Source organism: Eretmochelys imbricata, chromosome 2, assembly GCF_965152235.1.
Source record: "Eretmochelys imbricata isolate rEreImb1 chromosome 2, rEreImb1.hap1, whole genome shotgun sequence".
NCBI lineage: Eukaryota > Metazoa > Chordata > Testudines > Cheloniidae > Eretmochelys > Eretmochelys imbricata.
Window position 1 is genome coordinate 250,105,132 of NC_135573.1, and position 288,358 is coordinate 250,393,489.

General features: G+C 42.4%; 2 protein-coding genes across 5 annotated transcripts; one reads left to right on the forward strand and one right to left on the reverse strand.

Annotated features, from left to right (window-relative positions):
- Positions 1-38,361: 38,361 nt before the first annotated feature.
- Positions 38,362-193,028, forward strand: LMBR1 (limb development membrane protein 1). 4 transcript variants are annotated; one of them, XM_077808371.1, is made up of 17 exons: positions 38,362-38,728; positions 72,249-72,321; positions 76,555-76,594; positions 85,459-85,598; positions 102,853-102,956; positions 152,109-152,235; positions 152,774-152,842; positions 154,512-154,576; positions 156,225-156,297; positions 168,233-168,313; positions 170,095-170,171; positions 170,406-170,483; positions 171,471-171,544; positions 171,780-171,870; positions 173,622-173,688; positions 179,486-179,647; positions 184,546-193,028. In XM_077808371.1, the coding sequence occupies exons 1-17, from the start codon at positions 38,666-38,668 to the stop codon at positions 184,629-184,631; spliced, it is 1,470 nt and encodes a 489-aa protein (XP_077664497.1). In that variant the 5' UTR covers positions 38,362-38,665; the 3' UTR covers positions 184,632-193,028. The 4 variants fall into 4 exon arrangements, with proteins under 4 accessions (XP_077664497.1, XP_077664501.1, XP_077664498.1 ...); XM_077808375.1 differs by lacking the exons at positions 38,362-38,728; positions 72,249-72,321; positions 85,459-85,598 and having other exon boundaries at positions 76,565-76,594; XM_077808372.1 differs by lacking the exons at positions 38,362-38,728; positions 72,249-72,321; positions 76,555-76,594; positions 85,459-85,598; positions 102,853-102,956 and adding an exon at positions 104,188-104,294.
- A 2,096-nt stretch (positions 193,029-195,124) lies between these two features.
- Positions 195,125-239,094, reverse strand: RNF32 (ring finger protein 32). Its single transcript, XM_077809488.1, has 8 exons — positions 239,080-239,094; positions 237,507-237,777; positions 220,626-220,768; positions 216,818-216,850; positions 216,204-216,328; positions 215,883-215,991; positions 195,830-195,997; positions 195,125-195,367 (listed from the first exon to the last, which is right to left on the reverse strand). The coding sequence occupies exons 1-8, from the start codon at positions 239,092-239,094 to the stop codon at positions 195,125-195,127; spliced, it is 1,107 nt and encodes a 368-aa protein (XP_077665614.1).
- Positions 239,095-288,358: the final 49,264 nt, after the last annotated feature.

Genomic DNA, 288,358 nt, shown 5'->3' on the forward strand with positions numbered 1-288,358 from the left:
TCTGCTGATTGATTCAGCAACAGCATGATGAAGCAATTCCCATAGACTGGCATAGGAAGAAATTCCTATAAAAATGGACTCTAGAAACTGAGAACTTTGGGGTCTGATTCTGAAAACCAACTTCCAGGAGTGTCAGATGAGCATCTGACAAGGCCCTGCTCCCTCCTTATGTCCAGGACACCTGGCCAGTGGCTTGGCATGAGCAACTCTAAGGCTGGTAACTATGATAACAACCTTGCAGAACCTGTGTGTGTGTGTGTATATGAATGTGTGAATAAATATGAGATTGAATGGAATGTTATAGCTATAACTAACTGCTTACTATGATTCTTTCTGTATTCACAATAAATGTGGTATTTTGCCTTTTCCCCCTTAATAAGATCCTGCTGGTTTTTATTTTATTGGTATAACAGTTTTATTAGGACATGTAGCCCACAGATCAAGATCCTGACAAGAATCTGCATATTCGCACAGGAGTGAGTAGAGTGATGGTCTTCAGGAATGTGTTGTATGACAGCAGTGAGAGATTCTCATGGGTTTTCCTATAGTACAATATGCATGCAGTCACTGACTTGTTTTTCGAAAAAAGTGTTGGCCTTGAGCCCCATGGTTAAGCCATCTTGTAAAAACACTAGCATGTCCTTTGCTTCAGCTGACTTTGCCCTGATATGTGTCCCTTGTAACATCAACGTAGACATAATTTGAGAATTTCCTCTGAGATGTTGGAAAGTGTTTATCACCTTCTTAGAATGAGAGACTGTAGTTCCTTTTTCTGAGCTTGCCACTTGATGGATTAGGCAGGACTGGATATTGGTTCAGGATAAATTCATATTGCACTATAGTGTGTGTGTGTGTGTGCTGGGAGTTTCAGAGGAGGTCCAAGTAACATCTAAGTCAAGTCTAAGATGCAAGACCTGAGGCTTAATAAGAAGGTGATTATAATCATTGTGGCCTATTCCTTCACAATCTTCTTTGCCATCTTTACTCTCAGTGGCTGAGGAAGAGAAGGCCTCTTTTATGGCCCCTTCTGAGAGAAGGGAACCACAGCCTCTAATTTTGAGAGTGTCTTTCTCATAGTACCACTTTTTTGATTCTTCAGTGGGACTTGGATACAAACAGATTCTTCAACAGGCTTCCACCCTGACTTGTGATGCACTGAAAGACTAATTGATAAAGACTGCATTCCCTTGGTTCTAACTGTGTCTTCTGATGCTTTGAAGGGTCTTCTTGACAGTATTGGTTTATTTTAATTTACTTTGGGAGAAAGGATAAAGTTGTCCCAGGAACAATGAGTGAATTTTATTTAACAACCTTCTCTGATTATCTCAAACACTTATTTTCTGAAGTGGTTCACTCTCAGATGAGGGCCCACTTTGAAGCACCCCTTGCAAGGCTGGGGTGGGGATTTGCCCAGACTTGAGGAAACTCAAAATACAAGAGAAGTTTTTTGACTCTCAGGAAACACAGCAGTGGCCTTCTCCTAATATGTAATCTGTGTGCTGGAACCCAGGGGAGCATCATCCACAAAGGGAACACCTGCTGAGATAAGGTAGTTGGAAGATTCCTTTCACTGGAAGGAGGGAGGGTCTTATTCTTTTGACTAAAGTCTCAGTGACTGCTTTGTCTCTATACTCCCCAAATTGCTTACCAACAAAATACTTGGAAGGATACCGTGTTAGCCTGCAATTCCAGGTTCTTCAAGTGGATTCACAGTTGCCCCTGGGACATATACTTGGAGGCTTAAAATATACAGCAGATTAGTCAAATGAAGCACTAGTTCTGAAAAAAAGAACTGCTAGGGAAATTCCATTTAAAGTAGACTTTTTTTTGTATTTTTTTGGTATGTTTTTGAAAACCTGCTCACAATGGCCACCCAACTGAGCACAGACCTCCACAACAGGAGACTGCAGACAATATTCTCCAGACTAGCTGATTTTCTAGTCATAGGTCCGGCACTTAAGGTCCTCCAGCTGAATGTTGAAGGGTTGTCTGTCACCAAGTGGGAACTTATTGGTGTTCTGGCAAAGGAAGTTCTAACTGATGTTATTTGTCATCAAGAAACTCACATCACACTGAGTGAAGCACATCAGTTTAAGATAATTGGTTTTGATCTGTTAAGTCACAATCTTCATGCAAAACATGACCGAGCCACATACAACTATAAAGATATAACGGATGCTATCCATGTTGAATCTTCACCCTGTTGCCACACGATTGAAGTTGGTGGATTTCAAATTGCAAATATATATAAGCCACCGGGTGAAACATGGGGTCCACAAGTTCTCCCAAGACTTAAGTAGCTGGCAGTATATGTTGGTGACTTTAATAGTCATCATAGCGAGTAGGATTATGCAACTGCAGACCTAAACAGTGAACAACTGTTGGAGTGGGCAACAAATAATCATCTCGCACTGGCAAATGATGTGACCTAGTAGTCCCTATTTCAACATGCTGAATGGAAGGTACTACGCTGTTTAGGGTCATGGACCAAACATACACAGCCAGTGGTGTGTACTGTAATCAATGATTTTCCACATAGCCAACATTGTCCTTGGTTTTGATGGGACTGCCAATTATAAGAAGTGTACCAAAGCCTAGATGGAACTTCTGGAAGGCAAATTGGGGCTCCCCTTACAGAGTACTTAGAATGGAGCATTGAAACCACCCCATCATCTTTGTGGAAGATGCAAACTGTTTCTGTTGTGCCATTATTAAAGCTGCAAGTGCAACAATTCCACACGGCTTCTGACCAGCATGCATTCCATGTTTGAATGAGGATTGTGCAGACTTGCTGAGGCAGTATGAGCAATCAAGTGATCCAGAGATTGTGGACCATCTTATAGATTCATTGGATGCCACCGGGCTAGATGGGAGGAAGCGATAGTGAGGCGTGACTTTATGTGGTTAAGCTGGAAGAGCTGGAGCTTAGTTCATCGACTAGGTATGGCTCAACAACCATGTGCACAAAGCAGGCTGGCAGTTACTCCAAATCAGATTGCCAGTCATCTGTTGAAGGTTGCCAAAGCTCCTGTTGACAGAGTTGTCAAAAAACAGGTACATGATGAATGGCGGAGTTTCCTAAACAGTAAACCAGCCGATAGTAAAGATGGAGCTATTCACTAGTGTGGAGTTGGATAAAGTGCTGAATGATTTAAAAATGTGTACAGCTCCTGGATATGATAGAATTGCACCTGAATTTATTAAACATCTGGGCCTGCCTGCTCAGGAATGGCTTGTTCAGTTTTTCAAGAGTTCTGCTGGAATCCAAACTGCCTAGAATCTGGCATCAAGCAAAGGTCATTACCTTGCTGAAACCTGAGAAATATCCACATTTTCCTTTGGGCTACAGGCCAATTTCACTTCTAAGTGTCTTCTTAAGGTGTTTGAGAATCTGATTTTGCAAAGAATTTCACCATCTGTGGAAGACATGCTGGCATCAGAGCAAGTTGGTTTTTGTCATCGTTGTAGTACATGTGATCAAGTACAGGCACTTACAACTTTCTTCGAAAATGGATTCCAACATAAGCTGAAGACTGGTTCAGTTTTTCTTGACCTGACCGTGGTATACGATATGGTTTGGGACATGGACGTTTTGGTGAAATTGTCTAGAACTGTGCCAGGTTGGTTTGTTTGTTTGCAATGGCTCTGTTCTTGAGAAATCGCCATTTCCATGTGCAAATTGGTGATAGAACAAGTGCTTGGAGGCACCAGAAGAAAGTACTGATCCTGCAGGAGGCCAATCTCCAATGTTATTCAACTTATATTCGAATGACCTACCATATACCAGGTCTCGGAAATTTGTTTATGCAGATGGCATATGCCTCGGCACTCAGTCACACTCCTTTGACGTACTTGAGAGTGTTTTGAATGCAGATATGGCTGCTGTGGCCAATTATTGTCATCTGTGGTGCCTGATACCAAGTGGCAATAAGACTGTGAGTGTCTTCTACTTACATCATACACAAGCGGACAGAGAGCTAAATATAGTTCTCAATGGTCAGTGAATAAAGTATGGTTCATACCCTGTCTACCTATGCGTCACGTTGGATAGAATGCTCACATATCATGACCATCTTACAAAGACCGCGACTAAGGTCAAAACACGCAAAAGCCTGTTCGGAAAACTGGATGAAACAACAAGGGTGCCAATGCCCAAACATTACGCACTTCAGCCTTGGCACTCTGTTATTCAGCAGCGGAGTACTGCGCTTCAGTATGGGCTCACTCATGTCAGAGAAGGATGATTGACATACAACTTAATTCCAGCAAGCATATTATTTCAGCACACTTTAAATCTACTCCTCTACCATGGTTACTGGTTCTCTGCAATATTGCTCCACCCAGTGTTCGCAGAGAGGAAAGCGTAGCAAAGCTCATGACGAAACTGCGTGATATGCCACATCTACCATTAATTAGAGGCTTGTTTAACCCACCACATGGTCATCTGCCTTCACGACACCCATTGTGGATACATTTTCCTGGTGAGGGATTTACACTAGAGGACACATGGCGAGCTTCATGGTCTGCAGAGAAAGTAACAAATAATTATCTTGTCTCAGACCCCACTCAGCATCAACCCAGGTTTGATTTACTGTTAAGGCAATGGAGACTTCTCAACTGGTTTTGTACCAGACATGGAATTTGTGCCGCAGCAGAATTTCAGTGGCATTTTGGAGAGGTCCACTATGTCAATGTGGGCAGCCACAATCCATGACTCACATTGTTGAGGATGGCAAAATAACTCAACTTCTTGGAGGCCTTTGTGCCTTGAACATCATTGATAAGAACCCTGTGGCTTGGCTTGACCAGATTGCATATGCCAAATAAATAAATACTCTCAGGACCGAGGCTGCTGTGTCCAAGTGTAGTCTGAGTGATGATCTTATTCTCCTGTCTATGGGTCTGAAAGGAATTACTCCCTCAGCTGGTATGACTATGCCCTTTACTGAGAAAGTTGCAGCAGGCTCAGCCTTAGCCAGAATAATGAAGACCTTTTTAGTTCTTAAGTACAAGTAGGTCTCGATGGGAAATTCCCACTCCACCTTAATCACATTGTCAAAACAGGTGAAGAAGAATCACAGAGCACTTCTACTTTGCAAGGTTTCTTGGTGTATTTCATTTTCTAAAAACACAAGCACCTATTAATTTAGGATCCCTCTACCACATATTCATGCTTAATTCTGGGAAGCTTAATTGAAAGTCTGTGGTATCTTGGTCAAAGCTCCAGCTTTAAAGATTTATCCTTCTCTTTAGAGGACTTAGAGAGGAGATTCTCATAAGAGGTTTTAAGACTTTGTACTGCCCCTTTTAGAATTGATTTCTGAGCAAGATTCTTCACCAGACCCTGGGCCAAATCCCTGAGAGAAAGGGGAAAGGGCTCTGGGGGAGGGGAGAGGGAGGAAGGCGGAGATTGAAAAGACAGTTTACATGTCTCCCTAAGGAAAAGAGTGATCTCTTGTGGGACCCCTGGAGGCAGGAAGAGGAGAGGAGGTAGGCCCAATTCCCAGGGAAGGGGATATCAATCACTTCACAGCAAGCTCCCTTCTGCTGTGTTCAGACTGATTTCTGGTGCAGCATGAGCCAGAGCCACTGGAGACACCAATGAGTCGTCTATCAGAAAGGTCACATGAGCTGGCACTTTTCATTGGCAGCTGAGGTTTTCCAGGTAAAACAGTTTGTGAGAAGTGGGGATGCTTTGTGGCCTTCTTGCCTACAGGCTGTCTAGGAGCAAGATAGTCTTCCTCTTGGTTTCTCTGAGGGGACTTTGCCTGTGGGAGAGGCAGGGGGCCTTTAAAAATGTATCCATGGTTACATATGACTCATTCTGGCCTGGTCTCAGTGAGGGAACTTCGATGCAGCCTGTTCAACTGTCTCAGCACGTATACTGCTTACACACCAGCAGGAGCCAGGTTTTGATGCAGCCTGCTCAACTGTCTCGGCATAGCCCTTGCCCATGTGCTGGTTGTGGCCAGTTGTCTGTGTCTGCCATGTCTAAGGGAGGGAGAAGAAAGGAGAGGTGTTGTCCTCCAAATCTGCCTCAGAAAGCCAACAGATTTTTTTTAATAGTTTCAATCTGAGGAGAAAAACCTCTAAGCCAGTGAAGAGACTGAGAGACATTTCTTAAAAATCTTTTAAAATACTGTGAAAGTTCTGCTCCAAAGGGAGATTTGGAGTTTACCGTGTGTGCTGCTTGGAGGCAGAGAATTCTGGAGAGGTCTTCTAGAGGGCTGATCCTAAACCCAGGCTCACATGGAAAATTTCATCTGCCTCTAGTTGTCATGGAGACAAGAAATGCCCCACAGTGAATCATAGAATAAGACTGACATGGAGGGGACTGAGAACTTAAACTTATTTCTATTTGCATGTAAACAAAAGTTAAAGAAAATTTAGAGACAGGTTAAAGAACGGGACTGATGAAACTTGGAATAAAGCCTGTATGCAGATTAAATCTTCCATGAATACCAAACTGCTATAATTAGCATATTTGACATTAAAGAAATTAGAGTAATACAAAATGAAGACTTCCCACAACTAACTCTGTAATATTCATACTACCCCACTCAAACCATATCTAGAAATGTTCTAAACTTGTAAATTATTGGACACATGTTTTTAAACATATCTCCAGTATAATTCACATTAACATCACTTCCTAAAACCACTCTCTAAGGCAAATTAGAGAGGATGTCATATTTAATTTATATAAAAATAGATTTCTGCAGATAGCATTATTGATGGTAAAGAGAAGAATCATAGTATGCACTGGATCTGAGGAACATTCCTGAAAAACATTACACTGTTTCAAAAAGCATGCTATAAATTTCAACGTCTTCAGATTAAATCATTTTATACAATATATTCAGTGATGGCAAATAGAAAGGAGACATCTTAACCTCCTGGAAGAGGAGATGGGGATTGAGATTCTGTTACATCTAAATTACATTTCATTTTCACAACAGATATAATGGCATTCATACTGCTTCTTTTTCTTTTGTCTTCTCAGCTTTTTTTAAAAAGTTGTTCAGTGAGTCTAAGGATTACGTTTGAAGTTTTAGAATCCTTTACAGCTTCAAATTCATATTTTAGGTAGGTCAACTCAGACCTTCCCTGTTTCAAGGTAGATTAAACTGAGTTCCATGCAGTTTATTGCATTTTGAATAAGGTCCTGAAAGTTGAGATTCTATCTGTTTTCTAAGAACAGGGTCTTTGCCCTCAAGATCGTGGATATAATTTCCACTGCCAGTTCTTTTGTGCAGTATGCTGGCTACTGCAATACACACTAGATGGGAGTACATTCAGGCTGAGGCTGACCTTCAGGGCTCTAAGGAAATCTCCTAGGATGCCTCACGACTCAGGGGCCTTCCAAGACCCACCCAAACAGCATCAGACTGAGCACAGATCACATTGATCTGCTCCTGGCTGGCAGGTGATCCAGAGCCCAAGAAAATTATCTGAAATGGTTCCTTAAGATATCAGACCTTTCTGTGCCTCCTGCTGGAGGGATCAGTGACCTGACACACCCCTTCTCAGGTCAAGCTACCAAAGAGACTTAGTCCTCCACAGCCTAAAAGGGCCAGGAGGAGAAGCTGACCAATCAGGAGCCAGCAGGTCAGTTAAGAAGGCTTGCCTGCTCCTCACTGCCACAGAGCTGGTGAGACTGGGTTAGAGGAGGAGCAGCCTTTCAGGGCTAGTTTAGAACCCCAGTGACTTGCTTTCAAGTGGTGTAGCTAAGTGCTTGCCTTTGAGGTTTTGTTCATTTCCTGGAACAGGTTCTGAGTTCTTTATTTAACTGTTTAGAGACTGACAGGAAGCACATGTTCACTCAACACACAGTCAACCTGTGAAACTTGTTGTCATGGGATGTTGTGAAGGTCAAAGTATAACTGGGTTAAAAAAAGAATTAGATAAATTCATGGAGGATAGGTCCACCAATGGCTATTAGCGAAGATGCTCTAGGTCTCTGAACTTCTGACTGCTAGAAGATTAGGGGATGGATCACTTGATAGATTGCCCTGTTCTGTTCACTCCCTCTGAAACATCTGGCATTGGCCACTGTTGGAAGACAGGATACTGGGCTAGATGGACCATTGGTCTGACCCAGTATAGCCATTCTTATGTACACTAAGAGACCTCACAAAAGCCACTGCACCCAGAGCAATCCATTGGACAACTGAATGTAACAAGGCCTTTACCAAGATAAAAACCTTCTATGGCAACAACCTGTACTGCAGTATCCAGGCTTCTTACTCCCTTTCTGAGTGCAAACTGATGCTTCCACAGTTGGTTTGGAAGCAGTCTTCTCAGAATTTTCAGGGAATGGAATAGCCTATAGTACACATAAGCCAGAAGCTGCAGCCATGAGATACTAGTTACTCTGCCATCGAAAAAGAATGTCTGGCCATCAAATGGGCTGTAGCGGCATCACCTTATTATCTTTTAGTGGCTTCTTTCAACCTAATAGTGGGACCGTGCACCCTTTAAATGGTTGCAGGCAAGGATACTAATCTTTGCATTACTCAGTTGTAATTGGCACTGTAACCATGTGCCTTTTGTGCGTGACACTGACCAGGTTTGCAGCACCAGAATGCAGACTTCTTTTCCAGTGGGTTATTGCAGAAGTGGGAGATCAGGCTCTCAGGCCCATTCTAGGGGAGGAAATATGTGATTGGGGGGGTCTATTAAGCATTCTCTGCCCTCTGCTAGAGGTATTGGTGCTGTGGCATGCCCCTCCTCCAGCTGGACTACCCACAATATTTAGTCCTCCAGAGACCTAAAAGGACCAAGAGGAGACACTGAACAACTGAGATCAGCAGGCCGGGTATGACCGAATATACCCCTGTATCCACACCATACATACTACAGTAATAACCTTTGTAGAAGGTATTCCTTGTGAGGTATCATTTGAAAACTCATAATTTGCTGGTCAGTATTGCCCTGATAAAAGATGTATAGCAACAATGTATGTGAAGTTATAATATTCCCCTGCATTATATTATTAACTAGGGCTATAAATTAATCACAGTTAATTCACGTGATTAACTAACAAAAATTTAATCGTGATTAATCTCAGTTTGCACTGTTAAACAATAGAATACCAATTGAAATTTATTAAATATTTTTGGATGTTTTTCTACATTTTCAAATATATTGATTTCAATTATAACACAGAATACAAAGTGTACACTGCTCACTTTATATTATTTTTATTACAAATATTTCACTGTAAAAATGCTAAACAGAAGAAACAGTATTTTTCACTTCACCTCATACAAGTACTGTAATGCAATCTCTTTATTGTGAAAGTGCAATTTACAAATGTAGATTTTTTTTGTTACATAATTGCACTCAAAAACAAAACAATGGAAAACTTCAGAGCTTACAAGTCCACTCAATCCTACTTCTCATTCAGCCATTCGTTAAAACAAACAAGTTTGTTTACATTTATGGGAAATAATGCTGCCCACTTCTTATTTACAGTGTCACCAGGAAGTGAGAACAGGCGTTCGCATGGGAATTTTGTAGCCGGCATTGCAAGGTATTTATCTGCCAGATATGCTAAACATTCGTATGCCCCTTTATACCCACCATTCCAGAGGACATGCTTCCATGCTGATGATGCTTGTTAAAAAATAGTGCATTAATTAAATTTGTGACTGAACTCCTTGGGGGAGAATTGTATTTCTCCGGCTCTATTTTACCCGCATTCTGCCATATATTTCATGTTATAATAGTCTCGGATGATGACTAATCCCATGTTCATTTTAAGAACACTTTTGCTGTGGATTTGACAAAATGCAAAGAAGGTACAAATGTGAGATTTCTAAAGATAGCTACAGCGCTCGACCCAAGGTTTAAGAATCTGAAGTGCCTTCCAAAATCTGAGAGGGATAAGTTGTGGAGCATGCTTTCAGAAGTCTTAAAAGAGAAACACTCCAATGCGGAAACCGAACGACCAAAAAAGAAAATCAACCTTCTACTGGTGGCATTTGACTCAGATGATGAAAATGAACATGCATCGGTCTGCACTGCTTTGAATTGTTATAGAGCAGAACCCATCATCAGCATGGACGCATATCCTCTGTAGTGGTGGTTGAAACATCAAGAGACATATGAATCTTTAGTGCATCCGGCATTTAAATATCTTGCGACACTGGCTACAACAGTGCCATGAGAACATCTCTCCTCACTGTGATACAGCATGGCCAAAGTGGAGAGTGGTTTGTGGGTTTTTTGTTTTTTTTTTTAAGCAAAAAAGAATTTTATTTGTGTAACACTTACAAGGAATAACCAAAAAGGATAAAGCAAAACTACGCAACAAAACAAAAGCAAACACAAGGTATAACACAGCAGCCTTCAGGAGGGAGAAGTGTTCAGGCTAGCCTGGGCCCAGAGCGGGGGGGGGGGGGCTTCCTCGACACTCATGGTCTTCCACCCCCTCGAGTTACCGAGGGCCACGCCCAGTGTCACCGATTATTCCTCTCCTGAGAGTGCCCGACAAGATGGGCATGGCTGCGGGGTGGGCGGTTTGGGGGTGGGCGGGACATACACCATGTGTGATAGGACCCCTCCTAGGTGACAGTGATGATGGTATCCACAGTGGCAAAGGCTGGGGGTGGGGTCTCTCGCTCCTGTCCTCAATCAAAGGGTCAGACGGAGGGAACCGGACGGGGTCACCGAGCAGAGGACCTCGGACAGTGCCCACCGCTCCTCGAAGGTATCAAGGGAGTCGGTGGACGCCGCCCAGAGGAACTCCACTCGGATACGTGAATGTACTGAGGATCGGAAAATGGCCCTACAATCGTAGGACGCTTCATTAGCCAACCTCCCCTCTCTGGTTTTATAAATGGCTGTTTTAGCTAGGGCTAGGAGGAGGTTAACCAGGAGATCTCGCGATTTTGTGGGGCCACGGATGGGGAGTGTGTAGATAAAAAGGTGAGGGGAAAAGTGTAGTCAAAAGCATAATAAAATATTCGTGAGGAGCCAGAAAAGGGGCTGCAGCCTGGCACACTCTAAATATACGTGCGCCAGGGTTTCCCTCACATTGCAAAAAGGGCAAGTATCCGGGATGGGGGTGAACTGTGTCAAAAACACGCCCGTGCTCACAGCTCCGTGAAGGAGCCGCCAACTAACGTTCCCAATGGGCCTCGGGACCAAGGTGGAATATAGGCTGGCCCACCGGGGTTGCTCACCCTCCAAAGGTGGCAGGAGGTCCTGCCACTTTGTATCGGGGCGGGACACCAGGGTGTGGGCGTGAAGGGTGTGAAGCATGAGTGTGTATAGATATTTCCGTGGCGCAATTTGAAAGCTGACCGGCTGCAGTTCATGCAGCCAGCTCGCAGTGAAAGGGTGACTGGTTTGTTGGGATCTACGGGGTAGGGGCCCAATTGAAAGGTCCAGCAGGCCTGGGGTAGAGGGTGGGCGGGGTGCGCCCCCGCGCAGAGCTCAGTTGAGATAAGCCCGAGCAGCGGGCGTCAAGGCGGCCTTCACCTCCTGAAGTATGCACTGGGGGATATGAGGTCTGGAGAGCCCCATGCGCCGAGTGAGTGTCAGGGGATCCAGCCAGTCTCCCTGGTTGTAGTCCAGGAGGTCTCCGACTCTCGTGACTTCCGCCAGGACCAAACTCTGGCGCACCGAGCGGGACTCCGCCGCCTGCACACAGAGCTGGGGATTGTGCAGCAGGGACTCCGCGAGGAGATCTGCTCCCACGGTGGCAGCCACGGACCTGGTCATTGAAAACAGTTTGCAGGTCCGGAGGAGGTCCTGGTAGAAGACCGGCAGCCCGGAGAGGTCTCGCGGAAAACCTCATGGACAAATATAAAAGAGCTGCCGGTCGTATCGGAGCCCTTGGAAGCGGCGCAGGAAGGCGTGCGCCAATATGCTCCACGTCGAACTACCTGCACTATAAAGGAGCCTCTGCAGGGCCTGGAGGCGGAAGACACGGACCTGAATGTGCAGACACTTCAGGCCCTGCCCTCCTTCCTTCAGGGGTAGATGAAGAACCCCAACAGGGGCCCAGTGCATTCCTGACCAAAAGAACTCTAGAATCGATGTCCGGGACCAGTGTGTTAAGCCAGTACCAGAGCGTGGACAGGACTAGTTGGTTAAGCACCAGTGCTCTCCCTCGGAGGGAGAGACATCGGAGTAGCCTCGTCCATTTTCAGAGCCGCTCTATCACCCCGCCTTCTAAATTTTCCAGTTCTCCAGCGGAGAAGGGTGCGTGGCAGAAAGGTAAACGCCGAAGTAGAGCAGTGGGCCCGCGCTCCACCGGATGATCTGAAGCGCGGATGGGAGGGAGCTCACCTGCCGCCAGTCCCGCACCACCAAGCCAGAGCTCTTGACCCAGTTGACTCGGGTGGAGGAGGCTGCCGAATAGATGGCCTGCAAGCCTCCACCCGCGCCAAGTCCCCCGGGTCCTGGACCACAAGGAGCATGTCATCGGCATACGCCGACAGGACCAGCCGCAGCTCCGGCTCCCGCAGCACCAACCCCGTCAACCTCCTGCGGAGGAGAAAGAGGAAGGGCTCGATCGCCAGAGCGTACAGCTGGCCCGAGAGGGGGCACCCCTGCTGTACTCTTCGCCCGAAGCTGACCGGTTCGGTCAGGGTCCAGTTGAGCCTAACCAGACACTCCGCGGAAGCGTACAGCACCTGGAGGAAACTCACAAACTGAGGTCCGAATTCAAATGCCTGCAGAGTGCCCGGGAGGTACCCATGGTCCACTCTATCGAACGCCTTCTCTTGATCAAGAGACAGGAGGGCGAACGACAGACCGTCTCTATGCCCGAGTTCCAAAAGATCTCGGACTAGAAATAGGTTGTCAAAAATGCTGTGACCCGGGACAGTATAGGTCTGGTCTGAGTGGATCACGTCCGCCGTCATGGACCCTAGCTGTAGCGAGATTGCTTTCACTACGATTTTGTAGTCCGTGCTAAGGAGTGAGACGGGACGCCAGTTTCGTAAATTGCGGAGGTCCCCCTTCTTCGGCAACAAGGCGAGCACTGCTCACCTGCACGAAAGGGGGAGGACCCTGCCCTGCAAAGACTCAGCCCAGACAGTGGCTAGGTCTAGGCCAAGGATGTCCCAGAAACGCGCGGTAGAACTCCACGGTCAGCCCGTCCATGCCTGGAGATTTATTGGTGGGCATGTGACGGAGGGCTTCTGAGAACTCAGCCTGGGTGAGAGGCAGCTCTAGTCGGTCTTGGTCGCTCACGCTGACCGTGGGAAATTCCTCCCAGAGCACCCTGCAAGCTCCAGGATCGGTTGGCTCTGGGGAGAAAAGGCTTGTGTAGAAGTCACGGGCCCTCCCACACATCTCCACCGGATCCGTGGGGGGGGGGGGGGCCCGTCTTCTGCTAGAAGGCAGGTGACGTGTTTCTTGGCCCCCCTCGTTTTCTCCAGGGCGTAGAAGAAACAGGAGCCGTGATCCATCTCCCGAAGGAGGCAGATGCGGGATCGAACAAAGGCACCTCAGGCCCGATGGTCCTCGAGGGCCCGGAGCTCCTCCCGCTTCTCCCGGCACGCTCTGCAGAGGAACGGGTCCTCGGGTCTGGCAGCCAGACCCCTCTCCATCTGTAAGACCTCCTGTTCCAACTGCTCTATCGCTGCATTTCTCCGTCGGCTGGTGCCCTGGGTATAGTCACGGCAGAAGTGCTTGGCGCGCACCTTCCCTAGATCCCACCATCGCCGCACCAAGGGAAAGGCACGCCGCTGCTCTCGCCAGGCCAGTCAAAACTCCTGGAAGGATGTCACGAAGCTCTCATCCTCCAACAGTCTGTTGTTAAAGTGCCAATAGGCCAGCCCCGGCCTCTCTGCACGGAGGGAGGCTGTTATGGTGGCTAGATGATGGTCGGAGAATGGGGCCGGCCGAATGTTGGAGGAGTGGGCCTGTGAAAGATGGAAATGGGATAAAAAAATACGGTCCAAACGAGAGTGGTATGACTGATGGGCCTCCACCCAGACAAAGGTGAATGCGGAAGTGTCATCTGGGTGGCGGTTACGCCAGACATCTACTAGGGAGTGACATTTGACTATTTCTCGGAGAATGTTCACAGCAGCCGGGCTCAGCAGAGGCGAGGCTTTGGGCTTCGGGAGGCAAGCAGCTAAGAGGTGGTGCCTCCCGAACAGATTCGAGGGTTAAGGGGGTGGGGAGGGGGCTCCCAGTGATGCTAGGCGCAGGCTCTGTGGTGGATTTGGCAGCCATGGCTTCAGGTGGTGGACCACCTTCTGCAGGGTGCTCGCCCGGGAAGGCGGTTAGGGGAAGGGAGCATGGGGAAAGGGGGACTGGGGTAAGGTTGCCCAGATCGAGGCCAGCCGGCAGTAGGTCATTCTCTCCCTGGGTGACCGGGGTCAAACCTGGGGCCTCGATCTCCTCATACATGGAGGAAAGGTCGTCTTCTGCCACCCCGGGGGACTCCCCTCTGGCGCCCGCTACGACGGTCGCTTCGGGGTTCGCGGGGGGTTCGGGTGATATTCGGGCAGAAGGGGCTTCCTCAGGGGTCTCGGAGGGGAGGGTCTCCCATGGTCTTCCAGTGCTATTTTGTCTTCCCCTCCTGACCCTGGCGGATGGATCTCACTTGTGGGCATAGCAGAAGGCTCAGTGTCAGTGCCTCCCTTCCTGGTCTTCCGGGGGGCCTCCGCATCGGATGGGTGCAGCGGAGCTCAAGCCTTCCGCTTGCCTCGCTTTCCCTGGACTAGGGTCCAGCCCTCTATAGCATCGTCTGGGGGCTGGTTAGCAGGGGTCGTGGCGGGGGGCAGAGGCGATGGTTCACGGGCTTTGGGGGGGTAACGGTGAGGCAACATGGGGGGACAGTTCTCCTTGGGGCAGGCCCTCTCCTATGCCCGGTAATATCTTTGCTGCACCCTCCTCCATAGACTCTGCTGGATTGTTAACAGCAAGGGCGGGGCTCCCTCGCTTGTCTGGGCGTTGTAGGGGAGGTGTCTCTTGGGTCCGGGCAGGAGCAGCGGTGGATCGAGCAGGAGGAGAGGTGGTTTCAGATCTCGGGTGGCCAGGGGCGTCGGCAACGACGGAGCCGATGTCCTGCCGGGTCTCGGGGGTCTCGGGTGCCCCTCCCCGCCGGGCCAAGGGGCAGTCTCTTCGGACATGCCCCGCTGATCGGCAGAGGTAGCACGGGGCCTCTCCTGTGGAATAGTAGACCTGATAGCGGGCTCTCTGGTAGGGGATTAGGAAGGACCCCTTGAGCGCCTCTCCATCACGCGCCGCCGGCAGAACGAAAGGTGCACTTGCCGGCAGAATGAAAGGACGTGACAGAGGGCGGGGTCCTTGCAGCCCAACAGGAGAGGGCTGATGACGGAAACGGGTTTCTCCAGGGTGAAGAGAGCGGGTAACAGGGCGGAATTGGGTAGAAAAGGAGGGACGGAGGTCAGGACTAGGCAGACGCCCAGGTCTTCTAGTGGCTCCAGGGGGACAAATACCCACCCCCCCCCCCACCGCCAGGCCCTTCTCCACCACCTCCTGGGCGGCAGCCTCCGATGCTAAGAAAAAGACGACCTTCCCGTACATTTTGGAGGCCGCCACAATGGCCGTGGGTCCTACCACCCTCACCAACGCCTGCACGTATGTCTCCACGTGGGGCAAGGCAGGCACCAGGAGGTAACGGACGCCATGCTTCCTGGTCATGGTGGGAAAGGGGCCTCGGCCGCTATTCATGGTAGCGGAGGTGGTGGGTGGGCGAGATGACGAGGCGGCAGGCGGGGGGGGGCTGCCACCGCCTGGGCATACGCCCTGGGGGTCGGGGGAGGGACGCTCGCAGAGCTGGTGGAGGGAACAGCAGGGAGGGACGCCATGGTCGATGATGAGGCCACAGTGGTGGGGGCAGCCTCTGCCATGGAGGGCTTGGTGGTTGTGGCGGGGCCCTTCCCCTTCTTTGCACCCTGGCCTTTCCGGCTAACTGGGGGGGGGCTTTCCTAGAATCTGGGGTGGTGGTGGGCATAGCAGCAGTAATAGTCGCCCCGTAATAGGTAATAGCGGTGGCAGGTGTTTTGGCAGCAGTGGTGGGGAGGGGGACTTGGGGGTTGGGCAGGGGGGTAGGTGGGGGAGGGGCAACTGAGGTTGTTAGAGGGGCCTCACCCCTCTCATTCCCCGCCATCGTGAGCAGGGAGAGACGGGGAGACACCAGAAGGAGGAGGGGGGAGGAGGAAGCAGAATAACCACTTCTCCCTGTTGGGCTGCAGGCGGGGGGGGGGGGGCAAATGGGTCGGACTGGACAGGGGAAGGAAACAGGAGTTGGGGTCAGGTAGTAGGGGCAAACTGTGGGGTGGGCAGTCCGGGGGGGGGGAACGCGGACCCACACGCGTTTATCCAAAGAGTCTCGTTTGGTCAGCTGTTGTGTCTGGTCCGGATGATGGAATTCAAAGCAAGCAGTTGAGGCTAGAGGCAGACGGCAGGTTGCCAGCAGGGACGGACGGCGGGGGGCCCGTGACGGCTGTAGTAGTGTTGGGGGGGGCACTGATGGATCGGGGGGCAGCTCTGTGCCACACCCCCTGTGCCCCTACAAACGCAATTAAGACACAGTCAAACTCCCCCTACACGAGAGTACAGTTCAAAAGTTACTCAGTCTTATGGCCCCCTCCACAATGATTTGTAGTTTCCCTGGGTGATGTCTCTGTCAGCTGTCTTCTCTCCCGGTCTTTGTGGAGCATTCCAAAAATGCCAAGCAAAGATAAGAAGACGATTAATTGCGGGTCCACAAACAAACAGCAAAATGGTTGGGTCTGGAGGCATCCACTCCCCTCCTCCGGGGAGCGGGTCGGCTGTCCTCCCCCCTCCTCCGGGGGTTGCAGCTGAAGCAATAGCAGCGTTCGAGGGCAGGCGTGGTGGGGCTGGCAGGCAACCTGGCAGCCAACCAGCACTTGAACGGCAGCAAAAAAAAACAGCAAAAAAACCCCAACAAAACGAAGAAAAAGCGTCTGGCCCAGTCGGGGGGTGGGGGAACTGAAGCAGGGGCAAAAAGCAAGGAAAGCCCAGGCCAGAGGGCAGCAGGAGAGTGTAAGAAGGGAGCCTTCTTCCCTGGAGAGGGAAGAAAGTTTGCTATAAATTAATTAAAACACCTAAAGCCAATTAAAGCACCTGAAGCCAGTCACATGATAAAACCCTCCTGCTTCAATCAGACAAGAGGAGGAGGAGTTGAAGCAGAGTGGATTGGTGTTGGAGCAGAGAGAAGTTTAGAGGAAAGCAGAGGAGAGTTTGGAGAAGTGCTGCGGTGGGCTAAGAAGACCAAGACCCTAGGTAAAGGGACACCTGGTTTGTGCAGAGGGAGGGCAGGAAGCCCCACAAGTTGAAGGGCAGGAGAGGGAAGTAGCCCAGGGGAAGGAACCGCTAGTTCTAGTGGTTTATCGCTATCCCTAGGGCCCCTGGGCTGGGACCCGGAGTAGAGGGTGGGCCCAGGTCCCTCCCTCTCCACTCCCCTCTCCTAGGACACTAGTGGGGCAGTTAATACCCCAGTTCAGGGGCAAGAAATGGTGCCTTGAACCCTCCCCCCCCCAAGAAGAGAAAGCGCGAGACCCATCATAGTAGTGCTGGCAATTTGCCACATGTGGTTTTAGAATTGGGATCTATGTGCTGGGGACTTAAACCAGGATTAGCCAAAACCCTCCCATCCCTAAGATGGACGACGTGGTCAAGGCCCTAATACAAGCCACCACAGCCCAGCAGGAGGCTACCCGAGTCCAATCAACCGCTCAACAGGAGGCGACTCGGATACAGCAGGAGACTAATCGTCTATTTATAAGTCAGGCTGCCGCAAGAGCTGGTGAACCAGATGAAGGCCCTTAAGAGCTGAACCACAACTGCGATGGGACCTGGACCATACGGGCCAGCCACTGCCTACAGAAAATGACACGGGAGGATGATGTGGAGGCATACCTCCTGGCTTTTGAAAGAGCAATGACCTCACATGGGTATACAAGATCAATAAAAATGAATGGTATTGAGACCATAGCATTAATAGATTCCAGGAGTGCTGTCACTCTGGTCTCGGGGAAGTTGGTGGGGCAAGACCAACTAACCCAGGCCAAAACCACAGGGGTAACGTGAGTTCATGGCACAGTAAATTTCTACCCCACAATCCCCGTACGGATTGAGATCCAGGGGAATACTACGAGGGTGACTGCAGGGGTGGTTCCCAGGCTCCCCTACCATGTCTTAATTGGTAGAGACTTCCCCGGGTTTGAGAGCTTACTCCCCCCAGTAGAGCCAGGGGAGGGTAGCAACCCCCAGGTTGAGACGGAGGCATCTACAGATAGCCTCACCCCAATGTTGGCTGAATTTGCCCTAGAGTTATTCTCATCCCCCAGAAAACCATGAACATCTAGGTGGGAAAGGAGGGCGGATAAAAGATTGGGGACCAGGATTCTAGCAGAGAACCAGAAAACCTCCCTTGTTGGTAGGTGAACCCATTCAGGAGGCCAGGAAATAATTCAGGCCAGTTTGGACTCTGAGGCGGTTCCTAGCCCAAGTAGGGGCAACCCAGGGGGCGGAGTAGGAATTAGGTCAGATTGGTACCGCATGTGAGAATTTCGGGCAGGACCAAATCAATGACCCACTATATGCAAATGTAAGGGAGGAGGTAGTGGAAGTAAATGGCGTACCCATGCAAGGAAAGACCAAAGGCTCAAGGCCATATTATGTGTTCAAACATGATCTGTTGTACAGGATAGTGCAAATACGAGGGGAAGAAGTAGAGCAACTCTTAGTCCCACAGAAACACACAAGGGCAGTACTAGAGTTAGCTCACAGTCATCTATTTGGGGGACATCTAGGAGTAGACAAGATACTGGATAGAGTCCTAAGAAGGTTTTATTGGCCAGGAGTACGTGCAGAGGTCCAGCGCTATTGTGCCTCCTGTCCTGAATGCCAGTTGCATAGCCCCCGACCTCACTTGCGGGCCCCATTAGTACCTTTGCCTATTATTGAAGTCCCTTTCGAGAGGATAGCCATGGACATAGTGGGCCCACTGCAAAGATCGGCATGGGGCCACCGAAACGTACTAGTCATCCTTGACTACGCCACGCGGTATCCAGAAGCCATTCCTTTAAGAAACCCCATGTCCAAGGCAATAACAAAAAAACTACTCCAGGTTTTTGCCAGAGTGGGCATCCCTAAGGAGATCTTGACAGACCAAGGAACCGCTTTCATGTCAAAATTAATAAAAGACTTAAGTACCCTACTCCGCATCCAGGCCATATGGACCTCAGTCTACCATCCACAAACAGATGGACTGGTTGAGCGGTTTAACCATAGCCTTAAAAGTATGATCCAGAAGGTGGTAGCTCAGGACGGAAAAAACTGGGATACCCTTCTACCGTATCTCATGTTTGCTATATGGGAAGTCCCCCAGGCGTCCACTGGTTTCTCTCCCTTTGAACTACTATATGGATGCCACCCACGTGGAATATTAGATATTGCCAAGGAAGATTGGAAAGAACAACCCAACCCAGGAAAGAATGTAATTGAGCACGTGACACAGATGAGAGAGCGAATAACTCGAGTAACGCTTATAGTACAAGAACATTTGGAAAAAGCACAAGAGGCCCAGCGGACATATTACAACCGTCAGGCGAAAGTACAGAGATTTCAGCCAAGGGAACGGGTGATGGAGCTAGTGCCGACAGCAGAAAGCAAACTCCTAGCCAGGTGGCATGGACCATATGAGATAGTGGAAGCCATTGTGGAGGTGGACTATAAGGTCAGACAACCAGACCGCTGAAGGCCAGACTAAATCTACAACATCAACTTACTGAAGCCCTGGCATGACCGAGAGACGTGCCTGGTCATTTGGGGAGCTCCACCCCAGACAGACGACCCACAGGGGCAGATGAAGATATCTCCTGAGTTAACTCCAGAACAACGAACAGAGGTCATTGATATGATCCAACGGAGCCAGGACGTGTTCTGTACACAGCCGGGCCGTACAACACTGGTCCAACATCATATTGTCTCCAGGCCTGGAGTAAGGGTGACGATAAGACCATACCGGATACTGGAAGCTAAAAGGGAAGAAATTAGGACAGAAGTGAAGAAGATGCTGGAACTCGGGGTTATTGAAGAATCCCACAGCCAGTGGTCCAGCCCTATTGTCCTAGTCCCCAAGCCTGATGGCACCCTGAGGTTTTGCAACGACTTCCAGAAGTTGAATGAAGTATCTCAATTCGATGCCTATCCAATACCATGCATTTATGAGCTACTTGATCAGTTAGGCAAGGCCAGATACCTAAGCACCCTAGACCTGACCAAAGGATATTGGCAAATTCCCCTGGCTGAGAATGCCAAGGAAGAGACTGCCTTCTCTACACCCGATGGCCTGTTCCAATACATTGGCCTCCCTTTCGGACTCCATGGGGCCCCTGCAACATTCCAATGACTTATGGACAAATTGCTGCGACCCCATGCCAAGTATGCCGCTGCCTATCTAGACGACATAGTCATCCATAGCCCCGACTGGGAAATGCACCTAGAAAAAGTAGAAGCGGTGCTAGATGCCCTGCAGAAGGCCAGCCTCACTGCCAACCCTCTCAAGCGCATGATAGGGCTAGCTGAGGCCAGAGACCTCGGGTATGTAGTAGGGAGAGGTTAGGCGAAACCCCAATGGAATAAAGTGGAGGCAATACAAGGTTGGCCTTGACCAGTCCACAAAAAGCAGGTCAGAGAATTTCTAGGGATAGTAGGATACTATCGGCGATTCAGCCCTCATTTCGCCACAAGAGCAGGGCCATTGACGGATTTGATAAAGGCTCGGGGCCCCGAGATAGTAAAGTTGACTAATGCGGCAGAAGGAGCATTTGCAGATTTAAGGACAGCCCTTTGCTGCCATCCAGTACTCATATCCCCAGACTTCGAGAAGGAATTCATCTTACAAACAGATGCCTCGGAGGTAGGGCTAGGAGCCGTCCTTTCACAGATGGTAGGGGAAGAGGAACACCCGATCTTGTACCTCAGCCGGAAACTCCTCCCCAGGGAACAAAAGTATGCCGTCGTTGAAAAGGAATGTCTGGCAGTAAAATGGGCTATGGAGACTCTCTGCTACTACCTACTGGGGCGGCGGTTTACCCTTGTAACAGACCATGCCCCACTCCAGTGGATGCACAGAAACAAGGAGAAGTACGCAAGGGTGATTAGGTGGTTCCTATCCCTGCAGCCCTTCCATTTCCAGATACAGCATAGGGCCGGAAGCCAACACAGCAACGCTGATGGCCTATCACGACAGCACTGCCTCTCATCCCAAGTAGCCCAACCTCATGGTGTTGAGCAAGGGGGTGGGTGATACAGTATGGCCAGAGGGCAGCAGAAGAGTGTTAGAAGGGAGCCTTATTCCCTGTAGAGGGAAGAAAGTTTGCTATAAATTAATTAAAGCACCTGAAGCCAATTAAAGCACCTGAAGCCAGTTACATGATAAAAACACCCTGCTTCAATCAGACAAGAGGAGTAGTTGAAGCAGAGTGGATTAGTGTTGGAGCAGAGAGAAGTTTGGAGGAGCTGAAGCAGAGTTGGTGTTGGAGCAGAGATTGGTGTTGGAGCTGAGAGCAGTTTGGAGGGAAGCAGAAGAGGGTTTGGGAATTGCTGCTGTGGGCTAAGAAGACCAAGACCCTAGGTAAAGGGACACCTGGTTTGTGCAGAGGGAGGGCAGGAAGCCCCACAAGTTGAAGGGCAGGAGAGGGAAGTAGCCCAGGGGAAGGAACCACTAGTTCTAGTGGTCTACCCCTATCCCTAGGGCCCCTGGGCTGGGACCCGGAGTGGAGGGAGGGCCCAGGTCCCTCCCTCTCCACTTCCCTCTCCTAGGACACTAGTGGGGCAGTTAATACCCGAGTTCAGGGGAAGAAACGGTGCCCTGAACCCCCCCCCAGAAGAAAAAGCGTGAGACCCATCATAGTAGTGCCAGCAATTTGCCACATCACTTTCAGGTGACATTGTGAACAAGAAGCGGGCAGCATTATCTCCTACAAATGTAAACACACTTGATTGGCTGAGTGAGAAATAGGTCTGAATGGACTTGTAGGCTCTAAAGTTTTACATTGTTTTATTTTTGAATGCAGTTATTTTTGTACATAATGCTACATTTGTAAGTTCGACTTTCATGATAAAGAGATTGCACTATGGTACTTCTATTAGGTGAATTGAAAAATACTATTTTTTTGGGGTTATTTACAGTGCAAATACTTGTAATAAAAATAAATATAAAGTGAGCACTGTACACTTTGTATTCTGTGTTATAATTGAAATCAATATATTTGAAAATGTAGAAAACATCAAAAATATTTAAATAAATGGTATTCTATTATTGTTTAACAACATGATTAATCGTGATTAATTTTTTTAATCGCTTTACAGCCCTATTATTAACACATGTTCCAATCCCCACAGCCCTGCCCAGGCTGAACTCAGCAAACAGCTCTATCCTAAACAAAGAAATGTGTGTTTGCCTTAATTTCCATTTAAACGGTCATCAAGCAAGAAGGGGAAAAAAAAGGAAGATCAAACAGGTGAAAAAACCCAGTAGGGAACATCCTTCCATATAGACTCTTTGTCTCTGGTTCTCTGCTGGAAATGTTTTTCAAGAGGAGGACTGAAACTATAAAAAAGGAGGGGCAAAAACCCAAGGCACCCCTCTCTCTCCCTTGTTGACCATCACATTCTCTGCACCTGTCGAGACAAAGGAAACAGCTGTTGGACTCTGGGGGAAAGGTCCAGACCTGAAGAGTTTGGTGAGTAATCTTGCTGGAAGCATGTAGTGAGAAACTTTGTTTGAATCCAATATAGTTTGTTAAGTTAGGCATTAGAATGCACATATCTTTATTTTTCTTGTAACCATTTCCGATTTTTATGCCTCATTACTTGCACTCACTTAAAATCTATCTCTTTGTAATTAATAAACTTATTTTATTATTTTATCTAATCCAGTGTGTTTAAGTGTCTGGGTAACTGCATTTAAGGTAATAAGCTAGATATTATTCCCTTAGAGGAGTAGTGGACTTAATATATTTGGACTGTCCAGGAGAAGGCTGGGTAGTACAAGACATACATTTCTGACCGAAAGTCCAGGACTGGGGGTGTGTTGGGGTCACCCGGCAGCATAACCAAGGCTGGTGAGAGCCAGAATGTGAGTCCGGCTACAGTTACACAACCATATGTGGAAGTGACCTGCATGCTGGTGACTATTTGTGAGCAGTCCAGGTTGGAGGCTACAACAGCAAAGCATTGCAAGACACCCCAGATCACAGGACAGGGGCAACACTACCCTAACACTGGTCTGGACTGTACCCCAGGTATGTCACACTGGTTAAGAAGGATTGTCTGCTTCTTTTCAGGGGCACAGCTGAGTGAGACTGGAACAAGAGGAGCAACTCCTCAGGGCTAGCCTAGAATCCCAGGGCCTTGCTTTCAAGTGCTGCAACTATGCACCTGCCTTTGAGGTTTTGTTTCATTAAGGGTACAGCCGGACAAATTCTGAGTTTGTTATTTTTATTTAACTGTTTAGAGACTGACACCAATTTATACACTATGGCAGGGAGCACCTGAAGTACCACACTTGGCCCCAGGGGGGCATTAGGGGCACTGTGAAAGTGGGACAGAACCACTAGAGAACACTGCAGGAAGAAGATTCAGAAGATTCAGATGCAGATGGGGGTCTGGTCATGGTTATTATTATTTGTAGTAAATATTTATATGTTAATGCTCAAAGGTGCCATTTGGGATTGACACCCCAGTTGTTGGATGCTATACAAATGTTGAAAAGAGATAATCCCTATCTTGAAGTGCCTTACAATGTATAATCCTCTCTTGTTTTTGATTGGATTGAGTGTGCTATGTTGTTATGCTATAAGAGGCATGATGTTAGACAGCCATAATCCATACTAATCGTGCTAAATCCAAATGCAAGAGGCTGCAAATGTCAGAAGAGCAGTGCATGTAGCAAGCCTAGCACTGAGGCAACTGGGTCCACAGCAGCACTTCTAACCCCTTGTCCAAAGGGAAAAAAGATCATCCTCATCCCTTGGCCTCTAGAGATGGCACATATGACACAAGCCAACACTTTTCAGAATACTCTTGGAGGCCCTCTTCTGATGTTTTTCTGAAGTTCTTTATCTCTCCAATCTGAACTTGTCTAGATTTCATCAGCATGCACTACGTAGAAGATGCAAACCACCAAGTGTTCTCAGATGCCACTCTGATACAAGAGCTGCTCTGTACTGTGTAAGAAAATCAACAGCACCAAGAACAGCACCCAGCCAGGCAAACTGAAAGTGTGCAAAGAGGGGCAGAAAATATCATAAAAATCACCTCTCCCAAGTAACATAACAAAAGTGGTGACAGTGTCATAATGCTTAAACATGCATCAAAAATAGCTAGTTAGAGATTTAAGGCCTTTGATAAGTAATAAATAGTAATAATTTAAATTTTTCTAATATAAAATTTTTGCGACCGCCATTTTGGAAAATCTGCTCTAAACTAAGAACTTGGGCTGAATTGACCAATAGCAGATAGGTAACTGGGGTAAAATACATTTCAGCAGGGTGAGGCTGAGTTCATTCCAAAATACCTAAAGCAAGGGGTCAGTTAGGTGAGGAGGAGGCTCTCAACTAGGTCCAGCTCAAATGACAGGTGAAGCTGATTGGCTGAGCAGGTATTGCCCCATTGGGGAGGATCTATGCTAATAGCTGGAATTAAGAAAGCAGCCAATCAGAGAAGGCCAAAAAGCATACATAAGGCAGAGAGCTGACAAGCTTTGGTGTGGGCGTGTGAGTGGAAAAGAAGGAGTGAGAGAAGAAGGAGCAGAACATCAGAACAGACACTGGACAGAGCAGCAGACAGAGAACAGACAACAGCAGTGGAGAGCAGAGGGCATGTGGAGAAAGAGCAGAAGCAGGGCCGTCCCTACCCATATGCAAAGTACGCAGCTGTGTAGGGCACCAGGAAATTTGTGGTACCACATTTCCTGGTGCCTTGCGCAACTGCGTGCTGCTCCAGCCCCTGCTTCGCCTCTTCCCCATTGCCCACGCCCCTTCTCCAACCCAGCCCCGCCTCTTCCCACCCCTGCTCCACCTCTGCCCTGCCCCGCTCCAGCCCCACCCTTACTCCCCTGAGGACTGCAGCAGGAGGTGTGCCTTGCACTCACGGGGCAGTGGTAAGTGGAGTGATCTGGCTCCAGCCCACTCCACTCCCCTGGCTCCCAGCTGTGCGACAGGTGAGTCCTGGGGGGTGGTTTCCCCACTGCCTCCCCAAGCCTGGGAGCCAGGGGAGCAGAGAAGAGAGGAGCGGGCTGTGGCCAGGTCACTCCACTTCCTGCCGCCCGGTGAATGCAGTTTTTTTTTTTTTGTTTTGTTTTTAGAAGCATGGGGGAATCTTTCTCTCTTGAGGGATCTAAGGCTTTAGAGGGTGGAAGTGGAATAAAAATATAAGAAACCATGTGGGAATGGGTGGGAGTGGAAATGGAAGTGGATATTGCGGGGCTGGATGGGAGAAGGATTAAAAAAAGTAGTCCAGCACAGGGCTCTAATTAGAAGTCATCTCCCCAACACATCACTGGTAACTCTCTGAAATCAAGCCTGCGCATGTGTTCCGTCCTTTGGCAGCTGCAGATGCTCTCACTACCCTACATTCCCTAGAAGGAAGAGGAGAGGAGGGGAACTAGTGAGAGCAGGTACCACTGTTAAGGAAGGAGTGGCTGGGAGGGCAAAATTTCAAAGAGCAATAAACACTGGAGTGAGGATGCAGCTTCTGAAAGTGAGGCAAGAGACGCTTTAGGAGAAAGTAATAGGCCCACCCCCCCGGACAACTCTTTAGAAGCAGCCACTCAGGAGCCTGTAGCTCCAATGGGGTCCTTCAGCTCTACCTCATTTTCTGGTCCCTCCCCACCTTCCTCAGCAATCAGACTTCAGGAAGAAGAGAGGGTAGGACTACTTCTGGCCCAATAATCAAAGTGCCGAGCTTGCAGTTCTACCTGTCAGTTCCTAGATTTGTTTTGATGACTCTTGATAGACACCGTATGAAATCAGTGAGAGTTTTGCATTAACTTCAGGGGGCCAGGATTCCACTGCAGAATACTGGAAATGCATTAGATGATCTAATAGATCTTTTGCACCTCTCACTCTCTATGAACAATCTAGCACTGGCCTCTAACGAGCAAATGCTATCGGGGCTGGGACATGAATATATCTAAATTATTTATTCAAAAACAGTTTTTTAAAAAAACCTTCCATGGATATAAATGTCTAATCTATCAATATCTACAAGAGTTGATGGGGTGTAAAATGATACCAACATTTTTAAAGTCTCTTAAAAGTAATGATGTTACAAATCTGGCTGTGAATCAGTGTTGCTGGGTGAAATGATCAGAGAGCAATTTTGTCATCTATAATTTATAATGCCTTTTGGATTAATACTTTGTCTTGTAAATTGTAGATCTATGTTACTATCTTCTAAATGGAGAAACACAGAAAACTGAATTCATTAGGTTACATGGATGTTTGTGAGACTCTGATTATTGTATGGGGAATACAAAACTATGCAGGAAACAACTGGAAAGGATGATGCATAATCCCTCTTTGCCTAGGTAAAAAATAGATAGTGCAAGTGTGATGGGTTGGATCACATAAACCTCCTTGGGGCTGCCAACTGATGTGCCAAGACTACTTCTGCCCCTGCTTTCCCTGCCCACTTGGGACTCCAGAACCCTGCCTGGATGTGCCAGACACACTTGCCGGCCACAAACACAGACCCAGGTCTGAACCACGTCCCCTAACAGCTGTAGGCTTAATTGAAAGCATCTTAAGAAGTGTTCCTGTTTTTAACACTCAGATGCCCAACTCCCAATGGGGTCCAAACCACAAATAAATCCATTTTACCCTGTATAAAGCTTATACAGGGTAAATTCATTAATTGTTCGCCCTCTATAACACTGATAGAGAGATATGCATAGCTGTTTGCCCCCCACCCCGAGGTATTAATACATACTCTGGGTTAATTAATACGTAAAATGTGATTTTATTAAATGCAGAAAGTAGGATTTAAGTGGTTCCAAATAATAGCAGACCGAACAAAGTGACAGGTTTCAGAGTAGCAGCCATGTTAGTCTGTATCCGCAAAAAGAAAAGGAGTACTTGTGGCACCTTAGAGACTAACAAATTTATTTGAGCATAAGCTTTTGTGAGCTATAGCTCACTGCATCCAAACAAAACAAAACAAAACATGCAAGTCTATGCCTAATACAGTAAGAAAACTGAATACAGATAAAATCTCACCCTCAGAGGTGTTCCAGTAAGTTTCCTTTTACAGACTAGTCTCCTTCTAGTCTGGGTCCAGCAATCACTCACACCCCCTGTAGTTACTGCCCTTTGTTCCAGTTTCTTTCAGGTATCCTTTGGGGTGGAAAGGCTATCTCTTGAGCCAGCTGAAGACAAAATGGAGGGGTCTCCCACAGGCTTAAATAGACTTTCCATTGTGGGTGGAGACCCCCTCCTCTCTTCTATGCAAAGTCCAGCTCCAAGATGAAGTTTTGGAGTCACCTGGGCAAGTCACATGCCCATGCATGACTCAGTTTTTACAGGCAGCAGCCATTGCCCACATGCTATCTTGAATGTCTCCAGGAAAACTTCTTATGTGGATTGGAGCCTTCAAGATCCATTGTTCGTTAAGTGTTTCTTGATTGAGCACTTAATTTGCACATTCCTTTCTCAAGAAGCTGACCAAATGCTTTACTAAGGCTACTTAAAAACCAAGCAAGTACACAGCCAATATTCATAACTTCAAATACAAAAATGACACATGCATACAAATAGGATGAATAGATTCAGTAGATCGTAACCTTTACAGAGATATGTTACATGGCATATGTAGCATAAAACATATTCCAGTTATGTCATATATACATTCATAAGCATATTTCCATAAAGCCTTAGGGGGTGCACCATCACAGCAAGGTCTGAATTTTAAGATGAAAACAACACTCTGCTTTGTGCACAGTCCTATTTCCAGGGTTAAAATTAAAATGAGAAAAGCTTTCAAAGAGAAAATTGTCACATTATTAGACTATATCTTAATGATGGGGGAAATAACGTGCATGTGGTCAGCATGGTCATTACAAGGTAAGAATCTGATCCTGCATCCTAATTTATGCTTGAATACAAAAGGAGTGCAAGCATAAGCAAAATATATTTTTTTCAATTATAGCAAATATTTGTAGAAATTTGTGATACCTGCCCGGGTTTAGTTAAAATTCATTAATTTTATTAAGTTTTCTTATACTCACTGATGATACTGCTGCCCTTTTACGTGCCTGAACTGTTATCCTATGCATCATGACTGATTGATATTAGTCTCTCTGGTACGTACACATTTTTGTATGTGTTGTGTAATGTGCCATGGACCATTACAATGCTATGTAATTTCCCCAAACAAAAACTTCCTAAATTTAGATTTAAGGTTACTCAAGTGCAAATCTACCAACACAATAATTAAAAACTGAGACAAATTACTAGTTAAAACAACCTTCATTCACTTTCCTTAACACCTCAACATCATTCTACCCAAATGAACTCTCAGTCTCCTCATGTCCACAAGAAAGTCCTTGCCTGACATATACCCAATGCACTCACCCAGGTACTCAAAATTCTGTTCAAACACAGAATGTTAACTCTGACCACAGCAAAGTTTAAGGTATTTTTCTGAATAGTTAGTGCAAAACTAAATTTAAAAAAGAGGCGAGAGTTAGTGGTGCAGATTCACTGGACTGGCAAGTCTGTGTTTGGCACAAACCCAAGATGGTAGGGACAAAGGACCCATCTTTGTGGCCCCCAAAATCTGGGGCTTGGGGGAACCAGTGTGGTCCCTGCTACAAGACAGAACAGCTCGAAGGTTCCTCTAACTTTCACCAGCTATCCATATCCTCAAGAGGCCCTAGAGATGCCCCTTTTTCACTAGCTACATCCCCTTGTGCCAGAGGGTGGTTTGGTGGAGTATGAGCTGCTACCATGGTCCTGAACTACATGAGGATTCTCCTAGGGAGATGGGAATCTTCCAGGGGTCATTTAAGCAGGCGTTATGGCTGCTTTGCAGCACTGGAGTAGTGCAAAGCAGCCAGAGGGCACTGGAAGATTGAGCCCAAGGTGTGGCATTTGTGTGTAATTTAGAGGGCAAACGCTCAGCTCCTGCTCACTATTAGTACTGGACAGTGATACGTGTATATATTTTTCTTGCAGCAGCAACATTGCCAAGGACACATTAGAAGTTGTGTAGGCCTGCAGTTTGTCCACTCGCCTGTGACAGACTTTGGGTGACAGAAAATCTTTTGAGTAGCAAATCTCATTTCAGAATGAATCAATTTATTAAACACCATTTCCTCAACACGTCTGTGAATTTGTGAGAGTTACCAATTGTCAAAGAGCAGTCAAGAGAAAATGGGGACCTTGTAATGCTGTGGTACAGGGCTCAGCCCAATGTGGGGGAGAGACGTTAAATAGACATAGTAAAGTTACTGTGAGAAACACTTGGGATCAAACTAGTATGCCACTATTAGTTCACTCTCCCTTTACTTTTTCCTTCTTGATTTTTATTTGTTACAGACTGATCACTATTCTCCCTTAGCACCCTTCCCTTATCACTAAGCTTTAATGCTACCTACTGTCTCCTAAGCATCATATCTGGAAACTCTCACTTGTTTGGAAGGAGAATCTCAGGCTTCATCTTACATGGGATACCCTAAAAAAAAACTGAAAAAGGAGCCCTTGCTTGTTCCACTGAGGCACTCTTGTTAACAGGAGGGGCAGTTGCAAGGAATTGCAAGTGCCCCCCATTTCCACTGATGGGCCCCATAGATCATGGCTTCTCCCTTGGAACCACATCATTTTATAAATAAAATCCTTTAGACAGGCAAATCTAGATGACCAAAATCCTGGTCTGGACAAGAAAAATTTAGTTTCTTTCTCCCTGCTGGGCATGCTGCCAGCATGTACAGAAAAATCCTGGGTGTATTTGTAACTAGGAACTGCTGATTTGGAGTTCCCTACTCTGTTGTATCTGTAACTCCAAGTTTCCCTACCACATTACATAAGTTTCGTGATGGTCTTTAGTAAAACAGAGATACAAAATGTGCTCACAACAACCTACTCCATTAATCAGGCAGAAGCAGCATTTGCAGCAACTGAAGCTTCTGAGTTGTCTTCCAGGGTAGGCCCAAATAGAATGTGTTGCATTATCAAACCTGGTTGGGACAAAGATGTAATGGAATGTTAAACTATGTTATACTGTTCAGCCAGAGGTGGCACTGTTTGTAAAATACCTTATTTAAGCTAACCTGAGCCATACCTGGCAGAGCATTAAAGGATCTTATGATAAACTGATGTGGTGTGTATAAACCTGCATTGTAGCCAGTCCATATCTGGTAAAGAAGTATATAACATGATGTCAGAAGTAAACTAATAACAGAAACAGCAGGAAAACAGCAATAAAGAGTGCAAACAGAAGGAAAACAGCAACAGCTGTTTCAGGATCTCAACATGCCACTCTTCAACCTCCCAGAGAACTTCAGCTTTGACTTACTTTCACAATGCACAGACTAGAAACAGTATTTTGCAAGATTTTGAATTGCAAACAAACTCCATAAAGAAATGGTGATATACAGGTATCTTCTTTAATTTATGCCATAGGAAAGCAAACCGAGCATATATTTAAATACTTTGATTTTACTGAAGAGAATCACAAAGATGACTATGAAAGGGTTCTGGCTATGTCTGATACATATTTTATATCTCAGGCCTGGATTACACTATGAGTTTGTGTCAGATTTAGCAGTGTTAAATCGAATTAACCCTGCACCCGTCCACACAACGAAGCCATTTTTTTCGACATAAAGGGCTCTTAAAACCAATTTCTGTACTCCTCCCCCACGAGGGGATTAGCGCTGAAATCAACATCGCCGTTTTGAATTAGGGTTAGTGTGGACACAATTCGAAGGTATTGGCCTCTGGGAGCTATCCCACAGTGCACCATTGTGACCGCTCTGGACAGCACTCTGAACTCAGATGCACTGTCCAGGTGTACAGGAAAAGCCCCAGGAACTTTTGAATCTCATTTCCTGCTTGGCCAGGCGAGCTCATCAGCACAGGTGACCATGTAGTCCCAGAATCGTAAAAGAGCTCCAGCATGGACCGAATGGGAGGTCCTGGATCTGATCGCTGTGTGGGGAGAGGAATCCATGCTATCAGAACTCTGTTCCAAAAGACGAAATGCCAAAACAGTTCAAAAAATCTCTGAGGCCATGAGGGACAGAGGCTACAACAGGGACGCAACACAGTGCCGCGTGAAACTTAAGGAGCTCAGATAAGCGTACCAGAGAACTAAAGAATCAAACGAATGCTCCGGGACAGGGCCCCAGACATGCTGCTTCTATGCTGAGCTGCATGCAATTCTAGGGGGAGCTGCCATCACTACCCCACCCCTGTCCGTGGACTCCGATGATGGGGTACTCTCTGCCATGCCTGAGGATTTTGGGGAAGGGGAAGATGAGGAGGAGGAGGACAAGTTTGAGGAAAGCACACAGGACACCATTCTCCCCGACAGCCAGGATCTTTTTATCACCGACTGAAATACCCTCCCAACCCAACCAAGTCGGAGAAGGGACCTCTGGTGAGTATACCTTTTAAAATATAATACATGTTATAAAAGCAAGCGTTTTTTAATGATTAAGTAGCCCTGAGGACTTGGGATGCATTTGTGGCCAGTACAGCTACTGGAAAAGTCTGTTAACGTGTCTGGAGATGGAGCGGAAATCCTCCAGGAACATCTCCATGAAGCTCTCCTGGAGGTACTCTAAAAGCCTTTGCAGAAGGTTTCTGGGGAGAGCAGCTTTATTCCGTCCTCTATGGTAGGACACTTTACACCATACTAGTAGCAAGTAATCTGGTATCACTGCACGACAAAGCCTGGTAGCGTATGGTCCCAGTGTTTGCTGGCATTCAAGCAACATCTGTTCTTTATCTCTCTGTGTTATCCTCAGGAGAGTGATATCGTTCATGGTAACCTGGTTGAAATAGGGGAATTTAATTAAGGGGACATTCAGAGGTGGCTGTTCCTACTGGGCTGTTTGCCTGTGGCTGAAAAGAAATCCTCCCTGCAGTTAGCCACGCAGTGGGGGTGTGTGTGGCCACTGGCACTGAGCTGTTTGCGTTTGGCTAGCAGGGATCTTCCCTGATACCAGCCACGCGGTGGGCTGAGGGGTAAAGCAATCATCCCAGAGAATTGGACGGGGGAGGGGGGGCTAGTTTGGTTTCTGCTGCTGCACGTTAATAGGAAAACTGCAGCACTAAATGGCCAACTCAAAGTGCTTTGCTTGGTATGGGAGAGGAGGGTGCTGCTGTTATGAAGGTTGCAGAAGCCGAAAGACTATGGCTTTCCATGGCTGCCTGCAAGCCGAATTCTGTTGCCCAGCACTGCGTGTGTCATCTGTAACATCAAAGCTGCCAGCACTCAATATAAGATGCAAAATGCAACCTCGTACCAAAACCACATGTGCTATGTAATGTGAATAGTGTTGTTCACCTAGAAAGAGTACAGCCATTGTTCTATAAAATGTATCTTTTTAAATACTTAACTCCCTTTTTTTTCCTCCAGCAGCTGCAAATGTTTCAAGCCTCCCTCCTCCATCCCAAAGGCTATCTCAGGTAAGGCAGCGAAAAAAACGCACGCGCAATGAAATGTTCTCTGAGCTCATGCAGTCATCTGGCACTGACAGAGCTCAGCAGAATGTGTGGAGGAACACAATAGCAGAGTACAGGAAAGTGGCCAATGAACGTAAGGAGAGGTGGCGGCAGGAAGATCAGAGGAGGCATGATGCAACGCTGGGGCTACTGCGGGATCAAACGGACGTGCTCCGGCATCTGGTGGAGGTTCATGAACGACAGCAGGATCACAGACTGCCGCTGCAGCCCCTGTTTAACCGCCCTCCCTCCTCCCCAAGTTCCATAGCCTCCTTACCCAGATGCCCAAGAACGCCAGGGGCGGGGGAGGCTCTGGGCACCCAACCACTCCACCCCCGTGGACAGCCCAAGCAGCAGAAGGCTGTCATTCAACAAGTTTTGAAGTGACCCTTTCCTCCCCTCCTCCCACACCCCACCCAGACTACCTTGTGAGTTATCTCCCTATTTTTATAACCAATTAATAAAGAATACATGTTTTTTAAACGTTAGTGATTTTATTTCCTTTGCAAGGAAGCTGTGATCAAAGGGGGGAGGGCGGGTGGCTTACAGGAAATTTAGAGGCAACCAAGGGGGTGGGTTTTCATCAAGGAGAAACAAACAGAAGTGTCACACAGTATCCTGGCCAGTCATGAAAATCGTTTTCAAAGCTTCTCTGATGCGCAGCTCTTCCTGCTGTGCTCCTCTAACTGCCCTGGTGTCTGGATGCGCGTATTCAGTGGCCATGTGATTTGTCTCAACCTCCCACCCTGCCATAAACATCTCCCACTTATTCTCACAGAGATTGTGAAGCACACAGCAAGCAGCAATAACAATGGGAATATTGGTTTTGCTGAGGTCTGAGCGAGTCAGTAAACTGCGCCAGCGACCCTTTAAACATCCAAAAGCACACTCTACCACCATTCTGCACTTGCTCAGCCTATAGTTGAACAGCTCCTTACTACTGTACAGGGTGCCTGTGTACAGCTTCATGAGTCAGGGCATTAAGGGGTAGGCTGGGTCCCCAAGGATAAGTCTAGGTATTTCAACATCCCTAACAGTTATTTTCTGGTCTGGGAAGTAAATCCCTTCCTGCAGGCATTTAAACAGACCAGAGTTCCTGAAGATGTGAGTGTCATGAACCTTTCCTGGCCACCCCACGTTGATGTTGGTGAAACTTCCTTTGTGATCCACCAGTGCTTGCGGCACCACTGAAAAGTACCCCTTGAGGTTTAAGTACTGGCTGCCCTGGTGGTTCGGTCCCAAGATAGGGATATGTGTTCTGTCTATAGCCCTACCACAATTAGGAAATCCCATTGTAGCAAAGCCATCTAGTATGACCTGCACGTTTCCCAGAGTCACTACCTTTGATAGCAGCAGCTCAATGATTGCGTTGGCTACTTGTATCACAGCAACCCCCACAGTAGATTTGCCCACTCCAAATTGATTACCGACTGACCGGTAGCTGTCTGGCATTGCAAACTTCCACAGGGCTCTTGCCACTCACTTCTCAACTGTGAGGGCTGCTCTCATCTTGGTATTCTTGCGCTTCAGGGCAGGGGAAAGCAAGTCACAAAGTTCCATGAAAGCGCCCTTATGCATGCGAAAGTTTTGGAGCCACTGGGAATCATCCCAAACCTGCAACACTGTGTGGTCCCACCATTCTGTGCTTGTTTCCCGGGCCCAGAATCGGTGTTCCACGGCATGAGCCTTCCCCAGTAACACCATGATCTCCAAATTGCCAGGGACCGCGGTTTTAGAGAAATCTGTGTTCATGTCCTCATCACTGTGCTGCCGTTGCTTCCTCGCCTGGTTTTTCAGGTGCTGGTTCTGCATAAACTGCATGATAATGCGCGAGGTGTTTACAATGGTCATAACTGCTGCGATGAGCTGAACAGGCTCCATGCTTGCAGTGCTATGGCATCTGCGTGGGCAATCCAGGGAAAAGGGCGCGAAATGATTTTCTGCTGTTGCTTTCCCAGAGGGAGGGAAGGTTGACTGATGACATTTACCCATAACCACCCGTGACAAATTTTTGGCCCCATCAGGCATTGGGAGCTCAGCCCAGAATTCCAATGGGCAGCAGGGACTGCGGGAACTGTGGGATAGCTACCCACAGTGCACTGCTCAGAATGTCTACGCTTGCCACGGTACTGTGGATGCACACTGCCGAATTAATGTGCTTAGTGCGGACGCATGCACTTGACTTTATACAGTCTGTTCCCAAAAATCGACTTCTGTAAAATCGGAGTACTTTCGTAGTGTAGACATGGCCTCAGAGAAATGTGGTTTATGAAAGAGCATGTTTTTACCAGAGAATTCAAGAAACTGGGGAAAATGTTGAATGTTTTATAAAAGCTCTGAATACATTGGCTGAAAACTGATTTGGGGAATGCAGATATCAGAGACAGGCTGTTTATTGGGTTAACAGGTAAAAACAGCAGCTTCAATTAAAAAGAGATTTAACCCTAGCCACAGCTATTGAAATAGCAAAGTAGTCTGAGCTGGTGAAACTGCAAAATGAAGACCAACTTGCCAAACCTGATAAACAAGACACTAGCTTAAAAGCTGTTAACAGATGAAGCATGAGTACTAAAAGTCATCATACAAGAGTTCCTGAGGCAAGTCCATGCATGGCAAGTCACCTGACGCAGCTCTGACTAATTTTGGGGGTAATCTGAACAGCATGGGCCAGTTCACCACAGAAACAATTTAGAAAGACAAAAGCTATGTATGTGCATGTGATCAAAGATCAACAACCTTCTCAGGTGCAGTGTGGCAGCCATGATGGTCCTAGTGAGGAAGGTGAAAGAACCGACCATACCAAGTGGCTGCAACTAATAGACAGCTGGATGACCAAGTTGTTATGCATTTGGATTGTGTAATTAGAACGTCTGCATGATTCAGAAACACTTTACAGACTAGTACATTCTGAACTGCAAAGACAGTGTGATAGTGTAAATCAGTGGCTCTCAGCCTTTCCAGACTACTGTACCCATTTCAGGAGTTTGATTTGTCTTGCATACTCCCCAGTTTCATTTCATTTAAAAACTACTTGCTTACAAAATCAGACATAAAAATACAAAAGTGTCACAGCACACTATTACTGAAATATTGCTTACTTTCTCATTTTTACCATATAATTATAAAATAAATCAACTGGAATGTAAATGACAGGTTTCAGAGTAGCAGCCGTGTAAGACTGTATCTGCAAAAAGAAAAGGAGTACTTGTGGCACCTTAGAGACTAACCAATTTATTTGAGCATAAGCTTTTGTGAGCGACAGCTCACTTCATCGGATGCATCCAATGAGGTGAGCTATCACGCACGAAAGCTTATGCTCAAATAAATTGGTTAGTCTCTAAGGTGCCACAAGTACTCCTTTTCTTTTTGTGGAATGTAAGTATTTCGCTTACATTTCACTCTATAGTATATAGAGCAGTATAAACAAGTCATTGTATGAAATTTTAGTTTGTACTGATTTCGCTAGTGATTTTTATGTAGTCTGTTGTAAAACTAGGCAATTATTTAGAAGAGCTGATGTACCCCCTGGAAGACCTCTTCATACCCCCAGGGGTATGGGTACCCCTCGTCGAGAACCACTAGTGCAAATATTGTAAATGGTAGGAACATAGAACAACTGGGGAGATGTAATAGAAAGTTAAACTGTATTATACGGTTCAGCCACTAGGTGGCACTGTGTGTAAAATACTTTAAGCTAACCTGAGCCATATCTGGCAGAGCATTAAAGGATCTTAGGAGGAACACATGTAGTGTGTACATGCAAGCTCTGTAACTAGCTCATATCTGGTACTGAAGTACATGAAGAAATGGATGGCTGTGGCAAGGATTAAATGATTAATAGACCCAAGAGCTCTGATGACTTTCATCATCTGTGGAGCCATCCTGCAGGCTATAGCCTGCTGCATACTCAGGTCCTCAGTATACAGAATGAGGTGAAACTCCAACCAGTGAAGAATATATTTTCCAGTACTACTCTCCTGAAAGCAACTGGATCTGTAGGGATCTGGCAGTGAGTTTTTATTATAACATTTGCACCAGTGAACAGTAGTTAGGGATGAATCTTTACATGTAAATAGCAGTGAGGGAATAGCTCAGGGCTCACCTATCTTTCACAGCCTCCTCTTTTTAACACAAACAACAAGAAGTCCTTGTGGTACCTTAGAGACTAACATATGTATTTGGGCATAAGCTTTCATGGGCTAAAACCCACTTCATCAGATGCATGGAGTAGAATATACAGGAGGAGGTATAAATTCATAAAAAGATGGGAGTTGCCTTACCAACTGTGAGGTCAGCCAAACAAACAATTCAATTAACAGCAGGATTGTAGCAGTAATGAGAGTGGCCCATTTCAAATAGTTGATAAGAAGGTGTGAGTAACACTAGGGGGAAATTAGGTTTACATTTTGTATTGACCCAACCACTCCCAGTCTTTATTGAGGCCTAATGTGATGGTGTCCAGTTTGCAAATTAATTCCAGTTCTGCAGTTTCACGTTGGAGTCTGTTTTTGACTTTTTTTGTTGAAGAATTGCCACTTTTAGGTCTGTTATTGAGTGACCAGGGAGACTGAAGTGTTCTCCTACTGGTTTTTGAATGTTATAATGCCTACAACTATTACTCACACCTTCTTGTCAAGTGTTTGAAATGGGCCAATCTCATTACCACTACAAAAGTTATTTTTCGTCCCTTGGTATCCTGCTGTTAATTGAATTGTTTCATTAAACTGACCTCACGTTTGGTAAGGCAACTCCCATCTTTTCATGTATTTATACCTGCTCCTGTATTTTCCACTCCATGCATTTGATGAAGTGGGTTTTAGCCCATGAAAGCTTATGCCCAAATAAATGTATTAGTCTCTAAGGGGCCACAAGGACTCCTCCTTGTTTTTGCTGATACAGACTAACACGACTGCCACTCTAAAACCTGTCTTTTTAATATGTTTGCTGTTCTCACCTCATCTTTCAGCTCTTTTCCTTTGAATTTGCTGCCAATCCATGAAAGGGGGCTAGGCAAGTGTATTTGCTTTTTGGCAAACAGAAAGCTGGCAACCCTACATGCGAAGGGGCCACGTGGCCAGCATCGCATCCAACTGCTTTTGGCTGCCCTAACCTGATGGAGCAGACACCTTTCCGCAGCAGGGTAAATTGGAGGTGGCATATCAGTGAGACTCAGAGTCACAACCTTCAGGACTGCAATCAAGCGTCGTAACCACTGAGCCACGGCCTTAACAACCAGAGACCATAGGCCCCGCCCCGCCCCGCCCCGCCCCGGTTTCGCCTACCCTTCCTCCCCCTAGAACTGTCGCCGCTCGCGCCTGCGCCTCGCTTTCATAGTTTAGCTCCGCCCCTCCCCTCCCTTCCTTTCCGAATTGGCGCAGCCTACTCACCTAGCCCCGCCTCCCGAGGGCCGTTTTGGCCCCGCCCCATCTTTTGACCGCTCCACTTCTGGGTCAGTGCTGACCGCGCCCGCTGTCCTGCCCCTCATCTCAGGGTAGTGCTAGCTACGCCTTCCTTTGAGCCCCGCCCCCTGGGCCCGCACTACCTCCGCCTTCCTCCTTGGCATCGGCGCTTGGGGACCCATTCAGGTCCCGCCTCCCGTTGTCTCGCGCCCTCGGGGCTGTGCTGACCACGCCCCCTGGCCCCCGGCTGGCCCCGCCCTTCTCCCTCCCCGATCGGGGGCTGGGCTAGTGGTGGCGCAGCGGTCGCTGCTGCCGCGCCGTGACGCAGCCAGAGAGGCTGGGCCTTCCCCTCCGCCGCCGCTGGGCGCTGACAGACCCGGGGAGATAGCGAGCGCCGCTGGGGTTGTCGGTGGCTCCTGTCGCCTCGCTCGCCGCCAGGGACCCGGGGAACAGTTGGCGCTGCTGCCGGCCATGGTTCCCCGCCCGCCGCAGGAGGGGCAGGGGCAGAGGCAGAAGCGGCAGCCGCAGCCGCCATTGCGAGCCGGGGCTGCGGGAGTATGAAGGATGGAAGCGGACGAGGTGACAATTCGTGAGCAGAACTTCCACAGCCAAGTGCGGGAGTACACGGTGCGTACGGGGGCGGCCCGCCCCGGAATACCCCCCTCCTGCGGCCCGCCCTGTAACCCCCCTTCATCCCGCCCCTCATGCCGCCCGCCCTGTAACATCCCCCCCCCCCTCCGGCTCTGGAAACGCTCCTCGTTCCGACCCCCATCCTGCCCCCCGGAATTCCACCTCATCCTGCCCCCCCATGCCCTTCATGCCTCCTGCCCCGAACCCCTCCCATCCCACCTGCCCTGGAACCCCCTTATAGTGCCTCCTGCCCCCCCATCTTGTCCTTGCTGGAACCCTCATTCACACCACTCCCTCATCCTACCCCCGGAATCCCTCTTCCTACCACCCCCACATCCTCTCCCCAACCTCATCCTCCCTATCCTGGAACCCTCCCCCGATCTTGCTTTCAAACCTCCTGCCTGCCCTGGAATCACCCCCATATCTACCCCTATCCCATCCCAAAACCTCCCTCTCATACTGACTCCCCATCCTGCCCACTTCAAAACCCCCTTTTATATTGCTCCTTTGCATCTCACCCCTACCCCATGGCCACAGTGGAAAACCCCTGTGCTCCCCTTCCTGTCTGCCCTGGAGCACCCCTCATACTGTTCCTTTCCATCCTGCCTACTCTGGAATACCTGTCCCTATCTTGCCCATTCAGCCCACTCTGTGACTCTTCCTCAACCTCCCGCCCCATCCTACCAGCATGTGAGCCTCTTAACACCACCCCAGACCATTCTGCCTGCCTTGTATCTATCACCATTCTACCTCCCCTGTAATCTCCTCATAGTGCCCCTCACTGTTCCACTCTATAACCCCCTCATAGTGCCCTTACTATCCTATATATCCCATCTTCACACTGCTGTCTCTGTATCCTCCCATCTTACCACACTACATCTTCTCATACTATTCTTCCCTCCCCTCATACTGCCCCATATCACACTCTGCCACCTCATACTGCTCTCCATTTCTAATACTACCTACTTATTTACCCATAGTGCTAATCCAACTTACTCTATGCACCACCCCATATTTCCTGTGATATTGCTTCATGACTCTTATCCATTATAGCCAGGTGCGGGAGTACATGGTGTGCGTGGGGAGGCTTACCTGTGCCCCCATAACACCCTCTCTGCTTTACAACTCTTAACCTTCCACAGATAAGTGATAGTGTACAGAGGACACATTGCGTCCCTATGCTTCTGTACTCCACCCGCCCATAGTTCCTTCATGCTGCTGCATTATGCCTCCTACCAGTCAACTATAGGAGTATAGAGTATGCACATGTGTCCTGCCACCCCTCTACCATGCTGACCTACAACTGTCCTCATTTCTCTCCTCAGCCAAGTGTAGGAGTACACAGTGTGTACAGAGGGCATACATTCCTTTCATACCTCCCTAAACTCCCCCTTCATACCATCCCCAGTACTGTCCGATTCTCCTCTCTCTCGCCCATAGTCAAACACAGAAATACACTTAGCATATGGGTAGTATCTACCACCCATACTGCCCCAAGCACCTCTGCGAAACAACCAAATGCCACAGTACACACAGATAGAGGGATCTGACAGGGATCTCACCCTGTACTGTCTCATTCTCCCCCAGCCATGTGTGGGAGTATATGATGCATACATAGGTGCTGTGGAATGGGGGCTGACTATTACAGTCAAAGGTACATGCTATGTACAGGGAACATACCATTTCATACTGACTCACACCACCCTTATAAAGTTTGCAAAAATATATGCAAAGGTATACATTACTAGATTATATTTGAAAATTGATCCCTTAAATAAGAATATGATTTCATAATCTAGTAACTTGTGGTGACATATTTTTAAATTTTATTAGACAGCAATATTAAATTTGGGTGGGCTATGTAAATCAGGTGGCATGATGGTGAATGGATTATTTGGCAGTGGGGACCTAACTGGATCCCTTAAGTACTCATTTTCATAGTTTCTAAAAAGGTGTAGAATTTTTTGTTAAAGTGTAGTATGTTGTGGGTGGTGTTTGGACTCTACTGAAGCTGGTTCAAGTTACACATTTCCCCCAGTTTTTCTTAAGTGAGCACCAAAAGTTTAACCAAGTTTGGTGCATAAGGTCTTTTGGAGGGGGTCCCTACTGCAACAGATCCTGACGCCCACCAAACATGACTCATCTATTCGACATATTAACGAATCTGTAGGAGATGTGTGTGATAAGGAGACTTCCATCAATGTGGGTATAGCAAATAGTGGCAGGGAGATGGTACAGGGGAGGAGGATTTTTTTCAGTATAGAGAAAGGCTTGAAGTTTCCTGGACACCCACCTTCCTCGCCCTCTCCCCCTTGCTCCATTCATGACCCCTCTATATTTCCTTTAATCTGCACTCCTAGGTATGTCTACACTTGCCTTCTTCTTTTGGCGGCATATAGTGTACCTCTACCCATGTAGCCCCCCAGCATGGGTATAAATAGCAGCGTAGACAAGGAGGCATGACTTAGGCCAGTAAAGACATGCTCGAAGAGTGTGGGTGAGTATGTGAGTACATATCCTGTGGCAACTCTGCTTGTCCAAACTGTGCTGCCAGTTACACTGTTATTTTTAGCACTGTACTATCCTGCTGCCAGTGCCTTTTCCCCACTAGAGGGAAAGACTCCAGAAGTGGGGAAAGGCTCTGTTTGGGGGAAGCAGCGGGGAAAAAGCTTGGGGAACTCTCTGCTGCTGGAGCCTTTCCCTGCCACAGGGGGGGAGGTTTCCCAGCTTCTTCTCCCCTGCCAGAGCCTTTCCTCCTCTCAGGGAAAGGCTCTGTAAGCAAAAGCCTTTCCCGTTGCCTCCCTGCTGCAGGAGTCTTTCGTTGACATGTGTCACCACACGCTGCACTGTGGAAGCAGCTTGCTTTTCACTGCAGCATATAGCTACCTGTACACTACATGCCGCTGACACTGGTGTGTAGTGTAGACGTAGTCCTCGGGTCTCCTGTGTACCTTCTTATCCATCAGTGCCCTGCCTGTGTTTTGCTCCCACATGTGATGCTTCCTCTTGTGCCTCGTGAAGGTGCCCACATTCTGAGACTGGAAGCATGGCTCCATGTCACCTGTCCCTGTACAGCCAAGTATGACAGTACACAATGCCTGTAGATGCCCAAAACCTGCCAAAAGCTAAGCAAAGATTAACTCACCTATACGTGTAAATGTCCCTGAGGCAGTAGCTTAGATCTTGTACTAGGACCTACTTTGGTGTAATTTCTGTCTCTCAGGGGCAGGGGCGCACGGAAATAAAAATCTGGCTGCTTTTGGAAGGGCACTTCCTGTGCCCCCCCACGGCCTGAGGAGCTTGCTCTCCCTGGGTGGCTGGAGGAGCTCTCTCTCTCCCCGCTGCGGCCCTGGGACTGGAGAAGCTGGCTCTCTTCCTGTCCCCCTGCGTCCTGGTGGAGCTCGCTTTCCTGCTGGCCCGGCGGAGCTGGATCTCCTGTCTTGGCCTGGCGCGGGCCTCACTCTCCCCGCCCTGGAGGTGTTCTGTGCCCCGCTGACTGGGGGGCCCAATACCCTGCTTGTCCCCCCTTACGCACATCCCTGCTTAGGGGTGTGGCTTATTTGTCCCCCTGAGTGATATAAATTTTGCTGACAGAAGCCATAGTGTAGACATAGCCTAAGATTACTTGATGATCTTGCTAGCAGTGCCTATATTTAGATAACTGAGGCAAAGTATTCTCAGTGAAGGACTTTCTATTCTTGAGCCATTCTTGTGGTTAATTGCCCGCTTCATTTTATGTGGTTCCTTGCAGTGTTTAACCCCATATGCTTAACAATCTGTCCCACCTTGTATTTAGCCAGTTACCTTTTCCATACCTCAAGAAGAGCTGTGTAAAGCTCAGAAGCTTTTCTCTTCCACCAACTGAAGTCGGTCAAATAAAAAAGTATTACCTCATCCACCTTGTCTTTCATATTCTTGAGCCAGTTTATTGACCTTTAGTATTGTGCAAGACCGTCTGTTTTCTCTGGGTTTTGCTAGAAGGGATAATGTTGAGGTAGTTCCATGTGTATTTTGTTAGATTCCATGTACAGTGTGACCAGAGAGTTTCATGAATGCATTTTAGACGTGTAGAAGTAGTCCCTATCTATAGCTAACTGAGAGTGTATCCTTCCCTGCAGCCTCCTATACCTCTTAACAATTACAAAGTTTATGGTGAGTATAATTTTAGCACAATTTTTGTATCTCCTTAAAGCTTGCTGAAGCAAAATGGAGTACACAGTAATGCTCTTGTGCACTCTCCTGTTACCCTGAGTCTTGTCGCCTGCTAATCAAGATAATACACACAACATCCACATCAGGAACTGTACTGTAACCTAAATGCCACCACTTCACAGTATTTTAACTATGCACAAGACTCACTGTTATCTCCACAACTGAGATAATATGCTCCAGCCTCTGATGTGTACATATAACATCAATTTAAACCAGGGTAGGAGACAGTGATATAACTAAGGACAGGTCTTCATTACCCGCCGGATCAGCAGGTAGTGATCGATCTCTGAACACGCTCCCCATCGACTCTGGAACTCCAGCTCGCGAGATGTGGAAGCGGAGTTGACAGGGGAGCGACAGCAGTCGACTCGCCGCCGTCCTCATGGCCCGGGAAGTCGACCTAAGATATGCTGACTTCAGCTATGCTATTTGCATATCTTAGGTCGACCCCCCCCCCCCCCCCCCAGTGTAGACCAGGGCTAAGGGAAGAGTTTGACCTTAGTTCCGTAGTGTTATAATAGAGTGAATTTCTGATGGATTACGTGACAGTATACAAGTGAGTGAACTTTACCAAATCTACTAATATTTTAGCAGTTTTAAAGATTGTGTGATACTATTTTTATTTGTCTGTGTTTTGTGTTAAGAAAGCGTAGTTCTTGTTTCTCCCAATAGCATACCTTAGGAAGGGAAACAACAACATTCCTGTAGATGAAAGAAAAGAAATAATTTCTGACGCTCTTTTTTTAAAAACAGCTGTATGAAATTCCTAGATTACAGCTCTGTGGTTTGATAAAATTCCTAAATAAATCCTTAATCTAATCATTTCTGTGTTATAATTGGCCTATTCTAAATGTTTCATTTTTGAAAACAGGTAAAATAAAACTGACATAATCAATTTTTTCTTTAGTAAAGGAGTTCTCTCTTCCCCTGGATTGGTGTACTCACTGCATGGAAGAAGGCAAGGACATGTGGTATGGGCTTTAACCATGCCACAAATTTATTAGTCAAATTACATCCAAGGTACCCCTCTGGGGACAGTCCACTGCAGTCAACTTGCATCCCATTGATCATTTGCCAAATCTTGTGGGCTCCCACCGTCGGGGGAGCCAGTCATCACACTACGAGAGTCTAAGGGCACTTCCATTTGTCTGCTAGCATCCCTCCTCCTTCCAGGGCTTGAGGCGACAGCAGACTTCGACCCCCAGAGAGCACTGCCATCAAGCACATTGGTGGGGCAGTCCCCCTAGGGTAGTGCCCATGCCCCAGTTTGTTTGCTACGGGGCTTAGATATAATACTCCCATCTCATAAGGAGATGCCACTATGTTACTGTACTTTTTTGGATCTGAAGCCTAAATCAGCGAGCACTGGGCGACCTGCCATGAGGGGGCACCAGCATCAGTTGGGCTGCTTCCATCCCATTCTGTACAAACTACCTAGAAGTTTGGCCAATGCAATACCAAGATCATCCAGGAACATATTGGCACTTATATCAGAGAGATGCACTCCTTCCTCTAGATAAAGCTTGGCCATACTCCGAGCTGTGTGACCATGTCTGATAATGAACCACTTCAGGACTCCAGCCATGTTTCTACTTTCTGTGGTCCTTCCTCTGGGCCATATCCACCTTTTTGTGGGTGTACTGCAGTCCGCCAAACCTTGCGGGCCAACATCTCCAACAGTACTCTTCCCACACTGGAAAATGCGTTCACCATCAGTCCAATATCCTGCTTAGCCTTCAAAATCAGTGTGAGGTTGGAGCATGTTCCCAGGTTGTTCTTCCCTAGGTGGATAATGACGATGTCAGGCGTGTCCTCCCAGGGTGCCAGTCAATGCAAGAAGGGCATGAGCTGGTCCCAGGATATGCCCTGTCTGCTGTGCCAATACAGAATCGCATCCCTTCCAGTGTCCACCTGTGAGCCTCTTGCCAAATTACATTTTCTCTTGTAAGCCTAGTGCACAATGCTGTGCTCTCAAATCCACATCCTCAACTGTGTGTGTGCTGCAATACATTCTTTGATTGACATGAGGGAGGAAGCAGACACGGTTAAAACCTGTGGTGCTTATAGCCCACCCCCTGCATTACCTTCGACTCGGGCAGCTGCCGTAGGACTGACAGATGCTGGATTGCCAGTGTCCTATAGCCTGAACCTCTGACTCACCTGTGCACAACTGGGTAGTCACTGTTGAAGTCTCTGTTCAGAAAGAGTTGGGAGGCATGCTCTCCTGGTGGCAAGAATAAGAGCTGTTTCTGAAAGACTCCCACAAACTGGAATTCGGTTAGGAAGGAATGGTCACTGTGTAGAAACAGGGGACCCCCCTCGCTGTGTTGGCATTGAGCCACATATGTGTGCAGCGCCTGTACAGGATGCAGGTTCATCTCACCAGAACGGTGCAGAAAAACAGCCTCCGTGAATCCCGTTTGATCTGTTTTTGACCTGTGGACCTTGAGCTGTAGAGAGTCACCTTCCCACTGCATGTCATGTAGTTTGCGAACCTGCCCTGAAGAGTCTCCTTTGGCTGAAGGCACCAGCTCACTGACCTGAAAGGGCTCAAAGAAAGCCAACAGAAAGGCTTCCTTGAAGAGTACAGCTTCACACCTGCCTACCCAAGAATGGCAGATGTGAGGAAGAACCTCAACTAATTGTTTTAGTACCTGCAAGGTCACTGTTTTCCTGACATTGCTCTCTGTCCTAGCCCAATCTTCCAGGATCCTATGGGCCATGAATCCCCTACAGGGGTCCAGATGACCTACAGACCTGCAGTCAAAGGACACAGCTAACTGGTTAGCTATTGTCAGTGGTGCCAGCCCTTGCCTATGTAGTGAGATCATGAACTGCCAGGTTTTGGGGATCTGGGCCCTGGGGAGACTCTCAGGCCGCGAATGCCAGGAATGCCTCAAAGGCCGCCATGTAGGCCAAAGAGTTGCATGGTGCAATGATCCCTTGGCTGTGGATACTGTCTTTAGCAACCAAGATTCCATAGGGCTGCCCGCATCTGGTCTGGCACCTCTGTGACCTCTGGTGCTAGTGCTCTGAATCTGTCAACTGGCCATTGAGAGAGAGAGTATAAGTTATGCCTTTGTTAAGCCCAGGTACGTGCTTGTCAGTGAAATGAATGTTGCATTGGAGAAAATGGAGAACGAACCTCATTATCCTTACAAACCTCATTATCCTGGCAGATTTAGCGGCCTGAAAGTTCACCAAGTGAATAATTGCTTGATTATTGCACCAAAACCTGATCCTCTTGTCCTTGAACTCCCCATCCTGAATAGTGACCAGAATGGGGAAGAAATCCAGGAAGGTGATGTCCTTCAAAATGCCAGACTCCCTTCATTTCTGGGGCCACTCCTGGGTACAACCGTGCTCCCTAAAATGCAAGCCAAAATCTATCCTGCTTGCTGCGTCTGAGTGGACTTGCAGGTCAGCCTTGATCAAGTAAACATCCCTCCATACAGACATCCCATTGTAGTGAGTGAGGAATCAGTGTCAGGTTGCCAGGTCTTCCTTCATCTCTGTAGTGACGTTCATAAAGTGGTTTGGCCCCATATCTCAATGGTAGCAGTAGCAAACTGCTCACAAAAGGCATGCTTGGAGGCTATGACTTTCCATATAATGTTCAAGTTGTCCAACAGGGATTGGAGATCCCCTAGACAAATGTTTTGGTCCTGCTGACTCTAACAACAATATGTCTTTTTAGCACCACAAACTTGTCCCAAATTAGGTGGGACTGCCGCTGGACTGTGTTGTGCTCAATGCCTAGGTACATCAGTGTGTTCTCAGGTCCCTCAGTTTTTTCATCAGCTCTGGGAATACCCAATTTGCCCATCAGGTCCTGAAAAACCCGAAGGAGCCCCTTACACTCATTCTGCCTGAAAACAGAAAATTGTCCTGGTAGTGTGTCACCTGTTGGCATCCTGCATGCCTCCTGACTGCTCAGTCCAGCCTTGTGCTGAATTTTTTCAAAGGTTGCCCATGAAATAGCACAGCCCATGGACATTGCACTGTCCACATAAAACTGATCATGGAAGAGGTCACAAGTCAGCTGCGTGGCTTGGGAAAAGGAAGAAGGCTGACTTAATGTCATTCTTTGTAAACTAGGCAAAAGGGCAGTATGAGGGTACCATGTGCCTAGTGTCGAATGATGTGTAGCACATCGTGCACAGCCTGGGGTTGATTGCATTGTTCACCGATTTCTCCCTTTTGGGTACAAGAGATGGTGAATGAGGTGATACTCACCAGGAACTTTTAGGGACAAGGCCCACAGGGGAGATATGGAGATCAGGCAACAGCATTTGCTGGACAGGACCTGTAACCCTGTCAAAAAAAACCTACTTTTGAATCTTGGCCCTGGACATGCCCTTTAACAGATGTGAGGTTATTTGCCATTTTGTGCACCCTCTCCCCTTTTGTGGGATCATGAACAAAACCCTCCCACAAATGTATGGAATCCTCTTTCTTGGAATAATCCCTTAAAAGGTGTCTAAACCACCCAAGTTAATTGGAGATATCGCCTTTTTCAGCCATTCTGGTTCTGCCCCTGCTCTGTGCTGTGTTGCATTGCTCCCCCCATCCTCTGGGAAAGGTTTCAGAGTAGCAGCCATGTTAGTCTGTAACCGCAAAAAGAAAAGGAGTACTTGTGGCACCTTAGAGCCTAGCAAATTTATTTATTGGGTGAAGTGAGCTGTAGCTCATGAGAGCTTATGCTCAAATAAATTGGTTAGTCTCTAAGGTGTGCTTCTTTTCTTTTTCATCTGGGGAAGATGTGCTTTAAACATGGGCAGCCTGAATATTCGTGCCCGCCTCCATAATGCCTGCATTTATGCCTAAACCTACAGGATGCATGAAAACACTTCCCTGTCTCAGTGTAAGCCCAGCATGAAAGCCTTGGCTGGCCAGGTGTTAGTGCCTCAAGCCTCACCCTGTCTCCTCCCTCCCCCCCCCTTCACACCCTGACTTTATCAGTGTATGGCCACTGTTGATGTAAGGGCCTGTAACAGGCACCCCCAAGCCAGGCACTACAACCATAGTTCCTGATCGGTTTCATTCCAGCACAAGACGGGGTTCAGGGTTCCCTCATTCTAAATTGCTTATCCTACCAGAGCCCTGAGGTGCCTCAAAAAGTATTATACAGCCTACATAAAATATCTAGATACCTACATGGGCCCATGCTGAAGTGATGTAGGCTATAAGCTTGTCCCAGTTCATCTTTATCTTGGGGGATCTTATACTGTCTTTTTCTCTCTTCTTCACTTTATCCCTCTCTTCCAATATAGGCTCTCCCTGAACTGCAGGGAAAATATGTCCATGTAATGGGCTCACCATATCTTCTCATGTGTTGACTGAAAGATGGGCCCCCAATTGATCAGAAGCAGCTGCATACAAGACCGCATTCAAACCCACATTAGTAGACCTCCTGGGGTGCTGCATTAAAGGCTATGGGCCAGCAGCTGTGATGCTGGAATCTCTAAGGCTACCATGTGAGGAACCGGTGGCTGGAGGGTTGTCTTCTGGGGGCTCTGGGCATTGTGGTCCTCCTGTACCTGCAGTCATGGGGCATGTTTTGTGAACTCCTCTCTGTTCATGTCCCACTTGTGTGCCCCTGCAGGCCTGACTCTGAAGCCACCCGGTGCCCACCCTGTTGCTCCCACCAGAACTGCGTGTCTGAGACAGCAGGAGTCGTGAGGTGTGCTGAACCCCAAACACATGCATTGCGGAGGGAGGGACCCTGAACACCGAGGGCTGCTGCCTGCTCTCCCAGGTGGTCTTGCCTGTTTGTGAACTCACTCAACTGCTGTCCCTGACTGTTGTTTTCCTGAGCTTCAATCTGATTCAATATGGACTGCATCACCTCCATGAATTGCCCTATTCCTGGATGATTAGTATGTGGTTCCCTTTCTGACATCATGCTTTTTTCTTTCTCCTTCCTGAGTTTTCTGTTTATCTCCTGTTCCAGGATAGGCAACACACGTCTTCCTGCATCTGGCGGCTGCAGTGGGTCTGTTCTGCCATCGTGCAGCCCTACTGTGTCTTGGTCCCAGCTCTGCAGCTGGCCAACCATGTACCCTTCACAGTCAACCAGGGTTTGATCGTTGCCAGACTGCTGCCTATGATCCATGTGTGCTGCATGCTCCTGTTTGGCTGCTGGAAACCAGCAAACGGGAAGTGGCCCTGTGCCCAGCGCTCTTATAATGGCTCCAAATCTTGAGCCAAATCCCACAAGATCTCAAGTCTACCCTGGAATTCCTGTGGGGGCTGGAAATCTCATGGGATCTGGCCTAGCCTGTCTTTTTGACCTCTCCCTCATGGAACTACCAAACCACAACCCTTGCTAGGCTTGTGGCCCTCAAATCACTTCAAATGCCAGATCAAAGGCTCTCAACCTTTTGTAATTAAGGGTGTGCATCCCCCCCACCCCCCGGTGAGTCCCAGACATATGTCATGCCAGCTCCTGGTCATCTCGTGTTTGTGAAAGTTGTTGAATTGACCACATGGCGATAATAAAAAAAAAAATATTATTTAGTGAATAGGGAATAATAACACAAGCCTTTCTGTGCTATTAACATACTATTCTGTCTTAAAGGGATCTCTTCTTTGGGATTGAGTAGTTAAGTCTACCCCCATTCCATTTCTTGATCGATCTCTCTCTCTCTGGCTGTCATCAAGGATGCCAGCTGTTGTGTGGCACTTGTTTAGTATACAGTAGTTTCAACCAGTTTGACTCGTATTGAAGTTAGGCTTACTGGCCTATAATTGCCAGGGTTGCCTCTGGAGCTCTGCAAGCTCTGTTACTTTTGCCTGCTGGAAACCAGTAAACAGGAAGTGGCTTTCTGTACAAAGCTGACTTGTTTCACCATGACTCTTCCATGACTGTAATACAGATTAATTTGCTGTTCTGGCATGGTGACCTGTTGTCCAAAAAAGCTGTTGGAGCAGTCTAAACTATTCCCTAGCTCAGCGTTCCTCAAATGCAGTCACCAGGGGCTTTTCATGCAGCCACGACAGCCTCCAGGCAGTGATGGGGGTAGTGGGGGAGATGACAAAGTATCCGCCCTTCCCCCTCCCTCCCTGTTGCTCCTGGATGTGCTGCCCTGCATCACCTCTGGAGATAGGTGGGGCACAACGCTGCAGGAGCAAGGTAAGTTCTTGACCCCCTTTGAGGGAGGGGGTACTCCAGTCTTCAGCCTTAGGGTAGTTGGGCTTCAGGATCCCGGACTCATGGCCCTTGGCTCCGGCTGTGGGGCAGCAGGTGCTGATCCCCGGTTCCAGCCAGTGGCCTCCAGCTGCGGGCCTTTGGGCTCTGGTCCCAGGCTCCGCCTGTGGCGGCGGGTGCTGAGCCCCTGTTCTGATTGCGCAGCAGCAGGTGCTGGCTCCAGAGGCCGACCCCCAGCCCTGGCTATGCTGCAGTGGGCTCCAGCCACAGGGCTTTGGGTACTGAGCGCTGGCTCTGGCTGTGTGGCGGTGGGTGCTGAGCCCCGGCTCTGGCCCTGCTGCTCCAGTCATGGGGTTTGGGACTCTGACCTGTTGCTTTGGCCACACAGCCCTGGCCCCTGACGCTAATCCCTGGCCCCTGGCGCTGATCCCCAGCTGCACGGCAGCTGGCGCCGACCCCTAGCTCTGGTCCCAGGCTCCAGCCGTGTGGTGGTGGGAGCCAACCCTGGATGCCGACGTCCGGCCCTGACCATGTAGCAGTGAGTGCCAGGCGCTGGCTCCGGCCACGTGGCTCCGGCCACGTGGCTCCAGCCACATGGCCCTTGGCCATGTGGTACTGGGCACTGGCCCCAGGCACTGACCCACAGCTCTGGCCATGCAGCAGCAAGCTCCGATCCCCAGCTCTGGCCATGTGGCTCCAGCCGCTAGCTCTGGCTGCTTAGCTCCTGCTCTGGGCTCTGGCCGCAGACGCTGACCCCTAGTGCTGACTTCTAGCTCTGGCCACGCTGCGGCAGGGCTTGTCAGCCCGGCTCTTGCTGCCTTCCTGGCCCCACATTCATCCCCAACATCAATCCAGGCCCCCCACTGCCTCCCCTGGCCCCATATCCATCTCACCATTGCCCCTGGCGTCTGCTGCCTCCCCCTCCAACCTCCCCCTCCGGGGCTTAATTTGTCCCAAGGCTTGCTGAGAAAAGTGATATTGACAAACATGCAAGTATCACTTTTTCACAGAAGACTCACTAGCTAGTTGGGAGACTGTGAAAAGTGATATGTGTATATTTAATATCACTTACCACTTTTCACAGCCTCCCATGTAACTACTAAGTGTACTGTGAAAAGTGATATTAACAAGTAAACAAATACCACTTTTCAAAGCATTAATTTTATTAGTGTGTGCAAAAAAAAATCCAGAAAACCCCCTACATAAATTACAATTTGGATGACGTGCATATTTATTTGTTTTTCCTAAAGTTAATTATGTATTTTAGGAAAAAGTCTCAGTGCGGACACTAGCAAGAGTTGGTGGCCGCATTTTGAGGCCACCAGAAATTTTGTTGTGAGAACCCCTGCCCTAGCTAATGTGGTCGTACAACACAGGTACAGCACTTAAGGGAAATGCTGGGACATGCCCAACCTGATTCTGTAGACGGAAGGTTTAGAAGCCAAGAGTGAAATCTGTTAAAGTCAATATGTATTTTGTTGACTTCAATGGGGCCTGAATTTTACCCTTTAAATAAAGATTGGATGTCTTTCTGAAAAATATGCTCTAACTCATCTGCGAGATATGGGTGGGTATGTAGTTTCTTCTTCACGTAGCTGTTGTTTGAAGTATTGTAGTGGATTGTGCAGGTTAGGTAGTGCTCTACTCTAGTTTGATCCTAATGGTTAGTTTAGTATGCTTGTTGCTGAAGTCTGTGCTATTTCCTGTCCTTACTTAAGGGAATAGTACATGGTGTGATTATACACAGCTTAGTAAAATTTGATCAAGTTCCTGCTGAGTTTCTGGCTTGTCTGAACATTTACGGTTTTTTCGCCCATCCTAGTAAATTTGTTTATACAACAAAATGTATTGTTCCAGTTTCCTCTGGTGCTGTTTGCTCACTGTTCATTCTAAGTCAAAACTGTTAGCTTGGTGCTGTGAGCTATTCTAGCCTGTTTGACTTCCTTAGCATTTACTTTCTAAACAAATACTCTTTGATCCCCAAGGTTTTTTTGTAAGAGTTCTTTTTTTCTGTGATGCTTGGACATAATGGTTGGCTCCCTGAGTGTTGTGGTTAGAATTGTGACACAGTATTCCAAGGACATGCAAGGTGACATTCCTGATTAGCTATGAAGTTCCATTTCTATACAGTGTTTATTTTAATCAGAAGTCCTTTGTAATTCCATGTGGAATTCTTCAATTTAGAAAAGCAAAATAGATTTTGAATTTTGAATAGCTTAAACTCATTCTTGTACCTGAAGTTTTCTTGGCAACATAAAAGCAATGGTTCGTGTGTATTTTGCAGGGAAAAGCCTGTGGAGGAAGATGATTTTGTAACCATAGAAGTAATGGTCAGAAACTGAATAGCAACACTACTGCTAATTTAACATTTTGTGGAAACTAGTAAGTTCCATAAAATGTGTTGTTTGTGAATAATCAGTTGTCAGAGTAAGTTTAACAAAAGCTATAATTCTTATAGCTTTATGCAAGTTGAGGCAAACGTTGAAACAGTATTGGGATATAGTTTGGTATTTAGTGTTCTTATGAAAGACAAGGGGTCTTTGGAGAGAGGCACTTGAAGCACTTGAAAAAGTTAGTTCAAAAGTGCCTCATGGCAATGACTATACAGCAGGGACTAGATAATTGGCATGAAGAACATTCATTTTGCTCCTTTTTGCCTCCCTCTGTCTTAATGGAATATTTTTTTGTTAAAGATGGTAGAAAGAGACTGAAAGAAAACCCCTCTCCAAACGTAGGGATTCCCAGCAATATGCAGCATTTATTTTTGGTTACAACAGAAGTATGGTTAAATTTTGATAACAAGTGCCATTATGGTCAGAAAATTCAGTATTTCTACTCTTCCTGACTCTCTTCGGCATCTCCTTTTTTTCCTCCTCACTAGATTACTGTGTTTCAGGATGGTCAGATGCTCGGGATACTTCTGCTGAATGAATTGTGCTGTGCGATGTCTTCTCCTGGCATTGGCACTCTACGGGCAGCAGAAGTTGGTGGTTGTAGAGTGAGAGATTGCATTGAAGCACCATAGGCCTGCTGATAGGGCACTGCTGTTCCTACCTACTCCAGCTCTTCAAAGATCAGGCCCAGGACAACTGTTCCACTTCTCTCGCTGGTGGTATTCTTGTTTAAAACCATAACGGAATTTTTATGGTAGGCAGAGAAGAAAGGAAGCAAGATGGTAATCAGAATAACTTTTTCAAATATGGTCATCACAAAACTTTTTACAAAGTACTTCAGTGTGTGTTTGTTACTGAACATTAAAATTTCTAAAAACTCTTGAATTCCATTAAACTTAACTACCTCAGTTGTTGTCCCCCTCTCTGCAGATCTGAAGGGGTGTCTGAGTCCTATGTTGCTTTTGACAACATAAGCCATTCTTGTTTCCACATTCATGAGGAGCTGATACCTGGGAGGGGGTTGGGGGACACGTGGCTCTGCGCGCTGCTCCTGCCTGCAAGCACCGCCCTCGCAGTTCCTATTGGCTGCAGCTCCCCACTCCGGGCCAATGGGAGCTGTGGGGGCGGAGCTTGCAGGCAGGAGCAGCGCGTGGAGACCGCTGTCCTGCCGCGGGGGCATATTGTCTGCTTCCAGGAGCGGAGGTGGGACCGTGGCAGGCAGGGAACCTTCCTTAGTGGCAGCCCCATTACACCACCGGAGATTGCAATCGACTGGGAGAGTCCCCAGGATCAACCAGTCGATCACGATCAATGGGTTGGTGACCGCTGGTCTAGGTTATGACAAGATGCAACAATTAGATGAAACAATGGAAGGAGGTATCAGTAACAATCAAACTATCCTATGAAAACATAGTTTTTACTTTTTTTTCCTCATGGAGTCAGTGTGACTTTGCCTCTCTGAGGGTTGTGAACTCATTGCAGTGTGATTTGCTAACTGCAACTTGTGGGATTATTCGTGGCTATCTGAGGCTATGCTATCATTGAAATAAGATCTTATGAAGGAACTAGGAAAGTATGTTGGACACAGAGCCAGGGAAGCTATTCACAGGCATGTCTGGATGCTTGCCAAAATGAGCAGGGTTAAGTGAGATGATTTAAGTGGGAGGTACAAATGTTAGGGTGTGATTGAATATGCAGATCTGCCACTATCTGAGGAGGAAGGTCTGAGGGTAATTGGGTGGTGATTATGGGGCAAATTAGACTACAAGGCTGGAGAAGAGATGTTTGCTGATGTATCACAAAAGAAAGTTGTAGTAGGAGAGCTAAATGGAGCACAGAGAGAAGGTGAAGATGTGGCAACAGATTGCAGATGAGGGGCTAAGAAAATGAGATCAGGCAAGGAGGACAAACAACCGACCCCCGATGACTTAAAATTTGATTTTTTTATTTAAATACAGACTTTACAATACTATTTGAACTTATATTTGAAATGGATAATCTATGTTAAGGCCTTAATTTATAATAGTTATTTAAAATAACAAAATACAAAAAAAAGTAAGCAGTATGTGTTATGCTGCAAAATTTTAAAGAAAGTCAAGCTACCAGTGATTGGTGGAAGTCACTGTTTAAGTGCTTGGACCTAGAGTGTGTTGAAGTGCTTTTGGTGGCAGTAGTATTTCTGCACCTGCAGAAGAGCCTATCTTCTTCTTTTCAGTTTATTTGATTCGTTCAGCTCAATAATTAGGTCATTCCAAGTTAAGAAACCAACTGGGAGATGATAAAAGAGCAACACTTGTTTTCCTTCCTCCAATCTATGAATAAAGCTAGGTGTGAAAGGATGAGATCTACTGTTCTAAGATTTTTGAAGGATATAGTGACCAGAAACAATCAGTTCAATTCACTGTTAGAGATACTTTCTTTGGTTAATAAATTATTTAGTTTTAAATACATAACATGTTTGGCTAAGAAAAAGTTCATCAGAATGTTTTATTTAATCCATAAAAACATTTTAAAAATGCTAGTTTTGTGCATTTTAAGGAAATTAACTTATGGTTTGAAATGCTGTCAAATAGGCATGTGGTTTTAGAATGTACTAATATTTTGTACAGAATATATCAGCAGCTTGGGAGAGCTATGTACAAAGGGAATGGACTGGTAAGTGGGGTACTACCATGCTCATAAAAAGGGTTTTTGGGAAAAGAGTATCAATTTTTAAAGAATGAAGGAGAAATACAGGGTTGGGGAGAGAATGGATAAATTGAGGGAAGAAATGAAACAAAAATGGGGTTTTTATATTAACTTATTTACGTTTTGTATGACTACTAAATAACTTATTTTTGAAAATGAGATGCCTCAGATTCAGGTGGTCTTGAGCTCTGTCCATAGATTGAAGTAAGGCACTGCTACAAGCAAGATTAAATCTTAAGCAGTTGTCTAGCTTTGCAGTGGATGACTCCTGAAACCCGTCTTCTGACGGGTTCTTGAGGCCAGGTAGGAACTGTCAAGGGCACTAGTCCAGGGATTGAGCAGTGTTTCCAGCAGCTGGGAGGTAGAGCAAGTATGGACTTCTGCCTGGAATCCTGGCTTTCCCTATGTCTCTGGTGCTGGAAACCTTTCCTGGTGAACAATTCTATGCATCTAGCTTCTCAAGTACCTGTTCAGAACCTAGGAACTGACAAGAGAAAATGGGTCAGTCCAATGTATGTCCTCAGGAACCAAAGAGGGAACCTGAAGGGAGACTGATGGAACAGGTGGAGGTGTTTTCTTGCGGTTACAGGAAGGTCATGGAGCTGGGAGAAATAGGAATCAGCCACTTAGAGAGGGTTGGTCAGCTGTTGGGGTGGATGTGGTATGATGAAAAGCTGCATTAATAATCCTCAGTAATCTAAGGATACTGTGATGGGACCACTGACCTCTTATGAACACGGCTTGTCAGTTGGGTGCAAACCTGCACATGCTCTCTCTACTCCCCTTGTTGGCTGTTAACCTTGTCACGTCAGTCTTCAGTGGCCCAGCCCTCTGGCCAAGTCACACATAGTCAATATGCGCAAACAAACTTCTTCCGGGGTAAAAAGTCCAAAAGAGCCTTGTTAATGTCTTTAGTCCTGTCTCTGAGCTGGGTTCTTAGACCCTTCTGGGCTAGCTTTAAGTCCAAGCCTGCTCTGGTATAGAGCAGTGTCTCCAGGGCTTTCTCCCTGGAGACTCTTTGCCTTATTGGTTCTAATTGCTCCAGCTCTCCAGCTAGATCACTCCTTCAAGTCCAGTTCCCTTGTCAGGGTAACGAAGTCCCCCAAATGGTGGGCACTCTGCAGGATCTTCAACTCCGTCCCTGAGCCCTTTACATTCCAGCCCAAAACTTGTCCCTTTTTCTGGGCTTTGGGCACTCTGCCATTGCAGGGCACTCTGCCATTGCAGGGCACTCTGGTCTGCCCACTACTCTGGGTCCCAACCCAGGGATCCTACAAACAGCAGCCACACGTTGGTCCGTTTAATAGTTGCTGCTGCTAACCCTGGTCTGTTTCTCATGTAGCCCCTTCCACTTCAGCCTAACCTCAGGACTGAAGTTCTCAATTCCTCTTCTTCCTCATCGAATGCCAGTGCCACCAGAACCCATCTTCTGGTTCTCTCTTGAGTTCCAGCAAGGAACACCCTTACTCCTGTGGTTCAAGCTCGGAACTGATCTGCTCGCCCCTGTAGCTACTTTTAACTGAGCCTGCTGTGCTCTGATTGGCTGCTTCCCTGCAGCCTTTCTGTGCAGACCTGGAGGACTGATATTCACGTCTCCTTCTCTGGAGCAGGATGCGGTAGGACCTGTACTATCGATGCTAACCTCTTTTGTATGCAATACATTCAGAGAGTATCACTAACGCTCTGACACATTATACACGACACAGTGCTGTCATATAGACTAACTTTTGCCATCACTTTTCTCATTGCTGTTTTTCTTACTTAAAGGAAAAGAAGCTTTTGTCTTCTATATAATAGCTGCAATTTTCTATTCCAAATGGCTAAAGTAGACGTGTTCTTCAGTCTGTGTGTGCAGTCTTTCCTTTTCTTACTGTCCCGCTAACAGGAATTCTTGTAGTAACATCTGGATATAAGAGTATATGTGTAAACCACTAAAAGGAAACTTGTATGCTAGGAAGATTATTAAGAAGTCAGTATTTTTGGAAAAGTGTTTCCTTACTTTTTAGTTCTTCAGGCTCTTCTTGAGCTTTAATTTCCTGCATTGCAGTGTAACATGCTGCTGCTTTCTTTGGGGGAGAGTATGGCTTTGTTCTAGGCTGCTTTACTCATCCGCGTTTGCCCTCTATTCTAATCTCTCCCTTGTTACCTGGTGTTTCTTGACATCCATTTACCTTCATGATCTGTGTAGTTTGACAGTGTTCAGTGTTCAACTGAGCAGTTGTAGTGATGTCAGTGACTTCCCTTGGCAAATTATTTAAAATGACCTCACTGTTTGAAAACTCTAGTCATTTTGCTTAGCACAGCAATTTAAATATTCAAAATGTAAATAGCATATCTATAGGAATAAACTATGGGGAGAGGGAATACAGTACTTCTAATCTATATTGCATCTTTCATTTGAAGATTGCTGTTTTACACACATGATTAAGCCCTATAATATATATTTGAAAATAAAGGTTTTATAACTAGACCAGTCAGTTTTGAGTTTCCAGTTAGTGGTGGTCATCTTGCAGACAAGTGATATTTATTTGATACTGGCCATTAATATTCTCCATCTTTTTCCTACTTTTAGCTATGGGTTAGGGTGTGTGTGGCAGGGGTGGGGAGGGAAGGGAAGGGACACTTGCTTATAGGAGTAGGAAAAGTCTACAGTAAAGAAACCTTGTGAGCATGTTGTGCCCTGCCCTGGCTCCTGAAAGTCTTGGCATGGCACATGGGGAGTGAAGAGGTATGTTGATAACTAAAGCCCTGATCCTGCAAAGAACTCCTTGCAGTGGACCCTTATGTTCATGTTGAGTCATACTTATTCCCATGGGACTCTGCCTGGGTATAAGGGTCTGCCTGTACAAATCTGTGCAACTTTGAGGCCCATCTGTTGATACCTTATTGTTTTAAGAGACTGAAGTGTCCTCCTTCCTCTTTTTATACCAGTTTTAACATTCCATATACCTTAATTATATAGAAATCAAATATTTTAATTTAAAAATATTCTAATTGTTGAATTACTATTTGAGTAATTTTTTATTTTGTTAGTTATATTGGGCTTTTATGAATACTGTCATAATACAAGGGCAGTATTACTTTTTTTGGTTTCTATGGGAGCCTTGTTTAAATTTTTCTTGAGGGTGAAAATTGTTTTTATTTTAAATCTTCAAACTTTTGAACTGAGTGAAGTGGAATTTTTTTTTTTTTTTTTTGGTAACTGTAAATTATGGCAGATAAAGGACTAGGGAAAACATTGAGAGAAACAACCTGGGTGAAGTAATACCTTTTATTGGACCAAATTCTGTTGATGAAAAAGACAAGCTTTTGAGCTCCACAGAGCTCTTCTTCAGGTCTTCAGCACAAAAGCTTTCCATTTTCTGGGAAAAGGTAGGGCAAATGGGAGCCCAGACTCTCACTTTCCCACAACTGACCTTCTCATGGTAATTACATTTGCAGACCCCCTTCATTAGAGGACTGTTCAAGAAGGTGCTACATATGTAACTCCACTGAACACCTGATGGACAATTGCCCTAAGCAAAGGGAAAGTAAGCCTACGCCCTGTGCAATCCAGGTTAACGTGGCTGTCATAACCACAGAACTCCCCCCCTCATCCTCTCCTGAGATGTCTGGAGAGATCCTGATGAATTTTGATCCATTGAAGGTTGATACGGAATTTATTAAAAACTGCCAAGGTGAATGACAAGGAATGCTAAGGTTGGAGAGATGCTGTAGTATTTCTCTGGTATGAGAAGGCATGGTAAGGAAATCTGACATGCTCGCTAGGGAAAATGTTAAACTACTGGCACTTGGAGTATTTAAAATAAAGTTCCCTTGTAGTCAGAAGATCTAAAAGGCATCTTAAAAGTTGGTGTGTTGGATTTCATTCCAGCAGGACTGCTTGTGCGTAATGATATATTGACTATGTCCAAAGCAGTTAATATATTAACTTGCAGCAAAAAGGACTATTACTTTGTGGTCCCAGAAGGGAATTGTGAAGAAAGGGGAACAGCTGAAAGGGGAAGGGTCACGCCCAGCCTGGTTTAGTGGAGGAAGGTAGTGGGCCTCCAGGAATTAAGAAGGGAGGAGCCAATCCCAGTAGTTGGAGCAGCCATCAGAGCTAGCAGCAGGCAAGCATTTGCAATGGAATAAAGAGCAGACACAACCCTAGAAAGCATAAGGGGATGGATGCATTCTCAGGGAAATCCTGGTTAGGGGAAATATGGAAAATTTTGGGTGGTTTTTTTATTTGTTTTTTTGTTTTCTTTTTAGGAGGAAAGATTGTACAGGGAAGTTCCTATATGAGAAAAATACAAGTTCTGGGAAACCTTACAAGCAGTTGATTGTGCCTGCTAAATACTGTGGGGAGTTAATACTTTTAGCCCATGACTGTCCTTGTGATGGTCGCTTGGGGTCACAGAGGACATACAAGCAATTAAAAAGGAATTTTTATTGACCAAATATACAGAATGAGGTGAAGGAGTAGTGCAGATCTTGTGACTTATGCCAGAAGAAGAAAAAGCCTGTAGGACCGTGAAAAGCTCCTCTGTATCCCTGCCTGTAATAAAAGACATTTTTTAGCGTAGCAGTGGACAGTCTTGGCCCAATGCCCTGTTCTACCCAAAGGGGGAAGAAATATGTTTTGGTGATAGTGGACTATGCCACTAGATACTCAGAGGTCGTGGCTCTATCTAATATAGCGGCTGACACAGGGACCAAAGCTCTCTTCACTATTTTCTGCCAAATGGGTTTTCCTAAGGAGATTTTAATCAGATCATGGATCACATTTTATGTCCCAGCTGTCCAGTAATTATGGAGGATGTATGGTGTGAAACCTCTGAGGGCTACTCCCTATCAGCCATAGGAAAATGCTTTGGTGGAAAGGTTCAATGAGACACTAAAATCTATGCTCACAATGTATGCAAACAGAGCAAACGACTAGGGTGAAATGTCACCCTATCTGTTTCCTTATGGGGAGGTTCCCCAAGAATTCACAGGATTTTCCCCATTTAATATATATAGGAGAAAGGTGAGGAAATCCCTAGATCTCATCAGGGACTTCTGGGAGGGGAGTAATGAACCGGAAGGGAAACCGTGATTGAATATGTAAAAAAGTTCAGAAAAGAGTTAAGGGACATGATGGAAGTGGTTCAAACGAACTTCACTAATAGCCAGCCCACACAGAAGACATGGTATGATCAAAGTGATTGTAAATGCTCCTTTGAGGTGGGGGAGTTGGTGCTGGTACCGCTCCCTGTAGAAAGGTATAAAATGCAAAAATCATGAGAGTAACTTTGAGGTTGTGGAAGGAGAATATGAGGTTACATACCAGCAAGATTGCCCCACAGGGTGGTTTTGATTTAAGTCAAATTGATTTAAATCACTAGTCAGGAAGACTCGATTTAATCATGGGTTTCTACATAAAAGTGCATTCTTGTTGGTTGTTATAACCTTAATACATATTCTTCACAACTCAGAGATAGATGTAGGTTTCATTTTTAGAAGGTACACACTATACATTTTTAAAGCAATTTATTTTCAAAACTTTTCAGATTAGTTTTATAGCTATATCAGAAAATGAATGATTGTTTGGTTATTTCATTTACCAAAGGTAATTGAAGCAGATAGTTCACTTCCCAATGACTTCATAAATATCTCTAATTCAAGAGGTTAATCATTAATATTTGGAGGATTTTCTTGCCATGCTGTATTAGGAGGAGAACAGCAGACAGACACTTAAATTGTTTTATTTAACTAAAACAACAAGGTTATGTATTCTGGATATTTTTCTTCAACAGCAAACATAATATTTTAACAAAACAAGTATATGAATTTTTGAATTTAGTTACATGTTCAAATTTTTTAAAATCAGGTTTGTTTTTGTTAAAATTGTTTTTAACTAAAATAGTTAAATGAAATATTAAAAAAAAAACGCACCTAAAATTAAATTGACTGTGTCAGCCAGGTCAACATGAGAAACTTAAAATATTGACTTCTGCAGCTAACTCAGTTGTCTTCACCTTCATTTTCCTGTTTGTTCATAATCTGGAAAAGAAAAACAAGCTTTCCTGCTTTCTTACAGAAATATAGACTATGCTGTATATGGGGATAAATAAAGTCTGAGAGTTCCTGGGCTTCACCTATTGTATTGTACCTTTAAAAAAAAAAAAAAAAAAAAAGACTGAGGCCTTGTCTACACTACCGGGGTAAGTCGACCTAAGTCACGCAATTCCAGCTACATGTTTACACCGCGCTGCGTCGGCTAGAGACGCTCTCCTGTCGACTTATCTTACTCTTGTTCCGGTGGAGTGCTGGAGTCAATGGGAGAGCGATCTGCTGTCAATTTAGTGGGTCTTCAGTAGACCTGCTAAATTGACCCCTTGTGCATCGATTGCTGCATTATCAATCCCCAGTAAGTGTAGACATGCCCTGAGATTTTATGTTGACTATAGAAAATTTAATGCTGACACAGTTCCTGATGCCTATCCTATGCCCAGAATCAATGATATGTTAGATACTTCTGGCAAAAGAAAATATCTAAGTGATTGACTTAGTTAAAAGTTTTCAGAGTAACAGCCGTGTTAGTCTGTATTCGCAAAAAGAAAAGGAGTACTTGTGGCACCTTAGAGACTAACCAGTTTATTTGAGCATAAGCTTTCGTGAGCTACAGCTCACTTCATTGGATGCATACTGTGGAAAGTATAGAAGATCTTTTTATATACACAAAGCATGAAAAAATGGGTGTTTACCACTACAAAAGGTGCACGGGCTGAAATTGTGGAAAAGCAGCATCACTTGTCGCACAACCTCAGCCGTGCAGAACACAATGCCATCCACAGCCTCAGAAACAACTCTGACATCATAATCAAAAAAGCTGACAAAGGAGGTGCTGTTGTCATCATGAATAGGTCGGAATATGAACAAGAGGCTGCTCGGCAGCTCTCCCAAACCACTTTCTACAAGCCATTACCCTCTGATCCCACTGAGAGTTACCAAAAGAAACTACAGCATTTGCTCAAGAAACTCCCTGAAAAAGCACAAGATCAAATCCGCACAGACACACCGCTGGAACCCCGACCTGGGATATTCTGTCTACTACCCAAGATCCATAAACCTGGAAATCCTGGGCGCTCCATCGTCTCAAGCATTGGCACCCTGACAGCAGGATTGTCTGGCTATGTAGACTCCCTCCTCAGGCCCTATGCTACCAGCACTCCCAGCTACCTTCGAGACACCACTGACTTCCTGAGGAAACTACAATCCATCGGTGATCTTCCTGATAACGCCGTCCTGGCCACTATGGATGTAGAAGCCCTCTACACCAACATTCCACACAAAGATGGACTACAAGCCGTCAAGAACACTATCCCTGATAATGTCACGGCTAACCTGATGGCTGAACTTTGTGACTTTGTCCTTACCCATAACTATTTTACATTTGGGGCAATGTATACCTTCAGATCAGCGGCACTGCTGTGGGTACCCGCATGGCCCCACAGTATGCCAACATTTTTATGGCTGACTTAGAACAACGCTTCCTCAGCTCTTGTCCCCTAACGCCCTAATCTACTTGCGCTATATTGATGACATCTTCATCATCTGGACCCATGGAAAAGAAGCCCTTGAGGAATTCCACCATGATTTCAACAATTTCCATCCCACCATCAACCTCAGCCTGGTCCAGTCCACACAAGAGATCCACTTCCTGGATGCTACAGTGCTAATAAATGATGGTCACATAAACACCACCCTATACTGGAAACCTACTGACCGCTATTCCTACCTACATGCCTCCAGCTTTCACCCTGACCACACCACACAATCCATTGTCTACAGCCAAGCTCTGCGATACAACCGCATTTGCTCCAACCCCTCAGACAGAGACAAACACCTACAAGATCTCTATCAAGCATTCTTACAACTACAGTACCCACCTGCGGAAGTGAAGAAACAGATTGATAGAGCCAGAAGAGTTCCCAGAAGTCACCTACTACAGGACAGGCCTAACAAAGAAAATAACAGAACGCCACTAGCCGTCACCTTCAGCCCCCAACTAAAACCCCTCCAACACATTATTCAGGATCTACAACCTATCCTGAAGGATGACCCAACACTCTCACAAATCTTGGGAGACAGGTCAGTCCTTGCCTACAGACGGCCCCCCAACCTGAAGCAAATACTCACCAGCAACCACATACCACGCAACAGAACCACTAACCCAGGAACTTATCCTTGCAACAAAGCCCGTTGCCAACTGTGCCCACATATCTATTCAGGGGACACCATCACAGGGCCTAATAACATCAGCCACACTATCAGAGGCTCGTTCACCTGCACATCCACCAATGTGATGTATGCAATCGTGTGCCAGCAGTGCCCCTCTGCCATGTACATTGGCCAAACTGGACAGTCTCTACATAAAAGAATAAATGGACACAAATCAGATGTCAAGAACTATAACATTCATAAACCAGTCGGAGAACACTTCAATCTCTCTGGTCACGCGATTACAGACATGAAAGTTGCGATATTACAACAGAAAAACTTCAAAACCAGACTTCAGTGAGAGACTGTTGAATTGGAATTCATTTGCAAATTGGATACAATTAAGTTAGGCTTGAATAGAGACTGGGAGTGGCTAAGTCATTATGCAAGGTAACTTATTTCCTCTTGTTTCCCCCCCAAGACGTCCTTGTTAAACCCTGGATTTGTGCTGGAAATCGCCCAACTTGATTATCATACACAGTGTAAGGAGAGTGATCACTTTAGATAAGCTGTTACCAGCAGGAGAGTGAGGTGGGGGGGAGAGAAAACCTTTTGTAGTGGTAAACACCCATTTTTTCATGCTTTGTGTATATAATAAGATCTTCTATACTTTCCACAGTATGCATCCGATGAAGTGAGCTGTAGCTCATGAAAGCTTATGCTCAAATAAATTGGTTAGTCTCTAAGGTGCCAAGTACTCCTTTTCTTTTGACTTAGTTAAAAGTTATTGGCAGATGCCTTTAAACAGTGATGCACAGAATAAATCCACTTTTAGTACTGATCTGAGCCTTTGAGTTTAAAATGTTACATTTTGGATTAATTGATGGAGAAGTCACTTTTCAGAGGCTTGTCAACCACGTGTTAAGTAGATTACAAGGCTTTACATGAGTTTATATTGATATAGCAGTATTTAGTGACTCTTGGTCAGATTACAAGGAACACTTGGTTATTTATATTATCAAAACTCAAAGATGCAGGTCTTACTGTAAAGGCATCTGAACATAAAATAGGAGCAGCCAAAGTTCCTTATTTGGGACATTTAGTAGGGAGAGAGCATATCTTGCCCAATTCTGTAAAAGTAGAAGTTATTATTAATTGGGCCACACCCCAGATGTAGAAGCAGGTGCAGTCTTTCATAGGTGGGGGTTAACTGTTACTGCCAATTTGTGCATGGGTTTAGGGACACTGTGTCTGCTGTCACAAATGTGTTCATAAAGAAACAGCCAAACAGAGTTGTGTGGAGAAAGGCTTGTCAAGAGGGTTTTGGTAAGGTAAAGAAAATCTTTTCAGAAAAGCCTGTTCTTGCCAGTCTAGATTTTGACAAAATGTTTGCACTATTTACTGATGCTTTAGACATTGATTTAAGTGTGGTTTTAATGCAGTCATGGGAAAATAACAAAAAGCATCTCACTGCTTTCTTAAGTAAAAAACTTGACACCCACCAAACAGAATTACTGTGTCACAGAAAATGTGTGTTATGCCATTGTATGGGCAATCAACCAGTTAAGACCCTGTCCCTTTACCAGAAAAAATCAGGGTTCTAATTGACCAGTCTCTATTAGTTTGATTACACAGAATCAGAGGCTCCACTTCCAAACTGCTGTGATGGAGCATGATGGTCCAAGACTATGACATGGAAATTGTGCATGTTGAGGGGAAGGAAAATATAGTAGCAGATGACCTGTGCAGAAAAGAGGGTTCTGATTCAGTGCCTATGGATCAGTCAGTACCTGACCCTACTGCGTCATTGTAAGAGGTGAAGTATGACCCTAAGAGCCCCTCAGTGCCAGCTGGAATTGAGGGACTCTTAGGGTCACAAAATCAGTTTTTATGGATCAGTGTTCTAACAGACAAATAACAAGATAGGGGTATTAGTTGGTGTCTGGTACAGACCATCAAATCACACGAGAACAGTATGACTGACTCCTTAAGAACCTGTCTGTAGTGTGTGTGTGTGTGCTCGCGTGCATATGTGCCTATAAGCTGCACAGAACTAAAAATTATTGGTTGTATAGGTGCTAGTGATCATGACTTGATTATTTTGTTTGCACATAATGTCCAACCCACATGTAAAGTCCAAATCAAATCTGATGCTTTAAAATGGCCAAATTTCATAAAGAAGAAAACAAATGATACAAATTAGCTTAGAGAGAACTTAAATAGAGAATGAGAATATAGTTGGGAACTGTTTAAGAACATTTTATGAGATTCTTGAAAAGCCACAATTGAGAGAGAATACTACATTGATTAAAAAACAGGCCTATTTTAGAGGGCAAATGAAATCTGCCATTTAAAAAAAAGGAAAAGGGGAAATAAATAGCAATGAATATAAATCAGGGCTAGGAATTGTAGAAAATTGATAATGGAAGCAAAAGGAAACACAAGAAATCTATGGTCAGCAGAGTTAAGGACAATGAGGAGGAGTTTTTAAGTGTACTAGAACCAAAAGAAATCCAAACATCTGCTATTGGTCCATTACTAGATGGAAATGGTAGAACTATTAATAATAAGAAAAGGCAGAAGGGTTTAAATATTTGTTTTATATTTGTGAAAACACCATATGTATCCATATCATATGATGATGACATAGTTTTATTCCAACAGTATCTGAGGAGGATGTTAAGCAGCATCTGCTAAAGTTAGACATTTTAATATCAGGAGGTCTGGATAACTTGCCTCCAAGAGTTTTAAAATCACTGGCCAAGGAGCTGTCTGGACTGTTAATGTTGATTTTTTTTTTATAAGTCTTTGGAGCACTGGGGAAGTTCCAGAGGACTGGAAGAAAGCTAATGTTGTACCTGTAGTCAAAAAGGGATAATTGGGTAATGACATACACAACATTGTTCCAGGGCAAAATCTTCCCTTGGGGCCCCCTGTGGGAATAAAACAATTTAGACCCTTTTTGCAGGGCCTGATTCTCATGGTCACAGTTTCATGTCAGTTCTTGGATTGGGTATAAGTGACACTTCTCCCAGATTGGGGCTGTCTCTTTATACAGTTGGCAGTTGTTTGTTTGCCAGGCCTCTTGAATGAGGTCAGACCAGTATATGCTGTTTCCCTCAGGAGGTGAAACTTCCTCAAACTTGATACCTGCATTAGGGATTTGCATTAACTAGTCCCCTGTCTAGCAGACAGAGGTATAACAAGGTCCAGTGGCTGGAAGTTGAAGCTAGACAGATTCAGACTAGAAATAAGAAGTATATTAACAGTGAGGGTTAACCTTTTGAACAGCCTTCCAACGTTTGTAGTGGATTCTCTGTTTCTGGCAATATTGAAATCAAGATTGGATGATTTTTCCCTAAAGAAGAAGGCCTAATTGAAATAGGAATTAATTCAGGGAAGTCGTATGGCCTGTGTTGGGCAGTAGGTCAGACTAGATGATCAGTGGTCCCTTCTGGCCTTAAAATCTATGAGTACATCCGAGGATCCTATTAGTCCCCTTTGTTACAGCATTGTACTGGGAGTATATGTTCAGTTGTTCGTCCACTATAACCCCTAAATTCATTTCATAGTCACTGCTTTCCAGAAAAATGCAACTTTAATGCTCTTTTAACATAGTTTTTTGGATGTAATAGAGATCTAAAATATCTTTTAAACTTGAGATAAAACAACTTGTGTAATGCATATAAATATATGAAAGTGGTGAACTTCAAATTTTAACTGAAATTCACATCCTGGACCAAAGTGTTTCTGATATTTAAAAAGTTAAGGTCTTAAGAGTTAGCAATAGCTATTGTACATGTGGAATAAAGTTCAGGTACTTACATCTGTGGACAGGGGTTAGGGGGCCGAGGCTGGGACTGCAGCTGGGGGTGGGTCTGGGGCCAGGAGTGGGGCTGTGGGCGGGGCAGAACCACAGCTGGGCCTGTGGACGGGTGCGGCTCCGCTTCCAGCCCCGTCCCTGAGGTTGGGGATGGGGCTGGGGTCATAGCGGAGCTGAGGGTAGTGGGGGCTGGAAGGCATTCCCTTTCTGCCCCTCCATGTGGGCTGACCCAGGCTTGTTATCCTTCCCCCCCGCCCCCCAGCATTCCTCCAGTTTGGGAACTTCTGATCTAGGCAAGTTCATTGTTGCTCTTTCTTGTTTTCTATCTGAAGTACGCAAAACAACATATGTGGACTAGCCTAAAGCAAGTCAGGGAAATATCATTAAAAAAAACTGTTCTCCAGAGTTATTAATATTAAGTTGGTTTACTTGATGCACTGTCATTAATTGCACAGTGCAAAATATTTCCAGTTATTGAACATGGAAAGATCACTGTTGAGGCTGACCCTAACGGGATAATTCTGAAAGTTATGATGAAATGCCCATCGTTCAGCGGGCCACTGAGAGAAGGGTTCTGAGCCATAGTCACTTATCTGTATGTTGCTTCTGATATCAGAACTGCAGCTGCTAGCCTTTGGATGCACAAAAAATTCTCTTGGAAATTGGTTGCAGGATGTCAGCTGCCCACAACCACATCCTTACAGGAAGGCCCACAGCTGTCTGGTATAGCTCCAAAGGTGGGATGCCTGGCTCTGGAGGAAAGTTGGGGACAGGACATCTAGGAAATGTGCTAATTTAGTGTATCTCCAAATAGCCTAGGCAGGAGCATAAAAACACTTCCTGTTCCAGTCTCTAACTAGAAGCCTAGGGGAGGATGAGTGGGATCTCTGCCTGCCCTCCCTTTGTTGGTGAGTTTCCTCCACAGCTGCACCTGTGGGCGAATTGCCTGAAGGAGCAAGTCAAGTCCTCAGTCTCCATAGTATGCCACTTCTGTCAGGAAGTAGCCTCAAGAGCTTGCACAAAATTCAGCAGTCTGGCTTGCAGAAGTTCATGCAAACATTTTTCTTTGGTCTGTCTGTGAGTTTGTATCATTGCCTCCAAGTTTTTATTTGCATTTTTGCATTCAGAATTCCAACTGAAGCTTAGTTGTAATCTCTTTCACCTGATTTTGTGGTATAGCTGTGCAAAACCATGCACTCATTTCATAGCTTCAATCCCACATTTAATTTTGAGTTTTCAGTTCTCTGGCCAAATGTAGTCTTAGTTTCACATCACTAGGCTTGGAAGGATTAGATTTTTCTTGGTAAATGTCAGTAAAAGTCAGTTTCACCACACATACACAAACCAATAATAAAATATTTCCATTGATGATGATTGAGATTTACAAATAGGCAAATATTAAGAGAAATGCTGCTTGAGAAGTTTAGTTTCATTTAGTGATTTTTTTTCTTTGTATATCTTGATATGAATTGGTGTTGACAATTTGTATTTTAAAGGTTATAAAGCTTTACATTTTTGAATCTCAACATTTGCTGTAATTAAATAATTGTCTGACACCCCATAATTTCCTGCAACTAAAAATTGAAAAAAAGCTAAAAAAATCATTATTATCCATAGAAATTATAAAAACTCCAAATTTTGCTAAGCCTACGCATAACAAATCCCAGAACAGTTCTATTAGTTAGAAACACTTTGCACAGGATAAGAGGAGCTAAACCACTTGCAGTATGCCGAAAATCCAGTTTGCAGGGTGCTGATTTGGTCATTGATCTGACTGGTCATCAGAGTTCAGACATAGTCAGAATAATCCACCAGGTGACAGCATAGCTAACTGGAACCAATCTTAAAGCAGAAGTCATAACTTAACCTTTTTATTAACCAGATAAACTACACTTCAGTTGCCAGTAGCCCTGAACAATCACAATTTAGTGTTTTGCTTATGGAGAGAGGGAAAAGACCAAAAGAGCTGAATCTGCACCGCATAAAGTACCTGCTGTTGTATCTTCGAGAGAGAACTCAGGTGTATCAGAAGTGTAACATGAATGAGATTTACTTCTGTTGCTGTGTTCTTGCTGCACCACTTTTCAAACATGTCAACTTTTTATTTTGGAAACTAGTGAAGTTATGAACTTCTGGCTTTTTGGTCAGAAATGTGACTTAAGGCAAGCATTATGAATTGTTTTGTTAACTGATGCAGATTGATTAATGGTTAACTGGTGAATATAGGATAGTTCCTGGAGCAAGAGATGGATCACAAAGGGGTATTATCAAACAATTACAATCCATACTCAATGGGGACCCAATCCGGAAAGAAATCTTTCCAGAACCTCCTCTCCTGACCTTGAAACAATCCCCCAACCTCGCCAAATTTATCAGAAGCAAGCTTCCCACAGATTAGGACACACCAACTCAAAGCAGCACTAAACCCTGCAAGAACAACAGGTGCAAAACCTGAAGACATATGTCTACTACCACAACGAGCAACACCCTCCACAATACACCTTTCAAGATCCGTGGGTCCTACACGTGCCTATCACCACATGTGTACCTAATCCAGTGCACTAAATGTTTAAATAGCAACTATGTGGGTGAAGCCAGACAATCAATATGCTCTCAAATGAACTCACAGAAAAATGATAAACAACAAAACCACCACATCACCATGGTGAACACTTTTCACAAAGTGATTGCCGTATATCAGTCCTCATCCTTAAAGGAAACCTGCTCAACACTTTCAAAAGATGAGTCTGGGAATTTAAATTCATAACTTGGCTAGACCCTAAAAATAATGGACTGAATAGTCTCACAGGATTTATGACTTATTACAACAATCTATAACTCATTAATAATGCCCTCGCAGTTGCTTCCTCCCCTCTCCTTCCTTTTCTCCAGGTGACTGGAGGAGTGTTAATGGGCCACTTCACCTTGAATGGTCCCTTGAAATATATGGCAGCTACTTATGCTAAACAATCTGTTCCACCTTGTATTCAGCTGTGACACTCCTGGTACATCTATACTTCAATTAGACATCTGCAACTGGCCCATGCCAGCTGACTTGGGCTCACTGGGCTCTGGCTAAGGAGCTGTTTAATTGTGGTGTAGACACTTGAGCTGGAATGTGAGCTATAAGACCTCCTACTTTTCAGGGTCCTAGAGCCTGGGCTCCAGCCCAAGCCAGAATGTCTACATGGCAGTTAAACACCCCCTTAGCCCAAGCACCAAGAGCCAAAGTCAGCTGGCATGTGTTAGCTGTAGGTTTTTATTTGCAGTGGAGACATACCGTACACTCTGAGTAAATTTCCCATACCTGAGAAGAGCTCTGTGTAAGCTTGAAAGTTTCTCTCTCATTCTCTCTCTGACAGAAGTTGGGCCAATAAAAGATATTACCTCACCCACCTTATCTCTTGAATATCCTAGGACCGACACAGCTGCTACATCACTGAATACAATGAGAGGTCTACAGTTACAGGCACCTAGATCCCACAGTGGTGAACCTGGTATAAATTCCTAGTAACCCATTTCTCCTATGAAGGGTCTGTAACTACTCATAGGATGAGTTTCTCTGTCTGTTACGTTTTTATTAATATTTCCTGTCATGATTTTACTATTTCTTTGTGCATCCTTTCTGATAAAGCAGTATCCACCTTTCCCTTCTGAACTGGATTAGGTCAGATATTTTAAATTTCATCCCAACATGATTTCTGTGCCCTTTTTTTGTTCTCCCATCTCTAATAGCTTTTTTCATTCTAGATTTAAGCTGATAGTCAGTTTAACACTTGCTGCCTTTAAAAGTACTATCTGGAGAAGCAGTTTAGCATTTGTCTGTCTTTGTAGGACAGACTTGTTTCACAAACCTCAGTTGGTGACTAATGCAGGTTAAAGCTCAGCTCTAAGCAAGACAGATTTCTTGTGCTAATATTACATTTCATAGACACAAGTAGATCAATTTCAAAAACTATTTTATGGGTTAAGGAGCAAAGTGGGCTTCATATGAGTCAATTTACACTTAATAGCATATTTCTTTCAATATTCATTTGGATAACTGTACTGTGTCTGCTATGATTTAGCTAGGTGTTTGTTTAATACATATTCACAAAAATAAATAGTAATAACCCCGGAATGTCTGAAGGGATAGTGTGCCTTGAAGTTTATGGATCTTCAAACTCACTTTCATGTTTTTAATACACATTGCCAGTTGATTTAAGGGGCTATTATAATATGTAGGTACATACGAAGAACAGTATTGCACTAACTGACAAAGTACATTAATCAGTTAAGTTTAAATATCACTTTACATTTTTATTTTCACAGGCAAACAGATACAAAACACAATAAGTAACATTTATAGAATGTTGGAGTAATACATTTTATAAGCAAAAGTGTTTTTTAACATTTATGCTCTACAAATAATGCTTAACTTTCAAAATTGACTTCCATTTTTGGAAGAGCAGCAGGAACTCAGATTTTGTTTCTCCAATTCTGGGTTAATTTGGTTGCTCATGAAGATGATGAGGATAACCAACGAGCAGGATCAAGCTTTGTGTGCAGAGATCTCATATAAGCTCTGCCAGTGAAATTTAATCCGGATTTACAGCATTCTGCTAAATTGATCATGGGCCTTTCTGGTGCATGGGACCAGTGATCCTGATCAACTTTTTCAAATTCGCTGGAGGCTTTATGATGCTGACTGGTACCTGCTGAGGAGTAGAAAGACATCAGACTTCTTCACCCGCAACAGTTTCATGCGTTAAAGTTGGATTTTTGGAAATGAGTTGATGCACTAACCCTTTAAACATTTGGCCCTAGCATTTGAATTTATTTGGAGTTTAATCGTCATTTATTGAAAAATGTAGCAAATTGATATAGTCGACAAAGTAAACTGAGTTACATTTATTAATTGAGCTCTAAAGCACATCTAGAAATCTCAAGAGTAAAACACAATTTTAAGTATAGCACTTATTTGCTGTTTGATCAGAATTTAGTTTCAGTTTTGGGTAGCTGATAAATGCACAATATAATCCAGACTTTTCATTAACCTAATTAAATGAAACTTCTTTTTTTCAGATTTGTTTTCTCCTATTTGCTGTTCTCTATATAGTTTCCTATTTCGTAATCACAAGATACAAAAGGAAAGCAGGTAAGTAGTTTTTAAATTTTGATTTTGATTTAAAAAATGAGTAGGGTATAACTTTTTTCTCCAAAGAGAATTGCTGTAGAATAGTGGTGCCCGTTCTTGTCACCTCACTGACTAACTATATTATTTTTAAATGTCACTTGACCAAATTTGGGAGGGGAGAGAAGGGACATTTCAAAGCTGCCACCTACTCCCTTCTCCTCCTGCCTTCAGCTCCCTTATTCTTTCTTCTCACCTGAGTTCTTATGATTCTGAATTGGAAACCTATAGGCAGCCTCCAGCTTGGGTCCCTAATACCAAACTTTGAACTTTAAGATGCTTAGATTGATCTACAGATTATGAATAAAAATCCCCAGTTATCACTTTAAGGCTAGATAGGTTCTTTTCCCAAGATCAGGCCCCATATTATTACAATTATTATATAGTTGGGAACCCTGATATGCACAGGTGCAACAGCCAAACTATAGGAACTCTTCTATATTTGCAAATAAAAAATGTATTAATACATTTAGCAAAGTCACACACATTCTAACTCCGTAAAGTAGATAGAGATAATACAAAAGTACATCTGAACATCCATACTCACACCATCCCTTGCAGAACAATCTGAAATGTTAGCCATTATCTTCCTCAGCACTGTCACCTTCCTCATCTTCACCAGTTGCCATCGTTCTGGCCCCTTCCAGGGCTACATCTCTCCCTCTCCTACGCTCACGTTACCATGTCTAATGCATATTCAGTAGGGCTTTCTCCCCTCTTCGTTGTTTGTATTTCCTCCCCTTACCAATGTTAAGGTGTCCTCCTTCTATAGATTAGTATATTTATGATTTCACCCCATTATCATATACGTCAGTTCATTGCCATGGCACTCTTGCGGTCAGATGTTCTGTCCAAAACCTTCCAGAAGCTGGTGTTAGTTCATGTTTCTATGGTTGGCTGATGTCATTATGGACAGAATTCCCCCTTACATTCTACTTCCAGTTCCCCAAAACTTGTGGCTTACCTAAGTTTATGTATGCCAAAGTTTGTAGGCCTCAAGCCTCATGCTAACTGCTGAGGCCAGTGTCTTACAGGATACAAGTCTGTAGGTTCCGTGCATTACTGCTAAATATAATAAAGCAGAATTTAATGCAAAGCAGTGAATATAATAGAAGTAAGCTGGCCCACTGGGCTACACACCTTACCTGCTGGGTTTGTAGAGGGAAGTAGTGGCTTTCTTTTAAAAGAAGTCTTGATTTTAGTGGCCCCAGTGCTCAGAAGCAGATCTATTTCAGCATTCTTCCTAAACCTGTTTCCTACAAAACCACCCTCCTTGTCCCCAGTCCTTGAAGGAAATAATAGATCATAGATTCTAAGGTGAAAAGGGACCTTTGTGATCATCTAGTCTAATGTCCTGTATAGCACAGGCATAGAACTTTCTCAAATTAATTTCTAGAGCAGTGGTTCTCAACCTTTACAGACTACTGTACCCCTTTCAGAAGTCTGATTCATCTTGCATACCCCCAAGTTTCACCTCACTTAAAAACTACTTCCTTACAAAATCACACCTAAAACTACAAATGTGTCACAGCACACTATTACTGAAAAATTGCTTACTTTCTCATTTTGTCTGTATGAAATTATTGTTTGTACTGATTTTGTTAGTGCTTTTTATGTAGACTGTTGTAATACTAGACAAAGATCTGGAGAAGTTGATTTACCCCCGGAAGATCTCTGCTTACCGACAGGGGTTATGTTTATCCCTGGTTGAGAACCACTGTCCTAGAGCATATCTTTTAGAAAAACATCCAATCTTGATTGAAAAATCATCGGTGAGAAAACTGTATTCCTCAGGATGATGCCAGCTACATGCACGCTTCTCTTAACAGTTCAGGTAGCCAGTGCGAAAGGGCAAACATGGCCAATTGCTTAACGCTGCTCCGCAGCCCTGAATTTTCTTGTTAGGTTTCATTCAGAAGAAGGGTTTACTAGTCTGTGACTGCAACACTTTGAATCATGGATACTAAGCCTAGCCAAAGGGCAGCTTGAGTATTGGAAGACGGCTTCCACTCTGGCTGAATGTCTTCACTAGGATTCCTGTAGATCTTTCATTTTCAAGTCTTTCCAGTGTAGTAATTTCTTTCCTTTACTGTTTTTACAAGCTACTGTATATCTCTCAAAATGGGTGTTGTGAAAGCACAAAAAGGCTTACAGATGGGCTTGCCCTCCTTTTCTGCCTAATTTAATCAGCCAGAGACCACTATCTAGTGCTCCTCTGAGTTGATTGTGTTTGCGTACTTCTTATACCAGCTTTAAGGACAGTAACAACATACTGACTGGATGACTATTCCATGTGCTGCAAAAACATAAAATAGATCCCTACAACTTCCAGCAAATTTTTCTTTCCTGTGCCCTTTACAAAAATCCTTTCATTTAAGAGATGCCCCATAGGAAACAGTTTGCAGACAGTTGTTTTATGTCAGAGTTTTGGTTGAAATTGAAGAATATGCTATGTAGTTCTAAATACGTAATTGTTAATTTACATGCAGGTAGAAGTCAACTTTAGCATCTTTGTCATTACACAAAGGACTCTTTAACTCAAAACACTTTCCTGCAACAATCAAAAGAACCTACCAAATGTCCACAAGCTGAATTATTTTTATATTAATTCCATAGGAAGATATACATTTATAGAAAATTAAAGTTGCCTGGATAAGCAATCAAAATTGGAAACTCCAAAGTCATGATTGTACAGTTGTACCAATGAGCAGTTTGATAGTTGTAATAGTTTCATCTCAGACAAAAGAACTCAAATTTTTTCCCTTTATTAACTTGCTTGCCACTTCTACCACAAGCTGTTGAGGATTGGGCCATGGCTTTCTTTTAAGCGTAAATAACTGTCTGTATTTAATTTTGGGAGACAAGGTCCTAATGTAATGATTGCCCTGTCAAGAGCACAGAGGCTATACGCGCTACTTGCATGGAATTCTTTTGTCGGAGTGTGAAGCAAGCCTGTTACTGGACACATCCAAATTTGGAAATGTATTCAGGTCTGCTGTGGACAGGTTTTGTGCATTCTTTTGCCTGGAAAATAATTCACAATGCAGGATGGGCAACATGGAAAACTTGAAGGGGATAGAAAAAAAAACTGACTTGAAAGTGGAATTTCATTTCTGGAGGCCACATCATAAAAAGGGGGCTGTGGCTGTCCATAAGGTTATGAAGGAGAACAAGAAAGAAGTAAAGATTCCAAGCTGAGTGGTAGCCCATCATAAATAGGAGGAATACCTAAGGGATAAGAGAAGGAAAATTCTCTAAAATGCCAGAAGAGAAACCCAGAGGCTCATGGAGGAATTAAGACTAGGAGAGAGGTGCTGGTATCACTTCTGGTAGTCAAAGACAGGTTATTACTATTGTTCTGATGTATTTTTCTTTGTTGTACATGTGTGTGCTGTTTTTCACTGCATATAAAATTCACAACTGTTTTTCCAAGACTAGGTGTTTCTTGTGTATTTTTAGCCTGTATTCTTACGATGTATTCAAACCCATTTTCCCCTCAACTTGTTTGAAAGCTGTTTGTAATTTTAAGGAAGAGTAGTGATGTAGAAAGGAATTTCCTGTCATGACTATCCTCCAAACACACTAATTTAATCTTACAAGCCATCAAAGAGGTAACCCTTAGGTCTTGTCTACACCATGCAACTTTTAGCGACAAGTCAGCATGTGTAAACCCTATTTGTCGGTACTTTGTTGGCACTTTTGCTGACAAAATACTTCCAGACATGCGAGCGGCGTTGGCTTTGTCAGCAGGAGAGTGCTCCTGCCGACAAAGCCGCGTTGACACTGCCACTTGCATCGGCAAAACTTTTATCTTTCGTGGGGGGGCTTTACGTACCTATGAAAGACAAAAGTTTTGTCGACAACTTCGCAGTGTAGACATACCTTTAGTCCTGAGCAATGCTCTTTAATTGTCTTGATTGAAGAGATTAAGAAACCAGTGAAGGGAGTGTAAAGGTGGAGGGAAAGCAGCACTAATTTTTATTAAGAAAAATATTCTTTCAGGAAAACTAATGGAAATGGGTAACATTAATTTACAAAATGTATGTCTACTACAGAATACAAAAATAATGGATTTGGATTTAGTAATGCAAAATTTTTGATCTGACCTATAGTTTTTCTGTTTTAGTAACTTATTTTCATCTTTCTTTTAGTTTCTACAGCTACCTATATATAAATCTGCTATAAATTATTTTTCAGATGAGCAGGAGGATGAAGATGCCATTGTCAACAGAATTTCGTATGTACATTTCTTAGTTCCTTGATATAATTAAATTTGCAATAATGTAAAATGTAAACAGGCAAAATTGTCTGCATAGTGTTTACTGCACATGGGCAGAAAAACATTACAGCTTTTCTTTAAGCAGTTATTTTAGAGCATTGCCTTATGGGTGGGGGGAACCCTGCTTCTGGGAGCACCCATTTAGTAATTCACCTGTAGTTTAGAACATAGGTTGTAATGGATGCATGCAGAATGGCAGACTGAGGCAGGTTATGAACACAACTTTTTTATTCCCCATTCGCATAAACTCTTTATTCACTTTCCTTATTAGTTTTAGGTCATGTCTACACTACAGAGTTAAGTCAACGTAAGTTATGTTGACTTTCATAAGTCACTAATAAGATTGGTTGCGCACGTCCACACAATGCTCCTTGTGTTGGCTGAGCACATCCACAGTCATTGCTCTTGCATTGACAGAGAGAGCGTTGCATTGTGGGTAGCTATCCCACTGTGCAACTCGCCAACCTCTGTACCCTTCTGCTGCTGGGAGTTCTGGAAACAGGTTGCAGTGCATCATTGGGACATGATGTAGTTCTTTCCATCCCATCATTCCATGGGCTTATTACTTCCTACTTTCAACAGCCCTTGTAAACTCTGCACCCGCCATCTCTGCCGGACAGCATGGATCCTGAGCTGCTGACCATTCTGGTGATGAGCATTATGAACACTGCATGGCTGGACCTGCAGTATTTCATGAGCTGTGAAACAGAATGAATCGGGACATGCCTGCCTTGCTTTCTGCCAGGGAACAATAATTGAAGATTGCTGCTGGCATTCACTGAACAGCTTGCCACGGTGGTACTGGGCTTGGGAAACAAGCACTGTGTGCTGGGATTGCATAGTGATGTACGTATGGGATGATGAGCAGTGGCTGCAGAACTTTTGGATGTGCAGAGTCACCTTTCTGGAACAATATGCAGAGCTTGCTCCAGCTCTCCGGCACAAGAACACCAAAATGAAAGCTGCCCCCATCATGGAAAAGTGAGTGGCAATCACTATGTGGAAGCTGGCAACTCCAGACTGCTATTGGTCAGTCATGAATCAGTTTGGAGTTCGAAAGTCCACCGTGGGGGTGTGTGGTGATGCAAGTGTGCAGGGCCAATAATCACCTCCTGCTACAAAGGACTGTGACTCTTGATAATGTACAGGAAATAACTGATGGCTTTGAGACAATGGGATTCCCTAACTGAGGTAAGGTGATAAATGGAACACATCTCAATTTTGGTCCCCGACCATCTTGTGACGGTGTACATCAACCGAAAGGGCTACTTCTCCATGGTCTTACATGCGCTGGTGGAGCACTGGAGATGTTTCACTGACATAAATGTGGGGTGGGTTGGGGAAGGTGCAAGATCTTTTGGAACACTGGACTATATAGAAAGCTGAATGCTGGGACTTTCTTTCCAGAACAGAAGATTCCAATGGGGGAAGTGAAAATATGCCCATAGTGATCCTGGGAGATCCCGCCAATCCCTTGCTCCCATGACTCATGGAGGCTTACACCAGGAAGCTAGACAGCAGCAAGGAGAGCTTCAACAACAGGCTCAGCAGGTGCCAAATGACCTTTGAATGTGCCTGTGGCTGATTAAATGGTCGCTAGAGATGTCTTTTTGGCTGGATAGACCTCAATGAGGAAAATATTCTGATGGTCATTGCAGTCTGCTGTACGCTACCTAATAGTTGCGAATCAAAGGGGGATAAGTTTCCCCAGGGGTAGACTGCTAAGGCTGATGTATCTGGTTGCTCAAAATCAGCAGCCAGCCTAAGGGCAATTAGAGGGGCACAGCAGAAGGCTGTTTGAATTAAGGAGGCTTTGAAGGCGCATTTTGATGATGATTCCCAGTAATGTGTCTTTGTGTGTTGCATTTGGCCAGGCAATGCTTACTTGCCACCTGGAATTACTCCTGCAGTGTTTTGCTTCCTGAGCGTTAATTGCAAGGAGCAAATATTCCTACCTATAGCCATTGTGTTTGATGGTTAGCACTGAGTGATGTCTGTATGCATGTCACAAATAAAGACTCATTTTATTTCAAAGACTCAAGTTTAATAACAGGATAAACTACAAACTTTTGGTCAAACAGGGGACATGCAAAGAGGAACAGTTTCATGGTGAGGGCCCGTGCAGCTGGATGTAAGTACAGCTTTTGTTGGAAAAGCAGTCCCTAGGCGTGGAGTGCATGTGGTACTGTGAGGGACCAGGAACATGCAAGGAATGTGGTGGGAGAGTTTGGGGAGGGCATGGACTGGAGTTCTGTAGTGGCTGGAGTGGGAGTTGGGCATGGATGTGCTCAGATTGCAGGCTAATGAGGACCTTCAACATTTCTGTCTGGCCCTCCAGGAGCTTTATCATCCGCTCCTGCCCCTGTGTCCTCTCCTGGCTATCCAGCCTGAGTCTTTCGTTGATTGTCTCCCTCCATGCTCTTGTTTCGTTATATGCTGCAGCTGTTGACTGCAGCACTTCACAAAACATATCCTCCTTACTCCACCTGGATCGGCGCCTTACCTGACAGAGGTTCTCCACCGGTATAGAGGAGTGGTTCCTGAAGGGCACATCTGCAGAAGCCAAAGAAACAATGAACAGAGACAGTATTGTGAGTGCGCTCACAGCCGTGAATCACAAAAGTTACACACACCTCTTTCTCACTATCCTTTGTCTAGCACACAGGCCAGCACAAGTCCCAAATACGATGAGTTTAGGGGGAGAGTTGGGTGGGCAAGGGAAATGGGCAAGAAGGGACAAAGGGTGGTTTGCAAAGGGGGTTACTGTAAGTGGCTAGGGAGCCTATTCTGAATATTGGTACCCTTTTCCACAGGCTAGGCTATTGAACCAGATATCTCACCCCTAAGGGTAACCCAAGATGCAGGGGTGTATCTCCTGCATGTGTGTGGCTTCAGTCTGGCTCGGTATGCTGCTTGCCTGTGTGCTGCTCTGGTTCCTGCAGAAATAATTGCCAGGTGGCTCAGAAAAGTTTCCTACAGCTGGGGAGAAACAAGGCAGTTCTCCCAAGGAACTTTAGGCAGAGGATTGCAGAATACCTAACAGAAAAGTTTCGTAGAGATCACTGTGGAGGATTCCAGGTACTTCTCTGTGTACGTTAATAAACTTTTCCGCCGTGGCCCCACTGTGTAGATAGACAGGCTCTGTTGCTAATTTCAGGCCCTTATCCCTCCTGTACCATATAACAAAATACATCAGAGCTCAATCTCTCACTGTGCAGTATCAAAGCAAAATGAGCACTTACCAGAGCTCCCCTCTCCTGCATCCTGCGCACCAGAGTTGGAGTGCTAGGACTGGCCAGACTCCTTCGGAGTGGAAAAGAGGTCCTGATTTGCCGCACCCCTGGATGACTCTGCCACGTGCTCCACATCATCCTCCAGCTTCACTTTCTCTTCCACTACTTCCTTGTCTGGGTTGAGTCCACTAGATGCTGCCATCAGTCCCCCGAACTATCCATGGGGCTCTTGGTGGTGGAGGTGGGGTTGTCACCGAGTTTGGCGTGCAGCTGCTTCTAGAAGCAGCGTGTCTTTGGTGCCGCACCTGAATGACGGTTGGCCTCCCTTGCCTTCTGGTACACCTGCCTCAGTTTCTTGATTTTAGCACAACCGTTCTGCGTGTCCCTCTCTTGCCCCTTTTCATGCATGCTTCTAGCAATCAGCCTGTAGTTATTGAAATTCTTATAGCTGGTGCAAAGCTGCAACTGCACAGTCTCCTCTCTGCATATACTCAGCAGATCCAACAGCTCTGGTGTGCTCCACAGGGGAGAGTGTCTGCTGCAGAAAGCCGGCATCATCAGCTAGGAAGATGCTGTGTAAACTGTGCACGCCAAGCAAACAGGAAGAGGAATTTCAAAACTTCCCAGGCCTTTGAACGGGGGAGGAGTGCCGACCTGTAAACCTTCTGGGCAACAGAGTTCAAACTGCGGTTGTGATGGGCATTATGGGACACCTGAAGGCAATTTAGGGTGATGTAATCAAGTGAGGTGTCTACACTGACACTATGTTGCTCTAACTACGTTGCAAAAAGCTCTCTGCCACTCGACGAGGTGATTTTATTATGTCAGCATAGCTGGGGAGTTACATCGGCAGGAGGAGCATTTCAATGTGTACACCTCCACTGTCTTGTCAACGAAAGCTGGCTTTTGTCTACAAAACTGAGTAGTTTAGACAAGGCCTTAGTTAACTCTGACTCTCACCTAACTGAAGTCCAACTGTCCTCATTATTTTCCCTCTCTTTATTCACTATTCCCCTGCTGATTTATTCGTTTTCTTTCTTCCTCTGTCCAGATCCCTCTCTCCCCTCTTATTTACTTTATCCCTTCCTTCCCATTCTTAATATTTTCAACACCACTCATTCAAAAATCATGTGATTAGCTTAGATACCATGAGATTTTTAAAAAATAGCTAATTGAGGATTCTCTTTGTTTGCCTTCTGGTGTTTAAGTCTTTTAGCATTTCATGTTTTCATGCGCTTCTCTACAGCGGTGAGGGCTATAAACTATGTATAAATGAAAGCTGAGATTCCCACATAACAAGACTCCAAGAGCTGCAGCTTTAGGAAAAAACATCTACTACTGTGGTACTTGCAGTAAAATCACAAGAGTTAGCAGCGCTCCATTCTCTCTTGCCCTCTCCTATGCTCATTCACACACTGTTTCCCTCCCACTTACATATGAATACCACAAGGACTGGCCCCACTAAAAATGCATCGCTAGGCATGCCACTAAATGACCATGCCTTTGCAATTTAAAAGCGTAACTTTACTGTATTCTCTTGTTACACCTTCTTTCCCATTTCTGGCTCTACTCCACTTTCCTTCTTTCATTGTTTTGAGTGTGGTGTTTCTTCTTTTTCTTGTCTTGCCACCCTCCTCCTTTCATAGATTTCCCCCCCCATATTGTCTCCTGTTCTGTCTTCTTTCTCTCCCCATTTCTTCCTAAAGACTACTTTACCTCCTTTTCTTGTACTTCTCTTTAGTTTCTTGTCTTATTCTCTTCTTCAGGGCCACTGCATGCCCACTTTCACACACACCTTCAAGCATATGTATTGATCCACTCCCAGGCAGTGTGGAAGTAACGGGCTCCATGAAGACATAAGGGTGGTCAGTTGGGTAGAGCTCCTTGCATTACTGGGGCCTGAGTTGTAGTTATTTTGTTGTGGACAATGCAGAGGATTAACTTTTTAGAATGTTCTAAATAAGCTGTCTAAATAACTGAAACAAGAGACCACATTTGTCATAGCACAGTAATTTAAACTTTAGATGTAGACAGGTTATTCCCACCTTCAGTTTTTGATATTAAATGGATGCTCAAGTGTGTGTGTAGATATAACATTTGACTCGTAGTTTCACTTTCTGATCTGACAAGTATTATGGGAGTTTTTTTTGACAACTAATCATTGTTAGGCTTTAATGGTATTCTATAGTGTGATTTTTTTTTTTTTTTTTAACCTGCTTGGGTACCAGAAGGGATTTTGCTCAGGCCAAGACCAGGGCTCTCTGCTGTAAGGACAAAAACATCTGACGAAGTTACTCCTCCTGCCTGGCTTGATGCCAGGTATCAAAGATTTTTTTCAAATACTTCTAGTCTTTCCTCGGTAGGTGTTACAGGAAAGATCACCCTTAATATCTTAGCACATAGTTTTACCTTAAACACTTACCTAATATATAAATAAATGTGTAAATGACCCAAGACTGAGGACGAGAAGGCTTTATACATTTAATTTCAGCATAACATTATTTATGCATTTATCCTATTTTCATGTAACTCTTATTTTTATTCTTTTTTCAGGCAAAATCTTCTCTGTTCCTGCCAGAAATATATATAATGAATATATAATTGTAAAAATTACCCAAATTATTCCATTCCAAATACGTTTTAACCATTGCTTCCACTTAAGGACAACTAAATGTGGCTCTTTCAGTTGTTTGTCCTGGTGTTTGGAGAAATCCCACGAGGCCTCTGTTGCAAGTCAAATCAGTACAGTAATCATCCCAAACTTCAACTAAAAATAAATTAATTTTACTGTCCATTTAAACTTTCATATGATCTGCTTTATAGTTAAACATTTCACTGAATAATTAGCATTAAAGTGATTGTCTTGTTCAATATTTTAAAAACATAATATGTAATACTTGTGACTGTTACATTAAGCACGCAAATGCACTCACAAAAACACACCTAATTAATCACTGTGGGTTTTGATAATATTGAAGAACTTAAATGTTCATCTCCTTAAAAGAAGTACTTTTCAAAAAAGATCTTAAATAGCAGGTCTTGTTCACAAAGTCCCTTGACTTTGCACTGTACCCTTTTCTGATTTATTGGCTTATTATAATCAATTTCTTCAGTTATCTCTGAAGATTGCCACTGTATGGAGTCATATGCCTTAGCTTCCCAATTCTATGCTCTCTTTGCCACTGGACTTTTTTTTCCCCTCTTCCTCTCCTTACCCAAAATAAACACCAAATCATGTTTGGGAGAGCTTCTTGAGCTGTGACTTTGCTTTATTTCCATTGTTAGGCTTCTGGAGCTAAGTTCTTAGCTGAATTCAGGATGTATTCGTGCAATTTAGCATTTCTTGCTATTGAATTTTTCTTTAAATTGATTAACAGATGTCAGTGTCACTTTAGTTCCCTTCCTCTTAGATGGAAAACATTTTGAAAAGATACAATCTTTTGTTGCTGATGGTCTATTTTTGAGCAACCAACAATTTTTTACTTCCACCCTGTTCCTTTACAAATGTGAAATAGCTTTTTTTTGCTATTTGTTGTGGGCTTGAAGATATTATGAAACAGTTTTCAAATTGCTCAGCACTCTCCCTTATGCTTGTGGTAGGGTGCTATATGCCATGCAGTGGTACTTCTCCAGCAGTACGGGCATGCTGCGGGAGAGGGACATGTTGCTTATTTCACAGTGAAAGTGTGAAGGTACTGCTGCATTTTTTAGAAACCACACTTCCCCTACCAGTAGTGAATGACACCCGCTTTGAATCCAAAAAATCACTTAAGTGTTATTGAAAAACATATCTGAGAAACAATGTGAAATACAAAATAAGTATAACTAAGAATTTCAGACTTTGCTTTCTAGTTTTGAGAGATTGTGGGTAATTAGTGAAAGGGCTTTCTTGTAGAGAAAAGATTAATTGCAGACTTTAGGCTTAGGCTATTTTATTTTGCCTTGCTGACTAGTTTATTCCAGCCTCCTTACTTGCTTTTCAGGCGGTTACACTCTGCGTTTATGAGGAACTTCTTCGGTAAATTACAGATTAACTAGATAGACAAGGTGGGTGAAGTGTATATATCTCACCAACCAAAATTGGCCTTTTAAAATATAATACCTCACCCACCTTGTCTCTGTAATATCCTGGGACCAACTCTGCTACAACTCTGCATGCAGCATAGATTAACTAGCTTGCATCTGTGAGAAAATGTACGTATTCTAGCCAGACTGTCTGTTTTGTACCTGTGGTACCTCAGTTTTGGATTTGGAATCTTCAAGTGATATTTGTTTTTTGTAAAATTATAAGGTAAGGTAAGTAATTGAGTACAAGACAATATTTTTTTATGCTAGCTAAATTTTAATGTTAACTTCTTTCATTAAATTTGAAGCCATAAGAATTGCTCATTGTATGTATACATGTAATATAAGCTGCCTTCTGTTCTAATGATCTTAAACTCTCTTGTTCATTAGCTTTGAATGCTTGTTATCTTTAATTAAACTTTAACTTCACAAACACACAGGTTGATACTGCGTCACATATAGTAATCATCAGAATTTTGGTTAAAGAAAACTAACACTGTACGATTCTGGATGGCTATACCTCCATTTAAGACCACTTCGTAGTACAACAAATTGACTGTAGTGGAAATACTTGTAAACAATGACTGTGGGAACGAGTAAGAGTTTGTAGAAATGGACCCTCTCTTTGTGAGAGGGTGGGGGAGGGAGAAAATAATTCTACAGTCAAACAATATAATTATTGACACTTTCCCTGTAAGTGTCTTAGTCCAATATATATCTTAATTTTCAGTTATGCCGTTCAGAAAATTGTTATAGAGTTCCATTTTAGTGTCAAACTTACACTTGAATAAAATTTTTGGTTGGCGTTGTGTTCTTGAAAAGGGTATAATTCTGTTAAAAGCGAAAAAATGGCACTTACTGTAAATTGTTTTTGGAGTATTTCAGATCAGCATACTTTTCCCTTCAAAATTTTAAATGTTTATTTTATTTTTAGTTGAGATTTCCCTTCATTCTATTATCTAGCCAACAAAATAATCTTTAGCCCATCAAATGATGATGGGTCCATGCTTTGTATGGAAAGAAACACAGTAAATCTACAATTGCATGGTTAAATAGTCATGTTCAGTTGTGATCCTGTTGACATTTTTAGTGATTAATAGTTGCATTAATTCACTTTGAACCAGTGAGTGGTATCTTTCAATCGCTCCTTCTGTTAATCTCACCACTTTCCTTAGTAGTCTTAAGGAAAGGTATATTGTCCCAAGGTATTATATGTTGAAATACTTAATTGAGCTTGGATCATGAATGTATTCCAACCCTAGAGAAGAAAAGTCCTAATATTTTTTTTCAAGAATGAATTATTTTCATTTATATAATTTTGATAATTCTGTAAACCACCTCATATCTGAAAAATAAAGATGTAGCGATGTACTTTTGTAAATATGACCTTTCAAAATATGTGCATTTTTGTAGTGTAAATTGATACATTTTTGTGATGAGCCCCATGAATTAGGTTAACTACTTTGTTGTTTGAAACATGTTGTTTTATGGGCAGTAACAATGATACATTTGTTTGACTTCCAGGCTGTTTTTGAGTACCTTCACTCTTGCAGTTTCAGCTGGTGCCGTCCTGCTTCTACCTTTTTCAATAATCAGCAATGAGATCCTGCTTTCTTTTCCACAAAACTACTATATTCAGTGGTTAAATGGCTCTCTAATTCATGGTTAGTACTTGCATAATGTAATTAAAAGCACATTTTAACAGTTAACACCACTTCCAGTGCATATTCTGGTTTTGAGTGATCCTTTTGTTTTTAATATACTTACTGGCATAATGGCTCAAAATTGTAAATGTTCTTGGTTTATATGCCATTGATAAATTAGGCATTTGTAATCTAATGCACAGCAGCAAATTTACAAGTCATCACCATTCTGGCTTTTTGAGGGTTGTGTTGACTAAGGGAAGGCAACACAAAAGCTACTGTTCTTACATACAGAAACATGTATAGCATAAGAACTGCTTTTACAGGAAGCTAAGTAACTTGGAAATGTGAAAGAAAAGTCTTATGACATCTGTAGGTATAATGTTCAGTGAGCTAAAGAGGGATATGGAGGAAAAAAATAGTTTATTTATTCAATTGCGACTAGCGGTTCATACAAGAAACTTGTCATCTACAATGGATGGATTGAGAAGCAGTTACTTTTAGCTGCTCTTATTTTTAAAAGTAAATCATGTATATAAAATTATATATTTTGATCTTGCCACATTTATTATGGTATTTTGTTAAAGTGAAATTGTTCAATGCAGAGTCTTGTCTCCCTGTGTGTTGACAGTGTCTAGCACTTTGGGCGCTGCCAGAATTCAAATAACGGTAAGCGTGCTTAGTGCTCTACAGATATATAGTTGCTGTAGTTCCGAGCAGCTAACATACTGCAATGAGAAGATGCATCTTGGTGAGGAATTGGTGATTGTCATTGGATTTAGATGTATTAATTGAGGAAAAAACATACCTTGTGATGTCAGGGGGCAACTTGCTAATAGAAAAGGTAGCTATTTGCTGAGTTATCAAAAAGCAGAGGTACCTAGTTCTTCTTTAGACAGTGTGATGGATAATGATGAGGCTTAAAATTGATACGTGGTTCTGAAGTCCCAATATTTTAAAAGGTAAACTTTCTAGTTGGTTAAGCTTAGAGTGTAGTATCTCTTAAGTGAATTTGAGACAAGCTGTTGCTTCCTGGTATTGAGAATTTCCGTGTTTCACTAACCTGAGTCAATTATGCCCCTTTATTTCTGCTCCATGCTGAAAGCCATTGTCTCTGAACATGTAACTCCAAGCTCTGCATCTAACTAGGGCAGTTTCATTTTCCATGCAGTATCCCTATCCTTTGCATGTGACAGGCAGTGATGCAGTATGGTCAGGTAATGGGGCCTGATTAGGCTTGGAATTTAGAAATCCCAGAACCAAACCCCATGCATCCGGTACAGAGCAGTTCTTGCTTCGTGCTCCTTTCAGCTGCACCAAACCACCCAATCAGAGGCAATACATCTGGCTCACTGATATGATGCTTTTGGTTGCCAGGCATTGTGTAGGCTCTGTGACCTCCTCCAATGAGACTTGTTGTAGAAGATTAGATATGCTGGCCTGAAGTTTTACTTGCCTGTGTTTGCCTACATGTTGGTTCCATTTCCTCCTTATCATCATCTTGTGCCTTGCTTTTAACCCCCTTCTTAATTCTTGAGTCCTTCACCCACTTATTACTGTGTCTTTTCACCTCTACATCAGGAATGGTTTTCCTCTTTATCTGTGACAAGCATCCCACCCTTTCCTTCTTCAAATCCCTCCTCTAAACTCTGTACTCTGACTTAGACTTTGTTCACCTATCTCTCTGGCACCATCTAACCTTGCTTTTGTATGTTAATTGTAAGTTAACTTTAAAAAACAACCCCTCCCCTCAAAAAAAAACAAACCAACAACAAAAAACACACAAAAACAGAACCTCTAAGATATTTGCAGCAAACTAAATATTCTGGCTCTTGGAACATATTAAGGCAGCATTCCCTTTCTCTTTGTTTCCTTCATTTCTTCTCCCACTTTTCCAAAATTAGTTGACATTCTTCTTATGTTACCTAGCTTTGGTTAATTTTATGTCTCTACTGACATGCAATACTTTACAGATGTAAGACCATCATTCCTTGTCACCCTATTCTTAAAATAAAAGAATTGGATTTTAATTCCCAAGGGAAGCAGGAATATACCATGTAGAGCAACTCTTTCGTTGTCAGCCACATAGATTTTTAACCTTTTACTAAATACTAAATGAGAACAATAATCCTGTCAGAGAGCAAATACTCCCTCCCCTGGCTGAAGGGGAAATGTGAAAAATTTGAGCAAAAATCATTCTGCTGCTTTTGTGTAGGAGAACAGGGGAAAAATATTTCCTATATAATTTAAAATTATAATTTAAAAATTCTTTTAGAAGAGCTGTAGCACCAAAATGGCTGAGGTTGAAAAATTGAAATTTGGCAAGAAATAGCTCTCCTTTAGGAGAAGTGCCTTTGAATTTTCCAGTAAATATTTTGTTTTGATTTGACTAAGGCCATGTCTACACTACCAGCTAAATCGGCACTGCTGCACTCAATGCAGTGGTGTCGATCTAGTGGGTCTGGTGAAGACACGTTAAATTGGTGGAAGAGTGCTCTCCCATCTATTTGTGTACTCCACCTCCCCGAGAAGCGTAAGGGACGTTGGCTGGAGAGTGTCTCCCATCAACATAGCACAGTGTAGACACCGCAGTAAGTGGATCTAGCTCCGTGTACTTCAGTTATGCTATTCATGTAATTGAAGTAGAATCATAGACTTTAAGGTCAGAAGGGACCATTATGATTATCTAGTCTGACCTTCTGCACAATGCAGGTCATGGAATCTCACCCACCAACTCCTGTAACAAACCCCTAACTTATGTCTGAGCTACTGAAGTCCTCAAATCATGGTTTAAAGACTTCAAGGTGCAGAGAATCCTCCAGCAAGTGACCCGTGCCCCATGCTTCAGAGGAAGGCAAAAAACCCTCTGCCAGTCTGCCCTGGGGGAAAATTCCTTCCCGACCCCAAATATGGTGATCAGCTAAACCCTGAGCATGTGAGCAAGACTCACCAGCCAGACACCGAGGAAAGAATTCTCTGTAGTAACTCAGATCCCACCCCATCTAACTTTGGGCATATCTACTGCTAGTAGTCAAAGATCAATTAATTGCCAAAATTAGACTATCCCATCATATCATCTCCTCCATAAACTTACCAAACTTACTCTTGAAGCCAGATATGTCGTTTGCCCCCACTGCTTCCCTTGGAAGGCTGTTCCAGAACTTCACTCCTCTGATGGTTAGAAACCTTCGTCTAATTTCAAGTCTAAACTTCCTGATGGCCAGTTTATATCCATTTGTTCTTGTGTCCACATTGGTACTGAGCTTAAATAATTCTTCTCCCTACATGGTATTTATCCCTCTGATATATTTATAGAGAGCAATCATATCTTCTCTCACCTTCTTTTAGTTAGGTTAAACAAGCCAAGCTCATTGAGTCTCCTTTCATACGACAGGTTTTTCATTCCTTGGATCATCCAAGTAGCCCTTCTCTGTACCTGTTCCAGGTTGAATTCATCCTTCTTAAACATGGGAGACCAGAACTGCACACAATATTCCAGATGAGGTCTCACCAGTGCCTTGTATAACGGTACTAATACCTCCTTATCTCTACTGGAAATACCTCGCCTGATGCATCCCAAGACCGAATTAGCTTAACTTAGATGGATTAACTGCAGTAGTGTAGACCAACCCTAAGCAATGAGTTTTGAAAATCTCACTTTTTGATTAAAATATACTAAATGGACTGTGTGTGTGTGTGTGTGTGTGTAGCAGGGATAGGCAACCTTTCGCATGCGGCCCGTCAGGGAAATCTGCTGGTGGGCCGGAACGGTTTGTCTACCTGCAGCGTCCGCAGGTTTGGCCAGTCGCAGCTCCCACTGGCCCACGCTGCTTCTCGCAGCCCCCGTTGGCCTGGAACGGTGAACTGCATCCAGTGGGAGCTGCGATTGGCCAAACCTGCAGATGCTGCAGGTAAACAAACGGTCCAGCCTGCCAGTGGATTTCCCTGATGGTCCGCATGCCAAAGGTTGCTGATCCCTGGTGTATAGTTTAACAATGGTTGATGTGAAAGTAGTAAATGCACTCGTGTAGAACCTAAGTTAGCTGTATATTGCAAAATTTAGTGAAAGTACCTAGTGAGAGCCTGCTCCAAACACCTCTGGAGTCCATGGAAAAATTTAGTGTATTTCAGTGTATCTTATTTATTACACAGCTGGCAAAGTAAATGCTTCACAGTTTGTAATGCTTGCTGGAGATGGGCTCCCTCTTGCGGACTTTATTAGGTGTATGAGATGTGGTGTTCCTATGGTGTCTAGTCACATTATGACATTTCTTTTCTGTTTTCTTTCAAAAGTAATTAGGAAGTGTTGTTTAAAAAAATAACTAAGAAAACATTAAGATTGCACTCTAAAGTGTGAAGTCAGGAAAGGATTGCCTGAACATCCATAATTCTGTCCCCTTGTGTATGCAATGTAAGAATCTTTAGATAAAGGACCACTCGCTATTTCTCAAATACAGTATAATGTATCATTTTCCTGCAACCTGTCATACAATTTTTTTATATATTTTAAGTATTTTAATGAAACAAAGATATAGTTGACTAACTAGTTGAAATACATGTTTAACAGCTAAGTACTGTTCAGTTTTTGAAACAACAGCACTGAGTTCTTCAGGTGTTATATAGTGGATGAGGCAGTCAACTACAAAACAAATTGAGCTGCAGACTATACTTCCAGTAATTTTTCCACTATTACTCTTCTAATTGTTCTGTAGTATGTTATGTTGTTTGATTTATTATCCACTTCATACAAAAGTCTCTAGTGGACTTCAGCTGGTGCACACAATTAATATACAGTACTACAAGTTGCTACTGTGCATTTGATAAATAGTATTTTGTCTTATAATTGAAGACTTCATTGTAATCTGTTCACACAGGAACAGAGTTAAGGCTGCATTTTTAAACTTTTGCCTGTAAAAATCAGAATCTTAATGTTGTCATTGATGCACTGTAGTTTCTTGTATTGAATTGATATGTTAAGTATCCACTTCTGTGATTTTTATTAACAGTGGGTAAAATTTTTTAACCTGTTATGAGCACCTTCCTGTTTTGTTGGGTTCTTGCCTTGGTATATGATTGTAACTATTTAATATTAGTGGTGACTTTTAAAAAGTCTCCTCTTACTATATATGTAACTAGGCAGAGAGTGCATAATATTCAAGATGAGTAATTTTGTGTAATGAAAGTTTAACTGTCAACAGTTCCTGAAAATGTACTTAAAAATGGTAACATTTTCATTTCTGCTATTTTAAATGTGTCCAGCAGATGGAGGTAAAACTTAATGAAACTTGCACATAAACAGGAAGTAAAGTGCTGGGATATCTAAGCTGTTTGCCAAATGTGCAAGATTGAGTTGTTTGTTTCAGAATTGTTAAAACTTGTTTTATTGCAAGTTTCCTCTTAAATCAATACAAACAAATACAAAAAAGCATCCTAGTGGGCTGATTAGGAAAGCCTTGTACTTTGAGATTTCATTGAGACTGTACAATATTCATCTAAAGTTAACTCTGCCAATAGATGAAGGCCTGCAAAGTATCTTTTATACAACTTTAGCACCCAGTCAGTACAAGGGGAGCATAAATATTTACTTTTCAGTTTATATTGTACTGCTGTATTCTCAAGGTAGTCCAACTGATTGGGAGGTGGGGTGGGAAAACAAAACTGAAGTGATAATGAAAAGAAAGGGGGAGAGGAGAACTTGTTGATGGCCACTTGCGTATACCAATGTAATGTTACTTTCTTCAGGTTTTTTCCCCCCAATAAATGTTATAATATATTTACTGAATGGGGGGAGATGTATGTGTATAAATATTAATATAGTAATATCCCAGAAGGAAGGATGTAGTTCCCATCAACCCTGTTAGTATACATATATTTGAATCACAGCTTCTTAAAAATCATAATCTTGCTTAACCTCAAGTAACCATTCTATAATCCACTTAAACAAAATGACACAAAAGAACATGCTTCTGAAATTTACCTGCTGTTCAGTGTATGTTTTTATGTTGCAAATGCTTGTTCTGTAAGTCAGTTGTTTACTTTTCTTGTGCATAGTAAGTATACATCTATCATAACTCTTGAAACTTTGACAGCTGACTAACAAAACCAGTCAAATTCAACCTTTCCATCTGATTTCTAGGTACCTAAATTAAGGCCACGTAAAGTGCACAAAGTGAAAGGAAATGAAATAAAAATAACCTCACAAACTGGCATAGTACTTCCCCTTTTGTATAAATATGGGAAACAGGAGAAATAATATTTCATGCTCATTGGTTTACTTACAGGGAAAGGGACTATACATACCTGCTTCCTCTCACCCAGTACTTGCAGTTAAGAGTGGCTGAGAGGCTCTTGCTGCAGTTTCCCAAGGGTGGCACGACTAGTGGCAGGATTTTCTCAGTTGAAGGGCCCTTTCCTTTGGAATTTGCTTTTCTTCATTCCTTGAGTCTAACAGCATTTGGGAATGTGGCACACACACACATTCTTTAGCATTTGACTGGCTGCCTCCGTTATGTTGTTTCATGTGTGTTTGGGGTTTTGTGTAATTTTGTTTTCTGTAGCTGCAAGTTAGGGCTAAATTTAATTTTTTGTGCAAGTCCATTGACTTTACCAGCAATCAACTTGTACAATAGGATTTAAATCAGTCCATTCTAGCCAAAGGAAGGGAGAAAGTGGTGTGTGTGTTTGGGGGAGGGGAGGTGCGGGCATGGAGAGAGAGGGAAGTGGTTTGAAAATTACTGAAAAAAAATTGCAGGGGGAAAAAGATAATCCCTTACCTTAATCAGAACTAAATGCAAATCTCACCTCTTTCATAGATTAATAGATTCTAAGGCCTGAAGGGACCACTGTGATCATGTAGTCTGATCTCCTATATAACACAGGCCATAGAACTTCTGCTCTAGAAACTATTTTGAAGATCTTTTAGAAAAACATCTAATCTTGATTTAAAAATTGTCAGCAATGGAAAATCCACCACAAGCTTTGGTAAATTGTTCCAATTGTTAATTATCCTCACCGTCAAACATTTACACCTTGTTTCCAGTCTGAATTTGTCTAGCTTCAATTTCCAGCCTTTGGATCATGTTACACCTTTCTAATAGACTGAAAAGCCTATTAAATATTTATTCCCCATGTAGATACTTTCAGACTGTAATCCAGTCACCCCTTAACAATCTGTTTGTTCAGATAAATCAATTGAGCACTTTGAGTTTATCACTATAAGGCTTGTTTTCTAATCCTTTAATCATTCTCGTGGTTCTTCTCTGAACCATTTTCAATTTATCAGAGTCCTTCTTGAATTGTTGGCACCAGAACTGGACACAGTATTCCAGCAGCGGTCACACCAGTTCCAGATACAGCAGTAAAATAACCTCTCTACTCCTATTTGAGATTCCCCTTTTCATGCATCCCAGGATCTCATTAGCTCTATGGCCACAAGCCAGGAACTGGTCTGATGGCTTTCAGGCAGATATATAAGCTTCAATGGAGGAACAGCAGCTCTCTGCTTAATGTCACTCCAGGGCTTCGAATTCTCTCCTGCCTGGTAGTGACAACAGACTCCCTATGCCTTAGCCTGCTCCAGCCCTGCTTCTAGTCCTGTTCTTAGTACTGCCCTAGTTTTGTTCTCACTCCGGCCTTGCTCCAAGGCCGCTCTAGACTCCTGATTCTGGCTCTGACCCCCTGGCTCCAACCACTAGGCCTAACTGCCATGGCTCCCACCACCAGGACCGACCATCCCCATCACGGTTTGACACGTATTAAAATGCATATTTTTGGTGCCCAGTTTACCCTGCAGTACAGATCATTCTGAATCTTTGACCTGTCCTCTTCATTATTTACCATTCCCCGTTTTTTTTTTTTGGTCTTTTGCAAACTTTATCAGTGTTGTTTTTTGTCTTCTTCCAGGTCATTGATAACATTTTTTAAAAATAACAGGGTCAAGAACCAATCTCTGTAGGACCTCACTGGAAACAGAACTACTAGATTACGTTTCCCTATGTACAGTTACATTTTGAGACCTATCAGTTAGCCAGTTTTTAATCCATTTAATGTATGCTACTTTAATTTTATATCGTTCTAATTTTTTAATCAAAATGTTGTGTGGTATTAAGTCAAATGCCTTACAGATGACTATTATGTCAGCACTGTTACCTTTATCAACCAAACTTGTAATCGCATAAAAAAAAATCAGGTTAATTTGACAGGATCTATTTTCCATAAACCCAAGTTGATTTGCATTAATTACATTACTGTCCTTTAATTCTTCATTAATTGAGTCCCATGTCAGCCGCTCCATTATCTTGCCTGAGATCGATGTCAGGCTGACAGATCTGTAATTCCCTGGGTCATCCCATTTACCCTTTTGAAAAACTGGCACAACACTAGCTTTCTTCCAGTCTTCTGGAACTTCTAAAATGTTAACAGTCCATCAAGCTCCAGAGCTAGCTCTTTTTTAAAACTTGTGGTTGCAAGTTATCTGTACCTACTGATGTAAAAATGTCTAACTTTAGTAGGTGCAGTTTAACATCCTCCATCGATACTAGTGGACTGAAAAGCATATCATCATACGCTAAGACTAATATCTGTCTTCCCCGCCCAAACACAGAATGGAAACATTTATTGAACACTTCTGCCTTCTCTGCACTATTATTATTAATTCTACCACTTCCCTCTAGAATTCAGGATTCTTTTTTGTTCCTAATATATTTAAAAAAACTCCTCCTTATTGTCCTTAACTCTGCTGGCTATGGATATCTCCTTGTGTCCCTTTGCTTCCCTTATCAGTGTTTCACAATTCCTAACTTCTGATTTATATTCATTACTATCAACTTACTTTCTTCCATTTGTTATATATGATAATTTACCCCCCCCCCTTTTTTTTTTACAGCTGCCTTCACTTCGCCTCTAAACCACTTTTTTTTTAAATCATCACAGCCTTCTTTCATAGAAGATTAGGGTTGGAAGAGACCTCAGGAGGTCATCTAGTCCAACTCTCTGCTCAAAGCAGGATCAACCCAAACTAAATTATCCCACCCAGGCCTTAGTCAAGCCAGGCCTTAAAAACCTCTAAAGATGGAGATTCCACCACCTCTCTAGGTAACCCATTCCAGTGCTTCACCACCCTCCTAATGAAATAGTTTTTCCTAATATCCAACCTAAACCTCCCACACTGCGACTTGAGACCATTGCTCCTTGTTCTGTCATCTGCCACCACTGAGAACAGCCTAGGTCCATCCTCTTTGGAACCCCCATTCAGGTAGTTGAAGGCTATCAAATCCCTCCTCACTCTTTTCTTTTGCAGATTTTCCCAGTTGTGGGATTGACTTTGATGTAGGGCTGGTTTACACCTAGGTTGGCTTCACTATATTGCTCAGAGTTGTGAAAAATTTCACACTCTGGGATGTAATTAAGTTGACCTAAGTCCTGGTGTAGATGTCACAGGGTCAATGGAAGACTTCTTCTGTTGATGTAGCTTCCGCCCTTAGGGAGGTGAATTTACTACAAAAGAAGAAGAACCTCTTCTGTCTCTGTAGTGTCTATGCTGCAGATGCATTGTTGCAGGTAGCTGTGCTGCTATAGCATTTCTAGTGCAGCCATATCATTATTGTTCCCTCAGTAGGTTCTAAAAGGACTACTTATCCTCTGTGTTGGAAAGGAAGAAATACAAATTACTAGAATTTCTGTTTTAAATACTTGGCACCAATCACATCATCTGAGCACCTCCTAAATGACTATATTCTTCTTCGAGGAGTGTCCCTATGGGTGCTGCGCTGTAGATGTCCTTGTGTTCCTACTCTGCTGATCAGAGAACTTCGGTAACAGTATCCATTAGGTCTGCAGATGCGCTGTCTCTCGGGAGGCTAGCCCGCATGTGTGGGCTAAAACCCCTCAGTTCTATCTCAACCACCCCTGTTCATTAGTAGTCTAAGGTTATCTTTTTATTTTCCATACCTGTAGTTAGGGCTGGTCTCCCTGAGGAGATTGATGCTACTGCAATTGATTCAGCAGCGATCGATTTAGCAGGTCTGGTGAAGACCCACTAAATCGATGGCAGAGTGCTTGCTGGTCGACCCCAGTACTCCAGCTCTCTGAGAAGAGTAAGGGAAGTTGACCGGAGAGCGTCTGTCAACTCAGCACCGTGAAGACACTGGGATAAGTTGACCTAAGCTATGTCTACTCTAGCTACGTGAATAACATAGTTGGACTTACCCTGTAGTGAAGACAAGCCCTTAGTCTCCTAGTTACTGTTCTAGTTGTAATCTTCTTTTCCTTTCTTATTTTATCTTTGAAAATAATAAAAAAAAGACTTCAATTTCTTTCCTGCTTTTTCTCCCCCCGCCAGGGACCCTTTTCCCCTAGTGAGATATGCCCAGTTTGCTGGGCTTAAAAAAGTGCTTCACTTGTAAAGAGGCAATCCCGGGGGCGGACAAGCACTCTCAGTGCATTTGCTGCCTTGGGGAAGGCCATGTATGACAGAAGTGTGGTCTTTGGCAATAACTCTGGCCTAAGATCCCACAAAGACAGAGTGCTCCACCAGAAGGTCATCTTCAATGAGGCAATTCTGTGACCCCAGTCGCCTGGTAGACATAAGTTTTCCCCACGGCGTTCTACATCTAAGGGCTGTGGGTCAAGGAAACAGGCTGCAGACCCCTCTCATAAATCATCTGAGAAGAGACAGAGAAGTCCCCATAGTGAGCCCTGAAATAGCTGTAAGCGATCACCATCTCAGTATCGTCTGCACCGAGACCATCTCAGTCCAGCACCCATGGCTCACGGAAACCAACAGCGAACAGCACCACTCGCAGGCCCACGGACCCGATGGGTATGGGCATGGGCATTGACTCATCGACACTGAAGGACAGGAGTAAGCACTCCTCTAAAAAGATGCTCCCGGTGCACAAGTCCACATCACCACTGCCAGCGATGGCTTGCCCATTACAGGAACGACCGGTGCAGGTGAAATGCCAGAAGCTATTGTGACAAATTTAAGGCCATTATTCAGGAGGGCCAATTAGTGGAAAGACATCGCTGCAATCTGCCACTGATGCAGCCAACAGGGTGGCTAGGTGAATCGTCATGGTTGTGGTGATGCGATGAGCATCATGGCTCCATTTGTCAGGCTTCCTGAAAGAGGTACAGTCCACTGTTGAGGATGTTCCTTTTGAGGGCACAGAGTTCTTTGCCAGCAAGACTGATGCCTCCCTTCACACCCTTAAGGACTCCAGTACTAGCCTCCGGTCACTGGGCATCTATACCTGGACAAAAGGGACGATTTAATCCTCAATCCCAGTATAGACTACATGGGTCTCAGTACCAACGTCAACACTACTACAAGCCACAAAGAAAGAAAGGGAACTTTCCTAAACACAAATCACCTGGTCCACGATCTTTGTCCCAGCCCTCTACATTTAAGCATAATTTTTGACAGGCAGGTTGAGGTGCCGTTAGACCACTCCCATTGACCAACACAGCCAACCATCGGTCCACACCCATTTTGCCATGATTGGTAGAACTCCTCAGTGCCTGGGAATGCATAATATTGGACCAATGAGGCCTCAAGATCGTTCAAACTGGGTACTCCATCCATTTTACTTCCCTACCCACTCTACAACACCCTTCCCTGTTCCTCTTCAGGACCCTTTGTCACGTGATTTTACTATGACAGGATGTAGAGCAAAACCTACAGTTAGGAGCCATAGAACCAGTACCTCAGCATCTACGAGGTAAGGGGTTCTACTCTCGTTATTTTCTCTTATCCTAAAAGAAGGGAGGTTGGAGACCCATATTTGACCTCTGAGCTCTCAACAAGTTTGTCAAGGCTCAAAAATTCAAGATGGTCACTTTATCAATGATCATTCCAACTTTGGAACAGGGAGACTTGCTTTTGGCCCTTGACCTTTAGGACGCCTGTTTTCGTATCTCAGTCCTCCTGACTCACAGATGATTTGTCAGATTCACTGTGGGACATGACCACTACCAATACAGAGTGCTCCCCTTTGGCTATCATCAGCTCTGAGAGTAGTTTCCAAGGTTCTTTCAGTAGTGGCTGCTCCTTTACCTTTCCAAGGGATAATGGTCTACCCCTACCTGGATGATTATCTCCTCAGAGCCTGATCTCTCAGAAAGGCTCACCAAGTCATCAAAGCGACGGTGAACTTGTTTACAGAACTGGGTCTACAGATCAACATCCGGAAGTCAACCTTCACTCCAGTGTAACCTGGAATTCATAGGGGTCGACCGTGACTCGTTACAGGCCAAAATCCTCTTGCTTCTACACAGGTTCCTATCTTTAATCACGCTCATAGACACCTTTCAGAGTAGCCTTTAGATACCAGCCGGGCTTTGCCCCCAACTCTTGGGGCATATGGCAGTGGGCCCGGCGGTGATACTGCGTGCCAGGCTTCACATGCAATACCTCCAAATTTGGTTCAGCTTGGTTTACTGACCAAACAAGGACAGACTAGACAAATCTCTATCACCACCCACCAGAATCAAAAACTCCTTAGACTGGTGGAAGGACCCATTCAGCATTTGTAAGGGGATCCCCTTCTTGCAGGCATCACTGTCGTTGCTCCTCACCACTAACGCATCACTCATAGAGTTAGTCGCGCATCTAAATGGCCTCAGAACACAAAGCAAATGGTCGCCCATGGAGATAGCCCTTCATATCAATCTCCTTGAGCTAAGAGTGATCAGGAGCGCCTGCACCCATTTCCTCCTGCTGATCATGCACAAAGATCCTAACAGACAACTTATTCTGCATGTACTACATCAGTTGACAAGGGGGAGCCAGGTCACCCTCTCTATGTGCAGAAGTGATAAGGCTATGGAATTGGTGCATCTCCCACAATGTTACACTGTCTGTGGCTTACCTCCCAGGTGCACAAAACTCAATAGCGGGCAATCTCAGTCACAAATTCCCACAAGATGATGAGTGGGAGATACACCTGACAGTACTTCACAACCTATTCAGACAATGGGGGACACAGTCCACAGACCTGTTTGCCACTCACCTGAACCAGAAATGTCCACGCTACTGCTCCAGAGCGGGGATAGGGTAATGCTCCTTGGGTGATGCTCTCCTCTTCCCTGGGACAGGGACCTTCTCTGTGTCTTTTCCCCATTTACCCTACTGTTGAAGGTCCTGCTGAAAGTAAACAAGGATGGAGATCGTGTCATTCTGATTGCTCCTGCTTTTCCAAGACAGACCTGCTACTGTCACAGCTTGTGATGTGCCCGCCAGTCCGTTTCCCGGCCATTCCACACCTCTCGCAGAACAGAAGATGTACCCTACATCCCAACTTGGGGATTCTCCACCTGAGGGCATGGCTTCTGTTTGGTTCCAACACCTAAAAGACTCCTGTTCAAGAGTGGTACAAGCGGTTCTATTACACAGTAGAAAGTCCTCAACACAATGTACTTACCTGCAGAAGTGCTTCAGGTTTCAGATTTGATGAACATCCCAACAAATCTCCCCAACTTCTGCGTCTCTTCCACAGATCCTAGATTATGCTTTGACCCTAAAAAGGTCGGGTCTATCTCTAAGCTCTCTTATGGTTCACCTGGCAGCTATAACAGCTTTCCACCAACCTGTAGAGGGGTTCTAAGTGCTGTCACGCCCAACCACTTAAGAATTTCCTCGAGGATGTAGTAAACCTCTTCCCTCAGCTTCGACTCCCTACCCCCACATGGGAATTAAGGACTGAGTAGGCCCCCCCTTTGAACCCACGGCCACCTGTTCACTGCCGTGCCGATCAATGAAAACTGCCTTCTTCATAGCAATTACCTCTACCAGGAAAATAGGAGAGATTGTGGCTCTGATGGTACATTCCCCTTACTTGGTATTTTTTTGGACAGGTTTATGCTCCGACCCCATCCAAAATTCATCCCTAAGGTAACCTCCCCATTTCACATGAATCAATTGATTCACCTTCCAATCTTCTATGCCAAGCCACACCAAGATGACAGGGAAGCTATATTATATACACTAGATGTCAGGAGAACCCTGGTCTTCTACTTGGATAGGACAAAGGCCTTCAGGAAGTCCCTTAGGCTTTTCCTCTTCATTGAGGAAAGATCCAAGGGCTCAGCAATATCAGCCCAAAGGCTCTCCAAGAGGTCTCGAATTGCATCAGACTGTGTTATCAAGTTTGCAACTTGACCCCTGCAGACTCTGACCTTGTGGAGTGTGCATGAACAATCTCATCCGTCACCACCTTCAAGAATGTCCCTATCTCAGAGATTTGTAGAGTGGCGACATGGGTGTCAGTCCACACTTTTGCAGAACACTATATGATCACTGGGGACTCTGCCTCTGATGCCATCTTCGCCTCGATAGGTCCGTTACCGATGACAGCATTGACTTCGAAGTCCCGGCCCTCCAGAAGGGGAACTGCTCGGGAGGCACCTACAGTGGAGCACCCATAGGAATGCTACTTGAAGAAGTTACTCACCTTGTGCAGTAACAATGGTTCTTCAAGATGTATGTATCTACGGATGCTCCACAACCTGCCTTCCTCCCCTCTACTTTAGAGTTCTTGTCTATGACTCTGCAGTAGGGAAGAAACTGAGGGGCATTAGCCCACACATGCTGGCTAGCCTCGTGGCACAGCACAAGGAGAGAGAGAATGCATGTGCGGGCCTTACAGACACTCCTACCAGAGTTCTCTGATCAGCAGCGCAGGGACGCAAGCACACCTACAGTGGAGCACCCGTACGGGGACAAATCTTGAGGAACCATCATTACTGCGCAAAGTGAGTAACTTCTTATGGTAGGAAAATATATTGTTTCTCCTTATATAATGAGGTGTCAGACTGAAAATGCTACAGAGAGCAAGCCACTGTTGGTTAGAAGGGCTCAGTCAATGTCTTATCTGTTTTGTTACACCACTAGCTTAGTTGCATGTTAAAATATAAGCCAGTGGTTCTCAGCCTGTTTACCATTGTGGGCTGCATATAGCGCTCTCTCTGTTATGTGGGCTGCATCCACATAATATATATACTACCTGAATGGCCCTGAGGATTTCACATGGGCCACAGCTGTGTGCTGATCGGGTTTCAAGCAGTCTGCAGACCGCAGGTTGAGAACCAGAGATATAAAATGTTTCCACATAACATTTATTTGAAATGTATGGAAAAATCATTTCTGCTTTGTACAATGACACTTATGGGATCACAAAAATCATTGTAAAATAAGTTTCCCTTTTACAGTAACTGATGTGGGAATTAAATTCAATATGACTGTTCAGTAAAAACTTTTCTGTTTCATTGCAAATAAAACAGTAACCGTATAACAACGTTGTTTAGTAAATATAAGTAAATATATTGAAAATACCTTACAGAAAACTTCTGGTAATAATTATAATGTTGAAACATGTCATCTAAAAGATGTTAATTTTTCATTTTTGAATTTACTACTATAAGAATAGGTATGTTTCTATCATACAGTTCATATTTGAAGTGTGTATATTTAGTGTACCCATTGCTGTGGTGTGTTGGCACTAGTAAAATTGAGAACAAAATCTAAAGACCCATTTCAAAAGACTGAGCTTTTTTTCCACAGCTCCCCATTTTAAATATCACTATGATGTGTATGCTATCACTCTTCTTTTGTTGTAGGAAGGCTTAATTCTATGTTCAGCACATGGGTATGCACTAGATGACCTCTTGAGGTCCTTTCCAGCCCTACATTTCTATATCACTTTAAAGGTGGTAAGATCTGAGCTCAAACTGTTACTTAAGGAATGGAGTTTCAAATATGACTGTGCCATAAAGATTCTTGTCCCTGGAAACCTCACACTCTGGGAACACACTGTTTGATCATTGCTCTCATACTGGGTTGTGGAACGATATAGTCCATTCCTGAGAGTTGGTTCCCCAGCCCGTTTAGGACTTGGGAGATCTAGAGTAGGATTTTGAAGTGCATGCTGTATTGGAGGAGGTTGGAGAGCATGCAAAGCCCTGGAGTAATATTTTCCTCTCAGCCTGTGTTTCTTAAATGAGACCCAATTGCAGCTGCCTTATGGCTTCAGTTTTCATTCCCAAGTGCAATGTGTGTGGCAGTAGTCAAGTTTATTGGTGACTGTAGTATGGGTAGACTGTAGGTAAGTCAGAAACTGATAAGGAGGAACACAGTGTCCTGCCCAGCTGGAGATGAGAATAGTGGAAAAATGTGTGTAACCACCAGTGACTTTGTCAAGAAGATCTCAAACTTTGCAAAATCTTGATTATTGCACAGATGCCCAAGGTGGAGGTCTAGAGTAATCCTTTCATACCTTCTAACCATCACCTCCTCTGTCTTGCCTTTTTTCTGTTTTAGCCAGCAGCTTATTTCAGATAGACACGGGTAAAATGGAAATATCTGCATTTGATGTAGAGATGGTGTTATCTGTGTATTGCTGGCATTAAAGTCCATGTTGTGCCTTGATCCCCTCTAAAGGGAAGAATAGGAGGGGGAATAGAACTGAGCCGTGCAAGAATCAGTGCTGAGATGAGACATTGTACTGGAAATTATTATTCTGTATAGACAGCTTAAAAATTATCTGTAGCATGAAGTGGTACCATCTTGAGGTATAATCCCTTCAGGTTTCACAAACTAAGCAATTCAGGGTTGCTATTTGATGTCGAATGAAACGCTTCACAGAAAAGCCCAGTGTTCTGCAGGAAATGGGGTTAGTCATTAGGCAGGTGACACTTTAAGAGGAATCAGTATTGTGCTGGTGCTCAGGAATCTGCGTGAGCACTAGGCTTAGGTTGAGATTTACAAAGGTATTTAGGCATGTAAAGATGCAGGTAAGTACCTAGTGAGTTTTATAAAAGTGCCTGAATTAAGTGTCTAACTCCCATTGCTTAGGACCCAAAAACCTTTGTAAATATGGCTCTTGGAAACGTGTTAATAAATTGTGAATATCTTTATAGCTTAAAAATCCCTGGTCAATCTTCACAAGAAAGGATACTGTAGAAAAATGCAGTTTTAGTTATTGCAGCCGGTCTTCAAAACTTCCCAACAGTTTCAATTAGGTAAGGCAGTATTCACTTTTGGCTTAAAATTTCAGGGCATTGAGGTTGCTGCCTTTCAGTGATGGATTATATGAATCTTATGTATATTTAAGATGTTCATTTATATTTATATATAAATTATTATACATGCTCTGTGTTTATCTAAAAAGCCTACCTAGTTGAAAGACAGTATAGTGATGTCAGGAATTTTAATAAGTTTTATTTTAAGATTCTTCAGTTTTGAAAAGTAATGTAAACATTTTCTTCTCATTTATTTCAGGTTTGTGGAATCTTGCTTCCCTTTTTTCCAATCTTTGTTTGTTTGTGTTGATGCCCTTTGCCTTCTTCTTTCTGGAATCAGAAGGATTTGCTGGCTTAAAAAAGGTAGGTAAATATATTATTTGTAGACTTATTAATGTATAAATACCAAGTCCCAAAGCTGTAATTACAATAGTATTAGGCTATTTCGTTTAGAGTGTGGCTGCAAAGGATAGTGCATACAAACTATTGATTTTACTGCAATTACATACAAATAACTGGTACAGTAGCAAAAAAATTAATTGGCTTCTGTACAGTTTGGACCACTGTTATGAACTGGTTTCCATGAACTTGTTTTATTGTAGTAAGCTAATTACATACTTTATTGAATTTTTTAGGCCTTGTCTGCACTAAACAGTTAGATCAAGCCAGCTACGTTGTTCAGGAATGTGAAAAATCCACACCCTTGAGTGACGTAGTTAAGCTGGCCTAACCCCCGGTGTAGACAGATTAGGTTGATGGATTCTTCTCAGGAAGGTGGATTACCTGTGCCATTGGGAGAACCCCTCCCTTCGGCATAGATAGTGTCTACACTGAAGCGCCACAGCGACGCAGCTGTAGTGTTTCAAGTGTAGAGAAGCCCTTATAACTTTGGTTGCACATCTGTATATACCCCTTATTTGCTGTTTGATGTAATTATTTATTAAATAATTTAAAATGTGCTCAGTGTTGTACAAAACATAGTATACAGACAGGGACTGCCCTGGGGAAATTAAGATATAAGCAATGTAAATTGAAGTGGTGAAGGCTTCCAGGATTCTTGATGTTACAATGCAATGGCACCTGAACCATAGTTAAGCTAGTGTTAGAGTTGGGTTTTAGCAGGAGCTTTAAATCTTTGTTGTACAAATCTCATTGAAATGGGAAAAGACTATACATAAAATACAAACTTTGAGCTCTTTGAATTTTCGTAGTCAATTGGCAAAAAATGAATCCATACAGAGAATAAGTCTAAAAATTGCTCCTTTTTGTAGCTTCACTGTCTTTTTTTGTACCCCTTTTGAAAGAAATCTAAATCACTCCAGGACCTGTCCCATGTTTATATTGTTGCTCCTCGTGCTGATTCCTAGAATATCAGTTATACATATATAGTGTTTGCCTATAGAGTATTTTATAACTCTTTAGCCATAATGGAAAACATATGTGCGAAGGTGAACCTGCTCAATTTTAATTGATGCCAAATCTGCTGTAGCACAAACACCATAACTCACATCCAGCAAGGGTGATGGGGAGAAAGGCAGACTTTTTCCTTCGCTTCTCCTAAATGTTGTTTAAATTCTCATTCAGTTTAGTAAGGCCACGAACCCCAGCTTTGAAGACAGCTATGAAAGAGCTTCTGAACTCTCCCTTCACACTGTCTTTTTATAAATAAGCTAGCAGGAAGCTTATGCAAGGTCACTGCAGGTACGGATCCCGAGTATCCACTATACTATACTGCTATTCAGAGTGACTAAACTACTTTGCATTATTCCATCTCTCACCACTATAAATCACATTCCTCATCCAGAGCCAGAAATAGAATCCACGATTGGTGATCATCAGTATTCTGTTTTAACTAGTGAATAGCAGTGTGTTGTGTTTCCCTCGGTGCCTATCCATAAAATAATGGTTCTCAGCCTTTCCAGACTACTGTACCTCTTTCAGGAGTCTGATCTGTCTTGCATAGCACAAGTTTCACCTCACTTAAAAACTATTTGCTTACAAAATCAGACATAAAAATACAAAAGTGTCACAGCACACTTACTGAAAAATAGCTTACTTTCTCAATTTTACCATATAATTATAAAATAAATAGATTGGAATATAAATATTGTGCTTACATTTCAGTGTGATACTTGAGCCTGTTCTTCATTTGTGAGCCTTGTCTGAAGTCCAAGTCCTGCTGCCCGGGGCTGAAGCATATAGCTTAGCTTTACAGGGCTCCTTGTGTGATGGGGCCCTGGGCAGTTGCCCTGCTTGCCAGCCCCAATGCCGGCCCTGCACTTGAAAAATCCCCCACAAACCCATCCCGTGTTGCCCCCCGGGGGTCACAACCCCAGGTTGAGAAACACCGTTCTAGATGAGTTGAAAACCTCCTGGAAGATCTGCATACCCCCAGGGATACATGTACCTTGGTTGAGAATCACTGCCATGGAGGATGCAGGTCTGTGGCAGCTCTCATCTTGAGAGCTTGTCTCTTTATCACCAGCTGTAAAGGCATTCATTCCTTTAGTTCTGGAAATCATCAGTTCAATACTCTGTTAGCCAAGATGGCAGCAGTCACATTTACAGGTGTCCCACATTGGCATGTTTGTGGGATGAGAAGTATGCCTCATACTGATGATGATGGAGGGCCCAGAGGAACTGGGAGCACTATAGGAAGCCTGTTCTCCAGGCCACAGCCATTTTCCAGTAGTCTGTGAGAGGCTACAGAGTGTTTCAGGCAGTAATGGATACAGTCTATTGCAAAGAGATTCCCTCCAACTGACAGGTTATGTCATATCCTCCATCTAAGCATGGAGGAGTGTTCCGTATGTATACCTTCAGTAACTTTTAAACAAGAATAAAATGTTATAAAGAATTTACTTGCTCATCACAACTACACACACTTTTCAGGAATGTTGAGGTAGTCAGGAGCAGGACCATCAGCTCAGTTTCTCCCTCTGATTCCAAGGTAGGTGCAGCTCTTAATCTGGGGAAGTGTCCACTGAGGTACACCGATGCTGTATAGAAAGCCCAAGAAACTGGCAAACAAAAACTGTTTAGTAGCAGTTAAAGTTGTGGCAGTTCATCCCCCCTCCCCCAACCTTAAAAGAATGGAAGCCATTCAGAATGGAAGCATTCCTTTCCACCTTAATATTGTCTACAGTACTATTGATAATGTACTCCCTCACTCCATAACGTTTCACTTCCATCTTCAGCTGATACCAAAAGCAATATGCACCCTAGCTACATCAAACTTGTACTCTAACTCAAAACCTTAATAATCTTAGGTGTCTTAAGACAGAGTAACTGCCTAAATGCATAGAATATGTGACAATCAAATATGCTGGTCTGTTGATATAAAAGCAAGTGAGATCACTGTTTGTTTTGCATTAGAATGCAACAACTGTGGCTTCTTTGCATCACTCAGGTGGTATAAAGGGATCTGGCTGCAAATTCCACTGATGTAGGAGGGGAACTTCTTGCGGCACATATGTACCAGATCTGGAGCTTACACCTGCCAGCCCTCTTTCTTGCTGGGAGTGAGGCAGAGTAGAATTTTGCTATGCCAGTCCTCTGCTTGCATAGGGTTCATTTAGGACCCTATACTAGTGGCACAAATAGAGGATCCTGGCAACTGCTCTAAATTGGATCAGGGTCACAGATGAACTTCTTAAATGGGGAATCTCACCTGGTTCCCTGATACCCTATCCATCCTTCTGTGCTGAGCAGAGCTCTGCTGCAGGAGATAATGCAGCCCAAAATACCTAATTGTTTAATAACACCGTATTTGGTATTATAACATTGTTTTTTGAATAATTTATATAGCCATCCCAAGTAAAAATAAATACCAAAACTTGTATAGAAAGGAAGTATCTACAATAATATAATAAAGATGGTACAATTTAAACTGCTCAGAGCAACAAAAGATTCTTTTTCGGGTGATTGTGGACACAGATTTCACTCTTGGTGAGCATGTGTTCAAGATTGGATTCCTTTTGCATAGCAGCATCCATGGGTACTCTTGTGCTCCCTATAGTCATGAAGAGTATAGTGGATTCAACTACCATTCAGTTCCTGCTTACCAACCATGGCTGCAAGATGGAGCTGTGTGCAGTGACCCTGGCCCTTGCTGGGTGAGATTTAACTTTAGATTTAGTCATAGTTAGTTAGTTGAATTAGGTTTCCTTTACCAATTGACTTAAAACAAAAACAATATCCAACTTCATAGTTAGTTGTTTTTTTTTTTTTTCCCCTCACAGTCTTTTCTTCCCTGGTACAGGGTTTAAGAACTGCCCCTCTTGTGACTTGGTTATGTCTGTTAGTGATGGGTACTCCTGATGTCTTATTTGCCTTGAGGAGGGACACGTACTGAAGCATTATTCTATATGCCATTCCTCCTTGAAGTGCATCTAGAAGTCAAGGGAAGCAAGACTCAAGTTCTTGCTCCTTGAGAAGTCCATGCAAGCTGCCTCTGACCTTGAGAGACCAGAGAAGCCTCACCAGATAGATCAGTTGCTTACTCCTACTGCCTCTGTATGCTGTGACTTGTTTCTGGGCTCCTGGGCCACTTGTACTTATAGATCCCTTCATCAGCTGCATTTGTAAAGGGCAAGAAGGAGCTAGACATAGGTCACCTTCCCAAACTCCCAAGTAAGAATCACTAAAGCCATAACTCTCTCCAGGCATCTATCAAGTGCCATAAATTGGAGACCTGCTCTGGCACCACTGTGAGCAAGACGGCCTAGATCAGGGGCAGGCAAACTTTTTGGCCTGAGGGCTGCATCAGGTTTCAGAAATTGTATGGAGGGCCAGTTAGGGGAGGCTGTGCCTCCCCAAACTGCCAGGCTCCTGCCCTGTATCCAAGCCTCCCTGCTTCTTGCCCCCTGATGGCCCCCTGGAACCTCTGCCCCATCTACCCCCTCTGCTCTGTCCCCTGAGTGCCCCCGGCTCCCGTGCCTCTAACTGCCTCCGCCGCCCCCATCCACCCCCCCCCCGACTGCTCCCCCGGGACCCCTGCCCCATCCAACCACTTCTTCTCCCTGACTGCCCCCCGCTGCTCCATCCAACCCCTCCTGTCATTCCTGACTGGCCTCTCCCCTCCTGTCCCCCCCCCCGGGATCCTTGCCCCATCCAACCACCCTTTCTCCCTGACCGCCCCCGGAACTCCTGCCCCCCATTCAGCCCCCCGTTCCCTGTCCTCTGACTGCCCCAACCCCTATCCACACCCCCGGTCCCTGACCACACCCTGAACTCCCTTGCCCTCTATTTAACCCCCCTCCCCCACTCCCTGCCCCCTTACCGCGCTGCTGGAGCACTGGTGGCTGGCGATGCGGCTGCACCAGGACAGGCGGCTGCACCAGAACAGGCAGCTGCGCCGCCTGACTGGAGCCAGCCATACACCGTGCAGCACAGAGTACCGGCTCAGGCTGGGCTCTGCAGCTGCGCTGCCCAGAGCATTGCGCCTGCGACGCAGTGAGCTGAGGTTGCGGGGGAGGGAGGACAGTGGGGGAGGGGCCGGGGGCTAGCCTCTCGGGCCAGGAGTGCAGGGGCTGGGCAGAACGGTCCCGTGGGCCATAGTTTGCCCACCTCTGGCCTAGATGTTTCCTCTTACCCCAAGACTGCACTGCCCTTGGTACCAAATCATTGGCACAACCTGGCATCCAGAGCCTTGGCACTGAGCACTTCCCTTTTCGTACTGACATCAGTTACTTCCCTTGGTACCTGCTGATGCCAAGAAGCTTCAGTGCTCACCATCTCTGCCTTAAAACAGTTTGCAGCACCGAGTGACCTTTCAGTGGGCCTGGTACCAGGTCGCCTCTGCTGGAGTGCTTAGTTTATCATGAAATCTGCAGTGCCTCAGTCACCACATCTCCAGTTGTGTCTTATTAGTGCTGACATCCCCATGCTTTAAACAAGACATGCCTGACAGGACTGCTCCTCCCTTAGAGGATGTTTATTTTTTCTCTTCCTCAGCAGAATGTAGTGGAGACTTTTCCTTTGCTCATGCCCCATCTCCCACAGGAGAGGCATAGTGGGAGTCTAGACATGAATTGGTCGGGGTGCTAAGAAGAGTTCAGGATAACATAGGGAACGCTTACAAATGCAGAATTATGTACACAGAAACCTGCATTCAAAAATAAAACAGTGTAAAACTTTAGAACCTGCAGGTCCAGTCAGTCCTATATCTTGTTCAGCCAATCGCTAAAACAGACAAGTTTGTTTACATTTGCAGGAGATAATGCTGCCTGCTTCTTGTTTACAATGTTACCTGAAAGTGAGAACAGGTGTTCGCATGGCATTGTTGTAGCCAGCGTTGCAAGATATTTACATGCCAGATGCGCAAAAGATGTATATGTCCCTTCATGCTTCAACCACCATTCCAGAGGACATGCATCTGTGCTGATGACGGGTTCTGCTCGATAACCATCCAAAACAGTGCAGACTGACGCATGTTCATTTTCATCATGGAGTTGGATGCCACCAGCAGAAGGTTGATTTTCTTTTTTGGTGGTTTGCGTTCTGTAGTTTCAGCGTCTGAGTGTTGCTCTTTTAAGTCTTCTGAAAGCATGCTTCACACCTCATCCCTCTCAGATTTTGGAAGGCACTTCAGATTCTTAAATCTTGGGTGTAGTGCTGTAGCTATCTTTGGAAATTTCAGATTGGTATCTTCTTTGCATTTTGTCAGATTTGCAGTGAAAGTGTTCTTAAAATGAACAACATGTGCTGAGTCATCATCCGAGACTGCTATAACATGAAATATATGGCAGAATGCGGGTAAAACAGAGCAGGAGACATACAATTCTCCCCAAGGAGTTCAGTCACAAATGTAATTAACACATTTTTTTTAGCAAGCGTCATCAGCATGGAAGCATGTCCTCTGGAATGATGGCCGAAGCATGAAGCGGCATAGGAGTCTTTAGGTGAATCCAAAAATATTTATTAAATTTCAATTGGTATTCTATTGTTTAACAGTGCGATTAATTGTGATTAATTTTTTGAGTTAATTTCGTGAGTTAACTGCGATTAATCGGCAGTCCCTAGTATTTTGGTTTTTTTCATAAAGCTATACTTCATTTGGTCATTGAAGGAATTGCTCACCTTTTTTTGGATACAGCTCTGCAGCAGCAGATTTTCTTCAGAGTTCATGGGACATTTTAGTGAAGGAGTAAAAGAGATAAGCAAATGGCTACCTTTGTACTTGTTTCTAGTTTAGCAATCTGTGTTTGTACCATTCATATAGTGGAATTCATCATCATTCCAATACAAAATTTCTGTGCAGGTGCATAAATTGATCTTAAATACAATAAACCCAGTAAATCTTTTTTTCCCCACAGTATGTAAAAGATTAAACAATAGATTAAATGGAATCTTGAAATTTTACTTTTAAAAATAAATCTATGCTTTACTACTTTCAAGAATATATTTAAGCTTTACCCTTATTCTGTGCTCCCTATTTTAAATTACTCTCCATCTTTTGATTCTTCCTCCAGTTTTTGCCTCATTGATTATGAATGCTCATGTACTGTCTTAGGCCAGGTCTACACTGCAGAGTTAGGTTGACACAAGACAGCTTTCGTCAACCTAACTATGGAAGTTTCTAAGTTTAAATTTTGCTCCCGCTCACTTAACTGCCCAGCTACACCAGCTTAATAACTCCACCTCCACAAACGGTATAGAGTCAAGGTTGATGTAGTTCAGTTGACACAGTGTTAGTGTAGACACTGCGTTGCTTACGTCGACTGTTACTGAGGGCATGTTATACACTACAAAATTAAGTCGACCCAATTTACATTGGTGTACAGCTCCCACAGTAATTATATTGCTTGTGTGTGTCTGCACTTCGCTTCTTGTGTTGGCAGCGTGCATCCTCACCAGGAGCGCTTACACGGATGGAAGTGTCGGTGTGGGGCATTGTGGGATGGCTTCTTAAAGCCAGTAACAGTCAATGTAAATAATGCAGTGTCTACACTGATACTGCGTCAACCTAACTATGTCAACCTAAACTCTATGCCTCTTGTGGAGGTGGAGTTAAGTCAGTGTAGTGGGCAAGTGATGTCGGTGGGAGTGAAATTTTAGTGTAGACCCTTACAGAGTTAGGTTGAGATAAACTGCCTTGTGTTGACCTAGCTGTAGTATAGACCATGGCTGACTTTCAGGAGCCTTCCCACAATGCCCCACATTGACAGTACAGTCAATATAAGTGCTCCTGGTGAGGACACGCAGTTCCAACACAGGGTGCAAAGCATAGACACTCACAAGTGATGTAATTACTGTGGCAGCTGTATGCCAACATAAGTTATGTTGACTTAATTTGGTAGAGTAGACTTGGCTTTATTCTTCAGAGAGACAAGGTGCAGGGCCAATCAGAGGGGGGACCAGGAGGGCCATTTGGTCTGGGCCTCAAGCTCAAAGGGGGCCTCAAATTTAGACACTTCCTAATTTTTTGGCATTTGATAAGTTTCACAACTTGTTTTTATGCGCATCCCTATCGGACCAAAACGTGGCACACTCCCTCAGCTTAGAGCTGCAAATTTAAGCAAATAAGAGATGTGAAAAGCATTTGTTAAATAAAAAAATATTCAAATTATGTCTCACTCTTTTTTTGGTGCCTTATTTTGTTTTTATGTGTCATCATTTTTCATTTTTTATTATGGCTGGGGCCTCAAAAGCTGGAAATGGCCCAGGCCTCTCTGGAGTTCAGAGAGGGCCTGGGTGAGTGAGATAATATATTTCATTGGACCAACTTCTGTTGGTGAAAGAGACAAGCTTTTGAGCTACCCAGTGTGCTTCCTCAGATCTCAGTGTCGCAGCTAAATACAAGATAAAACATAGTTTAGCGTAAGTAGTTAGTGTATATTTTAAGGGACCATTCAAGGTGAAGTGGCCCTTTAATATTCCTGTAGTCATAGGGCAAAAGGGGGGTTAGTGGGTTACAGATTGTTGCAATAAGCCATGAATCCAGTGTCCTTTATTAAGACCATGATTTTTAGTGTCTAGCAAAGTTATGAATTTAAGCTCCCAGACTTGTCTTTTTGAAAGTGCAGCTTTTCTTTAATGATGAGGACTGATAGGTCAGATATAGAGTGATCGCTTCGTTAAAAGTGTACACCCACAGGTGATGGGATGTTTTTGTCTTTTATCATTTTCCTGTGTGAGTTCCTTTGAGAGCGTAATGATTGTCTCGTTTACCCCCGTAGTTTTTATTGGGGCATTTAATGCACTGGATGAGGTATACAACATGTTGTGATAGACATGTGTAGGACCCATGGATTTTGAACGCTGTATTGTGGGGGATGTTGAGCATTGTAGCAATGGAGATATGTCTTCAGGTTTAGCATCTGTTTTTCTGGTGCTGCTTTGAGTTGGTGTGTTCTGGTCTGAGGGGAGCTTGCTTCTGATGATGAGCTTGCCGAGGGTGAGGGGTTGTCCAAAGGCCAGAAGAGGGGGTTCAGGAAAGATTTCTTTTGGGATTCTTCAGAGTATGGCAACTGATAGAGGGTATTTTAGAATGATAGTGACTACTGTGTAGGATTTTAGAAGTACAAAAACTGCAAAAGTATTCCTAGTTTTTGAATAGACTTGTGGCAGAAGTTGAAAAATCTGAATTTTATATAGGGTGGTTTTTTTTTTTTTTTGAGGAGGGCGAAGGCTGATTACTTTGACTTATGGCTTCATAGCCTTCAGGACTCGAGTCACTCTCAAGTCCCTGGGTCTTCATACTTTGTCCCTACAGCAGAGACATTTTAAGCCCCAGCCCCTGCCTCGATTCTACCAACCGCAGAACAGACAAGACTATTCTAGGAGGTGTAATAGCAGCAACAGGAGGAGGCCTCCTCCTTCATCTGCTCAGTGCTCTGGGCAGGCGAAACAGTCCTCTGGTCAAAAACAAGCCTTTTCGAAAGTGTGCCCAAGTGCGACGCACCAGTTCAAACACTGGATCCAACTACCTCACCTTTTTGGTGTCGACTGTCCCACTTCTTCTACCATGCATGGTCCCGGATCATGTCAGATCACTGGGTGCTCTGCACTGTAGAACTGGGATATTCTCTCCATTTCAGCGCCCGCCCGCCCGCCCTCCCAGGCCCCTTCCACGTCAGTCTTCAGGAACCCCTTTCACGAGTATCGTCTAATGCAAGAGGTGCAGCTTCTACCAAGAGCAGGAGCAATGGAGGAAGTTCCTCAGGAGCTAAGGGGCAGGGATTTTTACTCCCATTATTTCCTAATCCCGAAAGCCAAAGATGGTCTCAGACCTATCCTGGACCTGCGAAACCTCAACAAGTTCGTGAGGAAGCTGAAGTTGCGCATGGTCTCCTTGGCTTCCATTATCCCTTCCCCGGATCCGGGAGATTGGTGTGCTGCCCTCAACTTGAAGGATGCATATTTTCATATATCTATAACCCTGTCTCACAGAAGGTTCCTCAGGTTTGTGGTAAATCACAATCATCAGTTCATGGTCCTCTCCTTCAGCCTGTCAGCGGCACCTCAGTGTTCACGAAGTGCATGGCATTCGTGGCTGCTTTCTTGTGGAAGCGCCCGGTGCAGGTGTTTCCGTACCTTGATGACTGGCTGATCAAGGGCTGCTCCAAAAACACAAGTGGAGGTGCGTAAGCCTGTTAAGAGCAACATTCAACGCCCTTGACCTTCTACTGAATGTGCAGAAGTCAACCCTGTGCCCCGTTCAGAATTGATAGGGGCAGTGTTGGAGTCAAGACAGGCGGGAGCATTTCTACCAGAGTCATGATTTCAGACCCTTTGCAACATCATACAAGATATCAGACGATTCCCTACCACAGCAAGGAATTGCTTGAAGCTCCTCAGCCACATGGCTGCCTGTCTTTACGTAGTGCAGCATGCCAGACTGAGGCTCCGACCCTTTCAGGAGTGGCTAGCCTTGGTGTATCAACCAAACCGGGACAGTCTAGACAAGATAGTCACTTTTTCCCTGTCGGTTCTCCAATTTCTCCTATGGTGGCTCAACCCTGTGTGTGCAGGAATTCCCATCTCTAGACCTCAACCATCTCTTTCCCTGGTCACAGATGCATCAGTGGTGGGGTGGGGAGTGCATGTTGGGGAGTTCAGGACTCAAGGCCTCTGGTCCCAAGCAGAACTCTCACTTTGCATCAACGTCAGGGAGCTGAGGGCAATCTCTCGCATGCCAATCTCTCTTCCAACCTCACTTGGAGGAGAGATAGGTATCGGTCATGACAGACAATACAACAGCGATGTTTTATATAAACAGACTGGGGAGCACGCTCCTCTCCCCTGTGCCAGGAAGCCCTCAAACTGCATAGCCCACTCAATACACTTGGAGGCATCTTCGCTTCCCAGAGTTCAAAGCGAGTTGGCAGACCATCTCAGCAGGTCCTTTCACAACCATGAGTGGTCCATCCGCCTGAATGCCGAGAACACGATATTCCAACAGTGGGGAATTCCCCAGATAGTCCTGTTCACGACAAGACACAACAGGAATTGTACGCAATTCTTCTCCTTCCTGAATCACAGCCTGGGCACAATTGCAGATGTGTTCCTTCTTCCCTGGAAAGACCACTCCTTTACTCATTTCCGCCCATTCCACTCATCCACAAGATGCTACTCAAAATTTGGAGGGATGAAGTTTCGGTAATTATTGATAACTCTGGCCTGGCTCTGTCAGCACTGGTACATGTCTCTTCTGGAGCTGTCAGTGGAAACTCCAAACACTCTACCACTGCTTCTGGACCTGATAACTCAGGACAATGGCCATCTTCAGCACCCCAACCTCGAATCTCTCCACCTCACAGCTTGGAAGCTCCATGGCTAAACCCAGTGGAGCTTGCTTGCTCTGATCCAGTTAGGGAAGTCCTTCTTGGCAGTAGGAAAATGTCTGCTAGGACTGCCTACCTAGCCAAATGGAAGAGATTCACAATTTGGTCATTGCAGAAACATACATCTCCTACGCACTCGATAATACCTTTTATCTTGAACTACTTTCTGCACCTGAAGCAGCAAGGGCCTTCTATGTTATCAATAAAAGTCCACTTGGCAGCCATTTCTGCCTTTCACCGAGTCATGCCAGGCCAGTTGGTCTTCACCAGTCTAGTAGTTGGACACTTTCTTAAAGGACTTGACAGGCTATACCCTCAAGTATAACAATTGGTCCCGGCCTGGGACCTGAAACTGGTTCTTTCCAGACTAATGGGGGCTCCCTTTTGAACCACTCGCGACATTCTCTTTGCTCTCTCGCTCATGGAAAGTAGCATTTCTGGTGGCAATAACATCTGCCAGGAGGGTATCCGAGCTTAAGGCCCTAACATCTGAGCCTCCTTACACAGTCTTCTATAAAGACAAGATTCAGCTCTGGCTGCACCCAGCCTTCCTCCCAATGGTTGTTTCCCAGTGTCATGTTAATCAGGACATTTTTTCTTCCAATCTTTTATCCTAAGCCACACGCAAACAAAAACTTCACTCTTTGGATGTTCACCAGGTGTTAGCCTTCTATATCGAACCGATGAAGCCGTTTCGGAAATCTACCCAATTATTTGGCACAATAGCAGACAGAATGAAGGGGCTCTCCCAGTCTCTTCTCAGAGAATTTCATCATGGATTATATCGTGTCCAGACATGATACGATCTGGCAAAAATACCTGCCCCCGTGCTGACAGCAAACTCCATGAGGGCGCAGGCAGCATCAGCGGCATTTCTGGCTCACGTTCCAACCTAGGAAATTTGCAGGGCTGTGACATGGTCCTCAATCCACATTTTTACCTTGCACTATATCATAACCCAGCAGGCTAAAGATAATGTAGCCTTCGGCAGAGTGGTGCTCCAATTAACAAACCCATGAGCTCTGACCCTGCCTCCGAGTTCCTGCTTGGAAGTCACCTAATTGGAATCAACGTGAGCAAGCATTTGAAGAAGAAAAAAGAGTCACCTACTTTTCGTAACTACTGTTGTTTTGAGACGTGTTGCTCATGTCCATTCCACGACTCACCTACCTACCCCTCTGTCAGAGCAGTGCTGGCAAGAAGGAACTGAAGTGGCGGTGGGTCGGCAGGGCCCTATATACGGCATCATGGAGGTGCGACTCCAGGGGGCACCTGAGTCGACCTGATAGGTACTGCTAGCGGAAAAACCTGGCTACTGTGCATGCAACGTGCGCACACACCTAATTGGAATCAACATGAGCAACACATCTCGAAGAACAACAGTTGCGAAAGCTAGGTAACCGTTTTTTATTAGCCCAGCTGTAGAGTAGTACAGTACTAAATTTATTTTGTCCCCATTTAGTTAACTTTGAACTGTTTGCTTTGTTGGGCTCAGTTCTCTGATTTTGTACAGGTATGTTAACCTTTAACACGTGTCTATAAAAGCCCACTTGTCTATATACATGCTTTTGTGCTGAAATTGGATATTTGTGTGTGTTTTAACACTGAGGGTTTTCCCGTGGCTGAAGTTACGTTGGAAGTTGTGGCATAGCACATAGCTAGCGAGTTTGTTGTCACTATTTGTATCCTGCATAATTTTCCTATTTAAATAATTTTGATACAGAAATATTACAACCTTTTTTCAGTTTAAATCAGATTAATCCAGTTTGGTGTATTTTTTTTAAACCACCCCCTAATTTACTGTGGCTTTTTTCCCCTTAGTTGCTAATATACCTTCTAAATGGCACATGGCCCCTCTTATAGACTCCTATTGATTCCCCGGGCAACAGTTTAAAAATACCAAAACAAAACAGCCATTTGCGTATTGCGCAGAGATGGAGATACGGAAATTAACTACTCACCATGGACGGATGCAGTGCATGTACTCAGAATCAAACTAAACATGATTCTCTGCCTAGTTTTTAATTAAACCACTATGTTAATTCAAACAGGACATTTTAGGCCTAAGGGGGTTGACTATGTCCTCCTTTTTTAAAAGTCTTAAATGGCCTTTTTTCTCTTCCTTACTACAGTGTGGTTCCATTTTATTGCAGCTGTAGCCTTCTCTATGTTCTTCTTTATTTTACTGTAGCTTTAGACAGTAGGAAAATAATGGTAAAAAGCCAGCAATACTAGAATGTATATTGGTTTTCAATAAATAAAGAACTTACACCATTTGTCAGCCTACTTTGAGGTATGTCACATGATGACCAATGCTACTACCAGAATGTTATACTATTCAGCTACATAAATTGCATGAATTTGACAGTGTTTATAATATTTGAGCAGATGACTAAAATAACAGTCTTTCTTATATTTGTTTAAATTCTCTCCCTTTCGTCTGAAGAAGTTGCCTAGTCTAATGGAAGACTGTGCTTTATAGATATCTTTTGTTGAGACACTCCTCACTCTGTTGTTTATCGCTGTTTATCCATCACACTAGAACACTTGTGTAAGGTAGAGTAGTTGCTGTCAGTCATGTCTCCTCATATCCAAAATAACACCTTCCTTCATCTGCTTCCCCAAAAGAGACATGAGATATCTGAATCTGTCTTAGAAGTAGTAAAGCTTTCAGGTGTGCCAGTAGACTATGAATTGAGTGTATGTACATACTGATGTTTGAAGTGGGAGTGCATTTTGAGGAGTAGGTAGCCGCTCTAACTTGACCTTTATACTATGGCTTATTTTGATGTCACTTCAACTTATTTGAGTTTCATTTTTGAAATTAAAGACACAGATGTTTAGGAGTAATTTACTTGTAAGAAATTCTAAATGGTGTACTTTTGTTTGTTACAGTGACAAACTGATATTTAGGTATTGCAGAATCATAATTGTAGACTTTTTAAAGTCTTTATGGTATACTTTACCTTAATACCAATCTTTGTATTTGAAGTCATGGCATAAAGTTTAACATGAGCGACAGCAACATCCTGACCAATTATCCAAATTATCCAGACATCCCAAAATGTTCATAACACAGCACACAGAGTCTGTGGATTAAGAGGTTAACTCCTAGAACATCAAAAGAAGTGCCTGATAATAAAAGAAAATAGTACAAAAATTTGAGGTAACTTCCTTGCTTAATTAATTAGGTAGACCAGGTGGAAGCGAAGAGGCCAGTGCTGGTGCTCGGAATGTCTATAAAGCTGAGCAACATGACAGCACAATAGAGGAGGAACAAAGATTTTTTTAATATACTTCTATCCTGTGTCACAGTTTGAAATTGTCCTGGTTTATGTCCCTTTTGGCAAACTTACATAAAAGTGACCCTGTACTGTATTTTATGACCAGATGACTTTTTTCCCCCAGTGGCTAATTTGTATCAGGCCCCCATCTTAAAGAGACAGAGAAATGAGTAGGAAGTCCAAGCCAGTTTGTCTCAGTGAGCTTTCATTGCATTCTTTCATTATTTTTGCTCGTTTTTGCCACTGATCATCCATAAATTGTTGGAAATGAGTGATTAAGGAAGTGCTGCTTAGTGTTAGTGGCACATACACATTCTTGCTATGGCTTTTTTTTTTTTGTGGGTGAGAGGAAATCGTGTACTGCACAAACAAAAAGGAAAACTCCTGCTGGGAACCTTTCAAGGAAATTTAACTTGCATAATGTTTTGATCTTGGTGTTTATTACAGAAAATAGAGTAATATTTCACCAGCTATTGTTATGTGTCAGCTAGTGTCCCATCCCCTCTCTCAATATTCCCCCTCCCAAAGCATCAGTGAGGCTTATTTTAATAAGAATATATCTAAAAAATGCAGCAGTTTATTCTTGCACTGAAGATAGGTGAGACAGACCATTGTCCAAAACATTTTGCTACAACAGCAGCACTTTATGTAAGTGCCTGCTAGAATTTTTGTAGTACTGTAAAGCCCATTTGTGTTAGCTATGTAATTTGGTCCTTTTTGAATCATTAACAAAAATTTGGTATATAGATTTCAGTCCAGATGTGAATTTTAAAAGGAACATAGTCCTCTTGTCATTACTGTTAATGGGAGGGAAGAGTTATTTTTAAGAGCACAAATTTTAAAATGCCTGAAACACAAAGCCAAAAATAGGGACCTATATTTTGCATTTTAGGTATTTTAAAATTAAGCTCAAAAAATCAAATGTAGCTTAATAAATCTAATTTTAATCACTTTTTTAAATTTCCCCCTCCTCCTGAAAAGCAGTCCACTGTAATTTCTTCAGTAGGTGTAATCTGCAACTAACATGTTTTTTCTATTACTCATTAACATTTAATAGTACTAATTTATCAATAGCAAGGACCCTTTTCTAAGTTATGTTAATTTGTGTACTACATTAAATTCGTGTAGCATCAAAAGAAGGTGATTTTTGAGTTTGAGGCTATTAATCTCTGGTGCTTACATTTTGCAGTCCATAGGTTGCTTTATTGGAGATCGCAACCAAACCACAAAATAACTTTGGAGAAGAGTGTCAGCCTTACCTTTCAACTTTATTATCTTTTTTTTTTATGGGAGAGGGTATGGGAATCTGTTTTAGTCACACTCTTAGTTATTTTTAAAACAGACGAATGCTCCAAGTTTTTGCTTTATGTACCAGTAGGATTCACTGGATTAATTATGTAGAGTGTAGGAGTACTGTAAAGCTATTTGTTCTTTTGCACTTTTCTTGAGGCTTCCATAATTGCAGTTGATGGCTTTCCTTTGAAGTATTTAGTCACCTTTAAAATCAGTTACATTTTCACAGTTAAAATATTACCACAGGTCAGATAGCAAAAAATATTGTAGCAAAAATGGTCACTTCTACTATAATTTTGCTACAGCTAAAAATAGAAACAATAACACTGAAAATAAGTTTAACTCTCTAATATGAGAACACCCTTGAGTAAAATCTGTTTGATATTCATTTACTAGACTTTTGTACTCTATTTTCCAGAAAAATTATTTGAAATTGGAAGAAGGGTCTTGAACTTTATTTGGAAGCAGCATTTTGCTTCACATTTTATGTCTGCTTTAACCTCTGACTGCGGTACCCACAGGCCCCTATGAGTAATGGCTCACCAAATAGCTGTGAGGTGCACTGTTAGGAGTGTGTGTTTATTTGGCATTTAAGCTCATATTTATTTGGCTATAAAATCATTCAGCATGAACTAAATCTTTAGTACTCTGATCTCAGTGAAATGTTTACTGGTATGTAACTGAATTATTTTACATTATATTACAACCCATTTACTCATTCCATTAGTAGTACCAGAGACAAAAGTTGTTTAATCAGTCACATCAAAGGCAGCTGTTTGTTTTTTTTAGGGGGGTATTTTTGACATTAGCTAACATCTTAAGTTCAGAAATAAGGTCAATTTTAAAAAAAACCTCTAAGTCATTAAAAATTACACTGCTTAAAATTTTTTATTGGTCTTTGGTTAGGAAGGGGATCCTGATTATTCTGGGGTTCTGATTTGGTAAGTAGATTCTAGTAGCTCAGTCAGTTTTTTTTCTATTAAAATAAGAGCATACTTAAAACTAACAGTTGTTAGACAAACACGTAACCAGTACATTTGAAGAAAACACAATGTGGATAGGTAAGGGCTGTGTTTAAGTATAGATCTTGCAGTAAGCATGGTGCCATGTTTTGGCTTTGCATACACACATTGCTTCCATTGAAGTCACTGATAATAGTGCGTACATATCTGAAACCAGAATGTGGCTTACAATTCATAGCATTGAGCTAATTTGACCCCCTCCACTATTTAAGCATAACAGGAGTCTATGAGGTGGGAGGAAGGGGAAGATGAGAAGTTTTAACATACATTAATACCTGTAGGGATATTTAATTTATAGTTATATTTAAACTTCTGAGTCACATAAATCTTAATTTCTAGAATATTTTGTGGAACTATTAATAAATTATCTTCAGTATGTCTTTTAAATGTAATACATTTCTTCTCTTTGCTGCCCTCCTTGCAAGCTTTAAATTTTTCCTCATTTATCTCAGAGGGAGCATGGAAAGGCAAGCCCTTTTTCTTCTGGTGTTTAAAATAAACAAAAAATCAAGAAACATATAACTGGATAATGTAGTAGTACTGGAGATATTTTCTTATTTAGTAACAAACTATTGGTAACCATTATGTATATAAATAGTAGAGGGTGTTGTCTACCCTGTTGTCCTGCCTGTTTTGAATGGTTCCAGCTGGCACGCTCTGCCGTCTGTCTGTCTTAGTAGCTAACTGAACCTGAGATGGTTAGATAGAGCTCAAAGATGGATGTGATCATGAATGCTGAAGGGTAAATATTTTATATTACGGTATCTGGACTCTTACTTGAGACCTCCCAATACATATAAATTACATGAGGTCCTTGTCTAGAAGAGTCTAACATTTAGAATCCTGATCCTGCAGGTCTTACACATGTGAGTAACATGCCTAAGTTTCTGCAGGTTCAAGGCCTAATTTCATGTGTGTCTCAAAAGGATAAAATAAGCATGAATTAGAGGTGGGGTGATAGAGTCAGAAATGAAATTATGAGGTTACTGAGCAAAATCATGTATTTAGCATGGTTGAACATTTTCTTTTGTAGTTATAAATAAATGTTTGTCCTATGAAATGTAGTGGTTGACTCACATGTGGGCATCATGGGAGACGTGTGTCATCGGGACAGGTTTGAACATAAGGTGACTGATAGTTTGATGAACCTGTGTTGAAATTTTTTGTGCAGAGATGGTTGGGGAAAATGAACAAATGGTTATAGCGGTTGACATTGCTTGTGGTTCAGCGTGTGATGTGATGTGATAAGACTAATTGTTGCCTGTTTGCTTTCATGAATAAAGAATGACTTCCTTAATTGAGACCTAGATAAGAAAGCAGAGTAATAGACTATAGATTTAAGACCCCTGTCCTGAAAGTTACTCTGCATGGATGTACCAGTGTGGAACTCCACTTCAGTTGGGTTCCTTGGGGAAACAAAAATTCTCCCCAAGCAGAGTAACTTGCAGAATCAGGTCTATAGGTCGCATGAGCAGGTAAAAATTGTTTTCTTTGTTTGTTTGTTTCTGGGAAGAAGTGGCAAACTTGTATTGCATAGTTAGAAAACCAAGATATGACAGACTGGTCTTATGTTCCATAAAACTAACTTTCATTAGAGAAAGAGGATGGGAGATACAATGACTAATTGAAGGAAATATTTATAAAAAAAACTATCTAAATGTCCTCATGCTTTTTACTTAAAAATATACAAAAAATTATTATATAGTTGGACATCTTTTAACCTTCTACCAGTGTCCCTGCTGGGAGCTTCTGTTTGATTTGCTCTTGCACATAAGTAGATGGGAACCATCTATAAAGCTAGAGTGTTTGGAGATCTGTTTCTACATCTTTAACTATTTTCTAGTGCAGCATGCCAGGAACGGTAATCTCTGAGCTTTCACGCTCCTCACCAGCTATATCTTTTACAACCTGAAAACCTGAAATTCTACAAACTTCTGCTACATACAATGTGCTCATATGTAATGTTCTGAAAAACTTTAACTTGCTTTTCAGGTTTTGGTGAATTTCAAAATGTTAACGTTCTCAGTGGTCTCACAAACCTAGCCTATTTATGAATCCGTTTTTTTTTCTTTCGTACCTCCAATGTTGATTTCCAGCATAGACTTAATGTCACCTTTATATTTATTGGGGTTTTTTTTATTTGAATGCTTCTGTAAGTTAGAGTCTAATACTAAGAATAAATTAACTATAAACATTAAAATGACAGATGTATGGTTCAACATTGCTAGTGGACTTTATACTTAGTTTTCTTCTGTGGCTTGTGCAGTAAAGCAATTGGTCTTAGCAGGAACAGAATCTCATCAAACTTGTGTTCTGCTCTTCTTGACTGTGCCCTCATGGCTTTTTTTTTTTTTTTTTAAAATGTAGCACAGTTTTTCTGATGGACTATGGCACCTTTTAAGATTAACAATAAAAGTGACTTGTTTCTGAGCAGCAATAATCTAATTGTATATATTGTTGGTCTGAGGCAGACATTCTGAATGTCATCTACATTCTCCTGTGTTTTTTGCTAACGAAAGCCACGTTCCTTAAAGTCTCAGGAGTAGTATTTGCTACGTGTTCCACACATTACACTGTCAGAATCAACATTAATTCATATAGGGTTAGTTTAAACTGAGTATCTTGCTTCACTTGGTATCTAACTTGCTTTTTATATAAAATACCAAATATTGCTAAGTAATCTAAACAATGCCTTATTAAGTTTATAATAAAGTAACTTGCTTTTAAAACAGTTTATTTAAAAAAGGAATGTTATGTTTAGCCCACAAGCCTATGTGAAAGTATTTAAATGGAAATCTGGGTTTACAGCGGTCTCCTTTGGCATAGCATGTTGTTTGTTACTGTTCCTCAATGTTGAGGAGGGGAAGAATACAGAAACATTCCTATTTTGTGGTTTTCTACAGGCTTTCTAATAATTTTATTTTAAAGAAACTCAACCCAAAATGTTAAATTTGCATGTCATCTTTTTTGTAAGCGGAAGTTGCCATTTACCTCAAATGAATGTGATTGTACTGCTTTTCATCCAAGTATCTCTCAAATTGCTTTTGTGGAGACATGTAAAAGGAATTTTTTAATTGTGTGAACATGATTTCATAATAAAAGGACATAACTAAGAGAAAAATATAAAATATCAGATTCCAACTCTGAAAATTTCAGGATGTCTTTCACTTAGATCCATAGTCCTCAAAATTTTGTATTTGGGTTTTCCCCCTAACAGTTGCCTTATCTGTATCTACCTGGTTATAACAAAACTTCCCTGTTTGGGATTTACGGTTTCACGCTATACACATTATATGGAAAGGCAACCAGCTGCAATAATAAGGTGGTTATGTTGCATCTGACTGTTGTAGGCCGTAACGTCCTACATTTGGTTCTTTTATATTTTCTGTTAGCTTCCTGTCAGTCTCTTAAGAAGGTGGCATATCCTTATAGTTTTATAAGTATTAAACAAGTTGACACTCATTTCCTTCTGAAATACATATTCATATTTTAAAGATGTGGAAACTGACACAAAGATTAAGGCTATGGCTACACAAGAGCGCTTGCACTGATGCAGCTGTTCTGCTGTAAGTTCTCTAATGTAGCCACTCTAAGCTGATGGGATAGAGCTCTCTCATTGACTGACTTAATCCACCTCCAACGAGTGGCGGCAGCTGTATCAGCAGGAGAAGCTCTCCCACCGACATAGCACTGTCCACACCGGCGCTTAGTCAGTGTAACTATGTCGCTCAGGGGGGTGGCTTATTCACACCCCTTTGCGACATAAGTCATACCAACATAAGTGGTAGTGTAGACTTATCCTAAGTATATCCAGTGTCATTGTAGCCCTATTGGTCAGGGTATATTAGAGAGACAAGGTGGGTGAGGTAATATCCTCTATTGGACCAACTTTTGTTGGTGAAATAGACAAGGTTTTTAGCTACACAGAGCTCTTCTTCATTCTCTGTGTAGCTCAAAATAGAAGCTGGTCCAATAAAAGACATAACATCACCCACCTTGTCTCATAAAGATTAAGCTACGTTTCCCAAGGTCACACAGCAGTTCAATGGTAGAGAAGAATCAGGTTCCGAGACTCAGTACTGTGTGCTAATAGCTAGATAACACTTCTGACTCAGCAATGATAAAACATTATACCAGTTTTTTATTTTTTAATTAGACTGTGGTAAATATGCAATGTGCTTTCAAAATGCAGAGGCAGACAGTCCTTGCACTGTTTCAATCAAAACAGTTTTAATCAAAAGACAAAGGGAGTGGGAAAGAGATGTGATCAGATTAGTGAGGGCGGTGATTGGCATGTCGTGGGTTCCATGTTTTTATTTTTTTGAATCATTTATTGCCTGTCTGCCTGCTTTCATGATTATTTGTATTTCCCTACTGTCTATGAGCCCTAGTCATAGACCAGGACCCCACAGAACAAAAAGACAGTTCCTACCTGAAACACCTTACAATCTAGGTGTAAGACAAGTGACAACAGATGGCTACAGACAGACGGGAATACAAGGAAACAATTAGACAATATTAGTCAGCATGATTGGAAGCAGCATCAGTGTTAATATATGTCACATGGACCATAGATAAGGCTACGATTTAGTCACAGAAGTCATGGCAGTCATGGATTCCATGACTTTACTGGACCTCCGTGACTTGTACGGCTTCAGGAGGTGGCGGTAGGACTGTGCTCCCCTGCGCTGCAACTGGGGCTGGAACCAGGAGGACCCTGCAGCCACTGCCCAGTAGCTTCTGCCGGGGCCATGTGCCCAGCCACGCGGTGTCCTGGCTTGGGGGGTGCAAGGCTGCAGCAGGAGCTGTGCACCCCAGTCCCACAGTCCTGGTCTTGGCGGGGGCTGCAGCTGGGGCTACCTTCCTCCAGGGGCTGCAGCCAGGGCCATGCAACTCAGCCCTGCAGCATACCAGGCTTGGGGGAGTGGGAGATGCAGCTGGGGCCATGCGACCCAGCCCTGCGGTGACAAGGGCTTGGCGAGCTTTGCAGCCGGGGCCGTCTTCGGGCAGGAGCTGTAGCCAGGCCATGCGACTGAGCCCCGCGGTGCAGCTGCCACCCCCTGCCACAGCAGGAAGCAGCAGAAGTCTGGCTGGATGATCACTGGGACTTTACCCGCTCTTACTTTGTTAGGAAAGCTACATGGTAGGAGCAGCGGGGGCAAGGTGAGGCGGTAGAGCCACTTTCCCCGCATAAAATCCTTTGGATTGCCCCTGTGCTGTCTTTACAAGCACTTTCCCCTCTACCGCTCCCCTCCCAACAGTTGTCAAAACATCCCTGCAGCTTCCTGGGCTTGGAGCGGGGGCTGCAGCCCTGTGGCTTTCGCCAGGGACTACAGCTGGGGCCGGGTGCCCCAAACCCACTGTCTCGGGCTTGGCAGGGTCTGCAGCGGAGCTGCATACCCCTGTCCCGCAGCTGCAGACAGATCCGGAGCGGGGCTGTGCACCCTGGGGAGGCCTGCTGCCGCTGGAGCCAGGGCTGTGCCCCCCCGCCATGCCAGGGGTCTTAGGCAGCCTGTCCGTCCCTCCCCATGGGACTCCATTCCTCACCCTTACCTAGCCCTGTCCTCTGGTTATTTTTAGTAAAGTCACGGACTGGTCAGGGGCTCCGTGAATTTTCATTTATTGCCCATGACTTGTCTGTGACAAAATCTTAGTCTTAATCATAGTGTCCTGCTGGCTATTTGTCGCTATTACCTAGAGCTTTTATTATCTTAGCCTAGTAAGAGTTTCTTTAATTGTGGGTTTGCTTTGTTCCCTTGGATACTCAGATTTGCTGTCCATACCTGATGTCCACAAATTTCCAAGAGAACATACCTGGGGATTTAAGTTGCTCCTTCCTGCTGGAGACTGATACTGGATGCCTGTTCCAATTTGATGCGTAGGATGTCAGCCATGCTATAAAGTATGGAATAGTCTTGGAAAACACAAAAAAATGCACTATAAATCATAATCCATGCCTTGTGCACAACATGTAACTGATTTTCTTAGAATTCAAGTGTGCTTCCATTAAATTACACCATCATGATATTGTCTGATCCCAAAATGAATATAAGAGTTCAGATTTAACTTTGCTTAATCCTGTATGTCTGATTACCTGCAGCTGTCATCTGACTAGGCACCAACATAACCACCTGATCCCAAAGGTTTGCAACTGCAAATTTTAGGAAATGGTAATCTTCTTGGTGAGAATCAAGCCGTGTTTTGTACCAGAGATCCCTTGACAAATGAAGACTTGAAAGCATAACTCAACATTCCAGGCTATGAACAAGTGTTTTCTTGTTGTCATTACTTGAGTCTACAGTAACTATATTTATTGAATAATTTGCTGGTAGTGAAATTATTCTGTAAATATGAAATTTAGGGTTGGTATTGTGGTGTAAAATGTGCGTAAACTACAAAATATTGAATTTGCTAAACAGGATAATCAGTTTTGAATCAAGCTTTCCGGTGTACAGAGTGTGACCGGTGGTGCCTGGGATAGCCCTCACTGGAAATGCCAACGTCAGGGCAGGCTGCAAAAGGGAGAGCAGATACCCACCAGCCTTGGGAGTAACACTGAAGTTAAACTCCCCAACCAGTCACAAACTGTGCTTCTGATCCCCCCCCCCCCCAACTGGTTGTCAAGAAGCAAAAAAGAAATCACACAGCCCGCTTTATTGCATTCCAGTTCTCTGGCTCCCAGTCAGCACCTAGATCCAGTAAAGTGAGAAGTTATTTAAAAAACTCTGCTCACATATACAAAATGTTCCTCTGACCCCAAAGGGATCTTACCCAAAATACCACGCTGCCAGCCAATCCATTAGCGTCTAAAACTAAAGTTTTATTATAAAGAAAAAAGAACAAGAATAGAGATGTTAAATGGTAAAGCAGTCACATACACACAAAAAGACTCCAAAGTCCATATATCAGGTTCCTAGCAGTATTGGTGAGTTCGCTGGCTTAAAAGTCCCTCTGAAATACATCCACAGCTTGGATGGGTCATTCGGTCCTTTGTTCAGCACTTCAGTTCGTAGCAAAGTTCTTCCAGAGGTAAGAAGCAGGATTGAAGACAAAATGAAGATGCAGCTGCCTTTTATCGTCTTTTGCCATGCGACCTGAGCTTCCTTTGTTTCCAACACAAGCTGCCCAGCACATGGCTTGGAAGCCTTTTCTGTCCATAGTCATCTCCATGCATGCCTTGCTGAGTCATAAGGTGTATCCGCTGCCTTCTCTCAATTGGTCAGTTGTATAGCTGATGGCCCTTAATGGGCCGTCAAGCAGGCTAGGCAGAGCTGATGCCCAAACTGCCTGGGGTGTGACATCTAGAAGCATAGCCCAGGTTTTGAAATACAGACATACATACATATCGATAACTCATAATACAAAAGTGATACAAACATATAAATGAGATTTTCATATTTGGCAAATCATAACTTTTTTGCAGATATCTTACATGGCATATCTGGCACAACTCATTGCAATTTTACAATATTGGTATTCATAATATCCTAAAGTGTCCCACAGATTCCATACAGCATCACACAGAGATTTAAAATGTTTCTGGGGTAGGAAAAAAGACACTTTGGGTAGAGACTACCACTAAATGATTAAATGTCTCTGAAATTAAACTACTCTTTCATCTTCTGTCTGGATCCTGCACTGGTAATGCATCTTGGCTCTAATCCCCTCAATGTCTGACTAACTTCTGAAGACTATATAAGATTGTGGTGAAGCAAAGTGTAGAATTTTAAGAAACATTGACTTTTTCATATTTTTGAAACAAATTGAAAGGGTGTTACCCCAAAGCTAAAACCACTGAATTTTTTTTTTTTTGGCTCAGCTACTCCAAGTAGTTAAGAGTTTCCTCTTGTAAGGTAATGACCCCATAAGTAATATATCAGTATGCTAAATTTAATGTTTCCTTGCTACCTGGTGGTGAGTAGTATTTCTCCTTTGCTATTAAAGGAAAACACTCCTGCACTATATCTACATGCAGGCCAGAACAAAGATTCTTCAAAGTGCTTCTCCTGACCTGGTCATAAAATGTTTAAGTTGTTTCTTTCTGTACACTTTAATGAACCAAGCACAAGACATGTGACAGGTGCGAAAAATGCAAGTTGGAGTTAGTTCATGCCTTAAAATAACTAATACCTGCTTGTATTTTAGTCATCTTTTTAGTGCCTCTATCTATCTTCTCCAGTTGTCGGCATGTATATTTGTTGCAGTCTAAATGTCTTGCTGAACAAACCTTATCTTAACATTCTAAGAGACCCTTTCTGTTAAATGAAAACAATGGGCTTGGATATTTATTTTAAAAGTTCCATGAATGTAGAAATGTTTCCCAGGCTTTCCTGATGGGTCAGGGCATAGTATATAAAGTAATGTTTACCTACCTTGCAAAAGGTCAAGACTTCGAAGCAGAATCGTGTTTAAATATTCAGCACCATAGAAACATATTGGCTTATTGTTAGGACTTTGTGTGCAGTACGTTGTAATTTTTACTTCATTGATACTTAGCATTTTTTTGTACTACCATTGACCAGGTTAAAAAATTCAAGTTAATAGAAGCTGCATAATGGGATATTTTGGGACTTGAATTTTGTCTAGGACATAGACCGTTTAAATCCTATAATCTAATAACTGTTTAGTTGTCTATCTGAAGGTACTTAACTCCCATCACACAGTAATTTTCAGAAATAAATTATTTAGTAATCCAGCCAGTATAATCACTATGGAATGACGCCCATATTAGTGTTTCAGCAAAGAAATAAAATGCCTTCCCCGTGCCTTCAGTAATGTAGGAATATTTTTTGATCGTGCAAAAAATCCCTCTGAATCTATGCTTTTTAATTTTTCTCCCTTGTGCCTCTCTCTTTCTCTTCAACGTTTCTTCAAGCAAAACTGTTTATAGGGAGGAGTTGAACCATGAAACGTTTTTTTCTGCTTTATTTTTGGGAGGTTGGGGACAGAATATATTTTATCTGAGTTAAAACTTGCAAAACTCCTGGAATAATATTTTCCTTATATTTATACACATTTTGTCCTTTGAAATCCTTTTGTGTATAAACTAATTCTTCAGTTGTTTTTAGTTTAGAATTTGAATCAACAGTAGTATAACAGGGCTCCTTCTCTAAATGATTGAATGGAAGTGACCTTCTATCTACCATACATACTGATCTTTTTTTTCTGAATGGTTTAGACCTCTACAGTCACTGGCTCAGTGTTGTACTATTGTTTGAAGGTTACATCAGTATGTTATCCTGACATCTGGTACATCTTTTTCTTCAGTGCATGTAAGAGTGGTGTTGATCAGACGCTTCCCCGTTGGGGCCTTCCAGCTACTGCTTCTGACTCTTAATGGAAGATGAGCAGTCAGCAGGTTTCTTGTCTATATGCTGTCCTGGTGCTGATTAATGGTGGAGATAAAAGCTCCTTCTATGCTTTTCACTAGTTTACAGACAGTATCCACTCCAAATGTGTGTATATCTTAGGCAGCCCCACCCTCCAAGCATGACTGACTATGCACTAAACTCACTAACTTAATGATAATGAGCGTGTGCAGTGTCATGTATTTTTACACTTGTATGATCCATGGTAGAATTATACTTTGAATCATAGAAACTATGTGCTTTGTATTCTTGCTTTCTTTCCTAGAAGATATCAAAAGGCCAAAACATTTCTAACGTATTTCAAGTAAATAATCAGTTATTAAAATGGTCTGTCACTTTCCATGTCCAGTAACCTGAAAAAAGTGCTTTGCCCCTGTTCACTTTTGACTTTTTTCCAGAAGTATTAAATCTGCATTTTAAAAAATATATTTTTGACTGAGAGAAATCAATAAGAGCTTTCCATATAAAAACATACACTCCCCATACTGAGAGAGAAAAGCTAGCCTCTAGGTATTAACTGTAAATACACTTAATATTAGACATGACTTAATGTGTTTCAAGGCATAATAGCAATCCTATTTAGCACAAATTTATTGGGGGAGGAGAGATGGTTTCCTTGTTACTAATTATACTTTATGCCTTTCTTGTCTGTAATGTCCATCATTCGTACAGGATTGTAAAATTGGCTGCCAGTTATGCTTCAGCAGGATTTTCACCTGAAAAATTACTTTTTAGGCACGTTTGTTTCCTGCCTTTTTTCAAATTGTGGATATCTGGGTATTTTGTCATGACAGATTGTTCAGATCCTTTTTGGCTAGTATTAACAAATGGGTTCAGGAAATAGGAATACAGAGAATGCAGTTGGATTTGAAAATGCTGTCCATAATCCAAACTAAAATTTTTGTAAAAATGCTGCTATGTTTGTTTAAACTTCTGTTGCTGAAATTGGCATTTGTGGAAAAATGAAACCGTGAAAACATAAGCCCAATGCTGCAGTGGTAAGGAAGGACAGGGATTAAAATCTCGTACATGTTTTTGAAATTTGTAAATTTATTATTTTTAAAATGGTCAGAGTTTGTGTTAAATTTACGTGGGGCTGTACAAAGAATAAGGTCCCTTGCTCTAAGAATACAATCTAAAGTTCTCATTTATAATCATACCTTGGAATCTTGAAATATTCTTTGTTTCTAGAATTTTTTTCTTCAGTGTACACAGAGTACTAGAATTAATACTGGGCGGTTGGTGAGTGCCAGGCTGCTGGTATTCACATCTTCTGAATTTTTTTAAAAAGCATTGAAGCATTAATTATGGCCTAAAGCACAGAGATAATTTGGAAACCGATATGCTGTGTGTGTGTTTGGGGTGGGGGGAGAGGGAGGAGGGAAATGTAGGTCAGATATTGAGGCTACAGCCTGAATCTTTTTGAAGTAAACATAACAGTAAAATAGGGAAAAAAGTGAGTACACATGTCAATTTAATTTTTTCCAGTGTCCCTGGTAAGGAGTTTATTTTCCTTCTCAGTGCATATGATTTGTAATTCTGTGAGTTCCATTGGCTGTGTGGTGTTCCCTATCCTCAATTACACCCTGTCTCCATAAAATATGCTCTTACGCATGTTTCAGACTGACTCATCTGATTCATTAAGCATCCCCCTTTTTCTACAAAGTTTAGATTACCTTTTAAAAAAACCCAAAACTTCTACCTCTCATGGCTGTAAAGAGAACCATTTGGAAATTCAGTTCTAGATATTTGTCTGTCTAACTCTATAGACGGCCTGAAACCTAACTTCTGAAAGTTGTGAATTGCCTGGGATGTTAATTCTGAAGCCTAATTACAAGTTAAAATCACCATTAATTTTTTCACTATTTACTGTGCTAGCAGAAATCCTTTGTTAACATGCTTAACTGTTTTTGTTGTTGGAAGAAAGGCCGTAAAAGGTAATGGACGAGTTGTTTGTGCCCCTCACTTTAAAAAAACCAAAACAAAACTGTTAAGTAGTGAAGCTTGCAGGGGGAATCTTGTCTTTCCCCAGATTAACATCTAGGACCATTCTTTGAGACCTGAAGGAGAGAGCAAATTTAGCTGCTGCTCGGTCTTTCGTACCTTGCTATACTGGAAGTGGAACAAGCCATTGGTAGGCTTCATTGTTCCTGCTTGGGGCCACATTCTATACTTTCTTCTGTGCAGAGCTCCCACTGACAACATACGAAGCTCTGCTGTGGAAAGAAGATAGTTTATAATCTCTGTTTTCTCTCTTCTGTTGCTGCCACCACCATTCAGTAAACTCTGGCTTTGTTTTATTGTCTCCTTAAATAGCACTGAAGTTGCTTCCTTACAGCCATTGTTGCTTATTTTGTTTTGCTGAAAAACTTTTTTTTTTTTTTAATATTCTGATAGGTGTTTTCAGGGGGTTTGTTTTGGGGGGGGGGGTGGAGAGTGTTAGGAAAGCAAAGCAGCAATACTTGTCTTCCTTCAGGTGGAGGATGGAATACTTCTGCTACTGAGTGACAACTATTTTTATAGGCTTTAAAGGGGACATCTCAAATTTGTTCCTGAGTCACTGAAGAAAAAATGAGTGAGTTATGTATTGAATTCACTTCAACAAAGTAAAAAAATATAGATGTAATGAGACAACAAATAGTAGTGTTATCACACAGCAACTTCTTATTCTGAAGGATGAAATCAGATTGGGTGAGTGTAAGTCTGCCTTTCATTCATCACCCAGATGTTCAACACAAGCCCCTTTAGGAATGTTTGATCTCTGAGAAACTCACTGTAATTATAATTACCATATATGAATCCTGAAGGTAATATACTTAGTCTGTAAATTCAACATAAGTTCAGGGATAAGCATTAAAAAAACAAAACCCCAACCAACCAGCCCTAGTTTTTGTGCTAGCTACATAAGCCTTTTACGTTCTCTTTGGAGAGCGATCTAGTTAGGAAGTGGAGACATGACTGTAGTATACTCTATATTATAGTATGGTTCAGAGATCAAAACTTGACCTGCTATCTTAAGAACATGAAACCTGCCACCCAAAGGTAAAAAATCCATGGCCTCTTTCAAGCCTGCTGCATAGGATGGCCTGACCCTGACTCATTAACTGGCTGATGATTATGTCCAGGAACATTGTATGGCAAAATGCTCCCTCCTGTATGTGTGTTACTGTGTGTGTGAGAGAGAGAGAGAACTGCCAAAGCTAAAATTTTAAATCCGGACAGCACAGTTTCTCTCCTTCCTCTTCCTCCTTATTCGTGCTTCTGATCTACAGTAGAACCTCAGAGTTATGAACATCTCAGGAATGGAAGTTATTCGTAACTCTGAACAAAACGTTATGGTTGTTGTTTCAAAAGTTTACAAATGAACATTGACTTAATACAGCTTGAAACTTTGTTATGCAGAAGAAAAATGTTGTTTTCCCTTTTTTTAGTAGTAGTAGTTTATATTTAACACAGTACTGTACTGTATTTGGCTTTTTTCTTTTTTTCTTTTTTTGGTCCCTGCTGCTGCCTGATTGTGTACTTCTGGTTCCAAATGAGGTGTGTGGTTGACTGGTCAGTTCGTAAACTCTGGTGTTCCTGACTGTGTTATCCCATGTTATCTACTTCCCCATTACTTTCACTGTTTCCTTTTCACTTAGTCAAATTCCAGATCTTCTTCTGCAACACTCCAGCATAGTGGAGTTATCTTTCTCCCCCATCTTCCCAGCCAATAGGATCAGAACCAACAATCGTGGAGAGGGAGACCTGCAGACTCATTTCCTCACAGCAGGAGCCTTTTCTTTATATGTGGTGCATTCCATTAAGCCATTCAGAATTTCCTCTTTCCTGACTGAGCTGGCAAATGGTGGTTTCAAGCTATGATATCGTTATATATGTTATACAGTTGATTTTTAAAAAAAGGAAGTATGTAATTTTCTCAATACATAAATGAGAGCAAAAATTCAAAGCAAGACTTCACCCAAAAATCCTGGCATCAAAGTTAGAAAGTACGGAAATGCCCTGCTCATAAAGCTTGCATACATATAAAATTGGTTATCTGACTTCCTTTTGTCACCTTTCCACAAACCCTTTTATTTTTGGCCACCATCCCTGCACCTAAACGTAGGGTACAGCCACTTAAGGGCTTTGCTGCTAGAAGTACTGCGGAGTGATGTAGCCAGTCTTTACTAAACTCAACTAAATACATTTCCTTCCACATTTGCTCTTCTTTGAATTTAATTAATTAATTAAATACGGTGAAATGTGGTTTATCCAGTGCTTAATTTGTAACAAGGCAAGCAATTAGGTGTTGGTGCTCAAAACAATTTTTTTACATTGATAACTGAAGCAGCAAGCCCAGAGGTGCTGGGGCTCAGCCCTGCAAAACCTGTCACAAATTAAGGACTAGGTTCATCCATCCTTAATGTGTTCTATATATCTTAATAACCAAATGAATATGATCTACATTTCTGATCCTCCTGATTTATAACATTAAGGAAGTAGTGGTCATGGCTGTTCAGTTAAGGTTGAGTTGAATTTTGCACTGCACATATATATATGTGTGTGTATGAAGAGAGGTAAGTTCTGTATGCCATTTTGATATATAAATTGCTTAAATGCATAATGTTATGTTTACTTGGCTCAGTGCACATTTTACTTTGGATTTCATGTTTCTTTTAATCTATTACAGGTCACAAAATAAATGCAAAAGTGAATCCTTATTCACATCTGTGTAAATATCCTGGGACTATCTTTTTATAAACATTGATTTTTTGGTAGTATCTCAGTTCAGCACTCTGAGCCAGGTTTGATTTGGGCATAACTACCTCATCCATATTCAGAAATGGGTTATTGTAGCAACAAGTGACGTTGAATGCTGTCAACTAATTGTAAAACAGTAAGTCAGTTGTGGTGTACTTTAGTCCATTCTTAGGCTATCTTAAAAATGAATGAGAGTTTGTATCCTGTAAAATATGTTCCCAAATTGTGATTCATGAACCACTTTCTGGGGATCTGTGGAGAGCAGACTAGTTATGTGATACTGGATCTCCTTGTTTCCATGTGAGAGAAGTTTAACAGTTGGGATGGGAAGATTAAATGAAGAGAAAAATTAGAACAGCCTGATTAACTTTTCAGAAGGACAAAGCACTTAAAGCAATGACAGCTTAGAAGACATCAGTATTTTCCTAACATTACTTTTCATATAAGCAGCTAGTGTAGTTTCTACAGAGGTGTTAAGCAATGATGAATAAGAGGGGAAATAGTACTTGAGATGGTCTATATATAAATTATTAAATTTGAGAGCTATGCATGTGGGAAAATTATTCCAATCTTGAGTGTTCTGATCTTTTATGTCAGTCATCTAGAGTATCAAAATATATGAATAAAGCTGATGGAAAACAAAACACATCCCTAAAACTAACAAGTGTCAGTTAATATGCACAGCTGTCTATTTGCTGTGTCATCTGAAGCATTTGATGCAGTGTTCTGGGCAGGTTATTCCATTGACTGAGTTATTGATGAATGTTGTTTTTTGCAATTGCTCCCTACCACAGGAGCTGGCTTCCAATTTTTCCCCAGCGATGCTCAACCCCAGGCCCTACCTGCACTCCGCCTTTTCCCCAAGCCCCTGCCCCCTCCCTGCCTCTTCCTGCCCCCTCCCCCAAGTGCACTCTGTCCCCGCTCCTCCCCTCCAGCGCCTCCCATGCACTGCAGAACAGATGATCTGTGGTGGGCGGGAGGCACTAGGAGGGAGAGGGAGGAGTTGATCAGTGGGGCCACCAGCAGGAGGGAGGTGGTGGGGGATGGAAGCTTGGCTTTCGGTGGGTGCTAAGTACCTGCTAATTTTTTTTTCGTGGGTGCTCCAGGGCTCCCTACTAATTACAAATTGAAGGAACCTCACTAGATTTGTAGGTCAGAATTTTGACAGTGACTTGCACAATACACTTACGCTGCATCTGGCTACTCAGTGCAAATATACCTATATTTTTACATTAATTTCATGCAAGAAATCATTCAGATCCACTCCTATGTCAGTATCTTTTCTGCTGTCCTGTCACTGTAATCTGGAGGAAGTCCTCTTTGACATTTTGGAAGTAAAGTGGTTTCAGAGGGGTAGCCGTGTTAGTCTGAATCAGCAAAAACAACGAGGAGTCCTTGTGGCACATTTGTTAGTCTCTAAGGTGCCACAAGGACTCCTTGGTTTTTTTTAAGGCTTTCCTTTAGTCACTGTTCCTTTTTCCATTGTTTCACATGCAGTCTTTAACTTTTAAATTGGTGCACTTCGTCAAATTATTGTCTTTTCTTACAAAAGTACTCAGTGAGCTATTTTTGAATAGTTTTGCTTGTGTTCTGTGCATTTTTGGACCAAATTTGAGTATTAACCTATTCATGAGTCATATGTGATAGTGTAGAATTAACGTTTAGAGTAAACGGGAACTTGTAAACCCTGTATCTTTAAAAGCTGGTTTTAGGTTGAAATCTCCATCCAAGACAATTGATATGTAAATCATGGTAATTAAAGTTAGCAAAAATGGCAGCTGTTATTGCAGTGCCAGATAAAATGTGAAGGTGGATGAGATGAACTACTATGGTCTGAATTTACTTTCAAAGGAACTGTTTTAAGTAGTTTAAAAAGGAACAGGAAAAACAGGAACACCAAACCTGTTTACCCAAAGGCATTGCTTATAATAGTGAATGACTTTAAAAATGTACAATGGATATAGTGTGAGAAGACAGATGGTTATATCCTTTTCTGCAGATATAGCACTTCTGGGGTAATGTCAGTTATGATTAGTCAGGCACATCAAAGAAACCTGGAAAAGTATAAAAGGGCTATGGGAGAGATAAAAGGGGAAGGGAAAGCACGAGATACCTGAAACCAGAAACTGTGACTGAGATGCTACCTGGCTGAGAGAGTTGGTGAAGAGAAAGGAGTCACCACTAGAAATGTAAAATCTTTTACTTTGTTTCAGTGAAACACAAGGAATGCCTGCCTGGTTTAGTTGTTCTTCAAGTGATTGCACATGTCCAGTCCACTCCTGGTGCCAGTTCACCCAACACATGGCCATCAGAAATTTTTTCCCTCAGCAGTGCTAGTTGGGTGGCTCGAGCTTCCCCTGTGGCTGTGCATTACTGCATGCAGGTATTAAGGACAGAGCCCCCCCACCTCCCCAGCCCTCCTCGTTTCCTTCTTACCACCCGTGATGGTCGTTGAAACTCTGTTCTATACCAGAATAGTTTTTTCTCTCAGCCTTTGTGAACATTTTGTGTGTGTGTGTGTGTGTGTGTGTGTGTGTGTGTGTGTATAGTTAGTCTAGTCTTTGGTGTTGTTATGGTAGTAAATAAGTTTTAGCTGTTATATTTTTTAAAAAGTTTTTCAGTCTTGTTTTATTTTCCCATTTGCGGTTTTTTAATTCATGGTACTGAGGTACGCCCTGGTGACTGGGATTCAGGCTGTGTGCTTCTGGCTCTAAATCTGTGCCAGTGAGTGATGCGCACAATAGCTGCCTGAGGTGGACTGGTGTCAGATTTGTAGGGAGTTCAAATCTAGGACAAAAAAAGGCTCCAGCTCCAGAAGGGGCACTGTTGAGCCTTGTGTCAGAAGTCACAGTCAGTTTCTTTGGCACTGCAACAAGAGACCATCTTGATGCCAACTACCCCTGGAGGCATTCTCCAGTGATATGTCCTTAAGGTTGTTGAAGGTCCTAGTTGAATTATACCTTCAACTGCAGGACCCCATTCCCCCCGGGATCTAAACTTAGTATTGTCAAGACTTACAGGACCCCCATTTGAACCATTGGCTACCTGTGTGGTGCTGCATCTATCATTGTAGGTGACATTTTTGGAGATTGTTACCTCGGCCAGAAGAGTAGGAGAGCTGGGGCATTCATATATGATCTTTTTTTAAGGATAAGGTTTACCTGCATCCTCATCCGAAGTTTGTTCCAAAGGTGGTTTTCTTTCTCCACATCAACCAACCAATTTATGTGACTGTATTCTACCCAAAATCACATGTGACCAGGGAGGAAGAGCGTTTGCACGCCTTGGACATCAGAAGAACCTTGACATTTTACCGGGACAGAAACAGACGATTTTGTAAATCCTCCCAGCTGTTTGTAGCAGTGGTAACACAGACGATCAGTCTCCACCCATAGAATTTGTTCCTGGATCACATCTTGCATATGCACGTGATGCACGTGTTACGATTTGGCTACTGTTGCTCCACCAGCAGAGTCACAGCTCTTTCAACAAGGTCACAGTGGCCTCGGCAGCCTTTTTGTCGCACGTTCCAATTGCAGACCTTTGTGGAGCGGTAACCTGGGTTCACATGTTTGTCTTCCTCTATGCTGTGGCTCAAGATTCCAGCGACTGTGCTAGAGTGGGATGAGTTGACAGCTTGTGAGTCACCAAGAATGGAATGCACATGTGCAATCACTTGAAGAGAAAATGATTACTAACCTGTTCTGTAATTCAAGATGTGTTCCATGTGCCCATTCCGTGACCCGCCCTCCTACCTTTTTTCGTTGGAGTTACAGCAAGAAGGAACTGAATGGGGAGCTGGGCAGCTCTGCCCTTTATACCTGTATACAGTGGCATGTGGCAACAAGGGGAGCTTGACCTGCTCAACAGGTGTCACTGAGGGGAAAAAAATTTTGATGGCCATGGGCTGGGTGCACCAACAGGAAGACTGGAATGGACATGTGAATGCATCTTGAAGTGTAAAATTGGATATTATGCAGAACAATTGTTTTGTGTTAATCTACTTTTTCGTCTATTTCAAAGTCCAGAATATTACTTTTATCTCAGTTTTTAATGCCTTGTTGTTAATTATATTTCTTGAATTTTAAGCTGATTAGAAATTGCCTGCAAGCCACCCTGGAAGGTAAAACAACCTTCAGTTGATAAAAGTAGGAAGGGTGTCTGAAGCCTACCCTACTTGAAATTTTCAATTAAAAGGGCACAGAATAGGGAGTTTCTCCCATAAGGTGTATTTGCAGGGTTATGGTTTGATAGATGCATAAAAATGCTTAATAAACTCTGTTCTTGTCCATGTTTAAGGAGCAGAGGTAACGACAATAAAATAATGCTCTGCACCATCCAGTAGCAAGTATTGCCTCTGATCTTGCACTTGGTTTCTCACAATCTCTCAATGGCTCAACTGATTGCAAATATTTGATCTTCCACTAGTTCCTACCAAGAAATTTATTGACAGCGGTGTTTTGTTATTTTTCATGCCATCATATGAGTGTCTGTTAGCTCTTTATTAAAGCTCGTCAAGGGACTTTTGATTAACATCTTCAACTTTTGTGAGCTACAGCCGCCACCTTATTGACCAAAAAACTTGTAGTATATTCAGTAATTACCTTCTGCCTACTGAAGTAAACTATTTAAAAGTGGCCATGACAAATGTATCACTTCTTTGTAGCCTAACATTTTCGGTGGCATAAATTAGAGCATAGGTGTGATCTAAGAGTGCAACAAAATAGTCTGGCATTCTTGGACACTCATTTTGATATACATGAACGGTCCAATATACCTGGAAAAGTGTTGAGGAATTGCTGGGGAAGGCTCATCAGGCAGATAGACTGCTGAATCTGAGCAAGTGTCAATAGGATGTGAGAAGCAGAGAGTTCAATTCTTGACGATGGAGAAAACATTGAAGTGGGATCCGGATGAAAAGAATGCAACCTCCTGATCAGATGCAGATTGAAGAAGTGTCTTGGCACTATTGCTGTTCATCTATAGCAGCTGGGAATTCTGATCCAGTCCCCACGTTTCAGACTTTCATCACAAGTGAAGGATGAACATTTTTTAATTGAGGGTCAATATAATCTTGGCCAAATCCTGTAGCTGCTTTCCACAACTGACCGTAATCACTTCAGTTTCAGCTAGGTTGAGTCTCATCTGCTTTGCTCTAATTCATACCCTAATCTCACCCAGACTTTGGGAAAGTCACTCAACTGAACACTTCAACTAGAATTAAGAAATTCTCTCTTAAAAGGAAAAAGATTGACTGCAAGTGCACCACTTAGTTATGCTCTACAGACCTCTATTGTAGTATAATTCTTGTTTTGCCAGTCTTTTGAGCATCCTCCTGCATCTCAGAGGGAAGGGGAGGTTTCTGTTAACGTTTTAAGGTCCACCAGAGCAACCTCCTCTCAACTCTGAAGAGTAGACCTTTTCCACAAGTCCAGAAAGAATAAATTCCCATGAAATTTGGAGGTTGAGGAAACTTGAGCCTGTTTCTTCATAGAGCATTAGTAATAGGGAGATGTTTCAGCTAGAGTTGACTTAGGGTATGTCTACACCTCGGAATTAAGTTGAATTTATAGAAGTCGGTTTTGTAGAAAGCGTTTTTATACAGTCGATTGTGTGTGTCCCCACACAAATGCTCTAAGTGCATGTAATTGGCGGAGTGTGTCCACAGTACCGAGGCAACCGTCGACTTCCGGAGCATTGCATTGTGGGTAGCTATCCCACAGTTCCTGCAGTCTCTGCCGCCCATTTGAGTTCTGGGTACATTTGAATCCCAGTGCCTGATGGGGCTAAAACATTGTCGCGGGTGGTTCTGGGTACATATAGTCAGGCCCCCCTTCCCTCCCTCCCTCCATGAAAGCAAGGGCAGACAATCGTTTTGCCCCTTTTTTCTTGAGTTACCTGTGCAGACGCCATACCACGGCAATCATGGAGCCCGCTCAGCTAACTGTCACCGTATGTCTCCTGGGTGCTGGCAGACGCAGTACTGCATTGCTATGCAGCAACAGTTTATTGCCTTTTGGCAGCAGACAGTGCAGTATGACTGGTAGCCATCGTCGACGTAGTCCAGGGTGCTCTTTTAACCGACCTTGATGAGGTCAGGGGCGCCTGGGCAAATATGGGAGTGACTCAGCCAAGTCATTTCCCTTTTAAGTTTCGTTTCATGGCGATTCAGCCCTACCGGCAGTGCACTGTCTTTTAATCTGCAGCCAGCAGAAGACAATGGCCAGCAGTCATACTGCACCGTTTTCTGCCGAGCATTCAGGAGATGATGATGGCTAGCGGTCGTACTGCATAGTCTGCTGCCAGCAAGAAGTATAAAGATAGATGAAGTGGATCAAAACGAGAAATAGACCAGATTTGTTTTGTATTCATTTTCTCCTCCATCCCTCCATGAAATCAACGGCCTGCTAAACCCAGTTTTGAGTTCTGTCCTTGAGGGGGCCATTCTGTTTCTCGCAAAGCCACCCCCTTTGTTGATTTTAATTCCCTGTAAGCCAACCCTGTAAGCCATGTCATCAGTCGCCCCTCCCTCCATCAGAGCAACGGTAGACAATCGTTCCGTGCCTTTTTTCTGTGCAGACGCCATACCACGGCAAGCATGGAGCCTGCTCAGATCACTTTGGCAATTAGGAGCACATTAAACACCACACGCATTATCCAGCAGTATATGCCGCACCAGAACCTGGCAAAGCGAAACCCGGCGAGTAGGTGACATCAGCGCGGTGACGTGAGTGATGAGGGCATGGACACAGACTTCTCTCAAAGCACAGGCCCTGGCAATGCAGGCATCATGGTGCTAATGGGGCAGGTTCATGCTGTGGAACGCCGATTCTGGGCCCGGGGAACAAGCACAGACTGGTTGGACCGCATAGTGTTGCAGGTCTGGGACAATTCCCTGTGGCTGTGAAACTTTTGCATGCGTAAGGGCACTTTCATGGAACTTTGTGACTTGCTTTCCCCTGCCATGAAGCACATGAATACCAGGATGAGAGCAGTCCTCACATTTGAGAAGCGAGTGGCAATAGCCCTGTGGAAGCTTGCAACGCCAGACAGCTACCGGTCAGTCGGGAATCAGTTTGGAGTGTGGGGGCTGCTGTGATGCAAGTAGCCAACGCAATCAAATATCTGCTGATACCAAGGATAGCGACCCTGGGAAATGTGCAGGTCATAGTGGATGGTTTTGCTGCAATGGGATTCCCTAACTGTGGTGGGGCCATAGACGGAACCCATATCCCTATCTTGGCACCGGAGCACCAAGCCAGCGAGTACATAAACCGCAAGGGGTACTTTTCAATAGTGCTGCAAGCACTGGTGGATCACAAGGGACATTTCACCAACATCAACGTGGAATGGCCGGGAAAGGTACATGACGCTCGTATCTTCAGGAACTCTGGTCTGTTTCAAAAGCTGCAGGAAGGGACTTTATTCCCAGACCAGAAAATAACTGTTGGGGATGTTGAAATGCCTATAGTTATCCTTGGGGACCCAGCCTACCCATTAATGCCATGGCTCATGAAGCCATACACAGTCAGCCTGGACAGTAGTCAGGAGCTGTTCAACTACAGGCTGAGCAAGTGCAGAATGGTGGTAGAATGTGCATTTGGAGGTTTAAAAGCGTGCTGGCGCAGTTTACTGACTCGGTTAGACCTCCGCGAAACCAATATTCCCACTGTTATTATTGCTTGCTGTGCGCTCCACAATATCTGTGAGAGTAAGGGGGAGACGTTTGTGGTGGGGTGGGAGGTTGAGGCAAATCGCCTGGCCACTGGTTACATGCAGCCAGACACCAGGGCAGTTAGAAGAGCACAGGAGAGTGCGGTGCACATCAGAAAAGCTTTGAAAACCAGTTTCATGACTGGCCAGGCTACAGTGTAAAAGTTCTCTTTGTTTCTCCTTGATGAAACCCCCCGCCCCTTGGTTCACTCTACTTCCCTGTAAGCTAACCACCCTCACCTCCTCCCTTTGATCACTGCTTGCAGAGGCAATAAAGTCATTGTTGCTTCACATTCATGTATTCTTTATTAATTCATCACACAAATAGGGGGATAACTACCAAGGTAGCCCAGGAGGCGTGGTGGAGGAGGGAAGGACAAGGCCACACAGCACTTTAAAAGTTTAAAACTTATTGAATGCCAGCCTTCTGTTGCTTGTGCAGTCCTCTGTGGTGGAGTGGCTGGGTGGCCGGAGGCCCCCCCACCACGTTCTTGGGCATCTGGGTGAGGAGGCTATGGAACTTGGGGAGGAGGGCGGTTGGTTACACAGTGGCTGTAGCGGCGGTCTGTGCTCCAGCTGCCTTTTCTGGAGCTCAACCATATGCTGGAGCATATTAGTTTGATCCTCCAGCAGCCTCAGCATTGAATCCTGCTTCCTCTCATCACACTGCCACCACCTTTCAGCTTCAGTCCTCTCTTCAGCCCGCCACTTACTCTCTTCAGCCCGCCATCTCTGCTCCTGGTCATTTTGTGCTTTCCTTCACTCTGACATTGTCTGCCTCCCCGCATTTGTCTGTGCTCTATCAGTGTGGGAGGACAGCATGAGCTCAGAGAACATTTCATCACAAGTGCGTTTTTTTCGCCTGCTGATCTTCACTAGCCTCTGGGAAGGAGAAGATCCTGTGATCCTTGCAACACATGCAGCTGGTGGAGGAAAAAAAAAGGGACAGTGATATTTAAAGACATTTTATAGAACAATGGGTACCCTCTTTCACGGTAAACCTTGCTGTTAACATTACATACATAGTACATGTGCTTTCGTTCCTCAGTCACATTTTGCCTCCCCACACCGCGTGGCTATTCCCTCATCCCTCCCCCCTCCCCGTGGCTAACAGCGGCGAACGTTTCTGTTTAGCTATAGGCAAACAGCCCAGCAGGAATAGGCACCTCTGAATGTCCCCTTAAAAAAGCACCCTGTTTCAACCAGGTGACCATGAATGATATCCCTCTCCTGAGGATAACATAGAGAGATAAAGAACGGATGTTGTTTGAACGCCAGCAAACATACACTACAATGCTTTGTTCTACAATGATTCCCGAGTACGTGTTACTGGCCTGGAGTGGTAAAGTGTCCTACCATGGTGGACGGAATAAGGCTGCCCTCCCCAGAAACCTTTTGCAAAGGCTTTGGGAGTACATCAAGGAGAGCCACGAATGCCAGGGCAAATTAATCATTAAACATACTTGCGTTTAAACCATTTATAGTATTTTAAAAGGTACACTCACCAGAAGTCCCTTCTCCGCCTGGCGGGTCCGGGAGGCAGGCTTGGGTGGGTTCGGGGGGTACTGGCTCAAGGTCCAGGGTGAGAAACAGTTCCTGGCTGTCGGGAAAACCGGTTTCTCCACTTGCTTGCTGTGAGCTATCTACAACCTCATCATCATCATCTTCCTCGTCCCCAAAACCTGCTTTCGTGTTGCCTCCATCTCCACTGAAGGAGTCAAACAACACGGCTGGGGTAGTGGTGGCTGAACCCCCTAAAATGGCATGCAGCTCATCATAGAAGTGGCATGTTTGGGGCTTTGACCCGGAGTGGCCGTTTGCCTCTCTGGTTTTCTGATAGGCTTGCCTCAGCTCCTGTCTCACGTGGCACTGCTTCGGGTCCCTGTTATGGCCTCTGTCCTTCATGCCCTGGGAGATTTTGATATATGTTTTGGCATTTTGAAAACTGGAACGGAGTTGTGATAGCATGGACTCCTCTCCCCATACAGCGATCAGATCCCGTACCTCCTGTTTGGTACGCTGGAGCTCTATTGCGATTTTGGGACTCCATCATGGTCACCGCTGCTGATGAGCTCTGCACTAACCTGCAGCTTGCCACTCTGACCAAACAGGAAATTGAAATTCAAAAGTTCGCGGGCCTTTTCCTGTCTACTTGGCCAGTGCATCTGAGTTGAGAATGTTGTCCAGAGCAGTTGTCCGGATAGCTCCCGGAGGCCAATAGCGTCTGATTACGTCCACAGTACCCCAAATTTGACCCGGCAAGGCCGATTTCTGCTCTAATTCCCTTGTTGGGGGTGGAGTAAGGAAATCTATTTTAAGAGCCTTTCAAGTCGAAAAAAGGGCTTCGTTGTGTGGACAGGTGCAGGGTTAAATCAATTTAACGCTGTTCAACTCCTCAACTCCTAGTGTAGACTAAGGCTTACTGGCTAAGTCTCTCTGAAGTAAAAAAAAGTCTTAGACCATTTTTCTCCCTGAATCCAGGGGTTTAGAAGAGGAGTCTAGAATGCCCTCTCAATGTCTAAAAACCAGATTATCTTGAATGCCTCCTTCAAGGGCTCTGTGCTTCCCTCTAATCTCATAAATTTTTTTTCTCATGACCAAATGGAGCTTCATAGTATTGCACATGCTTTACCTCTAATACTTCTCTGAAGAGAACAAATGGAGATTCATAATTTTACCAAAACTACTCCCTTCCAACTGTGACTCTTTTGGGCCAAATCTTATGCTGGTTAAACTGGTATAACTTGTTTGAAACGAATGGAACTATGCCAGTTTACGTCAACTGAGGATCAAGTCCTGCATATTTACTGTAGTCAGAGTTAAAAGGTAAATACTGTGCATGGAAATTTTGTTTGAATTTTGAACGTTTTTGCTCTCCAGTAACTGAACGCTGAAGTTTCCAATTTCATACTTAACATAGACTATTCCTGGGTTTAAAAAAAGTCTTAGCTAGATTTAGCACAGTCAAAATTAGTTATGGGAGATTGAAAACCAGCTACTGTTCACGTTCAGAAGGAAATCTTCAGATTTTAAAAAACTTCAAACCCAATTGCTGTTTACTAAAGACCATTTGTGGTCTGTTGGTACCAGTCGGGGAAGTCTGCTTTCTTGGCAGTCTGCTTCCATGAGGACGCAAAGATGTCAATCTCGATGCTGGAGACATCCCCCAAGGCATTCAATACAGCCAGTGAAGAGGCTGATACAGAAGGCCAGTTGAATCTAGATCAGGCTTCCCAATCCCTGGATCTGCTCTTGACAGAAAGTCTTCTGTGAGAGTAGGAACAGTTTCTGGAGGAGGCCCTGGACTCTCTGAAGTGGGAGACCCAGGAACCCACTTTGGACTCTGACAAGGAGTAAGGTTACTCCAAAAGCCATGGTAGTGAGGTACCGAGAGAAGTCCTTGGAGGCCAGGACCTAGATCTATGTCAAGACTGTGGTACTAATAGCAGCATTGAAAGTTTCCTGGTTATATCAGTGCCATGTGATGAGGTTAAGCTGGTATTGGGGTCCCAGACATCCTCGTTAAAGAGGCCAGTAAGGGCAGTACCAGACCTGAGACTGCTGGGGTCACCAGAGACCACGGAACATGCAACGGTGCTGGTGGAGGATCTTTGTCCAAAATCAGCAGTGATGGTGGTACCAAAGGCACAATAGATCTCTCACAGCCACGTAGGCCTCTAGTGGTGTTGGCACCAAAATGGATAGTTGCTCTTCCATAAGCAGTGATAAAATGGATCGACTGATGTCACCAAGGAAGTAGCTGCCCTCGATAGAGTCAACTGCTCAGCTCTTTGAGAGCCACTGTGAGCTGGTTCTGGGGAGCAGCAAGCCAAACAGTGCACTCTACCATCAGTGCCAAAATGGCCTTCTGCTGCAGAGAAGTTCCATTTTGAGGGCTTCAGAGAAGTTGATGCAGTCTTCTTATGCTTCAGAGGACAGGAGTGGTCAGAGCTATTATGCCTTGAAGAGGATGGCCCTGATGAAGAAAATCTCCTATGGTCTCTGTCTGCTGGCAAGACTGGGAGAGCACTCCTAGAAGGAGTGGTCAGTGATCTCCCTTTTACCATTCAAAGGGATTCTGATGCTGGGAGAAGCCTCCAGGAAAATTATATCCAAAGTATTCTTCTCTCTGCTTCTTCATTCTAGATTTGAAGCCCCAGCAGATCGGATACCTATCTCTAATATGAATCTAACCCAAAACTTCAAGCAGTGAGAGTGTAGGCCACTAACAGACATTGGTTTATGACAGTCAGAGCAGGGCTTAAAGCCAGGGGACTTTGGCATAGGTTCTACACGATAGGTGTGGACCAGAGGCCTCCGGAGCCTAATAAAAGAAAAGGGAAAAAAAATCAAATAAACAAGGATGTTCAAAGGGCAGAACAAGCACCATCAGTTTAAAAAGGCTAACTGTAAGCGACTTTGTCCACAGAGGACAAAGCTGTAAAGTACAGATATGCTCCGACTGGACCACAGACAGTAAGAAGGAACTGAAGGAGGGGGTGGGAAAGCTCCTCTTATTATAGCCTCAGGTGGGAGCATGAAGAAACCAGGGCACAAATGGGGCTGCTCCTGTGGGTACCACCAGGGAAAAGTATTCAGTATCAGTGCATAAAATGAGCACACACCTTCAGAATAATGGACAAAGGCAAGCACTCAAAGAAGAACTTACCCCTTCACGCTTCCTTCTGTCCTTATCACCTTCACCCACCTCTAATTACCTTCTATCCCTGTTTTTGTCTTAAGCAACTTTTAAGAACATAAGAATGGCCATACTGGGTCAGGCCAATGGTCCATCTAACCCAGTATCATGTCTTCCAAAAGTGGCTGGTGCCAGATGCTTCAGAGGGAGTGAACAGAACAGGGCACTTTATCGAGTGATCCACTCAGTCATCCAGTCCTAGCTTCTAGCAGTCAGAAGTTTAGGGACACCCAAAGCAAGGGGTTGCATCGCTGACCATCTTGGCTAATAGCCATTGATAGAAAAGTTCACGGAGAATAGGTCTAATTCTTTTTTTAACCCTATTATAAGTTTGGCCTTCACAACAAGTTCCACAGGTTCACTGTGTACTGTATGAAGAAGTACTTCCTTATGTTTGTTTTAAACCTGCTGCCTATTAATTTCATCAGGTGACCTCTGGTTCTTTTATTACGTGAAGGGGTAAATAACATTTTCTTATTCACTTTCTCCACACCATTTGTGATTCTTATATCCTGTCTCCCCTCAGCAGTCTTTGTCCAAGATGAACAGTCCATCTTCTTAATCTCACTTCATGAAAACTGTTCCATGCCCCTAATCATTTTTGTTGCCCTTCTCTGTACTTTCCCCAATTCTAATATATCTTTTTTGAGATGGGGTGACCCGAACAGCATTCAGTATTCAAGCTCTGGGCATACGATGGATTTCTATAGTGGCACTGTGGTATTTTCTATCTCTATGTCCCTTTGCTAATGGTTCCTAACATTCTGTCAGGGTTTTTTTGCTTTGTTTTGTTTTTTTTTAAACTGCACATTGAGCAGATGGGTTTTAGAGGACTATCCACAATGACTCCAAGATCTTTTTGGAGTGGTAACAGCTAATTTAGACCCCATCATTTTTTATGTACAGTGAGTATTTCTTTTTTCCAGTGTGCATTACTTTGCACTTAGCAACATTGAATTTCATCTGCCATTTTGTTGCCCCCTCCCCCAGTTTGTCAGATCCCTTTGTAACTTTGCAGTCAGCTTTGGACTTCACTATCTTGAGTAATTTTGTGTCATCTGCAGATTTTGGCACCTCACTGTGTACACCCTTTTCCAGATCATTTATGAATATTCTGATGTTCCATGTGGTTTTCCTTGCTTCTTTTCTATCCCTCTCTAGATTCAGGAGATTGGTATGCTTCCCTAAATTTATAGGATGCCTACTTCCATGTGGCAATTTGCCTTGGCCAAAGGCAGTTCCTAAGGCTTGTGATAGGTGGAAAAACTGTACCAGTTAACCATTCCATCCTTTGGACTGTCATCATATTTCACCAAATATGACTGTGGTGGCAGCCTGTCTCCACTGGGGGCATCCCTACCTGGACAGCTGGTTGGTATGGGATCACTCCTGTGATCAGGTAGGGACCAGTATCCATCCAATTCTCCATTTATTCAGCAGCTTGTGCCTGAAAACAGACAGAGAAAATCCAATTAGATGATGAGTTCATTGGGGTGGTCCTGGATTCGACCTCAGCCAGGGCTTACCTGCCTCTTCCCAGGTTCCTGTCTATTAGCAGCCCTCTGTGTGTCATTCAGAGAACACCCATGAATCACAGTGAGGAATTGCCTCAGGCACGTAGGTCACATGGCTGCTTGTATATGTGACCCCTCACGCTAGGCTGCACTTCTGGGGAATGCAGACATGGCTCAAGTCAATCTACCACGCTTATGTTCACAAACTGGACAAGTTAGTATTCATCCCAGACAGGGTGTTACTGTCTCTGAATTGTTGGATGAGTCAGGACAATATGTGAGGGGAAAAATTATTCTCTCCATTTCTCCCTCCTATGACTTTGATGACAGATGCTTCAGCCATGGGGTTGGAGAGCTCATTTGGGTGATTTCAAGCTCAGGCCTTGTGGGGCACCCATGAGGCAAGGTTATATATAAACATTCTCGAATTTTATGCAATATTCCAAGCATGGCAACAGTTCCTGCCACACATTCAGGGCCATCAAGACATCTCACCTGCTGGGAGTTCAGAATAGCTTGGTAGACCACATGAGCAGGTCCTTCAGTCTGGATCGTGAATAGTTTCTCAATATAGCTGTTACAGGATTAATGTTTTGGTTAAGATAATTTTTGACAGTGGATCACAGCTCAACAAAACAGAAAATGTCCCCAGTTCTGTCCAAGAGTAGGTCACAGGCTGCTTTCCTGTATGCTTTGCTGTTCCTGTGAGACATAGGCTTGCTGTATGTGTGACACACTTTCCCCATGTTATTTTCAAGCTGAAGCAAGAAAGAGGCAGAACAATCCTCATGGCTCCAGCCTGGACAGGGCAGCCTTGTGCTTGGACCTGCAGAGGCTATCCACCCAAGAACCCTTGCGTCTGCCATGAAGAAAAGACTAGATATCCCAGAATCTCGGGCAAGTGTTGCATCTCAGGTGCTACACCTCACAATGTGGTTCATCCATGGTTAAACGTAGAGGAGGGGCACTGGTCAGTGTCAGTCCAGACTCTCTTGCTTGATAGCTGGAAGCCTTCTACAAGAGTTACTTACCTTCTTAAATTGAAGCATTTCTCCATCTGGGCAGCTAGCCACAGTGACTTTCCTACACAGCCCAAAGTCTAGAATTCTTTGAATCATTTTTTACATCTCAAAGAGTCAGGTCTGGTAGTTAGTTCTATTAAGGCACACCTGGCAGCAGTTTCAGCTTTTCACCCATGTATTTATGGTAATAGTGTTCTCTCCAATCCTATGACAATCAGATTCCTAAATTAGGCTGTTTCACCTGTCAGGGGTCCAGCTCCACCTTTGGATTTAAATATAGTCCTGTCTGCCATTATGTGGGTCGTCCATTTGAGCCCTTAGGTTCCTGCTTTTTGTTATACCTCTTAGCAAAAGTGGCCATCTCAGTGGGCATCAGTTCTGCTAGAAGAGTGGGAGAACTTTTGCATGACTGGTAACAGATTCCCCATATATTATATTCTACACGGACAAGGTGCAGCCTAGGCTGCAACGTAAGGATTCCCCACCCCCCCCACCCCCCGATGGTATCTGATTTCCACCTGAATCAGTCTATATACTTGTAGGTCTTTTTTCAAAAGCCACATGCTCACAGGGATGAATAAAAGCTGTATACTTTAGATGTGCGCTGAGCCTTAGCATTTTACCTAGACAGAGCAAAGTCCTTTGGAATGTCTTCCCAGTTCTTCATATCCTATGCAGGTTGAATGAAAGGTCATCCTATTACAGCTGAATGACACTCTAAATCAGAGGTGGGCAAACTACGGCCCACGGGCCACATGTGGCCCATGGGACCATCCTGCCCAGCTCCTGAGCTCCCGGCCGGAGAGGCTAGCCCCCGGCCCCTCCCCGGTTGTCTCCCTCCGGGCAGCACTCTGGGCGGCGGGGCTGCGAGCTCCTGCGGGGCAGCACGGTGGTGTGGCTGGCTCTGGCCAGGTGGTGGGGCTGCCAGACATGCTGCTCTGAGCGGCATGGTAAGGGGGCTGGGGCGTTGGATAAGGGGCAGGGGGTCAGTTGGATGGGGTAGAGGTTCTGGGGTGGAGGCGGTCGGGGAACGGGGGGGAGGTTGGGTAGGCATGGGAGTCCTGGGGGGCCTGTCGGGGGCGGAGTGTGGATAGGGGTTGGGGCGGTCAGGGAGCAGGGGGGGATGGATAGGGAGTGGGGTCCTGGAGGGGCGGTTAGGGTCGGGGGGTCTTGGGAGGAGGCATTCAGGGGACAAGGAGCAGGGGGGTGGTTGGAGGTTCTGAGGGGGGCAGTCAGGGGACGGGAAGTGGGAGGGGTCAGATAGGGGGCGGGGGCCAGGCTGTTTGGGGAGGCACAGCCTTCCCTACCCGGCCCTCCATACAGTTTTGCAACCCCGATGTGGCTCTCGGGCCAAAAAGTTTGCCTGCCCCTGCTCTAAATGGATACCAGCTACATTGTTATGTGCTATGCTGCCAAAGATAGCTCGTCATCTGTGAAGTTATTAGTATGCAGTGTTGTTGTAGCCACGTTTGTCCCAGAATATTAGAGAGACAAGATGGGTGAGGTAAAATCTTTTACTGGACCTGGTCAGAGCACTCCTGCTTTCATGGCATTTGTGGGCAATGTCCCTACTGTAGATGTGTGCAGAGCAGCAATGTGGTTCTTAAGTGTTCCTACAAAAACTCTTGTGATGAGACTCCTAGCCGCAACTCCATTAATAGTGGCTTGGGAATCACCTATGGCGTAATGGACATATACAAATACTCGAAGAAGTGATTCCTCACTTTCTTGTAACTGTTTTCTTCGAGATATGTTGCACATGTCTATTATATGACCCACCCTCCTTCCCCAACTCATTGTAGTCTATCATTAGGATCCCTGCACGAAGGAACTGAAGGAGTGGTGGGATGGATCCAGCTTTTATACTCTCAGTTGGAAGCACAAAGCAATTGGGATGTGTGTGGGGCTGCCACTACGGGTACTGCTTGGGAAATCTTTGGCATGGGCGCAAGACGCATGCACACTTATGGTGTAATGGATATATATATGCAACACATCTCAAACAATGGTTACAGAAGGCGAGTAGCTGTTTCTTTTTCACTGGTAACTAGAGTTCTTAGAGTAGATTTTTCAGTACAGGTTCACACACTTGGGGTGCACATGTGCACACAACAGAAGGCAGAATCCTCAGACAGGCCCTGACCACAGGGTAGTCTGGGGGACCTGTATTGAAAATCCTCAAAGGAGAAGGTTTCTTCAGGAAACCCAAGAAAATTAAATATAAAAGCTGTTAATGTAATCGCAGGGCTACTTACATTATGTTAGGGATGTGTGAAGAAAAATTTTAGGTTCTCACAGTAATACTAACGTTTATTATTGAGTAGACTGCTCATTGTATTCTCTTGTATATTTTGTTTAAATTTGCGAACTTAACAATGCATTAATACAGCCTTTTACACTTTGTGCGTGTATGTATCATAGAAATCTTTTTATATGCTTGTGTGGTGCATGTTTATTCAAGATGAAGTGTGTTCCACCCAATGTTGGGCACATTAGAAGTCTGATGTAACTGCAGCAACGATATGTGGCTAGATAGAGAGTGAGTAGTACTCTAACTGTACACTTGAGGGCTCTGTAGACTGTGAGGAATGATGCAGAAGCAATTACAGTTGAAGACTATTTTAGGTAGATTGGTGCATTGTACCTGTGCAGGGTTTAATGTTGGCTGGGCTATTTGGCTATTTGCCATAATTGGCTTTCCATTCCTTTGATTGGAATCATAGATAAAAATTTGCCAATCCACTTTGTTGGCTGAAAGTATTAGAAAAGTAATCCATCTTTTAAAACTGTCCTAGCAAAATCATAAGGTATAAAAAATTCTTTCTAGGATGGGATTAATGAGAACTGTAAAGCTTAAATAATTTTAAACAATTTTCTAAGGGAAAAAAGCTAGTCTAGGCAGTATGAAGGCATAAGCACTTATATGCTTTTTCCATTGTGTGTAAAAATATCTTGCATGTGCTCTTACAATGTATATGTATGTATGTGTGTGAAATTATATAATAATTCTTATTTAATTTGCCTTATGTTCAGAATATTTAAATATATTGAAAATGTTTTATTTTTCCTAGGGGATCAGAGCACGTATTTTGGAAACACTTGTTATGCTTATTCTTCTTGGGCTGCTTATCTTTGGAATAGTGTGGGTGGCGTCAGCTCTCATTGACAATGATGCTACCAGTATGGAGTCTTTGTACGGTATGGAATATTTTTAAAAATAAGTTTAGCTGTGTACAGCATAGAAGTTGATGTTTTCAATTAAAATTCATTTATAGTAAATCCCCATACTGCATTAATTTTTTTTACTTTGAACAAATGTAACCCATTCCCAATCAGTACTTGATTTTTGCATTCAGCTAGTGTTTTTACATGATTCTTATGGCAAACTGAGGAAATTCAGCTTTCTTGTTCAGAGTGTCTACATACCTAATGTTAGAAGTAGGTTCTTCAAGTAGCTTTTAAGATACTTGGCTTTTCTTCCTAAAGTGTCAAGGAGATTGTTGTCCACAATTTTATAAACTGCTTAATTCTTGATTTACTTTTTAAAATCGTATTGTGCAATCCTGAAAAAGTCATTTCCTTAAATTGTTCTAACTTAAGGAAAGATCTAAGTTTAAGCCAGTCAGACTCAAAAGTAAATTTTCTTAGTGTTTGCTAACTACTAGTAAATAGATTCAAATAGAACATAAACAGCATATATTTAATAGGCTGTCACTCTTGAAAATTTCCTTTACAGATCTTTGGGAATTCTACCTCCCTTATTTATATTCCTGTATATCGCTGATGGGATGTTTATTACTTCTCTGTAAGTATTTTTCGGACTATTGTAGAAGAAAAGTAATATTTTTAGGTCATAGGAGGTTCAGGATTACTTTACTGCATATAACTTGAGGATGAAAAAAGAGTGAATTAGAGGTATTATGACACTTTCCCATGTGCTTTTTTCACTTAGATTTTTTCTCAATTTGTGTTCCCATGCAGGTTTTTCTCTTTAAAACTTATACCTCAAACTTTTGGTTCTTGAAATATGTAAACAAATAGAATTAACATCTTTCATCTTAGGACCTCAGAACCTCAAAGCAATTTGCAAATGAAATGAACTAATCCTCATGCTGCTTACAAGGTATCCACATTTGTACAAAGTGTGCGGGAAAAAACCAGCATTGCACAACAAGTCAGGGACAGGAATTGATCCAGAACTCAATCTCATGTAATAGTCATTAGGCAGTTCTCCCTCCTTTGTGCCTGAAATGTCTCCTTATGTACCCAGAAAGGAAAATCCCTGACCCACTGGCCATGGTGACCTGGGTTCTGGCCAGTCTTACTGGTGGATCATTTGACTATTGTACATCCAGTCACTACCTCTGATCGGCCAGGGCCACTTAGAGTTTGACTCTCTCCCCCTTTGGGGAGGAATGGTGATGTAAAGCTACAGATCCCAGTGAGAGCCCACAGTTACCTTATAATTTGAACCATGTTTCTCTGCAGTTACTAAGAAAGGGAGAGTGGCCTTCTCCTTTTGACTGTCATGAGTTTTGTCTGAATTCTAGATAAAAAGTGTACAGCCATTGTGGGAATTCTGTAATTGGCTCACTACAAAGGACAGGGCCAGCAATTGTCACTTTATCAGACCTGAAGAACTTTGGATTTAGCTGTCTGATTTTAGGCACCAAGTCTGAAATTTTTTACATAACTCTTAAGGTTTGTACTGAAATACTGTTTAATAAAAATAGAGTGTAAAAGGAAAGGAACAACCCATTTCATTCTTCTGATACTCCTTGTTAAACAAGAATGCCTTTTCTAATAATGAACGTCATTTAGGTCTTCGCCTCTCCCACTTTCCAAATCATCACCTCCACCATCTCCCACATACATACACTGTTTGAAGGCAAAGGTGTTCTTCATGACCTTTCAGTACTGGAGATTTGTTACAACTGGCAGCAAATGGAGATACCTACCAAAATGTGTGAAAACGCCATTCTTGAGAACCACCTAACTTGTTGTTTTAAAATGCTTTTTGGTGGTAATGTCTTCATTAGTAGTGTATTAAATGAGAGGTGGTTTTAAAAATTTGTAAGAAATTTACTGAAGCTGTTATCAGCTTAATAAGATAGGAAGCAAAACTACATTTATGTATTTGTGTAAAGCCGCAGTTAACCATTTATTCAAAGTATATGGCAGCAGATATGTAAAGAGTAGCCAGCTTAAACAAATGAAGGGATCTTTGATTACATTCTACTCCATGCTGGTAAAAAGTTTTGGATCACCAGTTTATAATCTCAGAACCAGGCCCAGGGGATTGTTCAATATTCCGTGAAACCTGATATTTCTAGTGTGATGGTGGAGTACAGAGGTCTAACCAAAATGTAGCTGAAAAAGAAGAATATTCAGTTATAAGTAAGAATATGTTCATAATGTAGATATAATTGCTGTGCATTTTCTAATCAAGGTTATTTATATCTTTTCCTCCACAGTATGCACGCCAGTGGGGCTTTCACGAATGTTTACAGTGATGGGTCAGTTGCTGGTGAAGCCAACAGTAAGTACAATGTATTTCTACACTTTTGACAATATTTTAAAATAGAAGGTACAGTACCATAGCCATATTCAGACAAATTTCTTTTTGCAAAATACATTGCTTTCACATATTAAACAATGATAATTGATTGTGCTACTGGATTGCAAAACTTTCTGGTATCTGCACTTTAAAACCAATGCCCTATGTTTTACACAATGTGGCCCCAGTCTAGCAAAGATTTATACATGTGCTTAACTTTAGTAATCAAGTGACTACTAATATGCTTAAAATTAAGCATTTACATAAGTCTTTGTAGAATCAGGGCCTGAGTTGCTCCTATTGGGATTGATTGTAGAATATTTTTCATGTTTTTGTTTTTAAATGTCTATTTTAATTTATAATGCCCAATTCTGTAAATCATATGTAATTACTTATTCTAGAATCACTGAATTTATGCAGTCATATATACGTGGATAGTAACTTTGCTGTCTAATTCCACTAAGTTTTCATAATTTAGTATAGAAATATTGAATAGGTAAGAAATAGAACATCTTGGTTTCATAGCATCATATCTGTGCTCTTCATAAAAATTTTCTCTGGTGGTATTTGTTTTTTCCAACTTAACTGACTAGCTTAATATATTGTATACAATATGGTTGAATTAAACACTACATTATTGATATTTTTTATTTGCGGTAATGCCAACTGTGTGTTAGATACTTTCCAAACACTTAAAAAGGCTGGTCCCTGGTTTGAGGTGCTCATAGTCGAAGATCAAATGAGAGAGGTTTGGGAGGGGAAAAACAACAGAGAACTTATGTACTAGGGAACTTGGTTCACTGTAGGCAGTATGGCAGAAATGAATTTGTAAGAGGGACTTATATGTGGATGTGGTAGTGGCCTTATGTGTGAATTCAGGGAAGCTTATTCTATACATGAGTTCCGCATGAAAGAAGGCATGGAGATGACTGTGTGAGAGCATTAATTTTTTTCCATTTCATTGCCCAGTATTTTTGGGAATAAAATGACTGGTAAAACCCTACTTGTGACATTGGAGAGCATAAAGCATTTCCACACCTATTAAGTTTTTTAAGCTCAAGTGCTCTGTAGATACACAAAACCTAACAACGTCACTAAAATTACATGCTTTTTCACAACTTCACTGGCAATTTTGCCATTTGAAATGTCGGACTCTGTGAAAACTGTTTTGTCATGTAAACTTTACAGTAATTGTTTTTACAAACTCTGCAATTCTTCCTTTTTGTAGTCTAGTCAAATGTGAAGTTTGATAAGTTGTCAGCCATTTTTGATTTTTTTGTGCACAAAATGATTAAAAAAATATTTTTGGTGTAACTTAAATGACTGAATTTAGCTTAAACTCCTCTTAACCCCCCTTCCCCCTCCCTATTCCTTTGGACTGAGACTAATCAAGGTTTTAGACCAAAAGGAAAGTTATGGGAAAGTTAACCATGTGATTATAATTAGAGTTCTGAGTATCTTTAATCATAGACAATGTGATAATATTTTATGCAGCCTTCTTGTACCAGTAATGTTTATATTTTCTTCAAAAGTAGCTTTAATCCAAAAAGTAGACTCATAAATTCTGGCAAGCAAGATATCCATTTAAATGAATGTGTTTATCAATTAGCATTTGCATTTCTAATTTCAGATCCTTGAAGACCTGGATGAACAGATATACATCATCACCTTAGAGGAAGAAGCAATCCAGAGGAGACTAAACGGTACATGTGTTGTGTAATATAATATTTAAACCAAAGAAAAACAGCACTTCCTGGTCTTGAGCATTCATTTCACCATAAAATAAGTAGGATCTCTTACCTTGTCCTTGGAAGCTGTAGGCTTTCACTCATCTAAACTATTCCATGCCCCTACTTGCACAGAACCATGAGGATCCTCCCTGTTTTATTTTATAATATCTGTTATTGGTGGTTTTCTGATCATGTTCAGGAAGTCTGTCTGTGATGTGAAGGCTCAGACTAATTGGCAACAAGTCAATTGTTTTGCCACTACAATCAAACATATTTCTAAAACGCTATAAGTAAATCCTTAGTCTAATTTGGAGAGGAATCCAGTTACTAATAAGATACTGGGTACTGTAAAGAGGAAGGATTTCTGCATTTTGTCAGTTTAGGAGATGAGTGCTCACTTGGTGATCCTTAATTTATTTTTTAATGAATTATTAGCTTAAATTTTACATACCAGAGCAGCTTTCCACAATCCAGAGTCTCCCAACAGAGAATTTTAAAGTAATCCATTACAGTAGGTTCAGAAAGTTTTAAGTAGTTCATGCTTTTTAGTGTAACTTTGCTCCTCGGCTGTGTCTTTCATGTGATCTCAAAGCTCTTCATAAACAGTTATTGGTGAAGTGCATCTGTATAATGTTGCAAACACTAAGATTTCAAAAAAAGTTGAGTCTATTAAAAAGCATGATTTTTTAAAATTTTTTGAAGGTTTACCTTTTTAATTGATCTGTTTTTAACCCTGTGATACATCCCCAACTTGTGTGACCATTTTCAGAGTGGAAAAAAGCCCTTATACGTAGGTTCTGCACCCAGCCTGCTGGTGTCTCACTCTAATCACTCATGGGAGGCTTTATTATCTTCCTCTCCTGCCAACTTCCTGTCAACGCCTTCCCGCAAACTCTGCTCTACTGGAGTTTTCCTCCATTTCCCTTCAGTCTTCTGCCCTCACTGACATTTCTCTTGCCCTATTTCCCTGCATTCTTACCTTCAGTCTTCACTCTACATTCCCTTGTCCCCTTGTTGTTTTCTGTTTGGGACATGCAGTGCTACCGTCTTCTCCAAGGTGTTGATAAATTGTATAATGAATTGGTTGACCACACTTCGGTTCGTTATACAGTATGCTCGAGACCAAATAATCAGTTTCTGTCTGGTTTATTAGTATGGTACAAGAAAAGGTTCTATAGGATACCAGTTTCTAAAGAGCAGTCCTGTGTAGCGATATTGCATTCACCTTACGCAGAAGATGTGCTCCCCAAAGTTATGTTCTTAGTCCTCTTTTTATACCTTACTCGTGCAACCCTTCTGCCAGTTGTAGTCGGCAGCAACAAGGGCTGGGTTCAGTATCTAGGGGTTCCTTTTCAATGGTACAACACAAAACCGGCTCGATCCCCCACTCATTAACCTGGGAGAATTACACACCACCCTTTGGGTGTCTCCGAGGCAACACTTCCCCTTTTTCAAGCACAGAGTCCGAGTGTAAAATAGGAATTTCTAATAAAAGGAGGGAAGTAACCTGGCATTAATTTGGGAAAACGCCACAAGCAGGATTCATAAACATAAAGCCATAAACAAAAGACCCACCCGAGAGTAGGTTGGGCAATGTCCCTTTGACTCAGGTTATTAAGTCCAGCAACTAAAAAATGCCCTTTTCTCCCTCCACCACACTGCACTCCCAGTTGTTGTCCTTGGTCCGGGACGACCCAGAGTTCAGAGGTGCATCTGTGTGAGCTCATCTCCCACTCTCTGCTGTTCTGGAACGTCTTGACACTTAACACAGCTCTCAGTGATGTCAACTTTGTGATTTCAGCTGTTAATGGGAAAACCTCATTGCTAGTGCAGACTGGGCAGTTTCTTGCATCAGAGACACTGTCCCAAAGCAGATCTAATGCTTAGGCAGCTTATCCATGATTTCAGTTCTATTGGTGTGCAACAAGACTCTCAGTTGAGTCTTAATCCTCTCTGTTGTTACACAGTGGAGAGAGAAATGATCAAATGGTGTCTAGGACCTTTAGGTGGGGCCCACACCATCAGGTACAAGTACCTGTCCGCACCCTCTGTCAACTCCATTGGGCTTTGGCACCCATATCCTCTGCCTACCACGTGCAATTTAGTTGAGGGTTAGTCCCACAATCAGGGTATGCTAAGCATAGTTCAGCTTCCCTTGATTCACACAACAAGAATAACAACACTTTAGTACCTTTGCCCCAACAGCAAAGTGACTTTTGATCCAACACCAGCCAAAAGTGATCATTTGGGAAAACAGCTCCATCATGCTGAGCCCCTCAGCATGGTGGGTGTGCCCATGCAAACAAGGTTGGCTCCTGAAGTCCCCTTCCTCAGTTCATCACTAGATGTCGGGGAGAGCTCATTTGGACTCTGCTTACACATGTTTACCAGTAAAAGGTACTATATACCTCACCTGAAACTGGATTCAATTAATCAACTTTTTACCTTGTTTGTTTCTGGTACCAAGGTGTACCCTTTATCTTTTGTTCGAAAACTCATACATTCCACATACTAAGAGGCATGAAGATACCTTCTAGGCCTGTGCCAGGATGGATAGATTTGTGAGGGTAACACCTTTTCTCTTGCTATGAGGAAACAATTGTATATCATTATGTTGACAGTTTTCCTATCTACTTAAACCAAAGTTTACTTCAGCTAATGCAAGGTGATACGGAATACTTAGCATAAGTGAACAGGACTATAATAAAGGTACAAGCCAATTTGGACTAGATAACTGCTATTTTAATGTTTAATAATATGCATATTTAAATGCTTGGAATAAAAGTATTGTGGGTAGTATTGTGAGTACAACCTGGCTCCCATCGATGTAAACGCCCTACTACACCGACATAATAACTCTACCTCCATGACAGGCATAGGGCTTATGTTGGTGTAGTTAGGGTGATGTAGTGTCCATGTAGACACTGCGGGTTTCTTGTATTGGCTGTTGGCTGCCATTTTCGTCAAGTGAAATTGACAAGAAAGCCCGGCGCCAGCTCCCAGCCAGGTTGCTGCCCAGGCTCCATGCTCTGAGTCAGGCTACTCAGGCCGGCTGGGCTCCCTGCTCCCCAGGGGGAGTCGTGCTGCCCCTCGGGGTCCTGGCTTCCTGCTTCCTGCAGGGAGCCTGGGTGCTGTCCAGACTATGGGCTCCCTGTCCCTCACTGGGAGCCTGGTTGTACTGAGACTCCCAACTACCCACGCCCCGGAGGATCTCCCCGCCAGGGGCAGGACTCCCTTCCTCCCCTCCTCACCTCTCCCTGGGCTTTCGGCTCTCCGCTCCCCACTGGGAACCTGGAAGCCACCCAGTTTCTGGGCATGGAGTTCACTGCTGGGTGCAGCTGGGCTCCCAGTGGGGAGCCAACAGCCTGGGAGGCTGCCCATCCAGCTGGGCTTCCTGAGTGGGGACCCGAGGGCTGGGGGGCAGCTGCTGGGCTCCGAGCAGGGAGCAGGAGCCGAAAGCCTGGGGACAGCCAGGCTCCCAGCAGGGAGCTGAGAGTCCAATCTCTTTCCCCCCGCCCCCACTGCCCCTCTTAAGTCATCGGAAGCACAGCTGATGAGGAAGCACACCACCGACAGAAGGAGGGTAGTGTGGACATGCCGTCAGTTCCAAAGGGCAATTCATAGATTGAATTATGGGGATACTCTGTTTCTGAACTCTTTTCCTTTTATGGAATTTAGGAATTCACTCCCCATCCTGGTCCAAAATAGCTGAGATTACTGGCCTTCTGATCACATTGCAGTACCCATATGTCTGCATAGGCATTTCAGGCAGGTTTAGAGTATACTGCTGTACTATAGTGTTTACAGCAGCTGCTGCATAGATGAGCTTTTTAGACCCATAACACACAAAGGTGTGTTCAGTGAATCTCTTTGAAGCTATGATGGGGTAATTATAATTGTTCTTGGTGTTTGATGTTCGCTAGTAACTGTAAAATGTTTGTTGCTGAATATTTCATGTTGTCATGAAAATGTTTATGGTATGTACAGAAACTTTATGGAGAAATGGCCTTTTAGTTGTTCAAGTATTCATTACAGTTTGCTTAGAATAACATCAACTATTCACCAAGAGAATATAATAGGAAGGCTAAAAATGATATTTTGGATGTTGGTTTTCTCCTGCTCACAAGGCTGTGCAACTATATTATAAATGATTATTTGTTCGTATTATCTGTTCCCAGCAGTGTCCAATACATGGTAGATGTTATACAGGTACAGAAGCAGGTCTAGTCCCTGTTTGTAGTTGCTTACTCTCCAAGTATAATCTAAATATTATAGAAACATTCACAGCATATAATAAAAAGTAAGGGAAAATTAATACAACTTAATTCAGGTGCCGATTAGAGGTTATTTGTGAGGCCCAGAAGAAGTTTATAATTTAAAAACAAACCACTCCTAAATCATTTCCATCATTGTGTGCTTTGGACTGTAAGCTTTTTAGAATAGGTACTGTCTTTATTTTTGCATAGTGTCCAGTGCCAAGCATATTTTTGGTGCCAATCAGATAACACCTACACAGTCTTCAAAAAAGACAGCTCAGTGATGTAATAAAAAGTCACAGTAAAAACTGCATTATAACTGATAAGGGTTGTAAGGAAAATTATATTTATAGGAGCTTGTATTGATATTTTGGGGAAAAGTCAAGAAGTAGTAATGTCCTTTCAGTAGAGATAAGAAAAACCACCTTATAGCCACAAGTAAAGTGATCAGTGAGCAAAAACTTCATTAATTGAATGGAATGAGGATTTCCCACCACTGTACAAGTGGTAATATTATAATCCAGTAACACTGAGTTTTTACTGTGTATAAGTAGGATCAAAAGTGACATATTGTACACCAATTATCTTTCAGATTGTGGGGAAATTAATTGCACTAAATATACTTACGAAATATTAAATTAATGTAGTAGAAAGAATACGATGATGGAAGTACCAGTGAAAATGGATGAATTTCGCTGAGCCAGTAGCTCAAGTGTGAGCACGGAAATAGGGTTTGGGTGGAGAGATTTTTATATAAAGCAAGCAATTTTTCATTCTTAATTTTTTTGCCATACTTCATTTAAAGTACAATTTAGATAGAAACCTCATTTGTGTGGCAAGTGCTAGAGATTGTGGAAGCTTTGTTTTTGCCTTACAAAGGTATCTTAATACTTACAAATAGAAGAAAAGAAACTCTCTATTTTTAAAAGTTTTTTTTACAAGGTTTTTAGTGTTGGGGAATTGGATCTTAAAATCACAGCAATGAATTTAAACAAAATATTCTTAGTTTTTGAACAAAAAGAATTATTTTCATTTTAAACAACTTCAGTTATACTAATTATAATTCCTTAAAGCATGTGCACTTTTGGTTCCAAGACAAGATTGCAGGGAAATTCTTCTAGGTCTGTTTCAAAAAATGTGTTTTGTTTAGTAACTCACCTTTACCACATGATTTTTTCTTTTATAAAAGTGGTGTATATGGTAAGCTGCTATGCTGATTGTAGCATTGTAAAATTTGACTCTTGGACACTGGAGATCAAAATTTGTGATTTTCAGATATACCACTGAGACTGCCTAAGTGAATTTGCTTTTGTTGCAGTAACAAATACCTGAGATAATGCATTATAATGTAGACTTGCAGTAACTATGACACAGCAGCTCTTCAGCAGCCTTACTAGTGGTAATATTAAGCGTACTTTCCCAATTAATGGATTTAATCTAAGTAAGCATCCTAGTTAGTTAATCAGTGAAGCAATAAAAAGTGTTCTGAAAAATATACTCCATAAGTGTTACAAATTGAAGTGTTTGCGACTAAGTTGCAGTAGACTAAATTTTCCATAAATCCTTCCATATTTTTAAAATATCTAATTGTAGTATTACACAATTTTAATTATGAATTATGAATATTAATTCCTTTATACCTTCTTACAAGTAAACTTATATGTCTCATTAATGAACAGCCAGAAGTCATAGGGAAAAAAAAGTTTGACAATTCTGATATCTACCCTAACATTTTTAGTTGTTGAAGAGATACTGGGAAAGTGTTTCTGTTTCCAGCATATAATGTTTCAATACCCACATCACTTGTACAGAAAAAGAATAAAGCTGGGACTTTTTTTTTTATATTAAGAGGAAAAAAAAAGTTGCCTTTAGCTGTTAGTTTTCCTGAATCCAAAGAGACGGGTGGAGCAGGATCAAAAATACTTACGTGATCAAAGTTATTGGCTCTGAAGGATCCTTACCTATGTAAGAAAGATGAAAGGTGGTGTTTTTATTCCACGCTAGTAACAGTGTAATTTTGAACTAATTGGTGTTGAACTGCCAATCACCTAGGGGGAATGCAAATAGATACTCTTACAGTTTCCTTTGAGGTACTGAAATCTTACGTTGGGGCTGGAAGAAAAACAGAATAATACTGTTAAATTGACCTTAAATGAGCTGCTTTGTGGTTTTCTTGGAGAATCCCTTCTAATTTTTCATAACTAGTCCAAACAAGTTTTGTCTACAAATTTGATTTATTGGCTAGACAATGCTGACATTGAACTTTGTGCATGTTTGAAATAAATTAATATGTTGTAGAGCTTTAAGTATTTAGCTGCATCCTCATCAAATGGTATTTTGACTGATCTAAAACTTTGCCTTACTGTCTCCTTTGTAAAATATGATTCTTCTGTAGAATAACCAGTTACTTGCCATCACTTTTAAGGAAAAATTACAAGAGCTGTGTCACATGAATGACTCCTATTTTCTATCAGGGTAAATATTAAGGGTGTAATGCAGCTACCATGGACGTTGGAAAGACTCCCTTTGATGTCACTGGAAGTTGTGTTTGAGCCTTAAAATTCTGTATTAAAAAAATAAAAATACATAGCTTTTGAATAGAGGTTGTTCCCAATGATCTCCAAGTACATTGCAATGAAAGAAAAGTATCAAGTGGTAATTTTAACTTTTGTACAAAAAATTAATGGGGCCTGAATTTCAGCCTTAAAGTCAGAATTTTGCTGTTGACTTCATTGGAGCCAGGATTTCACACTAAAAGTACTTGTTAACTGAATAGAAGTTATTCTGTAAGTCTGGTACCTTACAAGAGAATCAGACAATGTTTTAGACCTCTCAAACTAACACTTAGAATCCTAGAATATCAGGGTTGGAAGGGACCTCAGGAGGTCATCTAGTCCAATCCCCTGCTCAAAGCAGGACCAATCCCCAATTTTTGCCCCAGATCCCTAAATAGCTCCCTCAAGGATTGAACTCACAACCCTGGGTTTAGCAGGCCAATGCTCAAACCACTGAGCTATCTCTCCCCCTGCTATCTCTCCACTTCAAGAGCATACAGCAAAATAAAACCTTACGAAACTAAAGGCCATTATAAATTTAAAAACTTAGATTTATTTTTAGAAAGTGGATTGGAAACATGAGAAATTAGATTCTTATGATCCACATAATTCAGGAAATCTAGAATAAAGAGAAGACAGATTTGTACTAAATACCTTTTACAGGTCTTATTTATTGTTCAGCCCCTATCACTAGGCTTTTTATGGGTTCAGTGTGACTTCCAGATACACTCGTGTAACTCTCAGTCATGTCAGTGGGAGTTTATGCATATGCAAGGATAGAATTGGGCTTCTTGCTAAGGAAGAAAAGGTTTTTAAATTTGTATCTAGCAGTAGATACAAAACTTAAGCATGTTAATTTAAAACAGAAGATAAACTTGTTCCAGCAGAAAATTACTGGTTGAAACACATATTTGGATAAATGTTTAACCATATTGAAATTAAGCCATATCAATATTCTGTAATAAAAAAGGTCAGTGTGTTTTGAGATTGTGTCCTCACAAGACATGAGATACCACAGTGCTCATGGTATAAGAACCTGAATAGTATGTATAAAACTAGTGAGGTTGCATTTGGAATGTTTCAGAGCAGCAGCCGTGTTAGTCTGTATTCGCAAAAAGAAAAGGAGTACTTGTGGCACCTTAGAGACTAACAAATTTATTTGAGCATAGGCTTTCGTGAGCTACAGCTCACTTCATCGGATGCATTCAGTGGAAAATACAGTGGGGAGATGTTTATACATAGAGAACATGAAACAATGGGTGTTACCATACACACTGTAACCAGAGTGATCACTTAAGATGAGCTATTACCAGCAGGAGAGCGGGGTGCGGCAGGGGGGAAACCTTTTGTAGTGATAATCAAGGTGAGCCATTTCCAGCAGTTGACAAGAAAGTCTGAGGAACAGTGGAGAGGGGGAAATAAACATGGGGAAATAGTTTTACTTTGTGTAATGACCCATCCACTCCCAGTCTCTATTCAAGCCTAAGTTAATTGTATCCAGTTTGCAAATTAATTCCAATTCAGCAGTCTCTCGTTGGAGTCTGTTTTTGAAGTTTTTTTGTTGAAGTATTGCCACTTTTAGGTCTGTAATCGAGTGACCAGAGAGATTGAAGTGTTCTCCAACTGGTTTTTGAATGTTATAATTCTTGACGTCTGATTTGTGTCCATTTAGTCTTTTACTAGAGACTGTTCAGTTTGACCAATGTACATGGCAGAGGGGCATTGCTGGCACATGATGGCATATATCACATTGGTAGATGTGCAGGTGAACGAGCCTCTGATATTGTGGCTGATGTGATTAGGCCCTATGATGGTGTCCCCTAAATAGATATGTGGGCACAGTTGGCAACAGGCTTTGTTGCAAGGATAGGTTCCTGGGTTAGTGGTTCTGTTGTGCGGGGTATAGTTGCTTGTAGGTATTTGCTTTAGGTTGGGGGCTGTCTGTAAGCAAGGACTGGCCTGTCTCCCAAGATCTGTGAGAGTGATGGGTCATCCTTCAGGATAGGTTGTAGATCCTTGAAGATGTGTTGGAGAGGTTTTAGTTGGGGGCTGAAGGTGACGGCTAGTGGCGTTCTGTTATTTTCTTTGTTGGGCCTGTCCTGTAGTAGGTGACTTCTGGGAATTCTTCTGGCTCTGTCAATCTGTTTCTTCATTTCCGCAGGTGGGTATTGTAGTTGTAAGAATGCTTGATAGAGATCTTGTAGGTGTTTGTCTCTGTCTGAGGGGTTGGAGCAAATGCGGTTGTATTGTGGAGCTTGGCTGTAGACAATGGATCGTGTGGTGTGGTCAGGGTGAAAGCTGGAGGCATGTAGGTAGGAATAGCGGTCAGTAGGTTTCCGGTATAGGGTGGTGTTTATGTGACCATCGCTTATTAGCACTGTCGTGTCCAGGAAGTGGATCTCTTGTGTGGACTGGTCCAGGCTGAGGTTGATGGTGGGATGGAAATTGTTGAAATCATGGTGGAATTCCTCAAGGGCTTCTTTTCCATGGGTCCAGATGATGAAGATGTCATCAGTGTAGCGCAAGTAGAGTAGGGGCATTAGAGGACGAGAGCTGAGGAAGCGTTGTTCTAAGTCAGCCATAAAAATGTTGCCACACTGTGGGGCCATGCGGGTACCCATAGCTACAGGACAGGCCCAACAAAGAAAATAACAGAACGCCATTAGCCATCACTAGTTCATCATCTGGATCCATGGAGAAGACCTAAAAGTGGCAATACTTCAACAAAAAAACTTCAAAAACAGACTCCAACGAGAGACTGCTGAATTGGAATTAATTTGCAAACTGGATACAATTAACTTAAGCTTGAACAGAGACTGGAAGTGGATGGGTCATTACACAAAGTAAAACTATTTCCCCATGTTTATCCCCTTCCCTCCCCTCCCACTCCCCACTGTTCCTCAGACGTTCTTGTCAACTGCTGGAAATGGCCCACCTTGATTATCACTACAAAAGGTTTCCCCCCCGCCACCCCCCCGCTCTCCTGCTGGTAATAGCTCACCTTTAGTGATCACTCTGGTTACAGTGTGTATGGTAACACCCATTGTTTCATGTTCTCTATGTATATAAATCTCTCCTCTGTATTTTCCACTGAATGCATCCGAAGAAATGAGCTGTAGCTCACGAAAGCTTATGCTCAAATAAATTTGTTCGTCTCTCAGGTGCCACAAGTCCTCCTTTTCTGTTTGGAAAGTTGTGTATAGTTCTGATTGCCGTTAAGGGTGCTTCAGCAAAGTACTCAATGCAGACCACCTGTGCCACCACAACTTCAGTCCAGTGTCACTTTAAGCAGCTTGAGTCACGCCTTTGTTTCTGTAGGATACCACACAGAGAATCATGATTTCTATTGGGACTCTTTAATAGTGTTAGATAGGAAACATTCTCCTTTTGAAAAGGAATGAGGAGTGACTCATAAAGACATACCAAATTCTGGATGGAGTAGACAAGATACTTACTATAGCAAAAGCCATATATATGGTGTGTCATGTGTAACCAGGTTTTTGTGCATAGAGGTCTTTGGGAGTATAATGGTCTGCTTCCTACTCCACCTTCCAGAAGGGACAGTATCATGGGATGAGCCACATAGTGGATGGGGGGAATGAGTCTAGTGGTAGCTTACTCCCCGCCCGCTCTCCACCAGCCCTTAGACACACAAGGAACCGTATCTCCTGATTTCTCCAGACTGTCCTTGTTTCAGTTCGTCATCAAGGATAGAATGATTTCAGTGTGTTTTTGACTTACGGGAATTGAAATATCCAAACTTTTGCTCTAATTGCTAATTTAATGTTCAAGGTATAAAGGTTGAAATACCGTGGTGACAAGTACAGTATTAAAACAGAGAGAGATGAATGACAGAACTACCACTTTTTTTTTTTTTTGGAAGGGCTACTTTTCATAAAAAGAAAAGGAGTACTTGTGGCACCGTAGAGACTAACCAATTTATTTGAGCTTATGCTCAAATAAATTGGTTAGTCTCTAAGGTGCCACAAGTACTCCTTTTCTTTTTGCGAATACAGACTAACATGGCTGTTACTCTGAAACTTTTCATAAAAAGCGATCAAGGAACACAAATACAAGAAACAATCCATAGACATAGACAAGTCATGATATCCTGCATAAATAGCTCTAACATAAGGCCCCAGTTGTGCTGTCAAACACACAGAGCCAACAAGTGGGCATGAACTTGAGCAAAGGAAGGCAGATGGCTAAAATTATATAAACTATTTCTTTTTGTACAGAATATTTTAGAAGGGAATCAACTATAAATGGTCACAACAGGACTTGTTAGTACCTTCTTGTTGTTTTTTTAACTTTTAACACATTTGGTTAAATATTGAGGATAAAAAGGCATTGCAAAGAAAAGACTAGCATGATACTTAATGTCTTCCTTATGCAAATATAAGGAACTCCACTGAAGGCACAGTTCAGTTTTGTAAGAGGCTGTATGTGAAGCTGCTGTTTGCTGACGGTTCATAAAATCATTATTGTTGTTCTCTGTTGCCCATGTTCCTTGAACACAAAGACAAGGAGATCGTTCTCTCCTTTTGAAATGGTTACTCTTTAAAATAACTATGGTCAGTCTTACAGGCAGAGATCCATTTAATCTTCAAACGTAGTTGTAGAGAGTCACTGAATATATTGAAGGGACACCAGAGATTGTATTGCAGTGTTTGAATAATGGTATGTCACACCGTATTGAGACAACAGCACGATGTAGTCTTGCCATCCATCAGGCCAGTGTACCATAATTTTTGGCTTTCTGCAACACATTAAACACCATCTACTTTTCTCTCTCATTCCCTCTATGGCTGCTTAGGGATATAGGAAGGGTTCCCAGCAGATTGCTCTGTGGTGCCTCTGGTGTGGAAGACACCTCTTGCTCAACAAAACAAGAGGACTTCCAATCAAACCTATGTTTTATGGAAACTATTTTCAATCTCCCAAAGAGCCACTTGCAATTCTAGAACCAAAGGATGAGTATTGCTATTGTAAGATGACTGCTTATAAATGAAATATAAACAATGTTTTAATAGTTTCTCTTGTGGGAATATTAGTAGTCTGAAAAAATAAAATTCTCATGTCTTTGCCTTTGAACAGGTGTGTCTTCTACTATGGAGTACAATACAGTGGAGCTGAGACAGGAACTTGAAAATATGAAGAGCATGAAAACAAAATTAGGTAATATAGAGTTTATTTTGTATAGCTTCCTGTAGTTGGCAGTTTAATAAGAAGCCTTCTTTAGGGTATTAGATTAAATTTGTTCATGTGTGCACACCAAAATTATTTGCAGTTGACTGAAATCAGTTGTGATCCTAAGCCTCTGTTTGTAAGTATACTCCTTTGAGTTTCTACAGATAGAAAAGACAGCACATCATCATGGCACTTCATTAGCAAAGATGTTTAACAAAATAAATTGGAAAATGGACAATGGGAATTTTTGGTTTTGCTTTTTATATTTCTGTAGAAAGATATATTAAAATATCACTCCTAAAACAGAGACGCAGCTCAAACACCATAGCATCTAATATATCATTTGCATGCTTTTGATCATTTGGGACAAGTGAGACACGACTTTCCCCTCGATTTTTTAAAAACGAGTGATTTAACTGAGACTTTTTACAAAAATAATAAAACTCTTCATTTTTAAAACATACTGCTGCTGTTTCATTTCTTTACTTGTCAGGGGTGTCACCCTTTCATATGCAATGTTTGCTTCTTAAAATTGACATTTTCCAATTTACCGTATAGCATCCAAGAATGCAGTTATTACTATTTTAAGTGTAGGGAAATACTGCAGTATCCTAGATACCTGAGTGGTAAGTAAATGTTAATTTTTAGACTAAATGGTCATGTCCCGTATCTAATTTTTAAATTAATCATAGGTCTATATGCTGACTAACCTAAAACGGCAAGAGTAGGAGGACCATTCAGTATAAATGACTGTAATATGAGGCCCTACTTCATTCGCTATACTGTGGAAATAGCTGAGCCCGCAATATTAGGTTTCCACTGCAGCTTTGATTTTAATTAGCTGATTTGCACAGTCCACAATTTTGCATACATTTTGAATATGTGATTAGTGCTGCACTAACATTCAATCCCTGTAAAACGTAAAAGGCTAGGTGACTGGACTCGATTTCCACAGCAGTTTAAGACTTTAAATCTTCTGAATTTTATATTGTACCGGCCACTTTTTTTTTTCTAAATGAATGTAATATTGTTACAGCAAAATGTCTGGTTATCAAATAAATTAGCAGGCATAACATAATATTGGAGTGTTTAAGAAAAATTTGCTGGAACGGTATAAACAAGTAGGTCTACTCTGGCTTTTCCAAAATACCGCTGTTAATAAAGGTCCATTATTACTTTTCTGCGATTTTCCATGTTTTGTCAGCTGCAATTATTTGAAGATCATCCCGCGATTCAAGTAGGGCCTTACTGTAATACCTTTTTCTTTTTGGGTCCTATGAAGATCTACATACACAGCTTATGCTCCTTGTAATATCCTGGCATTTACTGTAACACTACCCTTACAGAACCGTGCTGGAGCATAGACCTATCCAAAAGGGCGTGAGGGAATAATGTAAGTTTCAAGTATGTGACGAGGTGTGCAGTACAAAATAAAAATTTGCAAACCATACTAGAGAAACACCAGTACAATTTGACAGCTTACGTTGATGTGTAACTGTAAGCATTAGACATAGATCAAAATAAAACGTGACCTACAGGAGCTCCATTGGCTTCCTTTAATGGGGCTTCTTGATGGTTTTGACATCCTGGTTTTGTACTGCTCTGTGTTATGCTCTGATGTAAATATTCTATCAACTGATTGGTACCTACCCCTTTTGGCTACAGTTGCTTTAGAAGGTTACCTACAATTAGAACATGAATCTATAAAAATGACAATTTTAAGACTACTCAGATTATGGTACTAAGTTTCCTTTTTCCCCTATGAAAAGAGCGGCGGAAAAAAGCTTCTGCGTGGGAGAGGAATTTAGTGTATCCAGCTGTTATGATACTGCTGCTCATTGAGACAGTAAGAATTTCACTATCTTTTTCCAGTATGTAGAGGCTTCTCAGTTACCTGGGGGCTAATTTTAATAATTTTTAGTAATGTATATGTTAAACCATATGAAATCTGTTTGTTTCCCTCCTCAAATTTTCTTCACAAATATATCCATGTTTTATCTTCACCAGATTACATAACCTTAAACATTGTTTAAATGTGAACCTTCAGAATTGACAGAATGTCTCTACTTCTTCTTTATAGTCCATCTCAGTCCTCTTAGTTGCCTGCAACATTCTTTGCCTGTTGATTGATGAGACTGCAATGCCAAAGGGATCAGGGGTAAAGTAAACTTCCTTTCCTTTATTATTTTGAAAACTTCAGGGATATGTTCAGAAGACTTTCTTCTAAAAATTCTAGTGAGAGACTGCATGTTGATGGCTTTAATAACTCTGTATTTCACACGTGAGATGAATACTCTGGGTTCAGTCCTCCAAACACTTAAACACATGTATAACCTTATTAAAATGAGTAATCTCATTGACCTCTCAGCAGAATCAAGCCCACTAATAGGGAAGAAAAACACGGGTAAATGGAGTGTCATCAGAAACCTGAGGCTCGTATCTTTTTTTTTGGTGTTTTGTATTTTTAAATGGTACAATAGTAATAGATTTTAATAGGAAAATAATTTATTAAAAACCTGTACAACAACCCTGCCCATTTTCCTTCTGTTTTCATATCTTTTTTGCACATGAAACACACATTTTACTCTTTTAAAAATACTTTTATCTCAAGAAAATAACGGAGAGCTCATTGTTAGCATTAATTGTGACTTTTTTTTGTTTTTGTTTTTTTGCTGGTGGTTAATGCTTTTTTTTTCCTGTATGCATACAGTCAGGTCTTGTAGTTGCGCAGCTATATAAAGTCATTTAGTAGAAGCTGATGTTCTGTTGTTAACATTACATACAGTAAAAAGAGCCTGGCTTTAGGGAGTGGGGATATCCATAAAATATAATATGGGGTATAGATGTGTTACATATGTAAATCATAATGCTGGAAATCTAATTGTTTTCCCATCTTATTAAAACGGTGTACTTAAATTTGAATTCTAGCTAATGTAATCCCAAAGCATATGAGCCTAAATAAATTGAGATGACCCTGAATTTAGAGTTGTACCAGTAAAATATTTTATTTTACAGTGATACTTTTCATCTATAATAGCACCTTTCATCTAAGGAGTTTATAGTTTTGGTACGGACAAAAGTTAACTTTTTGAACACTTAATACTTGTATCTCATTAAAATATGCAAAGTATTTTTCTCCTTGTAGGAGCCTGGAATAGGAAATGCCTCCCTATCCACTTTTGGTTTTGTGGGAGCAGCACTTGAAATCATTTTGATTTTGTATCCTTTCTTTAAGTAAGAATTCTGTCTGTTAACAAGTATTCTGTCTAGTTTTCTGGGACATTGGTAATTTACTAAGACATTTGCCTAGAAAGAAGAAAGGGACAGGTCAGTCCTTCTCAAGCACTCGAAGTGTTTTTGTTTTTTCTTTGGTTCTTAAGACTTTTAGGAGACTGCTGAGAACTTGAGTGAAATTTGCATTCCTTGGAGGTTCTTTTTTCCTTGATTCTCACAGCTATCTTATGGTATCCTCTGTCGTCGGCTTCTATAGCCTTCGCTTTTTTGGAAATTTCACTCCCAGGAAGGATGACACAACTATGACAAAGGTAAGGTAAAGTCTGAGGTAGTGATGTCCCCTAACCCCCTTTTTCTTTCTTACTTTTTTTTTTTTTTTCCACCCAAGACAAACTGGCTCTTTTCGTTAGTAATTGCCCTGAATGGCTCATTTGCAGTGATCAGTATTTGTTTGTAAGCTGCGTAAACACAAACTGGAAGATTTTCAAAATGCTGAATGAGTGGGAAAAAGGATGTGCTCTGTTTAGTTTGGATGGCATCCATTCATTTGTAAAAAGCCTGGAATAGCAGAGCTTGTTAACTAGCTATAGAAAAGCTAGTGAAAGGACTCTTCCCCCCCCAAAAGGAAACGTATTGCTAATGAGTAACTTTGATTGTGCTAACTGTACTTCAGGGAGCTTGTTTGAAATCTGAAGAACTTGGTTGCTACAAGTAATACAAAGTAATTCAAATTTGAGTAATTAAAGTAAGACTGAGGAGTTCTATTCAGCAACATTTTGCAGTCTGAGTCTAGTTTGACTTTCCACAGTTTGGCATTGGTTTCAGAATAACAAATGCGGTTACCTAATGCAGAGACACATGCATAGGTTTCTGACAAAATATTCCCACAAGCTGACAAGGGAAAGGGGATCAATAAGCAGGAGGCAGGGTTTGGATTTAATTAAATATTCAGTGTATAAGAAATTTCTTCTCAAATATAGCGTATTGCTTTAATCTTGCCAAGAATTCTTGGAAGTGGGAAAATATGTGAAGGCATAAGAACATCTCTAATAAATAAGTGTGTGTGTTGAAATGTTCATAATGTCTGCTCAGTTTTCATTTATAGTATATTAAGAATAGTTTAGATAAAAAACAAAAATATAAGTAAATAGCAAGGTAGGAACTTTTGTATCTTTAACAGATATTTTATTTACTTGTTAATTGTTATAGAACCAGAGCTGAACAAACTGTTTTCAGGAAACAGAAGCATAAGTTCAGTTTCAGTAAAACTGCACACAAATCTAATATTGCTGTGCTGTTAGATTGTTTCTTTGTACTGTTTGTTTCAATTTACCAACAAAACTCAGCGGAAAGGAAACATTTTGTCTTCTAAAAAAGAAAAGGAGTACTTGTGGCACCTTAGAGACTAACCAGTTTATTTGGTATGCATCCGATGAAGTGAGCTGTAGCTCACGAAAGCTTATGCTCAGATAAATTGGTTAGTCTCTAAGGTGTCACAAGTACTCCTTTTCTTTTTGCGAATACAGACTAACACGGCTGTTACTCTGAATTTTGTTTTCTATCCTTTTTATAATTAGGCTCTAATCCTGCAAGCAGTTAAAACATGCTTAACTTTAGACACAAGTCATCACAAAGTCAATGGAATGATTCATGTGCATAACAGTAAGCACATAAAGTATTTGCAGGATTGGGGCCTAAATTTTTACATGAATAATAGTTGCTTTAAATGATGCAGTCACCATTTTTGATGAAAGCCTTTGGTGAGCATGTTTAAAGATTAAAATGTAGCATTACATGTTTGCTTATTTGCTTCTCTGCTGGTTTTAATAAATATCTGACCTTGTCTATTGTCGTTGGAAGTAAAAATTTTGTGAATGACACTTACTGGAGATGTCTAGCAGAAGCAAGAACAAATTAACTTTACATAATCTAAAATAAAATTATATTTTCAAGTCTAATTCACAGGATGTAGCTTTTAGAAACTGTTTTTTGTCAGAGCTCAGCTGCCCTATTTCTTTCAGCAAAAAACCTATTTTGATGGGGGTGTTCTTGTTCAAAACAGATAATTGGAAACTGTGTGTCAATCTTAGTGCTCAGCTCTGCTTTGCCAGTGATGTCAAGAACACTGGGTAAGTTTAATACAAATATTTCAGTATCATAACAGCAAAGTATTTTTACTATGTTGTATGTTTTCATAATGTTTTGATGCAGGCATTTAAATGAAATGACCCAGGAAAAGTCACACTTTGGATATATATTAAAATAATTTCCATGGTGTTTCTCAGGAGCTAAATTACTTCATAGTTTTACTTTGACAGTCTTTGCTGAAATCAAATGTATACACATTTTTTTTTCAATTTTTATTTATTTTAAATTTTCACAGTTGCAAGAGATTGAAGGGAGTCAGACAACAAGTATTTAATGATAATAGATGTTAAGATTCAAAAAGTTAAAGTTTTATAACAGTTAAAATTGTCCACATTACATCAAAATATACAAAATAAATATTCTTAAATCAAACCCTAATAAATCTGTGTACATTTCTGTTATTATTTATAGAAATGTTTTTTCTTTGTATTTGTAGTGTGTATGGTGAAATTTATGTTTACCAATGTTTACCAGTAAAAATGTAATCCTCCCAAGCCTACATATAAATAGCAGGATCACACATTTTGTTAAAAGAGGCGAAGTATTTTCTAGAAAATACACTACTTTTTCAGATGTTAATCAGAAGATCATGGTTTCATTTAAAATTTGGATTTAAGGAATATCTTTTTAAAGGGCTTTAGTCCTCTTAGACTATTTTTTCTTGCTTTACTTGTATTAATACCATAGATGGCTTAGTTTTTCATAGAAACTAAAGAATACTATTGTTCTTGAAGGTAAACTTGCAGACAATAAAAAGAAAATAGATTTGAAAACTTTTGAAAGGCATGCACAGTTATATCATGTCTATCTTAAAATTGGTTTTTGTCTTCTGTAAAAGTTTGAATTTCATCTGAGTTCATATAGATGTCGTAAGTAGATGGCACAGCAAGCTATCTATGGATGAAGCAGCAAGTTAACGCCTTGAGCATAAAGGTTTATGAAGTGTTAAACACACTTCATGTATTTAGCTTTCTTTTATAGTAATAGAAAACCAGTCTATTGTTTTTGTTAAAATAATTCTGCATATCGTCCTTGCCCCTCTAGGTTCATATGTTAAAAGCTAAACTTTGGAATATTGGTGGGGGGAAGACACTTTTATTTCTGTTTAAAATTGTCATCTATACCTGTCCTGGAAAACTGGTGCAACAGATTAAAGAGAGAGCCCCCTTGTATTTGAAATGCTTTTAAATGTTCAACCTTTCAGACTCAGGCCTAAGTGCCTAAATATAGGCTTGTAAAGTCGTATGGCAGCGTTTAAATAAGTCATCTGATTTTCGGTGATGCAGAGCACTTGCACCTTCTGTGAACTTCACTGAGATTTGTAAGTGTTGGCTGCTTCCAAAAATCAGGCCACTTACACTTTTGGTGTTTAAATATGAGTATAGGAGTTTAACTTCAGACAGTCAGATTTGAAAACATCTAACTTCTGTTCCATTTAGACTCCATCTCCATGGCCCCACAGTTCAGACTATGGGGTGTGAAGGGTGGCACATGCTAGTGGGCTGTGCTGTAACTCCCCTTTAGGACTCGGTCAATGTGAATGAGGTACCTTTTAGTTTGTGCCCACAGCGTCCACATGGGGGAGGTATAGTGCAGCATGCTAGTGTGCGCTGCAGTTCCCATCACTGTAGTCCGAACTGCAGGGCAGTGTACGCAAGCTTTTAGTTGCAAAAACAAACAACTACTACTTAACTAAAGTGCCATTACATTAAAAACAATTGAGATTTCCCAATAAACTAATCTAATAACTACATGGCATATTGTATACAGTCTTCTTATGAAGAATCCCATTTTAAAGGGTCCAAACAGGTACTCACAAGTCTGTTTCTGCACTGGGTCCCATTAATATTCAGTGACATTCCAGGACTCTGTGTGTGAAACAATAAATTGTTTGAAGGATGGTATTTTAACCCAAAGCTCTCACCTTTCAAAATAAAATAAAATAAAAAAATCCATGTTTAATATCACAAAAGTGTACATTTATATATTGACATTCTAAATTTCACAAAAAATCAAAATAATAAATCTAATAATTAAAGATTTCGAATCTTAAAATCAAGAGCAAATATGATAATGATCTGAGAAATGAAACCACTTTTTAACATCTAGACCAACACACAGTGTTCAAATAGCAATGTTTAAAAATAGAATTATGGCATTTGTATTGTGCTACTAATTTTTATGGCATTTACCATTTTTGTTTGTCAAAATCATTGGTTATGCACTGTAATTAAGATTAACAGTTGGTATTAATACAAGATAATTGTATTGAGGAAAGTGTACATGCAGGGTGCAACTGTTACATAGAAAACAAATTAATGGCAAAACTCACTTAAAAAAAAAAACAACTTAACAAATGAAATTCCTGGATAGTTTGCCATAGAGATAAATAAGAAAATGGAACAATTAAAACACAGCTAACAAATGCACAAACACAGCTGTCCAAACAGGATTAATAGAGTGTGTTAGAGTACAGTGAGTCATGTGGTGCTTTGCAAAATATCAACATGCATTGCATTACATGTTACGCCTAGTGGCACTGAATAGATGAAAAGAAATAAATATGTTAAACAGATTCATGGTCTTTTCACAGTATTAAAAAAGCAAGTTTCTAGACTATAAAGAAAAAGTAGGATTTCAGCATTATGGGAAAGGCAAACTGGGGAAAGTTATCAAGTATTTCACGTTTTAACTTTTTTTAATCCAGTCTTTGAATTTAAGATGAAGTATAGAGAATTGTTACATGTATTTTAGCATTCTAACTAACATTGTCAACTCTTTACTGCCATATTCAAGGATTTGGGGGGATTTTTAACAACAAAAAGTAAAAATGAAAAACCTAGTTTTTCAGGCCTTTTCAGCCTTTCTTTTACTGCTCCTGATTGGCAAGTGCTTGATTGTCCTCACCATATCATTTACCATTGTGAAATGAACTAGGGAGCAGAGTAGTTAAGATAGGAATTTAGAGCTACAAACAAAATTGAGTTTTATGTCATAAAATTACTGTTTTCCAGCATTCTTTTTCTCTAGGATTTTATCATAAGTATTGATTTGAAATTAAAACTGAAGTTGTGTGTTTACTTAATGCTGTATTTTTAGAATTCTTAAGTTTTAAACATACATTCTGAATTTTAAAATGTCCACAGAATATTTTGTTACTAATACTTTTTATGTTTATACTTATGGTACTACAATAGACTCTTATAGTGTAGTCTCATTGGATGTTTTTCCCCCTGAAAGGGCTGTATACATGCTTTTTTAAATAGATAAGGCAATAAAAAAAATCAACTTGCATAAAGGCTGATTTTCCAGATAAGCATATTAAAATATATATGTATTGAAGATTGTCAAGAAATATAGGTTATAATCACTTTTATGCACCTGCTGTCATTGAGACATGGCACTCTGTCCCTCTGATTTGTCTTCCAGTGATGCCTTTTCTTTTGAAGACCAACTGTCCTCGCAATCCCTTCCTCTTCAAGAGTCACTCTTGTATTTTGCAAAAAAACCCTGCTTTGACCCCACTTAAATATCCAGCTAATGCACCATTTCCTTTTCCCACCTCTTACTTCAGGTTTCTGGAGTGAGCCTTGTTTCCTGCCTTGAGTTTCTCTTTCAAACCCTCTTGTATGCCCTGCAGTCTGACTTCCACCCTCTCCATTCCATTGAAACTGCGTTTAAGGTCAATCTCAACTTCATGGTCAAGTCTAAAAGCATCTTCTCTGTATTTATCTTTCTTGATCTGCTTGCTGATTTTGACTGTCAGTCAATTCCTTCTCCTTGTGTGCTTATGAATCTGTATTCTTTGTTCACCTATCTCTTTGCCCTTTCCTTTTCATTGTCCTGGGCAACTTCAATCCTTTCTCCATTATCCCTTAGGGCTCTTTCCTTAGTCCCCACCTTTTTGCTCTATAATCTTTCTTTCTTGTGATCTTGTACCCTTTGTGTTCTCCTTAAATACTCAAGCTGATCCCAGTCGTTAGCTGCTCCTTTTCTGGCTAGATAAGATGGCTGATGCAGAGGTTTCAAGTGGTGCATGTTTTTTAATGCCATGATGTGTCATGGACCATCCTAGAGTCTCTGGGCCAGGGTCACTGTACAATGAGGCACATGGTTTGTGCAGCTCTGGGCCAGGATCTCTGTACAATGAGATGCATGGCTTGTGCAGCTCTTTCCCCTTGACCTTAGAAAGAGATGGAGTTGAAGTGTCATCACTTATCACTGGACAAAGCACTGCAGGTTAGTATACCCAAGCCTGAACAGCACAGTCTTTCCAAGTCTGTAACCTTTTTGGAATTGAGGAGTTGTTCAAAACCTGTTCCCAAGAATCTCAGATCTGAGGGTTGGTTGAGTTTTCAAGGGAAGCTTGGTGTCTGGAGGTTGTGTTTTCCACATTTTGATGTTGAGGCCAGTGAATACTCTTTCCCTTCACCTTATTCAGAGGTAAGACTGAGTTCTGAGAATAAATCACCACAGGAGGACTCCTTGGAGTGAGTCCAAGGGGGAGATTGTTTTGGGCATTGCCTCAACACCCTACACCTTTGCAGTCTGTCTTGATGTGGTCTTCTTTGGCACAGACTGCCTTCTTGGAACTGACTTGTGTTAGACCTGACACAACATGGATTTGGAAAGCTTCCTGTTTCCTTTTCTGCTTCTTCAGTATGCACTCGGAGCTTGGTAACCCCTAGAGTTTGCTATCCTGGCATGTGAGTTGGAGCCTGAGGTCTACCTGGGAGCTGTCAGGATTGTGAGCTTCACTCATTTCCTCCTCCTGTGTGACTCCTATCTGAATGCAGCACTGGCACTAGGAGAGGAATTGTACTAGGAGAGGAAGTCTTAATACTTGATTCCAAAACAGTGGATCTGCAAAGCATGTATGCAGCCCTAATGTTTACTGTACCATGTGGTTTTGTGCCTCTCTTGACAGGGCACTTACTGCTGCAAACAGATATCTGAAAAAAGCAGTGTAATAAAAAATCAGTATACAGAAAAATAATGTAATTTACTGTTAATGCAGACAAAACTGTGCTTTTCTAGTGATGTGCTATTCTGCTGTTTCTTACATTGCATATACTTTTTTGAATAAGTAATGCTAAACATTCTCATGTCATGGAAAAAGCAGCGAGTTTCAGAACTAAACGAGGCGTGTGTGTAAAGCAGCTAAATCTTAATTAGTGTTGTCTTTTGTGAAAGGCACACAATTCTTTCCGTCATTTTTTGATATAAGTAAGAATTTTATGGAAGCCTGACGCCAGGCTTCCATAAAACAAAATGGCTTTTATGATGATTGATTTAAGATAGTTAATTTTCAAAATTATATTTATTGAAATTGGGGAAGGACTTCTTCATCTTGAATTTATAACATTGTTATTTCAAGACACACGTTTTATCCAAGTCACCTAAGGTATTTTGTTATAGTTATATAGTTATAGTATGGCTAGCAACTCTATGGTAGTAAAAGGAGACCACATGACCTTCAAAAATGGTTGGTTTTGCATCTTTGACTGTACATCCATTTATCAATCATAGGGATTTTTAGTGTATTTTTCTTTAATACAGCACCAAGTACTAGAGTTAGATATGTCAATCTCCTATATTTTCATAAAAATAAAAGGAGTACTTGTGGCACCTTAGAGACTAACAAATTTAAGGTGCCACAATTACTCCTTTTCTTTTTGCGAATACAGACTAACACGGCTGCTACTCTGAAACCTATATTTTCAAGAATATTTTTAAATCATATCTCTTTTTAAATGTTCAAAAATGTAACTTTAACAGGAATTACCAGATTTGATCTGCTTGGAGACTTTGGAAGGTTTAACTGGCTGGGAAATTTCTACATTGTGTTATCGTACAATTTGCTCTTTGCTATCGTGACAACTCTATGTCTGGTCAGAAAGTTCACCTCTGCTGTGCGGGAAGAGCTCTTCAAAGCATTAGGTAATATGGTAAAGGCATTTGCCCTTTATTTTAACATCTACATCTTTTTTTTGTTGCCCCTTTTCATCATAAAGTTTCCCAAGTCCCTACAAACGTATTTCAGCTAATTCTTGCTCGTAAGCTAACCAAATGGATGTGCATGTAGACAGTCTGAGTTGTAATAGAACCTATTTGCCATTGCAAAAGAGTTGTTTTTCTCACATAAACATTTCTCCCCTATCCCTGCACCACACTATACCTTCTGGCTAACGTTTGAATTATCTTCATTACTGCTGTACCTTCAGGGTGTTTGTGAATGCATGTATTTTAGAGCAAGTGCTCAGTCACACCCAGTATAGTTACGGCTGCAGAAAAGTTTGTTGTAATATCTTTCTTCATTCACTCATAACTTATTAAAAAAAATCACGTTTTAGGCTGAAATGTTCCAGGCTTGGTCTCTCCCAGAAGGGAATTGAATTCTGTATCAGTAATATTTTCATCTTTTATTTATAATTTCAGAAAAGTAATCCTAACATTAACAAAGAAAAAGAAAAATCATAAGTTATTTATCAATGACTTTAGCAGTACCTTTTGTTTGTTTAAACAGTTTATCATAAAGATAAAAAGGTCTGAATCCTAGGAATCAGTCATTAACATAAAGAAATAAAACAATTGGAAATTCTACAAGTTAACAGAGTTAAGTTTACAGAGTTAACTAATCTTCTGAGGAAATGTGCAAGCTAAGATTGAGCACACAATTCTTAATTCTGCATTCCTGTATATTATGATATCTTTAGTTTTCAGAGTATTGCCAGGATGGAACCAGTCTGTGGAGTTCCTGGTGTGCACAATCCCAAGTCAGATCCATCTCAAAAGTAGTTGGGTGGTATTCACATGCTGCCTCACAGAAAGGAACATTCAGCCCTATGGTCATAAAAGATGCAGTTGTATTGACCCCATACTCTATCCCTTTGTACGCTGGCTGATGGAGGGCTATGAATCCTAGGCTCTTCCCAGAAGAATATGATAGTGCTGTGCCGACAACCTGCATTCCTAACTAAAGTTGACTTCTGACTTTTACCTAAAACAGTTTTTTAACTTCCCAGTAATGTTCTTTCCTAAGCTTTGCTTACTATCAAGAAATGTTAGACTGCATAGCTTAGTAGTTTTTAGCTACTATATACAGAGAATTAAACCTTTACATAAATCTATTGAAGACAAGCCTAATGGGGATACAATTTCTACTCAGCTGGTCTAAATGGATCAAATTGTGTATGCGTGCTTGCTAAGAATTTGCAAGTATCTAAAAGTCTTAAAACACATTCTACAGATCCAAGACCATTTCTGCAGTATGTTTTTTCAAATGTTTCTCTCATTGCGATATGTAGGACAACTGCCCAGAATTCAGATTACAGTATGTTAATTCTCTTGACTTGGTTTCCATGACTTGTGATCAGTTCAGAAGAACAGTTCTGCTATCTTTATTTAACTAGCTCTCATGAGAGCCACCTCCTTTAACGGATTTTGCTGCTACTTAACCTCACAAGTGTGGGGCTTTGTGCTGTAAATATTCAAGGGAGAGAGCTTGCGTTATGTAGGTTGACTGCCTAGATACGGTGAATGGCTCGCCAACTACAAAAGCAGTTTCTCCTCCCTTGGTGTTCACACCTCAACTGCTAGAAGAGGGCCTCATCCTCCCTGATTGAACTAACTCGTTATCCCTAGCCTGATTCTTGCTTGCATATTTATACCTGCCTCTGGAAATTTCCACTACATTCATCCGACAAAGTGGGTATTCACCCACGAAAGCTCATGCTCCAATATGTCTGTTAGTCTATAAGGTGCCACCGGTCTCTTTGCCGCTTTTGTCTAGGTACACACTCCTCACCAACTGTACCAACTTCTTCAGGCTCTTGAATGGAATTTGATTAAGTTGAAAGATCCAGTAGTGAGATTTAGACTGCTGTTTCTTATAATCTTGGGTCTGAACACTCAGTGCTGTGAAGGTGAGTGCCTGAGACTCCAGTGGTCACTTCTTCCCAGAGAGTTGTGACTATAGCAAGAAAATATAAGTGCTCCTTAGAGTGTGGATCTATCCTGTCAATGTGTTCGAAGAACCATGGATTCTTAGTCAGTAATCTTCCTTTGTGCTCATATTTTTTCGTGTTGTAATCTAGAAAGAATCTGTGAACACATTGCCGGTATTGTTATGTGTATGCATTACAAAGGATGGAAAGAAGTTTTTTTTTGGTTCAGTCTTACCTGTCACATTTTATGATTGTGTAATTGCTTAAATATAAAATCTTAACACTTCACTAGTTGGTTTGTACATGTTTTTTGTTTGTGTGCACACACATGTAGGTAATCTGTGACAATCTGATGTATTACACAGACTTCCATTAGTATGAATTGCGGACGAGCACCCGCTAATTTTTCTCCAGCCCCTGAGTACCCATAGAGTCGGCGCCTATGTGTTTAGCCTTGAGAAAAGATGACTTGAGGGGGGAATTTGATAAGTCTTCAAATATGTTAAGGGCTGTTATCAGGACAATGGTGCGCAATTGTTCTCCATGTCTGCTGAAAGCAGGACAAAAAGTAATGGTCTTAATCTGCAGCAAGGGCAATATAGGTTACATATTAGGAAAACTTTGTAACTATAGAGGTAGTTAAGCTCTGCGATAGGCTTTCAAGGAAGATTGTGGAATCCCCATCATTAGAGGTTTTTAAAAACAGGTTGGACAAACGCCTGTCTGGGATGGTCTAGGCTTACTTGGTCCTGCCACAGCAACGGGGACTGGAATTGATGACTTCTCAAGATCCTTTCAGTGCTATCTTTCTATGATTCATCAGTAGATCTTGTGCTAGGAATATGTATTCAAGAAAGCTTCGTCTTAGTTGTTCTTGATAGACGTGATACACTGCTGTTAATTTCTTGTTTATCTGTTTGGTTTGATCTCCCTATTCATTAGATAGGGACTTGTCATGAAAAGAGGATCTTTGAGTTCACCTTGTTCAGTGCCTTGAGTATCCTATTTTATATGTCATTGCTTTTGATTGCTAGGGGAATAGTTGTGACTTTGGGTAGGGAATGAGGATCCAAGAGTGGGGAAGTTCTAAGATGGGATATTCATTTTGTGCCCTTAGAATTCAATTTTTAAAAAAAGACCTGAACTTTAGGTTCCAAAGTCCATATTTAGACCACTAAGGGTAGTATTTTTAAAAGTACCCATGGAACTTGTGCACTGAAATACTTTTGAAAACCCATCCTTAATTGTTTAAAGTGCAGATTTAAGAGCTTAATTGTAGGCTCCTGTTTTTGAAAATGTTCATAGATTATAAAACCAGAAGGTTGTGATCATATAGTCTGACTTGCTGTGTGACACAGGCCTGAGGACTTCCCTGAAGTAATTCCTGTTTGAACTAGAGCAATGGTTCTCAACCGGGGGTCGGCAAGCCCTTTCAAGGGGGCCCCGTGGCTGAAACCCAGATCCCTATTCTCGGCGGCCCCCGCAGAACTCAAGCTGGGAGGCACAGGGCTGAAGCCCCAATCCCCAGCACCCCTGCAGTGCTGAAGCCAGGACTCCTAGGAGGAACAGGGCTGAAGCCACGATCCCTTGCACACCCCGCGGGGCTGAAACGGGGAGCCCTGGTGCTCCCTGTGAGGCAGAAGTCCTAAGCCCAAGTGCAGAGTTGTGGACATGGAGGGCATTGCCACCCGTCCCCCCCCTCAACTGCAGCGCAAGAGCCCGGGGGGCAAATCTATACCACCTCTCCCCCTCCTGTCCCTGCCCCCTGGCCAGGTCGGAGGCAGGAAGCCAGAGCCGATGTAGTGGCAAACAGCTCCCTGGCAGAATTTCCTATCTAGGTTGTACTGAGCCTGCTCACCCGAACTGAGCAGGCTCAGTAGGTGTTGGTGCCGGCTGCTGTTTTTGCCATTACACCGGGCAGTGCGGGGCAGCTGCTGCTCTGGCTGGTGCCATGGAGCAGGCAGCCACAGAGTTCTCTCCTCTCCTGCTGGTACCCCCAAAATTAAAGCTGCTTCTTAGCTCCCGAGTCCCAGCACCCTTTGCTCTTGCAGAGACATCCGGTAAGAGCCACCTTGGTGGGGAGACCTGGCTCGGTGGCTGGCAGACGCCTCCGGGAACAGGAACTGCAGGGGAGCCCTCTGAGCACACAGGCCCAGCTACCCCCCTGCCGGCACCCTGAGCTACCCCCTGCCGGCGTACAGCCCCTAGCTGCCCCCCTCCCTGCATCCTGAGCTATGTCCTGCCTGCGCCCTGAGCTACCCCCTGCCTGCATACAGCCCCAGCTACCCCCTCCCTGCACCCACAGCCATGCCCCGCCAACACACAGCCTCTAGCTACCACCTCCCTGCACTCTGAACTACGCCCTGCCAACACACAGTCCCTAGCTACTGAGCTGCTCCTTCCTGCCCACAGCTGATAACTGCCTCCTCCCTGCATCCTGAGCTACCCCCTTCCTGCGCCCTAAGATGTTTTCAAACTTTTTGAGCTAAGCCCCCCACCTTTGAGTTATAATTTTTGGTTGCATCGGCCCCCTCCCCCAACCCAGACAGGCGAGTAGCCTGCTGAGTTGAGTCAGGGGCTGGAGATGGCACTCCCTCCCTGGATTGCTGGCCCCTGTCCCCCCCGAAATAGAAGTCACACTACGCCTATGTGCAAGGCCCCTGCCCCGGCCTGCCCTCCTCCTTCCCAATAGGCCCTGGAGTTTTTAGAGCATGTCGAGAGGGGCCTCAGAGAAAAAGGTTGATTTTGGCCTTAAGCAAATATGGAAAATAAATCCAAACACAATTTGGTTTGAATACAATGTGCTTTTAGCAGTTTTCCATTGTAAATATCTATATATGTGAAAAGCAGAAAATTGCATTTTACCTTATGTGTAATACCTTACCTATGCAGGTTTAGATAAACTTCATCTGTCGAACAATGCAAGAGACTCTGAGACAACAAAGCCTTCTGCAAATGGGCATCAGAAAACACTGTGAGAAGCAATCATCTTCAATCAATAGAGCTGAAAACTTCAACCTCATGACATTCCTGTCATCTTCATCAAAATATCTTTGTATTAATTTCACTTGTTAATTTTGGGTCCAATCTTCTCTCATGTTTCACACTGTGTATTTCTGAGAAACCAAGCTACTTCAGATTCTACATTTCTGATTTGATTTTGTATACTCCCCATCAGTTTATGCAGGAGGTGCCCTGAAGACTGGAAGCCGAGAAAAATAACTAATTCCTCTTTGGACAGAGCCTCATGTTTCTAGATATGATGCCCTACTACCATGTTAACTGTACAATACCTCCTCTGTGATATAAATATAATGCTGGTGAACAACTCTGAGACTTGGAAATAAAGGGTACATTTGAAGCCCAATATAACTCTAATTAGGAATGTTTAGGTGTCTTTAACAGCAAGGCACACTTCTTTTCTACTAAGAATTCATTAAAAAATTGAAGTAATTCGGAGAGATCACTGTTACTTTCATACAGGATTCACTAGGCTGTATGTAATGTTTGGCATCATGAAGCACTCTTACAGACTCAGCATTGTAGGCTTTTTATTCTTAGTTTTAAATGACAGAAGGTAATTTTCTTCAGTGGTAATCGTAAGGTGTCTTATCAAGTCTAATGAACACAAGATAAATTCTAACATACTTTGCTGTTAAATCTGAGCCCAGTATGCTTTGTAGAAAGCTCTGCTGGCCTCTTATTGTTATAATTCTTACAGTACTATAACTTACAGTAAGTGTTATGCCATAGAGGTCAGTCGCCCTTCAAAATATACGCACATAAACTTCTGTGAACTCTGTGTGTGCACACACGTATCAACACAAGTAGCATAGACTTTGTCTAGTTATCTGCAGTTGCACACAGTTTCCTTAAGGGTTTTCTGAGTTAAGTCCTGGTCATAATAGTGCAGTATATTGTAGCTCAGTGGTGCAAGCCACTCTCTTTCACTAATCTCTGTTTTTCACTAACCTCTTCAGTCTTTAGTTTCTCTCGTATATGTACACACACACAGAGGAATGTTTATAGCTCAGTGCAAGCCATTATTTTTTACTAATCTCTTTAAGTCTTTAGTTTCTCTTATATACTATATAGGACTATATCTGCATATATAGTACTATATAGCATGTGTAGTATACAATATATGTTGAATACTAAGCTTACAGAAATGATGCAGTCAGTTGTCAGCAAAACCTACAGTTCAATCTTTCTTGTGAGTATGAAGCTTTCTGCAATGTAACATGATTTAGCTGCTCTGAGCCCTTAGACCCAGAATGGCACTGATGAGGAGAAATTCGGTATTTTCTTTAGCATTGCTATAGAATCAGAAGTCCTACAAGTAGTATGTGACAATCACAGGTCAATATTAAAATATTTATACTTTTGCCTGTTGTCCAGCACTGCTGCACTAACACTTGACTTGAAAAGAGGAAGTATAAAGACTCTAAGGAGGACCATTGCATGTATATGTGTGTTCTGTAGACAGATCAGGCAAGGTTACTAAAACATTTTTTGGTAAGTTTAATGTTTCTTCTTTCATATTTATGTAAAACTGAAATATGTCCACTTGAGGTCTGAGCCCTTCCACTCAATCAAACCATGATAATGGGCTTATATCCAGTAAGATTCTGAAACAAGTTAGTCTCTTCTGATGTCAAGTATCTCTTATCTGTTCTCTTCCTGAGTAATGTATGAGTTCTGGACCTACACTTAATGAAATATGAGTGAGATGGGAGCTTAGTGGAGTGCTTCACAAGCAACCCCAAGCAACAGCCACAAAAATAATGGTTTCCTGAAGTGGCCTTTTCTGAATGGAAATTGGGCATAATATGAATACTGTTGCAATAATTTCTGAGGTATATCTACTGCTTATTAGGTTTGGGTATGTTGTACCATTTTTGAGAGAGTAAAATTGCTAGTTTTCATTGAGACTTACAAGCATCTTTTTCGGTTGCTTACATTTATTGTTGAGTTTTTGGACAGCAGAAATTATTTTTCTCTCCATTGAGGCAAAGTTCCAACCAAGAACAGATAACTACACCTAAATTACTTTAAAAAAAATGAATTCACGTTATAAACATTACAAGATTTATTAGTAAAAGCATTGACTCCTTGTATCCGTTGAGAGTGTATGGGTTTATGCATTAGAAGTGTAAAGAATGATAATATAAATTATCAACTTTTTATCTTTGGAAATGATAATATGACTATAATTGTACCATATCCCCACTGGGAGTGTGGTAAATTGTGACATATGATAGGGTTAGTTAATTTTATAAAACATATTCCAGCTTTCTGTAACACTGACTTTAAGGTAGTTGCCTCAGTAAGAATTTTTTGATCAGATCCCCAGATGAAATTGTCTGCATAAAGATCAAAAAGCAAAAATTTCTGCTCAAGCTCTGGATGCTTTCTGCCTTAATTTTGATCTTCATCCTTCTCTCAGTATTGAGTCCACAGCAGAAACGGACTGTTTTTTTTTTTTTTTTTGAGGGCATATGTGTTCTGTCAATAATCCAAGGAAATTAAGAAAAAGTCAAATAATTCACCATGCTTATATATGATTCCCCAAAATGGATTGTGTTTGGCTAGTGAGTTGTGTGGAGGCAAGCTCCGGTAGATAGGTTCACAAATAGTAAGAATACAAGTTATAGTATGTAGGCAGAAAAAGAAGAAAGACTTGGAGTGTTTTTCCCCTTGTCTTAGTATTTCTTTTTCTTCCAAAACAAACACTGCAGCATACTGATTGCACTCCGTCTAGTGGGTTGTACTTTGAATCTTAGAGTCACAGATATATATTGGTTAAAAAGTGTACTTAAATAAAGACACTATATTCTGGAAGAAAGGCAAAAGTTTAGGTTCAGTGTGGTTCTTATAGTGGATTAATCTTCAGAGAAAGTCCAACCTTTCTGTAGCTGCTGACAGTGGTTTAATATCTACTTTTTGTATTGTGACACTGTCTACATTAGAAGTCCTGAAACTGACATTCTATATGCAAAACTTTTTACAGATACAGTGCTACTTTCAAACGTAAATATAACACATTGGTCGTATAGTCACAGAAGGGTAAATTCATTTACACAGAAGCAATGGAGAAGTCATTAATGGATATTGACAGTGCACTTCCAATTTTTTGTCTCATGTAGTCAGGTGGTCTGTACCTCCTTCAGGTGTATACAGCAGATCTTGGTGACATCAACATCTGCCTCATTTTTTATGAGGCTAAAGCACAGAGATGCTCCTGTCTGATAAACAAGATACATTTTTGGTCTGATTTGTGTATGTGAATTAAGTGTCTTAAGTTAGCCACCTCTTGGCTTTCTCCTGTGTTGGTAGCACAATATTCAATGCATAGTGGCAGAATTGTTGTAATATGGTGGGATTTTTAAGTGTAAGCACATCTTCCGTATTTACCTTTTTAAGGTGAAAATTAAATTGGTATGATGTTACTTTAGAAGTAACAATTTTTGGATTCATAGGAAACTTTGTTTACAGATTGTAATGGTGTTTATTGTTGGCCCTGTTTCTCCAATATCTTTTACACAGTTGACTGTTCTAGTGTCATAGAAATTAAAGAATTTAACAAGAAATTATTTTGTGTTTTGGTTCAGAAGTACCATATTAAAGCTTCAACAGTATCACCAACCACTGGAGCTGTGGGAGTATTAATCCTCCATGCTCCCGAAGCCTCTTGTAATCCGATACAGTATAGAGCGCCTCCTGTGTGCGCAGTGCTGTGCAAACCAGGGAGGAGGTGGCCCCTGCCCTGAAGAATCTGCTGTCTAAATTAGACACGGGTAAGGCAGTCCTTATTTACTGACTCTACATCACGGTACACATGAGAAATGGATAGAAGGTAAAGTTTTCAAGATGAATTTTTATATCAAATATGTGATTGTCTGGATGAGTCTCTGCCAGCGTTCACATATGTTAGGTTGATGTCTTTGCGACGGTATTCTGGGGGACCTAGAATAAACCATTTAGTCATAAAATATAACCCTAGCCCTTCCTGTTCCCAAAGAAACATAAGGATTTAAGGTCACTTGCTCTCAATCTGTACTATTTTTCCTTGAATTTCATAAGTATAACATGATACCCTTTAGCCCAAATTGTCAAGAGTTTTGCAGAAAGCAATGCATGTATCTGTTCTAGGCAATTCAGTCTTGCTTCTATTGTGTTCTAAATAGCCCATCTTATTGCAAAGTATTAAGCCCAAAGAGTATCACTGAATCTTCTCTTGTATCTTACACATGCTCAGATGAAACTAGAGCATGCTGTTTTTAAAACATACAGTAGTATAATTCACATCAAGTGATTTTACATGCATAATTAGGACAATACAGTTAATTAAAAAAAAAGAAATATACTTCATCTTGTTCAGAAAAACAAATTAGATACTTTTAACACTGTGATCCCTGGCATTTTCAAATGTCAAAATAAGGTCTTAGAGTCATTGATAATGTTCTGAGGGATATTCTTGTCCAAAAAGCCAGCATTTACAGATACTAAAATAAATGTGGCATTAGCCTTAGAGTATCATATAAATCAGACTACCTCTCGTATCAAATAAGTACTGATTAAATGTGCCACTGGCAGAAAAGTGCTTTTTTAAAAGAGTTGATGTTCTCTTGTAGATGAATATTAACTGAGTTATTTCAAGCTTTGCTTTGAGTGCATCACAGTCAGCAAGGATGCACAGAGGAAAGAGCTGACATCCACGGTGTTCTGATGCTGGCTCCATAGCCCTGAAATACATTGGCTTGCAGCAAATTGAGAAACCCTCACCACATCCGGCCCCCCCGCCTCTTCCCCACATTTTTTGTTTTTAAACAAATCTCCAACTCCAGCATATAGGAAGTTGTGGAACTCCCTTTTGGTCATAGTCTTTGGTTTGTCCTTCTCCCCTGCCACACAACTCCTGACTTTGACTTTGGCTTGACTGAGGCTGAGGACCCTGCAGTTACTAAAGGATATCAAGAGGTTTTGAACTGTGCGCTATGTGGAGCTGGTTTGTCCTATGGTGCTCGCTAGTCAGTATTTTCCTCCGGGATGTCATATGATTATGAATGGGAGGGATGTGGTCTGTGTAGTAGTAAACAAGAGGGCACGTTGTCCATGAGACAAACTCTTACGTGTTCCACATTAGGATTAAAATGTTGAGGACCCTGGTATACTTGGAGGAAGGAGGTGGGGAGGTGGACTGGTATTGAGCCTGACCTTCAGGACACCAAATTACAAAATAGTTGTAAACACTTTTACAGGGTTTTGGTACCTTCTGCATTACCAGTGATGACAATGTGAATGGTTTTTTTCCTCTAACTGGTTGACCTCTAAAAACGGAGTTTTCATGAAACAGAAGCCCACGTTTCCATTAGGTACATGGAACTTATGAATCAGATGATGCTTTCTTCTGGATTGGGCCCTGCATTCTTAAAACTTAACATTTTGACTCCCTTTTCCTTTTCATGTACTTCAGTAGGTACTATCATTCAGTGGCTTCAAACTGTCATCAATATGTACTTCAAACATAAGATTTTCACCTTTGCCTGGATAGACAAGATGGGAAATAAGAGAACGAGTTAATCTAAATAGAACTCGGATGTATGATGTATAATGGTACTAATTAGCCCCCCAAACTGCAAGTCCCGGGCACATGCAGAATTTGACTGGAGCTGCTTCTCCAAATATAGAGTCATACTACACCTATGCTAATTAGCAGGAAGTCTAAACGTGAAATCCATTGTTTTCTAAAATACTTTCCTATCCCACTAACTTAAGACTCTCTTACCGTACTTTCTTCCACAGATAAGTTTTCAGCTTTATTTTTGATTAAATAGTATGTGTCAACAAGTTGCCCTTAAGTTTATAATGTACAGATGTTTCAGTTAAATAGAATTGCAGACAATGTTATAAAATAACCATCTACTTATGGTTGCAAGGCATTTTACAGGAGAACAGTAGCTTTGGTTTCAATTACAAGTAAACTATGAAGTGTAAGGATAGCTGCAAGTTTTAGTAGCAGAGTTGTTTTTTAATTAAAAATAGGAAAGGTGAAATAGGATCTTAAATTCTGTACAACCATTGCTTGCCTAATTCATTGTTCATTCATGGACTTTTCCTAATAGCCACTTTATTAGCCACTTTTATTAATAATTCAGATTTATATTTGTTAGCTTTAAATTTGAAACCAAAAATATCTTTGATTGTTTCAACTACACTACAGGTTGATTCCAGTTGGGCAAAATGGCTGAAGAGTAATAAAAGAGAAATCCTTTAACAAATGTAATAGAAGTAAATGCTGATGATCTCAGCCCAACATACTTGGATGAGAGCTATCTAAAAGTTGTATCTGATCAAAATTAAAACTTTGTTATGAAACCCCAATTTCTGAAAACTGTTCAGATGTCTACAGAGAAGTTTGTAAAATCTGGGGGTATCTATATCAAACGTTTTTAAATAATACATAATTATGCTGTCTTTCTAGATATTTGTACCAGTCATTTCAACATGCTGCTCTTCTATTTATTCCATTAAATGTAATTTGTACACAAAGTAACTTTTTAAAGGTCATTATAAGGTTTCCTTCATGATCAGGACTTTAGCCTGCCTACCCCATTCACTCATCACTTCCATTTGCTTCAAGGAATGAAAGCTCAGGACATCAGCTTTGATTTTATTTAATGCCTGTCTGCTCCCCCAGTAGTCCCATATAAGGTTTCTTAGTACAAGTATTGATACTCTGGAAATACCAGTACTGTCTGGTCATTCAGTTGTCACCTCAGAATTCCATTAAAATAAAGACTGGGCACTTAATATGCCCCCTTTTTTATGAATATGCCTCACCTCACTGGAGATAAAAAATGAATCTGTTGGTACATCAATATATAGCAGCTCTTTACAGTTGTGATTACCAAGCCAAACATACTATGGCACCAAGAAATGAAGGGTTTTATTCTGTACTTTTGTGTTGTGTTTCCTTAATTGCTCATTAGGAGCCAAAAAGCAAGTGATGCTGCGTGTGTGTAGTTTGGCCTTCGTCCATATTGGAGAAAATTTAGAAAACATACAAACTAACACATTTCAGACAGCATGATGCTAAAGATGATGACCTTGCTTTTAGTGTGGATAAGATGGTCATGCTAAAAAGCTTATGGGCAAAATTCTGTTTAACATCCTGCTAACTGAAACATGTTTTCTAACACTAATGCCTTTTCCCAGTTCAGAAAAGTTACACAAAATCTTCTGGTTTCAAGTACAATGAAAAAGTTGTGAACAAAAAATTCAACCATTGCCCAGTTTTTAAAGGTAACCTTAAAATATTTTGTCTTATCTGGTTTCAATTGGTATAGAAATTTAGAAAATGAAGATATGTTAGGATTGTGGATTTAAAATTGTAGCCTGTGACCAATACAGCAATACACATACACAAACTAAAAATACAGAGTATTCAGATTCTTCTATCTATATGTAAGAATGATTCCCCGACTCAGGCAAAACACCCATTGAACTCAGTGGGCTTGTCTATGCTAAGCTTTTTTAAAAAAGCAAAATCCCAGGGGTTGCACTGCCGTGAGTGGGAGTACACCCAAGGCTCAGACTGCCACCAGCGTTCTTATAACTTTATTGTCTAGGCATGCGTTGAGGAGGGTTAGATGACATCATAAAAATACCACCTTTTCTGCATTAGACCGTACCTATGCACTAATGGTAGTGCAATGGCAGATCAAAAAAAGTCTAATACAGGTTCAGCTAATTAGTGGGCATTTTTCCTCATGCAGGTTCAGGCTCTTTCATTCCAATATTAACAGTGTAGGTCTGTCTTTGTAGAAATTTATGCATTCATAACTTTTAAGCATATGTGCAGTCCTGTTGAGTTCAGTGGAACTACTCACATGCTGAAGTTAGGCAAGTGCTTAATTCTTTGCAGTATCAAGGCCTTAGTTAACTAAAAACTTTTGTATGTGGGCATTCTCATATCTTGGAAGCAAAATATGTCTGAAAAATGTTTTTAGCACTAAAGTATCTGTTACCAATCTGTAGCAGATGCATCTTCCCCACCAAATCCTTGAGGTTAATTTAATTTAGGTCATCAGAAAATGTGTACTTCATAAAATTTTCAGTTGTGGTTACCTTGCAGTGTTACAAAACTATATGAAAACAACTGCCTTTTTAGATGGTTTGAATGTCACAGTGCAATAGTGAAAAGGAGTAGATTTAGTATCTTTTCCCTTTATTTGAAATGTCACAATTTGTGTGTTTTTAGTAATATTTTTGTTACACTCTGTTTTCAATGAAGTCAAACTGTGATTTACAATGTGCTTTTTTTGGTCAACATTTGTATTAAAAATAAACAATGGACTTTTGAGTCTTTGTAAGATGTTTCTCCATTGTCTGTGCATGCCTTACAATTTACTCCTCTGTAACATATTGTGACAGACCCAGACCAGTGGGGTACAGGAGTTTGGTAGAAGGTAAATATACTGGCCACTGGATGAACAGTTTTCTATTCCCTGAGTGACCAGAGCAGGGGCTGCACTAGAGCAATCAGGAACCTGCTAGAACCAATTAAGACAGGCAAGCTAATTAAGACACCCAGAGCCAATTAAGAACATACTAGAATCAGTTATGGCAGGCAGACTAATCAGGACACCTGGTTTTAAAAGGACCTCCCATCTGTTAGCGGGGCGGGCATGCAAGGAGCAGGGGGTGAGAAGGCGTGCTGCTGGAGAACTGAGGAGTACAAGCGTGATCAGGCTTCAGGAGGAAGATCCTGTGGTGAGGATAAAGAAGGTGTTGGGAGGAGGCCCTGGGGAAGTAGCTCAGGGAGTTGTAGCTGTCACACAGCTGATACAGAAGACATAGACAGCTGCTATCCACAGGGCCCTGGGCTGGAACCTGGAGTAGAGGGCGGGCCCGGGTTAACCCCCATTCCCCCAATTCCTGATTGGACACAGGAGGAGTTGACCTGGTCTGTGACAACACCAGAAGGGAAGGTCGAAATTGGAAAAGGATATGGCCTGTCCCTGACACACTAGGTGGGACAGCAGAGACTGTGGAGATTGTTCTCCATTTCCTCCATGCTGGCCAGCGATGAGGTTAGCTGAGTGAACGGCAGATTTGAGCCTCTAGCAGAAACGGCCAAAATGAGGGCTGCCGTGAACCTCTGAGGTGAGCAAATCTGCCACAAAGTGCAGGACCCACCAAAGCTGAGGAGGAACTTTGTCACAATATGCATTCCACCTCACTGTGGAGGGTGGCTTAATGTGTGTAAAAAGCTTGAGAGCCTCTAACACAAGCCATTTGTTCAAGTTCGGAGTATCATGGGGGGTAGCAGAGATCCCGATAGGTTCTGTAGGCGTTACACCCTTTGGACCAAAACATGGAGCAGAAATAAAGCAAAAGACAAACGTAGCAAAACCATCAAAAAGCAAACCCGCACCTTTTACATGCCTGTATCCTAATTTTAGTTTTTAGTTAATGGAAAAATACACAGGCTATCAATAGTACTTTTCGGTAATCTTTGACACAAAACCATTCTAATTTAAATATGGGCAGTCCGCAAGCATTTTCAGCATTGTGAGTCATATAGTTTCCTAAAGCATCTGAAACATTTTAACAAAAGTTTAGCTTTCAGGCTCTCCTGGGTGCATGACATTGATCAAGGGATTTTAGGCCTTAACTCAAAGTTCAAGGGTAACAAGTCCACAACTGAAAGGTTTTAAATGCATTTTGGTCTCTTCTAACCTGGACGATATTACTTGGTCCCACTGTCATGACAAGTTCCTGAACCAATTTGTTCCTTTATGGGGACCACTCAGCCACATTTGCAGTAGGGCTATTTTGCAGTACTTCCCATTTGCCTATAGTTGACCTTGTAACGTGGTTTCCAGCCATTAAAGGAGAGGAGCCAGCCCAGCTGCATTCAGCTACTAAAAGGAGCTGAAGAAGTAATGCATCTCCTTCCACACTCATCGGTGGTATTTCCAACTGCCTGGGCACTGCTATCAGGGGAATCTGTCTTTTCTTTTTGTTCAACATGAGTAACTCCTGTGGGGAGTATGTAGATGGAATCCACTGAATGAAGAAAGGAGTCAAAGGGAAGAGTTCTCAAGGAAAGGGAAAAGAAAAAGGGATCCTGGGATGTGCAGGAGATGGAGAGGGTAGTGTGCCTCGGAGAGGGAGGAGGTTAAAGAAAGGAGAAGACCAGGAAGGGAAAACAGAACATAAGGGAAACCAAAGGGAGTAGAAGACAGGTAAGACTGTGGAGAGCAAGGAAAAGCAACAAGTCAGAGAAATGATAGCACAATGCCCATTTAACTTTTATTTCTATTAGTGAGCATCAGCATCCATAGAGAAGTGTTTTTTCTCACACTGGATCTGACAAGGGTCTAATCTCCTGTGAGGCTATCTATCATTAAACCGATTAAAAATTCTATTATGTAGCTCATTCTGGACTGTTTACATGTTTATATCAACATTCAAGAATTTTCTTTTGATAACAAGAGCGACATAAGGGACAAACAAGTTTTTCTCCCAAGGAAAACTCTTCAAATGCTTGAAGACAAGTCTGATGAAACATATGTGAACAAGAGAGCAGAACAGTCTGGCGCGAATACCGATTATTGCTGTTCTCAGAGAAGACACTTGGAGGATGAGTGATATGACACAGTGGCATAATGCAAATAGGGCAGTCAAATATCTCTTGCCGAAATGCCTGAGGGGAAAATAAGAAAATATATTAGTTATTGTAGACTGATAACTAAACATTGGAAGGCATGCATAGCAGCAATACCCTATACAACAAGAAGGTTCAAAGTGCATTTTGTAACAATTGGTGGTATGTTCTTCAATATTTAATCTATTGAAACCTGTTCTGTATCTCTTCACATCAGGATAATTCTGAAATATCTTTAATATTACTTTCCTTCTTATCGAACACAGGAGGAATTATTTGTAATCATAAACCAAACAATAGTTATTGTAGCAAAATGTTTAACTTCAAGGTACTGTACTGTTTAAAAAAAAGTTTGCAGATATTGTTTTAGCATGTGGATTGACAAATGATACCAGGGAATTTTTTGGATGGAGGATATGCTGGAAAAAACTTTCCTGCTTTGACACTGACTATAGTTGCAAAATGAATTGAGATCATCATCCAATTGGCTCCAAAACCAACCTGCATCTGTATTTTCTCCCATTCAGTTGCGCTTATTAACGGAGCAAATTTTTCCTCCAACTGTTGAAGCACATTTCGACTTGCAGCTATAGAAGAATCAATTTCAGAAAAAAACTCATCTATGTTTGTGTCATAAGAACTCAATAACCGATTGCTGATCTCCTGAAACTAAAGAACAAGAGGAAAAAATAGCCTCCAGTTAGAATATTAACAACTACCAGCACAGATTTTCAAAATTATTATCGTAAATTGCTAAAAAATCAAGGAAACACATTCTTGAGAACTTTTAAAATGAACTTTATTTATCAAAATAATACTTTATCCTTGGCCAAACAGTGCATGCTACTACTCTGTCCAAATATCATGCACTGTTACTTAATATGTACAAAGTACAAATATCTGCCTTTTTTGTATTAACTGTCCAAAGGTCTCTGCTTTATACTCTTAAAGGCTTTAACTCATACATGAAGACAAGGTTAGTTTGAAAGTACAGATCTTAGCCAGCAAGAACACATTTCATTTTTCTTCATTTTAAAAGATGACCATCTTTTTAAAAAAGTGCATGTACTATGTTTTGTTAACACTATTAAAGGCATCTAACCAAAGTATGCACATCAAACAGTAGTGCTAAATTATTTTTAGTGCATAATGCTACCCCCAACAGAAGAAGTAATGAACTGAAGTATAACCAGCTCTCATTCCATCTTAACCCAGCAGACTCTGGCCTCCGCCTCAAATAAAATCCCAGATAGTCTATATTTCCTCTCATCTACTATAATCCACATGGTACCTGAAAGCTCAGTACAGAACAACACTCATCTTAAAGTACCACATGGCCTGTGTCCTTCGAGATTCTTATTTCTATAGTGATTCTTGAGGATTTGAGAAACATTCCATGGACAGGGATGGGTTGTGGGCCAATGCCCCTGGACTCTGTTTCTCTCTCAGGAGAAGAAAATGGGGATTATTCAGTGCATGTGTTCTTTTGTTTGAAGTCCACAATCACAGGAGTCAGTTTACTTACAGAGTGACTCAAGATCACCAGCATGGAAGTTTTTCCATGTCAAAAGGGCTTGCATATGAAGTTTTCTGCATCTGTGTTTGACAGTGAAAATACTGTCAACATGTTTGTTTTTTCTTTTCTCCTCAGCCAGATTCCGTGCCAGACCCCCATGCATGCAGGAAACTTTTTTTCTTCTTTTGTCTCATTGCTTGGGTACCCTATGCCTGGGGAACAGGTACTTCCCTGCAAATACTGACTTGAAACTGGATCGCATTCGTAAGATAAGATGTAAGTATTAGATCTTCAATGTCAGATTTTGAAAGGGGTTTAAGGGAGTTAGGCACCCAGCTCCCACTGAATGACTTGTTATAAAATCCCAATTTTAGCCAACATTTCAAGACATGATCTTTAAACTTTGACTGTCATTGGTGTACTTCAGAATTAGTGGCAGACATAGCCTCCATGTCAATTAAATTTCCAAAATTAGTTACCCAGGTGTGTAGATGTTAAAGTCAGCTTTATAATGAAACTCTTAACTATGATCTCTCCATAATCTATTCTTTCTAGCTAAAGTGAATGCTTTGAAACAAAGAAAAACTTTAGAGCCATCCAGAAAAGGAAAATGATGGGATGCTTTATAAGAGCGGGGACAGGTAAATTTCTGTCTTGTGCAGAAGTCTGATTTGATTATATTTTTTAGTTTGTTTGTCCTTTTAAGCAAGAAAAGTGGAAACCTGTTAATTCACACTGACTGGGAGACCCACTATGGTCGACTGCATTTTGCACTACAGCAAAAAACAAGGGTGATACAACCATTAAATGTGTTTCTGTCCATTTAATTTGTCAATTGCAGTTTAGGTTTAATGATATGAGAACACGAGTATATGAAAGAATGCATAAATTTTTAAATTGTACTATGAGGCCCCTTTAAAGCATCTCCTTGTAAAACTTTCTGAGAGGTGGGCGGGGGTGTTAAGAGAGAGTGTGTGTGTGTGTGTGTGAGAGAGAGTGAGTGTCTAGCACAGTGCATATTAGTGAAGCTATTCCTGTACTTCCATGGTGTCCTTTCATTAAGAAAAGATCTTCCAAATTCCATCACATGCAAATATGTGCATTGACCTTAAACATATATTTTTTTTAAATCCAAACCCTTCTCCCCTTCAGTATTTGCATTTTACATGATTTCTGTATATTTCTAAATGACAAAATTGAGACTCTTTTAGATGAGATGCACAATATGTATTGGACTAATGAGATTTTATTTTAATCTGGTTATTAGTCATATACTGCCCTGAGTGTTTTAGTGAGCTAAGTCTCTGAAATTACATGTATTGTAAAAAGTTATTGGAGTCTTAATTTGCTTTATCTGAATTACTGTCAAAGACTAAGTTTTAGAATTTAATTAACTTGTTCCATATTTGATATAAAGCCTACTTCTGCTCCAAGTGAAGTCAATGTTAAAGCTCACTGACTTCAGTGGCAGCAGGAGTAGGCCCTTACCCAGCATGATTCATTGGTCTCTGTTCAGAAAGAAATCAAGCCAGGATTGATTCTTTGGGAAAATTTTTCTACAGTACACTGGCAGAACTATGCTGTACAGCTTGCATTATGCCTGGCTATACCCTGGCTTTCAATGAATATCAAACTGGCACATACCTTAGAAAATTATTTCCATGAGAAACCTATAGTGGCCATCAGAAATGAGCATAAATTAGAGCAGCCATGAGGCTGCTTCAGCTTTTGCTGGTGGTCAGGCAGGGCCCAGAATACCAGAATATGGTGAGTACATAAAGAGTTTAAAGAAGTGAGACCCCATAGGTGGCCTGTGCGCCAAATGTGGCCCACCAAGGCTTCCTGTGTGTCCCGCCAGCTCACCTTAAAAAATGTTTATAATTAAGTTCACAAACAGTGATGCACTACCTATCATTTGCCTATGATTTAGTAAATAACTTACTGGCAGTGCTTAATTTGTAATGAAAGAGGTGTGGGGGCAACCCCGGCACAAATTAAGCATTGACAGGGAGGCTGGAGAGCGGTGGCTGCTGGCCAGGCGCCCAGCCCTGAAGGCAGTGCTGTCAGCAGCAGCAGGGCAGAAGTAAGGGTGACGTGGTATGGTACTGCCACCTTTACTTCTATGCTGCTGCTGCTGGCAGCGGCACTGTCTTCAGAGCTGGGTGGCTGGACAACAGCAGCTGCAGGCCAGGAGCGCAGAGAAGCCGGGGATATGAATTTCTGAGGCTAAAGGTGCTGGGGTTAAGCCCCAGCACAAATTAAGCACTGCTTACTGGATCTGAAGTTCTTGCAATCGCATCGGCTGCAGCTGAGCTTGGACGGTGCCCATTTTTTCATTAGTGATGGAAATGGAGCCAAAAATGCATTCAAATGGGAGTAAATGTCACCAAGTCAACAGCGAGAGCCGAGCTTTTAACCCATCCTGGACAGCGGATTTTCTTTTTATTATGCCACCTCATTTAAACACAAACCTTTTGTGTTTACTGTGCCACACTACTGTATCCCTCTGTAAGGCCGTCAACATAAAGCACCACTTTGAATCAAGGCACAGTGTCAAGGTTCCTTCCCCACTCTGAACTCTGGAGTACAGATGTGGGGACCTGCATGAAAACCCCCCTAAGCTTATTTTTACCAGCTTAGGTTAAAACTTCCCCAAGCTACAAACTATTTTACCTTTTGTCCCTGGACTTTATTGCTGCCATCACCAAGCATCTAACAAAATATAACCGGGAAAGAGCCCACTTGGAAACGTCTTTCCACCAAAATCCCCCCAAGCCCTACACCCCCTTTCCTGGGGAAGGCTTGATAAAAATCCTCATCAATTTGCATAGGTGAACACAAACCAAAACCCTTGGATCTTAAGAACAAGGAAAAAGCAATCAGGTTCTTAAAAGAAGAATTTGAATTAAAGAAAAAGTAAAAGAATCACCTCTGTAAAATCAGGATGGTAAATACCTTACAGGGTAATCAGATTCAAAACATAGAGAATCCCTCTAAGCAAAACCTTAAGTTACAAAAAGACACAAAAACAGGAATATACATTCCATTCAGCACAACTTACTTTATCAGCCATTTAAACAAAACAGAATCTAACGCATATCTAACTAGATTGCTTATTAACCCTTTAAAGGAGTTCTGACCTGCATTCCTGCTCTGGTCCCGGCAAAAGACAACACAGCCAGAGAGAACCCTTTGTTTCCCCCCACTCCAGCTTTGAAAGTATCTTGTCTCCTCACTGGGCATTTTGGTCAGGTGCCAGTGAGGTTGTCTTAGCTTCTTAACCCTTTACAGGTGAAAGGGTTTTTCCTCTGGCCAGGAGGGATTTAAAAGTGTTTACCCTTCCCTTTATATTTATGGCACACAGTAAATTTAATTCAGCCTATCTTCCTGGCAGTGTTGCAAGATGTGACAGAATTGAAAATCTGAAGTCTTTGTATCACACTTCAAACGTCATTCTCACAACATCAGCGACTGTACAGGAAAAAGAAACAGCTACTTCTCTTTGGATAATGTTGGTACTAACTAAAAAGAAAAAGCCTTCCCTGCATGCTGAACTTGTGAAGGAGTGCACGATGGAAATGCTGGAGGAGCTTTTTGCTGGAGATAAAAATAAAGATGACATTTTGAACTGTGTGAAGCAAGTTCCACTGTCTGATTCCACGGCAGTGGGAAGATTGGAGGTAAATTTATGAGGACTGTTTGTTACCACTGCTTTCCAATTTAAAAAACACCAAATACATCTCTCTTGCAGTGGACAAATCAAGCAATTTAAGTGACACTGCCCAGTTATCACTGTTTGTTAGATTTTATGAAAGTGAAATTTTCAAGGAAGAATTTTTGTGCTTAATACCATTGGAAACCTACACCACAGGAGAGATCATTTTTGAAAAGAGAACCATTTTTTGAAAAAAAAATGGTTTAAATCTGTAGAAAGTAAACTCGCTTGTTACACGCAGAGATCCCTCCATGACAGGGAAAGAGAAGGGCTTTGTTTCACATTTGGCAGTGATACACTTCACTGCATCATTCACTAGATTGTCCTGTGTGTAAGTTGTCTGGGGACTTGAAAAAAAAAATGGGTACTGTGATGAGATTAGTGAACTACACATGCTCAACTTCTAGTTTGAAACATCGTCTTTTTAAAGCTCTTTTACAAGACATTTCAGCCGAACACAGTGACCAGCTGCAGCACGATGACATTCGCTGGTTAAGTCGGGAGCACGTGTTAGAGAAGTTTTGTGCGCTTCAAAAAGAAATAAGACATTCTTTCAAACTACAAGACCAACAAGGCTTGCGAGTTCCTGTAATTTATGAATAATGTCCCCTGTTTGTCAGAGGTAGCTTTTCTGTGCAATATTACTAGTCACTTGAATTTCCTCAACTTGCAGCTCCAGGGTCATGCAAGCAGCGTTAGGAATCTGTTTGAAAAAGTGTGTCCCTTTCAGAGGAATTTTTAAATCTTTGAGACAGACTTAACAGGAAAGATGTTGCATTGACTCACATTGCATGTTGTTGCTATAGCTGAAACTTCACTGAATGCGATTCAATAATTTCTAAAAAATCTGATCCAAAATTTTAAAATGCAATTTGAGAATTTTAAAATTCCAAAGGATTTGCTTTTACTTGTTCCATTTGTTGCCTCTGCCAATGGATCTTGCCCTTCTGAAGCAAAGAATATTCTTGATTCAATTGATGAAGGTGCCTTTCAATTAGAAATTGTAAGGCTCTAAAGCCCAGACGTCTTGAAGGCAAAATTCAGAGAAGTGGAACTTCGTGATTTTTGGACTAAATATGCTGACCAGTTTCAGAACAGCCAGAATCAAGCCATCTATCTTTTAACAATGTTCAGATCAACGTACGTCTGTGAATGTGGGTTTTCTACCATGAACATTATAAAAAACCAACACTGTAATCGCCTGACATATGAGCATCTTCCCCCATGCATGTGACTTGCCCTGACCTCTTACAAACCACTCTTCACAGAGCTTGCCAGAGATCATTGATGTCACCTCTCCCATTCGAGATTACCACAAACTCAGGTAATAATGTTGAGTCATAAACTTCGTTAAAAGATAGAAACACTAATACTTATGTTGTAATCGAGGCTTTATTTATTGGCAGCTGAATTTTTTTTTGTCCACCTTCTGCACAAATGACCCACCTCTTGTTATAAAATTCTCAAATCGGCCCACAGGTAGATCTAATTGAGTATCACTGGTTTAAAGCCACCTTTGTTTCATCCTCTGTTTCTGTGATGAGCACATGAGCAAAGTGACACAGAATCTGGCACCTTATAGCGTATATCCTCAGTGTCGGTTTCTACTCGTATCTTTCCTTAGGCAACACTATGAAAGGCATGCTGCTGCTGGAGAAGAGCAGACAGTAAAGAGAGCACACATTGCTGCTGTGAGCTAGAGGCAGGGGAATGAGCCAGCTTCTTCCAAAAATCCCAGCAGGTTGCTGCTCAGTGGGTAAAAAGTTTTTTCCACATAACCCATGTAACTCTTGAAATGAGAAGCTGTACATGAGCTTGTCTGACAATGGCTGTGCTGTTTGTTCCTCTTTCCCTCTGTTAGACTCAGCTGTAAGAGGTCTACCATTCGCTCCTCAAAATCACACTTGTGTTCTCCCTGCCCTACTCAGCCAAAGGATGTTGGGTCCTCCCATCAGGCTTCCCTGAGCCAAAGCCATACAAGAATCAGAGGAGACATTTTTTTGCTTATGACTGATCCAGCAGGTTCCCCTGCATGGATGCTACCTGCTTTGAGGTTTCCAATGGATTTTCTGCAGAATGACCCCAAGCCATCACTCAGGAAGTGGAATCAGGGACTGGAAGACAGAAATGTAGCTAACTCTTAAAAATGGGGGTTTATGCTAAATGGCCTATAAATATTTAAAGTCTATATAGGAAGGGATAAGCACCCTTTATAGAATATGAAATTGGTAGTGTTAATTTACTAGGCATTATGTTCACCATTACTGATGCTAAATCCTGATCTGTGTCAATGCAAAGTTATTACATCATTTTATTTTTCAAAAATTTGAAACTGATTAATAGGTAAAAGTGCGACTCAGCCTATTGGCTCCTCAGTACACCAAAACAGCTTATGTCTGAAAGTATCTTTGAGTAATTAATCTGTATCTTTTTGTGATTTCATTATAGGGTCATTAGGGAAATATTTCAGCTTGAACGGTGTGACAAACTAGGAGTTCTAACTACTTTATATCAATATGCAAAGTGACATCAATCATTTGCAATGAAATGATGCAAACAAAAGCACCTTAGTGAACTCTGTACAGAGAAGCCTTCTTAAGTGATCCATCTTAATGTCAGCAAATTGTTTACTAATGTGTTGACCTATGGCAACCCTCAAAAGTAAAATGAAAAGGCTAGAGTTTACAGCGTATCAATGAATCAGTTGATAAGCTTTTACTGGTTTAATATCCTCCTAGTCTTGCTGCTTGGAGCCACTTCAAGTTAGCAACAGAATGTTTGCTATCACCATGTGATAAAGGAAGTCAAACGACTAAACAAACTCCAGGACCATTATACTGTTTGGTGAGATTTAAATTAAAATTGTTGGGAGAAATCATGGGGGTGGGGGTGGGGGGGGGAGAGGAAACTAAAGTCAACTGCACGGATTTACAAATGACTTACCTAGCTTCCCAAACAATAGTCAAGACTTTTACTTAAACTGGAGACAATGCAATGCATTTGAAAAGATTTAATTGCAGCAGTAAAAGATCATACCTCAATTAAATGACTTATGCAAGCAGACTTTATAGATAAGGATCAAAGAAATTCACTACCGAACACACGGCATTCTAGGCAACACTTTGTTTTCTGTACCCACTGATGCTAAAAAGTTGCATAGCTTGGTTTCAGTGACCTTTCATATTCCCTTTGATCTAAATTAGTAAGAACTTTAATGGATCAGTATAATAAGGGCTACTGTATCATCATCAGACAAATAAAATACACTCTTCTTAACAATAATATTTCAGGCCTACATTCTAATTCTATGGCAATTGTTTAAGACTGCAAAACTAGACATTTGACCTTTGTGGGCTTGCCAAAGGAAGTTGGTCTATATTTTAAAAAATCTACTTGCTAACCCCCAATCTCTTAACTGTACCACTGTTCAGTTCTGTTAGCAGCTGGGGAGTGACATTTTAAGAGCATGACACAAGTTTATGAGAGGAGAAATACATCTTAGAAAAGCTTTTTTCCATCTGGAAATGGATTGCTGTATGTGAAAAATTACCCAAGTGTTTTATTAACAAACGGACACTAAACAAAGGTATGGAAAGCTAAAAGTGGAGACAGCCAGTTCTCATTTGAAAGCCACAGAGAAAAGAACTAAGAAAAATGAGTGTGTATCCCTTGATTGTGATTTATATTCTCTAAACACATTCAAACCTGGGCAATCCAAATCAGAATGTGTTATCCGTGTGTGTCTGAACAGAAAGAAGAATTGCCACCATACTGTTCAGTGCAGGTTCACAAAGTGCCATGTATTGAGAATCATTGCCTAAAACTGAACTAGCCTTGAAAATATTTGTAACTGAAGCTGCCATTTTTGAATCTTTGAACAGCATCATGCTACTAAACAGCAACAGTGGAATTAGCAGTATAAAGCCCCAGTGTCCAAGTATTACACATTTTCCATTTTGCTTTTTTAAAGGGGGGTTGAAATTAAAAAAAGGTTGGATTTAAACAATTTTGTTTAAATATTAATCAATGTTATGACACACGTGCTTCTTGAGATTGCTACTGCCCTTGTTTCCAGTCATAATTCTGATGCCTTCCTTGTTGTGTCAAGTTTCTTTAAGTGGCATTTAAAATCAAAAAGATGATTCCAAATCACCAGCAAGAACTGACTCAAAAACCAAAGCAGGGAAGAGAGAAGAAGCCAAAGAGGTGCAGCAGGTTGCCTTTTGTAGTGGCAGGTACAGATAGTATCATGGTAATTATACTTGCATCTGGTGTGTTGATTTGTATATTGGGGAATGCATAGGAATTGCCATACTGGATCAGACCCAATGTCCATCTAGTTCAGTATCCAGCCTCTGACAGTAGCCAGTATTGGATGCTTCAGAGGAAGGTGTAAGAACACTGCAGTAGGCAGATGTGGAAAAAGCTGCCTTCTCCCCTGCCCCTTCCCCCACATTAGGGCTCATCCTAGTCTCTAATAATTGGTGTAAGACTCAAAGCTTGAGGTTAGTATTCCTTCCAAAATGTTTATTAATAAATGACTGTGGATGTTCTTGGTTTCCTTATGAAGTGTCCAATACTCTTGAATCCCTATACTCTTGGCCTCGACCATAGGTGACAGTACAAATTTCTTATGGAAAAATCAAGCTGCAAAGAGTTAAACCTCTTAGCAGACATGTGAGATAGCATATTTAAAACTGTTCAGGACCCTGGGACTTAGCTTCCAAAACTGTGGCGTTTTGGGGATCAGGACTGTGGGACACTTATTAGTAAGAAGACAAGTTAATATTATGGGGTATAACAGTTAATCCTCAAAAACACTCATTCTGAAAAAATCTATCCAGGTATTTACATGGCTCCCCCTACCTAGTATCTGAAGAAGATAGTCTCTAGCTACAAAACCTTCCATTTCTCCCCAAACTAAGTTTAAATGAGACCTTAAGGTCTCTTTAAAAAATAAAGCTAGTTCTCTTTAGTTCCATCCTGCAGGTTTTGTAACCGTTACAAAGGCCTGCAGTAAACATTAAATTGTCAGATTTGTAAGGCTGGGAAGTATTTTTGTTGCAGTAGGGCCCAAAGGCTCCAACCATGACTGATGCTCCATTATGCTAAAGGCTGTACAAAACACACAGGAAGATGTAGTCCCTGCCCCAAAGAGCTTACATACTAATGAGATGCAACAAGTAAGTATAACAAACTGTGTTAGGGCAGAGAAGACAGAGCAACAGTAAAACCTGGACTGTACACATAGTTTTACCCATTTAGCTAAAGGTGTGGGTTTTTAAATCAGTTTAGTTAAACTGGTACAACAGTGTGTGGATAATCTTATGTTGGTTTAAGCTGGACATTGATTTAGTTTGCACCAGATATGAGTGTCTACACAGGGGTTTGCAACAGTTTAACTACATTGGTTTATGTGTGTAGTTAAGCTGCTGGGGGAGGGGGCATAAGGCAAGTTGAGGTCCTTGTTACTCAGAAGTTTTTGGCAGCTTATAGGGGATTGTGGCTTCATGAGAGGTGGGTTTGGTGGTTGTCGGGGAGGTGTCAGGTGGGTATTTGTCACTGACTAATCTGGAAAGTTGGGCTGAGCTGCCTGTCACTTGCAACAAGGGAAGAGAGAAAACTGTGAAGGGCTGAAAATGGAAACTCCCCAGGCTCTTTTTAGCTGGCTACTTCCAATGAGCCAGATTCACTCCAGTGTCCTAGCTCCCAAGACAGAGGTTAATTGCCCTATAGAGTATCTGGAGTTCTTAGAGATGTGTCCCCCTACAGGAGCTCCTCTTGAGGTGCACATGCACCACACGTTACTTCAATCAGAGATTTTTGGCAGCAGCGTTCACTAGTCTGCACATGTACCTATCCTTATGCTCTGTACTGAGGGTATATAGATTGCAATGGATAAACTGTCCTTAATTAACTTCTTTACCACGAAGTCCCACAGAGACAACACTCCAAAGCAGGGGACAAGGAGGGTGGGTAGTGGAGCACCCATAGGAACACACATCTTGAAAACTCCAGTTACTGTACAGGATAAGTAACCTCTTTCTTCAAGTGGTGTCCCTATGGGTGCTTCACTTGAGTTGACTTCCTAGCGGTGCCTTCTGAAGGAGTTGGGAGCTTTGCAATTCGATCTAGAACTGTTTGTAGAACCAAAGACAGCATCTGCCTGAGAAGTGTTAACTATGGCATAGTATCTGGAGAAAGTGTAGACTGAAGCCCATGTAGCATCTCTGCCTATTTCCACTAGACATCTTTTAGCTGAGCAATGGATGTGGACTGAGATCTAATTGAATGGGCTATGATTAGGGTGACCATCTGTCTCGTTTTTAAAGAGACAGTCCCATTTTTTGGGACTTTTTTCTTATATAGGCACTTATTACCTCCCACCCCCTATCCCATTTTTTTCACAGTTGCTATCTGGTGACCCTAGTTATGATAAGTTAGCAGCTTCACAGAAGGAGAAGATACTGGTGGTAACCCATTTAGAATGTCTCTGGGTTACACTGATGTTCCTTTAGCTCTGTCTGCAAGAGATACAAATAGAAGCTTAAAAGGATCTGGTCTGTACAAATAGCATGCCCGTGCCCTCCTAACATCTAAGGTATGGAAGGCAACATCTTCCCTCATCCGAAGGGGTTTAGGATGAAATATAGGGAAATGAATATTTTGATTTATATGAAAGTCTGAACTGACTTTAGGTAAGGATGCAGATGTAGTCAGAGGCACAACTTATCTTTGAAGAAAACAGTGTATGGGGGTGGGGAGGTCAGCCATCAGAGCTCTTAGCTCACCAACTCTTTGAGCAGAAGTAATGGATGCTAAAAAAAGGCAGTTTGCATGGAAAGGTGTAAATGTGTACAGGTAGTCACTGGTTCAAAGGGAGGTTTCATTAAAGAATTGAGACCTAGGTTCAAGTGGTCTTTCTGACCTGCGGAAAAAGGTTTGATAACCCTTTGATAAATCTAGAAGTTGCAGGGTGAGCAAATGCCAAGAAACCTTCCACAGCTGAGCTAGCTGCCCAATCAACTTTAATGCAGCTCAATGAAAGACCTCCTTCAAGGTGAAAAGGTATTCTAAAACGTTAGAAATGGAAGAATCGGCAGGACATAGGTGTTAGGGAGTAAAGCTGTGCTCAAATATTTTCTATTTCTGATGGTAAGTTTTTCTGTGGACTCCATTCTATTGTTAAGCAGGACCTCCTGAATCTCCATCCAGCTACCAGGCTTTGAGTCATAAAGTTTTGAGGTTGGGGTTAAGAACACTCCTAAAGTCCTGCGAGAGAACGTTCAGGGGAGGGGTCAATGGTAGGCTTGATGACCGGCCGAGAAGAGAGCTGGAAAATGTAAGGGAATCGGCTAATTTGGTACAATCAAGATGACCGTGGCTTGGTCTTGTTTGACTTTTGTTCAGGACCCCCTGAGGATTGGCGGCACTGGAAGAAAGGCATATCGAAGGTTCTTTGACCATGAGAGGATAAAGGCATCTCACAAGGAATGATGGCCCAGACCTCCCCTCGAGCAGAAGTTCACACAGCTCCAGCTAATAGTGGTGGTGAAGAGATCTACTGCTGGGAATCCTCAGGAGAGTAATCTGTCTGAGTGTGGATTTGTTGACTTCTCACTTGCACTTGAGTGAAATGTCTGCGGAGGACATTGGCTATAGTGTTTTGAAAGCCAGGCAGAAAGACTGCTGAGAGAAGGATGTGGCAAGCTATGCACCAATTCCACATCATCATGGCATCTGAACAGAGGGAGGAAAATCTTGCCCCCTGCCCCCGACCACAACAATCGATTTATATAGTACATCCTGGCCCTGTTGTCTACCATTATGTGAATAGATTGACCTTCTATCATGGGAAAGAAGTGCTGGCAGGCATACCTTATGGCCCTGAATTCTGGGATACTGACATGAAGGGTGCACTTTGGGCAGTGCACCCACCCTGTGCAGTATCCTGTAGGTGAGCTCCCCATCCAAGGATAGATGCATCAGAAACTACTGGGAGGGGGTTGGTTGAAAGGAAGCCCTGAACACACCTTGTCCACATTCTTCCACCAGTCGAGGGAGACTACTATGTGACAAGGGACAGAGAGCAACTTGTTCAGACTGTTCCTGTCAGGAGTACAGACTCACCTGACCCAAGTTTGGAAGGAGTGCAGGTGCAAACGGGCATGTAAGATGATGAAGGTTCAATGCTGTCATATGTCCAAGAAGTTGGAGGCAGGATCTCATTGTGACCGGAAGACTTAGTTGAAATTGTGCAGTGAGTTCTGTCAAGTTGTGTCCCTGGGTAGATAGACTCTGTATGTTGTAGCATTGAGAATGGCTCCTATGAACTCTATCCGCTGCACAGGTAGGAGGAAGGCCGTTGTGATGTTGAACTGAAGACCGAGCCTTGAGAACAGAGGTGACCTTGTTTACTGAAGTTTGAACTGCAGTGTAACAAGGCTCCTTTAAGAGCCAATTGTCAAGATATGGAAAAATGTTTACTTTCTATTGACGAAGCTGCATAGCAACGACTGCCATAGCTTTCAAGAACACTCTGAGGTGGTAATATTGATGATAGTCCTGGCCCACTAGAAAGTGTACAGACTTCTTGTGAGAAGAGTGTATCATAACATGAAGGTATGCATCCTGAAGGTTGAGGGTTATGAAATATTCCCCCAGATCAAGGGATGGGATGATAACTGCAAATGTCATCATCTCGAACTTCTGAATCTTGATGAAGGTATTCAGCATCCTGAGATCTAAAATCTGTCTCCACCCGCCCTTCTTTTTGGGAATGAGAAAATATTTGGATTAAAATCCTCTTCCCTTGTACAGTGGTAACTTGTTCAATGGCTTCTAAGGAGAGAAGAGACAGAATCTCCTATCTCACGAGAGACTTATGAGATTGGTGCCTGAAAAGGATAGAGAAGGGGAATGTGAGGGGGGGCATAGAGTGCAAGTGGATGGAATAGCCTGATGTTATAACTTCCAATACCCATCTGTTGGTAAATCTGCTCCCATGAATTGTGGAAATCGGAGAGCCAGTCTGCAAATAATGAGAGAATAAGCTAAGCAGAATAGTGCAATATCAGATCAGAATCATGAGAGTGTTCCAAGGCATCCAAAGGAGCTCTTCACAGATGATTCCTGCTGTGTCAGTGGGGTTGTAATGGTGAATGCTTTCCCTTTGTGTAGTCTGGGTCTCTTCTTAGGTGGCTTAGGTCCTATGTGGTAGGTGGAAAACGGGGGTGGACAGAACCTCTGAGTTGTTTGAGACCTACGGAAACTATTTGTTTGCAGGAGTATATATATCCAGTAAGAAAAGGGTAATTCTAGAATCTTTCAAGGAAGAGGAGGTTACTTACCTTGTACAGTAACTGGAGTTCAAGAGTTTCAAGATACGTGTGCACCTGTGCACTCTTGACTAAAGACTTTTGTCAGCAGCATCTGCAGATCCGTGCCTGAGCCCTAGATACCTTTGCACTCCAGTACCAGGGTATATAGAAAGGAGGTGGACCTGCTGCCAACAATGGAAGTCCAGTGAAAGACTTTGAGGCAGAGGGGAAGGAGGGCGATCCTTGTGAGAAGGGTCTCAGAAGACAGAGGAGGGGACTGAACTGGATGGAGTAGGCTGTAGAAATCACCTCTAGGATCCATCTCTCTGAGGTGATGAGCTCCCAGAAAGGTAGAAAATGGGAGAGTGATCCCCATAAAGGTGGAGGGGGAACAGATGTAGTGTAGAAGCTGGAGCAGAAGACAGTTTGTGACCCTCAACAAATGGGTCAAAATAGTTGTTTTGATGATGTCACTGACTGGGAGATTGCTATATAAGATGGCCCTTTCTTAGCAAACCTGGGCTTCTTCCTGGAGAGTTCAGCCACTCTCATGGGCTGGCAGCAGACTTTGTGAGACCATAGAGCTGTCTGTGATCTACTATATTTTCTCCTTGTTGCAGCTGTATAAATGTCCAGAAATCATAGTGTTGCCCAGGAGCATTTAAATGAATGAAAGGACCATCCATGGTATCACTAAACAACCTGGGCCTCTTGAAGGGAAGGTACTCGAAAGTATTTTGTACCTCCAGGGGGAGGCTAGAGGACTGCAGCCAAGAAGCTCAGTGCATGACTGCTGCAATAGCCATGCAATATGCAGCTGTATCGATGTCATCTAATGAGGCATGAAGAGATGTCTTGGCAATTATCTGGCCTTCTGTTATGAGGGCTTGAAATCATTCCCTCTGGTCCCGAGGTAGGTGTTCAATAAAAGATGAAAACTGAACAGTTGGTAAAATCATATTTTGCCATCAGGGCTTGATAACTGACTATTCTGAACTTCAAAGAAGCTGACAAGTAGCTTTTGCAGTCTAGCAGATCCAGTCATTTTAACTCATTGTCAGATGGCACTGAGCAGGACTTATGTTGCTTGTTCTGTTAGTTAACAGCCTTGACAACTAGGGAGTTGGGTATAAGGTGGGAGGAAAAAATATACTCTGAGTCTCTGGGTGGAATGTAGTATTTTTTGTCAGCCCATTTATGCATAGGTGGTATTGTAGCTAGAACACTTCGTACATGCTGGGGCCACCAGAGCATTGTTGATGGGCAAGATGATTTTTCCCTGAGGAGATGTAAGAAGGATGTACAACAGGGAATTTTGGAGTTCATATATTTCTTCCAATGAAATTTGCAAGCTCTCCGCTATATGTTTCATAAGGTGTTGAAATCACTGACAGGATGATGGAAGAGGCATGGCAACTTCATCTGGAGAGGAGGAGGATTTGTTGAAGGTGGTGTTTCTTCTTCCTCAGTTGGTCCTTGCTCCTCTATAAGATCCTCCTGTGGAGCGGAATCCAAGGGCAGCAGTCGTTGCTTGTAAGAGGGCACTCATAAGATGCGACCCTGTAGAACTAGTCACCTTAAGAAGCCATGGGGTTCCAATAAGCCCACCGTGGTGAGGAATAAGGGAAGGAGGCAGGGCTTCAAGGTTGTCCTTCCCAAGGTTGCCAGGTATATCTCTTGCTGGGAGTTTCCTCCTCAGTGAGTACCTGGTAGTCGAGTTGGTACTGGGGCCCGGACAGGGTGCTGAGATTGCACTGGTATCCTCAAAGAGATTGTGTGGGGCTGGTGACCACACTGGTACCAGAGACTGAGTCATCATTAAATATGGTAGGGATTGGAGGGTAAATAGGCTCCAGGAGGTGAGTTGGTACTGGCAGTGTGTGTCTTTCGGCACCCCTCAGTAATGGTGATTCAGGCTCTTCCAAAGATTCCAATGTTCTCATGGAATAGGAACCTGGATGGTACCGGGGACTCTAGACAGGGATGCTCAGGAGTCAGTATGTTGGGTGGTATTGGAGACAATACTGAACTGTGATCAGTGTGCCCTTCACATTTGGCTACAGAAGACAGTACCAATGACCATTTCAGCTTGGCTCTGGAGTCCTTGTATTCCAAAGACAATGAGTCTAGTGCTGATGCTGTTCTAAGTTGTTTACCTGACATTTTCTTGGTACGTGGCTTGGTTTTCTTAGCTGGTGCCATGACCTCAGAATTGGAAGGGATGAGAGCCTCAGCGCTACCCGTATCAGGATATGAAGTCTCCTGAGACCTAGCTCGAGGAGATGACTTTCCCACTTCTCTCATCCCATTCTGGAGAATGGTATCTCTTCTTCTGAGAGGGTCTGGATGATTGTGAAGGGCCCTTGGGGTCTTTTACTGTCACAGCAGAGCCAGTCACAAGGGCTCTGATCAACTAGATCCAAGATACAGGGTGTGAACTGGATCCCACGAGTCTCAGAGAGTGCTCCATCAACAGGAGGGTTTTTTTTAACCTGCTTCTGAAACTGAGCAGATTTCACAGTTGGAGAGGACATGAGTCTCTCCCAGGCAGAGGAGGCAGCTTCAATGACTATTCCTGAGGGGAAAAGACCCATGGTACATCTGGCAGGGTTTGAAGCCCGGGGTCTTGGGCATAACTGTACTTGAGTCTGTGGACCAAGACTTGAGAGGGTGGGGAAAAAAAGACCCTTATCGGGCAAATGAAGAAGGGGGACACTAACCCCCAAAGTGCATACCGTGCTAATTAACAAAAAATAGAAGAAAATGCCAAAAGAAAAGATGATGTGAGCGAGGTACCAAGCTGCATAGCTAGCTAACGAACACAGCAATGCTCCATCTCAAGTCACAGTCTTGAAAAGGAACTGGAGTGGCAGTGGGTCTAGGAGCACAGGGATGTCTAGGGTGCAGGCATGACCCACAGACGCTGCTAATGAAAGTCTCCAATCAAGAGCACCCCTGGGCATGTGCACATCCGAATGTGGACTACCTGCAGGGACACTGCTTGAAGAAGAATGTAGGGACTAATCTGTGGGCTCACTGAATAATTTGAGGCCATTGAAGGAGAGGTTCTCTACAGCATTTTGGACCTTATGCAGGAAGCCTGAGGACTGCAGCGATGATGACAGGCACATGACCATGGCTGTGGAGATGGAGCGAGCTGCCCTGTCAGCTGTGTTAAGAGGCACCGGTAAAGTCATCCTCACCAGGAGCTGTCCCTTCACAATGACAGCCTGAAATTGCTCCCAGTGTTCTTGTGGGAAATGCTCAATAAGATAATTAAATTTGGCATAGTTGATGTGACTGTTTTGTAAGCATCACCCGGTAATTCACAATTCTAAACTGCTGGGGGGGCAGACGAATAACTCTTGCTACCAAGTGAATCAAACACTTCTGGTCTATGTCGTGTGGGGTAGCTTTTGAATGGTGCTGTCTGTTCCATTCATTAACTGCATCCATTCCGAGGGTGCTGGGGACGGGATGAGAAAATAAAGACACTGAGCCCCCGCCAGGATGTAGTATTTTTTATCTGCTCTCTGGAGCTGTCAGGGGGCAATGTCAGGGGTTTGCTAAATCATTTTTGGCAGGCTTCAACTGCACTTTATTCACAGGCAGGCCTTTGGGATTTTTTTCTAATGGAATTTGGAGGGTGTTCGCCACTCTCTTCATCAAGTCCGGAACTGTTTGAAGTCATCTGCAACAAGCAAAGGAGGCATAACCGCTTCATTTGAAGATGATGATGATATGTTTGTTTGCAGAGTATGCTCCTTGTCAGCCCTCCTTTCTTGCTCCTCAAACATTTCCTTCTGCAACGATGATTGTTAAGGGGAATGCATGAGAGTGAGGAATGCTGTCTCTGGTGTTCCACATGAATGCTATGTGCCTTGGAAAACTACTGGTGATTATAATGCTCAGTGGTCTCAGTATGGCCATTGAGGCGGCCCCTAAGAAAACTGTGGAGGCATCTAGCCCTGGTCATATCCAGGAGGTTGTTGAACCACCCTAGGTCATGGAGACAGCGGAATGTCCTTGGGCTGAATAATTTCAGGAGAGTCAGGTCTGGGTAAACAGTGAGGAGAGTCCTGAACTGATATTTGAGAGTCTGAAGAGCTCTCATTTATATAGTGTAATGGTGGAGAAGATGAGGGTGCAGTGAGTGTCTGACTGTGTGGGAAACTAAGAGGTACCAGCGATCCCTGAGGTACCAGAGATAATGCAGGTTTGCGATACCGGGAGTCTGAGTTCAGTAAAGGAGACTCAGGCTCATTAGAGACAAAAACAGGTCCCTGGAGAATCTGAACTTCTGTGGTACTGCATGGGCTTGTGTGAAGATCTAGTGAAGAGGTAGAAAGCTGTGATACCGAAGGAGGCAACAACACTTGTGGAATTGCCAACTGAGGTACTGATGCAGCAGTTGGTGCAGGCAGTACCAACTTCTTAGGTACAGGATCCTTATTTCTTGTACTCTGCTCATGCTTCAATGCTGCTGCGGCTTTGGTACGAAGTGATGGGAAGCCTGCAACTTATGAGAGTTTGTGGACTTTGATCTGGAAGTCTTGGTACCAGGAGCACTTGAAGCCCCCGTCGAAATCTTTTTAGGAGTATGGGGTCTCTGCTGCAGCAGGTCTTTTTAGAACAGTGTTCTCTCTGAGGAGATTTCATGGATCTCCTAGATGAGGTCTTCCCTGTGTCTCTAACAGGTCTCAAAGCTTCAGCAGCTGAGCGAGCTGCAGAGGATGATGGTGCACGAAGGTCACTCAGGATATGTCTACACAGCAAAGAAAAACTCATGGCTGGCCTGTGCAGCTGTTTCATTGCTGTGTAGACTTCCAGGCTCGACCTGGAGCCTGAGGTTTGGGACCATCCCACCCTGCAGGTTTTCTTTGCTGTGTAGACATACCCTTAGAGCCCGCTGTACAAGGATCCAAAGGGGGTGGTGCTCCATTATTAGAAGATGGAGTTTTATTTCTCTCTCTCTCTCCTAGAGCAACTTTTGAAAGTTGTGCAGAACTTACATAGCAAGCATGTGTATATCCCCAAGGTGGCATATACAGTGTGAATGGCCATCACTAACTGGGAAGGACTCCTAGCAAATGAGGCAAGGTTTGAAGCTTGCAGATATAGGCATACCCCAACAAAAATAGGCTTCCCTGAGGACTTCCCTGACTGTCAAGAGGGATTGGGCGGGGAGGGAGAGGAACGTGTGTATAGCAGGAGCCAAAAGCCTTGGCGAACTGGAAAAAAAGAACTGCACACTAAACTAACTAAAGAAATAAAAGGTATAAACCAGAAAAGAATAAAACTGTCTAAAAACTAGTTAATAAGTAGAATTGCAAGTGAATACTGAGGATGCTCCTTCTCTGGGCAAGGTGGTTGAGAAGGAACTGGGGGGAATTTGTCCACCACAGTCCAATATACCCTCAGTACAGGGCATGAAGATAGCTACAGTGTATGCACACACCAAACAGACACTGATGCCAAAAATCTCCAATCAAAGAAGCATGAACACCTCAAATGGAGCCTCCATAAAGACACTACTTGAAGAACTAGCCTTGCTTCTGCTTCTTGTTCTATAGGGAGAGAGCCCCAAGGTGATTATGTTCTCACTTCTGAGCTGGATTTGGAGGATGTGTAAGAGTGTTCTGGAACTGGACTATCCAGTCCAATTTTTGGAGTAGTTATGAAAGACCAGTGACTAATAACGAAATCTACAATTCATTTATTTTACTACCATATCTGCTTAATGTACTTCTACAGGAAAAACAGATTCCTGGGATTTATGAGAAAGGGAAAGAAAAATCCAAAACGAAAAGAAATATTGTTATTGAGCACAGGTTAGGCCTTATGTAAAACACAGTCTGTGTTTTACGTAAGGCCTACATTACAGTGTTTGTCACTCTTTGCCCCTAGAAAGGGACTGACTGAGGCTTTGAGGATGTTTGATTTAATGGAAGACTAGGAGAGAACAGAACATTAACTGAGACTGAAGAAACAAATGCAACATACCTTTTCTTCAAAGAATTTTTTTCTTAATTTGCTATCTTGAGGAGGTACTGTTTTTCTCAAGTTTTTATACCATTTTCTAACAATATACCCTCTCCAGCAAGCTTGGATTCTGCTGAAAACAAAATGTCAATGTTCAACAAATGCAAATATAAATTTAAAGAGAACAAAATAATTACTTGAAACATAATCATTTGAAATTTTTCAAATATTTAAATATTTACAGTGCATCCACCAGTGCTGAATTTTCAGTATGTAACTTGGAGCAATACAGCAAAATAAATGTTGTTCAGTGACAACAGCTCTATTGGAAGTAATCCTTACCTCGTAATACACTTTATTTTAAACAGACGCGCCCCATCATGTATTACTCTGGTCTGATACTGCTTCTTTCTACACAAAGGACAGGTCTTTTTACCTGCAAACTTTTCAAAAGCTTTCAGGCATGCCTAGAAAAATATTTAAAAATGTAAGAAATCACTTATAATTTTTAGATGTAATGTTAATTTTTCTTCATAAATAAACCAGATTCACTTTAGATTACACTAAGTGAACATTTTTTTCCCTTTCGTGAATTCAAAAGAGCATATATTTACAAGAATATACATTTATATCAATAAACTCCTGGAAATAAGCAAAAGGATGATAGTTCTTTTTAGATTTACATGGAGTGAAATATTATGAATTAAGCTATCTGTCACTTCCATGTACATAATTAGTAATCAGTATACAAACATGTGGGTTTCCCCTTGTATGCAAAATGTACCATTGTAAAACCGGAATAATATCATCTGTAAATTATGTTTCTAACAGTAAATGCTATTGAGTCAAAATGCCTTCTTGTAAAACCAGAAATTGTGCTTACAGTAGATTTAGAGTATTTAAATTACAAGAATGCTGTATTGCATGCTTTAATAGTTAAACCAGGGTCTACTCACTCTGTGAAATACATGGGAACATGAAAGCAGCACCTATTGTTCACAGAAAAAAAAAAACAAGAACAGCTTGAAGTTTAAACTAGTTTAAAAGCTGAACACCAAAAATACATGAAGTAAAAGAAAAAATCTGAATGCAGAAATGTTAACAATCCTGCTTGTTAGTAGTATTGCAAAAGACATCTATTGAAAATGAAGTTTAAATATTTGCAATTTTTATTCTAAAAAGAGAAATATAAATGAACAGCATAAAAAACTTCTGAAGGAAGCAACCAGAAAAATAAAGTACAGCTCAAAGAAACAAAATGGTCATTCATTAATTTTGAACTACTTCATATAGAGAAGCAAATGCGGGGGAAGGGGAGAAGGAGGAGCCATAAAATGACAAGAGAAAATACATTTAAAATAAAAACTGATATTTCCCCCCCAGAAAACAGTTAAATTTCAACAAGTGATATGCAGCACACACAGCCCTCTCAGAGAAAGCGTGCTCACAAGCTTCATGCAAACTTCACCTTTTTCTGACCCAAACTCGTATCAAATGGTAGTGATCTCTATTCTGACAAAACGTACAGCATTAGACAAAAAAGGCAGTTGGTCCTTAGTGGAAGGAATAACTGGGGAAGGAGTGAAACTAGAACAAGTACTATGCATTACTGAGCTGGCAAACACAAAAGGATTAATAGCTAAACAGCCAGCTAAAGGAAAAGCTTTCAGATACAGTGGCTTTTTTCCCTTGAGGGAAGAAATTTAATGAAACATGCAGGACAAAAAGAATTCCAGAGACATTTCCCTTTTTTGTGCCAAATCTAAAGTAATCTTTTCATGAGTGCTGTCTTTTGCTCTCTCTAGTTAAAACTTAGACCTAAAGGGTAGCCAGACTGCCTGAGTTTAGCAGAACAGCCTTGTTCTTCAAGGCCATACCACCTATCTTTGTGCAATTTTACACTTTCTTTTAAATAGGTAGCAATGTGGTAAAAGGCAAAAAGTAAATAATCAACCTCTAAAACTGAAATTTCAACGCACCCACTGCCCCCACCCCAGTTCAACAAACAAAGCAGAAAAATAACCCAAAATGCAGAATGAAAGAAACTTACAAGCAACTTTGAATAATGGTTTTCTCCTCCTAATTACCATTAACATCTGTCTAAAGAACAGCTCTCATCTTTAGCTAGTTACTTGTCCTTTTTGTTTAAGTAATTCTAAAATTATACATGAGGGAATATTAATAAAATGTTTAGTACAATTATGCTTAGACTGCATATATTTGATGTATAAAACCATCAAGGTAAAATGCAGACATGCCCTCAGAAATTGTGACTAAATGACCAAATTGTATTGGGGACACACCATTTTCACTCTGTGGATACAAATAACTAAAGAACTAATTTTTTAAAACTAGCATCACAAGAAAACAAGACAATTTTTTTAAAGTAAATTGCACAATCAATAACTACTGTACATTAATAATTCTGATGAACTAAGGTTAAGGCCTTAGCCACTTAGGCTATTTTTGGTTGGCTCAAACCCCAGATGGGCACAGACCTATGGAAGTTTTGCAGGACTAGATATAGAGGTCTATTAGTTTTTTCCCCCCTAGAGTGATATTTTCAGCAGCAAAAGAATGTCCTATTAAGCATTCTATACCACATCTCTCTCCAGGGCAGTTTCAGATCTGGCCATATAATGGTTGGAGAGGCAATCAGATATTTGAGTGACAGCTAGGGATTCCACTGAGCATGCTCAATAGAATCCCCATTATCCACATGTGGGATATGGGTTTTTCTTCTGACTGACCAGAAATTTCTTAGCTACAAAACTGTGTTAAAATGGCCTCATCTGAAGCTATTGCTCTTTCCTGTCTGACAGGTCTGTTACTGAGGTTCATCAAGAAGATTTCTAAGAATAATTGGCTTCTACCTCTTCTGGTACCAGCAGACAACATAAACAGCCTTAACAAGATACCCTTCAGAGACTAACTCTTTGATTTACAGAAGAGCAAGAACTAGGCCACGCACAGCTTATCTGCTTCAGTAAACTTTTTTCCTTTAACACCTAATTGCCTAGATTACTTTCACCCTACCCTCAAGTAAGTAATGCTGTAAAATGCTGAGTAGTTTTCAACTTCCACTTAAGTCAAGGGGAGCTGAAGATGCTCAGTACCTTATGGAGTTGGGGGCTGAATGCAATGATGCCCAACAGAGTTACACGCGCCAAGAGAAGAAGAAATCCTCAACTGTGTTGAGACTTTGAAAAAAGCTAAAATTGGAAACTGAAGAGTACAGGATACGACAGCTTAATGCGTATGAATAAAAATGAGGAGTACTTGTGGCACCTTAGAGACTAACACATTTATTTGGGCATAAGCTTTCGTGGGCTAAAACCCACTTAATCAGATGCATGGAGTGGAAAATACAGTAGGAAGATACATATACAGAGTACATGAAAAGATGGGCTTATATATATGTATGTATATATGTCTTCTTACTGTATTTTCCACTCCATGCATCTGATGAAGTGGGTTTCAGCCCACGAAAGCTTATGCCCAAATAAATGTGTTAGTCTCTAAGGTGCCACAAGTACTCCTCATTGTTTTTGCTGATACAGACTAACATGGCTACCATTCTGAAACCTGTGTAGGAATAGTTCAGGATCTGGGAACGCCAGGATTTCTGAGCAGCAGGAGCCTGCACAACCTAGAAAGTCAAGAATGTGGTCTAATGATCCTTTAAATAGGCAATATAATTGACATTCTCTTAGTAAAAGGGAACCAGTGAAAACAAACTTTATAAAAATTATTTGTGGAGCACGGACAGTGTGTTCAGTGATGCACAGCACAAAAAGCAGACATGATTTCTGTCCCAAACAGCTTGCAATCTAAGAACTGGATCCTGCAAACACTTATACAGATCATAGTGAATACCACTTTCAGAAGTTCTATTGACTTCAGTAGGACTCCACGCGGCAGTAAGTATTTGCAGAGCCAGCCGTAAGATAACAAAATAGAATTTTCACATCTAGGTCACTAGTTCAAATCCACCCAAGGTCACTACTGACCAAAATTCACAATCTTATAGTTTTCAGAGTAGCAGCCAAGTTAGTCTGTATTCGCAAAAAGAAAAGGAGTACTAGTGGCACCTTAGAGACTAACCAATTTATTTGAGCATAAGCTTTCGTTGCATCCGATGAAGTGAGCTGTAGCTCACGAAAGCTTATGCTCAAATAAATTGGTTAGTCTCTAAGGTGCCACTAGTACTCCTTTACTTTTATCTTATAGTTGTGTCTCATGAAATGAGTTGATGTCGGTACTCTTCTATATGGACATGGCTCGACAACACAAAAACAATCACCTCAACTTGTATTTTGACTGACATTCTTGGTAGAGGTGTCAGAGGTCTGGATGAAGACTGAACTCTTTTCTGACCTCTAACAGGAAGCTCTCTCTGGATGAGGGTTGTGACACACACTGGGTGCTGCAGGAACTTTTTCACTGCTATCACCTTTGTTGAATTTGTTCTTGCATAGTCTTTAAACTTTAGTTCTGTCAGTCCAGTTCATTCCACAAGTACCAAATTCATATAAACCAAAATAAAATGGAAATAAAGCAAATGAATAAGTGTAGCAAAATAAGTTACACAACAGGCTCATTAAGTCAACAAATATCTCAAGTTGGAATCTCTCATTTTTTCCTCTTGTTCCAACTAAAATTTTCTAATATAACTAACTTTGGAAAATGAATAACTAATAATAAGTGAATAACTGTTTAAAGTATGTTTTTGTGCAGAATACACTCCAAAAGTTATAAATGTACCTGTGGTTGAAGTGCAAATTCTTCCCTACATATTGCACAAGGTTGCACAGAATCTCCCTGTTTTATGGATCTTTGCTTTACTTTATCCCACTCTTCTGCTGTTAGTGGCAAGGAAGGAGGATCAACTAAGCCCAATTTCTGAGCTACAGTGGAAAAAAAAAAGACATTGATAATTCTACAAGATTACATTTTTCTTCGCATAAACCTCATTGCTATGTATCTATTTAAAATACTGTGTACAAATTTATAACCAAACTACATTCCAATCTATCATGGAGTATTCACTACAGATCTGATTCTGCACTGTGCTGAACTTCACTCAACTCCCAGTCAAACCAATGGTAGCTGGGCATGTTCACCACCATGCATGAAATGTTTAGCGCCTATCAGAACCGGGCCTTTTTCAATGTATATGATTGAAGTAGAAACATATTTTTTCATTTAAATTTTTTACATTCAGGTAATATGCATTTCCTTATCTGTTAATAGCTACTTAAGGGTTATTAAACTTGAATGCATAGTGCCTCATATAAAAACAGTGTAATTTCAAAACCTTTAATACAAAAAATTGTTGGAGTATTTTTATACACAAGTATATTAAAGTATATGGAGATACAGTTGAGTGGGAGTCAAACATGATGCTTAGTTTTCTGGCCTGAGTGACGGGACAATAAGGGTCCAGTCCATAGTGACTGAGAGGAAAGAGGGCTTGCAGAGAAAAGAGTAAGAGCTCTCTTATAGGCATACTGAGCTGAAGCCAACGGCTTGATATCTACACGGAAATGTCAGGAAGACTGGATGAAATTTTAGTTTGAACAGGAGTGGAATGCTAGATGTGTGAATAGTCAGCACAGAAATGATACCTGAACTCATGTTTGCAAATGAGATCACCCAGAGAAGTTGTATAGACAGAAGAGGAGAGGGTTGAGCCATGGAGCTACTTGGGACCCACACAGAAAGCTGGAGGTGTCACAAGGAGGAACCTCTGAACAAAATACTGAAAGAGCGATTAAAGATAGGACAAGAATCAGGAGACGTAAGAGTCATGAAAGCCAAAAGAGGGCCAATTTTCAAGAAAAAGGAGCATGGTCTACAGCACTACAAGCAGCTGACAGGTCAAGGAGGATGAGGATGGAGTACTAGTTCTAAACTTTGACCGGGAAGAGATTATTATAGACTTTGGGAAGCATTTTAGAAGATGGCAGAAGGCAGTCTGGAGAGAGTCTATGATGGAAATGGAGGAAGGGAACTCCAAATAGCAGAGGTAGACAGAACATTTGGTGAGTTTAGAGATGAAGGGAAGATGAGATAGTAGTTGTAGAGGCAGGTATGGTAAGGCAATATGGGAAAGACTAAAGCATGCTTGTAGTGTGAAAGGAAGGACCCGGAGGAAAGTGAGAGGCCAAGGAGAGGGACATAGGGAGTAGGGATACCAAGAAGTTGGGATGATAGGGGGTCACTGGTGCAGAGAAAAGGGTTAGAGGAGAGGAAGAAATAGGAAACTTCTTTCTGAGATAGAAGAATAAAAAGGAAGTGGGAGGGAAGACAGGGAGAGAGGAGGCCACACTGGATGTTCTTGACTTTCTCTCTCAAAAAGTCAGTAAGATCCTGTGTGGAGAGGGAACTGGAGGCAAGGGGAATGGGGGGGAAGGTTTGAGGAGAGAGTCAAAGGGAGGAAAAAGGTGGTTAACCTTAAAAAAAAGACTATATGGGCAGCTCAGGATTCCATTCCTACATGGAGGAATCCTTAGCTAGTACAAAGCTGGCTTTAGCATCACCCATTCTGGCCCCCATCTGGTCCTGGGACTGGGGGAGGTGGAAAGGTACAGCTGAAGATTCAGCCCATTTGTCTTTATACTAAAGAAAAGAGCAGACACGTCTGTTTTTAATGCATATCAATGAAAAAAGTCACTTTATTTTTTTTCTGAAATCAAACAAATAAAGGCTTAAAAATTACAGGACTATATAATGAAAAAAAATTTAGTTTAAGGGCTAATTTCTTTTTTCTTAGGTGGCATACTTTGCAATTCTTCACTGAAAGGTTGGATCCCATTGAATAGCTACAGGGGTGGACTAGAGCTGGGGATCATATGATAAAGTGCTAAAAAGACTGACTACATGGCATGAGTGAGAGGATAACCTCCAAAGCTGAAAAATAAGGTTCACATGCACCTAAAGAGAAATGCATGTAGTTCTAGGATAACACTCAAACAAACACCATTACACTTTTAATCAAATATAAAAAACTTTCCTTTTTAACCAAATACATATTTTAAAAATATCTCTTAAAACACAGTGGGTCAGATTTCTTGGCATGCCATTTAGGAGAGAAGAATTTAACAGGTAAGCTGTACTTTTCTCAGTCAAATGACATGTCCAGCTATCCTTCATTGATATGGTTAGTGGAGACAGCCATGCATAGGCAGAAATAGGAATAAAAAATAAAAGTTCTAACCAGATAGAGTAGAAAGAACTTTCTGCAGGTCCATAATCACATTCTTTTATTTGTATTTTGCTTCCACAGCATGTTAAATAAACTGTGCCTTGTGTCAAATGAAAAGCCAACTTGTAGTGCTCACTAAATATATGCAGACTTGACTATATGGATGCCTTGCAAATTTGTTCATCAGACATGCAGGTTCTCTCAATCCTGGTATAAACTGTGACTCTGAGTGCAGTTTTCACCAACACACCTTATAATCTTTGACAATGCAGCCCTTAATCCATCTCTATTAGGTGGATTTTGAGGTATTTTTACTTCTGCATCTTCAGTGAAAGGGGACAGTGCAGTAGACTTTTTAATTTCTTTTAGCAATATCTGATTTGCTCTTCTTACATCCTGTATGTGTGTTACTTCTTTCTATTTTAGGTATTTATATAGCCCCTATTGCCACAATAACGAAATATCTCACAATCGTTAATGTATTTATCCTTATCACCCCTAAGAAGTAGGAAGGTACTGTATCCTCATTTTCCAGAAAGGGCACTGAGGCATAGAGAGACTGACTTCTCAAAGGTCATACAAGAAGTCGGTGGCAGAGCAGGAACTGAACCAGCATCCTAAGCTAGTACCTCACCACTGGGCCATCCTTCACCATACTGTACAAGAGATTAGGACAGAAATATTCGTGCCAGTTCTCATGGTGTACAAACAAAGTACCTTGATCTGTGAGTGAAATGAGGCATGGTTCTGCAAACTATCTTTTCTGGCCAAAATAAGCAGTATTCTGTCATAGGGAGAACTCCTGACTCTGACATCCTGAAGGCAGAAATGATTTTATGAGGAAGGCAATTTTAACTGAAAGGAAAAAGAGACATACCTCCCTAAAGTGCTCAAAAGGGCAACTTGTTAAGGCTTATTATATATGAACGGTTGTTATATTTCCAGGTAGGGGAAGTGTCAACCCTTCCATGATGCACAATCTTGGCTGCATTGATAAACCTCCTTGTGGATGAAAATCTAGTTTTGTCTAACTTCTGGAATCTCGAAGGTTATCTAGTGATGCAGTTTGGACCTCGAGGGTACTACCATTTAAGCTGCATTCCAATTCTTCATTAAGGAATAACAGAATGCTGGAAATCTCACATTTGGGTGAATTTATATTCTTGTATCTAACAGTGGCTGAATTTTGATCAAAACCTGTCATAAACCTAAGATGTAAAGTCTTTTCTAGAAGCTGAGAGTAGCAATGACTCATTCTGAGTAATCTTTTTTTCTTCTGCATCTACCTTTCAAAACTCATGCCATCAGACTTGTGTATCCAAGCCCATCAGCCTAATTTGTCCTGGAGAGAGAGAAGTTCCTTACACAAGAAGAATTGAGTTTCTAGCATTGCCACCAAGTACCAGCGTGTTTGAGACCTTTTTGAGGCTGTGTTATGATGTTTCTTTCCACTCTGATTTTTCTGGGTTATCTTATCTAAAAGAGGAATTAAGGTAGAAGACATACAAGATGCTCTTTAGGCAGTCCTGAGATGGATTCTACTGCTGTTACTTCTGTGTCCATTCCTTTTGAAATACCATTTTGTCTTGACAATTCTTGGAAGTCTTGTGAATGCCCTAGGTTGACTTTGGTCTTGTTCAAGATCTCAGTAAGGTATTGGAGGAATTCCAAAGGGACACTCCATTCCCTTTGGATCATTGGTCTTTGGTTGAGCTAGTCCATTTTTATAGTTTTTCAGGTATATACAACTTTGATTCCACATTTCGTTCAGCCCTTTAGAACAATTATATGGCTTTGTGATGCGGACTGTGGCACACCCTGCCTGTGGAACCACAGCCTGACCTTATTAGAGAGATTCTTCCTTGAACGTGAGCTTGCAGTGATAAGATTAGATGAACTACTCTTAGCTCCAGAAATCTGATATGGTCATGTTCCTTTCTCCTGTGACCAGTGTCTTTGTAATGACTCCTGATTCCAATGGGGACTCCCAGCATCTTTGCAACGACTCCTGGCAAGCTGATATCCATTGTCAATGAGAGTGCCTTGCATGATTATTTCCCTGAATGACCACCAAAGTATCCACAAGCTTACTGATACAGAGAGTTTGGTAAATCTTTAGAGGTCTTGCTGCGTGTGTGGTTCTAGTTCCTGAACATGAATTTTTGAAGTCGTTATATGTAATAACTTGAGTTATTGGACTTGACTGTGCACAATACCATCATCCCTAAAATTATCAAGCAGAGATCCTAAGATTAAACTATGAGGCTTGCGGTTTTGATGATCTTTCCTTTCACAGTGTGGTTCTCCTTAAAACAGATCTTTCACAGAGGCTTTCTAAAAATATTTATTGATAAATATCCACCCACAAAGTGTAACATTCTCCTATCTCTGTGAACCTTTATGAACACTTCATAATTCTGCCTGTCCAGTATGTTTCAGTTGCTATCGGTGCCCAAAGTCAGCTGTAATGTGCAGCAATTAGCTGTGGACAATGGCAAATGGAACAATTTAGTTGAACCCACCATCTTGAGCTCTGCCGTAGATTATATGTGAGGAAGACTTCTGTACTTCTGACTCAAAGGACAGCTATGATTTTAATGATTAAAGAAGTTGTTTTATCCAGCAATTCCAGTCCTTGTGAAGAGAGGGAAGAGTTTCACAGAGCTTAAAAGATGTCTTCAAAAGCTGAGTCTGGCTTTATGGTTTATCTCAGTTATAAGTTTATTTGCAAACTTTTATTCACGAGGCACACAGCTTTCCTAAAAAAACCATGATTGTTCTGTAGATAGTAAAAAATTTTTAAATATACTTAGCAATTAAAATAAGCATAATGTCTAAGGTTAAGTTTCTTCTTACTATAGTTTATACTCTTTAACTATAGATTTCCATCACATCACACACAAACTTCTTGTAACTTTGAAAATAACAGCCTCTTGATCAAGCAGTTAAGCAATTTTATATGCTGCATTACCAACCCAAACTAGGTGGCAAAGAAAACTTTAACCAATGCTGCAGGCAGGTTCCCTTGGCAGGCGTGTACATTTCCTAGTGCAATATATGTACTTTTTTTTCACAGGCTTAGGAGATCCTCAGCACTGTCCCTGGGCACTTTTGATACCCAGACACGAATCCAGCCCCTCTCAACAGATCCTGGAGCTCATAGTTCTGGGTGCTTGGAATTGCATCACAAATCCAGGACTAGAGGCAAAGAGACTGTGTATGAAATTAAAGTATTACATTTAGTAGTTTAAAATATTCTCTTCACTGATGAAAAATGCACTCTCCATCAACTTCATTGTAGTAAAATGCATTCCTCTATCAGCTTCATTGATGAAGTAAAATTTAGGCTTTAAAAGAGAGAGGAGAGATCCTGAGGCCTTTCCGTGGTCCAGGAGACAAGCTGTGGGAGCAAATCTTGCATATAGCTCATCCAGTAAAGTGCTGAATTACTTAAACTGGCTGAATTGTAAGCCAGTCCTTTTGACAAGAAATGTTCTCTCTGTTGAACTCCCTTATCCATAAAAAGATACATTGTACAGGCCATTCTCTGTATAAAAAAAAGTTGATGACAAATATATTATACCTTGTGATATTGACAGAATATATGGTAAAAACTGCAACATAAATAGAAACAATTTATTTTGCGGGGGGAGGGATAGCTCAGTGATTTGAGCATTGGCCTGCTAAACCCAGGGTTGTGAGTTCAATCCTTGAGGGGGCCGTTTAGGGATCTGGGGCAAAAATTGGGGATTGGTCCTGCTTTGAGCAGGGGGTTGGACTAGATGACCTCCTGAGGTCCCTTCCAACCCTGATAGTCTATGATTCTAATTATGACTAACATCTTCATAAATCAGAAATCTGCAATTTAAATAGCCCACATAGTAGTCTTCAAGTCATGAGAGAAGTTTTGCTGTTGTTTATTATCTGTATTGCAGTAGTTTCTAAAGGCCCCAAACATGGATCAGAATCCCATTTTACTAGGTGCTGTTCAAACATGTAATAGGGAGACAGTCCTTGCCTCAAAGAGCTTACAATCAGGGGTAGTGAGTCCTAGCTCCACGTGGTGCCTTAGCGCCAGCAATATTCAGAGCCCAGGGGCCCAGCTCCACCTGCTGCCCCCTGCACCTCCCCTGAGTGTCCCCCGGTCCCCCACCGTGCGTCTCCCCGGGGCCCTGGAGCAGAGTGTCCCTGGCTGCCTCTTCCATGCAGCCATGCTGCCTCCCTGCAGCAACTGCTACTGCAGGGTCCTAGTGCCCCCCATCTCCAATGCCAGGGCAGACTGACTCTGAGCCTGCCCTTCCGCCTCAGACCCTTCTGTTTTCTGGCAGGACCCTCCACCAGCACAGGGCCCCCCCCCCCCCAGCCCTCAGTCACCACTCCTGCCCCATGCTGGGCAAGGAGGCAGCCCCATCCCTCACCCTCAGTGAGGCTACAGTCAGGGGCAACAGCAGGGGAGGAGGTGCACGCAGCACCCCCTGGCACCCACCACGGGGGAGACGAGGAAGATTCCTGGACCTGAGAGGAGCCCTAGGAGCACATGCAGTGACAGTGGTGGGGGTGAGTGTGCTGCTGGGTGCGGGAGGAAGGGGTGCTTCTCCCCCAGAGCTTGCTGCTGCCAGCAGGGAAAGGGCTGGGGGGAGTCCTCCTCTCTGGCCCCTGTCCCAGAGCAGCCTCACTGCACCCCAAACTCATGCCCAGCCCACACCCCCAGACAGAGTTTTCACCCCCCCACTGCACCCTCAACCCTCTACCCTAGCTCTGAGCCCCTCCAACACCCTATCCCCAGTCCCAGCCAGAGCCCTTATCCCCCACACCCCAACCCTCTGCCCCAGCCCTGAGCCCCCTCCAACACCACAAACCCCTCATCCCCAGTCCCATCCACAGCCCTCATCTCCTTGAACTCCAACCCTCTGCCCCAGCCCCGAGCCTCTCTAACCCCCCAAACTCTCCAGTGCCAGACAGAGCCCTCACCCCCCACACTCATACTCTCACCCTGAGCCCCTCTCATTCCCAGCCCCAGACAGAGCCCTCACCCCCCTACACCCATACTCTTGCCCTGAGCCCCTCCCATATCCCAAACGCCTCATCTGCAGCCACACCCCACTGCCCTCACCCACAGCCCTCACCTCTGCACCCCCTCCAGAACAACCTTAAAAACAAAGATGAGTCATTTGTTACAATGCAGTACAGAAGAGAGAGAAAGTGGTGGGACACACACAGAGGGGTGGTACGGTCAAAGTGACTAGCCCGGAAAATTATCTTTGCAGCAGCATTTTGAATGAATACAAGTGGGGCATAATTGCATTTGTCAAGGCCCTAGGGATGGAGGTTGGAGTGTCAAGATGCAAGAATATTCATGTTTACCCACCAAAAGTTTACATGACAAATCCATTTTGCATTAGCTCGATGTTTCTGCTAAAATGACCAACAAGTGAAACAATTATAAATATTGACATTTAAATTGCACATCTTTAGCTTTAAAGTTAATGTCACTGCTGAGACGGGGCAGTACAGACCTGAGCTATTGTTTGACTTGTCTGCAGACTTAGGAAGAGAACATTACATCACTTCACATTTTCAAGGTTGTCCTCACAACAATAAGAATTGAAAATTTAATTAGTAGAATGAAATATTGTATGAGGATACAATTATTGTGAGAGATGGGAAAAAGTTATGGCAAAAATGTAAACAGTTTATTGTGTAAAGATATACTGAAGATTACGTCAAGATGTTTAAATGTAAAAGTTTTAAATTTATTTTTTTCAATTTTAAATTACAGAATCATACTTTATAAAAAATTTTAAATGAGTAATTTCAGTATTTCTGTTTTTCAATACATTCTTTGGAATCACTTGCACAAAAATCTATATTGGACCCTTTAGTTAGTGCTATGAATTGGGAAGGAAATATTTTGTCTTTCTTATAAAAAACAAATGAATACATTCCCACTTTAACTGATTTTTTTCAGCTAAGCCTTCAGCTTCCATAATGACTCTCACCATTTATATGAGGCAAATAAATATAAAACCCAAACAAACAGTCCTTTTAACTGACATGGAACCATAACCATGTGAACATATTATCACTACCCTTGTTGCCCCACTCCCTTTTGTCCTATTTGTTACTCATTTGTTGAGTCTAGTACACCACAGGAGGAAGGAGAACAGCCTGCTCTGCAGAGAGGAGACTGGCTCCTGACCACCTCAGCAAGTAGACCTAGCTCCACCTTCTAGATCCCCCATCCATCCCTGTACCGGCAACAGAAAGTGGGGAGGAGCCACTGGTCCCCAAGCCTGGGAGGCTCAGAGTCACCACAACCAAGAGGAAGAGGTATAGACTACCGGTGATTGGAACTCCCTTCTGAAGGAGATGGGAGGATAGAATTAGAATTCAAAACAATCTTGACAAACTAGAGAATTGGTCTGAAATTAACAAAATGAAATTCAGTTAAGACAGGTACAAAGTACTGCACTAAAGAAAGAAAAATCAAATGCACAATTACAAAATGGGGAATAACTGGGTAGGCAGTATTACTGCTGAAAAGGATCAGGGGATTAGTGTCCAATTCTGAGCACCACACTAGGAAAGATGTGGACAAATTGGAGAGAGTCCAGGGGAGAGCAACAAAAATGATAAAGAGTGCAGAAAAATTGACTTCTGAGGAAAGGTTAAAAAAACTGGGCATGTTTAGTCTTGAAAAAAGACTGGGGGGAGCTGATGGATCTTCAAATAGGTTCAAGGCTGTTCTAAAGAGGATGGCAATCAATTGTTCTCCATGTCCACTGAAGGTAGAACAAGAAGTAATGGGCTTATACTGCAGAAAGGGAGATGTAGGTCAGATATTAGGAACAACTTTCTAACTATAAGGGTAGTTAAGCTTTGTGGGCTTAAGTTTTGCAGGGAGGTTTTGAGAGGTTTTTCAGAACAGGTTGGACAAACAGAGATGGTCTAGGTTTAGCTGCCCTGCCTTAGTGCAGGGGGCTGAACTGAACGATTTCTCGAGGTCCCTTCCAGCCCTACATTTCTACTATTTTATGAAATTAGGTCCTGACCTTGCAATTGATTCCATACAGGCAGACCATTTTGCCTGTGTGGAGTCCTATTGATTTTGTGTAGTTCTCTTTGCAGAATCAGGGCCTTGAATTTTAAATTCTTTAGAGTACAGGCATGTGTGTCTGCACAGCAGCTACCGCAATTGCAATGTGATCTTCACTGGGGCCTCTGGGCACAACAAGAGATTAAATCATCATGATCTGTGTTTATCTCACTAAATTGTAAGATCTTGATGGGGAAGGTCTGTGTCTTTTTTAAAAAGTCTAGTCAAGAAGTTTTGGGGGGAAAGGGGGAAGCATAAGCCTCAGCTTCCTCCAGGCCCCAGGGGTGCTCAACCCCCCCTGCTCCGCCCAGGTCCCACCCCCACCCACCACGTACCCCCAAACCCTCCACCCCATCCCATGTCTTCCCACCCCCGCTCCACCTCAGACCCCGCCCACACCCCTTATCCCAACTCTCCGCCTCTTCCCGCCCAGTTCTGCCCCCTCCCCTGAGCATGCCCCATTCCCACTCCTCCCCCTTCCTCCCAGAGCCTCCTGAACACTGCAAAACAGCTGACTGCAGCAGGCGGTAGGCAGTAGAAGGGAGGGGGAGGAGTTGATTGGTACGGCCTCCGGCAGGCAGGAGGCACTGGTTGGGGGGAAGTAGGGGAGCTGGCAGCCAGTGGGTGCTAAGCACCCGCTAATTTTTTTCCATGGGTGCTCCAGCCCTGGAGTGCCCATGGAGTCGGCGCCCATGAGGGGAAAGATAGGGAAACCAAAAGAAATGGTTCATGATAAGAATGCTGTAGAAACCTTTAGCAAGGGGATCTCTGAAACTAATGGTTGGGAAAGACATAATGGCTGTTAGTCTGCTAATATACTTGCTGCATTTTTATAGCAATGTTTATTGCCACTGTAAAATTGTATTATAATAAAAAAATATTTCTTCTTTGAATGCTTGCTCATGTCCATTTCAATGTAGGTTTGTGCTTGCTCTGAACACCACCACCAGAAAGTTTTTCCCTCGGTGGTATCTGTCAGATCGGCTCAGGTGCTCCCTGAAGTTGTGCCCTCACAGTGTTGGTATATAGGGCTTCACTGCCACCTCAGTTCCTTCTTACCACCCGTGACGGTCTCTGGAACTGCTGCTCTTCCTTGCATTTTCCTGCAAATATGCATTTTCCTTGCATTTTTCTCAGTGGACTTTGTTGATAATCTGTAAATAGTTCTTCTCTTAAAGTTTAAGTTAGTTAGTATAGTTGATAGCGGACTCCATTTAGCAGGGTTAGCCCTTCCATGGCGCTGGGGTATGTCTCGGTCCCCAGGGTTCAAGCCATGTGTGTCATACCGTCAGCCAATACTGGTTAATACAGCCACATTCCAGCTGCCTCAAGCATCTGGGGGAGGTCCACATGCAGGAGCGTTGCAGGATTTGCAAGGGCTTCAGGCCCAGAATTAAGAAGGACAGGGACACCAAACTCAATTACCTCCTTATGGAGGCAGCGCTTTGTCCCCTTTTGGAGCCGAGACACATTGACTTGGCACCAAGTACTTTGGCTTCAGTGAGAAGTGCCCCAGTGTCTCTAAAGGAGGTGCAGTGTTGTTTCGCTTCTCTGGAGCCGAGAAAAGACTCTGTGTCTACAGCCTGGCACCGACACTCATCCCCAATGCCGGGAAAGACAACTCCAGCATGGGATTCTTGGCACCGCTCTCTATTGCCAGTGCCAAGAAAGAAGCAGAGAAAACCTGATCTGGGGAGATCCCCAACCCCAAGGTCTGCAGGGCATAGAGATGCAGACAGAGGGTGACCCATGTCAGGCCACTAGGAAATGCCAGCGGTGCAGACGATACCATTGTCTCCGGCCCCAGTAAGGGTGTTGTTGGACTCTACACCAAGGGAGAGCCACCAGAGTTTAACAGCCCTGGTGCTTCAGTCCATGCTGGAGGCGTTAGAGGCAGCGAGGGAGTTGCTGTCATCTGGTACTGGTACTGCCATCTCCTGCCACTCAGGAGCTGACCGCGGTGGCACCGGAGGCAAGGACCTTTGCATCACAGAGACCCCAGGTGCCATCAAAAGGTAAGCCAGCCATGATGTCGCAGTGCCCATCTCCTTCCTCCTGGCACCATTCACCGACACCAGTTGGCATCGCCTCACCCCAGAGTCTGAGGTGGAGTCATTCGTCTTCCGCAGGAGCAGGCACCACTCCAACTGACAACACCCAATGACTGAGATGAGCCAGGGCATTTCACCAATGCCCTGGCCACCAGCGCAGTGGCAGATGCCACTACAGTGGCCATTTTGGAATCCCTGGGCTTTTCAGCCAGTCCAGGGTCCACAGTCCAGGAGGCCCTATTCCATTGCATTGGGGTTGAGAGCTCCCTGACCAATTACCTTGGAGCAGGGACCAGGCCTCAGTGCCAAGCCCAGTACTGAACTGCAAGACCCAGCCCCATGGGACCCATCCGGCTCAGAGGGTGAGGAACAAGGCCCCTTGCTGGTACAGGCTTCCTCTTCCTCCTCTCCCAAAGAGACAGTGACTGGAACAAGTGTAGAGTCTTCCCAGGACAACTATAGGGCGCACCAGGAGCTCATCAGGAGGGTAGCCCAGAACCTGGGTATCCAGGTCGAGGAGATCTCTGAATCATCCCATGCCCAGGTGGATATTTTAGCAGCTTCAGGGCTATCACGGATGGCTCTGCCTTTGAACAATGCCATTTTGGACCCCATCAAGGCCTTATGGCAGACCCCTGTGTCCCTCCAATCTATTGCGAAGAGGATGGAGAAAAAGTACTTTGTCCCTTCCAAGGGGTATGAATTCCTGTACACATACACACAGTCACTGGTCTCATTGGTAGTTTCAGCCGCAAATGAGTGGGAGCAGCAAGATCAGCTAGGGCCAACTCCCAAGGCCAAAGACGCCAAAAAAATAGACCATTTTGGCAGGAGGGTGTACTCAACTGGTGTCGTCCAGCTCAGGATCGCAAACCAGCAAGTGCTCCTGAGCCGGTATGATTTCAACTCCTGGAGCGCAATGGCAAACTTCAAGGAGCTTTTGCTGCAGGAGTCTAGGGGTGAGTTCTTGGCCCTAGTTGAAGAGGGGAAATTGGTGGCAAAGGCATCCCTCCAGCCAGCTTTGGACACAGTAAACTCTGCAGCCTGATCCATGGCTTTGGCTATGGTTATGTCAAGAAGTTCGTGGCTTCAGTCCTCAGGTTGCCCTATGAGGTGCAGCAGACAGTGCAGGACCCTCTGCTTGAAGGCAAGTTACTGTTTTCGGAACAAACAGACTTCAAGCTGCATAGTCTGAAAGACTCTACAGCCACCCTGAAATCTCTGGGGTTGCATACACCAGCTCCCACCAGGAATTACCATAAGCCCCAACCATTGGCCTGCTTTTATCCGCCAGAGCAGAGACAAGACTATAGCAGGAGGAGTGGAGGCTATAAGAGGAGGCTTTTGTCCCAGTCCTCATCTGTCCCAGTGCCTGCCCCTCCGAGACAATCAGTGGGGTCTAAGCAAGCCTTTTGATGGGACTCTCAGGGACGATGTACCAGGACAATATGTGGATCCAATTTTCCCTATTTTTGTTGACCAGTTGTCCCACTTCTATCGCGCATGGATCCGTACCCTTCCTGTTCCTCTTCAGGGACCCTTTTCATGAGCAACTTCTAGCCCAAGAGGTGCAAGTTGCTCCTAAGGGCGAGAGCAATGGAAGAGGTTCCACTAGAGTGAAAGGATTGGGGGTCCTAATCCCGAAGGCCAATGGCGATCTCAGACCGATCTTGGACCTACGAAACCTCAACAGATTCATGAAGAAACTGATGTTCCACATGGTCTCCTTGCCCTCCATTATCCCGTCTCTGGACCTAGAGGACTGGTACACTGCCCTCGACTTGAAGGATGCATATTTTCATATTGCGGTATTTCAGGGACACAAAAGGTTCCTATGATTCATTGTGAACCACATGCACTATCAATTTACTGTGCTCCCATTCAGCCTGTCAGTAGCCCCTCAAGTGTTCACAAAGTGCATGGCAGTCATTGCAGTCTTCCTTGGGAGAAAAGGGGTTCAGGTCTACCCCTACCTCGACAACTGGCTGATCAAAAGTCAATCCAAGGCCCAGGTGGAGGCAGATGTGGAGATAATACAGTCAACCTTCCAGGACCTGGAGCGATTGATAAATATGCAGAAATCTACCTTTTCCCCAGTTCAAAGGATAGAATTGGGACAGTCCTCAACTTGACCTAGTCCAGAGCCTTTCTCTCGAAAACTTGTTCAGAGCACTTGGGGTGCTCAGAGAGAGCCTGAAGAATCACCCCATCACCACAGCAAGAAACTGCTTAAAGCTCCTAGGGCATAGAGCGTCATGCACCTATTTGGTATAACATGCGAGATTATGGCTCAGACCTCTACAGCCTCGGCTGGCATCGACATATGCACTGGGCTGACACCATTTGGACAGGGTGGTATCACTTCCTCTGTCTGTGATTGCAACTCTTCTTTGGTGGCTGGACCCACAGACAGTATGTGCAGGAATCCCACTCTCAAGGTCCCAATCAAAGTCTCTCATTACAGATGCATCAGCAATGGGATGGGGGGCTCATTTGGGGACCTACAGAACTCAGGGCCTCTGGTCCCCGAAGGACCTCTCGTTACACATCAATGTGAGGGAACTGAGGGCAGTGCACCTAGCTTGCCAGGTGTTCCAAACCCATTTGGAGGGCAACAGCATGTCGGTCCTTACAGACAACACGACAGCAGGGCAGAGAACACTCCTCTCCCCTATGCCAGAAGCTCTTCGACTGTGGGAATTCAGCATAGCCCACTCGATTCACCTCGAAGTCTCCTACTTTCCGGGCTCAAATAAGTTAGTGGATCACCTCAGCAGATCCTTTCCCAACCATCACGAATGGTCCATTTGCCCAGATCGTGAGCACCATTTGCCAGAGGTGGGGAACTCCGCAGGTAGACCTGTTTGTGACAAAACACAACAGGAAGTGTTTTCAGTTCTGCTACTTCCTTGCCACAGCCTGGTCTCACTCACAGACACCTTTCTCCTCCTTTGGAGAGACCATCTCTTGTATGCGTTCCCTCCCATCCCTCTCATACAGAGTTTTGCTGAAGGGCAGAAGGGACAGGACGTGTCCTATCCTGATAGCCCCGGCCATGTCAGCACTGATTCACCACCCTCCTAGATCTCTTGGTGGACACGCCAATCAGCCTGCCCCTGTTCCTGGGCCTGATCTCTCAGGACCACGGCTGTGTATGTAATCTGAACCTCGAGTCTGGAAGCTCCATGGCTGAATCCTGCAGAACTGCCATGCTTTGGGCCAGTTTGCGAGGTGCTTTTTGGGAGCAGGGAACTGTCCACTAGAACCACTTACCTGGCAAAGTGGAAGAGATTCTCCATCTGTTCAGTGCAAAAGGGGTTTTGCCTGCTCAGTCAACACTGCCTTTCATTATAGATTATCTACTCCACTTGAAACAGCAAGGCCTAACAGTATCATATATTAGGGTCCATCTAGCTGCAATCTCAGCCTTTCACCCATGGATGAACAGGCAGTTAGTTTTCTCAAACTCGATCTGTAATCGTTTTCTTAAGGGATTGGAGCAGCTATACCCCTAGGTACACAAGCCACTCCCTCCCTGGACCTCAGCTTGGTGCTGGCAATCTAACAGGACCCCCATTTGAACCACTGGCAACGTTCTCTCTGCTCTACCTGTCCTGAAAGGTGGCCTTCCTAGTCACCATTACTTCTGCCAGAAAGGTCTCAGAGAGCAGAGCTCTTACTTCAGAACCACCATACACAGTCATCTTCAAGGACAAAGTTCATCTGCAGCCACACTTGGACTTCCTGCCAAAGGTGGTCTCACAATTCCTTAGTAACCAGGATATCTTCCTACTTGTCTTCTATCCGAAGTCACATACTTAAAGGGAGGAACAGAGACTCCAGCTAGGTGTTATGTGTACACTAACCTTTTCCATAGAAAGGACTAAACCTTTTCGGAAGTCCACTCAGCTTTTCATAGCCATTGCAGTCAGAATGAAAGGCCATCCAGTCTCAGACCAGAGAATTTAGTTGTGGATCACTGTCTGTATCTGCACATGGTATGACCTAGTGAAGTCCTGGCTCCTCCACTGACAGCCTATTCTCCAAGAACTCAAGCATCAGTAGCATCGTCCATGGCGCAAGTCCCAGTTCAGGACACTTATAGAGCAGCAACATGGTCATCAGTCCCCCCTTTCGCGTCCCACTATGTCATCACCCAGCAAGCTAGAGATGATGTGGGTTTCAGCCAAGCGGTGTTACAATCAGTGTGCCAATAAACTCCAAACCCTCCACCTGTGTAACTGCTTGGGAGTCACCTACACTGGAATCGACATGAGCAAGCACTCAAGGAAGAAAAAACAGTTACTAACCGTCCGTAACTGTTGTTCTTCGAGATGTGCTGCTCATGTCCATTCCACCCCACTTCGCCTGCCCCTCTGTCCAAGTTAGCCAGCAAGAAGGAACTGAGAGGCAGCGGGGCCCTATAAATAGGCACTATGAAGGAGCGGCTCCTGAGGGCACCAGAGCCGACCCCACAGATACCCTGGGGGAAAAACTTTCTGGCAGTAGTGCTCGGGATGAGCACACACCTACATTGGAATGGACACGAGCAACACATCTTGAAGAACAGTTATGGAAAGTTAGTAACTGACGTTTTTTAAAAGAAATTTGCTCACTATGCATGATTCCAAGCTCTCACTTTTGTGACTTTTATCTTGTTGCATGTTTGCTTCTTAATATGAAGTAGGTATTTAACTACAGGTGCTAATTCTTGCTGGGGTTCGCCCCAAGATCATTGTGAAAACAAACATTTTTAAATTTGCGCAGGGGTGGGTAAAGTTAGCAACAGCACACAATTTATGCCCAAACTAGTAAACATCATTTACTAAATAAAAGGTAAAGAGACAGTTGCACACAATCTTATATAATCATCCCAATATTAAAAATAACATCTGTTTTTGTTTATACTTGTATTGCATTGTATTTTCAACCACTAATATAAAAAAATTTTTTACAAAAAACCAGTGGGGAAAAAAGTGCCTGTTTCTAGAACGAAAAAATTCATCTAGACTTACTTATTTCTTCCTTCTCCCCTTCTCTGTCACACTGAAAATAAATTCAAATATATGACAGATGTGAAAAGTATTCAACCTTTTTGATGGCAGTTTTATCGTTTAAATAATCACTGTTTTCCTGAAGGTCCAAAGTACTTGATTTTGACATTTATAAACTTTCTATGCATTATACAGCTTTATGCTAAATTATAGTATTGAAAAGAACATCTAGCTATTGTATTCTAATAAGTTTGAAATAAAATGCAAAAATACACAAATCAAAATATAATGGTTTACCTAATGTTAATTGTGGAGGGTTAGGATCAAGGACATATTCTTTTTCTGGATCTTCCTTTTTTGTGTGGAGAATGCTCTTTTTTCTTAGTCCAGTATCTACTACTGCTCTGACCATCTCTTTGTTCACAGGTTTGTAAATGTTCTTTTTATTCCTTAACTTTGACTTAAAAGGATCTGCTAATGAAAGATCCTGCAGCTGAAGGTTATGTAAAATATGATCTTGTAAAGCAACTGCAGTAACAGCTAAAATATCTCGTTTGGAGGAACTGCCCTAAAAAAATCCAAAATTATTAATATAAATGACTTGTATATGTGTACATTATGTACAGTATATTAAAAAAGAAAAGTTCAGCCCTTAGCCAATGATGTTTTAATTTAACAAAGGTTTTTATACATATACAACTTCCATGCTTGAAGTCTTACTAATGTACAATTACCATAATATGAAATTTAAGATTGATGTTACTGACACATCCTAACCTTAACTTATAAAGTCAAAAGAAACATTTGATTTATGGTTTATATTAAATAAAATAGCAGTAATTTTTAACTTTTAATTACTGAACCCATAATTATTATATGCAATAAACTCATTATGAACTATAAAAGTTGGACATGCCTAAACATATTTTGCCTCAGTATAATTAAACACAATCCCAAGGCTAATCTTGCCTTTCATAGCCCTGAACATAAACAAATACTTGTAAGTATATATTACTTTTAACACACTAAATGGGCCTATCTATATTCATTTCAATTTTTTGTAATGCTCACTTCTTTAAGATTAAAGAATAAAATATGACCTGTGCACCTTGTAATTGTTTTTAGAATTATGGACTGAAGTCACTGATGAACTACTTGTCTTCAAAACAGAATAATGATGTTCCATTGACAGCGACAATTGACAGCATATTTTGTAATATCTTGTAGTTCTAAAACCAAAAATACAAAAGAATTAGTAACTTTTTGATCAACAGAAATACCTTCATTAATTTTGTACACTTCCACAGTACTGTCAATGTTCACTATTTTCTACACCTGTGGACAACAAGAGGTTAGCACAACACACAATGGTGCTGAAAAAATTAGCTCCATGTAAAACAAAAGTAGATTGTGACCCCGCTCCCCCCACAAACTCCAATGTAGTACATATGCTGTATACAGTATATTTTTGTATAGGAGCTAATGGATCCGTCCTGCAATCCTGCCTTTATATCAGCTTTTAGATTATTTGTATTGTGTTGGCACCTAACAGCCCCAGTCATGGACCAGGACCCCATTAAGATAAGCACTGTACAAACACACACACATACACACACACATCCTGTTCCAAAGCATTTATAATCTAAGCTGTGACCTCTCTTGGTTCTCCCTGTTCTCTGGAAGCTATTTCAACATCTGTTGGTCGATTATCCTCCTCCCGTCCCCCCTTCCCAGTTTGGGTACCTTAGGTCTCTGTTCTGAGCCTTCTCCTCTTGTCCCTATCCTTGGCTGAATTCATCTGCTCACTTGAGTTGAATTCTCTCTCTTTTCTGATAACTTTCAGGTATACTTCTCCACTCCTGACCTGTACTCTGTGCTTCGACATAGGGTTGCCAACCCTCCCAGTTTCATTGGGAGTCTCCTGGAATCGGGCTCTATCTCCTCAAGGCTACTCAAGCCAAACTGGAAGATTTTAGGCTGCTAAAAGCCCAGCAGCACAGTGGGGCTAAGGCAGGCTCTCTGCCTGCCCTGGCTCCATGCCGCTCCCAGAGCAGCTGGCACGTCCCTGTGGCCTGGGGGGGTCCTCCATGCGCTGACCCCACTCCAGTGCCAACTCCACAACTTCCATTAGCTGGGAACTGTGGCCACTGGGAGCTGTGGGGGAGTGCCTGCAAGTAGGGGCAGCGTGCGGAGCCCCCTGGCCCCACCAGGGGCTGCAGGGATGTGCTGGCCGATTCTGGGAGCGGCGAGGGGCCAGGGCAGGCAGGGAGCCTTCCTTAGCCCCGCTGCACTGCTGACTGGGAGCCACTCGAGGTAAGTGACGCCTGGCCAGAGCCCGCACCCCAACCTTCTGCCCCAGCCCTAAGCCCCCTCCAAGAGCCAGCACCCCACACCCCACCTGCACCCCAACCCCCTGCCCAGAGCCCCCATCTGCACCCAAACTCCCTCCCAGAGCTTGCACACCGCACCCCAACCAGCTGCTCCAGGCTAAGCCCAGAGCCCCCTCCCACACTCCGAATGCTCGGCTCCAACCCGGAGCCCACACCCCAACCCCCTGCCTGGTAAGAATGAGTGAGGGTGAGGGAGAGCAAGCGATGGAGGGAGCAGGGATGGAGTGAGCGAGGCAGGGCCTCGGAGAAGGGGCGGGGCCTTGAGGCAGAGGGCGGGGCAAGGGTGTTTGGGTATGTGTGATTAGACAGTTGGCAACTCTACTTTGATATCATATTTTGCTACCTCCCTGACTGCCTACATTGGATTGTTTATTGTCATCTTAAACTCAACATGGCCAAATCTAAGCTCATAATCTTTCATCCCAAACCTCCACTACTTCCAATCTTCTTTACCGTTAATGATGCCACTATCGTCTGTCATGCAGGCCTGTAGTAATTAATTTGGGATGTCTTTGACTTCTCCCTTTCCATCTCGCCCCACATCAAGACTATGGTCAACTCATATTGCCTTTTTCCTCCTCTATTCAAAATCTGGCCTTTCATTTCCACCCCAAATAGAAAAACGTCCAAATTCCTTGTCCCTACCCATATCATCTCCCACTTTCATTACTGCAATCTCCTTCTCCCCGGTCTTCTTCATACTAGCCTTATGGTTCCATCCCATCCAAAAAGGTATTGCCAAAGGCTACCTTCTTATCCATGACTATAACTAGACACCATTTACTCACTGTGCTGGTGTGCATCTAATTAAAACTTCTTGTCCTTGACTTCAAGGCTGTATGTGGCACAACCCCTGCCTGAATCTTGGACCTGGATGTGTCTGTGTTGCTCCCCACCACTCTTTCTGCTCACTAATGACTACACCTTCAATACCCTTTTTGCAAAAAGAAAAGGAGAACTTGTGGCACCTTAGAGACTAACCAATTTATTTGAGCATAAGCTTTCGTGAGCTACAGCTCACTTCATAGGATGCATACTGTGGAAAGTACAGAAGACATTTTTATACACACAAACCATGAAAAAATGGGTGATTATCACTACAAAAGGTTTTCTCTCCCCCCACCCCACTCTCCTGCTGGTAATAGCTTATGTAAAGTGATCACTCTCCTTACAATGTGTATGATAATCAAGGTCCTTGATCATTTGGAGGTGATGGTAGGTTGGGGAAAATAACCAGAAGACATGACTGTGGTTCTATTCTCCTTCAACGAGGTTGTGCATCCGTCTTTGATTACCAGAGTTTATCACATGGAGTTCTGGATAGTATCAGTGGCTAGGATTGCTTTCCTCCATTTATGTTTGGCCAAAAGAGCCAATTTCATTTGCAGACCATTTCAAATGAAAACCTTGCTGTTGTCATCCATGGCTTTGTCACTTCAGAATTAGACTATTACGATGTATTCTATGTAGACAACATCCATAAGCTTATTCAGAAACTTTAAATGGCATAGAATACAGCCATCTTTTTAATGAGTGAACAATTTCACAAGGAGCACTTTACACTTGTGTGCTAGGGCCCTACCAAATTCATGGTCCATTTAAGTCAATTTCATGGTCATAGGATTTTTAAAATAGTAAATTTCATGATTTCAGCTATTTAAATCTGAAATTTCATGGTGTTGTAATTGTAGGGTTCCTGACCCAAAAAGGAGTTGGGGTGGGGGTTGCAGAGTTATTCTAGAAGGGAGCTGCAGTACTGCTACCCTTACTTCTGCGCTGCTGCTGCTGGCAGTGGTGCTGGGCAGCTGAAGAGTGGTGGCTGCTCGCAAGGAACCCAGCTCTGAAGGCAGTGCTGCCACCAGCAACAGCACAGAAGTAAGGATGGCATGGTATGGCATTGTCACCCTCACTTCTGCACTGCTGCCTGTAGACTGGGCCCTGAGTTAGCAGCCACCACTCTCTGGCCACCCTGCTTTGAAGGCAGCAGCACAGAAGTAAGGGTGGCATGGCATGGTATTGCCACCATTACTTCTACGCTGCTGCTTGTGGGGCACCACCTTCAGAGCTGGGCGCTCAGCCAACAGCCGCTGTTCTCCACCCACCCAGCTCTGAAGGTAGTGTAGAGGTAAGGGTGGCAAGATGCTGGTCTCCCTGTGAAATCTGTATAGTATAGGGTAAAAGCACACAGAAAAACAGATTTCAGAGGGGGAGACCAGATTTCACGGTTCATTTCATGGCCATGAATTTGGTAAGGCCCTATTCACGATCTCCCACACTGTTGCTCGGCTTCTGAGTTGAATTTAAAGCACAGACTATATAGTAATAATAATTTCCCCTGCTCTTTATTATGGAATGAAAGCTGTCCCAATATTTAAAGTGACATGGGTCAGATTTTCACAATAATTTAAACTTTGAAAAACTATCTTTTATTAGTTAAAAAACCAACAGATTTTTTGTTTTAATTGTAGTGGAAACTGTTGAAACAAACAAACCATACTCTAAACACTCCCTTGCCTTAAAGAAAAGGAGTACTTGTGGCACCTTAGAGACTAACCAATTTATTTGAGCATAAGCTTTCGTGAGCTTATCTAAAGTGATCACTCTCCTTACAATGTGTATGATAATCAAGGTGGGCCATTTCCAGCACAAATCCAGGGTTTAACAACAACGTCTGAGGAACAGTGGGGGGAGCGGGGGGGGTTGGAAAAAACAAGCGAAATAGGTTACCTTGCATAATGACTTAGCCACTCCCAGTCTCTTTTCAAGCCTAACTTAATTGTATCCAATTTGCAAATGAATTCCAATTCAACAGTCTCTCGCTGGACTCTGGATTTGAAGTTTTTTTGTTGTAATATCGCAACTTTTATGTCTGTAATCGCGTGACCAGAGAGACTGAAGTGTTCTCCGACTGGTTTATGAATGTTATAATTCTTGACATCTGATTTGTGTCCATTTAGTCTTTTACGTAAAGACTGTCCAGTTTGACCAATGTACATGGCAGAGGGGCATTGCTGGCACATGATGGCATATATCACATTGGGGGGTGTGCAGGTGAACGAGCCTCTGATAGTGTGGCTGATGTTATTAGACCCTGTGATGGTGTCCCCTGAATAGATATGTGGGCACAGTTGGCAACGGGCTTTGTTGCAAGGATAAGTTCCTGGGTTAGTGGTTCTGTTGTGTGGTATGTGGTTGCTGGTGAGTATTTGCTTCAGGTTGGGGGGCTGTCTGTAGGCAAGGACTGACCTGTCTCCCAAGATTTGTGAGAGTGTTGGGTCATCCTTCAGGATATACAATACCAGGATAGGTTGCAGATCCTTAATAATGCATTGAAGGGGTTTTAGTTGGGGACTGAAGGTGACGGCTAGTGGCGTCCTGTTATTTTCTTTGTTAGGCCTGTCCTGTAGTAGGTGACTTCTGGGAACTCTTCTGGCTCTATCAATCTGTTTCTTCACTTCCGCAGGTGGGTATTGTAGTTGTAAGAACGCTTGATAGAGATCTTGTAGGTGTTTGTCTCTGTCTGAGGGGTTGGAGCAAATGTGGTTGTATCGCAGAGCTTGGCTGTAGACAATGGATTGTGTGGTGTGGTCAGGTGAAAGCTGGAAGCATGTAGGTAGGAATAGCGGTCAGTAGGTTTCCGGTATAGGGTGGTGTTTATGCGACCATCGTTTATTAGCACTGTAGTGTCCAGGAAGTGGATCTCTTGTGTGGAATGGACCAGGCTGAGGTTGATGGTGGGATGGAAATTGTTGAAATCATGGTGGAATTCCTCAAGGGCTTCTCTTCCATGGGTCCAGATGATGAAGATGTCATCAATATAGCGCAAGTAGAGTAGGGGCATTAGGGGAAAAGAGCTGAGGAAGCGTTGTTCTAAGTCAGCCATAAAAATGTTGGCATACTGTGGGGCCATGCGGGTACCCATAGCAGAGCCGCGGATCTGAAGGTATACATTGTCCCCAAATGTAAAATAGTTATGGGTAAGGACAAAGTCACAAAGTTCAGCCACCAGGTTAGCCGTGACATTATCGGGGATAGTGTTCCTGACAGCTTGTAGTCCATCTTTGTGTGGAATGTTGGTGTAGAGGGCTTCTACATCCATAGTGGTCAGGATGGTGTTATCAGGAAGATCACCGATGGATTGTAGTTTCCTCAGGAAGTCAGTGGTGTCTCGAAGGTAGCTGGGAGTGCTGGTAGCGTAGGGCCTGAGGAGGGAGTCTACATAGCCAGACAATCCTGCTGTCAGGGTGCCAATGCCTGAGATGATGGGGTGCCCAGGATTTCCAGGTTTATGGATCTTGGGTAGTAGATAGAATATCCCAGGTTGGAGTTCCAGGGGTGTGTCTGTGAGGATTTGATCTTGTGCTTTTTCAGGGAGTTTCTTGAGCAAATGCTGTAGTTTCTTTTGGTAACTCTCAGTGGGATCAGAGGGTAATGGCTTGTAGAAAGTGGTTTTGGAGAGCTGCCGAGCAGCCTCTTGTTCATATTCCGACCTATTCATGAACCAGTCGGAGAACACTTCAATCTCTCTGGTCACACGATTACAGACATGAAAGTTGCGATATTACAACAAAAAAACTTCAAAACCAGACTCCAGCGAGAGATTGTTGAATTGGAATTCATTTGCAAATTGGATACAATTAACTTAGGCTTGAATAGAGACTGGGAGTGGCTAAGTCATTATGCAAGGTAACCTATTTCCCCTTGTTTTTTCCTACCTCCCCCCCCCTCCCCCCCCCCCCCCCCCCGACGTTGTTGTTAAACCCTGGATTTGTGCTGGAAATGGCCCACCTTGATTATCATACACATTGTAAGGAGAGTGATCACTTTAGATAAGCTATTACCAGCAGGAGAGTGGGGTGGGGGGGGGAGAGAAAACCTTTTGTAGTGGTAAACACCCATTTTTTCATGCTTTGTGTGTATAAAAAGATCTTCTATACTTTCCACAGTATGCATCCAATGAAGTGAGCTGTAGCTCACGAAAGCTTATGCTCAAATAAATTGGTTAGTCCCTAAGGTGTCACAAGTACTCCTTTTCTTTTTGCGAATACAGACTAACATGGCTGTTACTCTGAAACTCCCTTGTCTTGTTTGTTGTTTAAACACTGCAGCATTTTCCAAGTACAAAGAGCACCTGAATGTGGAATAAACGAGAAGCTGACTATAAACAAAAGTGAATGATCTGGCTCATGCACATCCACTGATCAAGCTTGAGAGAAATAAACAAAAACAGGATAAGAAGTAAAGAATAAACTAGATTTAACAGAAAGTTTTCTATTAAGTCTCAGGTATTATGTATAACTTAGGGAAGGACATTAAACTACTGTTTTTTAACCTGATAATTGACCCTTAGAAAGCTAAAAGAAAAGGAGTACTTGTGGCACCTTAGAGACTAACCAATTTATTTGAGCATAAGCTTTCGTGAGCTATAGCTCACTTCATCGGATGCATACTGTGGAAACTGCAGAAGACATTATATACACAGAGACCATGAAACAATACCTCCTCCCATCCCACTCTCCTGCTGGTAATAGCTTATCTAAAGTGATCACTCTCCTTACAATGTGTATGATAATCAAGTTGGGCCATTTCCAGCACAAATCCAGGTTTTCTCACCCTCTGCCCGCCCCCACACAAACTCACTCTCCTGCTGGTAATAGCCCATCCAAAGTGACCACTCTCTTTACAATGTGTATAGCTAAGTCTTTCAAGAACTAATCCAATTCCCACTGGAAAAAAATTGGAAGATTTCCATCAACTTACTTGGGAGTTGTCTCAGTGAGACATCATACAATTACCATCACAACTGGCACTCATTTTTGACAGGCTCAATAAAGAGACCAACAATCGCAAAGGTCATGGACAATGAACTACTCCTTCCTGGAGGTGGTCTCTTCAAGTTGAAGCCGAGTTATGCTTGTTGGAGCTTTTAGGGAAAGCCCCCACTAGAGCTGTACCTGTTTGGTGGACTGAAAGGATTTATTTTTTCAGAGATTAGTTGACCTTCTGTTCCTCCTCTCAAAATATGATAAAACTATCTCTAACTAAAGACAGGTTTCAGAGTAGCAGCCATGTTAGTCTGTATTCGCAAAAAGAAAAGGAGTACTTGTGGCACCTTAGAGACTAACCAATTTATTTGAGCATAAGCTTTCGTGAGCTACAGCTCACTTCATCGGAAGAATCTCTTATTGTAAAAACAAGTTTTGAACTAAAAATATAATAAAAAATATAATAAAATCTATTTTAACTACTGCAACATTTTAATTTCTAATTTTAAAAAGCGTACCAGACTGCAAAAATATCTCCTCTAATTGCTCTTTATAGATTCTCTGTGGTGCTATTCCAACCACTGATTTTTATGATAATCAATCATTTGAATTTCTATTGCACCTTCCATCCATCTGCCACAGAACTTTGCAATCATGAATGAGACAGGTTAAATGTTGCTAACTATTCCCATTTTACAGAAACCACCTATTCACCCTGCCCTACCCCACCTCTTTCTTCTTCTCATCCTTAAACACATCAGATCCCATCACAGTAGCCCATCTTTGCACAAGTCTCCCTACTGCACATTGGTTCATGTCATGTGTCTCTCTAATTTATCAACACCCATCCTAACCATCCCCCAGAGAACCAGCCCTCCCTCCTCATCTACCTTTGTTTCCCCCCCCTCCAACATTCAGTATCTCTCCCTAAAAGTTCTCTGCTCCTGAATGCACCCAGCACCTCTCTCCTTACTGGCCCCTGTTCTCCCCAGCAGGCTCCTGTCCCCCCCTCTCCCCCAGCACACATTGCCCCCCTTATTGGCCCCCTGCTTCCTCACCGCACTAATGGCCTCTGCTCCCCCCATCACAGTGCCTCCTTACTAGCCCCTGCTTCCCCACAGAGTACTCCCCCTTACTGGCCCCTGCTCCCCACATCACAAAGTGCCCCCCTTACTGGCCCCTGGTTCCCCCTCCCCACCCAATGGCTCCTGCTCTCCCCATCACACATTGCCCCCCCATTGGCCCCTGCTGCCTCACCCCCACCCAACCCATGGCCCCCGCTCCCCCATCACACACTCCAAGGACCTCCCTGCCCCCATCACATTGCCCCCTCTTATTGGCTCCTGTGGTCCACCCCCGATACAAACACCCTCCCTGCGGGGGGACTCTGCAGCACCCCTGGGCTAGTCCTATGGAGACTGTTACTGTCTTTTTAACACCAACCTGCTCCGCGCACCACAGTCCAGATCCGGTTGCTTAGCAACACAACTCCCAAGCTTTATCACAGCAGGCCCCCGCCCCCACGGCTGCGCGAGGCAGAAAGCGAGGCGTATGCGTGCGTGCCGCGCAAGTGGGCGGGCGGAACGTCAGCGAGCCCAGGGCGCACGCAGACCGGAAGTTCAAGTAGCGCGAGGGAGGAGTGTGGAATGCGGGCGTTAGGGCGTGAGGCTTTGCCTGTGGACGGGACAGCCCAGGCGCAGCCAACGGTCGGTGTGTCCTCGTGCCCTTGGGTTCAGCTGCGCCTTTCGAACGCGCGTGGGAAGGAGAGGCGGAGCTCTCTGCCGGGCGGGCAGGGCTGGATAAAGCGGCGCGCGCCCTGCCTCTTTTGCTGAGCGTTGCGCTGCCCTCCCTCCCTCTGGCGGTGTCCCCCACTGGGAGAAGGGGAAGGCCTTATGCGGAGCCACCCTGGACGTGAGAGGTTCCTTGGCCCTGGTCAGCCTGTTACGACCACATGAGGGGCACTGATGAAAGCTGGGTGGGAAAAGGGGGGGGGAGTTTTCACAATTGTGTCCCATTTTTTGGTCAACATTTGAACTTTAAACAAAATTTAAATTAAAAAAACCCAAAAACCTCCTCTCCCCATTTCCCCCCCCCACACACACACATTTTCTCTCTCGCTCTCAAACTTTCAAAGAGCGGTAGTCTGGCTGCAGTGCCCTCCCCCCGACTGCCAGGGAGCACTGCCCCTCTAACAGGTTTCAGAGTAACAGCCGTGTTAGTCTGTATTCACAAAAAGAAAAGGAGTACTTGTGGCACCTTAGAGACTAACCAATTTATTTGAACCACAAGTACTCCTTTTCTTTTTGCCCCTCTAACGTGGCACTCCTGGCCAGCACACAATCGCCGCTCAGCAGAGAAGTGCCCACCGTGGATCCCTGCAGCAAGCTGACCCCCAACCACCAAAATTGTGTATATTTACATATCCGTTGATTTGCTATTTAGATTTTATTCTGGTTCCTGCATGTCTGTGGTGCTGCTTACTTTTCCCAACAGCATTTCTTACACTTACCTGTATGTTTCAGAGTAACAGCCGTGTTAGTCTGTATTCACAAAAAGAAAAGGAGTACTTGTGGCACCTTAGAGACTAACCAATTTATTTGAGCATAAGCTTTCGGATGAAGTGAGCTGTAGCTCACGAAAGCTTATGCTCAAATAAATTGGTTAGTCTCTAAGGTGCCACAAGTACTCCTTTTCTTTTTACCTGTATGTGCGTTTGTAGCGCAGACTCAGCTCTTATGGTCCATCGTAATTACTACACCCAGCTTCAGTTAATACATCTGCCTGAAAAAAAAGTAGTATTCTTCTGTTTTGTCCTATTGTGATTTTTTTGGGGGGGGGGAGGGAGTTGGAGCAAAATTTGTTCAGCTGTTTTGAGCTATCTGTCAGAAATAAATACTTTTTTTAAAAAAATCAGATTTTGTCTGTAGAAACACTTGGTTTTGAAATATCACTTTGGCAAGCTGCTATTCATAGATGATACAGTCAGCAGTGGCCATTGTGGTTCTCTCATCTGACCTGCAGAACATAGGCTCTGAGATTTCTCTGAATTAATTCTCTTTTGACTAAAGCATAATTTATCGTAAGACAATCTTAATTTCAAATTTTCCAGTTCCACCACCACTCTTGCTAAGTTCTTGTAGTGGTTCCTTAGTGAAGTATAAACAGGGTATTACTATTTACTTTGTAGGAGCTTGCAGAGAATTAGGAATCTGGACCCCATGGGGCACTGTGCAGTCTTGAAGGCCCTAATCCCATAAATACTTTCACTTGTGTTTAACTTTATTCACGTGACTAGTCTCTGACAGCGGCACACTTCTTGTGCGTAAGTGATTGTAGGGCTTATGTTTCCATTTCTTTTTGGTGCTGGAAGGGGTACATCAAGTCATGTAGGCTATTTTGCTGCATCACTTTGCATACAATTTCAGATTTTGAGGGCAGAAACATCCACTACTTCTGCCCTTTGCGTTTCAGCGAAAATATTCCACAGAGCTGGGCTTTTTGTTTACCATCACAGATGATTTATTATCACACAAAGGAAGCACCAGAACAAATATATCCAGAACTGCTGGTAAGAATAGTTATAGTTGATTAATCTAGGCTTTTTCAGATGGTTTTCTGGCTATCCTTTACACTTAGATCCCATTTTTCCTCAAATGGACTGGGCACATTAAGTCAGGTCCTTAATCCATGAGCAGCTTTCCCTCCATCTGGCTGGTTTAACCAGCTTTCATTGCATTTTAAAAGGGCCAGCCAGTGAGAGGGCAGTTCACTCATACAAACGGCTACAATCTCATTCTGGCCTTCTCTTGTCTTCCCAGTTGCTTCTAAGGTATAATCTATTTGTCTATGTGGAAAGCCTGAAATGCCACAGTATTAGACATCTCTTCGTTACACTCTCTGCTTAGAGATCTGTTCCTAACATGTTTACAAACCAAAATGGAGTATTGTGTGACGTATTACAGAAATGCATGCAGTGTAGTTGTAGCCATGTCAGTTCCAGGATATTAAGGAGACAGGGTGGGTGAGGTAATATCTTTTATTGGACTAACTTCCATTGGTGAGAAAGACAAGCTTTTGAGCCGTGTAGAACTCTTCTGCGGGTCTGGGAAAACTACTTCACAGGTCACAGCAAAATGTAAGATGTAACAGAATGTTTAGCACAATAGTTTTCAACCTGTGGTCATTGGATCCCCAGGAGTCCGCAGAATATGCCTAAGGCAGTGTTTCTCAAATGCAGCCACCAGGGGCTTTTCTTGTGGCCACAGCCTCCTGGGCTGTGATGGAGTAGGGATGGGTGGCAAAATAATGGCCCCTCCCCCACCCTGTTGCTCCTGGATGCACTGCCTCGGTGTTGATTGCTGGGACTGCCAGCAGAGGTTGGGCTCTGCCCCCCTCTAGAGACACCTGGAGCACAACGCTGGAGAAGCAGGCAGCCAGTAAATTCTCCTCCTTCCCGGGGCAGTGGGGTTCAGGCTTTGGGCCTCAGCTCTGGGGTGGTGGGGGCGGCAGGTTGTGGCTGAGATGCTTCGGGCTCCAGCTCTGGGCTCTGGCTGTGGTGGCAGGCCCCAGGCTCTTGCTGTGGGGCTTCAGGCTCTAGCCCCCTGCAGCCTCCCCCAGCTCCCCAACCTGCATGGCCCCTGGCCCCTGCTGTTTCCCCCAACACCCCATCCAGGGCTGAATAAATCTGCTGTGAAAAGTGATACTTGCATCTTTGTTAATATCACTTTTCACAACAGACTTACTAGCTAACAATAAATAAATGACAATGATCTGGACATGTATATGTTCATATTTACTTGTTTTTCCCAAAGCTAACTAAGTATTTTAGGGGAAAGTATGAGATCGGCCACCAGCAAGAGTTGGTGGCCGCTCTCTGAGGACAAAATATTTGTCCTGAGAACTCCTGGTCTAAGGGGTCCGCGAAAGGTTGTCATTACCATAGAACAGTGATTTTCAGCCTGTGGTCTGCACACCTCTGTGGGTATGCAGAGTATGTCTAAGATTTCAAAAGGTGTCCGCACTGCCATTTGAAAATTTGTAGGGGTCTGCAAATAGAAAAAAGGTTAAGATGCACAGGTTTAGCATAAGTAATTAGCGCATATTGTAAGGGACCATTCAAGGTACTCTGGGCCACTCTACCTTCAATAATATAAAAATAGCATTTCAATATATTTAATTGTTCTTCTTTTTTATAGATACATTTGCTGGAAAATAGAAGAGAAATTGCTTTTAAAGTCATCCAGATAGAAAGTAGGTGGTTGATCTGTTGATGTTTTTCTTTTCAGCAGATACAAATATCTACTCAAATTACAGATCTGAACTAGCAGAGGGAAAAGTTATAAACAGGTACTTGTATGAGTATGTAATAGCTTCCATCTTCAAGACTATTAAAGCAGCCACCTTAAAATGACTAAAACAGTTATTTTTATAGATATGGGGGAGAAAATAATAAAACCATCACTTTATGAAGCTGCAATTCAGTAGGTGAAGAACATAAAAAAAAATTAAACATGACACAATAATACCATATGAAAGTGTTCTCCAGGCTGAAGGAAAAGAGAGCTCTTTATTCAGTTTTCAAAAAGCACACAGTAAGAAGCCAGTGAAAACATCAGCAGTGCTATCTCATTGAAAGGAACCAGAAAATGTGTCTTCAGATATCCTAAGCAATACCAAGATTAAAGTTAAAAGATTTCCGTTCTGAGAGATCTTAAACACAAAGACTGAGGTATTGTATTTGCAAAATGAGGTAACCTATTGCTGAAATACAAAAATCACCTGCATAATTCTTTATTAGTAAGAATACACTGGGGAAATTTATTTCTGGTGTAACTACATTGGCTTCATTAGATTTTTACCGGGCATGAATTTGATCCAGTATGTTGGTGACTTTTAGGTATATCATTACACGTTTTTATTGTAATAGTGAGCACGTGTCCTCAACAGCCAGCAACTGATTCTTTTAAAAGTTGCAAATAGGAGTCTTTTGAAGAAAATGTTTTCATACCCTTCTATTTTTATTGTGCCTAACTAAATTCATCCCGTACACTTTATAAAGTTTTCAGTAATAACGATTCCTCTGATTCAAGGCTACTATGCTTTGACTGAAATTAAAAGAAGATCAATGTCATATCAGTTTGTTTTTTTAACTCTGACACAGTGCTTAATTTGTGCTGGGGCTTTCCAGGGCTGAGCCCCGGCACCTCTAGGCATGGCAGTTAATAGCCCCAGTACTTCTAGGCTTGCCGCATCAGTTATGAAAGTAAAAAAATTTCTTGAGTCCTGGCACCTAATTGCTTGAGCCCTGGCACCTTTTTCATTACAAATTAAGCACTGCTCTTACAGTAGTTTGATTTTCATATGACGGCTAAACTGAAATGTTTGTAATAGCTGACACACAGTCAAGAATAAGTTAATATCCACATTGCAGTCTTCTAGAGAGAAACATGCCTCTTTAATTGCCATTTCTTATTAAGTGGCACCTTTAATAGGAGTTTACACTGGAAACACAGGTAGCTAAAGTTAGTTTAAACAGATTAACATAAAGAAGATGTGGTCTGGTTGGAAAGTGGATGGATACGTTGTTAGTGATACCAGTTTTCTGTGCTTGTGTAGTGCTGTAATTTTCTCTTTAATTTACAGTGTTAATTATGTTTTTAAATTGCTGAACTCATGAATCTCTTCAGAGTGGATGAGTTTTACATCCTTCTTTTGAATAGACTATGCAATGAACAATATAATGCTATGTAATAAGTTGGAAGTGTTGGCCTGAAACACCTACTTTGTTAGCACCCTACCTTGTTAATAAGGACATCACAAGTACAGGGGTCCACCTGCCTAGTTTATCTTTGTAGAATTGCAACCTAAGGCTTGAGTCTACACTAGAAAATTAGGTCAGTTTAACTATGTCAGTCAAAGGTGTGAAAAATCCACATCCCTGAGCAGCATTGTTAAGACAACCTAAATCTCCGTGTAGACAGCACTAGGTCGACAGAAGAATTCTTCTGTCCATCTAGGTACTGCCTCTCTTGGGGAGGTGAATTATCTACTCTGACAGGAGAACCCCTGCTGTCTTAGGTAGTGTCTACACTGAAGTGCTACAGTGATACAGCTGTGCCACTGTAGTGTTTTAAGTGTAGACAAGCCCTATGTGAGTATAGCTAACTCACTGAGTTAGGTGGCTTGTTGCACCATGCGGATATACGGAAGGTAGGAGTGGCTTTCTTGGAAGAGAAGATCTAGGATGTGGATTGAGCTGACCTGAGATAGGAACCTTAGGAGCAGCCAAGCTTGGAGTGAAGCTTTGAAGCAAACTTCATATTATCTAATTAATTTCTGTGTTAATAAACCAAACTCCCAGTGTGTGGACACTGCTTGAGTAGGCTGGGAATAGCATCAGTGTGCAGAAAGATAGTGATATTTTATCATCGTAAACAATATTTAGGCTACTAAAAAAATACAAGACAATAATTCACATAAGGTCGGTCATACTGATGTCATATGCCATGCACACAGTTTGAATGGGTTAAGGAAGATGACGGACTGGCAGAGTTCTGCTGTGTGTGGGAGGTTGGATTTGGTGAATCTGCGCAGATAGGCCTCACCCTCAGCTCAGTGGAGAGCACAGTGTTGCAGAACCTTCCTGTATGCCCAGTGGGAAGGTATTTTTAGGGGAAAGATGGAGTTGGAGGTTCCACAATTGAAAGGATCGACTGGCTATTTTCTCTTTTTTTAACTGTTTTGTTATCTATTCTATTAATATGTTTTTATTCTGCTATTTGTTTACTCTTTGCATTTCTCTGTTTCTAGTCAATTTCATGTTAAGCTGCTCATTCTCTAGCACAATGATGTAATGCTTAGGTTATAAACACAGCAGGGATGTTAGTGGCCTGATCCAGAGCTTATTGAAGTCAATGGAAAGACTGCCGTTAATTTCAGTAGGCTTCAGATCATGCCCTTTGCATGAAATACCTTTTCCATTGCCAGGAGGGAAAAATCAATCTAAGGGAAAGTTAATTTGTTCTTGTTTTTTTTTTTTTAAAACTAAATTGTGTTTTGGGCTAAATGTGACCTCACAGAGGTTCCTTTAGTTTGTATTTAACATGCACTTCCACCGACAAAAAATTCTGTGCTCTGATTATATACATCATACTTAGGATTTATATATCTGTAGTGCTTTACGTTTCTAAAAGCACCATACAAAGATTAGCTAAATAATCCTAAAAATATCTCTAAAAATATTATAAAGATGTACTGTGCAATATTTATTATGCACATTATTATTAAATGTGCAAGCTATTAGAATGCCTAGTGTTGGATACATCCTGAGTGTCTAGTTTTGAACATACCTAGGAAGCTCGGTTAGAATATGTTTAAAAAAAATTATACGTAATAGATGACTATTTGTTCAACAGCAGATATTTTCTATTTGAGGGAAATCAACTTAGTTAAGTAAAAGTATAAATTTTATTTTTAACAAATACATGTTCCAGGAGTAGTTTTTGAATTTGTAAAAATCACCAGCATGTAATGCATCAAATTTATTTCTGCTTCTTTCTTTATTTTTTGAAAGGTGCTCATTCCTTGAGAATGAAGTAAACCTCTAGCTCTATCATTGCAGACTTCAGAATTAGCACTGAAAACATGGGATTCTTTTCCTGGGTTGATGAAAGTAATTTCTTGTTTGCTGTGTCAAACAAAGCATGCTATTTGTCACATTGTGGTTTGTGTATCTTTTTAGAAGCTTTCAACTTTGATCTGAGTCAAGGTACACTCAGTAGCACAGATGACAGAAGTAACAAACCAGTGATGTGCATTGTCACTCACACAAACTCTTTAAGTCAACAAATACTGAGACTTAGATGTAGAAAACCATATTACTTTTGAGGAGGCTTGTGCATTCTTGTGAGAAAATGCAGACCTTTGCCTTTCTTGTTTCAGACAAAGGTGTGGAACAATTTATTAGTTAAGGATTCAGTTCAGTGTATGCATCAAAAGGTGCCTCTTCTAGGCCAGATTCTGGCCCTTGCTTGTATTTTTAGGTAAACAATTGCATTTAACAGACATTGCAGAGCTGGGCTCAGTAGCACATAAAAGCTGCTTTCTTTAAACTGTCATCACAGTGGATTTCAGAACGTGCTTTTAATACTTCCAGGGTTGATGTTTGTGTCTCTTTCTCTTTTTTTTTTTTTATTAAATACTATTTGAAATAGCATTTTTTTATTATTTAACTTTCACCTGCCTTTTAATTCATCTATGGTAGCTTTAAGGAAACTAGTCTTGTGTATGACAAGGCAAAGGTTTAGCAAAATATTTTGCAACATGGCCTTTTAAAGTCACAACTTTATTAAAAGCTCCTGTTCAATCCCTCCAAAAAAGAAAATGTAAAACAAAGAATTGAAATGATGATAAATGAATGATTGGTTTCAAGTTGTTTTGATTTATTGTATTTTGTGAGGTATACTAGTTATTCACATTTCTTTAGTTTTACAGTTTCATTTCAGGCTTCAGGTTTATTACAATTCCCTTCTTTTTTAAGAAGTAACACCGGAAGAAAATGAATGCCTTAAATAAGCAAACAATCGAAGTTAAGGGGTTTTGGATGTATAGGCTCTGTAGAATCTGCCCCATGACTGTTGTGGAGCCATAATGTGACTCAGAGTAATGTCTATACCATGCTTGCCAAACTTGGAAGCTTTAACATCACACTATGTGAGTGATTCATAGTTTTTGAGGCCAGAAGGGACATTAAGATAGTCTGTTGTGGCCTCCTATGTAACATAGCCCATAGAATTTCACCCAGTTATCCTTGTATTGAGCCCAATAACTGTGTCTGACTAAAGCATATATTGCAGAAGTCATGTAGTATTGATTTGAAGACTTCAAGAGATGGAGAATCCATCACTTCCTTTGGTAGTTTGTTCCAATAGTTAATCACTCTCACTGTTTAAAAAATTGTGCCTTATTTCTAATTTAAATTTATCTGACTTAAACTTCTTACCACTGGTTCTTGTTATGCCTTTCACCACTAGCGTAAGGAATCCTTTAGTACCTGGTATTTTCTCCCCATAAAGATATGTCTACACCCTAGTCAATTCACCTTTCAGTTTTCTTTTTGATAAGCTAAACAGATTGAGCTTCACATTTCTTTCTGTAATAATTTTTTACCAGCCCTTGAATAATTTTTGTATCTATTTTCTGCATCCTCTCCAATTTTTCAATATCCTTTAAAAATGTGTGCATCGGAAATGGAGGCAGTAGTCTAGTATTGTTCTCACCACTCCATATACAGTGGTAAAATCACCTCCCTACTCCAACTCACTACTCCCTTGTTTATACATCCAAGGATCATGTTATACCTTTGTCACAGCATCGCACTGCGAGCTCATATACAGTTGTTTGTCCACTATGACCCGTAAAACCGGTTCCTTTACCACTTACCAGGATACAGTCTCCCTTTCTGTAGGTATAGCTTGCATTCCTTGGTCCTGGATGCATGACCTTGTAGTTGTATACAAACACATTTTCTTTGAATAAGCCCAGCTTACCAAGCAACCCAGATTGCTCTGTAAAACTGCTCTGTTCTCATCATTTACCATTCCATGAACAACATTTTTGTTTCAGAGTAACAGCCGTGTTAGTCTGTATTCACAAAAAGAAAAGGAGTACTTGTGGCACCTTAGAGACTAACCAATTTATTTGAGCATGAGCTTTCGTGAGCTACAGCTCACTTCATCGGATGCATACTGTGGAAACTGCAGAAGACATTATATACACAGAGACCATGAAATAATACCTCCTCCCACCCCGCTCTCCTGCTGGTAATAGCTTATCTATTTTTGTGTAACCTGTAAACTTTATCAGCAATGATTTTATTTTTACTTCCTGATCATGGAGAATAATATTGGACAGTGTCAGGCCTAGAACTGATTCCTGCAAAATCCAACTAACCAGTGATGATTCTCCATTGACAATTACCGTGTGAGATCTGTCAGTTAGCCAGTTTAATCCATTTAGTGTGTGCTTTATTGATATTGTATAATGCTGTTTTTAAAAGGAGGAAAAATGCCCGCATATGGTCTACACTCTGATGGTGTACTATTTACTGAATTGAGCCAACAGGTTGACACATGAAGACAGATCACTTTTGATGAGTGGCAACATTCCCAACAAACTGTTGCCTATTAGTGGAAAATCCTGTGTTCACACGCCTGTAAAATTATTTAGATTTACTGGGACATTCCCATTCAGCCATAATCGTTTTCTCTACAGCAGGAGATAGGGAAATGCAAACACACTTTTTCATTCCAGAAGGGCTGTTTTTCTTTGTATGGTTTCTGCTAGGTTTCTTTTTCTCCTCTTGGGGTTCTTATATATGAATACCCAGTTTATTAACTACTGTTCAGACCACTCATTATCATGAAGTATGTATCCCAGAAGAAAATAAGGTAGTAATTTTGGTTGTGCTGGGTCACAGCAAAAGAGCAGATGAATTCAGCCTAGAAGAGCATAAGGCTGCACATTGAAAGAAAGGAATAATTTAAATTACTCAAAATTACTTATGCATTCTGATTGGTTTTCAATTAGTTGTAATTTTCACAAAAAAGACTTAGATATCATTGTGGTCAGTACACTGAAGATGTTTGCTCAATGTACAACAGTGGTCAGAAGAGTGAATAAAATGTTCGGCTGAAGGGATGAGGAAATAATACAGAAAATATTATAATGCCATTATATAAATGGGTGTTAATCCATTGCCTTGAATCCTGCATTCACTTTTGGTCACTATATTTCTAAGACATAACAAAAATAGACAAGGTCAAGGGGGAAAATTGAAATTACTAGAGGCATGTGAGGTTGATGTGTGAGGGCCTTCTTTAGAAGGGAATTAAAATTAATGCACCAGATTCTCATCTGATGTAAATTGGCACGGCTCTATTAAAATCAATAGAGCGGTGCCAATTTACACCACCTAAGAATCTGATCCACTGTCTCTACTTTGTGGCGGGGGGAAAGAATGAAAAATTTTTAAATGTATTTTATACTGCTAAGTTAACAGTAAGGCTGAAAATCTAAGGACGGAAAAGTTGCGAAATCCCACAATAAACATTGCTTGTGCAATCTAAATTCTCCCCTTTGTATGCATCCATTCTGATACACTCATTAATTACACGAGCACATGCTATTTTTTTCCAAAGGACACCCTGCCTCTTCTAGCCTGTACCTGTCTTCTCTCATCGCCCCCTCCAGCCAGTCCTAGTCTTCCTCTCCGTCCTGTCTCCTCCCCCAGCTCCTGTCTCATCTCCCACCCCTAGCTCCTCATCCCTCAGCACTGCAGTCAGGGTGCTTTCTCTTTCTCCTCTGTGCTATCTGGACAACCACCATGGGGAGAGGGGTATTGAGAGCACAGAAGAAATTGTTATCCTATTCTTAGTTCATGTGCCAAGTACCATAGTGGCCCCTGGCAGCTAGGAGGAGCAATTGCAGGGGAAGTCCTGCTCAGCCCCTAGCCTCCTGGAGTGGAGCATGCTCAGTTGCAATGTGTGCTCTAGTTGGCATGTAGGAGCTATGAGGGGATGAAGCATGCTCAGTGCAGACAGAGTCTTCAGATACTTTAGCTGCCAAACTCTAACAACTCTACTGAGCATGTGCAAACTGAGATTTTCAGAGGCTTATACATTGGCCAAATTTGGGTGAATTTTCGCAAGGACAGCCAAAGGCACATCTGTAGCACAAAGGTGACAGTTCTGCTCAATTTCAGGTCCCTGCTCCAAAGTGTAGAGATGCTAGAGCTTCTCAATGAAATGGATGGAAGACTTTTTAACATGAGCAAAACAACATATTTTTCCAAAATTGCATTCTTGGAAATGGTGTCCTCTATTTCAGCGACTCCCTGAACCCCCCTCCCTCATACTGAGGGCTGTGTGCCCTCATTCCTCTCTTCAGGGTAACCCACTCTCCCCCCTGCCAGGGGCTCTGTGTGCTCTCTCCTTCCCCTTCCATGCTCCACATTCTCCATTCCCCGCAACCAAGATTACTGTGTTCCCCTCTCCCCATTCTCCTCTAATACCAGGATCTCTGGGTGCACCTTGATTCTCTCCTGCCCCACCCCAATAACCTTCCACCGTTTTTTTCTTTCTGTCTGGGAGATAAGTCATTCAGGGTGTCAGCTTGTTAAACTATATTGCGGAGAACAGGCAGAGCTGATATGAGGGGTATTGTGTTGCTGGTGTGTTAATGGCTGCCACCAACTAGTTCTTTAATCTATAAACAATTGCAGTATAGGGCCTCATTTTGCTCAGCCAAATAATCTGTGGCACTCCTGCTGAATATTATTGAGGACAACAAGATTAGATAAAGTTAGTATTAATAAATGTTATGTTTTGTATGAATAAAATTTGCTTCTGCAGTTACACTAGCTTGGATAAAATTACAGGAGCTATCGGTCTTCATGCATCCCCAGATCAGATAGTGCTGCACAAAGGTAGACATTTTACCTGGGGCTTATGCTTTCGTCTGTAGAAGTATTAGTTCTAGGATATTTGTGGACACTGGAGTGTTTACCAGGCTAAGTAGACTATTGGTGTATTCTGGTATTTTAGTATCACCAGTATTTTTTGTTAAATGAGAGTTAAGATATTTAAGCCCCAAATTTACCATCCCTTTACAATTTTACAATATGTGATAGATAACAATGTGTGTGTTATTTCTGGTACTGGAGGCTTCTCTTTCTAGGACAGAAGAACCTAAAAAGGTTTCATGCATGCTACGCACATGGATATACCTCTGCAAGCATACTGTGACTTTAATAAATGCTGTTTTTCAGTCTTGGAATGAATTAGTTTAAAAACAAAACATTCTGTTAAAAGAAACATATTTACAGCTGTACATATAATATTGAAGGTTGGTCACATTTTGGGTCTAGCCTTTATGCTTTCAAAATGCATGGGAAGATAGTCAAGCAGTTCTCATTGGATGAAATTCACCCTTGGTGTATGTCATCACTTAAACCCCAGTTCAGCCTTTCACAGGAAATTTAATAATTGACTGATGGGTATCATTTGGTTAAATCAATGCTTGTTCATAATTTTTCAACAAACGATGGAAAAAATTGTCCAATTATTTGACAAATACTGTTTGGCAAGATTATTTATAGAGAATAATGCACATATTCTTGGAAGAATTTAAGTGGAAAAATGCCAAAATTAGGGTCTTTACTCTCCATTCAGTGATTAGAGCTGATTGAGTTATATTCAGATAGTTTGATTAATTTTGAATAGTCCTTACCCAGGCAATATTCCAACTTCTGTAGGAATTTTGCCTGAGTAGGGACTACAGGATTGGGCCTTTGAGGGTAAATGTCTTGAAAGGGCCTCTTTATAAAGCAGCAGCTTAAATTCTGAACTGCAGTGAAATCCCATTTGCTCCTTCTCTCTGTTATTTTACCTAGTCTGTGGAATTGCTCTGTACGAATGTTAATCCCCTTCTCTCTTTATCAGTAGAGGGTGCTGTGGGAGTTTTGTGCTTTGCAGCAGCCTTTTGTGTATGCATAGTTCAATCTAATTTAAGAAGAACTGGCTATTTCAATGGGAGTCAAGTGTGCATTTAAATGGTGTGTGGGAGAGCCATAATATAATGGCAAACCATTTCCTTAATTGATTAGAGTTAAAGAAGGGAGAAATTTTAAAATGGATAGTTTCAGATTCCTGCCCCTCCTCTCCTCCTGAATGGATCACTGAGCATGTTTTTGTAGCATATTTGCTCATTACCAACAGATGATTGCATTTTGTGTGCATTTTAAATACAGGTCCTGTATTCAGAGTTATTGGAAATGTATTACAAGGAAATATTATTATAAAATGTTGACTAGAAACATGTTAAATGCCACAGACTTTTATAGTAGTCAAAATTAATACAAAAAGTTTTTAAAATCCCATGCTGCAAACTACTTAAAAATGGAAAACTTGTTTTGATAAAATCATGAAACATAATCAAGCTATTCACTGATTAAATCCCAAGCAATGACGTTAGAAGAACATTAAGGTTCCAAAATCAAGCAGGGAAAAGTTAGAAAATGGCAGAATTAAGGTTGCCTATGCATTTTTCATTTGGTCCTCTTGTGTGTATGCATTCTAAGACAGACTTTAATTACCTGATTGTATACTATTTTTTCCATGGGACCCCTGCCTCATTCAGTGCACAGGATAGATGGTGCTCACTGAACAAGTAAGCTATTAAATATTTATTTTTACCCTCACCATTCATTGTGTGACCCCATGCATTATTTACTGAACACTATCCAAACCCTGCACTGAATGTACAATTATTTTCTATAGTGCTTTTCTATAGTGCTCTCATGGTAGTATCTTAGTGCATTACAAACATTAATTAATTAATCTTGAAATGAGGGGGTATTTTACACCTGGGGAGCTGAGACAGAGGGATTTAAGGTAAAAATTGTCCACTAATTTTGGGTGCCCAATTTGAGATATACCTATGACCTGATTTTTCAAAGTACTTAGCATTATATAGACCATTTAACATGTTCAAAGCAGAATTGCCATAGACTTCAGTTGCAGCTGTGACTGCTCAGCACTTCTGCAAATCAGATTGCAGGGTCTCAATTCATGCCTCAAGAAAATGAGGAACACACAATTAGACCACCTGGGAAATTGTTGGTTTATATGATCTGCTCATCACATAGGAACTCTGTGGCAGAAGCAGGGATAGAATCCAGTTCTCCAGAGCAACACTGAAACATCTTAACTGTTAGGCCTTTCTTTTTCTTCCTGCCCTCCCCTGCCTTGAATAATGCAGGGTACTAAAGACATCAGCCTCATTAATGGCATAACCTGGATTCATTTCCAAAGCATCATCCATCTTGTGTGCTGAATGAGACAGGGTTTATGTGGGAAAAAGAGTATGTGATCATCCAATTAAAGATTGTATCAAAATGGATACACATAATGGGGCCAAATTAAAGTTACACAGGCAAACTTGATTCTGGTATTTCCTCAATTTTGAGTGCTTGACTTTGCAACCTTAACATTCTTTTAACTTATTTTTTTGAGATGCAGTTTCCCAAGTTTTTTAAAAAGCAAACTGTAAAAAAAAAAATTCCATCATGTGGAACCACACCAACCTATTTGAACCACCTGCGTGGTTGAAATACTTCATCCACAGCACAGTCCATCTGAGCTAACTGGAGTAACTGGTAGCAGTAGAAAGATGTTTTCTTCTTTGTGGACTTACCCCTAGAGGGGCATAAGACGCGTACTTTGCCTGTGAGGTTCACAGCCATTTGCTAGACAGTAAAGGAATGTTGAGACTCAGGAATCCTGGGTTCAATTCCAGGTCCTATAGGGGAGTGTGCTGTAGTTGTTATAAACCCTTCAGCCCCTCTGTCTCTCACCAGCATTTCGCTATCCCATTCTGCTCCTGATCCCCAATTTCTGTACCCCACACCCTGCTCCTGCCCATCTCTTCCACCACTCCTATCTCCCATCCTCTCCCTCCTCCCTCCAGACTTCTACCTCTCTCTCCCTGAGCCCCTGACCTGCCTCCAGTCCTGCATCCGTTCTTCCACTCCGCTCCTCACCCCTTTGTATTCCAGTCTGGATGATGGGGTCTAAGTTAGCTGTTACCACTCAAGAAAGAGATCTTGGAATCATTGTGGGTAGTTCTCTGAAAACATCCACTCAATCTGCAGTGGTAGTCAAAAAAGCGAACAAGATATTGGGAATCATTAAGAAAGGGATAGATAATAAGATGGAAAATATCATATTGCCTCTATATAAATCCATGGTGCACCCACATCTTGAATATTGTGTGCAGATGTGGTCGTTCCATCTCAAAAAAGATATATTGGGATTGGAAAAGGTTCAGAAAAGGGCAACAAAAATTATGAGGGGTACGGAATGGCTTCCGTATGAGGGAGATTAATAAGACTGGGACTTTTCAGCTTGGAAAAGAGATGACTAAGGGGGGATATGATACAGGTCTATAAAATCATGACTGGTGTGGAGAAAGTAAATAAGGAAGTGTTATTTACTCCGCATAACACAAGAACTAGGGGTCACCAAATGAAATTAATAGGCAGCAGGTTCAAAACAAACAAAAGGAAGTATTTCTTCACAGCACACAGTCAACCTGTGGAATTATTTGCCAGAGGATGTTGTGAAGGTCAAGACTATAACAGGGTTCAAAAAAGAACTAGATAAATTCATGGAGGATAGGCCCATCAATGGCTATTAGCCAGGATGGGCAGGGATGGTGTTCCTAGCCTCTGTTTCCCAGAAGCTGTGAATGGGCGACAGGGATCACTTGATGATTAGCTGTTCTGTTCGTTCCCTCTGGGGCACCCTGCATTGGCCACTGTTGGAAGACAGGATACTGAGCTAGATGGACCTTTGGTCTGGCCCAGTATGGCTTCTCTTATGTTCTTATTCTCCTTTGCCTCCATGCTGCCTGGGCACAAGGTGGGGAGCACTGAGAGTACAAAAGAGACAATCTCCCTGCTCTTATTTCTGGGGCCCACACCATAGCAATCTCAGGATCTGGGCAGAGTCATTGGGGGAAAGTATTTCTCAGCTCTGCAGGCCCAGAATGGAGCATATCTAGCCACTCCGTGGGGATGGTACATGTGCAATCTGGTTGGTCTATGAAGGTTGTGAGTGGATGGAGCATGCTCAGTGCATATAGTATCTTCAGGGAGTTTTTACAAGTCTCTATTGAACATGTGTGAACTGAGATTTTTCAGAGGCTTATAATTTGGCCAAATTTAGGTGAATTTCCCCAGGGATGGCAAAAGGCACTTCCCTGACACAAAAGCAATCTTCTTTCCAAATTTCAAGACCCTGATCCAAAGCATGGAGGCACTATATTATCTCTTAAAAAAAGAAGACAGGAATTTTTTAACGTAACACCACATCATATTTTCCCCTAAACTCTTTCTTGGAAATGGAAGAATGATTTTAGCTGAAACTCCCCAAAATATACAGCCATACTCTGATACCCAGTATGGAAAATTTCAGTCAGTATGGCAAAATCATAAGCAACTGCAAAGTTGTATAATGGACAGTGTCCGGGAACCTTAATTATAGCTATTGTTACCTGTCTATAATAAATCATTTTCTTCATATGGTAAACTCCTTGGGGCAGGGACCTTTCTTTTCCTGTGTATTTGAACAATGCCTAGCACAATGGCTACACAACTGAGTTCTTAGGCAGTACAGCAATACAAATAATGATTAATAATAATAATACAGAAAATAGATTTTTCCTTATTTTGAATAAGTGTTGCTTCAGCTTCATTTTTAAAATATACTTTTAACATATGCTATATTCAGTGATTATAAATAATTTTTTGCACCCAAATTGTATCTGGGTGCAAAATCTGGCTCGGTAGAAAGTCCTTTTCTTTTTCTCTCTTTCTTTCCCTCTCTCTCTCTCTTTTTATAATGCTAACAAAGTGCCGGTTTTCTAAATTGAGCACATTCATTTTCTATTGTACAATGATTATGTAATTAATCAGTGTTCCTCAATTCCAACGGCATAGTGCAGCTATATTTAAATGGAAAGTGCAATTAGTACTCATTTTCACGACTGTTTTCTCAGAGTTGTACAATAATCCAAAAATTCTCACAACTGATCTGTGATCCACAAAACACTTGGTTGATGATCTGGAGAGGGCTGGAAAGTCATGATTCTGGCTGTCATTCTTTTCAGCTACTAAATTATATTGAGAATTCTGAATATATTAAATACTTTCCTCTAATTTATTTTCTTTTTTGTAAATAGTTGCAATAGTAGCCATAAGGATGCTAAGCCATCATGTATATCCAATTTATAGAAAATATGGCCCATACTATGGAAAGAGTTTGAGAACACCTGTGGTAATACAGTATATAAGATACCAACTTTGTCTAGACTAGGCTAAAAAGTGTGATGTTGGAACGTCTTAGCTTTTCTGAACACACATTTGAAAAGTCTAGTGTAGATAAGGGATGCTGCCTTTAACACGTGCTAACACAGTCAAGTTAAAGCCTGGGCTCCAACTTTCCAAATGTGTTAGAACATGTTAGCTGACGTGTTCAGACATCACGCCTTGTTTAGATGAGGATTTTAAATTCACTATTCACCTGATTCTCAGGGCCAGTGCTATATTCTAGAGATGATAGAGTGAGATTTCTGTTATGTAACTTGAGTGATAATAAAATGTTGGTTAGGGACAGTCTACATAAAAAGCACTGATGAAGTCAGTACAGACTAAAATTTCATACAGACAATGAGGTGTTTATACTGCTCTATATACCATACACTGAAATGCAAGTACAATATTTATATTCCAAATGATTTATTTTATAATTGTATGGTAAAAATGAGAAAGTCAGCAATTTTTCAGTAACAGTGTGCTGTGGCACTTTTGTATTTTTATGTCTGATTTTGTAAGCAAGTAGTTTTTAAGTGAGGTGAAACTTGGGGGTATGCAAGACAAATCAGACTCCTGAAAGGGGTATAGTAGTTTGGAAAGGTTGAGAGCCACTGGTTTTATGAATGTTGGTTAAGTGTCTGGAGACCGCCTGATCAACGGCTGTACCGGCATGCTCAGTCATTTTATTATTTAAATCCTTGCAGTATCTTTCTGTTTCAAATGACACAGACCTACATCTCAGACTACTTTGAATAACTTATGTTAAAACCCTTTATCATTCTAGCTACCCGTTCTTCATTTTTGTATTAATACGTCTTGCAAAACTGTCTACAATATTACAAATAAGTGGCTAGCTCCTGCTCCAATGCAGAGAATGTTAGTCTTGCCATTTGCTTCAGTGAAGGCAGAATTAGGCCCATGGGTTTTTTATAACCATATGGCAGGCTGAGACTAGTCTCACATTCTCCATTTTATGTAACTGTTAGGGATACATGCATATTTTAACTGCTGTTGAGGCCTGCTCCTGAGATATGCTGAGCACCCTCAATCCCTTAAGGAGTAAGTAAACTGGCAAAACTTTTTTCACTTTCCATCTCTCAGAGCCTTCATGCAGAGTGTTTTATAACTACACCCCTTCATTTTCAGTTTAAACCGATTTTTACTGAAAAATTCCTGGGTTTTACAAAAAGTATTATTTATTTTTTTCTGATTTTCACCCTACTTTTGTATCATTCAAATATATAAAAATAACTTGTTTTGTTAGGAAAATACAATACGTTGCATGAGATAGATGTGATAATTCATTAGTCTGTGTGTATATGCAAAGCTGCCTGTTGAAGTAAGGTTATGTATTAGTCTAGAAGATACACACAATAAACAAACAGGCATGCACACAAGCTCTGAAGTGCATGCTCATCTGAACGTACTGATGAATCTCACGCCCACCAGGTACACATTTCAAGCTGTCAGCAGATAAGAGTTTAAAGATTTGACACAGTAAAATGGGAAGAAAGCAAAAATCTGTATCAGAATATGTTTCAGAACACAAGGAAGTATTCAAAAGTTTAAAAACAAAAACAAAAACAGGAGAAACAGATGAAGTTGAGTATATACGCTGCAAATGGTGTGTCCCAATTATTAAATGTAAATATTTATAGGTTAATAGTTCTAAGTCTGCAACAGTAAACTGTTTATTCAAATGAAAAGTTTTATATGGGGATTACAGATATATTGTTTTCTTAAACTCAGAGGTGGCATTGTGTTTTCAGTTCTGTTTCAGTTCTACAGCAAACCACACTGATGAACAGAATTCAAAGTATTAATCTACTGAATAGTTTCCTCCCTTGTCTTTCCATCCACCAAAATGAGCCCTGATATTTACCCAGAAAAATTAATAATATTTTTTGCACTGATTTTCACCTGTTTTTGTTGCGGTAGTAATAAACACTGATAAATTCCTGGGAAAAATTAAGTAAAATAAAAACTGAAAATGAAGGGCCCTATTTATAACACAAGCACGCTGAGAATTTATTCGTTTTTCTTACCCTAGTCTCTTCAACTTGCATATCAGCAAATTAAATTGAGGGAGTCACAAATTTTCTCATGCTCTGCCTTAGTCTATACAAATCTTTTGAAAAGTTATTGGCAGCCTCCTTGGTATTGCTCCTGATTTTTTATCGTTGCCAAGAGGCCATGCTGCATGTTCCTTATTTTAAGTCACATTTAATGTGAGGAGAATTAATCCTAATATTGGTCCTTGTGGCAAATTACTAATCACTTCCCTTCATCCTCCACTTTTCCATTTACAAGTGCCTTCTTTCTTTGATATCCAAGCTGTCCAATCAAGTAGCTCATTCCCTTTGCCAGAGATGTTTACTTTCCAGATTAGGGTATCAAAGGCTTTCTTAAAGTGCAGGCAAATTATGTCCAAGGCTGCTTCTTATCAGGTGTTATTAGTTCTTCTATAAGATCTCCCTTTGGCAAATCCATATTGACTATTCTTAATGGAAACTATAATTGTCTAGGTGCCTTTTCCCCCATTCTGTCTTGGTTAGTATTTCTGGTATCTTCACTATATGTTGCTATAGCTTCTCTTCTGTACACTAGTACTTAGTCCTATTTCCAAGGATTTTATACACATTTACTGAACGTTTTCTTTTAGAAGGTATAAGTGGGATCCTTTTCAGGAAAGATGGGGGCAAGAGGCTTTGGGGAATGGAAACCCTGTGTGAATGAAGGAAAGAAAGGAATGAAGGAGAAAACAGAAGGAAGAATCAAAGTCCAGTTATTGGTTTGCCAAACACAGGAGATTTTTAATTAGGATTCACAGTTACATGTGGAAAAAGTCTGTTCTTCAGGTTCATCCCACATTGCAAGTGCAGAGAATAGTCTCCTCACTGTAGGATATCAGAAAGCAAATGTAGCATCAGGTTACTTATTTAGCATTTTCTGCCATTACACAGCCACATCTTCACAGTTTGCATTTCCTTCTAGGTCTGAGGACTGAAGTGCCCTGGAATGTCTTGCTCAGTCACAAAGAACTAGGCCAAACTTTTAAACTCGGGTCAGTGACGTTAGGCACCTAAGTGAAAGTGGCCTGATCTTCAGGAGTGCTGAGTACTCACAGCTCTGACTGAAGTATTGTGGGTGCTCAGGTACCTCTGAAAATCAGAGCCTGTATAGATAAAAACAACAAATCAAACCAGGAAAAATAGGAGACAAACGAGGTAGGTGATGTAATGTCTTACCTTGTTTCTCTCATATCCTGGGACCAACCCAGGTACAATACTGCAACCAGGAAAAATATGAGAGGCTTCTCTTTTGCATTTCTTAGTGTATCCACTGGATTACTTGCCTACTTCTTCCAGGAGAGACCACATGGACAGGCTGACTCCTTGCAGGTCTCCACCTGGTCTGTGGGAGGAGTACTTTTTAAAAAATATATATACACATACATCCTTTAATCCCATCAGGTTTTACCAGAGACCGTGGGTATCACCATGGACTACAGTTCCCATCTTGCCCTGCTTTCCTTGATATCAGAGAGAGGTTGACTGGGAACTGCTGCTGTGTCAACCTTGTCCCTCATCAATGAGTAGGATAGGGTGTTCCAGCTCACCCTGCCCATGGAACCTTGGCCTTCTCCCTAAAGCCACTAGTATCATAGTGCACTATATTATCTCCTAGTGCCTTTGTTCTGGGGAACCACGTGGGACTACAGGAGGTTATCATCCATCTCCATCTTTCCTCTAGACATGCTAAGGCAGCCTTTGGTAAGCAGCACGTGCAGGGGTGAAAGTAACTTAAAGGACTTACTGGTACTCTGGAGTCCTGAGCAGGGGGGCATGGCCCCGACCAGAAGAGGCGTGGCCTCAGCCATAAGAGGCGGAGCCTTTAAATACCTGGGCCCTTTAAATGAAGATTTAAAGGCCCCAGGTCTCCGGCTGCAGCTGGGAGCCCCCGGGCCTTTAAATCACCCCTGGAATAATTTAAAGGGCCCTGGGCTCTGGCTGCTACCCCAGGGGTTCCAGCAGCAGGGCTCAGGCAGCGCTTTAAAGGGCCCAGGGCTCCCAGCAGCGGCCGGAGTCCCGGGCCTTTTAGAGCGCCACCGGAGCCCTGCCACTGCTACCCCAGGGGCTCCGGCAGCGGGGCTCCAGCAGCGGGGCTCCGGCGGTGTTTTAAAGGGCCCGGGGCTCCGTCCGCAGTGGAAGCCCGGGGCCCTTTAAAGCGCCAGCCTGGGGAAGCCAGTCTGGAAGGGCGTTCTGGCTCTTGACGGTACGCCGGACCGGGCCGGACCGGACTGGCTTATTTTCACCTCTGAGCACGTCATTTATACAAAGAGTGGATACTGGTATCATAATAGCATGAATACATCAATAGTCATGACGTATGTATGTGTGTGGGCAGTATCCACCCAACTTATTTAATTACTGGCCAACTCTTCACCAAATGGAAAAATGTGGTGGAGAAGATTGTGCACTGCACACAAGAATTTTCTGGATGTTAAAGAGAACTGAGCTTTATTAGTTTGTGTGGTATTTCATAACTATTGCTGATGTTATCAGATTGCTCCTTAATTCCTCATCTGGCATCACTGGATTTATCCTAATGTTAGATTAATAAATGCACGGCCTTCCTTTGTAAGGCTGTATAGTACAATCAAATAATTGTCTGGTATTTCAGTAATTCTGGCTATAATGGCCCACAATCATCCTTTAAAGAATTTCTTGTGCTCGTATTTCTATCATCTACATAAGTGAAAAAACAATAAATAAGAGCTGACGTGCAGAAGTATGGAGTGTTTTGATGTTAGTTCTGTCTTGTTCTACTGCATTCAAAACCAAAAAAGAAACCAAGAAAAGAAAAGAAACCCAAAACAAACTGCTTCTATTACAATTTTATTTAGTACCCTGAAAAGTGCCAGACTGACTGTCCTGGAGGCTGTCCATTTATCTACCTAGCAGGCACAGCACAGGAAAGGGAAGTGCACATTTTGCATGTTCACTTGCAAACGTGCCTCCTCTTAGCTTAGCGGAATCACTTTACAGATGAGATGATAGTTCAATCCTTACCATCTCCAAGATTGCCAGTTAATGCCAATTATCCTGGTGGTTTTGTGACATGGACACCCGGTCCACTAGGAATTAAACTGCAACCACCAATTTTATTCAAGGAGATTTACAAATACCTTTCATATCAAATGGCTTGTTCCTGGCTGATGATGATTGGATAGATCAAATGGTTGGGCACATTGCACATACGCTGATATATATGCTAACTAGTAGGTAGGTGATAACAACTGGAATCCTGTACTGAAATGGTTTAGATTTGAACGAGCAATTTAGATTATGTCTACACTATACTGTAGTGTGGACTGTGGGGGATGTGAATTGCAGAGTGCACCAAAGAGTTGCGCTTAAATGCTCCATGTGGATGCTGCTGGCACAAAGTACCAGGTACCTAGTTTGCATTAACATACTGCTCTTTCTAATAGTATTAAATTAACATGAACTCAGTACCTTTTAATTTACTCCATTAGTGTCCAGATGGCGCAATTACAGTACAACTCTTTAGTGCAGTCTGTAATTGACACCCCTGTAGTCCACACTGTGGCGCAGAGTAGACAAGCCCTTAGGTGTTGTAAGCAAGACATGAGAAGTAATTCTTCCGGTCTACTCCACATTGATAAGGTGCCAGCTGGAGTATCGTGTCCAGTTCTGGGTGCCACATTTCAGGAAAGATATGGGCAAAGTGGAGAAAGACCAGAGAAGAGCAACAAAAATTATTAAAGGTGTAGAAAACACGAGCTCTGAGGGAAGATTGAAAAAATTGGGTTTGTTTAGTCTGGAGAAGAGAAGACTGAGAGGGGACATAACAGTTTTCAAATACATAAAAGGAGGAGGGAGAAAAATTGTTCTCCTTAACCTCTGAGGATAGGACAAGAAGCAATGGGCTTAAATTGAATCGAGGGTGGTTTAGGTTGGACATTAGGAAAAATTTCCTAATCGTCAGGGTGATTAAGCACTGGAATAAATTGCCTAGGGAGGTTGTGGAATCTCCATCACTGGAGATTTTAAAGAGCAGGTTAGACAAACACCTGTCAGGGATGGTCTTCTTCTAGATAATACATGAGTGCAGGGAACTGAACTAGATTACCTGTCAAGGTCCCTTCCAGTCTATGTGAAAGGTTGTGTATCCTATTACCGACTTCTCAACGCCATAAACATGGTTCTTTATGCAGTATATTCTTCTCTCACCTCTCTTCCCCTGTATTCTTGCTTATCTGTTGTCATAAGACTGTTGGACAAGTTGACTTCATTGGGAAGCATGAGGGCATGGCCCATCTGAAAATCAAGCCATGTTTATTTAGGTACCTAACTTGAAGAGCCCAAGTTTGAACATTTTAGCAGCTCTTAGTAGGAAATGAGAAAGGAACTTTTGATCAATGTTTCACATTAAACAATTTTAATTTCCTTCAGTAGAAACAAATTATCATATAGTGCTGCTGTTAAAAATCATAAGTAAAATACAGAAATATTTTTACCCTGCTTTGCTATGGTCACAGCAAACACACACCATATTGGGTTGGATCCCATATTCCTCATGCAGCTAACCCATACACTGGCTTCAGCAGGGTTCTTGTCTGCATGAGGCATCCATGATCAGGCCCTAAAGTTGTAGTATCACATTGTATAATGTTATATTTCTACATCAGTTCTGAACACTTCCTCTGTAGGAACTTCAGATCATCTTCTTCAGAGATATATATTTTATACAGCTCTTCCTGCCCCTTGTACTCTTGTTCAAAGACAAGATCAGCTATTTTTACAATGAGCCAGCAAGCATTTGTAAGAAGTTAAGCGATACTCCAAATATTCCTTAATTGAGTTTAGATGCATTCCGTGAATTTTTACACCAGCATCAAAGCTAATGTCTTCCCAGAGATAAGCAGTTTCTTCTCATATTTCAAAAAATCATCACATATTTTCAGCAAGCTTTCAGGAATGAAAGCTACTGGACTGCCGTGTTGTCATAATAAAACAGAAAGGTGCACATAGGTATTGTGATTCAAAGGCGACAAGTGCTGAACAAACAGTGTGTAAAGGCTTTTTTCTGGCTGACAATGTCCATCTCAGGCTGTTATTGCTCTTGTTTGATCATCTTTTAAATGATTATCATAGTTGAAGCAAATGAAGACAGTCATCACACTTTGATACAGAAAAAAGTACAATGAAGCCTGAAGGAAGCTTTCGTTGCCAATTGATATTCTGTTAATAGTGTGGTTCACGTGAGAAGAGTCAGGATATAAATGGTATCCCATTTCCCACTTTGTGAGTCAAAATCACACCAGTGTAAACCCAGAGTAACTTCCATTGACTGAATTTGGCAGTTGACATCTTTTGTTCCAGATTTACACTGATGTGGCTGAGAATAGAATTAGAATTTTTTTATATCTCTGTTTTGTTTAATTTAATGTTTTTAACTGACTGGAATAAATATTATTTCACCTGTCCTTAATTTTTAAAAGCGTGACTTCTAAACAGCCCATTTCTTATTATAAAACCCACTGCTGCCATCTGAAGCCAACTTAGTGAAACAGAAACACTATTTTTAAAGACAGGTTTCAGAGTAGCAGCCTTGTTAGTCTGCATTCGCAAATAGTAAAGGAGTACTTGTGGCCCCTGAGAGACTAACAAATTTTTTGAGCATCAGCTTTCGTGAGCTACAGCTCACTTCATCGGATGCATTCATCCGATGAAGTGAGCTGTAGCTCACGAAAGCTTATGCTCAAATAAATTTGTTAGTCTCTAAGGGGCCACAAGTACTCCTTTACTATTTTTTAAAAAAGCAAAGTATAAGAGAACATAAGTGTTCCTTTTGAAGTCTACTGTGCTGAGATTTAGTGTTTATTGTTGTTTTTGTTTTGCTAAGGTGGGAGATCAACACTTAGGGTAAATGTAGAAAGAAAACAGGATCAGATACATGTGCCCATTCCTGTGTAAGATATGGTGATTAGGTTAGAAACAATGATATTGTCTTGGTGCATTTAAAATTGTACCGCTAGTCCGAATGATGACAGGGCAGTATCACTGACACCGGTCACTGACCTATATGGACACTAGAAGGGAATCTGGTATTTCACACGACAGTGTCATTGATGTGTGTGTTGGGAGGCAACGTGGTACAATAGAGAGGGTACAGGATTGGGACTCAGGAAACCGGATTCTATTTCTGACTCTGCCGCTGACCTGCTGCATGACCTTGGGCAAGTCACTTAACCTCTCTGTGTCTCTGTTACGCAGGTGGGGCTCCTCAATCATGGCAGGCAGTCCACCCAGGAAAAGAGAACTCTGATGTCAAACCAAGAACAGCATGCCCTGGTCAGCTGGTTTGTAAAAGTTGTGCCAATCACACATGCTTGATGGGTCTTCACTGCCAAGTCCAGCGAACAGGACAAGGTGAAGCGGTGTCAGTGGTGTAGGGATGCAGACAGCAGAACTAGAGGGAGCCAGCAGAACTACAGTCTGACCTCCCCTTATGATGCCAGGACTCATTGGTTATGTCAGCAAGCCTCCCAGCCCAGGTAGACAGACTAGTCCACCCCTAGCGTGCTAAAACTAGCAGTATGGATGTTGCACCTCTGGCAGACACTTGAGTAAGTCACTTAAGCTCAGACCCAGGAGCTCAGGTGAGAGACCAAGCTGCCACTCAAGCCACGACATCCACACTGCTAGATTTAGTTTGTTAGCTCAAGCCTTGCTTGTGCGAGTCAGTCTACCTAGGCTGGGAGGTTCACTCTCAGCTGCAGTGTAGATGTACCTATTGTTATATTACAATGACTCTTAGTTGATTATGAGCGGTAACAGGGCACAGTGAACTCCAGGGTCTTAGCCTTTGTGGGGTTTGGCATGATTCCAGCATTGAGTGACAGCTCTGTTGTGCACAGCATATCCCACTAGTGGAATTTTTTATTTATTTTCCTGCAGGCCAGAGAGGATTCCTCAGCAGACTGATGACGCAGCAGCAAATTCATTGGCCATTTAAAAGCTTGTGATAGCCTTTCAGTCATTAAACCTTTCACTTTTACTGGTGAAATTCAGCAACCCTGAATTTTACATTTGCATTGATGATAAGTAAAGTTGATTAAATTAATTGCAGATATATTACCCAATTTCTTTGATTTTATAAATCATTTGCAAACCAATTCGGAGTTCTGCAAAAATATATATATTTTGTAAATTTTTACCAAGTTGTTTTAGAAAAACAATTTTCTACTTATGAGTTTTTTGTGGACTCTTTCCCTATTCCCATTCCTGCCCTAGCTCCACCCCCACTCTGCCTCTTCCTGTCCCATTCTGTACCCTCCCCTGAGCTCCCCTGCCCTCGCTCTGTCTCTTCCTGCCCCTGCTCCTCCTCCTTTCCCCCCAGCGCCTCCTGACTGCCCCTGAACAGCTGATCATCAGCAGGCCAGAGGCTCTGGGGAAGAGGGGGAGGAGCTGATCATCAGGGCCACTGGTGGGTGCTCAGCACACACTGTTTTTTTTCTGTGGGTGCTCCAGGGCGTGGACTTGGCGCCTATGGGGTGTTGGGTGGAGGGGATGTGTGGTGTGGCATGGGCCTGCCCCTGAGGGGAAGGGGCATGCTGGTAGCACAGGGCTGGGCGGGCCACTGCTGGTTTGTAAATAGTGCCCTCGCACTGAGCTGGATGGAGTGGGGCTGCAGCTGCCATGCCATGCCCCATTGCCGCTGATTAGGCCCCTTATTCTGGGCACTGACCTCCTCATGCCATGTCCATTGCCTCCATGGGGGCCCACAAATATGTTTGGCATGAGGCCCACAAAAGCTTAATCCGACCCTGCTCAGGTGCACCCCAGGGCTGCAGCTTTGGCCGCCACCAGGACCGCTGCTGCTCTGGTGGTCTCTGGGTCCAGCCACATGGCCATGCTTGGATGGTCCCCAGGGCACAGCAGCTGGTGCAGCTGGCCGCGGGACATCCAAGCAGCTGCAGAAGTCACGGGGGTCTCAGAAAGTCACAGAATCTGTGACTTCTGTGACCTCAGCAACAGAATCGCAGCCTTACTCACATAGTATTGTTTTTGCTCTCTGATTGGATGACTGATCATTTTTAAACAGTCGCACAATGACTGATTAATAGCGAATACTTCTGTTCGTGCACAAAACACTGTGGTTCACATTTGAATATGGATATTTGAATGAAAAACAGCTGTTCGTCTACATGAACATACATCCATGCAAACAAAAATCTGTTCAGGTGAGTATCTGTGAATAGGGTACAAAACGTCACAGACTTGGCTGATATGAATACTCTTTGGAATACTAATGCATATTTTAGGGAGATGTTTTTCAGTATTCAACCAGATGAACTGGTAAGTAACTGAATTATGCTAAATCACAGGGTTGAAATACTGGTCCCTTTTGAAGTCAGTGGGCGTTTTGCCTTTGATTCAAATGGGGCAAAGATTTCACCCTAGGTTTCACTTGTAACCTCTTGAGGCCTGATTCTTTTACACTAAGGCCACTTTACATAATGAGAATCAGGCCCATGGTGTATTTTTACATCTCCAGCCTCTGTGGCTCCTCTCAGAGTTGATGCCCGTTGAGTTGATCTCTCTGCCTGTCATTGTAGTGGCATGCTCCTCCCACGTTTTTGCCTACCGTCATAGTTTCTACACCTTTTTGATCTCTATCTCTCATATCTCATCATTGGTTCAGATAATGCGCCATTTTAACCAATCCTAAACTCTACTTGTTGCATCAAAGATTAGTCAGCTGGTCATTCTTAGCTGACTGCTAAGCATACCTGTTAAAGACTGATATCTGCCATCAAAGAAACACTTGAAAAAAAAAACCCTTCCACATTTTGTCGTGATATTTTTTATTAGAGCTGGTCAGAAAATATTTTTTGTCTTGCGGAAAATTTTGGCTTCTTGGCAAAAAATAAAAAACTGAAATATTTTGGCCTCTATAGGCAAAACTTCCTAACCAAACTATACCTCCCATGAGCTACCCTGGTCTCTCTACTTTGTGAGGGGATATGGTGCATCATTAGAATCACGTCGCTGCAGAGCGTAATGGGAGATGAAGTCTGGCTGGGGAACATGATCCATAGAAGAGAATGGGGACATTAGGCAACTGAACTGCAACTCCCATGAAGCAGTACCGCAGTTACAACACCTGTCACGTTTCATCTCTAGAACGTTTTATGAGCATTAAATAATTAAGAGAGTGCTGGAAGTCATTAGATGGAAGAGAATAGACTGTGCTCTGGTCAGAGCAAAACCTAGACTGAAAATGGGCAAGAGCATAGTGTACAAAGTGACAGGATTGTCACCGAGATACGTCTACTTGCAGAGAATGGGAGGGCCTTACTAATGATGTGATATTAAGTAGTAAACTTTCATATTAAGTTCATCAAGTTAAATTTGTTTTAAATTCATAGTCTATTTTCTGCACACTGATATATGTAATAAATAATGCATTACAAGAAAGGATTTCTTCCAATCAGAGCTAGCATTTTTTGCTTTTATAGTCGCAAAGCTGCCAAAAAAAAATGAATAGTACATAGTATATCCATGCACACCAACCAAATTCTCTGTTGCTAATTTTTTTTAGCTTATTTAAAGACCGGAAATGTAAGTGGCTCAGTGCAGTATGTTTGTATAAGCAAGGTCTGCTGTTGATATCAAGTTGCCCCAAAGTCCAGCTTTGGGCTTTGGAAAGGACCATGTGGTTTCTGAAGGTTTTTTGACAGGATAAAAGAATGTAAAGGAGTATTTGTACTAAACAGATTAAGTTGTTTGTAAACATGTCCCCTTTAAATTAAGTGGTGGTGAAGACAAAGAAAATACTTTGTTGTTATCTCCTGGATTTGTCTTAAGTCAAATGGACAAACAAGTTAAACAGCGGATCCTCTTTAAATCCCTAATGGCTGTGAAGATTACATCTGAAAAGGTCTGTAAAATAAGTAAAAATTAAATTGCTTAAATTCTTCTGCTCATTTACTTTGGATAAAGCTTCTTTTTTCCCCCTTCACTTTTTTCTCATTCAGCTTTGGGGAACTTTGTTTTCAAACCACATTAGCATAGAGACAAATATTGCACAAGAATTTCACTTCTCTTCAGTCTTGTCACTTGTGATGAATAAGTCCTTGCTTAGTAAGTGGTGGTGACACATCATTGTGGCAGCTTCTGCACTTCAACAGAAGGATAATTAATCTTGCTATCAACACTGCTAAACAGGGGAGGATCACTCAAAGTTTTATTCCATAATGCTGCTTTGTGTGAGGTGGGATGCTTCGATTTGAAATGGTTGTCCATGAGTCATGTACTTCCTGTGATTAGCTTTTTGTAATCACTTGGTTCTTGAATTGTGTGGGGAAAAATACACAGGCTTTGTGTAGTTTTGATGTGGCTTTTTTATGCTGCATACGTGTGTGTGTGATGCACCCACCACAAAAGAGAAACTAAGGACTGACATGGATCAGCACAAGTATGTATGTGCAAACTCTCTCAGGGCCTAATCCAGTGAGCGTCTTGCATCCCACTGACTCCAACAGGACGGAAGGTGTTCAACATGCTGCAGGAATGGGTGAACACGTACTACAGCTGCTGACATATCATCTAGCGGAATGAAAAAATATCCTGTTAGCCTGCCAAGAACTGACAGCATTAAAACTATTAGAAAGGACATTGATTGCTATTTAGCTAATCAGTTAATACTTAGCAATCATCACTTTTTTCTGAATTCCAGCATTGCTGCAGCCATAAAATGATGCCAAATGAGAGAAGTAAGCTAACAATAGCTTTGCTTCAACTGCCTTTTGCTCACTTTAATAGTAATAAAATAATAATAACCCCCACTTTATTCGTCAAAGAAGTGCTGATCTAAGGTCACACATTCCAGTTGGCTAATTATTCTGCCTACCTAAAATTCCTCTGCAGTTTCATTTTTTAGATGAAGCTATGCTTTCACTTTTTGTCCTGAGCTATTACGTGGTGTCTGTTTAAACACTTGTATTGTTAAAACCAAATTTGGTCATTAGAAGGTGAATATTGAAGACAGCTGTCTGCTGTTTACAACTTAACACGTAAAACTATAGTTGTGCTTCCAGCTAAATCTCCACGTCTTCCTGCAGCTAGAAGCAGAAGAGAATCTTTAATCAGATGCCTGTTCAGCTGTCAGGTCGCAAGAGAACAGTGGATATCGCTGAACATAACACAGACTGGAAAGCACACACACAACATTTCCTATCACCAATGGCAGGGTGGGGGCTTTTGCTGGTGGGTCTTTCCCAGAGATCTAGATGTAACCTTTTCCTTTCTGCACTTGGCCTAACCTTTGAGGAGTCCACAGGAATTGGGTTTTTTTTCCTAGCCCTTCATTTCTGGGACCATCACTGCTCCTGCTTGCTGTTTCCCTGACATGTACCATACACCTGCCAAGGGAGCACACTAATTGAGCAGGTCAAATGTTCAGCCTCCTTCCTTCCAACAATACTAATTACTTCTTTCTTAATTAATGGCTGCATTGGGGCTTCCAGCTAGAGACAAGGAAGAGGGATTTGTAGCCATGCCAGTGGCTGTACTCATTGCACATGTAGAGTGCTGAACCAGGCAGAATGCTTCTGGGCCTGCTGACATGTTTGGAATTAGCACATACCTACATCTCCTATTCAGGGGAGTAGACCACGACCCTCGGGGGTTCCCAACACCTCACACCGCCCTCGTAGCCATATCTCCTTTGGGTGGTGAGGCACCTGTGGGTAATCTGCCATCTTTTTGTACTCAGGCTCTGTAAGTGTAGGCATGCAAGCTGTCCTCTGTGCAAGAACACAAGGAGGGAAATGGGATCTCTATACTCACCCCTTGTGCACCCATGCTACCAGACTTTATCCATACATATCTGCAATATTTAATATTTGCAATATTAATATCACCCTTTGCAGGGACCACTGTATCAGTGCTGCTATCCAGAGGTAACCAGCCTGTGATCCAATGTGTCTTCATAAGTGCATTTCTTTTTATCTATGTTATGCCTCCTGCAGCCTTCATTAATTTCAAAACTCTTGCTTAGCATTTTGGTCAACTGAAGTCTAAACCTGCAACCAGCACTGCAGTAAGAGTGGACAGAAAGTTCAGTGAGCAGAATAAATAATTTTCTCTTGTTTTTCCTTGCCAGTTTATGAAGATAAAATCAAAGCATTTAAATTATCAGGTTAATCTGTTTCAATTAATAATTTATACTCAGCTGATGACTAGCATTATTGCACTGTCACAATGTTTACTTCTGAATAAATTCATTTTAGCAACAGTGGGCCAGATCCTCAGCTGATGTAAATTGGCATATGACTATTAAAGCCAAGGTAGATACACTGATTTTTTACAAGTTGAGAATCTGGCCATGTATTCTGATCAAAACTGACTCAGGACTCTCCTACCTTTTGCCTCATGTTCAGTTTCTGATTTTTGGTTGATAAAGGTTCCATAACTGTAATTCAGTGTTGAAACTGAACAGCAAATCAGTTTTAAAACATGGATTCAAATGTACTTGAAGTGACTAACCATAGAGATTTGACAAGCATCTTTCATAGGAAAAAAGAGAAATAAATTATCCATACGTTATTCAAGAGGGTTTTGTGCAGAGCTTTTTATAAACCTACAAGTGTCAGTCTTGTATTTGTATCAAACTATTGCATGTAATCAGAAACCAAAAGTAAACTGTGTCTCACTTAATCATGAAAGACCAGTTTCTCTGAGGTGCTGAGTGCCTCCTGTGAGGTCCTGAGTTCCCACTGATGTCAATGAGAGGGTGCTCAGCAACTTTGTTACTGGTTGAAATTGTTTCCCACGAATGATGATTTAGTATTTTGCATGTTAACAGATTAGTTGGTATAAGGCTAAAAGAAAACAGCTACATAACTGGCAAAGATTCTTTTCAAGGGTTTTTGTCAAAATACTCTTAAAATATACAGTTGCGGTGTTAAGCAATTTATTAATAAGCCTATTAATACCATGGGGCTTTTTTCTTGAGAGTCTGTTAAGAACATCAGTGTTTAAGATGCTATCCACACAAACTTAATGCCAGGAAAAGCAATCCCATTAAATTGGACCTCATGAAATATTTATGAGGGCCAATTTAAAATTAATCCTGGCATTAAGCCAAATCAGGCAGTATATTTGCTACTGTATTAAAAAGAAGAGGAAGAAGAGAGATTTTTCACAATAGTAATCTAGCTGGATTTTAGCATGACCCTAACAATATTTTTAATAATACAGCTGTTATTTTTGGCACAAAGAAATACTTCTTATTCATTATCAGTTCATGCAAAAACTACACCGAGTGTCTAGTAGGTTCTAAATGTCATCCTTCTGGAAGATGGCTTATGTTTTTATTTTACAGTGATGAAATCTCTGTTTTTGAATAAATTCTTTCCCCCACAATTTACAAAAGAAACAGACAGTTCCGTAACTTTGCAGAGAGGGGGATATTACACTTGCAAAAGCATCTAAGGGGACGTGGGAACCTAAGTTCCATTTTCAAAGTGACTGAGACATTTATGAGGCTTTCAATGGGACTTTCAGTAGGACCAGAGGCTTTCAGTGGGTCCCAGGTTTCTAAGGGCTAGATTAATAGATTCCAAGGCCCGAAGGGACCATTGTGATCATCTAGTCTAATCTTCTGTACAACACAGGCCATAAAACTTCTCCAAAATAATTCCTGTCTGAACTAGATCACATCTTTTAAAAAAACATCCAGCCTTGATTAAAAAATTTCCAGTGATGGAGAATCCACCACAACCTGTGGTAAATTGTTCTAATGCTTAATTACCCTCACTATTAATCTAGAAAGGTACTTAGGCATTGCACTGCTCAGCAACGCCTAACTTCTAGGCACCCTGGTACCTAGTGAAAATCTCAGCCCCGAGTTAGGTGCCCAGGCTCCCCATACAGTGCATGTTAGGTACCTAAGAAAGGGATCCTCAGAAACAAACAGAGTAATGTAGAGAAAGGGGTTCAGGCCTCAGCCCAGCCCCCCTCAAAGGTATTTAGGCACCTGACTCCCAGTGATCTTGGTCTCTAGGTACCTGTCTCAGCTTGGGTTTCTCAGCCATGAAAACTCTCCTTGATTTAGTTAATCTCTCTGTCTCTGGCCCATGAATATTTAGTTCTTTATACAAAATGGAACAGCTTCAACAGGAGAGAGACCCACCCCCCGAATACCCTATTGGGTAGGACATTCACTTGGTTGAAGCCCAAATGAAGCAGAATAGGGATTTGAACTTAGGTCTCCCACCTAGGCGAATACCCTAACCAGTAGGCTGGGATACACACACACTTCCTGACCTACTTGCCTGCAATTGTCTTTTCTTAAGGGCCTGATCCTGTGGGCATGCTCTGAGAATGCCTATGAGATCAGGCCCTGCTGATAAGAAAGGCTAGGGAACACCTACTTTGAAAATCTTGCTCTGGGGCCTCTTGGTCTGGGCTTCAGCGAGGGCTCAAAGCAGTTCATTAGCTGGGGGTGGGGGTATTTGGCATCAGCACTCAGGAAGGTTTGTGCATCCCTACAGGCAGAAACATATATGTCCAAGGGATTTAGACACTGGTGGATTAGGTGGACCCTGAATTGTAATTTTGAAAATGTCATTGGGACCAAAATGTTGGATATAGGCATCTAAAGAAGTAGTCAGGTGACTAAATACCTTTGGGAATCTAGCCCTAAGGGCCTAAGTCAATACAGAAATGGGACTTCATTCCTGATAACACATTCCAGTTCTGCATCCATTTGAGCCAAATGGAATTTTATTATTGTCTTCAATAGGTGTAGAAGCAGAATCCTTTGAATGGAAACAGTGAGCTGTCACAGAAGGGTGACATATTTAAGAAAGAATGAAGCAGAGCTTGTCTTAAACCTTTTTATAGGTTGGCCAAGGGGCCGCCTGTTGGCAAAACATGTAGGGCACAGATTGGGAGTGTTCCTTATAATGTTTGGAAAGCACCTAACATATTGTGGGTGCTGAAAGAAATACAAATAATAGATGATAATAATAATAGCCTGGGCAACTTATGTTGCATGGGTCTAGAGATGGTTTTGAGTTTTAAGAGGAGATTTCCTTAATGATGAAGAATTTCTTGGACACAGTAGAGGGGGATAGAAACAATTAAAATTGAGTCGTATCTAGCGCAGGAACAGGAAGGAGAGTGATAAAATAAATAGTCTGGAAATGGAAAAGGGTAATAACTTGGTAATGGCAAAGTTTTGTATTATACCCCTTGTGCTTACTTTGTGTATAAATTTTGTTTTGATTGTTTCTTTCCTGCCCTTCAATTTGGAGTGACTTTAGAACTCATAAAACAGAGAGATTTAAGGCTTCTCTACATAGCAAAAAGAAAATGAGTACTTGTGGCACCTTAGAGACTAACATTTTATTTGAGCATAAGCTTTCATGAGCTACAGCTCACTGCATCGGATGCATGCAGTGGAAAATACAGTGGGGAGATTTTATATACACAGAGAACATGAAACAATGGGTGTTACCATACACACTGTAACGAGAGTGATCAGGTAAGGTGAGCTATACTAACAGGAGAGAAAAAAAAATCTTTTGTAGTGATAATCAAGGTGAGCCATTTCCAGCAGTTGACGGGAGGGGGTGGGGGGCAATAAACATGGGGAAATAGTTTTACTTTGTGTAATGACACATCCACTCCCGGTCTTTATTCAAGCCTAAGTTAATGGTGTCCAGTTTGCAAATTAATTCCAATTCAGCAGTCTCTTGTTGGAGTCTGTTTTTGAAGTTTTTTTGTTCAAGAATTGCAACTTTTAGGTCTGTAATCGAGTGACCAGAAAGATTGAAGTGTTCTCCGACTGGTTTTTGAATGTTATAATTCCTGACATCTGATTTGTGTCCATTTATTCTGTTACATAGAGACTGTCCGGTTTGGCCAATGTACATGGCAGAAGGGCATTGCTGGCACATATCACATTGGTAGATGTGCAGGTGAACGAGCCTCTGATATGATTAGGCCCTATGATGGTGTCCCCTGAATAGATACGTGGACACAGTTGGCAATGGGCTTTGTTGCAGGGATAGGTTCCTGGGTTAGTGTTTTTGTTGTGTGGTGTGTGGTTACTGGTGAGTATTTGCTTCATTCTGGGGGGCTGTCTGTAAGCAAGGACTGGTCTGTCTCCCAAGATCTATGAGAGTGATGGGTCGTCCTTCAGGATAGGTTGTAGATCCTTGATGATGCGTTGGAGAGGTTTTAGTTGGGGGCTGAAGATGATGGCTAGTGGCATTCTGTTATTTTCTTTGTTGGGCCTGTCCTGTAGTAGGTAACTTCTGGGTACTCTTCTGGCTCTGTCAATCTGTTTCTTCACTTCAGCAGGTGGGTATTGTAGTTGTAAGAACGCTTGATAGAGATCTTGTAGATGTTTGTCTCTGTCTAAGGGGTTGGAGCAAATGTGGTTGTATCGTAGAGCTTGGCTGTAGACAATGGATCATGTGGTGTGGTCTGGATGAAAGCTGGAGGTATGTAGGTAAGTATAGCTGTCAGTAGGTTTCCGGTATAGGGTGGTGTTTATGTGACCATCGCTTATTAGCACTGTCGTGTCCAGGAAGTGGATCTCTTGTGTGGACTGGTCCAGGCTGAGGTTGATGGTGGGATGGAAATTGTTGAAATCATGGTGGAATTCCTCAAGGGCTTCTTTTTCAGATGGAAAAGATGATGAAGATGTCATCAATGTAGCGCAAGTAGAGTAGGGGCATTAGGAGACGAGAGCTGAGGAAGCGTTGTTCTCAGTCAGCCATAAAAATGTTGGCATACTGTGGGGCCATGCGGGTACCCATAGCAGTGCCGCTGATTTGAAGGTGTACATTGTCCCCAAATGTAAAATAGTTATGGGTGAGGACAAAGTCACAAAGTTCAGCCACCAGGTTTGCCGTAAGATTATCGGGGATAATGTTCTTGATGGCTTGTAGTCCATCTTTGTGTGGAATGTTGGTGTAGAGGGCTTCTACATTCATAGTGGCTAAGATGGTATTTTCAGGAAGATCACCGATGGATTGTAGTTTCCTCAGGAAGTCAGTGGTGTCTCGAAGATAACTAGGAGTGCTGGTAGCGTAGGGTCTGAGGAGGGAGTCTACATAGCCAGACAATCCTGCTGTCCGGGTGCCAATGCCTGACATGATGGGGCGTCCAGGATTTCCAGGTTTATGGATCTTGGGTAGCAATTAGAATACGCCTGCTTGGAGTTCTAGAGGTGTGTCTGTGCGGATTTGTTCTTGTGCTTTTTCAGGGAGTTTCTTGAGCAGATGGTGTAGTTTCTTTTGGTACCCTTCAGTGGGATCAGAGGGCAATGGCTTGTAGAATGTGGTGTTGGAGATTGCCTAGCAGCCTCTTGTTCATATTCCGACCTATTCATGATGATGACAGCACCTCCTTTGTCAGCCTTTTGGATTATGATGTCAGAGTTGTTTCTGAAGCTGTGGATGGCACCACCTTCATTATCACTACAAAAGGTTTTTTTTCTCTCCTGCTGGTAATAGCTCACCTTACCTGATCACTCTTGTTACAGTGTGTATGGTAACACCCATTGTTTCATGTTCTCTGTGTATTTAAAATCTCCCCACTGTATTTTCCACTGCATGCATCCGATGAAGTAAGCTGTAGCTCACAAAAGCTTATGCTCAAATAAATTTGTTAGTCTCTAAGGTGCCACAAGTACTTCTTTTCTTTTTGCTGCTACTCTGAAATCTACATAGCAAGTTTATGCATAGCAAGCCAGGGTGTGAATCTGCAGCTTGCCAGGCAGTAACATCCCATGTGGACAGTGCTACAGTGCACAGAAAGTCCTGGAGTCACGCTCTTTGACTTTCAGTGTGTTGTAGCAGGGTCCACATGGGGCATTACTGCAAGGCAAGTTGGTCCACTGTAGATTCACACCCTGCCTTGCTACACAGCAACTTGCTGTGTAGACAAACCCTAAGAGACTGATAGATTATCTGATGCTTATTGAACTCACTGGGAGTCTTTCCAAGTTGTGTTTGTTTTGTTTTATGGAAAATTGGGAACTAGGATGAATTGAAACAAAAACTCATTCCCGAGTTTTAGGATTTGAACAGATCACCAGAAATGATCAGCTGCTGTATCTCAACTCTCAGCTCCATCACTCCCCTACTCTGTCTCTTTGCTTTCCCAGTTCACTCTCTTTCACACTCCCTTTGTATCCTTCATTAACAAGGGTCTCCATGCTTTGTCTCACACTTCACCCTGCAGAGAGGGTGTGTATGAGTGTATGCCACCTACCTATCCAGATTTAAAGGATTATTTGAATTACTCCATGTTAATTGGAAAGAAAGTGCAAAGCTTTCTGTCAAAGAATGCTGAGCTAAATTAAATATTGGGTACAACACTGGGCAGTAAGGGAAACAGGAAAAGAAGTTTAATAACAACTATCTGACTGCCAGTGGAGAATCATTGACCGAAAGGATGACTTCATGCCTAAAATGGTAATGAGGGCTGTTCACACCTAAACTTTATCCAAAGACTATCCATAATATGAATAAAAGTGCACCAGCCAAGGAAAGGGACAATGCGTTCTAATCAGACTTGTATACCCTGCGATGCTAAGAAGTACCTGTCAGAATGAGGCCAGGGATAGACATAAACTTTTAGAATGTCAGCTTTTATTATTGTCTGTCTCAAAGAAATTGTAGCCAGGAGATTTAACTCTATCAGCAAAGCTTTACATGATCTTAGCTAGAGATGAATTGTACCACCTTCTTTGATTTCCTTTGGTTTACTGTCTATTTTCTATGGATAATCTTGTTTTTGTCCCATAGTGTATAGGAATTGGATAGTATCCAGCTAAATAGTTGGGAGCCCTCTAATGGGCCTCTCTGTCTTCTACTGCAGAAGCCACTGGAACCTAACATAGGGTGACCAGATGTTCCGATTTTATAGGGACAGTCCCGATTTTGGGGTCTTTTTTCTTATATAGGCTCTATTAGCCCCCACCCTCTGTCCTGATTTTTCACTTTTGCTGTCTGGTCACTCTAACCTAACAGAGCAGAAGTGTATATATGTAGCTAGGACTTTTGTGTTTGTATATAGCTAGTAAACATGGTGATTTGGAACCCAGCAATATTAGTGTGGCTTCCTTGTATTCTTAATGCTATGAAAAAAAGGAAGACTCAACAACTTTAGATATGTTAGGCCTCTGGATTGTTATTTTGAGGAAAGTGCTATGAACCACTCAGAAAAAAGGAAAACAAAAAACTCAAGACACAGGGCTGGTCTACACACAAGGTAAGCAACAGTAGAATTCACCTTTTTCTTGTGGGCTCCACAAACATCTGTCTCCCACAGTAATATTCCTGAGTTTATTCAGCAGAGTTGTTCCCCTCTTTTGAGCCTTATAAGTCCTCGTCAGGGGAGTTAAGTTGATGCAGAGGCAATATAGATGCACACTGCGACCAAGATAGCTTCACTAATGCAGGAGCAAGAATTCCTTTCCCTGCAGTCCCTCCCTCACTACACCACTCCTTTCAGCAGTGACCTGTCTGATAGCCTTTCTGAACTCCACTGCCCAGAGGGGTCACAATGACAAAAAGACCCCTCTGCTTTAAAAAGGGCTGGTATGTGTCACAGGATTTACAAAGCACCAACGGGCATTGCAAGGTAACACATACTCAGGAGAACATCACTTTTTACCAACAAAAAGAGTGTACCTAAGGCTTTAGCTTGGTCATCGATTTCCTAGGGCTGTGGGCAAGGCCGTCCCTTGAAGGGTGCAGGGCCCGGGACAAATCAGCCTGTATAGGCTCCCCCTTAAAATTTTTTATACAGGTGCTGAAGTCCCTTTCCAGGTTCTCGTGCCAGGGATGCTCCGGCTCAGAGGGAGCCCAGCTCAGGGTTCAGAGGGAGCCTGGCTGGGCTGCTGGTACCGCAGCCCCTGCAGGTTTGGTGTGTGACTTGCCCCTGGTCTGCAGCCGCAGACAGCGTGCCTCAGGCTCCCTGCCCCTGCCAGCCCACCCGGTACTGTCTAGCCCGCACATGCAGTGGCTGGCGATGTACTGCAGACTTGCTGTGGTGGGGGCAGAGCAGCTGGGCAGGATTGGTGCTCAGGGTTGGGCGCCCTGCTGCAGACTTAGTGTGCAGTACGATCGGGGAACTCCGTGGTCAGGGACTGGGCAGACCTCGATTCCCTTTCAGTGGCTGCAGCTAGGACCAGTTCCACTGCTGGGACGCCCGGGCCCTGCAGGGACCTGTGTAGCTTCGAGCTGCCGGCAGAGCTCGGGGACGAGCCCACGTTACATTCTGCAGGTACCTGTGTGTGTTAGTGCCGCAGCTGGGTAAAGCCAGCCAGGGGCCTGACCAGCCCGCCCTGCTTAGGGCTAGCATTGGACACCCCATCGGCCCCCTGCTGAGCTCCGCATAGCCTGGGAGCAGCCCACAGGGGCAGGCGCTGCAGAAATCTCTTCTCACCGATGAGTGCAGGCCCGATCCTCGCTGCCAGCGCCAGGCCTGGCCTGGCCTGGCCTGCCCCCCTGAACCCTAAACCCCATCCCCCGGGCCGGCCTGGTCCCCCAGGCAATCTATCCCGGGCTGGCCTAGTGTTCCCCACACGACACATGCACACTGAAATGTGGGGCCCCCAAAGCACAGGGCCCGGAACGGTCACCCCAATTTGCCATACTCAAGGGACAGCTTTGGCTGTGGGGCTAGCAGCGTGTGCAGACATCTCTAAGACTTTTGTAAGGCATTTGACGTTTTGATTAAAAAGCTAGAACAATACAAAATTAGCATGGCACCTATGGATTAAAAACTGTGTTTCTAGTGGGGTCCTGCCGTGACTGGTATTTAGACTTACTCTAGTTATCTTTTTTATCAGTCACTGGCAGAAAACAAAAAATCAGCACTGATAAAGTTTTCAGGTGATGCAAAGTTTGGAGGAGTGGTAAATAATGAAGAGGATGGGCCATTGATACAGAGCAAGCAAACAATATGCAATTTAATACAACTAAATGTAAATAAACAGGAACATCTCCAGTAAGAGTAAAGAGTTTATTTTACTTCTATATTTGGCAGTGGTGTGACCACTGCTGGAATATTACATCCAGTTCTGGTGACCACAATTCAAGAAGGATGTAGATAAATTGGAGAGGGTTCAGAGGAGAGCCATGACAGTGATTAAAGTATTAGAAAACATGCCTTATACTATAGTAATAGACTGAAGGAATTCAGTCTGTTCGGTTTAACAAAAAGAAGGTTAAAGGGTGACTTGATCACAATCTTAAGCACCTACATGGGGAATAAGTATTTGATAATGAGCTTTGCAATCTAGCAGACAAAGCTATAAGGTCCAGTGGCTGGAAGTTGAAGCTAGACTGGAAATAATTTTTTAACAGTAAGAGTAATTAATCAGTGGAACAATTTACCAAGCATTGTGGTGTATTGTCCATCACATGCATTTTTTTAAATGAAGATTGGATTCTATGAGATATGCTCTATGAAAAGTTTTGAAAAAAAAGCCCATTTTGAATCCTTCAGAATGAAAACATTTTAAATATTTTGTTTAACTAGATTTTTGATTTTTTTCTAGCACCTCTACATGTTACTATTCCTAGCTCCTCATTAGGCATCAAGAAAAGGGGGGCCTGAAAACAGTGGCTTTTACACAAGATTAAGAGAGACCTACAGATAGCTCTAAGAAACAAGAGAAGAGACTATAAGAAATCTGGTATGGTCACAAATAAAGACCTCAGACATGATTTTTCTCTGTTCTATAAATTACAAAGAAGGGATTCTTCGGATTTGGGGGATTTTTAGTGTTTGGTGAAATGGATGGGGAAACAATAAAATAAAATGGTTGGATGGCAATATTCTTACTGAAATAGATGAGTGTTTTTAGGCTTCTCATTTGTTTTGAGAGGGATTTGAAAGAAGAGATGGTGAGTTCCCAGCTCACTGAGCTGTCGAGGGAGTTGCAGACATAGAGAGCAGAACTGAAGAAGGCACAAAGACCAGAACAGAGGAGAGA

Excerpts from the sequence above, each read along its gene's own strand:
- LMBR1 (XM_077808371.1), top strand. The coding sequence starts at position 38,666 with ATGGAAGCGGACGAGGTGACAATTCGTGAGCAGAACTTCCACAGCCAA. Across the intron at positions 38,729-72,248 it reads GCCAAGTGCGGGAGTACACG|ATTTGTTTTCTCCTATTTGC; the intron begins GTGCGTACGGGG and ends TCTTTTTTTCAG. Across the intron at positions 171,545-171,779 it reads CTTGAAATCATTTTGATTTT|CTATCTTATGGTATCCTCTG; the intron begins GTATCCTTTCTT and ends TGATTCTCACAG.
- RNF32 (XM_077809488.1), bottom strand. Across the intron at positions 215,992-216,203 it reads AAAATAAAGTGTATTACGAG|AATCCAAGCTTGCTGGAGAG; the intron begins GTAAGGATTACT and ends TGTTTTCAGCAG. Across the intron at positions 195,368-195,829 it reads GGGAGAAAATACAGATGCAG|GCATTTCGGCAAGAGATATT; the intron begins GTTGGTTTTGGA and ends TTTTCCCCTCAG.